General features: G+C 36.9%; 11 protein-coding genes and 1 pseudogene across 15 annotated transcripts; 9 read left to right on the top strand and 3 right to left on the bottom strand.

Moving 5' to 3' along the window:
• Positions 1–17832: 17832 nt before the first annotated feature.
• On the bottom strand, positions 17833–35282 carry LOC139123056 (DNA polymerase beta-like). The gene is made up of 9 exons (XM_070689024.1): positions 35074–35282; positions 32166–32290; positions 31384–31517; positions 31102–31154; positions 28796–28847; positions 23529–23727; positions 21276–21362; positions 19920–20124; positions 17833–18326 (listed from the first exon to the last, which is right to left on the bottom strand). The coding sequence occupies exons 1-9, from the start codon at positions 35225–35227 to the stop codon at positions 18232–18234; spliced, it is 1104 nt and encodes a 367-aa protein (XP_070545125.1). The 5' UTR covers positions 35228–35282; the 3' UTR covers positions 17833–18231.
• Positions 35283–35700: 418 nt separating this feature from the next.
• On the top strand, positions 35701–67636 carry LOC139123054 (5'-3' DNA helicase ZGRF1-like). Of its 2 annotated transcripts, XM_070689022.1 has the most exons (27): positions 35701–36058; positions 38324–38464; positions 40232–40441; positions 42624–43944; positions 45374–45564; positions 46208–46361; positions 46710–48079; positions 48742–48880; positions 49122–49223; positions 50284–50435; positions 50699–50884; positions 51156–51255; positions 51623–51772; positions 52353–52470; positions 53455–53566; positions 54044–54170; positions 54845–55007; positions 56268–56345; positions 57038–57248; positions 57603–57788; positions 58460–58588; positions 60162–60373; positions 60730–60858; positions 62362–62471; positions 62832–63065; positions 65679–66336; positions 66612–67636. In XM_070689022.1, exons 1-26 carry the CDS (start codon positions 36038–36040, stop codon positions 66002–66004), a joined length of 6372 nt encoding a protein of 2123 aa, XP_070545123.1. In that variant the 5' UTR covers positions 35701–36037; the 3' UTR covers positions 66005–66336; positions 66612–67636. The 2 variants fall into 2 exon arrangements, with proteins under 2 accessions (XP_070545123.1, XP_070545124.1); XM_070689023.1 differs by lacking the exons at positions 35701–36058; positions 38324–38464; positions 40232–40441; positions 42624–43944 and adding an exon at positions 43959–44940.
• Positions 67201–75964, bottom strand: LOC139123057 (F-box/LRR-repeat protein 15-like). 3 transcript variants are annotated; one of them, XM_070689027.1, is made up of 5 exons: positions 75684–75964; positions 73311–73970; positions 71412–71535; positions 70649–70733; positions 67201–68091 (listed from the first exon to the last, which is right to left on the bottom strand). In XM_070689027.1, exons 1-4 carry the CDS (start codon positions 75797–75799, stop codon positions 70692–70694), a joined length of 942 nt encoding a protein of 313 aa, XP_070545128.1. In that variant the 5' UTR covers positions 75800–75964; the 3' UTR covers positions 67201–68091; positions 70649–70691. The 3 variants fall into 3 exon arrangements, with proteins under 3 accessions (XP_070545128.1, XP_070545127.1, XP_070545126.1); XM_070689026.1 differs by having other exon boundaries at positions 67201–70733; positions 75684–75942; XM_070689025.1 differs by having other exon boundaries at positions 67201–71535; positions 75684–75928.
• Positions 75965–84295: 8331 nt separating this feature from the next.
• On the top strand, positions 84296–89579 carry LOC139122386 (2-hydroxyacylsphingosine 1-beta-galactosyltransferase-like). The gene is made up of 4 exons (XM_070687768.1): positions 84296–85214; positions 86481–86709; positions 87422–87641; positions 88531–89579. Exons 1-4 carry the CDS (start codon positions 84930–84932, stop codon positions 88574–88576), a joined length of 780 nt encoding a protein of 259 aa, XP_070543869.1. The 5' UTR covers positions 84296–84929; the 3' UTR covers positions 88577–89579.
• A 4968-nt stretch (positions 89580–94547) lies between these two features.
• Positions 94548–98974, top strand: LOC139123059 (UDP-glucuronosyltransferase 2A2-like). The gene is made up of 4 exons (XM_070689029.1): positions 94548–95454; positions 95887–96115; positions 96816–97035; positions 97793–98974. Exons 1-4 carry the CDS (start codon positions 94630–94632, stop codon positions 98070–98072), a joined length of 1554 nt encoding a protein of 517 aa, XP_070545130.1. The 5' UTR covers positions 94548–94629; the 3' UTR covers positions 98073–98974.
• Positions 98975–105002: 6028 nt separating this feature from the next.
• Positions 105003–120870, top strand: LOC139123058 (uncharacterized). The gene is made up of 14 exons (XM_070689028.1): positions 105003–105332; positions 107748–107966; positions 109279–109491; positions 109934–110179; positions 110524–110766; positions 111422–111661; positions 112661–112707; positions 113812–113902; positions 114343–114665; positions 115089–115200; positions 115620–115747; positions 116587–116815; positions 117901–117989; positions 118514–120870. Exons 1-14 carry the CDS (start codon positions 105272–105274, stop codon positions 118589–118591), a joined length of 2319 nt encoding a protein of 772 aa, XP_070545129.1. The 5' UTR covers positions 105003–105271; the 3' UTR covers positions 118592–120870.
• Positions 120871–122277: 1407 nt separating this feature from the next.
• On the top strand, positions 122278–129658 carry LOC139122315 (2-hydroxyacylsphingosine 1-beta-galactosyltransferase-like; annotated as a pseudogene).
• An 8872-nt stretch (positions 129659–138530) lies between these two features.
• Positions 138531–153642, top strand: LOC139123060 (uncharacterized). The gene is made up of 14 exons (XM_070689030.1): positions 138531–138887; positions 140628–140846; positions 142160–142372; positions 143970–144215; positions 144548–144790; positions 145459–145698; positions 146654–146700; positions 147856–147946; positions 148348–148670; positions 149088–149199; positions 150165–150292; positions 151160–151388; positions 152009–152097; positions 152594–153642. Exons 1-14 carry the CDS (start codon positions 138740–138742, stop codon positions 152669–152671), a joined length of 2406 nt encoding a protein of 801 aa, XP_070545131.1. The 5' UTR covers positions 138531–138739; the 3' UTR covers positions 152672–153642.
• Positions 153643–158413: 4771 nt separating this feature from the next.
• On the top strand, positions 158414–176327 carry LOC139123061 (serine-rich adhesin for platelets-like). The gene is made up of 17 exons (XM_070689031.1): positions 158414–158510; positions 159356–159571; positions 163348–163560; positions 164327–164566; positions 165361–165600; positions 165969–166208; positions 168194–168433; positions 168753–168992; positions 169388–169627; positions 170425–170477; positions 171151–171241; positions 171338–171651; positions 172728–172839; positions 173275–173402; positions 174140–174368; positions 174916–175007; positions 175842–176327. The coding sequence occupies exons 1-17, from the start codon at positions 158450–158452 to the stop codon at positions 175905–175907; spliced, it is 3015 nt and encodes a 1004-aa protein (XP_070545132.1). The 5' UTR covers positions 158414–158449; the 3' UTR covers positions 175908–176327.
• Positions 176328–179206: 2879 nt separating this feature from the next.
• Positions 179207–200551, top strand: LOC139123063 (hyalin-like). Its single transcript, XM_070689032.1, has 17 exons — positions 179207–179333; positions 179933–180148; positions 183995–184207; positions 184648–184887; positions 185680–185919; positions 186332–186571; positions 187656–187895; positions 188218–188457; positions 188899–189138; positions 190300–190352; positions 191007–191097; positions 191194–191507; positions 192415–192526; positions 193072–193199; positions 193843–194071; positions 198874–198965; positions 199742–200551. Exons 1-17 carry the CDS (start codon positions 179273–179275, stop codon positions 199805–199807), a joined length of 3015 nt encoding a protein of 1004 aa, XP_070545133.1. The 5' UTR covers positions 179207–179272; the 3' UTR covers positions 199808–200551.
• A 4363-nt stretch (positions 200552–204914) lies between these two features.
• LOC139123064 (uncharacterized) lies at positions 204915–207845 on the bottom strand. Its single transcript, XM_070689033.1, has 3 exons — positions 207714–207845; positions 207133–207460; positions 204915–206563 (listed from the first exon to the last, which is right to left on the bottom strand). Exons 2-3 carry the CDS (start codon positions 207455–207457, stop codon positions 205500–205502), a joined length of 1389 nt encoding a protein of 462 aa, XP_070545134.1. The 5' UTR covers positions 207458–207460; positions 207714–207845; the 3' UTR covers positions 204915–205499.
• Positions 207846–211046: 3201 nt separating this feature from the next.
• On the top strand, positions 211047–243576 carry LOC139123065 (pentraxin fusion protein-like). Of its 2 annotated transcripts, XM_070689035.1 has the most exons (12): positions 211047–211196; positions 220185–220403; positions 231504–231716; positions 232988–238717; positions 239295–239385; positions 239467–239785; positions 240246–240357; positions 240899–241026; positions 242002–242129; positions 242554–242782; positions 242939–243030; positions 243440–243576. In XM_070689035.1, the coding sequence occupies exons 9-12, from the start codon at positions 242031–242033 to the stop codon at positions 243545–243547; spliced, it is 528 nt and encodes a 175-aa protein (XP_070545136.1). In that variant the 5' UTR covers positions 211047–211196; positions 220185–220403; positions 231504–231716; positions 232988–238717; positions 239295–239385; positions 239467–239785; positions 240246–240357; positions 240899–241026; positions 242002–242030; the 3' UTR covers positions 243548–243576. The 2 variants fall into 2 exon arrangements, with proteins under 2 accessions (XP_070545136.1, XP_070545135.1); XM_070689034.1 differs by lacking the exons at positions 239295–239385; positions 239467–239785; positions 240246–240357; ... (3 more) ...; positions 242939–243030; positions 243440–243576 and having other exon boundaries at positions 232988–234987.
• Positions 243577–249599: the final 6023 nt, after the last annotated feature.

Genomic DNA, 249599 nt, shown 5'->3' on the forward strand with positions numbered 1-249599 from the left:
TAAACGATGGGAAATGAAGAAACTCGGCAGACTTTCTGGTGGGCAGGTGCGTGACTTTCTAAAAATTTCTAGAAACGTCTAGACATTCCCCTCACCTTGCTCAAGATGGCGCCCTCCCGCGCGTCGCCCATGATTTACAACACTCTAAATCTTTTCACCTGTCCCTATTTATTTATTTTGCTGTTGATGTTGTTGTTGTTCCTTTACTTATTCATGTAATTGCTTATTTTCTATTTACACAGACGATAACATATCTTACCTGGAGTGACTTGTTAAATCTTCACCATGCAATCACAAGTCTTCAAGTTATAAAAGAGATAACTAAACATGAAAAGCACGAAATCGTGTCTCCACAGCGACTCCTTAGATATCTAGTGACGTCATTCTAGTCTTGACACTTGCCATTTAAGGAGAGCAATGTGATCTTTTTACCAAAAAAGAACGGAAACCGCAGAAAGACTTTGAGCTCAGGTCTTACTGGTCTATATGTTCGCTCTCACTTGAAACGACTTGTACGTATCTTGCCAAACCTTGAAGAATATAGATCTCTCGCAAAATTCAAAAAATAATTAGAGAGAGTGGTTATATTTAGACGCGTATGCTTTCCCCTTTCGAGTGACTGCACGCAAAATCGTTCTCCACAAAAAATATTCGCCTCACCACACTTGTCCTTGGTTCGCTATGTTTTTCGTTTAAAAGCTTTATCTTACACCATTTCGCTGCCATCACTCAACACACCTCCGGGCTGCAAAGGTATTGGCTTTCATACAACGCATTTCTAGGCTATCACTGTCTGAGTCAAATATTTATCCTCTCTCAGGCTTATTAGCTAGTTTTCTACTCGAATTGACAGAAACGTGTGTTGTAGGTGAAGATAAGCTTACAGCCTTTCAGCGACAGACAGTGCTTCAGGGCATCCACCCTCTGCAAATTACCATCGGGACATTTTCTAGCAACAGGTTGGAGCTTGGGTAGGGGATACGGCCAGGATCAGAGTTCGATTAATGAATGTCCTCAGAGGGGATTGGGTTAATTAACTGAGTCCCAGGGCGCCATTGGTTAACCCCGATCTCTCGTACAAGGAAATATGAGTACAGTTAACTCATTAATTGTAACCGCCCGGAGATAGGAAGGGTTAGGGGTAAGTAAAGTCATGTAGGTGACTGTTAATGGAATAAGAGTTCTAGAGACTTTCGTTGTTGTTCGAATTAGATATTGGAGTTATTTTCAATAAAATGAAGCGCTTGAAATTGATCAATCGACCAATATAGGTTTGGTCCCGAGTAACATAAAAAACCCTTCCCTGAATTTATATCTTTTATGTGAAAGCTATATCTGCACTTGACGTTCAACGCCATTATATCAAGCAATATACTGAGTGTCAAAAAAGTACCAAAACTAAACTAAACAAGTGACTAAACACGAAAACTCCGGAAACTTTTTAAACTTTGTTTGAAACTTTGTAGTCTGCTGGATGTCAAGTCGGAATAAAGGGTTTACAATAATGGTACGTTGGCCACCGATACAGAAACTTATCTTGCTTTGGATTGCCAAGTTCATAAGATGAATACATCTGACAGCTTTACTGTATTGTTGGCGAACAAACATTTTTTTTTCTTTACAAATCCGCCCAAGACGATACACACGATCGCCTGGTTGTTGCAAAATTAGGCTGCGTTCACAAAAAACGGAGGGGGGGGGGCTGGAGGAATTGTTGGGGATTCTAAAATTTTTGGGGTAGTAAAGGGGGACTTGAAAGTTTTGCTCTGCCTATAGGGGAGACGTGAAAATATTTTGGTTCCCTTTTACTTTTGACGATTCCAAGGTTTGGTGGTTAGTTCATTGAAAAATAAATAACATTTTAATGTCACCCAATCGTTCTATTCTTAGTAATAATTGAACAAAATCTAGAACCATTTTGTCGCATTTCATTACTTCTGTCTCGAAAAAATCTTAAAATTTATAAATTTTCGTAAAAGCAAACACAAAATAGGCCTAGTATTGGGGCAGAAGCTGCAACTGTTGATAATTTTTTCAATATTTCCGTGCAATATATCAAAATACAGTTTCTCGCTGTCTCCCTACAGTATGCTGAAACAAACAATATTCAGTTGTCGACAAAAGCCTGCGTATATAAATATTGGATGATAATTGAATTAGAGTCCAGACTGAAAGTCATTTGTCAATGATACAAATGCTCTGTACATATTCACAGGTTGTGTTGGCAAGCTGAATATGGATAGTTCGGCATGCTGTAAGGAGTAGAATAAGAAGTTGTATAAACTGAACAAAGTTATTGTCAAAATTATCAAAATTAATACAGCTACTGCCCTGCTACTGCCTACGGACAGTGTCACTGTCACACTGCATACCGGTAGTGATGACAGAGATAGCTCTGACTATGAAGTAGCTGAAGTAGAGTTCGGGTCATGTGACGCTCGCATGACCGTGAAACATACTTTTATCAGGCCAGAGAGCAACACTTGGAAGACAAGGAGACTTGAAAATTGATAGGGATTTTTAAATTCTGGCATATGAGAATAATCAAAATATTACAGAAAAAAGATAGAGTCACCATGCTTGATTTTCTAAAGTTTCACATTCTCGTCGTAAAATAACACAAAAGTAAAACTTTGTACAGTAAAGAACCTAATTTGAATGAAAAAAATTGTGACGAAATGGAATTAATTTAATTTTATCAAATTTGCCATTATTACATCAAAACTTTTAGATATTAAAACGTCTATTTGATGAATATTTTAAACTTCAAATATTGCCAATTTTGTAAATCTTTAGCATCTAATGTAGCCAGGAATTCACAATTTGCATACTCTCTCATGATCGTCATTTTGTGTGCTCTTCAGCAGTAACCATTGACCTGTCCAGAGTTGGATTAACTCAAGTCGGCTTTGACTGATAAATCAAAAAAGTCCACAGATGCGTTTAAAAGTGAATCATTTTAAGAACTTGCCTTAGGAATATGACTCTACAAACTGCTAATAACAGATAGTGTCGAACATCTGCTAGCAGAACTGCCTAATACATGTCTAATTTTTGTGTATCCCTAATAAATGTGTGGCTATATGATAATTCGGGGGGAGGGCTTGAAAAAGTTTGATCATGTAGACGGGGGACTTGAAAATTGCTGAGGGTATAGCGGGGTGAAGCTAAAAAGTCAGATTTCAATCGCGATTCCTTCAGCCCACCTAACCGTTATTTATGAACGCAGCCTTATGTCTTTGTTATATCTCTATTCGTCGGTCTGCGGAGTTTGACTCACTGCTGTGAGGTACTTCATGTACTTCGGGAACTTGGACAAGAGTAGAGACTCAACGGAGTTGAAAATCAATCGATGGTGGTGGTCGTTTGTTATTGAAGTGTAAGGTTTACACATCAGAGATGCCCAGCTAAAGACGGTCTATGTTCATCTCCTTTTAAAAGGAATCCTTTCATTTTATGAAGATTGATCTGGACAATTTTCCAATCACTAATAAACCAAAATCCTTGATTAGTACAGAGAAATTCAAATTTTCTCTCATTGGGAAATACAGTATTGAATTCTCTCTTCATCAGCATTGGATATATAAAATTTACATACATTGCATCTCTTATACAATGATTAAATGACTATGCAAAACTATGTCATATCTTTCCTCGTGTACTTTTCCCAGCATCTTGAAGTGGGAATTTGGTGTCAATGACGCATATTCATTAGTTTACACCCCTGAAATTTTGTGTCAATGACACCAATACAATCAAATGTCCTTGACAACGAAGTTTTCCCAAGATGAAGGTAAACTTCCATCGTTCACTGACCCTTGTACACAACTCGGATTACAAAACCATATTTATACGTGCCTCGGGATTACAAACTAATATTCAGAGCAAAGGAAAACTTTGTCTGTAACACTCCCTTCACTTCAGGGAATGCGCCCCGCATTCAAATCTAAAAATAAAAATATCATTAACATACAAGTGAATATTATTGGATATAATGTAAAGAAATACTGAAAGTAAAATTACATAGCTCATATAAATATTGGTGTAACACACATTTGAATCATGAAAAATAACGAGTTTTGTAAAGTATATAAAGGTTAAAGTATAAATGGTATATCTAGAATAATATTAGAATGTATATTGTGAAAATAATACAGTAAAATATGAGACCGAGGATATAGAGACTATGTTGATATATAAAATACATATTATATGGGTATGGACAGAGTAGAGACTCACAACATAGTTGAATGTCAATCGATGGTGGTGGTTTATTTCTGAAGTTTAAGGTTTACACATCAGAGACGCCCAGCTAAAGATGGTGTATGTGCATCTCATTTTAAAAAGGAATTCTTTCATTGTATGAAGCTTTATCTGGACAATTCTCCAATCACTAATAAACCAATGATCCTTGATTTGTAAAAAGTACTTCAAATATTCTCTCACTGGAAAATACACTATTTAATTTTCTCTCATTGGGCATAGAATATATGAAATTTACATAATCTACATCTCTTATACAATAGTCAAACAACTATGCCATATCTTTCCTTGTGTACTTTTCCAAGCGTCTTGAATTGGAAAATAGGTGTCAATGACGCATATTCATTGGTTTACACCCCTGAAATTGAGTGTCAATGACGCCAATACATGACAACAAAGTGTTCCCAAGATGAAGGTAAACTTCCATGGTTCACCGACCCTTATGCACAACTCGGGATTGCAAAACAAAATTTTATACGTGCCTGGGGATTACAAAATAGTATTCCGAGCATAGGAAATTTTTAGTATGTAACATCCCTAAGAAGGTATTGACGATTGCTTGAGTGAACTGACGATTGTTCCTCTCTTTCCTTCGATCGGTAAGGCAGCTTATCATCATCGATTAAGGTGACAGTGATTTAATGTTACAGTACCGATTCCTGATGTGCTGGCCATAAAAAACAATTCAGAAGATTTTATTGTAAGGGCTTTAGTCAACGCAAAGGTTCCAAGCTCACATTGCTATTTTGAAAATACGCCACAAACACGAAAAAGTTCATTTCCATATATATTGCTAGATGTCTTCTTCGGTTGAAAGATCACAACAGAGACGGTTATCAATCAACCACACGCCAATCTGAATCATTATCGATCAACATCAATATCGAGTGGGTTTTTTCTTTAATTGGGTCGATCTTTTGTGCGATACACAATTTTTTTTGGTTCAGTAAGTTTTAATATTTCGGCGTCACTGAGCAATATCAATAAAAGTAATTGCGAACGTTGGAAGCGAAATATTACTTCCTCCGACAGAAGTGGCTCTTGGTATACTTCTCGGTGTACAAGGCGGTAATGGACTCCGGAAATTCATCTTTCACATGTTAATTCCATGTAATGTTGCATGTTGTATTTCCGCTTGTTTTTGAAATATATAGCAGGGGGTTATAAAATAACAGCATGTGTTCGTGATACGAAAAAGAGTTACGTTGTCTTTTCTTAAGCACAGTTTAAAATGAGACAAGTGCTTTGGTGACGTATGAACTGCTCATGGTCGATCGTCAGACCGTGACCCCCATAAAAGCGGAAGGTCGTGCTAATTAATTGTTCAATTACTTCAGAAATCGACTGGGGCCACTCGAGAAAACATTTTAAATATATGTAGAACTATTGAGATTGCATCGAAAACGTGACAGTCTTCGTAATTGGCAATGTTGTTGAATCAAACTACGTCCGACGGCGTTCGATTACGGAATAATGAAACCTATTCAACGGTGGAATTTTTATAGGTTTGGCGAGCGCAGGTTTGACATAATTTATTTAGCTGTTACCGACACAAGGAGTAACGTGGAGTAGACCGTAAGGAGTATCTGTGACAGATGAAACTTGTGTGACGTCAATTTGCAGATTCGTTCCCATTGATTGGAGTGTCGTGGCAATTGAGACAATAAAAACGTGTCTTAAGGCTGCATTCACAAACACCTCTGGAGGTGGGGGAGGGGCGGGAGATTCCAAAAATAGTTCTCAGATTTTTTCAGATGCTCCCTAACAAACTCACAATGCGTTTAAATCCCCCTCTGACTTCTTCTAATTTTGAAGCCCCCCTCAAAGGAAGGCAAAATGTGGCCGATATAGTGCTTCGTCCAAAAATATTAAATCCTAATACATGGGAGTCTATTTGGCAAACTATCAACATTTTCAGTGAAAACCAAGCTGTATCTCTACATTTATATATTATATGTTTGATGATTCATGTAAATGTACTTTGCTTGAAGTGGTAGGTAAAATGTGCATGTGTGAGCAAAAAATTTGACCCACTTTGATTTTCGGATTTCATCAATAATGTTGATTCACAGTTTTTTCCTATATAAAACTTGCAATATCTGTGCAATTATTAGCGTAGACGTTTGGTAATTGATATAAATGTACTTGATAAGCATAGGGCGGTTTCAAGTGCATATGTGTACAAGAAATTTGATTCTGGAATTTCACAGAAAATGTTGATCCATGATACATGGGGGTATATGACGAAACTATAAATATTTTTCCCAATATAAGACTTGCAATGTTTGTGTTTATATAGACCCTGTATAACTGACTTACTTGTACTTGATTAGAATAGGGTGATTTCAAGTGCATATGTGTACAAGATATTTGATTGTGGAATGTCACCGAATGTGTTGATTCACCATATATTAGAGTCTACGAGAAAGTATGATGATAAATGGTTTTATTTTACAATACTACACTAACTGTGCTTCTGTAAGTGTTTGACAATGGATACGGCTGTGATGTACTTGATTCAAAGTAGGGTGTTTGAAAGTTCAGATGCAGACAACAAATTTGACATGGGAATTTCAGTTATTTCACCCAAAATTATTATTTCTCTTCTAATGGTAGTCCACATGTAAAAAATTAGATATTTTTCCGGACAAAACTTGCTATATCTGTAATATATGTAAAGACCGTAATCATTGTTATTGATGAAAACTCAATTCTAGTCCGACCTTGAATTCAATTTTAAATAATGCTGACTATATACACATGGATATGCTGGACTTTTCATCACGTTTCAGGGAGTACAGCAAGAAACTACAGTGGATACACAAAACAAAATTACCCAAAACGTTATAGCTTAAATTGACAACCCAACACATATTTCATATCAATTAGAGACAGTTTCGTTTTAAGTCCCCCCTTTTAATCCCCAAATCCTTTCAAGTGCCCCAACATACCCTTGATATTTTCAAGTGCTCCCTCGTCCATCCCCACCCCTTCCAGAGGTGTTTGCGAATGCAGCCTAATTGACACTGGCGGCGACCTTTTAGGTTGAAATTCCACAGAGTATGAATTATTCACATAGCATTCAATTTAACATGCTTCTTTGGGATTGCATTTCAGTCGAACGGCATTTTGGAGCTTGATCTCTCTTATTTGCTCATTTTGCGAAAGTTGCCTGGAAGAGACTCTATGTACATAAAATGCACCTGTACCAGATGGAGAACAGTACCAGAGTGCGTGCACTATCTCACGATATGGCTGTTGTCTCCTGTTGACCTGGATGAGCATGAAGCTTTCGAACCACTTGATATCACCAGTCGCAAACGTGTGGATGGGATCACCTATTTTTTTCTATTTGACTTCTGGGTTTATTTCTTAACTTTCACCTGCCAGGATAATCGGCAAGTGATTTGAATATACGGGAAAATATGGCACTAAGCTTATTTTGAAGTTCGAGCTCAAGAGGTTATGGCAAATGGGAATGTATCGCGTGTGTTGCTATTTCAATAGCGAAAGGGAATCTTCGCTGTAAGCTGTTTTTGTCGTCTTAAAATGGAAGAGATCTATTAAAATAAAGGTTAAAAATTTAACTAAGATGTAAAAACGATTAAGTCACAAGGAGACATGAGCCTCGGTAGCTCTATGAAATTGCAATAATGTGCAACTCATTTGCAGGCAATGTCCCTTTTAGAAATTGCTATCCTTATTCGAAGGCAAACTTTAAGTGAGAGACAAACATTGGAATAGGTTATACGAGGTTCGTGTTCGGATATTGACGCTTGGAATCATGAATAGCATATCGGTCATTACTTTTCCATAGGCTACACACTTCGAGTCCAATGTTCGGCCGCAAGCAGGGATATATGTGCTTATTTCACTCTCATATTGTTATTTATGAATGAGAGCCAGTGAAATGCAAAGACTGAATGGGGCACCCAGCTGGGTTACGTGCCTGTAGCAACTGCCGTTCGTCCTTTGTCTTGTTTGTTGGAACATGATATGCTGGAGTGTTTTCCTCACGGCCGACGGTGAATGTTGTATTCAAAGAGTGGACGTACCACTGGAACGTAGCGGCTCGCTTTATTCTTCGAACCCTTGACCCAGATTGTGCATTTCAATGTTGCTATACCAATGGCACATCAGTGCTGATCAGCGTACTCTCTCATCATGAAATGTCACCAGTCGGATAAGCTTCCTTATTGTACACACATGTACACACAGGCCATTAAGGCATTAAAACTGTTAGCAGAATATATCTATTATTATAGAATACAAACATCATTAATAAAATCCGTTTGGTATTTTATCAGGGTCGGGATTCTTTTCCGCTCTGCAGTACATGGAAAAGTCACTGAACACCTATGGACCACACCATTATGTAGTTTCACACATACACCATATTAGGCTGTAAATGGTTGCGTAAATTGCGATCCGTAGGCGTATAGAGTTTCGCAAAGCGGAAAGAAGCTCAAAGCTGATCAAATGCGAAACTGATCTTATTGATAATATTCATATTTTATAATAATTAATGTAGTTCATTGACTGTAGATGCCTAATTCTACTGTGTGTGGACATTCTTGGAATGATGAACCCACGTCTACCCCAACGCTGAACTTCAAGATCTCGACAGCAATTACGATAAGTACTTTGTTTGTTCCATTTTTCAAATGGACAGCGCTGCAGAAATTAATGCACATGTGTGGGAGAAGGGAGATTATACTGTATTCGGCGGTACGATTTTAAAAGTCAAGTAGCTCATCGCGTCTGATTCTGACTGTATGAAACTCCCTCACAGCAGTGTATGTGAAGTTCAGAGCACGGAGAGACATCGACAGATGAATGGTCAGAGGAAATGAACAGAGGAAATGATGTCCCGGGACATAACCGCAACAGCAAACGTGGAATGAATACGCTCATTTTTTGACTAAACTATCAAGTGGCAACTCGGAATGGATCGTAAATGCAGTGACGTCAGTGTTTGGGGTAATTATCCCATTGCTCAGGAAAGAGCTGTGTATCAAGTCGCGCTGAACGAATGTGTTATGAAAATTGAATATATATATATAATTCTAAGAAACCAACAGCAAATTATTATCGAAACTAGATATCCGAGTTTCCGACCAATTATAGTGCGATTTTTTTTTATTCGCCGGGTTATAAAATAGAATCATCGGCGAAAGCAAAAGCCAAGGGAAAGTTAGTCTTCCCACCGAATGATTTCCTGTGAGGGCGCTATTCGACTCCCACAACCTCATCCTGAGAAGTTGAAAATCCGCTCTTCTTGAACTACAAGAAGGATGGCTTGGTATCTATGTTTGTTCCGGAAATTTTCAACATTCCCACTCCGGGCTTTTCCAACAAAAATCATTCCGTTTTTAGAAACGGAATCGTTTTCAACATTAACACATCAATGTAGGCTATTATTGTTGTTTGTACGAGCTCACTGCATTTTGAACTCCCAATTTGAACCTATTCTGAAAATAGTAGTCTGAAGCTTACTTTAATATTGTGATTTTTAAGTGTCCGTTTGGGTATCCGCCTTTTATGTGATACCAACATGAATATTTTAGTTTTCAGGGACTGTAAAATATCCGTATTAACATGCCTCTTCACAGATCATGCTATATGACATTTAGTTACATCACAGTCACCTGTGGTGGTCTATTCCGCTCGGCGTCTATGCCACCATAGACGCGTGTACATATGCCTGAGAAGTAGGCATATGTAGACACGTCTATGGGGGCATAGACGCCGAGCGGAATAGACCGACCACAGGGGACTGTGGTAGACTTGGTTCAAGTCGGTGAATAAAAAAAATTATTTATAATTATAGTTTCTCTTGTGTCTCTCCTATTTCGTACAAACATATTCGGAATTTGGCAGCCCATGCGAGGTTTTCCCCGCCATTGAATGTATTACCTTTGAGTCTGCGCAGTGTAGTGAGTTAGTTTCTGCCGGATTCACCAGGTGAAACTCCCCTGTATAGCGTTCACCCTACTCATAGCGGCCACTCTACTCAGGCGCGGGTTTCACATGAAAGCAAAATACAAATCATTGCGTTCACTCCACTCAAACATTCACAAATCACAGACTTGAACTAAGTGTAGGGACTGTGGTTACATGTAGGGCATTTTCAAACAACTTTACCATTATCGACCAGCATCAAACAGATTTGAACGAAAGTCAAAATAGCAGTGCGCGCAAGGAAATTTACATTTAGCGTTAAGGGGAGAACCATTTGATTTCGGGGGGGTGTGGAGGAAGGGGGTATGGGAGCAATTTGTTTTCCTGTCAGAGTGACAGCAATTTTTTTTCTACTGTCAGACCTGCATCATTTTTTTTTACAAATGGAGTAGCAGTGCAATTTTTTTTTATTGGTCATCAAGTTTGTAATGCGTTGTATATAAGGGAGGAGTCATTATTTACGGCCTGAAACTCCAAAATTTCGAGTGCCCCCCCCCTCGCCAACCATGATGAATTTGAATAACCTCCGTCTCTAACTCTGAAATTTTGACTGATCCCCTCACTTAGAAAAGTTAAATACCAATACATGTAATTGTAAAATTTACAAAATACAGCAACAGTAAAGACCTTTCAAATCCTGATGTACCCTGCCAGTCTATCATCAGTTATATCATGATGGTTCAAAAAAGGTGAACCCATCAAAATGAAATTCAAAGTCACAATAAAATAAAAATATAAAAGCTCACGCAGTATCTAACCATATGGTATATTGTTTAATTTGGATGGGTATTATGACAGGGTTTTCACTAGGATATCTGACCGGGCAGAATTTGAAAGTACAGGGCGAGAACATGCGAGAGGCTTAGGGGGAAGTGTCACAGGGGCTTTCCCCTATCTTGCATGGACATTTTTAAGATATTGATGTCTGCAATGGCGCAGTCTGGTGCAATCTGAGAGGTGTTTTTTTAATTTTTTTACTAAGTGAAACTGTTAGATACCCCAAGGGGGAGAGCACGAGAGGGGGGTTCCCCCTCTGGTGTTGAAAATTTTGAGAAATTGATATGTTTAATGGTGCAATCTTAGAGGAGTTTCAGTTTATTTTGCACTCGGTAAAACTGTTTGAAAATGACATTGAACACTGATATTGTTTGCATTTTTGCATTATCAGTGTTTGAGTCACAATATTCAACAACCAAACAATGACAATACAATTTGTGAAAAACAGTTCTGTTTGCCAGAGACTGCAGACAAATGAATATACAGGAACGGAAAATCTGTGACCTTCTTGTGTCATTTCTCCAGCTGCCAGCTTCTCATGAAAAGCCGGAATATGGTATGTTAAATGTCAAAATGGTCATTGAACTGAGGTAAATTAAAACATGTTTCTGTGATAATAAAGGATGAATTCACAACAGTTCAGTTTTGTCCTAGATCCTGTGAAAATTTTGAGAAATTGATGTGCGCCACGGTGCAGTGTAGTGCAGTATGAGAAGTATTTTCAATTTGTCTTTTACCAGTAAAACTGTTAGAAGACCAAAGGGGGAGAGCACGAGAGGGGTGCCCCCCTCTCGCTTTTAAAATTTTGAGAAATGGATGTGTGCAATGGTGCAATCTGAGATGTTTTAATTTATTTCGCACAAAAAATTGAGTACCTCCCCTTCTTCCTCTCCACATCTTGAAGTTTTCAATTTTTTTAGTGACCCCCTCCCCCCTCATATTCCTCCGAATACATGGCGAGACACTGGTGAATCGATAGTGCTTTGACCCTGGTCATGTGATCTCAGTCCCCGGTAAACCAGTTTGTTGATTGATTCGTCTCAACGGTGTCTTAACACTAGTTTATTGACTCCTGTCTTGTGTTTTAAATTTCACAATTTACAGAAGTCAAATAGTCCCCTTTAGATAGTGCCTATGCCATTGAGATATTGCAACAGAAATCCTGAAACATGATTTCTTGGGTCAGAAAAGGGTAGGAAAACATTGAGTGTATTGAGGTGTAAAATAGACCTATGTAGTGCATGCTAAGTGCTGGGGAAAAAACATAAGAATTGCTTGTGGTAAAAACATTTGCGCCGCATATGACGGCGCGCCGGCAAAGCATACATGAGAATAAGGTTTCCAAAGTTTGCTAATTTCTGGTGCATTGTGACAATTCTTTTTTTTCACTTCTGTCTGTTATGACAATTTTTTTTTTCTCAGGCCATGACAGAATCAATTTTTTTTCTTCTATCTCACCTGGTGACAATTTTTTTTCTCAAAATCCTCCATAGCCCCAGAAATCAAATGGTTCTCCCCTAAGCGTCTACTTTGACGTCGAAAATGTCGAAGGGCTTCACTGGACCGGGTAACCATGGAAACCGGTCAGTACATCGTTCATCGGCCCGCTAACTGCCCGGATGTTCCTATTCAAATCAATGCACTGATTTGCACTCACATCGAGGCATGTAATAAACAAAGTTCGGACACGGCATGCAAAATGCTAGCTGTGGAAACGCAGCTATCTGTGGCGGGGTAACGTACGCCTATGCGGGTCATCAAAAGGTCAACCCCGCCACGGTAGCAAAATGCAGAGTACTTAATACCGTATCTTTTAAGGAAGACAAGGATAATGCGATGGTAATTCTGTATTACACTCATTCATGCATTTCGAACCAAACCTCTAAGGAAAACATCCGTCCGCCAAGGGAGCTGTCATTGTTACAGCCGAATGGGTCGAGAAATTGCCGCGAGCATTCAATAATTTGGAATAGGTCTCCCGTGTCTCGTGTGAATTTAATTTTCAATGACCCATCCTCCTGGTTGGCTCGAAATTTTGCGTGCCCTCTAATGTTCTCTTATCGTTTTCAGCGCCCTTCTTTCTGTGGTATTCATGTATTTTGCGTACCCCCCGCCCGGTGGTAAATAATGACGGCTCCCTAACCCCTCTCCGGGCGGCGAGCGAGGAAGTTGCTCCACCATTAAAAGCATGCTCCCTTGATGATGAAGAGCATTATTTCAAAGCTGCAGGCGACACAGATGGGGCACTTTTTCAAAAATTATTTCGAATATTTCCCTTTTGAAGTAGTTTTTGGAAAAAAATCACTCTTTTTGAAACATTAGGGACTAGTCATATTTGTTTTCTCGTCACATGACGTGTTTTCAGAAATCGCAACACGTTATATGAGCATGTGGCGTGTTATAATGATTACATGAGAACATTAGGTTTCTCGGATGTGACCTCCTTCTTGTATTTCTGCACACTGTTCTTTCAGTGTACAGACTTGATGAACTTTATCAATGCCCTGTTTTCCCAAGGTGACATTCTCAGAAAGCCAAGTGCTTTTTCAAAGAAATTAATATCCTCCCGGCATGTACGGTGAATGTCAGTTTGACAACAGCTTATAGTAAAGCTTCCCTCTCGAAAAATTAATTAAAAAGTCAAAATCAAATTGAAAACTGAGGGAAGAAACTGCTTCAGAAGCAGTGAAAAAGTATTCCGTTGTTTCAATTGCTTCAAGCAATATCCTTGTCACGCTGCAGATGCGTAAGCTTCATAATGGCTTTTGCTGTCACAGTTTCCATGTGTTTGAGAACACATCATTCGTGCTATACTATTTTGTTGAGACCTGCAGCCCCTTATTCCCATGCAGTATCAGGTCCACACTCACCATTTGATTGCAATGGGTTCGGTTGAAGCCATTGTGGTGTGAGGGTTAAAGTCCAAATAGCTGCAAATGTATAGATAAAAAAATGCTTTATTGACACGATGATCGTGTCTATAATCAGTTTTGTATCTTATCTACACGATCATCATGTCGATTATGGGATTTTTGATTCAGCGGCACGATGCGCGTGCGAAACTGAAAAATGCTTCTTATTGACACGATATCGTGTCAATAAGTAAACGGTACACGCTTATTGACACGACCATGGTGTTGATAGGTAAGAAAAACCACGTTATCAACACGATCATCGTGTTGGTTAAACTTTTTTTTGTCTATAGACACGATGATCGTGTCGATAGGCGCTACTGATCTCAAGACATCTCCAGTTTTCCAAGTTTTCTTTGAATAAGCCCTATTATAGCCCAAATAGCTACAAAAGTATAATAAACCGATCTAAAATATCCCCGTTTTCCAGAGTTTTCTTTGAACGCAACCCATTAAAGACTGAAAAAGTGTATAACACTGTCATAAGTGTCAAAAGTGGCATGTACATTCAAACGTTTTAACATAATTTTAGATTTCCCGCCATTTTCAAAAACTAATCGTGTGACAGAAAATATATAGGTTATAGCAACAAAATGTTGGTCATCATGTATTGTGCATTCAGGAAGATGGCACCATGCTTGTTTCTTTATGATCACGATGTGTATGTGCAGGAAATACTTCATTTTTTGTACTTTTCCATAGTGCACCATGTGGGTACCCGTTTATCATTTAACCTGTTAAAATGCATAGGTATGGTCCAAATCAGCAAGCAGAATGATACTTCCATACATGTCCTTCAGTTAGCACATTTACACGAACCAACTTTAGTTTGAAAATAAAATAATCAAAATAATGGATAAAATTGGGCTTCAAAAAGTTGTTTTCAATTCTCCGATGCGGTCAGTTTCTTCAGTATTTGTCTTCAATGATGAATATGGACGCTCAAGGACTGGGAGCACTCATGCTGTCTTTGATGATGTAACGCACTACGTATGGTGGTTAGAAAGTGACCTTCATTTATCGACACACCCATTATCCATGTACGGTACATCTTCGACCAGAATGAATGATAACGTCAAAATTTTGTAACTTCTTAAAAGCAATAGCTATGTGAGGACACCCCATTGTTATTCTCATTGTTCAGTCCAGCATGTATTGTTTACAGTCATGGCGGCAGTAACATTTGAAAAATATGCAGAACTTACGAGTGCACTGATAAATAACAATTCTTTTTGTATTGTTTTGAGTCCGTCAAGGTGTACTGCTAGTGCAAGGTATGCGTCAAACAACATTTTATCTTTGGGCACTCAAACAGAAACTGTTTTACAAAATTTAATTCATCATCAGATTTCACAATTTCAGCAATGGTCTTCAGAACAAAATGGCAAGTTCTGATAAAGCTGTCTTTTCAAAATTTTTAAAGCTTTGCATGTATCTTTCGTGGGTGTAAATGCCTGCTCAAGTCCCTTTTAACTTTTCACACAGCCTGGCTGGGTCATGGATTTATTTTCTTGTATCCGTTTCATTTCCCTTTTCTTGCCACTCAGTGGGTTTTCTACATAATTGTCTTTGCTTTACGCCATCAGACTGTACGTCACATGTTATAAGGGATGCAGATGCCCTTCCTGAATTAAATTGTAAATTTAAACATAAAATACAAAAATATGCAGACTAATGTTACAGGACGATGACCAATACTAGAGTCCTTCTATCTTCACACAGAAATCCACCTTTCCTTTTTCAATCCCTGCTTTACAGGTTTTCAAAATAATTCTGTCAGCATCAATTCTTTTTCAAGTTCTAGAAATGCAACTTCAGTGAGGTAAGGATGTATTTTTCCATGAAAGGAACTTGTTGGAGACTAGACAGAGTCCCATAGGCTTACAGTATGTCTACAGGCACTCTGAATCCATATGTTCTCTGAGAATTTTGAATACCGTAGTTCAACAGAGGTAAAGAAACATATACAAAAGTTTTCACCTGATTATTATTTGGTTATAACTGTGCGTATGATAATGAAACTGGCTAGATGTTTGGCATTGTGGATTTAAGGATACTTTACGGTATCTTTGGTAGTAAACACACGCACTTGGAAGATTACCCTCATCCCTTGGTAGAATGACTTGGCCTTTGAAAATTACTCGGTGAAACCAAGCATGTTGAGTTGCAAAAACAATATGCACAAACATCTGCATGTTCCTGTATTGTTTTTACATATTTTCACCTAAGACGGTACTGCTTTTGATGTACTCATTCTTGTATTGGGGATGTTATCAAAATGTACATTATGATGTGTATTTCGGTGCAATGGTTTCGTTCTCACTTTTTGTTCAAGAAATTAAATCAACTCAAAACAAGCACAACGTTATCATGATCAAAGATACCCATATCCTGCCTGCCCTGAAGAAGGCACATGTCAGGTAGAGTATATAAAATGTATGCTTTGAATTTATGTAGGTTTATGTGATTGAAGAGCCAGTAGCTGGTAACTTTCAGTGACTTTTTTAACTATTCCGTTCTTCTTCTTCTCCCCAAAGCATGTTGAGAAACACAGTATTCAGCTTGTCAACTCAGCGTGTAATACATGTAAGGAGTATTGTTATTGTTGATGAATGAATCTTGACATAGTGTACAAAACGAAGGAAGATCCCAGAGCGAAGATGACAGACATCCCTCAATACTCATTACACAGGCAAAGATGAATAGCCAGACTGGAATTCAGTCGTCAACAATGCAGTCTGCACTTTACAGGCTGAGTTGACAAGCTGAATACTGTGTATCTTAATTAACCCTTCTTGTTCCGCTCCTCAAAGCATGTTGAGATAGACCGCATTCAGTTTGTCAACTCAGCCTGTACATGTGCAGATCACACTGTTATTGTTGCTGGGTGAATTCTGGTCCAGACTGCAATTAAAATGTCAATAAGACCATTACACCGTATATATATTACACGCCACGTTGACAAGCTGTATAGTAGTTTATTCAACATGCTTCATAGAGTTGAACAAGCACTTGCTGTTGAGCCACATACAACATAAAAAAAAATCATCAATCACCAATAGCTACAGCTACTGGCCCTTTCACCAAAATTGACAAAAATGACCATGATTGACAGCTCATCATTATGTCTTAACCCTTTCACCACCATGGTTTGGTCCAAACACATCGTTATCAATGGTAAGTCCGGACCTCTATACAGGGAATTGGGGGTGAAAAGGTTAAGGCCCATGAGTTGAAAGTCTGTGAAATTTGTCCCACTTCAAGGTACCTCAAATTTCCTCAGATATTCATTGCAATCTGCAAATTGAACTATATACTAAACTATGCCTCAACAACATTTGGTTGTGGCAGAATACGCAAGAAATTGAACAGATTTTAGTTCATTTTAAATTTCCCTCTATTTTCAAAATCTTGCAAAGTTATGTGAAAAACAGAGATTTTTCGTCAAAGTGGAGTGAATCCCTTTCCCGTCCTTTCAGTGGGCTGCACCATGGTGTATTTGTAAAGATTCAAATGTGTATATGCGCTATTTACACTGTTTATCTTAGAGTTGTATAGCGGTGGCCATATTTGGGTGCGGCACCCATTTATTATTTGTCATACTGAAACCTCCCCATGCAGTCCCACTCAGTGGATAATTATACTCCAGTAAACATCTCTGAGTAAGAATATTTCTATGATCTAATTTTAATCTAAATATAAAATCATGAAAATAATGCCAAAAGTTGCGGCTCATGTGTCTTTAAGTACACATCAATAACATAAATAATTATTTATGTATTAACAAAAACAACAACTCTATGAAGCCTATTTTCCCTGTGATTTTTACTCATACAGCAACTATTGGACAATTTTCATGAGTCAATAGAACACAACAGTCGCTATAGAGTATATCGTATTCCACAGAAGACACTCAGAGTAGAGTTTGTGCAATTTTTTATTTAAAATCCTACTGACAGTACAAACCATCTCTAGTTCATTATATTGGATCTAAACTGTGTGAATTGATTGTTGCAGTACATAAATATGGCAAATAAAATACAAAGACAGGATAAAAGTCATATTTTGCATCTTTTCATTTGGAAAAGCATTCCTAATTATGTAGGATGTTTATTAATCAATGTGACAAACATTTACAACTAGTATTCTTGGAATGAGATATTAGGAAGAAACATAACCCTGTACTAGTCTTACTGTGTCCTCAGTTGTACATCATTGAGTTGCTCCTGTCCGTTTCTTTCCTCTAAACTACATGTACTTTAAAAATATTTATAAAGAAATAGTACACTTAAAGAGATTGTTCATGGCATTTAAAAGATTACATGCTTCTTTGCGATGGTTCCACGTAATCCATTCCGACATACTCAAAAATATCTTGTTCTGAAGAGACTGGAAGTGGCTCTCCAGGAATACCTATAAAAAATCACATGACAGCAGGGGTTGGATAGGTCTCATTTTTACCACAGCGGTTAACATTTTTTGAAAGGATGAATGAATTAGCTCTTGTCTAGCGGTCAGTCAGGTTTGACCTCCGTTGTGTGATTCCCATTTTCGATGACAGAGCTCTAAACACTGCTGTACACATCAAGCGATCACATGCACCTCAGCGAAAGATATTCTTGTCCAAAAAGTGAAACAATTCTAATTTAGTAGACCTAGAGCATGCATGCAGTTTTACTGAATATTGGAAATATTGTGCAGCCTTCAACACTAGTCTCTGTAATATGATCGACCATTTGTATTGTTTTTTGCAAGACAATGTCTTGCAAACCCTTTGGCCAGGCAGGATATCATATTCCTCCACAGCATGGAATATACTAGTCTATTCACACTCAGAGCTCAAATATAGTGCAGAAGTTGAAGCTATTCATTTTCTGGTATTGCCCTCTACCTTGGAAAATCTCTGAACTCTCTCATTCAATTTGGGAGTTTTCAAGAAATTTCTCTGAGTTAATACTATACTAAATATGTGAAAGAACAAAACTTCCTGATATAGTAGTATGTCAACACTGTAGTAGCTCTCTAGACAGTCGACAGTCCCTCGTGCCTTCTTTTGACCGGAGTCTCTTTATTAAGTGTGGTAGCAATCCAACGCAGGCGATCGAGCGCCGAAGGCGCGAGGCTGAGTGCCGAAGGCGCAAGGTCGAGTGCCGAAGGCACGAGGACTGTTATACCCGGTATGCGCCCTCACAGAACCGTATGAAAGAGGCGACTGTGACGTCACAACGAGTGACATGGGAAAGGGGTGGACTTTATAACTGCAGCACTATTCCTCGTACGCGCTTCCCAGACAACGATTGACAGCGATGTTGACATAAAAACACAGCGCGGCTGTGCACGGTAAAGGAAGGGCCCAGCTAGTGGGGATCATGGAATCAAAAAGTTGTTTTACTGACATAGAAACTTCTTGGGTTAGGTTTTCAGGCACAGTATCCCTGGATACATGTATATGACGGGCAAGAGCAATAAAACGCGACGATCGCGACAAGACGTAACAAACAACGGCAGTCTCCCTGTGCTCACAGCACTTTACTTTATCCGTATGGCTGAGCACAGCGACTGTGGGCTGAGACAGTCGACGGCCCGCGGCCCAACGACACTTAGATTAATCCAGGGATGGCCGAAGCCCAATTGTTTTGACTACGATGCTCAAAATCAGTTTTAAAAGTTTGAAAATTGATTCATTCTATTCAGTAAATTCGAATCTTTTACAATCACGGCAGCAGCGCAGAAACTGGAAACCTCAACTTATAGTCCACATGAATGTATGACCTGGAGGATGACCTTCCACTATCCAAATATGGTACTGTTGCCCAACCCATTACTATGATGTGATACCTAATGAATATGTAATAGCAAGGGGGATTGCATGAGGCGTAACAGTCGCTTGTACCAGCAAATACCGGAAACTACACAAATACGCGAGACCAAGCGATAAGCGACTGGTGAGAGTCTAGTAGCTCTCTGTAATTATTACTACGTGTACAAAGACATCCGGAGACTTACCAGTACTGCCAACAGGTCTGATGGAATACTCATTGAGTGTGAAACCGGCCTCGAGGGCCTTGCCTCTCATGTCTTTATTGAACAGATCACTGCCAGTGAAATACAGTGTACCCAAATAGTACTGGTCATGTGGCAAGATTCGAATGTCTATGCGACGGAACAGCGGTTCTGGGCTGTCTTCCTTCTTTGCTAATCGGCAGACTCCCTGAAATGGAGAGAAGATGTTAATCTTACTTTGACACTTCTGAAAACTTGATACCTTTAATAAATTTTACAACAGGATATAGAGGGAGCAACAGTTCTTTTGCCGGTTACATGATGCAGGGCAGGCTAGGGTATACAAAGTGTACGTTACTCAGAGAACTTTTTAGCCTAGGGTATATGCAGGATATGTTACCCATAGAACACTATGACAGGTTACAACCTGACCTATGTTTTCATCGTTGACGGATAAATATTACATGAGGTATTTTTCTGCATTGCAAAGTTGTGTCATTGTTGTATAACAATCCATCGTACAACACAAAATTGGTATGATTTCGTTGTTTTGAGTGTGAATATAGTGACAGTAATACATTCTGGGATAATTGGTAATGGTCTATACTTGAAGACTGGAGTTTTGAGAACTACTATTTATTATTGATTTCTCAGTTTTAAAAAACATGGATCGCGTAGTTATAGTCTTTATGCTCAATAATCATCTGAACTAATGATTCATAGTCTGAGAAGTACAGCAGAAACTAAATTTTAAGCTTTACATTATAACGATTTTGTTACTATTTATTAAAGCAGATAAGCTGTATCTTTTTGCACCTTTTGATATGATAGTATCAAAGCAAAAGCATCTAATGTAAAAATGCTAACTGAAGTGTGGCCATAGAATGTTTTTCAAACAATGGCAATAAACAAACAACTTGGATTTTAACAACTAAATAATTTTTGAGTTGCAACTAAAATATGGTTGCCTCATATACACCTTTGTTAAGTGCCTGAATTTAAATGACCACATCCATCATCAAGGATTGAAACAGTTAATAACATGAATTTAAAAGATCTCCCTGGAGATCGGATAATTTTTTTTTGTAAGCAAAATGCTCAAAGATTCAGCTGAAGGGGTTTTAAAGTGACAAGGCTGGTAAACTTGCAAATACAGGATTATCATGACTGATGTAAAGACAAAACACAAAGAAAGAGTCAAATGAAATCTTGTTGACAGAAAAAAATACTCATCTCCTAAAATACTTGCAATTCAATAATCTTTGAACCTAAACATATGTGGCCTGACTAGGACTACAGTACCGCAACTGGAAAAGTTCACCTGGGATTACTGTTTCAAAACCAACTGCAAATACTTACCATGAACTTGGTGTCACCGAATGATATTGTGTCTGTAACAAGTTTGCAATCTTCAAACTGTTTGACAACATCTTTTAGGAGTTGTGGCTGAAACATATCACACACAAAAAGATACATGGTAGCCTGCCTTACAACAACACAGCACATTTAACATCTCTGGTGAAATGCCCATGTTGCAAATCACAAAAATACAGTTGATGGTCTATAAAACAGTTGCATTCATTTCTTTTTTCGTTTAGCGCGCGTGATTATGAAATATGGCAAAAGAAAAATGCAATGTGGGCGTGTCCCCCGAGCCTCTCCAGTCGACTTTTTTCGGCTTTCCGAAGTTTGCCCGACGTCGTATCTCATAACGGGAAGTGAAGTATTTCACACCTCCTAAGCTCCCCACGGGGGGTAACTTCTAGGGTTTCCGCTTACATGATCAGGACAGTGTCCTCCTTCACTTTGGATAGACGTTGTTCTTTTGGTGGCTGTGACAGCGGCAAGAACATGAACGGCTCAACTGTAAACTTTTTCAAGTTCCCGTCAAGTGTGGAGTGTTTGAACCATAATGTGCTTGTCTCGGCTGGTTCGTACGATCGGCCACGGTCCCTCGGCTGAGCCTGCCTCGCTACTCGCTACACAGAAGGTTGGGACCGCAATGCAAGTCAACTGCATGAACACCAACACTGAACGTTGTGACTGCCATTAAAATTCACTAGTCTACAACACGGAACGTCGTGACCGCAATGCAAATCGACAGTAAAAAACGTAAATGGGACCGTGATTAAAATGCACTACAACTACGACACGGAAGGTTGGAACCACGATGCAAATCAGCTGCATGAACAGCAACACTGAACGTTGAGACTACCATTAAAAACGAACAACAACACTGAACGTAGAGATCATGATACAAATCATGGAGGTAGAGTCCTCCATGATACAAATCGACAGCAACACGGAACGCGTCGTTGGGACGGCAATTACTGAGGCTAAATTGAAGAACAACGGGGAATACCGGACCACGAGGAACGCGATGCAACTCGACCACAACATGGAATGTTTAAGACCGTGATTAAAATGCACAACACAGAACATCTAGACCGCAATCAGTGTAAATCAACTATAACACCGAACCTTGTTGCCTCGATTAAAATGCGTATGTCTGCTATGTATAGCAAAAGTTTCAATTCTCGCGAGCGAGCGTTCCTATGCCCGCTGTACACTGGACAAAATGACGTCAAATTTATCACAATGGCTCGATTGCGTGTGTGTAAGTTTCAATCCTCGCGAGAGCCATTTATGCATGCTGTACACTAGACTAGATGACGTCAAATCTCTCGCGAGACTTGGCTCGATTGCAAATACGTACGACGCGACGGAAAGAACGCAATAATACGGAAGTAGACACAGTTTTTGCGAATCGCCGAGAGAGAAGCGCAGATTAAACAACAGACTAAAAAAACCAAGTCTTTTCTTTATTTTACCATATTTTTTAAACAAAAATCAGTTTCGCCATTGTGGCGAATTAGGATCGATTTTTTTTCGCCACTTCGGATTTCGATTCGCATTGGCGAACGTGGCGAATGGGCAGCGCGAAGCCTGTTTTGTTAGCGGATACCGGGCAGAGATAAGGCGGCGTTGGACCGCTATTCGATGTAAATGAACACACCTGTGACGTCACAGACGGCCAACCTTGACTCCCGCTGAGGGCGTGACCTGAGTGTCGCAAAATGACCCCATGAAAGCCGCGCATAGAAATATCAAAAAAATTAACACTTGCGCGTACTTTTAGGTTTCAATTTTTGCGAGTGTAATAGTATTGACCTCCTGGAAGATATTCTATCACACGACCGGGGACCATTTCACCACACATTTAACATCCCTACTTGGTAACCTCAAAGCTAACATCATCGCTGCTTTTGCATAGCTGTAAATATCAGCGGGTGGTGAATACATGTACCTGTAGTTCACACTGCATGGTACTTCAATCATGGCATTCTATGTCACAAATATTCCGCACTTTATTCAACTTTCCCTAATCCTTGTATTGCACAGCTTTGTTTTCAACAGCAATGCCACTGGACCAGTTAATACGAAGACATGAAGTCCATTGGTCTACAATGTATGCTGATTTTGTTCTCCAATCCTGTGAACAAGAACCTATCAGATTCGTAAAATACAAAGTTACAAATGACTTCTGATCTGTCACTGATTACTTTGCTGTGATTTTAGATATCCAAGATGATATTTGAATAGGTAACTCACCTTTTTCCCACTTTCTGATGTAAAGGACGGATGTGTGAGAAGAATATCAATATCACCACTTGATGCTTTGCCTCGTCTGTAGCTTCCACAGATGGTTGCCAGATATTCACTGTCAAGGTTGTTCACCTCTTTCTGAATGACTGCATTCAGTTCATCCATTTCTGATCTCGGGATTCTCTGCTCAAAGTCGTCAAAATGTCTGAAAATGAGCAAAGCCATAACATTCTGTTCTGATCACAATGACAATTTGATATGAAGGACTGGTACATTTCTTTCACTCTGACAACCAACTTACTCAAACACGAATTACACAAATATTACTGTATTTATTTATGAAGATGCCCTGGCTCTTCAGCCCCAAAATGTTACTTACAACGTACATGTAAGTGGGCATTCCAGGGAATACCCCCTCCCCTTGATGTTTATGCTAATCAGGGGGTATACATTGACCTTTGTTGCATCCATGACATTCCAAAAAGATACCAAACAAGTGAAAAATTGTTTATCAAAAAGTGCATTTAATCAATGAGGCAGAAAAAGTCATTCCAGTATATAGGATAAGTTTTAACTCCTACAATGAGAAGAGATATTATCAAGAAATATTCATGAGTAACTACATGTATCAAGTTTTATTTCTATTGAAGGCATAGTGTTGTGAATACACTTTATTATGATTAGTTGTACGATTTATACAGGAAACAACTATATACCACAATTTGATAAGTACACCTTTATTAAAAAGGTGATCTTCAAAATTCCCAGACACAAAAAATGACATTTGCTTCAAGCTCCTACGAATAATTGGCACTCATGTAAAACATTTGCATTCTGATAATTTTGGCTCCTTTTCTGGAAAATAACAAAATATAATCTTCATGGACATGAAGGATGTCAAAGTAATTGAAAATATTCATATTTGACACATTTCCCTGACAGATTTCTCTGACACAGTTCCAGATAAACAGACCAACATTCTGGGAAATGAAACTCTAGCATTCGGCACTTTGTAACATATTGTTCTCACCTCCTGACTCTATATCATGTTCATGAGAATAATAGAAGCTCACACCCTCAAAGACCTGGGATCAGATGTCTCACACTCGTTGGGGATATTTTGTCTCACACAAGCCTCCGGCTAGTGAGATTCTTTTTCTTAACCCTTTCACCCCAGTTCCCTGTATACAGGTCCAACTTTACCATAGAAAACAATGGATTTGGGACAAACCATGGTGGTGAAAGGGTTAAATAAGCTCAAAATGTGTTAAATTCACACTGGAAACACTGAATAATTATTTCAACTGTGTCAGTTGCTATCCGACTTTGTGGCCCTACATGTATATCATGCCACGTCACTAAATATAGTACCAAATTTATCTCAGGTCACCAGTGTGCGAAATTAAGAGAAAATAGCTTCAGGTCATAAGGACCTGCTCCAAGCCAAAGCTTCAGGTCCTTACAGAAAACTGCCGGTCCTCAGTAAATGCAGTTGTTAACGACCTGTATTACCATTACAGTCAACACTCTCTCCACCAATACTATGCTTTTGAATGTTTTAATCTTTAATTTTCCATGTCCTTTTATTAATAGAGTCAGCAAGTATTCACTCTAAAGGACTATTGTTCACATAGATTGCAGAATAGTGTAAGTGAATGATCATGAATCATTCAACTACATGATCTGGAATCTGAAAAAAGATCACAGCCCTTATCTTCCGGTCCTCACTGTCATGCGCATGGATTTATCACTTGTACACTACACTAGGGCATGTGATATTGTGATTTGGAAATGTTTGGAGAGCTGAAAATCTTTTCTGAAATTAGCCAACATGAGTGGTAGAAGAGTGAGTGAATAGCTTAATTTACCCTGAAAACAGTCATGAGTAAGGAGAGTGTATGAATAAATTTTAATTTTTTTATGTAAACATTGATCACTACATCCTTTTATTATAATGTAAAACAGAAGGGAAAAAATAACTGGTTTGTATTTTGATATGGCGTATGGATTATTTAAGTTCAACATTTTTCAAAAAAAATATGCTTAAATGTGGCCTCTGTTGCATTCATGAAGAAACAGATGAAGTTATACTTTTTATCAAAAGGACAAGTATCGTAACTTTTTCTAGATTGTTTTTTCATCATACAAGTCTTTTCATTAAAATAGTATACGGTATACATATTAGATAAATTGACATTAAGACAAAAATCTACTACGAGAACAGTGCTGTCGACTAAACATATTTGGTTTTGAACATGGAGGTATCTTTTAGCTCCATGGTTTTGAACTACATGTACGCCCGATATAAGGACTAGATGTTACACGACAGCGCAATTGTGCTACCTGCAGTCGACATGCAAGTTTACGTTTCGCTGCGTTTGTTTGTGGACCGCTAGAACATTTTGCTTGCTCGTTGGTCTTCAACCCAAAGTTCACAAGGCCGACTGTTGTACATTTTATAAAACAAAGCGGCCTTGTCGTAACACTTTTGTCGAGTTGCACGATCCGTCTTGTATACTCACTCTCAGAGGCCGAGAGTAGGGCTTCAAATTGTTTCGATGTATACCGTTTTACGACTGGCGTGCAAAACTCACCGTCATCCTGGGCTGTATAGGCCTAAATGTCGCAAAAATTGCGTCTTTTAAGATTTTACGGTATCATTAACCGATCGTGTCGCGATGTTTTTTCAGCAGTATCGAGTGTCTGTCAAACTTTTCAGAGTCATTTTAATAACTTTAAGCTTTCAAAGGGCGACCCAGCAATCGCTCAGGCAAAACTTTTCGATCAGAAATTATGCATTCATTTCCGCGAGTGACATGTGCCGTTCATGTTGTCTGCAAATTCTATACGCTCGATCTCGATAGCAAAATGAGAGCGGCGTTTGTCATGTGTATTTTTCCAATGAAATCTTGCTGCAGCAGCATATTAAACTCCTCTATGAACCGTTTATGTTTTGAACGCTTCTATTGAAAATCAAAGTAAAGAAAACTGAGTCAGTTTGATAAAATGAAGGGCTGTATTATGAATTCCGAAAAGTTGAAGTGTGGAACTGGTGAAGTGATACTGGGTGTTGTCGTCTTATAACACCGATATGCTAACATTACCAGGGGTACACTCACTAGACGAGTATTATAATATTATATCGTATTGTTGCAATCAAATCCAATCAATCCATTCCATTGCTAGAATCTGCATGCACGGACGTAATTCATACTGATCTGAATATAATTAGGGGCCGTCGATAATAAAAGCTGACGCACAAGAAACGTAATTCCTTCGTTTTACTTGAACCCCCCCCCCTCAAAACGAAAGTTCTTATGCGAAATCAATTTCGTACTATGATGCCGTTTCTGACAAGCCCACACGCACCTTTCCGATCCGCACGCCCATGAAAAAATACCGGAAGGGCACATTAATTAATAAACCTCCACTTTACGCGTTTCACTTTTTAGACAGAACATTTTAATGTATTGAGGATGTAGGAAATATTTCACATATATGTTTCACGTTGAAAAAGCATACAAGTTTTTATTTCACATTCATGTCTTTTCATTGTCTTTTCTGTCTCCGTATTTTGTGGTCATTCTGTTCTCGATGAACTCGAAGGTACTTTTGCGTTCTCGCTGCAAAGTCGCACTTCGAAAACAATAGAAAATCCTTATGCGATTTTGACGCACACAAAACGAAATGAGCTTTTACCCCCTCCCCCCCCCAAACGAAAGAATTACGTTTGTCGTGCGTCAGCTTTTATTATCGACAGCCCCTTAGATGCACTGTGCTTTGCGCGCCGATCGCAGGGATTAGACTATTAGTAAATGTAAAATGTCGCAAAATAAAAAATTACTATGTTGCGACATTGTCAACCCCCCTCCCTGTCTGGCGTACCGTAGCAAATTCCCTACTACCAGGACACGAAGTGCGATCAACCCTGTTGCCCCGCACTCTCTCGGTGGAAGACATAAATAGGTGCATAGCATTCAAGTCTGAATTACATGATTAAAAGTCAGTCATCATCTGCATCTGTTACAGATCTTGACGGAGAAATTTTAATTATTTATTCCAAATTCCAGTCGGTCATAAGGACCGATATGTTGCTGAAAACTTTCGGCCCGAAGAGAAATCTGTCGGTCTCGGACCGTCGGACCGACGTTAATTTCGCACACTGCAGGTCACACGCTATGCTCACAGGCGGAATATATAGGCGATTTTGCAATGTTCTCCTACTTCCTTCAAGTAATTCATCGTTATTTGGAAATTTTGACCATCTTTTGTGAGTCCCTCACCAATGAAGTACAACATCATCCAAAATCATGTAACACCGTTTTCTGCTACTGCATTATGACCTGCTTACTTTGTAGTTCCGGTCGATGTGCTACTGATCATGCTATTGGATAATACTTTGCATGCGGAGTGAAAGGCTATTTATTATCCAATCATAACTCGTGTAATATATATCGCTTTCGTATATGCGCATTTACACACTGTGTGGGATGATTTCTGAGAGGGTGAGAATGATTTATCCCACACCCTCGATCCCATACTCCCAGTGGCAAGGAATGTGAGAAAATTATTTCAAAGTCAGGCTCACTTTTTTGCTCGCAGTTCTATACTTTTTAATCTTCTATTAAAATTGGACTAGAAACTCACTTCGCATAACAGGATGTGCCTACAGCTTTTCAAGACTAATAGTGCTGCGCTACACAAAGCCGTTCATGTGACGTACATGTAATGTTACTCTCTGTGGGAGTAATACCAGCTCTAGGCAACGTCACAGTTATATAGTGATTCCAAGGGCAGGGACGGCTTTGATCACAAGAAATGACATAAAGGACATCATCAGAGATTTCACAGCATGCATGTCCGTTGAAGATTATACACCGGTAGTTTACTTTCAGCATTTTGCCAGAGCTACTGTAATTACAGAAATGAAATGATGACTAACATCAGGAAATACACAGTATGTCCTCGTCACTGTTTTCAAAGTCACTTTTATTTCAATTTTTTTCTTTAAAATCTTTACTCCTGCTGATACATTTCATTCCACTGTCTGAGAAAGTCATTTGTATGGAGTTTACATCAGTCCTATTTTACTTCCTTTCCTAAAAAAACTCAAATTACTTGGATTAAACTGATAAAACATACTTATTTTTTTTCAGTGAAAACAAACTAAATGCATAGAGTTAAAAATGACTATCATTCTTATTTTGTATATCATGGGGAATCTTTAAACAATTAATATATTCAAAAAGACCTCTTAAAAGGTAAGAACTTACTTGACACCAATCTTTTGATGGTGGTTGAGTTTGTCTGTGTGATTCTTCAATTCTGGTTGGGTAGAAAAGAAAAATGGAAAGATAAATATACATCCCGCTCCCCTAATTATCTTTTCTACATGTAGAGATAATCTTTTTACCAAAAACTGGAATGCAGTCATAAGTTTTAGCAGAAAACCCTACCATGTCATGTCTTTGAAATTGTAACCTGATAGGGAAGGAGTAACGGACACCGACATGTTGCCTGAATGTCACCGTATGAGGTACTGTAATATGTATGCATGCTCATGTTCAGAAGGCTTCTGTGCAATGCTGTATTCTGCCAATGCTGGCAGTATTCAAGAGGCATACCGGTAGTTTTCACTCCAGTTATTTAAGGTAGAATGCACCTCTGGGACAGATATTTGGTCTCTAAAACTTTTTCCACTTGTGGGGGCTTATTTTGAAGCTTATGGAGTAAATATTGAGTAATTTTTTTCTCCAGTATCAAAATTTGCATTTATTCTTGATTTTGAAAGAGTATAATTGAAATTTTGCTTGAGAAAAGTTCAAGCAAAAGTTAAAGCCCCAACAGCTGCGAATTTTATGCATTATTTTCATGATTTTATTTTCTAACCAAAGTTGGTTCCTTTAAATGTGCTAACTGAAGGACATGTATAGAAGTATCACTGCTCCCTGATTTGAACCATGCCTACGCGTTTTAACAGGTTAAATAATAAACGGGTGCCGCACTCATAAAATGGTGCCCCTACAGAAAAATACAAAAATGCAGTATTTCCTGCACATACACTTTGTGATCATAAAAGAAACAAGCATGATGCCAGTTACTTGAACACGTAACACACATTGGCCAACATTTTGTTGTTATAATTTTTATTTTCTCTGTCGCATGATTAGTTTTTAAAAATTGCGGGAAATCTAAATGATGTCAAAACGTTTGGATTTACATGCCACTTTTGACATTTACGTGTATGACAGTGTTATACACTTTTTCAGTCTTCAATGGGTCTTATTCAACGAAAACTCTTGGAAAACTGGATATTATGAGATGGGTTTATCACAAAGTCGCAGCTATTGGGGCTTTATAGTCTTTCATTTTCAAGGCACAAACTACTTAATTCATATTCTTGTATTGTCATATGTTCTTAAAACGCAACAGTGATTAATCTCCATTCTTTTGATGTGTATCCGGGGGAATTTATACACATCAGTGAAAAAATGGTTCACCAGGTATTGTTGAAGTTCTTATTGTTTCTTGAGATACGCTGTGGTGCATCATCTAACATGAATAAAATTGTGACTTGAAGCCCTATTAGCTGCATCTTTTTTCATTTTTATTCCATAAGATGGTTTGAAATCAATATCACCTTATGTGAAAATGCTTACTGACGAGGAGACACGGAACACTTTTCCAACTTTGCACAACTTGAATCTTAACAACTCAAGAATTTTCAATTTAAAACTCAAGCATGGCTGCTGCAAATGCATGAATCTGGATTTAATCAACCGAACCGATCACTAAGGATTGAAAGAGTGACATTTTAAAAGACAATATGGCTTAATATAAATATATAACGTGGAATGCACAACATCTCACTGAAGATTGGATGTTGTTGTTTTGGTAAGTAAAATCAAAATGATACAACTAAACAAGGCTTTGAGATCACAATGTTTGCTTTGACAGCAGCTCAAATCTGTGTCCAGAGACAAAGGATTGTCTTGTGTTTAGGCTTCCAAAATTTCTCAAGTTTTTGAAGACATTTGGAGTTGCCGAATTTTCTGCAAAACTTGCCACACTCGTTCACATTGCTTCATGTCCGTGTGTACTAATGCTAGCACAGTGACTGGCAAACATGCGCAGCAAGTGGCAAGCATGCTAAGTGACTGGCAAGCATACACAGTGACAGGCAGGCATGCATCTACTGTATTTGGATTGCATGATATTGTATTTGTAGACAATTTCCCTTCTAAAGATCTATTTTGTAGTGGACATGATCTGAGGGAATTTCACTTCATAATAAACTATTACCATTGCTTGGTACCCATAATTTGAATCCTTTTGAATAGTGTATTCTATTATCTTGATGGGCTCTCATGGAAACTGATGTTTTGGAAAGAGAGATCAATGCTATATTAAGTTTATTCTTAAATGTTGGTAAATTTAGAACACAAAAAATATTTTGACCAATTTTTGGAATAACAGCTTACTAAACATTGAGTTTCTTGATTCTCCAGCCCCCAGCTCCAGCCTTTGGAAAATTAGGCAAAGTCATTCTCATGTTATATGGATATCGATGAATTTTTACCTTCAATGGTTTTGATGCCATCTTCAACAACCAGCTTCCTTGCAGCTGCTGGGCTGTAAAAAAGTATCACAGGTTGATTTTATTCTTGTTTACAAAAATATGCCATCAAAACATTTATTTACTCCATGAGCTTCAAAATGAGCCCCCACAAGTGGTAGAATGAAAAAATATTCTCAAGTTTAAGAGTCCATATGTCTGTCCCCGAGGCGCATTCTACCTTAGAAAACATAACAAGACTGCTAAGCCACTCTATTCCAGACCTAGTAAACTGTTAGCACCTACCCGATGCCAGTCACTCTGGTCAAATTGTTGATAGCTACACTTGTGTCGTCTGCTTTGATTTTTTCAAGTTTCTGTAATTTTCCCGTTGCGATGAATTCATCTATTTTCTTGGCAATTTTGTCACCAATGCCGTCCTATCGTGGAAAGGAAAAAAAAACAAAAATATTTTTGTAACAATTATTGGCATCCATAACAGTATCCCTATGAAAACTATCACCTTTGGTGATTCTGAGGTGCGAAATCCAATTCCATGGACATTGCTGCACTTTACAAGGTCAACACCATTATTGTGTAAAGCTTCCATCATCATATACAGGTGATATTGATACACTCTAGGGAACATTTGGAGCTTTCCTTTGAATGTCAAGTGGCAGAGATATTGTAGTGGATAAAAGGGAACCAAAACTAAAAATGGTCAATGTGTGTACCATTGCTTTGGTTGGGCATATATGTCAAAAAATGTTAAATTTGTACAAATATGAGACGATGCACACTGTACATGTAAAGCAGGTTATTGGCCGATAAATACCATAGCTTTCAGCAATAAGTGTATAATTCACTGATGATTATGGCATGTTACATGCAACATGCAGACTTCAGACGGCTGCATGCCATGTTTCAGCCTGTAGAACAAAATCACTGAACATAAAATCAAAACAAGTGAAACACTGACTTCCGTAAAATAAAAGTGAATTTGTTATAACCTTATTTTGAGTTATTAACAATTTTTCCTTCATTGGTCAACGGGGTAAAATGCCTTCAGACTATTTTATAAATATTACCAGTTTTCTTGCTTCTTTTCCACTTGTAATCCTCGTTGGATGTTTTGACAGGACACTGGCAGCTTTCCTGTAGGCATTGTATTTGTGCATAGCTCGGGATACATTCTTCTCATAGTTGGCCAGTTCTGTTCAGAAGTAAAAGAACTGGAGCATTAGAAAACAGGTAAACAACACAACAGACTGGGATACATACATGTACAATGTAAGCTCTAGGTGAAACATGGACTGTATGGTATTATACAAAATCCATTTTTCACTCGAACAGAGAAGAAACAGAATGTCTTGAACTTGTGGGTTTTCATCATGGTATTTATCCTTGTTCACTAGAAAATTAAAGTGTTAGATTGACTGGGTTTGCAGGTTTTATGATTGACTTTTGATAGTATTTCTGTTCACAAGGAAATGACAGACCACGTAGGGCTGAGATTCCAGGGTTTGCACTTTGTCGATGACTTAAATATTCACTTGAAGGCTCACAAGAAAATTAGAAATTAAAATGGGTAGAGTTTGTAGGTCTTCACTCGAATCATTTATTTCAGCAAATCATTTCCCAGATACATCTAAAAACATTCCCATGTGTTTGTAACATTGAGTGACACAGCCATAAAATGCTTGCAAGGGAAAAAATATGTACATGAACATCAGAATCTGTCTGAATCCGAGCAAAGTTGTTCATTGACTTCAGAAAACAGTTTTTGGGATCGATAACTTATGAAGGGAAGAAATGATAAATTGCTGGCCCAGGTATGGGAACAGATCCTCTTTCATGAGAGAAGAACAATTGACTGATTTCATCCATCTGATATGAAATTTTAGAACTGAAGTTTAAAAATTTTCTTTGTGAAGAACTTTGTGTGTATACAGTGTATTTTGTTCAATATCTTGTGCACACTGTTAGGGTAAGAGAATTTGGTCATTGTAATAGTTGGCGTGTTGGCTATAGAAATGGTTTAAAGTTTGACTTTTCTTTGCACAAGCAAGTTTAATCATTTGCTTCAGAAAAGGCACCTTCTTTTAACAGTTTATACACTATAATGAAAATATATTGTAGTAAATTTCCAAGATACATATATATATACAGTACAGTTTTTGTTTCTGCAGAAACTAGCTATATCATTTTGCAGAAATCATAAAAATATACACATTTTGTCAACTATTTTTTATGTACCTCTGAATACTGAATTTGATTTCTTTAAAATTTGTTTTCAGTAGCGAAAATTTGTTTCCAGGCGACCTTGCCCTAGACCTTGCCATACATAATAGAAATCGTAAACCTACAAACAGGCTTAAAATACACATAATTCATATGTACATATCCATATGTTGATCATACGAAAATCAAATGATATATATATATATATATATATATATATATATATATGGGTCAATATGGGGATGTCATTATGAGACAGGGAAATCATGTATACAATCTCTACACAGGCGTTTGTAGACTGAGTGGTCTGCTTGATCAATCGATCACCTGCTCAGTGCTATGCCCTCTGACGCAACTAACTGATTTTATTTGCTTTTTTTTTGACAGCATAGCACTGAGCTGGCGATCGATTGATCGACCAGACTACTAGGCCAACGAACGCCTGTGGTAATGTACGGTCTTGTGCAGTTACTCTACTGTGACTGTTGTGTTGTGTGGTAGAGCCACAGGCGTGCTGTTTACTGGGTAGTTTGTATAAGTGTAGTTTATGCTACATTCCGACGTTCTCTTCCGTAGCTTCAAGGCTACGGAAGAGAATGTCGGAACGTAGCATAATAAACTATACTTATACAAACTACCTAGCTGCAAAATTGTAGCTTTACGGTGAGGCGGTCGGTGAGTTTTGGTTTTTGCGACCTCGCTCACCAGTAGAGCTACAATGCCGAAGGCCCTGAAGCATACAAAATAAGCACACTGCACATGGCACGGCATTTTGATGTAAAATCCCATATATTCACTGCATTTGGTCATACTGATTTATCACTACTGAAGATTAAACACTATACTACACTAACCTTGTCATGTATGGAGTTTGGTATTTGTTCAAATACGTCGATCGCGTTCCAAAAACATTTCTTGGAGCCGTCATTACCAACTTCCGGTAATGGCGGCTCCCAGAAACACGCTCAATGTTTATGGAAAGCGATCGACGTGTCTGTGCTATACCAAACCCCATAAACGACAAGGTTAGTGTAGTATAGTGTTTAGTCTCCAGTAGTGATAAATCGGTACGACCAAATGCAGCAAATGTGTGGGATTTTACATGAAAATGCCGCGCCATGTGTGGCGCGCTTATTTTGTATGCTACATCCACAGGCGTGCTGTTTTCTGGGTAGTTTCTATAAGTGTAGTTTATTCTACGTTTCGACGTTCTCTTCCGTAGCCTAATCACTAGGTAACTCAATGAAGGATTTGTGTTTATTTTTCGACTAGAACGTGCAGTTTTCTTGGCAGGCCGGATAATTCTGTTTCTTACCTTGGTGATTAGGCTACGGAAGAGAACGTCGAAACGTAGAATAAACTACACTTATAGAAACTACCCAGAAAACAGCACGCTGTGGCTACATCATGGCCTTCGGCATTGTAGCTCTAATGGTGAGCGAGGTCGCAAAAACCAAAACTCACCGACCGCCTCACCGTAGAGCTACAATTTTGCAGCTAACAAACTACCCAGTCTTAGTACGCCTGTGGGTAGAGCATGGACGTGGACGCCAGCGGACGTAGTCCCATGGGCAGCGTAATCGTAACAGCACCCTTGATGAGACGAGTGCATGAACTGGAACTTACAATGATTTTCGCCAAACGTTATGTTGTCTTTGTCTTCTCTACTAAAACCAATGTCTTTTTGAAACGTAAAGTGACATAAATCTAGTATTGTTAACATTATGTAGAACGGCAGCAGAGCTAGCAACAAACCTGAGAGAAAGTCACAGAAGTCGGCGTTCGGATTGCCTGAATCTGGGGCCTTTCGTTTACTCATGGCGTCTCCTTCAAATTCTGTTTTGCGTGAACTGGCAAGATTACGAAAGTTCCTTGATTTATATAGGGATCGTACGACACGCGACAACATGCACAAAACTACAACAGCGAAACGAGTGATTCACTTTGTTGACGTCCGACGATAAGGCACTTCGATTTAATACTATTGATTTTAAAGAATGACTCTTCCACCACATTTTCAAGCTTTAAGATTTCTAAATTTCCATTTATCTTTGGAAGATTATTTTGAAATATCACTGCTGTTAAAATTACTTTACAGAAAGACAATTAACGATAAAAATAAGCATTCAAGGCAACTTGACTTTTTTAGTTCACCGTAGCCTGTTTAAAAAGAATGCCATCAGCATGACCTACAAATGACCTTTGTTTCGCATAAATGTCGTTTTGTTTGACTCAAATGATAATATATTCTTTACCTGCAAACTGATATAATTCTTCATTTTTAATTGAAAATATGTTGATATCCTCACTTTTTTGCCTATTCCAGTCTAAGTTACATTATGGGTTTGTTCAAATATCACTAGTATACCCATAAGGCTTTTCGCTCTATGGCGGTCTTCGAGGGAAACTTGAAAAGCTGGAATTTGTTATGGATAAAGTAGTGAAGTCTGACTACGTAAACACGGTTGTTCAATCCAGCATTCACTTCGAAAAAAATGGACTACAGTATACGACATAGGTATTGTTTAGCATATTATATCGATGACGCCGAATAGAGACGAAAATATGAGTGACAGATCGTCTAGATAGTAATCCGATAAATCTCGTCTGCAAAATATTGTGAAGACAGCAGACCTGCAGACAGCTTTGACCAGGTGGAGATAGCACAAGTATCAGTAATCCAACAGATGTTCAGCAGAATTCGAGTGCTTGCCTGAGAATGTCAGGGAGAGAGTTTACCGTAAGTGCGTTCCTTGCATTTTTTTATACAGACCACCTCTGGCTTGCGATATGTGTGTAGTAGACCACGGCCCCTGGGACCGTGAGTAGACCCGGCCAGGCCCACGGGTGCGTGTAGCTCTGCGTGGCAGGGCTGTGTGTTACCGGCGTTATACATGTTATACGGCCTGTGGTTGGAGGCCGTATAACGCCGGTAACACACAGCCCTGCCACGCAGAGCTAAGGTGCGTGGAGTTGCCGGTGTAGTGTACGTAGAGAGAAGGGGCCCCTTTTCTCTATATAGACTGCAATGGCAACTCTACGCACCTGTGGCCAGGCCCTGCTTAGGTAGCTGCAGTGCTGTGCTGTAGCCATAGGAGACAATGTCATGTCCGTCCCAAGGGGTTGGGGTAGGGGTGTCTTGGTCTAAGCTCGTGTTTCTTGTAGCTATCGTTAATATATAAGTTGGAGTATGATATGCATTGCCAATAAAGATTTATCCTATCAACTTAAGTGTCTAGGTCTTATAGAACTGGTTTTCTTAAGATTTCTTGTTGAAGTTGCTTTCTTCACTGTATCATAGACCCTAGTTTTCTCTACAGGCTATGACTCCATGCATTGTGTCATGAAGTTGTCCTGTGATAATCTTACGCTGTTTTATCATGAGTGTGATTGCCAAATGCACCAAAGCAAGCAAGTGAAAGTTACTAAGTGTAAGTTACAAACTACTAGCAACTCCATTATACCATGGAGGTAGACTACCTCCATGGTTATACCCTTGCTGGTACGTTCGGTAGGCTTTGTTAAAGTTAATCCAGTGATAATCTGCTGATTGTGTCCACAGATTAGTAATTTACCCATGCTTGCTTTAGAGCAACACAGTAATAAAACTTTGTCAAAGGATGAATACATGACACAGTGAAGGACAAATCTTTGCAAAACAAGTGCTAATAAAAGACCAAGACAATAAATCTTATTGGCAATATAAGACAATAAATCTTATTGGCAATACATACATGTATCATATGTCCAACATATAAAAATAAATGATAGCAACAAGAAACCTGCACAGAGACAAAGACACCCCTAACACCACCCCCACTCCGGGGACAGACATGAAAACTATCCCTATGCTGTAACATGAGGTTTTGCCTAGGTATGTGGGTCTGATTTTGCTGTCCAACCCGGGTTGACTTATGGGACCCAAACAACAACAGTACCATATATGAAATTTGCAATGGATTAGGTAACCATGGATGCATGGGGCTAGGAATGAATCACTACGTACTACTGGCAATAGGAAACCACAGGTTATGATATGGTCTATATCATATTATGTATGAACAATGAACAAGAATTCATCTGAACCACGTGTACAGCGGTGCATGCAGCAGTATTATTATTCATGTTGTTAGAATAATTTTTGTAAAGTGTAACTGACTTGCTTGCCATGCAGCAGGTAGAAGTGCAACTTGTTTCTACCTTCATGCTATCAATTTTGACTTGCTTATGCTACGCAGGTAGAAGGGCAACTTGTTTCTACCTTCATGCTATCAATTTTGACTTGCTTATGCTACGCAGGTAGAAGCAAGACTTGTTTCCACCTTCTTGCTATTAATTTTATTGATTCATTTTCTTTTCCTCCAATGCTTTAGGCCCTAGCATAACTATTTGAAATTTTCAAGTAGTCGAGTGTCTTTATAGTGGTTGTTACGTAAATTACTGTATTTTTTTATCAATGTCCCCATATACCATATATGAAATTTGCAATGGATTAGGTAACATATAGGTAATTAGGTAATATATATCCCTAAGCCATAGACGTACTTCAGTATCTGTTGTAATCAATTTTTATACTATAAAAAGAAAGTTCCCCCCTCAGGTTAAAACACTATTACACCAACTAAACAATCTCACTACCATCAACAGCTCATTCATACTGTAAGATAGCTGGCAAAGGATGTTGCGATGAACACATTTAAGTTTGTTTTGGTTTGTTTTCTCTTCTCACTTAGTATCATTATTTATTTATTTATTTATTTATTTATTTATATCTATGCCATAGCTAATGAAGTGAAGTGTGTCTCCTACCGAAAGCTAAACAGTGTTACTATTACATATCTGTGATATTTCTCATATTTGTGCAAATGTTTGTGGGAACATCCTTTGTCAGCAAAACTAATAAAATTCATCATCAAAATTATACTTCGCATCTTGTAAGCTTGTCACATAACAGAATCACTGCAGACCCTTGGGCAAATATTTCAATTTCCACTTTTTGTTGTAGATTTTGTACCCCCACCAGAAAACAAAGAAGGCCAAGACTTGGCAGGATGGTGTTTTGAAGTTTGGCATCCAGGGAAGCAAAGCTTCTCTCTATGATGACAACAAATCCAAACTGGACTCTCTCCATGTTAAACCAGACCAGGTAATATCAATATCATGATTTAGTCTGTGTCCAATAGAGCTGTTCACCGTTACTTGTTTGCTACTAAATATATCTGCACACATGCGACACACCAGACACTTCTTCTTGAAATTCGGACAAATTTTGTCAGTTCTGCATGTGTGCCTGTTGTTGCAGCTTGTAATCTGAGTTTTTAATATATCTTTCCTAGCATTCATTGTAACAGTTTTCACTACTGTGTAGTTTACTCACAAAAGCAAATATGGAAAATATCTCATTGAGTAAATAAATAGATAAATCAATAATTATATTATATCATGCTACCATGCGCCATTCTGATTGGACGAGAGCTCATTTCTCCCATGCTAAAATACTGTTTTAGCACTGATAGCGGTGGTAAAACGGGCCCCTAAATCAGCATTTTCGAAAATTGCCCAGTCGGTGCATTTGAACGTACCTATCTAAACCATAGACCCTCGATGAAAACCGAAACAGTCCACTTTGTTACAAAGACTGAAGACCGAATATTGATACACAGATAAAGTGTGGGTCTGTAACTCACCTCTTGGTGTAAATAAGTTGGGATCGATGATGAAAGACATCTCTGAAGCAGCACATTCGGGATGTGATGCACATAAATATTAGGGAGACATAGCGCACCGTGAACTTTGCTTGATATTGCGGGAGTCGAGACGCGATATATCCTACCGCTCTTTAAAATGAAGATAGTATTCGTTCATACACAAATAAATTGACACTTCCTCAAAGTAACGGTATGTCAGATATTCTTTACCAAAGTTTGGGCTGTAACAGACTGGGGTGTCTTAATGATGTAGACCAAGAAGTTCAAAATATCAATGGGGTGACTCCTGGCGACTGCGACGAAATTTGACATCAAATGCAACGATCAGTGTCAGCGTCCAGCTCTCCCTGCATCGGGCAACACACTCTGCACAACTATTCATCACAGTTGTAGTCATCGCAAGTGTGGATTATTTCAAAACTGCTTGTTTTCTGGTACAATTAACGTCCAAATTATCCATCAAAAATAGATCCTGTAACTTCACTGTGCCACCTCTGAATGTCGCGACGGTCAACGTATACCGTATATACGCATATGCGGTACAGAATGAGACAAATCTATTTTTAGTATGCCAAAAAAAACTATTGTTCTTATGTAAACTTACGAAAAAAATTGTTACTTTTTTCTTTTGATTTGAACTCTTGACCCGTTTTCTGTGTGATTGTAGCAGGTATTTTTTGACAAGTATAGTGTTTGTGTTGATGCGAATAAAATGCACTGTCGATATGAACGTAATGCGTATTTATCGTAGGATACTGTGTGCCTGTACGTAATCCCAACTTAATCCCACTTATAAAAATGCTCGGTCTTGGGCGCAAAATTTCCGACGTTCGATCTCTTAGACGTCCGTTTTCTGCATTTGGGGCTTAGAGTGATGAAAATACCCAAGTAAGACAACAAAGACACGCAAGTTGATATAATATAATAGCAATAACCCCCTTCGCAGTTGGGTATACACTCGATTTTGGTACAATTCACTCCATATAGCACTCGCCGATTCACACATTGTACAAAAAATCTTGTGTATACCCTCCTGCAGCGGGGGTTATTGCTTAAATAACTAAATGCTGCTGTTTAAATAACTAAATGCTGTTACAAAACACAACATCTATGAGAAATTTATTTCTTTTTTGAAAGAGGAATGAATGTGGCTGGGTGCTAGAAAATACTGATTCTCTTGTCATTATTTCATGTATTTTTTGAAGCTAATTATTGGTGAACAACTCGAAAGTGACCGTTACCTTATTCTCATCGAAGAAGAAAGGACCAACAATTCAAGTGTATGTGATGTAACAACTCTACCTCAGAGTAATAGGAACGTTGCATACAGTGTGACAGCTACATGTAGACAACCATGTGTAGAAAATAACCAGCCAGCCGCACAATCAAAATTTTCCTTAAAGAGGAGACGCACTGTAAGTATACATGTAGCTGAAACTGCAGGTATGCCTTCAGTTCACTAATAACTTTTAATGTTTAATGTCAAATACAACACCTATGATCAAAAGATGCTGAATTTTTCAACTTTGTGGTTTCTAGATTTTCACTGATTTCCCCTACCAGATGGCACTGGCTTTTGTAAGGTATTGCTTTCAGGTAACCTGCAAGTGATACAGGTTCATAAAATGGTGCAACTTACAACAGAACATTAAAGCGATATAACGAAACACTACACAGCCGTAACTGTAGGGCAGTCATACATCAAACCACTTAGCAGGGCTCCCGCTACCCGATCGCCAATTAGCCAAATGCGAAAGAAAGTTAAAAATGGCTACAAAAATTCCAGTTTGGCGAACATAGTGGCTAATGAATTTTTACTGCCCGGCCCTGGTGCCACCTCAACAAAAAACTACAGCTAACAATAAAAAAGTTGTAAGATGTTGAAACAGTTTACCCTCCTTCATACAAAGTTGCAATGTATTGAAACACTTCACTCGCCTTTCTACAAAGTTACAAATTCCCTGGTACGTAAAACAAACATTGTTGCTGTTCCGTCTCGTCTGCAGTACACCGAGGCTTTGCGTGGCCTCCGTGAGTCCGTTCGTCCTTCAGTCTATGAGAATTTTACCTACTTTGCTAGAATCAAAATTTGGCTTGCAACTACTCAGTTTGATAGTAAAAACCATAATTTCAAAGGAAACTTTCACAAACGGAGTAATAATACAAAGGAAGAGGAGAAAAACTGAGGTTTTCTGAAAGGTCAAGTCTAGGTCATCTCATCATGTGATGTCATGCATGAAGACCCCTTAAGTGTACAATTATGGTTCAAAAGAGCCACCTAGGGTGGTCCAATAGGTAAAGGTAATTTTGGTGCCTTCAAATTTAAATGGCATTCAGCTTGACTGTCAGTTTTAAATTTAATTTTATTTAGAGTCATCGCAAAGGGACATTGTCAACAGTAATTGCAGTAAGCATATCCATTGTCAAATCGTCACGTTTGTGAATTGCAATTTTGCATGTAAACATTAAAGCAACAAATTATTAATTCGGTCTATTTCAAACTGCTATAACTTATACAAGAAATTATGTGATTCTGAATTATTTTAATATTTTTGCAGATTCAACCAGTTTAATGATGTAGAAGTGAACATCACCAGACATTTCTTGATGATATCAAAATATCAAATGAAAATATATCTGTGCTAAAATGTTATCATAGTCATTAAAACAATGTACACTCTCAAGCAGTGAGTAATTTAAATGAACATATATCATTGTGTCTTGTTTTACAAGAGTTATGTTTGGCCAAACCCTTTGGTCTCAAGAAAATACTCATACTCAAAATGCTATTCAGCCTGCTTGATCACAACTATGACATACTAGTAACACTGGGGCCAATCATATCTACACTGCCAGTGTGCTACTAAATGCTTTCTTCTGCACCATTTTTTTATTCTTGTGGCTAAAACATTTTGATTATGCAAGACTGCATAAATTTGCCGCATGAGAGGCTTGTAGCTTATGACAAGCTATCATACTGTGAACACTAAATGAATGCTGGAGAAATGTTCTGTACCTGTTGTAATATGCACTTCACTTTGCTACCAGATTAGAATTCAATTGATACCTTATTTTATTTCTGGTGATAAAAGTTGAAAATCTAAAATGAAAAAGTATTTCTATCCTGGAAATGCCATAAAAACCCAGATTATTCAATAAAAACTGAACAAATATTTCTTTAATGTAAAAACTATCAGGAACATCATACAAAACATCTTGATTTGTAAAATTAGGAACACCTGAATGCCGAGAAAGCTGTAATTGCTACGCTTGAGATCATAAACTGGCTAAAAGTTGCTCAAAGTGGCTACAAAATTTTTGATTTGGCTAATCAGTTGGCTAATCATTTTGGTGACTTAGGGGGAGCCCCACTTAGTAGTATCACAAGCAGGATCTCAGTTGAAGAAAGTAGATAGTCATCTATGGAGATAATGGGACAATATAAAAAAAACCAAAATATATACTTTTTGACCACCAAAGATATATTGACTTGGACCAATAAAAGACCAAGCGTTAATATGACAGTTGTCTTTCATTTCTTCCAAAGTTGAAAAAGATTGAGATTAACCCGAGTGAATCATCTAAATTTCTCATTAGGGTTTCACTGCACCAAGACAAGTTGTGAAGAAACATTGCGATGGCTCAGAGAGAAATCCAGAGGAGCACGTACCAGTCTCCCATATACAGCAAATGGTTGCTAACCCCAGGACAAGTTTGTCATCACCCTTGTTCAGCACTCCTTTCCAGAAAAAGCCCAGACAGGATTTCATGAATTTATACACAGCTGGGGAAGCATCCTTGGGAGACGAAAATCCTTCTAGAACTCTTCAAAATGAAGACAGGGTTGAAAATAGGAATCTAACAAACCCTAGAAATTATCGAGGGGCAAGTACCTCAAGCAGAACAACAGGAGTTTATGATGATGGGTCAGATAATCCCTCTTTCAACCAATCAGAGAGACAAAGAATGTGCAACACTCAATCGGAAACAAGTAACATATTTGTATCAGAGACCACATGCTTGAAACAACACTACAAGGCTATGTTTTCTGACAACAATGATACTTCTAGATCATTTCCAGTGGGAGAAAGAAGCCTACTGCAAGAAATGCCAACAGAGACCACCACAACAAAAAGAAACACAGCTCAGATTTTAGCCCTCCTCGGTGGCAAGACTAAAGCAACTCAGGATGGAACAAAAGTTGCAGGCACTGAAACAACCAAACGAGAGAGCCAAGGAATACCTGTTCATTCCACAGAACTGACTGATAGCATAAGATGTGGTTTACACAATAGCAGTCACTCAACAGTCAATCTGATCAACAAACCTTTGTTTGGAAGTAGAATTGTTTCTGCTCAGAGGGATAGTAAACATACTGATGCAGTAAACAAGGTGCAAGAAGGTTACTCCTCTTTTTATCAACAAAAAAATCAAAGAGATGTCTTCCCTAAAGATTTGGGAGGATATGAAATGAGTTGGTATAGCCAATATTCTGGTGAGGTACTGTCTGAAACAAACATGAATGATGCTGCTGTGAGAAAACAAGAAAATTTTGAGGAAACTGACACATCTCCTGAAAACAGGCAAAGCACAACAGTCATCAAAAAGCTTAGTGAAAGCCGACAGAGCAAATGGAATGCCAAGAGCATAGATAACCAAACTTATGGTAGTTGTGGCTACAACCCCAGCACGAGAGATCCTGACAACCCAGAGACTAGCAATGCAGCTCTTGGTGATAATGCATCTCATAGAGACAAGCCAACAGGATTGAAATGGGGAGATCAGCAAAAAGGTGACATGTATAAGACAGCCAAACAAGAGGAAGAAAACCAAAACGAAGAAAGAACCGGCATAAATCCAAATGTCTCTCAGAAACATATGTCAATCGATGAAGATGAACAACATAATGATACAACAGGTAATCTTGAACAGGAACTAAATGAGAAACATGCAGATTTTCAGGGACAGGTAGAAAGTCAAGTAATGATAACCCAAGGAATCGGTGATAGAGACAGACCCATAGGCTGGCAGACCACTGAAGTTATGTGTGTATTAAATTGTGATACTCAAGATAGAGCAAAAGATGAGGACATAGCTGAGTTAGATGAGATGATTAGCATTGTGATTAATGAGGAAAACACCAGTCAGGCTTCACAAAATGAACAGAAGAATGTAAATAGATACGACAGTACAGCTAATGTCAGCCAGCCGTCATCTGTAGATACCTTTGACATTTCACTGTCGAGTCAGCTAAGTCAAGGGTGGGGTCAAAGCTCTGAGGTGCAGGAAATAAATGTTTCAGGACTCCAAGAGGTGCCAGTTGGGGACAGTCTGAGCCCCGTCCTGGAAGTACCGAGGCAGTTTAGGTTTCATCACACTCAACATCAGCTAGAAATGAAAAAGAGTGAGGCTGTATCAACTGAAAGTAAGAAGTTAGGGAAAGTAAATATATTAGAAGACTTGGAAGTGAGTGCAGTGTTGTCTAGCAGTCCACTAGAGCAGAATGAACACAGAACAGGCTTTGATCTTCATAAACTGGTCAAAAGTGAGAGCCAGAGAGATTATACATGTGAGCTGCAAAAAGTCAAATATGACGGTGAAATCCATGAACCAATACACTTCACTAATCATCATAGTTCCAATACAGACAGTCAGATCTTCCCTCTTCTGGAGAGACTAGAAACACATAAATTGTTTTCAGACATGCACAGCCCACAAAAAGACAGTCTACATGCACATAGAAAATCTTCATATTACAGTCCAACATTTGCAAGATCAGAGGTGTCAAGAACATCTCCATGTAATGTTGAAGATAGCTCACAGATACATAGGCTAGATACAGACAATCCCTTTTTAACTCAGGAGACGATTACAGGTTTCTGGCAACCTCAACAAATGGTAGGCAAGAGTAAAGGTAGGCTAATCAGATTATGGAAATAATTCATTAAAAACATGTTAAGTCTGTAAAGGGAATAAGAATTACTAGTACATCAATAAGCTTCACAAAATGTAGTGTAATTGATGTATTTTATAGAAGCTAAAAGATTTCACTTTAATTTGCTCATCCCAATTCCTTGTGAACAGGTCCACAATCACCATTGATAACTATGGGTTTGGGCCAAACCATTGTAGTGAAAAGGTTCATTAGAACTTTTGGCCAATGAAAGAGCTTTTGTTGTGATAAACATTAATTTTTTTGGTCAAGAAAGTATCCAATCGTATTAAATTTTGTTATTTTGACCTGTAACATACTGTAAGTATTAAGTATAGCTAGCTTTGCTTCCCGTGAGTGACTTCAGAATGACAAGACTTCATTCACATGATTTTCTGTTTCTCTGTTCTTGCAGCCTCTATGCAAGAATTCCAATCTAAACCCGATAATCTAACTGAAGAGACAGATGTGTGGAAATTTCAAAGTGGAGGTACCTATAACCCAGGCACCTCTATGATACTGTCTCAGCTTCCCCATCCATCAGAACTTACTGGTATGAAAGAGGAAACAAGTACCAGTTGTATTGCAAAGTCTCTTGTAGAAAAAGTAAGTACTTTGTGTGTATGTTATAGACAATATTGGATCTGCATGTACATTTTGTTTAGAATATGCATGATTTTAATTTTATCAAAGACCTTATACACTCTTACATTTTCTACATTCCCTTTAAATCACACTGTTCAAATTTAACGTGATTACTCAATCCAGTAATCTCCCACAACAATATATACACCAGCTGAGAAAAACCCTTATGCACTGGCAAAGACAATATTGCTTTTAACATATCAAAATATCCATTTATCGAAATTTGAGAATTCAATAACACTTGCATATTATTATATTTACTGTATATTTTTCCACACAATAACTTTGATAACTTCTCATAATGTCACCACGATTTACACTAGACATCACACACCAGTACTGTCCTTTTAACAATATTGTGATGATAGAGTCATACAATCACAAACCATGTACAAAATCAGTAACTGGGTATGGTATAATCCTAGTGGTTTAGTTGAATGTATAGTTACATTGTGTAGACAATGTTGACATGACTTACAGTGAATTTCAGTGAAAACAATATACAAGTACCTTGCCATGACTTTAAGTGAATGCCAATCAACAATGGTTTGATATGCTTTAGCTCATCCCCAATCCCACTGTTTTCTCATTGCTGTACATGTAGGCTTCTGAGAAGATTGAAGATAGCCACTGGCAGAGGGCAGTAGTCAGTGGTACAGCAGTCAGAAATTCAAAATCATCCACAATACACCCTGCTATAGTTGAGACAGAATCAGTCGAGAATGGCGTACCCGATAATGACATCATAGATTTACAAAGTGAGTTATTCCAAGGTTTAATTTAAGATATAGTGAATTATATTATATTTTTCAAGCAAAATTAATTTAAGAAATAGTGCAATTATGTTATATTTGTCAAGCAAACATAATTAATAATTTATGCGTGTACCTACAAGCTGTAAATCATGGCTCCTGCCTGTCTGACATTTCAATTACGATACGTAATCCATTTAATTTAAAAGGATATTTATAATTTGACTTCTGACTTTGCCGTCCCGAACCATGAAAGTGGGAAATGTTGTGTGAATTGCTGAGACAGGTCATTGACATAAAGAAACTGTTTCGGTAGGATAAAATGATCAGCTTGATTTTCTGTTCCTTTTCCAGATCAGAGTATCCTCCAAGAAGATGAAGAGATGTACTTTGTTGATATACGGTCCGTCAAAGATTCATACAATGAATTGCCATCAAATCCATGGAGATGGCAACAAGCTAGTAGTATTGATGATCATAGTGCAGGTGAGATACCACTTGGCGAACATATCCTGTCACCCATACAAACTGTTCCAGCTGTGCAGTCATCTGTGAACAAATCTCAATGTAGCTCGTCTCCTGATGTGTCAAGTCCACTGCACCATATTGTACCTGAATATGCCAGTAGCCAGGACACTGATGAAATGGATTGCTTTATCATCGATGCAACTTCCAATATAAGAAGTGATTCCAGCTTAAATTGTCATTCATCAACTCACAGCTCATGGAGTAACAAGCCAAAAGATCCTGTTGTTAAACAAAATTTACAGCCAGATTTGCTGATTTGTAGCAGTAATGATGTCATTAATTGCCGTAGTAGTGACACTCCCTCAATCAGGCTACAAAACACATTCAGTAAAGTAGATTATGGAAAAAGAAATATGTTCAACCAAAATACTACCAGTAATATGGAGTCCACCAATATGAGAAATTCTCTCTCTGAGCATACAGCAGTCACTGGTGCTGTTCACCATTCACAAACTGATCAACAAGGTGGTGCAACATCTGGCGTTGTAAGGAACAGACAGTATCAGTTCAAAAGAAGGGAGAGAAAACCTGTGATATCACAACCACCTGAGGATGAAATCAGGGACTCACCACAGGGAGGAAGTAGTGAATGTAGTTCTTCAACTAATCTTAGTACAAGTTTTAATGACAGGCAGAACCAAAGCAATGCTCTGAGGAGAATTCTGGCAAGATCTACAAACCAGAGCTCACCTGGATATGATGGTAGACGTGATACACGTTCAAGCAGTCCAGTTGCCATATGCTCTGAAGATATCAGCAGTGAACAAAATGCTCAATGTGGGACTGAGAATGTTAAAAACATGTATGGAAATGAGAGACATGAAAACCAGACAAGATATCAGAATGCCAGTCAAGATGATGTACTATGTGACAGACATGATCAAGAGAGCTACACAGGACGTTTCAGTAGAAGTAACCAACTGACCGGCAGACAGGGTGACACTAACAGATGTAAATCAACAGGAGGGACGGAATCCGTAGGTGCAACTCGTCAATACAGAACAGGGTTGAAGAGACTATCTGCCCATCCAGTGTCAGCAGCTTTGTCAAGACACACACTGAACAATCAAAATGCATCACACTTGTCATATGGACATAAACCATCAAATGCAGCTGTGAATAGAAATTACAGCAAGAAAGGCTTTAATACACCTGTATTGGGTGCTGCGCAGCAGTCTACCTTGAGAAATGGTGAGGTAGGATATCAGAGAGACAAATACTACATCAAGATCATTCTTGTCAGTTAACTTACATTTTTGACCTATATTGCAAAAGAGGAATTCTGAAGGTGCTTCTGGCAATGTCATATGTCAATGAACTATAAAGCAGGGATGTCTCACAAAGTCAGAATTTAATCAGAGTACAATTTAAGTACATCATGGAATGCCTTGGGAGGTGTATAGTAATATGAAGATCAGTGAATTCAGAGAAAGATGCACAACAGAATGTCCTAAATTGTAATTTAAGCCTCAGTTGACTCAATTTTGAATCCTTGGATAGATTCTTTTGGTGTCAATGAAGATATAGCCATTTCATGTTTCATATGGTAAATTGATAATTTCCAATATCCCCAAGTTCATCTATGTTTCACTCATTCTTGATTATTAGACAAAAGTATAACCTAGAGAATCAATTGTGAACACATGTTTTTGAATTGTCAATTTGATTTTCAAAATAAATTTAACCTTTTTGTTTGTTTGTTTGTTTGTGTATGTATTTATATAGGTTGATTTGTTCAGCACTTGTTTTGAAACAGTAGGGGTTCTGATTGGGGTCAATAACAAATTTTGTCATTATGAATATTGTGAGTAATACATATGCACCCTACTGAATTATTGAGAATTGTTCTTCTTTTCAGAGAAATCTATGTGGTGATTTGTATTTTCCATCAAAGAAAGAAGTAGAGAATGAGGCTGTACCAGTAAGACAAGTCACATTGCCAGTGTCTTTCTCCAATGTTAATGCATATAAACAAACTCTCATAGCCGCACTAAAAGGTAAGAACTTGGGCACTGTCTCAGTTCGTTGCGGAACTCTTTAACTCATTTGAAATTACGCTGAATTGGAATGGAAATGGCGTTAAATTTTGAAATGAAAGTATTTCCAACTGAGAATTTATATCTCTTGACTTGACTTCTGCACTGTGTTATGAGGCTTAAGTTATGTACTTCTCAATGCTTACATATTCTTGTAGAAAACTTGCATCCTGTTATCCTGCTTGCATCTTCCAATTTTCAGAGCATCTAAACATAGTTCTGTTCGACTTGTCCCAGAGGTTCCATTCTGGTCTTGCAAAGGCTGACATTTCACAATACATCCCTAACTATGAAAGTCATAAAGGTAGGTAACTTTACTAGCATTATGTATGTGTTGTGTACTGTCCCTTTGTTGTGAGAGGAAACTTTGAAAAGCGTCACCAATATCCTTTACTAACCTTACTTTTGTATTGAAAGGCAACATAACCTTTTCTTCACCCAGCTGTGGTATATCCTCATAGTGTTTTCAAAAGAAAAATTGACCCCATATCGAAAATGGAGGTCATACGGTTAAACTGTCAAGTATGACATGGTGAAATTATAGCTCTGTCTTACATTAAACCTTTCACTTATTGAATACAGGTCTGACCATAATATAGTACTAAGTAGACAATATGGTAAAACCTCATTTTATTTTCTTTAATGTTCAAAACTTTACTTTTATCATTTATAACATCAATAGGGCTCTATGCAAATGATGTCATTGTTCTCTCATCAATATGCAAAATAAATATTCACCTGCATTTTCAGATCACATACATTTTTTGAAATTATGCAAAATTACCTCTTAGTAGAAGACTGCCAGTGTAACAATGAATACCAAAAGACATATATATGTATGGCTCAGATTACAAACGGACACAATAGCCAGGCACACAACAGTCAAACTTTGTTTATATTTCAAGCAGCACTTGTCTGATATCACATGCTTACAAATATATTTATCAACAAACTTGTAACCGCACAAAACGCTATTTCTGTATGAAATATTTATGATAAATATGGTGATGAACATACATTTTCATTATTACAGAGTAGACTTTTTCATATCTGTACAGAATGCCCATTGACATGCGGACATAATGCATTGGTCATCAAATAATTTATTTTATTCACTATACAAAGTCTTAGTGAGGACAGGGTGCCAGACATCACGTTTGTCATGAAAGAGATTCACGGACTAGAATGAGCTAGTTGATTGGTTGACTTATGTGCTTCCTGATTGGTATACCAGTACATATGAAACTTACAAATTTATATGGCAAAAGTGCTTGTGTAAACTGTTTTATACAATGCTGCAACAACATGATGATGATATGAAGAAAATTTTCTTAGGAATGATGAGTCAATTTCTCTTGTGACAGGGAAGCGGCAGTCTGGTGGATCTACAGCAAACAGTGGTACCCCAGCCTGTGAGCATGGCACAGCGTCTAAGATGGTGATGGTGAAGAAAGATGGCCCCAATAAAGGGAGGTTTTTCTACACCTGCAGTGCACCAAGGGGACAACAGTGCAAGGTACTTCGTAAGAATCATTAATGTCTCAGTCTGTCATTCAACAGATGCATACAACATCACCCATTGTGCTCCTTTTGACATCAAGCTTTGGTGCAAGGCAATCTGTGTGCAAATTTTGACTTCAACCAAGGGCTTCAGGATTGAAAGACATGCTGTTTCCAAACTATGGAAAAAAACTTTTTGCTTTCTATATTACTTTCCATTTCAGTGATTTTCATCTAGTGTTTGTAATTTTAATTCTTTCTATTTTCATGTTTGACTAGTTCTTCCAGTGGGCGGACGTAGACAGTAAATCAGCTGGTGGAGTTACCAGGAAAGCAGCCCAGTGCGTGTTGTCTGATGCAGCCAGTATTGACTCTTTCTTCAAAAGTCAGAACATCGCCCTCTACAGTGACTGTGGACTTATCAGAAAGTCAGCTGACAATTATGGTCCTTTACAAAATGCACCTGTAAGTAACAGTCTTTGGATGATGGTTTCAGATTTGAAAACGTGCTCAGAGTATGCATTAAATTTCATGAAAAGGTAGTTGATTGGATACGTAATACAGACACACATATTCAAGTCAGACTGTGTTAATTTTTTAGCACTCATACTCATCTGATTGCAGTATTCCATAATATAGATGCTATTTACACCTTTTTTTCTTGAAATTGTCAATATATTTTGTGCATTCATCCTCTGTGCGACATTTGTACTGTATGTGCTTGGTCTTTTTTCAGCCTTGGATAAAGAAATACAGAAATAGGAATTCTGAAAACATGAAGAAGAAACTCTATCTGCAGCTGACAAGAAAAGAACACTCATCTCTGTATTCTAAAGGTAAGTGTGTGTATGCTAGGTTTCCTGTAATGTTAGTCTTTGAGAGATGTATTAGAAATTTGTGAATTTCTTTTGTTCATATAATCTCTACATCGCATTTTTCTATGGAGCAAATAAACAAAATCTTTGTTTACAAGATAAAAAACAATTCTCAGTTTGTCAGTAATGTATATATTAATCTTCTTTCTCCAAAGTCGTAGTTATTTCTGTGGTTTGTCTATGGCACCTGGTAGAAAGAGAACTAATTAAAACTGATACAAGTAAGTGTTTCCCTAATGTAACTTTACTTAAGTAATGTATAAAACTGTTTTGTCATCTGAGAAACCGTTACACCATTTCTGATTTCTTAAATTTCATTTCTCCTCAGATGACCTTTGGATCATTTCAAAAGATTTGAACTTTGACCCAGCCAATACATTCATTGCAAAGAGTGTATTTCACGGCCCGTCATCATCATGCGAGATAGAAATTGAACCAGTCAGTGGGTACTCACCATCCAATTGGGCAAACTCAGAGAGTAAGTAATGACATACATGTAGGAGGAAAGCCACAGCATTGATACGCGTCACAGTTTCCTATGATCATTCCAATGTTGGTTTCTTGCTATTTGTAACATCACACTTGAAAGCAGATTCATGGGTTTTACAATTTACGTTGTCTCTTATTAACCTATAAATGTAAATTTCCTAATTATAACCACAGCAAAATCAACAACTCTACCCTTTTTTGAGAAGATTTGGCAAATCAATCTTTGCTGCTGAGGAATTCCCGAGCAACTATAATTATAATATACATGTACATCTATACGTTGGTTTACTCTATCCTAGTATCTATCTATTATTTCAAGTTTACCAAAGGGTCTCCAGAAAAATTATGAAACTTGAGTTGTACTGGTAGTTTCAATAGGACATTGTCATTTTCAGTTAGGCAACAGGAATTTCTTTTTCTTCCCAAAAAACTTCATCCTGTTTTAGTTAGCAATCAAAAATTCTTGGAAGCACTGGTACTTTGCAGTCCCGAAAAAACCAAAGATATTAAAAGATATTATTTGAATCTTAACAGCAGCTTTAATACTAGCTTTTATTTTCTTTTACCAGCTGTTGCGGTGCATGCCATACTTGCTTTCAATGCCAGCAATGAATTATCTTGTATCAGTAACATTCAAGACTATCTGAATCCGAGAGTCACACCAATTGTACCCTACCTTGTGCACAGGTATGTAAGTTGTTATGAAGTGCAACTACATATTTTTACCCATGTTCATATTGAGTTGAATTACATGTGCAGGATATGCCATTTGTAATAATATTTAGACCAGTTTGCGTAGAAGAAACAGTAACATCATCATCATCATCATCATCATCATCATCAATACCAACAACAACAATTGTAATGACAAAATTAAACTGATTTACAGTAGTATAGTACTTATACATTAACTGACCAAAGATTACTTTATATGTACAAAAACATCTCTCAGCAAAAATTTGGGAAATTTTTCTGTGAAAGTATCTTACAATGTAAGCAGGACATATTGTTAAAAGTTTAGCAAGACCTGTTTGACATTTAAAGTTCGAAGAGGATATTTGCAAGTTTGCCAGCCCTGGAAAGTCATTTAAGTCAATACCACAATCCCACCAGTGGGGGCGCTCTCACTATCATTCCCATAGTGAGAGCACCAGCACTGCCACTGTTTTGAGTGTTGGTTTATACCTACATGGCTATGTCCATGGTAAATATGACTACCGTAATAAATGTTTCCAGCTTAAAGTAGGACGTGCCTCTAAATTGAAAGACTTAAACTTTTGCTCAAAACTTTCTCCCGGAAAACTTTTAAACATTTCCCTTTGAAATCAAGTATGAATATCTGTGTCACTATACAATTTTTGTTACTAGAGCAGCAACCAATATTTACTGACTCTTGAAATTCAAAAAGGCAGTCAACCCTGTGTTAACCCTATGGGGTAAAATTTAAATTGTCAATTTTTCACAAAACTAAGCAGGCAAAATCTTTCTTCACTCAATGAACTTTAAAATCATAAATGAACCCCTACAAGGCGGTAGACCCAAAAGTACTGTAAAAGTATGAGATTCCGAATATCTATCCCTGAGGCGAATCCTGCCTTAAATTAGAAAATAAAGCGTCACATGTGTTTATAGATTATTATTGAAACTCATTGTCTATTCTCCTGTGTTCAGTCCTGAAGATATCCCTTCAAATCACAGCACTGTCAGTACACAGAGTACATTCAGATGTCCTTCATCAACACGCCATGATAGCAAATCTATCGGACTTTCATGGCATACCATTGTAAGTTTACCACAAACACCTACAGCTCAATGAATTACAATTCTGAGAAAATCTATATTCCTGATGGTATCTCCATGATCTACATACATGGGGAAAGCCAGATATAACACAGTAATTGAATTAGCATATCAAATGCATGTGATGTTTAAGCTTCAGAATGAGACAATCATAATCTGAAACAATGACCGACATCCAAAGTTTTGTCAGATAGTCAGTTTTCAAAAGCAATATTTCAAAATCAACGAAGTTGAAAGCAGACAACTTAACTGTACCAGCAGAAGTGCCTGTCTACTGAATAGCATTAATATCATTGATGTTGATTGCATGCAAATGTACAATACATACCCCTTTTACCCCCATATCCTGTTTGTAGTTTCACCCATCCTTATGAAAATAATGGGAACCTACCAAAGTCTAGTTTTGAAAGGGTTATGTTGTAGCTTTAGTTCTCATTCGGATCTGTATGATAATTTACAGGAAAAGTGTGCTGAGGATTATATTCAAAAGTATGATTTAAATGTTGACCAATCCACTGCACTGAGGAGGGTGGCTAAAATGGTATCAGGACAGGAAACCACTGTAGCACCGATAACATTAATACATGGTATGTATCAGGACACCTCTCTAGACTCTCACAACTGCCATATGCTCTGAAGCTTTAGAGTTCTGTCTCATGTTGATGTGCAGTCATTTGTCTGGACCACTAGCTTTGTCTATTAAATTTTAGACGTGCGAGCTCATTGGCAGTCCCTCGCATGGAGGGACTGTGGCTCACGGTCCCTCCACAAACATTTTGTGGAGGGACCGTTTGTGGCAACACTAAGCTGAAATTGTCATTGGCATGTAGGGGTTATGAGAATTTAGAAAACCAGAGAAAAGTAAACTGGCAATTATCGACAGCAGGCAAACATTGATAAGAAGGTTATTACATGCATACAGACAGATACAGACACAGAAAAAGTGTTGTTGAGTAGTTGTAAGAAAAGAGATTGTACAATTACCTTAATCTCACCTGACAATATCACATAAATAAATTGATGTCAATGTTCATGCACTTTTCTTTTACACACATGAATTTCACACTGATTCTCCTTCCAGAGTCAACATGATTGATTTTTCAAAATGTTCATACTGTTCAGTGAAATGACATACCTTAGCTGTAGGACAGGAAACTATCTTTCATAGGAATCTGCAGTTTGTACTCCCCTTCCATAACACAGCTACTTTCCACCACAAAGAATATTGGTTTACTTCAGGGATTTAATTTCTGCCCACCAGGTGTATTTGGTGCAGGCAAGAGTTTCCTGTTGGCTGTTACAATCATCTTCCTTGTTGAGCTTTTCAATCTGATTGGCTATGAAGACCACAATCCCGACACAAACAGGTGGAAAATACTGGTTTCTTCAACCACTAATGTGGCTGTGGACAGAATTCTGTTGGGGTAAGTCAGTTTTATAAGGTGTTATGCGTCTTGAAAGTTAAAGACTTAGACTTTTTCTCAAACTTTACTCAAGAAGTCTTTCAACCATTCTCTTTCAAAATCAAGAATAAAAATCAGGGGTCACCATACAAACTTTGGTACTATGAGAAACAAATTCCCCAAGATTTATTGATATTTGAAATTCACAATAGCTACCATCCCTGTGTTAACTCCACGGAGAAAATTAATTTCTGATGTTCAACAAAAAAAGTCAACAAAAAGTTTTCTTACGCCAAGAGCTTGAAAATGAGCCCCCACAAGTGGTAGATCACAAAAGAATTGTAAAATTTTGAGAGTCAGAATATCTGTACCAAACACGCATTCTACCTTAAATTGGTTTTTGATGAGTTTCAGTTATTGTGAACGTAACTCCATACTCTAAAGTTTAGTGCAACTTTATTGTAAATTTTTGTTGCAAACATACCACAATACAAGGTACTCTCTTTTCCCCTCATGTGACCAAATATGCTGTGCTTCTTCACCGTGTTTCTAAGACACTCCTAGTAAACTACCGTAGGGGTCTAACAGTCCACTTTGCGTCACTTTTAACCCTCTGAATGCTGTATTTTTATCCCACCGAAATTTAAGTGCAACATTTTACCAATTTTAATGAATTTTTCTGTAATTTGTTGATAGTTTTGGATCAAATGGACATCACATATCAATGGCTAAGTTTTTAGTCAAAATTTTGGCAAACTGAAAAAAAAAATTGACTTGGGTATATTTTATAAAGGTGACAAAAATTGACTTTGGCGCTCAAAGGGTTAAACATTTCCATTCCTATAATTTCCCCATACAAAACTTATTACAGTCCACTATTACCGTAGAAAGCAATAGGATCAAATTTAGTGATCTTTAAATATGTACTCATGGCTTCGTAGCTTTTACTTTTATGAAAGTTTTTTCAGATTTTCGATGTCTATCAAAAGCAGTGTTCTATGAATACATATTGTCCTATAATATTATTGTTGCCAGTGTAATTAGTTGCAAATACATATGAGATTTTTCTTTATATACATTTTTCATCAAAAGTATTTCAGTATATTTGTCAGTTTGAGCACAGAATTTGAAATGTGTGCTTGCATGAACTCACGTATGGAATTTGGAGCACCGAAGTGCCATCTTTTTAAAGAACAATGATGACAAGTCTTTCACAGTGTATTGATTTCAAACTTGGAAAGTTCACAACTTATTATTATTGACTCAATTGCTATCTATCAGGTTACTAGACCTTGGCTTAGAAGACTTTGTAAGAGTGGGCAGCCTAAAGAAGATAGCTAAACCAGTGTTACCATACAGGTTTGGATATGTTTTGCAATTCAACTTCAACTTTCAGGAAAACGACTGTGAATAATATTGTGTACCCATGTCATTTTACCAGGGTTCCCCATGTCGGTTGCCAACATACAAGCATTTCAGAAGAAAACATTGTTGAGGTTTAATAGAATGTGGTGACAGTCATACACTTTAGCTCATTCTGTACAAAAGAAAAATTAATCATTCTTAAATGTTTTTATGGAGACTGTTGTTTTACCAATATGAAACAATTAGAATGCTGATTTTCCAAAATTAGTTTTGAGATTTTTCGTTGCAAAAAATTAGATAAATCCTTGAAGCATATTTTACCTCAGAAATTATAATTAATAACAAAGATTCAAGTCAGTTCACCCAAGCAATGTTATCAGACAAGATGGATTCACTCACTTTCTTTTCAAAGTGTAATCTTGCATCAGTCAAATTAAAGTTGAACTTGAAACAAAATTTCTTAAACTGTAAGACTCAGAGACAAACTAAGAGACAACCAACACATATTGCTGACATTATTTACTTACTCAGTGCTGGTTTTTAAATTTTTTGTTCAGAATTTACAATACAGTGACCAAACCGTGTGTACATCTCTGCCACTTTATCTTTTTTTGATGGAAAATATCACAGTAGCACATACATTACATTGATATCATAGTCTATGGTATATTCTGGTATTTTTTCAGTGTCCATGCTGCAGGTTCTGACAGTCAAGAGCTGAAGGGACTACAGGAAATGCTAAGAGATGATCTTACTCCCTCTGAAAAAGTGTACGTCAGAAAGAGCATTGAGAAACACCGCCTTGGACATAACAAGGCCAAGCTATCAAATGTGAAAGTTGTAGGGGTGACATGTGCTGCCTGTGACTTCCCTTGTATGCAGAAGCTTAAATTTCCAGTGAGTAGAAATGCTGATACATCGGTTACTCCTGTCTTCTCATGCTAAAGTTTAGGTAACACCTTCAGGTCTGTAGGGTAAAATTTTCATGTGCAAATGTCAGTTTTCTTCAGTAAGCTCTTCAGTATACTGGCATTACCCTGGTAGTTCTAGTATTCTTGTAAAGAAAACCTTTTTACATCTAGTTGCAAAAGGAAATTCTCTCTCTTTCTGTCTAGCTTCAGGTGTTAGCTTATTTCATTTTGATAGCATTATGACTACCTAATGTACTCACCTGAGACTTAATACTCACAACTTATGGTAACGTTGATCTTGTCCACTGTAGCACTACTAATTTTCATTGCTTTGTCTCAGGTGGTATTACTGGATGAGTGTAGTCAGATGACAGAGCCAACCTCATTGTTACCAATGGCTAGATTTGAATGTGAGAAGCTGGTTTTGGTTGGAGATCCCAAGCAATTGAATCCAACCATCCAGGGCTCAGAGTCTGCACACCAGTCAGGGCTGGAACAGACTCTATTTGATCGACTCACAAGGATGGTGAGTGTAATCAAACACATTCTATAGTGAGATTGCATTTCTGTCATTAGGTCATACTATACCGTAAACCCTCAACTCACTCCAGTGTCTATGGTCACATTGAGTGAAAAATTAATCATTCGTTGGAAGTTTTTATGATGATTTGATACTTTTTACATTTTTTGTCACATTTTACTAAACTGCCACTCTACTTAACCCATGATTCAACTTATAAACTGGAAATTCCTACATGATGTGAAAATAATTGTTTGAAATCTTACAAATGTAGCAGGTTGTTCCAGTGATTCAGTAACAGTATAAGGCACATATGGTCGAAATAGTAGCAGTGGCCTCATAAGCAAATATGACATGCACAAGCTTAATGTATGTACCATAATTGTCACTTATTTGCCATATGCATTGTCCATCTTTGTGTTGGAAAATGTGAATCATATTAAGGTCATATACCGTTGTTGATGTCAACCTACTTGCAAAACGTGCTGTAATGTTGTATTCTGAATTGCATGCTTTATTTTTGATTGTAGGGGTATAACCAATAACATTACTGTAATTAGTTTTCAAAACTACTTACTCCAAAGTGCCATCTTGCAGACACTTAGACCATGATCTACATCCAATTTAGAGTTGATTGTTTATTCTTTAATAGATTGTTTCTCATTTTGGATTTACAGGGCCACCTAGCTACATTGTTACGAACCCAATACAGATGTCATCCTAACATAAGTGCTGTGGCCAACAATCTCTTCTATGGTAATCAGTTGATGAATGGGGTATCTGATGATGACAGATCACCTCTAGCTGTAAGTATAAACTTTCTCTTTAATCTTGTCATTTTTTGCAAGAAATTTTGCCTGCTTGATTCATTCCGGTACACTGTACCTAAGAAGCTGATTGCCACCAACGTCAACTTAAAGCCGCAATTTTCAATCCCAGATTCTCACATTAGTGGAGATCTCCCTCCAGTCAAACACTTGGCCAGTACGATGTTTGATTTCTATAACATTAATTACACAAACTGATCTCAACCTTTTGCACCTTTTGCTAATCCTGCAAACGGAGTTTATACAAGCATTTGATTGATGGTCAGTTCAAATCGCCAACGGTCATTGATTCCCCACCACCAACATTCAAATTTGAATATAACCACAGAGTTCGATCGGCAGCAGCTTCGCGCTGACCGCTTGGCAGTCTGTCTGCGTTTTTGCGGCCGGAAAAAACTAAAAGGGGCATTTTCTGGAGCATGTGCCCACATGTTGCCTGTTTGGTGTCCACTTACACAATGAATGCCGCCATAGCTTCCTTTTAAAGGGAGGCTCTGCCTTTAATGGCGGAGCCTCCCTTTAAAAGGGCGCCAACCTATGGCGGCGTTCACTGTGTAAGTGGACACCAAACAGGCAACATGAGGGACACGCTCCAGAAAATGCCACTTTTTAGTTTTTTTCGGACCGCAAAAATGCTGACAGACTGCCTAGCGGTCAGCACGAAGCTGCTGCCGATCGAACCCCCTGGTTATATTCAAATTCTAACGTGACTGGAAGACGTTTTTTAAGGAAATTCGAGTGTGGTGCTGGGGAATAAATGACCGTTGGCAATTTGAACCGACCGTCAATCAAACGGTTATATAAGCTCTATTTGCAGGATTAGCAAAAGGTGACAAAAGATTGAAATCAGTTTGTGTAATTAATGTTATAGAAATCAAACATCGTACTGGCCAAGTGTTTGACTGGGAGGAGAACTCCACTATACTAATGCGAGAGAACCTGGGATTGAAAAGTGCGGCTTTAAGCTTGGTCAGTTTTCATTTTATTAGTGTTTCATTGTTGGTTCACGGCACTCTTAATGTAAAATTCTTACTTTATACACCAAAGTATACACCAGTGTATGTGTATTACACCAAATACCATTCTGCAGTTTGGCATCCCCTGACCAGCGTAGACAGAAAGTCTGCAAATCTGAAGAACACATTTCCCCATCTTCACTGTGAAAAGAATGGGGTTTACCTAGGTGGCCTCACATATCTTTTTGAAGTAATTAGACCCTCTAGGCTTGTATGGATTTGTAAAATTGTTTAGTTTGGGCTTTGTCAGTACTGCAGTACATCAAAAAAGTCCTAAAAACAAGAATATTACTAAGATTCACTTGTCTACCAGACAAGTGATTTTGAAAATTCCCAGGTCCAAGCAAAATGCTTTGTGGTCCTGGTTCTCAGACCATTGGCTTTAGCTTAGTGACCCCTGTACTGGCTGTACAAGCCATGTTACGAGACAGTTCTCTTGGTACTGTGGCAGTATTACAGAGGCATCTACCATAATGCATGTGATGTGCTGGTGCGCGCATTTACAAATTGTTGCTATTTTGTATATCTTATATCAGGATGGGTTTCCTACACTGTGTTTCTACAATGTCTCCAATGGTAAAGAGATGTGTGGCCGAGACGGCAGTTACTTCAATGATGCTGAGGCAGAGTTTGTAGTATTTCTGATAGAAACACTCATATCATATGGTGTACAACCATGTAACATTGGTGTCATTACACTCTACAAGGCACAGTTGTCAAGAATCAGTCTGCAGATTCAAGCCAGCAAGTAAGTCAATCTTGTGGAGGGACCGTGATCTTAACCATCCAAATGTTCCAGTAGTTTCCAGTCTCTTGGAGTAACTTTGCATGGTGACAGACCCCCAATTTTCATGTTATTTTGAAAGAGAATGGTTGAAAGTTTGCTTGAGGAATATTAATGTTTGAGCAAAAGTTTAAATTTTTTCTATTTCAAGGCACAAACTACCTTATAAATTTCAGGTTTGATTTCTGAAATTAGAAAGTCTTCATTAATGTAAAAGTAAAAAGAAGGAAAATAATATTTCAAATGGAATTCTGCTGGTTCATAAACCCCGCCAACATCATCACCTAAACGTAGTTCAATTTCTTCTCTTTTGTTTCCAGTATAAGCAGTCAGAGTGAACTGAGATCCATTCAAATCTCCACAGTGGATGCATTCCAAGGTGGTGAGAAGGGAATAATCATACTGTCCTGTGTCAGAACTGACTATATGGGATTCATTGACTGTGACAAGTGAGTTAATCTTTCAGCCTCAGACTTTTCAGTCAATATTCATCTGAGGAGATCTCAATCATAGATGTATACATTACATGTACAGAACTGTATGACCACAAGACATATGAGAAAAAGATACTGTATCATATACCTATGCCCTGTATTGGGTCTGTACTGAGTTCAGTGACATGATTTATCATGTTGATTTGCATGTCAATACAGTGATACACCTTGTTGATTTGCATATGAAAGGAATGATCAGCGCGTCTTTCTTTCATTCAATTGAATATTTGCATATGAAAAAGTGATACGACCTGTTGATTTACATAACAAAGCCTGATACGGCCTGTTGATTTGCATACCGGACTACTTACATGGTGGCGCCCTAATCAAAACAAACTATGGTGCCCGTCTATGATTTTGACTACGATATCATGTCCGATCTCCAAAAGTGGCAGGGTTTTGAAGCATAGGGAAATGCGGGGTAACTAAATAAAACATGTGTCGATATCGGATTAACCTGCAAGTAGTGCTACCAATTCGAACAAATTAAAGAGCAGAGCATGCATCACACTGTACAGGCACTGACAGATCGATGACAGACCAGCTGTTCCGTCCGTGCATAAGCACAGACGTGCAGACGACAAGCAAATCGGACATGTCGGAGGACCGTCAAATTCAAAAGCACAACTTTGAAAAATATCGTGTATTCATGGTAAATGCGTTCTGGAAAATAATACCAAACACAACACTTGCATGTACCGTACCGATTCGGTAGATATCCTACATGTTTGATGACAGAGTTCAAGCATTTCTCTGCTCAACCGTAAAATAATTGGCAATGAGCCAGCTGATAGATTACGTCAGACGCTAGTATATCAATCCGCCTTAGCAAGATGACGCAAACAAATGTAGTCCATCAAGAAAAACCACAGTGAAACGTATCATATTTTAATATACGAGATTTATTCATTCAATAACGTGGGCATAGGTATATGATAAAGAGGTTATCCCTCGATATCACCTCTTGGTGGGGTCGTATTGCTGCTCGTGCGGTTGTGGGCCGCATCACACGAGTCGAAGACGAGTGTGATGCGGCCCACAACCGCACTCGCAGCAATACGACCCCACCAAGAGGTGATATCGAGGGATAACCTCATAGTGTCATATCAATATTGATTTTAAATGAATGTAGGCCCTAACATACCGGTATATTCTAAACTTCTAACCCTGGTAAACACCAGACCAATAGTAAAACATCTTCAAATGAATTTGAATACCTTTGGAGTTTTTACAGTGATTGTTGTTTTACTCCACAATACATGAAAGTGTAAAATTGGAGCTAAAGACAGAAAAATGACTGCATTCGAGTTTCGGCTCTCTAAAAAAAATTTGACTGCACAATACATGAAAATGGAAAATTTGAGCTACAGACAGAACAATGATATGCATTTTCAGGATAAAATTCAACCATTACAAATACCTGTAATTCTACTGTTTGTTGCATTTCCTGTCACTCAGGAGGACTAATGTAGCTCTGACAAGATCCAAGAATCATCTCTTCATTGTTGGCAATATGAAAATGTTGTATCAGAATGATCTATGGGGCAAAGTCATTTCTCACTGCCAAGGTAGGTATTGCATACCAGGCACTTTCTGTGTTCATGCAGTGTATACAGGTGTATGTGTAGAATTAACTTCTTTGATGCAAATGTATCAGATAAACATATAGTAGGTAATGATAATTACACTTAATATCTGGTGTAGAAATTCTTTGATGTACTGTGATTATTTCACCATCATTGCCTCTTACACAGGGCTAACTTTCCATCCAAAACTCAACAGTGTACCTCTGTTTGAATAAGCTGGATAGCAAAGAGGACACATTCTAAACTTATGTACATGGCTGTTCATTTGCAAGTTTTAAAGAGAGCAGAGAAATTGCATATTTTGAACAATGGGACTTTTTTTCCTTGATTATGCACACACAGAGTACAGAGACGGCATTCAGTCATCTCAGTCTTTCATGAGGAAGTGGAGAGAACGCCAGGTAGAGATGGAAAATCAACTCAGTCATGAATCAGAACAAAGCAAAACAAAGACAGCAAAAAGAAGGAACAGGTCTAGAAAGGCCAATGTTTGTGATGATGATTCTGAAAGTAAAACTGGTACAGCAGAGGAGGAGGATAGTCTGCCGATGTCATTTGATGATAGTGATCTGGAAGGTAAGATGTCTCGTTTCATCTGCAACTTGGTACAAATATTGTTCTATCTTCAAGCATTGATTCTTTGGACATATATAAGGGTTCATAAATTCATTTGCTATTTATCTCATGATGCCAAAGCCAAGCAGTGCTAGTCAACCATTAAAAAGTAGAAAATCACCCCTACTTCTTTCCTTTTCTGTAGGAACATGTCAATTATGGTAGAATGTGTCTCAAGGACAGATATTCGGACTAAAACTTTTACAATAATGTTTTGGTCTACCACTTATGGAGGCTCATTTTGAAGCTGATGAAGTAAATACAGTTTTCATCAGCTTATTTTTGTGAAAATCAGGAATTTTATTTTCCCTATAGAGATAACACAGAAATGGCAGCCATTATGAATTTCAGATATCGGCAATTTGTTTCTCTTGTACCAAAATTTGTTTGGTTACCTCCAAGTTATTTATTTCTTGATTTTGAAAAAGAATGGTTGAAAGTGTGTTTGAGGAGAGTTTGAGCAAATGTTTAAAAGTCTTTCATTTTAGAGATGCGCACTACCTTAATATACTTAGTAAAGAATTTTAACAGAGCTGTTGAGGTATTAATATCACAGGTATATTAACCTCCACTGATTGAAATGAACAAAATGAAGATATTGAGATACTGTTACCTTCTCAGTAAGATTTATGGCATAAGCAGCTATAAAGATTTAGACGATTAAAAGGATTTCAGTACATACATAAGTTATTGACAAATTAAAGTTTTGGAAATCTGTCATGTAAAACTTGTGTGAGGGCAGTGTATCACCTGAACAAATATTTAGGAAAATATGTTTTATAAATTATTTATGAGGATGCTTGTCAATGGGGCTTATTCTTGCTGATGTCACACTTCTATCATTAACATGCAAAAACTGAACATTTTGATGAGATTTTTGAAAGGTACTCAGACTTGATGAATATGTAGATTGGTACCTTGTAATACCTATGGTCTGATTTCAATTTAAAAAATAACACGTCAAATGATTAGACCACAGAGTCACAGTAACAAGCAAGTGTTTGAAGACAAAATTTGTCAGAAGATCTGACAACTGGAGGAAATTTTGTGTTCGTGTTACATTATTCAGTAACAAATCTACATTCATAATCAGTGCTTTTCAACTAAAACACCATCCATGCATATCAGCAAACCAGAGCAATAAATTTTCCATTATCATGATCAGATTTACTAACTTGCAAGTAAGCAATGTTTACGTGGTCCTCATCAACAACCCTCTCATCAACTAAAATAAATTCTGACAAATTTTGTCTTCAAGCCCCTGTGCAAATAGTGAAGCAACAAATTTGCAATATGATTCCATTGTTGTCTGCATTATATAGAGCCTACATTAATGGATATCCATACGGGTATCAGAAAGATTTTCAATATTGTTAGAATTATTAGCAAAAATAACCATTGGCAAGAGTGAATATAAGTGGATGCACACAGCTTTTGTAACTTATCATCAGTTCACCAGTAAGGTTTAATAGAGATCGAGCACATAGCTAGCACTCCCCTCATTAAAACCCCGTAAGCAAGCAAGTATCGGAAGGTTTTCATCCACAAATCTTTAAGCTGTGCCAGAACATATGCCAGTATGTGTTATCAAGCACATCAAAAGGTCAAGACGTTGTTTGAACAGGTGAAACCCAGATCATGGCCTGGAGTTAGAGAACAAACATAGGTTCCAGCATTACAGTTGATAACCTTGAACTAAATCTTGCTACATATTCTATCAGCTATAAATATTACAGACCTTGAACTTAATCAAGTACCATCTTTTATTTGCTGAAATCCGTAAAGGAGATACAGGATGGAGAACGAAGAATGGAGGCTTAAAGTACTTTTCAACATTGACAGAGGGATCAAATGATGAATGCTCTCTCTACCAAGACTTTCAATAATCCATTGAAGTCTGATTAAAATCAACACTTTTACCCTCTTCAATTTTAATGTTATTTCCTATTTTGCTGTAAAGTCACCCTCCGTTAAGCAGAAAACTTTATCAGATATATTGGGATTCACTATTTTCAAAGATACTCTATCAAGTGCAGCATGGCTGTATTGTACATGTTTCCTCAAAGATTAGCATTTATACTTAACTATTTCAACTTTATGTGAACAGCACGTGATGTTTCTGATATTACCTTCATCTTTAGTACATTGAAAGATAACATTAAAAGCTTTATTTAGCCAGAATTTTTCACAAGTGATAGGTATTGTTTGGCTGTAGTGCAAGAAAAATAATTAAATGTGCTACAAAATCTCTGAAAAGAGTTTTCAGCTATTTAATACATTGTATTGACAATACAACTTCAATCACAGAACGTTTTTGTTAAATATCAACAGTGGAGGAACAAAATAAATACAGACTGTTTGTTCATCACAAACTTGACCTGGAAACTGGCTACGTTTACATGTACTTTGCGAAATACACATGTGAGGACAAGGTCACATGGTACCCTTTCACTGTGACTGTTCTCATGAATATAATTCACAAAACCTGCCATTCTTGGAGTGTAGACAATGTTTGACAAGGCAACAGCTACCCGTATGTCTGGAGCTCTAAAATTTTGTTATTTTCTGTTTCAGATTTTGATATGGTTGGCTTGCAGAGCGCCAAGACCAAGGACAGGCAGTTGCAAAGATGCAGTCAGCAATTCAAAAATGCTGCAAATGAAAATGATGCACTGAATGATGACCCCTCACCCTTGAACTTCGACCCAGACATACATCAATGCGATGATGCAAGTGCTATCAGTGGTTTCAACAGAAATGCTGCTGAGAGAAGTGAGATTATAGACACAGATAAAAATGAAGCAGTCATTGATTCAGACAGTCCATCCTATTCCCCTCTAGAGGACATACAGTCTGATGACAGTGATGAAGAACTGCCAGACTTTGATGTGAAAGGTTGAAATCTGATCTGACAGAAAGAAATACGAAAAATGAAAAGTCTGTAATGCAACTGTGATATATTTCACAAGATTTCAACACCTTTCAGATCATGTGAGCAGCTGGTGACAATATAGAACTTATTTCATGGAGACAGAAAAACCTACAAAGCTTTTCTTAAGCCAAGGTCTCATCACAGCTATCAGGTATATAGCTATCCGGCACAATAAAAGATACATTTGTGAGTCTAGTATGCATTAAAGGAAACACTATGTGTGTTCATCAAAGAGGAGAGGTAAAAGAAGGGAAAATGGTTGGTGGAAAATTGTGTTTGAAAGGCACAGAGTATGGAGAGGCTTAACCCTTTTCCTGCCAGACAGTAATAACTGTATCACTTCCCCATCAGCCAAGTCGGTAAAAGCGGTATTGAGCCAAAACATGACGTATTTTCACCCACTTGGCTTGGTATGTTATAGCATCTTTTGTCGAAAAAAAATCAACTTTAAAGTATTATGTTTTCAACAGCCTATGTACAGTATTATGTTAAAATACATCATATGGAATACGTTGTGTTTTCATTAATTTTAACCATCTTGACCTGGTGGTGAAATATGAACTTGGCAGGAAAAGGCTTAAAGGGACAATAGCTGTAAGTTTTGATATTTTTGACTCATTTGTTTTGTGTACCAATTGCAAGCACGTTCTACTACCCAAAGCGTGTTAAAACACCCCATTGTTGTTTACATTTAAAATTCTAGTTCAAACCTGAATTTCCTTGCCAACAATAACAAGGCAGTTTACACAAGTAAAGGCAGAGTTGAGAGACTCAATACTGTGTATCTCAACATGCTTTGGGGAGTAAAAGGTGAAGCTGTTGTTGACACTGAAAATAAAAATAGTTAAAGAAATCACCAAAAGTTACAGCTGCTGGTCATTTAACACAGTGAGATGTTCAAAAGGAGAAATGGATGGGTATGACAACATTGAGGAAGTTATCACAGTGGGGCAACTTGGGTGTGATGTCTAAGAGGAAAGGGTCATGATGGTTGATGTTGAGGAGGTAGAATGGGAAGGAGTGATGGAATAACATAATTCCTGAATTATAAGTGATTTAGAGAAAGGGGAAAAAGCTAGGGCTTAAGAGATAATGAAATGAAGACATGGTGGAATACAGAAAAAAACTTAAAAATTGCCAAGATAGACAAAATAAAAACAGGTATCTGTATTGTAATTATTTATTCACTCATATTTTACACACAAGTAATAGGCTGTTATGTCATGTTATATTGGAAAACAGATTTGAATACATTGAAGTGAACTTCTCCTTCCTTCCTTCCTTCCTTCAAGGAAAATTACATGATATTATAAACCATGACAATACAATTTAATATCCAATACAACTGCCTCTTTTCTAGTTCAATAAAAAAAAATTCACTGAATTTGTAATTTATAAATTGAATTTCACAGCTGCCAAATAAAATATCCATAGCTGCAAGTGTTTCAAAACATTCCATTTTTGAATGTGATAGATTAATGAGCTGTAAATATTTGTAATATTCAAACACACTTAATTGCATCATTTCGAAGTAAAAACTATCTTTGTAATTACAGACTTGTATTATGATAACAATGGATTAAAAACTTTGCATTGAAAAGTACAACCCTCCTTATTTTCAGTTGGCATAAACCGAGTTGGGTTCAATGTTTTAAGATGCTACCACAAACATCAGCTTTGAAACAATGAAGAAATGAGCTTTTTACCCCATCACCACCAAGCTATGGTATAATTCTGCCCTCTTCAATATAGTGTGATTGGACCTTTCCATTGTGTAAATCGGGGATTCAAAGGGCAATAAGTATGAAACCTGTCACCTGTATCTACAGTACGAGTCCTTTAAAAGTCTTGAAAACATATCTATTACTAAACAGTGAGGTGTGTTATAATGTTTGACCTGCATGGGCTTGGATGTACCATTACAATCCATACATCAGTAGTGTGCGTTAAAATTTTGTCGGGCACAGGCACCTGCTGAAAGACTGGCAACCAGTGATCTGTTCAACCTATCAGATCCTGAATATTCCTACAATGGGATGAACCTGGAGTGAAATACTGAAAAAATATTGAAACTTCAGTAAAGTATTTTGACTCGCCATATACAACACAAGACACAACTTCTACTGGTGTGTATTATCTACACATTAAATGCAGTGATATCACATATTTATATGAATTATTTGTTCTGTACGTGCTTTATAGCTTTACAATACGTGCTCGTACAAATTTCCACATGTTCCACTTTTACCAAAACAACATGAGAAGGCACATGCAAACTTGAGTGAGATGGTTCTGTAGTACACACAACCACTCATTACATATGAAAAACCCTTGTATGGAATATTAGAACCATTTCACAACCCAAATGTGCATTCTGTTCATGAAAACAAAGTACAAGACAAATTAGATGACTGTGCAAAACCTTTGTTCAACCAGGTGCATTCTTACCATCAGGTCAAGTCTAAAACTCATAAGTTGCTGTGTAGCAAATTTTAGCAGACATGACCATGTGGAGACCCCTGAAAATGTTCTTGAAACCCAATTTTTTTTTTTGTCTAAAGACATAAACTTGATCATATTTCCTTACTTGACCTGATAATGTTTTTTTTACAGAAAAGTTTGTTAGAGTAATTTTCGGTGTGCATTGACTTTAGTGTTGATTGTGAGTGACTTGATCTGCAACAGATAAAGACAGATTTTGGTGTCTTTCTGCAAAATTTTTTGGACAATGGGAAAACGAGCATGGTGAACAAAGCTCTTTGCATTTAACCTTAATCCTAATCCCCTGTAAAAACTTGGGAAAGTTGATGACAAAACTTAAATTCCAACACACAGACAGTTTTTGATCAAAAGACGTTTCAAAACAAAATATGAACACTAATTGAGTATCATGCATGCACACTAATTCAGTAGCAAAACCATGGTATACTGTTGATGCAAATTTGCACACAATCAAAATGGAGCCAAACCCCAACTCCGTAAACACTTTCATTTGTCACACATTTTAGTCTCCTACAACTCTTCACCATGCCAACTAAATCATATTGAAACATTGATCAACAGAGCTATATCTCTGCCCTGTTTCTAGATGTAACATGTAACCCAAATATGAAATGCCCATAATTTTCATGATTTTCTAGTATGTACAGAATGTTTCGTCATTCCATCAGTTTAGAGGGTCTTGCAGTCTGGTCTTGTTAACCCTTTGCACCCTGACCCCCTGGTGACCTATGACATCATACGGACATTTTTTTCCAAGCCGGGGTCAAAGGGTTAACATAAATTGCAGCATTCACTTTGCAGAACAAGATTTTAAACACGAAAATTTGACAAAAAGTATGACATGAAATTACATTTATCCCTTACTACTATATCCTCCCAAAAAAGTATTTCTAAAATGTGAACCTGTTAACTATTACAAAAAATGTGCATTTCTCAATATCAATCATATTATATCATACAAGTATATTGATGGTGCAAATACAGTGATCTGATTGGTCGAGATGCGAAAAGAACTGTGGTATATTGGCGATATACCACGGCTGGCATGCACACTAGCTCTCAGCTTGAGGAAAAGTCCTTTTATGACGTTACCAGCCAGAATTTCAATATACTGTTATGATATAATAGCAAAAAATCACACCCAGCGACGGTATACCACTCGATTTTGACCATTTCACTTCATATATGCACTCGCTATCGCTCCTGCATATATGTCATGAACTGGTCAAAATCTTGTGGTATACCATCGCTGAGTGTGCTTTATTGCTCAAACACGCCACATGCTCATTCTGTGTAGTGATTTGCCAAAAGACATCATGTGATAAGAATATAGATACATCTTCCCCTACTGGTTCAGAAAATGTGACGTCAAAGGGTACTATTTCATGAGGGAAATAGTCTTTGAAGCAGTGCTCTGTCATGTCAACATACATTTTGTATCACCTGCAGCTTTGAAAACAATGGCGGGTAATTAGAGTACAGATAGCACCTGGTAGGAGCAACAAGCCCCTGACTAAAATGGTAAGATTTTCCATTCCAACAGTGTATTAACTTGGAGAGTTAATTGACAACAAAGATTCAAGTGCAACATAGGATGTTACACAGCATGCTAAGAATATTTTTGCTCCTCTTTGTGATGAAATTTGCACTACTGTTACTACTACTGATAATCTATTTTGCTGCAGTCAATACATCAAAGCAAATCAAAAGTAATAACATTTCACAGCATGAGCATGTGGTGTGTTATAAAACATGTATAATCTTGTCTCCATTCAGGCTGTAACGCCCTTTTATCACCCCTCATGGCCTTGCATTACTAGAAACATTGCTATACCCATCGTCCTACAGCCTCGGGAAATAGCGATATATTTCTGGTAATGTAAGGCATCTTGCGGTAATAAGAGGGCGCTATAGCCCTTATGACCTGGCAATAGGTGTTTTACAGTACACCAATGTTGTTGTGATCTTTGTTATGAACTTTACAATGATGTTAATCTTTTGCCACAAAGAAAACTATGTTACTACAACAATATTACATGATTTACAGTGTTACACCAGTATTAGAAACCACAATAACATCACTGACACGAAATATTTTTTACAGGCTTACAGTTTCAAATGACCATGCTCCAGCCTGCAACACATTGAAGTCATCAAAGTACTTGTGCATCCTGAGTAATGGGTCTCCTGTACGTCTGAAATATAAAGCACGGGTACTGGCCACTACTGTCAGCAGCACACAGCATAAATCTAGGTGCGTGTACAGAATGTACACTTTCCACATTTTATTGTATATTTTTGAATTATTTTGAAGTTTTCAAAATGACTAAGTTGCTTCAGGATGACAGACACTTGCACAAACATTAATTATATGTAAAGTAAATGGCAATTGGCAATGAGAAAACAATCCTCTAGTTCAGTACTGATAATTCTTAAAGCTAAATATTTTCTGAAGAGACTTTGCAGCATATCTCCAATATTTGGCACAATTTCTACAAAGACTTTAGTATATGCAAAAACATTGTCACAGCTGCTCTGATAAAATTTCCAGAACAAAAGATGGATCAATATCTATATCCATTCAGACATAAGAGCAAACATATCTGTTTGCAATTCATGCTTATCATACATTTTAAAATATTTCTATAATAAAATTTAATACACAAATTGTAAAATACTGAAGTAGGGTGTAAAATCATATCTAAAACCAACCACTTATTGTAAATTATTATCACAGTGGAGTAAAATATCAAACATTCCTGAAAAGACAACATCTCCTTATACGTAATCACTAATTCACCATTCTAGATCTGATGATAAAGAGGTGGGCATGCTGCAAACATTGCCGTCTGATGTGCTAAGGGATTCCTTACTTTCTGAGCCGGAACATCGATTTTGATGCCCTTGACTCGCAGCCTTGCCAAACTGCCCTCATTGATGTCACGGCAATCCTCCACTTCAAGTTGATTGAGTTTTGGACAATAATCACCGAGCAGCCTGCAAATAAAGAGAAATTTGACATAAAGAGCTAACGTGACATTAGTTATAGCTCTGTTCTATTCTTTTATATAATATATGTAATTTTGATCATTTTGGACCAGTCTTCATATAAAAAATTGCCATAACCACTGAATGTAATTCGACCCAGAAAGTCATTTTTTGATTCCAATTAACCACCTGAAACAAATTTATTCAGTGCACTGGTGATACTTCGGATACAGACTAACAATATGCATGTTCCCTTGATGAAAACACACCATTGCTGTGTCTGTTTTGCCTAATCTTATCTCTTACCTTGTTTAGTGCCTTTAACATATCACTTTAACCACTAAAATATTTATAAAAGTTTTTTATACACAACAGTTCTATCTCTTCCCTTAAGACCATCAAGTCATATATTGACTACTTCTCGCCTTTCCTTCAATAAGTATCTATACTCAGCACAATTTCCTCCTGTCCTCCAGTAAAGGAAATTACCAGTACTGTATATAATAATATCCACTAAATGGTACACATGTACGAACGAGTGCTGCAAACAAAGGCTAAAACTTTGTCTCCCATAGAAATGTATGTACTCTTGTCATGCAAATTTACGAAGAATATCACTACGGTATAATCTGCATTCTACCAATTAACCTTTTTAAAAATTGTATGTGTTCTCCTGAAATTAAGTTTTATAGAATGCTCTGCTACTCAATACATGTACCGGTACATGTTATGTCAGCTTGAACATGGCTTGAAACATAAAAGTACTAGCCACTGGTGCAGTATGGTAGTTAAAGGGGAAGTTCACCAAGGATGATTTTTACATATGTGGTAGCTCTGTGGTCATTTACCCAGGAAAAACTGTTTTCACCGTTTATAACTTGCAAGATTTTTTGCAAAAAACGATAAAAATAGTACAGGAAGTTGCCCATGTAATTTGAATCATGGGAAAAAAGCTCCAAGCTTGGAGCTTGCATCATGTGATATGGAAGGGACCATCTCCGGTTGGGTATGGCCCCAACATTGTCCACTCACAGTAACACAGTAGTAAACAGCAACACAAAATCTGACAGTGGACAGTTCATTATAAGTGAATCATCGTTTATGCAAGGAAACTCAGTATAAACAAAAGTTATGTAAATACGCACAGCCTGGTTTAAGCATTGGTGAGTGGACAATGCCATACCCATGGGAAAATGGTCCCTTCCATATCACATTATGCAAGCTCCAAGCTTGGCGCTTTTTCCCATGATTCAAATTACATGGGCAACTTCCTGTACTATTTCTATTGGTTTTTGTAAAAAATCTTGCGAGTTACAAATGGCGAAAATAGCTTTTCCGGGGTAAGTAACCACAAAGCTAGCACATTTATGTAAAAATCATCCTTGGTGAACTTCCCCTTTAACTAGTAGGTGAGCTACCTGCACTGGTAGTAGTGCCACTGATAAAGTATTGGTAGTGAACTACCAGTAAACATCTTATCAAGTGGCACTAAAACACCATACACTATGAAGATGACACTTAATTGTGATTGCAAAGTTTATTTTGGGGGACTTGTTTTTCAAGCTCACTTTATCGTTTCGGTGCAAATCTTCAAATTTCAAAACAGTGTGGAAATTCTACACTGTGCCTTTCTACTGAAACTAGAACATCCTTCACCCGATACAGGGTTTCCCGTTCCTCTTACAGGAAGCGAGTTTAGGAGTGCTTGTAATGTTTGGGAGTACCCGTAAACAAAAGGTATTCCAGTCTATTTCTACTGATGGAAAATTACACTACATTCTCACCTCACTACTGAGTTAGTAATTCTCCAACATCCCTGAACGCTTAGAAATTCCAATTGAGAACAGCTTCTGGCTAACATATCAATGACTACGTCTGTTATACCGTAGATCTTAGCCAGTGATAAGTATTTCAACCCTGGATGGGTCATTATCAAGGTCAGTATGGTTTCATCATCCAATTCCCAACAAGACATCAAATTCACATGTTCCAACTGAGAGCAGTTTAATGCTAGCATCTCGATGCTTGGAGCTTGGACCCAGTGACATTCACTTAGAGAGATGCTCTGTAGCGACTGACAGTTTGCCGCAATGCACTGAATGATTTTGCTGGTCAAGCCAGAGCAGCCACCTAAGTCAATTTTCTGCAATTGCTGGTTCCTAGATATCACTGGAATGAGTATGTCATCTTTTAACCAGCCTTTACAATTCCGTAGGGACAGCTCTCGGAGCAAATTTGTGTGCTCCACTGCCATTAAAAATGCTTCCTTTGTCAGTTTTGATGAGACTACGGAAAAGTCAAACACTGTCTGGCTTGCAAGGAACTCTTGGATCAGTTCATGGAAGTCTCTGCTAACTCTTTGCAGCTGGAACAGTTGTGTTAGGGACAAGTACGGCAAGATGTGGGAAATCAAAATGTCGTCCCATGGTAAATCCAGCAAATTTCTGGAAGAAAAAAGAGACACAATGTTTCTCAGTAATTCTACTATTTAACTTGTTAACACAATGCACTGTACACATGTAAAACGCACTTTTATTGTTTACATTTGAATTCTTGTCTCTACTAGAATTCACTTGTCAACGGTAACAATGCGGTCTACAGACATAGAGGCAGAGTTGGCAAGTTGAGAACAAGAAACTGTAGTTGACATCATGATAAGAAAAAAAGTGGAACAATCATCAAAAGTTACAAATATTGGACCATTCACATAACACCATACACCATACTCCACAATCAAGATTCTGCAATTCTGTCCCTGTTGGATCTTGAAAAGGTCTGATACACCAGAAGATTGACAAATTTACAACAGTTGGACATTATAGCTGGTTAAAATTCACTATTTGCCATTATATTAGTGCTAATTATCATCCATTTTCCAATTTTACAGCAATAGGCTAATAGCTCAATACATTTTCCTAAGCATGAAATAAATATAGAAATGTTTACTTTAAAGGTAAGTGAATTATCAGAACCACTGTCTAGACTTTAGAAATACAACAAATTGTGTAAGTTGCATGTGGAACCTATTTTTTGAGGAATATGGTTCATTTCAAACTTCTCATCTTCACCTTTGAAAACTTCTAAAATAGTATACTGAATAGAGTGTAACTGGTTTCGACTTAGTCACTGACTAGAGCAGAATCTATTGTATAAGTTGTTAATGATTTACTCTATGTTGATAATGACTGATAATGGTATCTCATTTCAAAATATATTTGTCCAAAATTTGACATAGTTTTTTTTCCCCATACATTTTGGTCTGTATCTGCGTAAACATTTTGTAATATATTTAGCACATGTCTTATTCCCACCATCCTTTGTTCCACAATGTTCAAAATAAAACAGCATTCGATATACATGGTTAGAACTGATTTCGGTTTACTTCAAGTTCATTAGCAATGTATGCCAAGAGGACGTTTTCATTTTACAAACATAAATTGAGCAAATTAACTCCCATGCAACCTGAAGGTATCAATGTGGGCTAATATTTCAATGATATGAATTTACTTTGAAAAATTAAACTCTGGTGTATGAATTGTAAACATCATCAAATGCATGGTGCCCTGTATAAAAGACCATCATTAACCTTGACCGTAAACTCCAGGTCTGTTTCTTTTTTAAACTGGGGGACGACCTAGCATTCTGTGCGCTATCTTCATGTGTATATCAGCAGGTATGGTTTCACTGTAAAGCTGGAACAGTTGTCAGGGACTTACACAAACGAACGCTCTTTGGATGCCGGTTTTTCGGAAATGCGGCTTTCCCTCAGCACAGACACGTCGATCGCGTTCCATAAACATTGAGCGTGTTTCTGGGAGCCGCCATGTTTTTGGAACGCGATCAATGTACTTGGACAAATACCAAACCCCATACACGACAAGTTTAGTGTAGTATAGTGTTTAATCTTCAGTAGTGATAAATCAGTATGACCAAATGCAGTAAATATGTGGGATTTTACATCAAAATGCCACGCCATGTGCAGCGTGCTTATATTGTATGCTTCAGGGCCTTCGGCATTGTAGCTCTACTGGTGAGCGAGGTCGCAAAAACCAAAACTCACCGACCGCCTCACCGTAGAGCTACAATTTTGCAGCTAGTACAGGGACTGTATACGGTGCATTCACCTATAATCACAAGCGACAGTGAGCAAAACTTACACAAACGAACGCTCTTTGGATGCCGGTTTTTCGGAAATGCGGCTTTCCCTCAGGCTCTCAGTGATTTCCTGACCACCTTGTGAGACCCCGACACCATCCATTTCGGTGTGATCCATGAGTATGCGTTGCAACTACAGGCAAAACGTCATTTTGATGAGACTTGTGTCAAAATTTGCACGAATCACAACAGGTTCATCACACAGACAGTTCGCGTATGTGGTAGAATACCCGGAAGTTGCAACTGCTGTGAAACTCCTCTGCCGGGAAAATTGAACACTGGCGGCGCTCTGACACAGCGCCGCCAGTGCCGCCTTCGAGAAAGGATTGTGTAGACAGCCCTTTGCGCCGTTGTCAGCCGCTAAGTTCAACAACTACAGAGGCCACCCCTTCTAAACAAGATCGGCAGGTCCTTTATTTCAATGTTACCGTGACGCCTTGGATCATTGGGTCGGTCAGCCCTCACCTAGTTACTGTAAACTTCCGATGGAGTGTGACTCTATAAACCGTAACGGAGTATGCGCCTTGAAATTAAAAGCCTTAAACTTTTAAACTTTACCTTTCGAAATCAGGAACAAAACTTAGGTGTCACCGTGTAAATGTGTAGTAGAAAATCTAATTACCTAATAATTCACCGATAGTTGAAATTAAAAATGGCTGCCATCCTCGTGTTAACCATATGTATATGAGGAAAAATAAATTTAATAAATTTTCGATTTTCACAAAAGCCAGTGAAAACTTAACTTCATTTCATGAGCTTCAAAATGAGCCCCGTAAGTGGTAGACTAAAAAAGCAATAATAATTCGAGTCCGAATATCTTGCCACGTGGCTCAATCTACCCACGAAATCTGCCCGACAACCTTAACCACATATGAAGTGTGACGAATCCATCAAATTTTGAATGAACTACACGCGCAAAACCAATGTTGATAGTTGTAAGCTTAACTTGAATGAATTCAATTCAAATCGGAAATTGGAAGCGTATAATATATTAAATTGCTATCAAAATAACGTTAGACTCATTTAATATCGGATCAAAGTTACCCTAATACCACACTGAACGCGAGATGAGAACTCTACTACCAAGAGCGATGTCTCCCGCCACATAATGGTTGAGCCCTAAAAACTTCGATCCAATCAAGTCTCAACGATGTGTTCTACCGGATAATGACGTCAATTTACATGGCAATGGTAGAACAGCAAGAGAACATACTAGTTCAATCGACATCTTTATACTGCTATCACAAGCTCCAGCTCTAGCTGAGAATTTATTGATCTTTCTGAGAAACGCCTCCAGCTCATCTTGACAATGTCTGCGAACGTATCACAGAGTCCAAACGAGACGAATGTGCGCATTATCTCAAAACATTTCAACGTAAACATAGGCGCACGGCGAATTTTAAAATCAATTATCTGAATTTTTAATGTTGAAACATGCATTTTATTAACAAATGTGCAAACGGAAATAGTGCGGCCAGATTTTGAGGCATACAGTGAACAGTGCCCATCACTACACTACAGTGCAGTGCATGGCTGTGGCCGTTTAGCTCTGCTGTTACTTATACACTCGGCGAATTTTAAAACCACTTGTCTGTAATTGAATGGTGAAACATACATTTTATTAATAACTGTGCAAACAGAAATCATGCGGACAGCTTTTGAGACATACTGTGAGCAGCGCCCAGAACACGGCTGTGGTCGCTCGGCTGTCTTGTACACATTATAAGCTTACTCTAAAGGGTACGAAACTATTGGGAAAATAATTCAAATAAAATCCGTAAAATAAAACGTTGTTGGCAACCCTGGGGATTCAAACTTCTCTGTGTTGTCGCATGCGTGGTACTAAATCGATCGACTAGGTTCTTGAAACACAAAAACTGCACCGGGCCATGTAATTGCTGGTAAGTCGCTAAATTTTACCTCCGGACAACTCCCGTGACACCGCCATTTTGAAGGCTATTCCTCAGTACGAATAACAATGACGTATTGGTTTAAAAGGAAAGTATGCGCAACTTCAAGCTGCTCACTTTGAATGGCGCTGGCACGGGACTTGTCCGTAAAAAACATTGCGCTAATTATCAGCCGTAGATAGGACCGATGTTGACTTTACAAATTAGGAAGCCAATCGATCGATTTTTGTAAGTATTCCCTTGATTAAGTTGAAGTTTGAATCTCGAGGATGGCCAATAATTGTTAATTTTGTCTAATTTAAAAATTATTTTCCAAATACTTTCGTACCTTTAGAGTAATGTGTACAACTACAAGACAGCCGCGCGGCCACATTGAATATCTCACTCAATTTTTATATTGAATAATCACGAAGCTGGGAGGTCTGTAGTATCAGCATTTAACCTCATGTTGCAATTATTCAGGGAACGTTCAGTTGAAGCTCAGCGGTGAGGGACGAGCACTTTGGAGAGGGTCAATGTTTACAGAAGTCGGCTTTTTGTCAGCATCACTTTATGATGCTGATAGTCGTCAGACCGGGTTATACGGGGAAAAACAACATTTTGTACCACACATTTGCGCAATATATACATGTAAGACTCCTGGACGATACGCCTACGGTTAGTTTTTTGAGGTCCAAGTATCCGGACAGAAATTAGGGCCACAAACTTCAATTCACAACCGAAAGATGGGAATTTGTAATTTCTCGTGCCTTAGTTTACTTTGATTGATATTTTGCTTTTGAACGATAAACAAAACTAGCCATATGATTACCTGGCTTTTACCTCAGGAAAGTTCTAAAAACAATGCACACTTTCCGTCATTCATTATATTTTCAAAGGCCTCCACTGGAGCCATAACATTTTTCAACGCCCTCCCCATTCCATGGTCAAAATGCAACTTCTCTCTATTTTATTGCCCACTACATAAGTGTTTTTGAATGCTGCGTTATCGTGTCAAATAAACCGGATCACACTGCGGAGCCTTTTCATGATGCGTTCGATTTTGTTGAGTATAAAGATAACCGATTTTTTTGTGAGATTAGGCCTACAATATTATTATTTTAGTTATGCATGCAATTTTATTTTTTGCAGGTAATGTCACTCCCATTGGTATCACATATCTGGTCGACTTGCTGCTCTTAAAGGTTCAATATCCACCATATGATTTGCTCAGTGTATCCAAACTTTCCTCTGTCCAGCTCGCTCGATCCATAGTTTGTGAAATTTCAACTAAGAGATTTCCACGACCGGGTACATCCGTCATCTGCCTTGAAAATCAGCACGCAATTATCAAGTATGGGAAATACATCATTTTGTTATTTGACGGAGATAAGGGACCAGTCTGATAATGTTTGTCTCGGATCAGTATCCACACACGTTGTGTGTGTCGATACGTCCACCAAGCGACCGGCACGACTTCCTGACTGGCACAAAGCCATGTACGGAGCAAAAGTACGTAGCCCGCAACCCAAGTACATGGAATGCTTAAGCGACAAACCTTCAGAAACTTTCAAACATGAAATCCGTGTACCTTATAGTGACGCTGATTATAACCAGCACACTAATCATGCAGCTTACATCAACTATGCGGTTGACTGTGCCTATGAGGCAACACAACACAAAGTATATTCAATGTACACAAAGGATATAGCAAAGTACAGAATTAAAATGGTCGGTATTTCGTTCGTCCGTGATTCAAAACCAGGGGATATTTTGACGATTGAAACATGGGAGGACTCGACCAATCCACGGAAATTAAATTTCCTGATCAAGAGGAAGGATGTTGACGTATGCCACTGCAGACTAGAATATTTTGATGTCGCATTTTCAAAGCTTTGAAATGACTTCAGTTTATCGTATTGTTGAAACGCATAATATCATGTTTGTATAAACAACAGGAATTCTTGCTTTACACCTGACATATTCCCATTTAAAGGTAAACTAGCCGTAACATTTTATAATATTCTAATTACTAGAAAACTGGCATAGGTATTTTGAAATACAAAAGCATCTCCTTTGCCAACAAAATGCACCGTGTACAAAATCAATCATACGTTGACAACTGAATTCGGATCCGGACGACAGTGCTTTTGTTACCAATATAATGATGTCGTTTGACAAGCTGAAATCAGGCATTTCGGCATGGTTTTAAAAGTAGAAGAAGAAATTTTATTTTACAGACAAACAAAAAATAATGGAAAATTAAAGCTAAGGTAGCTTCAACTAATATAATACGTTATTTCGGTAACATTTTAATATAATTCAGATTTTCTGTTCCCCAAAGACATTGTTATGGAGGCGTCAGTAACTCCTTGTGAGGACTAATGTTGTTGTTTGTATTAATAAAGTCAGGAACAAACTGTGTACATCTTGGTCCACGTTAAACCACGTCATTAAGGACCTGAGCTATCATATCGCTATCATCCGAAGCCTCACTTTCTATATTACGACCATTTTATTTCTTTGATGTCGATTATATAATTTCATTGTTAAATTCTCCCAACTCGGAATATTTGTGTTTTATACCCATTTTAAACTAATTTAATTTTCATTAATTTGTGTTTTCCTTTGGTCTGTACACCCCCAGAAGGATATTTACGCGATGAACCTTTAACCTTTTCACCACCGTGGTTTGGCCCAAATTTACCCATCGTTATCAATGGTGATTGTGGACCTGTTTGCGAATTAGGGGGGGGGGGGAGGTTAAAGTTCAAATCTTATAGACCAACAAGACCTGTCATAGGAAACATATTTTTACATGTCACCAGTATGAGTCCAAGACTACCTATATAATAAAGCCCGTATGATAGACACTCTTCATTGTACTCATGACAACACATCCAATCACCTATCGGTTATGACAACACAAGAGATATTGCCAAACACGAGGCGTTTTTGACTTTTAAGGTCGTTCTCGTAGATGTCTAAGCCACAGACAAGTAGCTCCTTGTCTGTGTCTGATCCTATCTTAGCTTTTCTGAGTTTGTTCATATGTTTAAGCTTATACGTAATGAGACTTGGGAATTTATCTATAAATTGGGCGATGCGATGATTCTTTAATCTTTTATCCAATATTTGCATTTCCTTTAATATCTCGAGCTGGTTTTGTCAATTTGTTTTAGTGGTAAGCTTAGGGTCGCTATTTGTTTTCGACCATTCTTCGACTTGACTTTTTAAATAAATTGTTGGAAATTATTGTGACACAGACTGCTTTCTGTGAATAAAAGGTTCATGATAATAGAGCGCGTAGTGGTGTTTTAGTTTGGTAAATGTTTTCAAATGAGACTGTATACGTCAATTTATCTGTAACTGTTGATATTATACTGGGATAGAATGTCCTGGGATAGACTAATTGAACACAGAGCCCCTGATGACATCGATACTCTGGTTCACGTATGACAACGATTTGCTCGATAATGGTTTAGAAATGATTTTAACATTTGTAACATACTTCAACGTTTAAGCTCGACGAAGAAAGACCTCAAGACCTATCCTACACTGCGTTGCAGCAATCAAGATCGAAAATATTTGCCTTTAAATAAAACATGAAGTTTAGAACACGTTCATATTTTTGTTGATGTTGTTGTTGGTTGGTTGTGTTGTGAATTAAATCTTTCGTCGTCTCCTATTACGTGAGGACACCAATTTGTTTGTTTGTTTGTTTGTTTGTTTGTTTGTTTGTTTGTTTGTTATTTTCTTTCTCGTAAAAGGTATACATGTCTGAAAACTACAACAATGTGACCAAAATCACATGACTTTAAGCAAGGTTTCAATTTTCTGAGCTTGAGCTCTTTGATACAACTCGTTTCTCATAACAATTACAGAAGGAAATGAATCTTCAAGATTACAGACATGGTATTTATGTGTAGACCATTTGGCTATGATAATAGTAAGATTTACAATATTTTCCAATTTCTTTGATTTGAAATAATATCCTCTGATCACATCTACAAACTTTAACTCAACTTGCATTTGTAACATCTTACTTATTACTTTCTCCGTAAAGCTCAATATATTTTTTGCGACAATACATTCCCAAAATCTATGCTGGTAAGTGCCGTATACATGGCAACGTTTACATAAAGGAGAAGCAATATTCTTCCAATGAAAAAGCTTAACACAATTTGGTAATCTACGGATAGTAAATTTCCAGTGAAAACTGTGAAGCTTAGTTTCTTGTGTAACCCTTTTGGCTAATAACCACACTTCCTTTTCCTGCAATTGAAATTTACATTCTCTACTCCGACTTTCCATCGCATTTGGCTTTATCGCAAAACCTTTAATTAATATTCTGTAAACCATTCTTGATGAAATTTTTGAAATACCGATGGTGTTACTGAAAGAGTCATAAGCAAAAATATTTAAATCACTCATTTCTACAGACACAAAAATTTTGTACATTGAATTCCACATAAGATGTCTATTACTTGCTTCAGTACTTTTCTGTCTGACAGCAAACCAAACTTTAAGGCAATCTCTATAGAAAGGTGGCAACGCTCTTAAAATCTGAAAAGGTATATAATCTGGATCAACACTTGATCTGAGAATGCTATTTTCCGCATCTGTTTGTAACAAGTAAGAAAAATTGCTTTCCACTGGGCATTACTTTGATCAAAATATTTGCGAAACCAAGTAAATTTAGAAGCTTATGATATTTCATAAACAACTAGGTACATATAAACCTCCCTGTTCTATCGGTGCCAATAGTACTCCTTTCTTGATTTTATACTTCTTACAGTCCAGAAACTAGTTTATCAACAGTTTTTACAATCTCTTCAGGTACACTTAAAATAGACGCTAAGTACAGTAAATTCGACAAACCTAAACTCTTAATAATTAGAACCTTTCCATGCGGGGTGAGATTTCGCATTTTTTTTGGCTCCCAATTTAGTTGGTCACACTTTTGTTTGTTGTATCCAATATAAAGACCCAATACTTTAACAGGTTCTGATGTCCACTTTAAATTACCACATCTGGATTGTGAATCTCTCAAGCTGCCGATCCAAACGGCTTCGCTTTTTTCTTTGTTTATTTTCAACCCTGAGACACTCTGAAATTGATCCATTATTTCTAAAACTTTCATTACAGACCTTTCATTTTTAACGAAGATGGTTGTGTCGTCTGCTAGCTGTGCTACTCTTGCCTCTTTTTGTTGATTCAGTGACGCAATGTCGATACCTTCTATTTCAGGGCTTTGTCTGATTTTACACGCTAGTGTTTCTACACAAAGTATGAATAGTTGTGCGCTTAAAGGACATCCTTGTCAAACACCTCTATATAAGTTTATAAAATTTGTCATCCATCCATTATTTTTTACACTACTAGAAATACCATTGTACAGGAAATTGAACCATTTTTGAAAGTTTTCTCCAAAATTAAAAATCTTCAATACCTCACGTATATAATCCCAGTCAACTGAATCGAAAGCCTTTTCAAAATCAATATATAAAACTGCTCCTGGTGAATTATTTTTCAGAGTATAATAATAAAGATCTTGAATCAATCTTAGTACTTCCCCAGCTTGTCTTGCTTTTATATAACCAACTTGGTCACAGTCTATCACAGATGGTAAAACACATTTTAATCTATTGGCTAAAAGTTGAGTTAATATCTTATAGTCTATATTAAGGAGACTTACGGGACGCCAGTTTTTCAATAATTCTGGCTCACTCTTTTTATGTAGTAAAGTAATTACTCCTCTTTTCTGAGATATTGTGAGTGAACCTTCTTGAAAACATTCAGTGTAGCATTCTACAAGTAGATTGCCAATGATTGGCCAACACTTCTTATAAAATTCCACCGTTAAACCATCATAACCAGGTGACTTATTCTTTTTCATACCCTTCAGGGCGTTAACACATTCTGTTTCTGTAACTAATCTATCACATAACTGCTTTTGTTGTTCATTTAAAGTCGGTATATAATAATATCATGTAAAAACGTTTCTAACGAAATTGCTCTTCTTGTTTTGGAATATAAACTTTTGTAAAAACCTTTTATCTCACTTAAAATTCCCTTTTGACTTGTTGTATATTTACCATTTTGCATTTTTAGCCTTTTGACAGTGTTATTTTACCATTTTATCGAATGGGTGAGGTTCATAAATCCTGACAGAGGCAAGGAAGTGTCCAGATTTTACTTTGAGGAAGACAGAGGATTTTCCACTTTCCTGGTGATTTTCCCCAAAGGAAATAATAGCAAAAATTTAAAGCCCCTTAAAACTCTCTGTTTTTCTGATAGGCCACTCATAAAAACACACACAAAAACGCATAAATTCATATTACAAAACACACGATCTGATAATATCATCACACTTGATGATTCACTGTCAGAGGGTGGTGAGTTCGAGACCCGGTTCAAGACCCGGTAGGTCCAGAGTAACGGACTCACTGTCGGAGGATGGTGAGTTCGAGACTCCAGCACGGTGTTGTGCCCTTGAGCAAGGCACTTTACTCCTCAGTGCTCCATTGGGGGTTAGTGGATTATTACCTCATCCTGTAATTGGGCTAACGCCTGTTGGATGATGGACGGAATAAAACAAAATAAAACAATCATGATCCCATCCCGAATTTCTTCTGTTGTGTACGTGATACCTACCCCTTCCCCAAGGTCAATATGGTCACTCCCTAAAGTTCTTGCAAACAGATTGTCAGACTCGTGCTGCGCATGTGGAAGAGTGCGCTGGGTCAAATCGGAAGGTCACCATCTGTACAAAAAACAATTCATTTATATATTGCGTTCGAAGGCGCGACGGAAAAGAAGGATGGGCATCGAATTGCAGTTTGCTCTTCTGATACTTGTATCATCGGTGTTTGCCGGTAGAATAATAGTAATACCGGGTAATGGATTTAGCCACTGTACAGACATGGCGATCGTGAGCGAGGTCCTTGTTAGTCACGGCCACGCCGTAACCATGCTGATATCGTCGGCGCATCCGGGCGATTTCCACGCAGACCGTAAATTTGAGGTAGTCACGATCAGTGTGAATATGGGGAGACAAGAATTCGCGGATAATCAGCTGGACTTAATCGTCGAGGGAATGGTAAACCCGTGGAATATATCTGCCCTTGACATGGGTTTGCAAAGGGTTGCTGACCTGTGTGAGGAGATGATGCAAAACGGTAACGAGGTCATCGGTCAATTGCGTCGTCAAAAATTCGATATTGCCATTTTAGACGACGCCACTACCTGTGGGATATTTCCCGTTAAACAGCTTGACCTTCCGTTTATTGGAATAAGCACAATGAGTCTCATGGTAGAATTTTTCTCAAATTCACCGAAGCCTATTTCATACGTTCCATGTATGCTTTGACAGCACATGACCAGATAACATTCTTCGATCGACTTACCAACAGTGTGCAGTGCGCCCTCTCACCACTGGCAAAGAAACTTATGTATTGGCACTTTGATTCTCTCAATATTAAGTACAGTGTTCGACCAGAGTCCTCGGTGGCGGAAATGTTTGCTGAAATGGAATTGATTCTTTGGAACAGAGATTTTACTTTTGAATTTCAACAACCCATAATGCCACATGTCATACTGTATGGCTCTATAACCACAAAACCAGCATCACCTCTGGAAAGAGTAAGTAGGCCTAGTCTAAATGTCGTTACTGTCGCGTAGTATGGCACAAGAACGTTGAAATTTCTGATGTTTTTAATGTTCATCGCTGCTACTGGACTCCAAATCAACAACAAATGAGTGCTTTGTTATGGAAATCAATATATGTACAAGCTAAGAACTTTTAAGCCGTTAAGTGTCCACCGAATCTTAGGAGAGCTGTTTTGCAGTCCTGTTATTAGGCCATATTCTTTTGAAAACGCCACTATTTCAATCTTTAGTAGTGGATTTAGTCGATTAAATCCATGCACTAACGCGTATATTTGCAGCGGCAAAATTATAGCAATCGGAAATCTACTGAAAATTACTTAGTTGTCGCCAATGTTTGAAAAACGTCCTTTGGTCACAGTGTCACTTAGATAAGCATTCTATACAAGGTGTATTTGATTTTAAACCATATTTTTCATAATGTGTTATACCATATGCAAGGCCTTCTACTTCTGAATTTACTCCAGAAAAGAAGAAGAAAATTTTGTTTTTACTTATGGAATAACAATAACTACATTTTTTCAAAAGTTACTCTTATAGTGCCTATAACAAAGGTGGCACTTTAGAACCTTTCCTACTAAAGCTACTCAGACAAATATTCATTTTTTTCAGATGAAGATGCAACATATCTATAATTTTCTGAACTGTGCTCACATCCGATGCTGTCAAATAGAAATTATAAAATGCACATTTGTTCACGTGTCACAATTGGCAACCAGAAATTATAAAATTGCTTCTTTAATACGTTGAGAAATTGAAATTTAATGTTGCGTTTAAGATTACATTGACAAAGTGTACAATATGTTATAGGAGGCAATTTGACCTTTGACCTAATAACACCTTTACATCAACACAGGAAAACATGACAGGATTTCAGAATTTTGTGTCAAAATATTTACATCTAACGATCCTGCATCTTATAGTGAATAATATTTCGTCCAAATCTGCAAATTCATGTGAAATTATTCGGATAACCTACAATTTCTAACACGGTGCTGCGAGTGTTGAATTTTTGATCATTACGTACGTTCAGCGGACGCGTTGAACGCGTTCCCGGTGCGCTCGCCATCGCGCCGCGCAGTGTATGACATGACAGTCTCAAAACGCTTATATCGACTTCGCAGAAAAAAATGAACTAAAACGTGAAAAATAATAAGGCTTTTCATGTTCTTATCTGTAAACTTATATTTCAATGAAGTGAATTCCAAGCAGTTGATAAATAATGCTACTTATTTGCGACAGGACTTGGAAAGTTTCATGCAAAATGCCGAGAATGGAGTTGCCATAGTATCTTTTGGGACATTCGTCGAACAATTAAAAGGAGAGACACTTGGCAGGCTCCCAGACGTCATTGCTAAAGCATTGTCAAGGTTGCCACTGAAAGTTATATGCAGGTTCAAGGGTGCAAAGACTCGTTCTCTGGGAAACAACACCAAAATCATGGAATGGCTTCCACTCAACGATTTACTGGGTAAGAATTCATAATGTGTGTATCACTCGTCAATGATAGCAATTCTAAACTGAAATAAACTTAGCCAATGTATGTCTATTTCAGATTATTTTTGTAGTTAAAATATTCTTCATCTTTCTAGGAGAGATTGTCAAACATAAACTATAGGCTACTAGTAATCTTTGATAATTCGAAACTCTTCGAAGAAAAATTTGTCTTTGCATAAGTTCTGTTATAGCCGATATTTTCAGTAATATTTCGTTCGGATTTGAACGCTCAACCTACGATATCTACTTACCGCAAAGCAGCCGGCTTTGAAAACGGTTCACACTTTAACTAACCTGCAGTCGATATTACAACACGAAATTTTGACCAGTTCACGCTATATATGGACGAACCAAAGTAAGTGCATGCATGGAGTGAACTGGTCAAAGCAAAGTAGTGAAGTTGATCAGAAAGATTTTTGTCATTATGACATTTTTGCAATTCTATTGTGAAAGATTGAAAAGGTGATTTCTCTCAAGCTCAGGCGTGTCTCAAGTGTGGTGTATCTCGAATATAACTCTTATTTCTCTGTCTTGACCAATAAGATTGCTGCAATTTCGCTTACAATTAATATACTAGATGTATAATATAATTCTTACTGACGTATCAGACATTGAATATGTTCAATATGTCATATCCTTCCGAGATTATGCTAACAAGCGATGCCTCATCGTTCTCATGATTACAGGACACCCTAAGACACGGGTATTTATTAATCAAGCTGGAATTATGGGTATTTACGAGGCGATTTACCACGGAGTTCCCATGGTAGCGGTGCCGTTTTTCGGTGACCAGTTGAGCAATGCGGCACGTGTTAAAGCAAAGGGAATGGGTCCCGTTCTGCATGCCTCTGACGTAACAGAGGACAAACTTTACCAGTCAGTCATGGAGGTACTGACTAATGGCAGGTAGGTTAATTTTATCATGGTGTGGAGTGGGTCACTTTTTTCAAGGGAAAAATCCTTAAACACGGGTTGGTTTTCCTCCGAAAACCCTAAATATAGGTCAGTAAAATAAGCGATGTTCTAATACTTTGGGAAAACCATCACACGCAGAAGAATAACAGTAAAATTCCCCAAATATAACAAGAAAATCCAACATTGGGTCATATTTTGGAATATTTTCGACTCGGAGGGCACACGATAGTGTGGCAATATTAGGAGTACAACCCCCCCCCCCCCGAGAACACTTTTGTACAAACTGAAAATCACACGACGATGTAACAACGAAGACAATGCGTACTCTTTAAAGCCCAGAATTCAACGAAAACAATTGGTCAGTCAGAGTTTAATCCCATAGCACCATATTGTAACACTTGTCCTACTGTCGCCCATTTCCTCCATTTTTGATGATTTTACCCATTTTTGATGATTTTACAGAACAAACATACCCCAGAAAGTGACCACCGAACTGTGCGTAGAATAACGTAGCCTTACTAAAACAGAACAAATGCAGATATTTATCTTCGCTTTAGCTGACAGCGTGTTTGTTTAAAGTAACAGGTTTTCTGATCAAAATCAGATTCAGAAATTGCGATGTTTCTGCCTTGACGTTTCTATCTGTTATCGCAACGCTTAAAGAAGGGTTAAGTGTAAGCAACAGTCAAAAGTATAATAACGCCATCCCTACTTCAAATTTCATAGCTTGATAAATTATTACACGGAGTCCGATATTTAAAATCTACTTCGCGTTTCAAGGCCATCGAAAAAGAATGCATGTATATTGCTCTGCTAGATTATGCCTATTTTAGGTGCCCCAACCTTCAGACACGTGATTATTAGCCTTCTGTTTTGACAGGTACAAATTGAACATGGAACGCTACTCCAAAAAGACAAGCCAATGAACAACACGGAGACCATTGCCTTCTGGGTCGATTACGTCATCAAACATGGCGCCAAGCACCTTCACAGTGAAGCTAGAAACCTGTCCTTTATCGCGTATTACCTCATAGATGTAATCAGTGTAGTGCTTGTTGTGACTATAATCATCATGTCTATCATGGTATGGGTGTGTCGTATACTGTGCAGCTGTTGTAAAAAACCGAAGCAGCAAAAATACAAAGTCAGCTAGGCATTTTTGCTGGGCTAGAACTAGATGTAATCCTCATGATGAGTACCCTTAACGTTCACGCAAGTAATTTCCAAAGTTGTTGTCAACAGTTTTTAAATGAAATACGTGCATCATCATGTCAGGTGTAAAGAGAGCTTTCCAGTGATCTCATCAGTATTGTTGACGTTTATCAGGAGCAAGAAATTTGTAGCTTTGAAGGAAAAACAACACATCGCGCACGACAAAATAGAGATCTTGATTGACAGATGTATGCGTAACTACATCCGATTTGAATGTGCCACATTTTAGGTTGCAAGTCAAATTGATGTGAGTCTTGTGCTTACATACTAGTAATAAAAAACAAAAAGCGGGAGAAATTATTCTGTACGTTTTGTACCACTGTACGCAATCATTTCTGGAGAGTATCAAGCCAAACGCTGTTCTTCAGTGAAAATGGCTAAAACGTCATGGCAAATCAAACCCTATATTTTAATCGAATTACTTATTTTTTGCTTATTTACTGACTTCATTTGCCATGAACGGTACTAATTTCCAGATTTACTGGTCTGATAAGTCGGAACATCGTTATGTTATCATCAATTAAATATTTACCAGCAAGCAAGCAAGTAGTTCGAAAACTCAACATGTTTATTTGTCGAGTGAATCTCTTATAGGTACTAATGTTTCATTGAGTGGTCATAATCCCATTTGTGTATATTTGCTAAGATATAAATAATTTTCGTTTTTATTTTCAGTGTACAAAGCTTCCTTCTACAAAGGTGAATAAACTCTGTTTCAATATATCAGGTCATGCTGTCTGTCACTCTTATATAATATAACTTCGTATTATTTTTTATTTATCTTTTCACATCAAGTGTAGATTGGTTGGTGGGGTGCTTTCAAAACTCCAGGTTATGAAGCGCTTTGCTCTTCAAAAGTGTGCTGTTTCATACTGAATCCTACGAGAATGAATTCTGAAGTGACTGAGATCGTTTTCTTAGCGATGGTTGTCAATGTGGATACCTAGAGAAGCGGAATTTGTTGCTTAGTACAGCCAAAAACTGGAAAAATATGACCATATCGACACGAAGCAGTATAGCCCTTGGACAAAGTGGTCATATGCGAATGAGATGATTAACAGGCTGATATACGTTTTATGGTAGATGGTGTAATCCTTGCCAGAACAAATTTGCCATTCTTGGCCATGAAATATGTTCCGATAAGGCTAGAAGACTCGGGAAGCTTTGCTAGCAAATATGGGTGACTGTACTGTATTCCAATTGATTTCACTGTTGAAAATATTTCGTTATTGTATCACCCCAATATGCAATAATTAACCATATATGTAATACTAACCGAATATGTAATAGCGAGCGCAGCGAGAGCGGCCGAACGAACATTAAGACTAACACGTGTACAAGAAATTTAGAATGGAATCTCTATATACCTACGAGTTTGAAAAGAGAGCACTAATCCATGGAGGCGGCCATTTTGAATACTTTTACACGGATTGCGTGAAATTAAAGATATCATCTACCACAAATCCTACTCGACAATGTGTATTTCCGACAAAAGAATCTCTCTGTTTCAAAGAAAGTGTGAAATTTGGTTCAAAATGACTATTTTCGATCACTTTTGAAGGCCCAGTTCGGTCATCACTAGGCGCCGCCATTTTGAAACAAGCCTATTCTCGCGAGAACGAACGGTCAACTCACGCGAGAATTAAAAATCTTGTGCTGAGAGCTACCGACGCGCCGGGAATATCAAGTACGTGTTTCACATTAGACTGCCTCTGTTCCCGCCCCAGTTTAATATAATAAACTGATCGGAATCATATAATTCACCAGTTTTAAATAATCTTCGCTAGTGAACTTGGCATTTCCGAGTTAAATTGCTATAAATGATATTCCAGCAAACAATTCACAACAATTCAACCTCAATGGCCAAGATATGCATCATGCATCAAACACAGAAATTAGCATGCTATTGCCTGAAAACATCAATGACGATATACCCTACGCTGCGCTCGCTCTCAGGTCAGACCTGATACATATTAACAGTTAAACCAATATGTAATACTAACCGAATAAGTAATAACACAACCCTATAAGTAATAACACTAAACTTGGGATATAATAGTTGCGCCAGCGGCTTACTGACTACGCATGCGCATATTTATAATATACTATGCAAATAACGGGAAGTGTACCCTACTTTCATGGGCGCCGCCATGTTTTTTTTGAGTACTCGTAAATAAACAAATATGAAACGTGCAAATTACTATTATATAACATGCCATTTACAAAATATACCTCTTTTTATTAGCCAGTAAATGTTATTATGCACCTTGTCGCTGATACAAAATATCGTTAATATGGATAAAAGGAGAAAACTGTCGTGCATATGAACGGGGGGGGGGGGGCATGCGCAAAGAATGCTGGGATTGAATTTTAGAAAAGCGCCCCTTGTCAATAATTAGATTAAAAAATTGTCAGTTTTTAGACGGAACGCTATAGTTTTCAGCTTGCAAATGGAAGGTGGGCAGTGCGGTTACCATTACAATGATAACGATTGCATGATACGTCCCTTGTTTAACGCAATAGGCTGTTATCATTGTAAAAATTGCCAATTTTTGTCCAAAATTTTTACACGTTACAGAAAATCTATACCTGCACTACTGCAGGGTTTGACGTCGTGTACGTACGTGAACTCCTTTCATCCGAGGGAAACTGGGCATAGTTGTCATATAAACGTATATGAAGTAACAATTAAGTATATTTTATCATGAATCAATACAAATAACTTTGCCAATCTTAACCCCTGGCGCGACACTAAGGGCTGAGCCCTATATAATATTACTAAGCAAAGTAAGGCAAAACAAGCACCTAACAACTATGAACACGTCCCTCTGTAGCCAACAACTCTTCAAAACCTTAGATGAAACTGAAGAAGGCGATAAATATGGAGTTCAGTAAATTCGCAAATAGCTCACGTATGCCCAGCGACCATAAGCACTCCCTCAGAAAGCATGTAAACTTCCATTGTTAATGTGCCCGATTTTATACAGCGAAAAATACCCGAGTAAACATACATTTCTTTTAATCATTTGGCAATAATTTCATGACAGAAATCCTAAAGTTAAAATTGCAGGCTAAATTTATCTGTTTATTTTAATGATATATATTGTTCAGTAAACAGTTACACACAGGATTCTTTGGCTGCAGGAATAATGTTTGTTGCATAAATTTTATATGCATTTTTTACTTGCTTGATGTAATTTTTCATGATGTAGTTACTAAGCCAATCGTGACTGTTTTTCTTTGGCGAAACATGTTTGGTTAACCTAATATGTAATAAAAACTTCCATGGATGCTATACGGAGACTTATTACATATTGGGTTAACCCAATATGTAATAAAACTTTCATGCATTCTATATTGGTATTTTATTACATATTGGGTTAACCCAATATGTAATAAAACTTCCATGCATTGTCTATGGAGATTAAATTACATATTTGGTTAACCAAATATGTATTAAACTTCCATGCATTGTCTACGGAGATTTTATTACATATTGGGTTAACTCAATATAATAAAACTTTCATGTATTGTCTATTTACAGTCTTTGACATATAACATATTGGGTCAACCCAACATATTGGGTCAACCCAACGTGTAATTAAATATCCATAGACAATGCACGGTAGATTTATTACATATTGGGTCACCCAAAATGTAATATACTGTCAAGAGACAATGCATGAAAGTTTCATTAGAATCTTGCACAAAATTTTATCACTGTGTAGCGTCTATTATATGACGCGTTTGATACCCTAATGCGCGAAAGCAAGCAAGGGTAACTTACTAATCTTGGGACGCTGTCACCAAATTATCACTGGATTATCTTTGACCACGGTCCCTCTATATGATAGAGGGACCGTGCTTTGACAAAGTTAACAACGAACGAACCATCAAGGGTATAATATAGTCCACTGTTATACCCTCGCTGGCGCGTTCGTTGTTCCCTTTGTCAAGTTAACGCATCTGATAATATATGCTACAAAGTGATAAAACATCGCGTAAGATTGTCGAAGGAGAAAAACATGAAACAATGAAGGAGGAAAAGAATCTTTACACAACCAGTGCTAGGATGAGACCAAGACTCCAAAAGTCGGTGGTGTAAATCTTTATTGGCAATACATATCATAGTCAAAAGTATAATGAAATAAACTTGTGCTGAACCCAAGAGACCCCCATCCCGTCAACATCCCACGGGATGGACATGTAAACAGCCCCTACGATTCAACATAAATGTGATCTTTCGCTTTCTCAGTCTCTAAATTGTTGACGATAAGCTTCCGGAAGCAACTAACAGCCCTTTTGGATTAATTATTTTACAGAATCATAATCTGAAGCTTGGTCTACAGACAATAGAATGTAAATTTCTCTTGCTTTACCAACCAAAGCAATCTGCGTAGACCAGTATTTTCTAGGCCATTCTAGACTGTTTGCAACTTTTGTCAAAATGAAAGAAATATGTGTCAGCATCCTTTACTTGGAACGGTTGAACTAATCTGAAGTTTTTGTAGTGATGTCAGATTTGTCAGAAGTGGAAAATTTCCCTGTATTTTGAAGCTCAAAACGTTTTAATTCCAACTTAAGTCGACGTTCTTCTAAATTGTCTCTTGTCGTGCCCTGTCTTTTTCCTCTCTCTTTCTCTCTTTGTGTTTCCTCCAGTTGTAATCTTTCCCTTCTAAGGCCAAAATCTTAAGTTCCAAATCTGCCTGCATTTTCAATTCCAATTTTTTGAGTTCCATGGTAGATTCAGGCACATCATATTTCACGGTGGGTTCCTCAAATGTGATAAAACTAACTTTTTTCTTGCAATATTGTACTAAATTTCCTTCTTCTGCATAGATCTTTCGGCGTCTACTTTAAGAAACTGGGCTAATGTCGTAAGGTCTCTTTTCTGAGAGAATCAAATGTGTCATGATCTAGCTCCTCCATAAATTCCTCTGGCCTGAATGGTGACCTGATAAAAATTCCCTGAGTTTACAAAGCACTGGGGCATTAGATTAACAGTAAATTTAACATATAAAAGGTAGGGACAAGAAAATCTCCCTGAAATTATTCCGTTTAAAAAAGTCAGGTCTAAAACAATCCGCCGAGCGAGAGAGAAAATAGTTTGAAATACACGCAGGACTGTTTGTAATCACTGTTATGGTATCCAATAAACTTAAGACAGATATACTTCAGAAAAAAAATTTGAACTTTCTCTACATGGTCACTAAAATATTGAGTTTGGAGACCAGACCATAGAGCAGTAAAAATCAAATATGGATACAAATTAAGTAAAATAAAAATACGTTTTACGTGCATTATCTATACTTTTGTACAATTACTTTTAGCGCCACCATACATTTACCTCGTTTCACAAAATATCTTCATTGCGTCGCAAACCATGATGGGAGGGTTCGCAACCAGCTCACTGTATAGTATACTTTGTGACAAGTTCCTGTGGTAAATTCAGGATGGCCCTCCTCCCACAGAAGTAAAATATGGTTAATCCCTAAAGTTGTATGTTCGATGTAAAGCAAAGCTACGCTTTCACATGTATCTTTTCTTCATCAACTCATGCCTAAAATTTACCACAAAAAGAGAAAACCATTATGTATAAGCGCGTTCTGTTACGATCACCCAAATCGTTGTTCTTGCAAACAGATTTACACACTTTAAGGCCTACTGCGCATGTGAAAGAGCGCGGTGGGTCAAATCTCAAGGTCACCCACTGTATGAAAACTGTACAGTTTATATCTTGCTTTCAAAGGCGCGACGGAAAAGTGGGATGGGTATCGAATTGCATTTTGCTCTTCTGATACTTGTATCATCGGTGTTTGCCGGTAGAATAATAGTAGTACCGAGTAATGGATTTAGCCACTGTACCGACATGGCCATCGTGAGCGAGGTCCTTGTTAGTCACGGCCACGCCGTAACCATGTTGATATCGTCGGCGCATCCGTGCGATTTCCGCGCAGACCGTAAATTTGACGTAGCTACCATCAGTGTGAATATAGGGAGACAAGAATTCGCGGATAATCAGCTGGACGTAATCGTTGAGGGAATGGTAAACCCGTGGAATATGTCTGCCTTTGCAACGGGTATGAAAATGCTTGCTGACCTGTGTGAGGAGATGCTGAAAAACGGTAATGAGGTCATCGGTCAATTGCGTCGTCAAAAATTCGATATTGCCATTTTGGACGATGCCTCTTTCTGTGGCATATTTCCTGTTAATCAGCTTGACCTCCCGTTTATTGGAATAAGCACAATGAGTGCCATGGTTGAATTTTTCTCAAATTCACCGAAGCCTATTTCATACGTTCCGTGTGGTATGCTTTCACAGCACACAGACAAGATGACATTCTTCGATCGACTCACCAACGGTGTGCAGTGCGCCCTCTCACCACTGGCAAAGAAACTTATGTATTGGCACTTTGATTCTCTCAATATAAAGTACAGTGTTCGACCAGAGTCCTCGGTGGCGGAAATGTTTGCTGAAATGGAATTGATTCTTTGGAACAGAGATTTTACTTTTGAATTTCCACAACCCATAATGCCACATGTTATACCGTATGGCTCTATAACCACAAAACCAGCATCACCTCTGGAAAGAGTAAGTAGTCTAAATGTCGTTACTGTCGCGTAGTTTGGCACAAGAGCGTTGAAATTTTTGATGTTTTTAATGTTCATCGCTGCTACTGGACTCTAAATCAACAACAAATGAGTGTTTTGTTCTTGACATCATATGTACAAGCTAAGAACTTTTAAGGTCACGTTATGTATTTGTGTTATTGTTACCATAAATGTACCACCCAATCGTTGGAGAGCTGTTTTGCAGTCTCGTTATTAATCCAAATTCCTTTGAAAATACCACTATTTCAATCTTTAGTAGTGGAGTTAGTCCATCAAATCCATGCAAACGTCCTGTGGTCACACTGTCATTTAGGTAAACATTTTAGAAAAGTTGTACTTGATTTCAAACCATATTTTTATAATGTGTTATAAATAAAGTGAATTCATAAATAATGCTACTTATTTGCAACAGGACTTGGAAAGTTTCATGCAAAGTGCCGAGAATGGAGTTGCCATAGTATCTTTTGGGACATTCATCGTACAATTAAAAGGAGAGACACTTGGCAGGCTCCCAGACGTCATTGCTAAAGCATTGTCAAGGTTGCCACTGAACGTTATATGGAAGTTTAAGGGTGCTAAGACCCCTTCTCTGGGAAACAACACCAAAATAATGGAATGGCTTCCACTCAACGATTTACTAGGTAAGAATTCATAATGTGTGCATCACTCGTCAATGATAGAAATTCTAAACTGAAATAAACTTAGCCAATGTATTTCTGTTCAGACTTTTTTGCATTTAAAGTATTCTTTATCTTTCTAGCAGAGCTTGCCAAACATAACAGGCTATTATTAATCTCTGATGATTCGAAACTCTTCGAAGAAAAATTTGTTGTGCAGAAGTTCTGTTATAGCAGAGATTTTCAGTAATATTTTGCTCGGATTTGAACGCTCAACCTATATACTGTATATACTTATTGCAAAGTAGCCGGTTTTGAAATGGTGCACACTTCAACTAACCTGCAATCGATATTACAACACGAGATTTTCACCAGTTCAAGACATCTGTGCACGAACGACAGTCAGTGCATGTATGGAGAGTGAGCTGTTCAAAGTAAAGTGGTAAACCAGTTGATGAGGCAGATTTTTGTCATATTATTTTATTGTGAAACTTTGAAAAGGTGATTTCTTTCAAGCTAGGGCGTGTTTCAAATCTGGTGTATCTCGAATATAACTCTTATTTTTCTCCGTCTTGACCAATAAGATTGCTGCAATTTCGCTGTCAATATACTCGATGTATAATATAATTCTCTACTGACGTATCAGACATTGAATAAACTAAATATGTCATATCCTTCAGAGATTATTCTAACAAGCGATGCCTCATCGTTCTCATGATTACAGGACATCCTAAGACACGGGTATTTATTAATCAAGCTGGAATTATGGGTATTTACGAGGCGATTTACCACGGAGTTCCCATGGTAGCGGTGCCATTTTTCGGTGACCAGTTGAGCAATGCGGCACGTGTAAAAGCAAAGGGAATGGGTCCCGTTCTTCATGCCTCTGACGTTACAGAGGACAAACTTTACCAGTCGGTCATGGACGTACTGACCAACGACAGGTAGGCCTAAGTTAATTTATTATAATGTGGAATGGATCACTTTTTCAAGGGTATTTTCGTCAAAAGCAACCATAAAATAGGTCAGTAAAATGTATAACGTCCCAGTACTTCAGGAAAAACATCACATACAGAAGAATAACAGTAAAAAATCCCCAAATTTGCCAAGAAAATCCCTAATTAGGTCATTTATATTTTGGAATATTTTCAACTTGGGCGGCACACCCCAGTGTCCCAGAGAGAGAACACTTTCTACCAACTTAAGTTTAACCCCGTACACTCTATTGTCGCCCCTTTTCTCAGAAAATCTTTAGATGTCCATACTGTTTCACAGAACAAACATACCCCAGAAAGTGACCACCTAACCATGTGTAGAATAACGTAGCCTTACAAAAACAGAACCAATACAGATATTCATCGTCGCGTTGACTGACAGCGTGTCCGTTTAAAATAACGTGCTTTCTGATCAAAATTAGGTTCAGAAATTTCGATGTTGCTGCCTGGTCGTTTCTGGCTGTTATGGCAGCGCTTACAAAAAGAGTAAAGTGTAAGCAAAGGTCAAAAGTATGAATAACGCCATTCCTACTTCAGATTTCATAGCTTGATTAATATTAAGTCGTACATATTACACGGAGTCCGATATTTTGCTTCGCTCGTTTCATCATCTGAACAGAGTGCATGTATATTTCTCTGCTAGTTTATGCCTATTTTAGGTAGACCAACATTCAGTCACGTAACAAATAGCCTTCTGTTTTGACAGGTACAAATTGAACATGGAACGCTACTCCAAAATATACAAAGACAAGCCAATGAACAACACGGAGACCATTGCCTTCTGGGTCGATTACGTCATCAAACATGGCGCCAAGCACCTTCACAGTGAAGCTAGAAACCTGTCCTTTATGGCGTATTACCTCATAGATGTAATCAGTGTCGTGCTTGTTGTGACTATAATCATCATGAGTATCATTGTATGGGCGTGTCGTATACTGTGCAGCTGTTGTAAAAAAACGAAGCAGCAAAAATATAAAGTCAGTTAGGCATTTGACTGGTCTAAAACTAAATGCCCAGTTAATAATGAACACCAAAAACGTTGATGCAATAACATTCCAAAGTTTGTCTGATAATTGAAAGCAGTGGATCATCATGTTAAGTGTAAAAAGAGCTTGCCAGTGAACTAATCAGTATTGTTGACGGAGTTTCCTTCCAGGACTCTCCGTCATCTCAAAAGGAGCAAGCAATTTCAAGTTTTGTAGGAAAGAGCACATTGCATATGGCAGGAGAGAAATCTTGGTTGACAGATGTATTCATAACTACCGGATTCTGGGTATGCAAAATTAGAGGGCTGTCGGTCAAATGGATATTATTCTGGTACCTATACATACTAGTAATTAAAAACAAAAGCGCGGCAAATTCTTCGGTACGTTTTGTACGACTGATGCATTGATTTCTTTACATCACAATATCAAGTTGAGCATAGTTTTTAGTGAAGAGGGCTAAAAACTTCACGACAAATCAACCTCTATCTTGAATCAAATTACTCATTTTTGCCGCTGATTTGCTGACTTCATTGGCTGTGAACGGTACAAATTTTCAGAGCTACTGGTCTGATGAGTCGGACTGTCAAATGGTATCATCGATTGAATATTTACCAGCAAGTAGACAATTAATTCAAAACGTCAGACGTTAATGTGTGTAGGGTAAAACTTGTTGTAATTAATCTTCAGTCTATGATTATATTTTTATATTTCTGTTTCATTTAGAGAGCGTAATTTCATTTATGTATATTTTGTAAGATAAAATTATTCAATTCTAGTTTTCAGTGAGTAATAATACAAAGCTAACTTCTTGAAGAGTAAAAAAAACTGTGTTTCAATACATATATCAGGTCATGTATTTTTTTTCTCAATAAACTTTGTACGGTACGCTTTATTTTTGCTTTATTTCTCTTTTCAGTGTTTAATTAAGAACATCAAATTTAGAAAAGTCGTTTGGTTCAAGAAACAGCTTATTAGATAGATAGAAAATAGATTCCAAATATTAAACAATAGGGGTGTAAAGGCACAACGTGTTCTATGTCAAGATATGTTTGTTGACTTGGTCTGAATGACCACAAAGACAAAAATTCACAAATTAGTCAACTATTGCGCTGTATTTTCGCTGAACTCGCCTCTTCTTCCTATCTACGCATAAGATGTGTTGATAACCCAGACATAAAAGCTGCCGGTTTATTAAGTCGTAGGCTAGCAAAATACAACAGCGGCACCTTGTCTTAGCAATACATGAAAGGCTGTATTACTAATTTGTAAGAAAATTATAAGATGAAAATTTGTGTGATATATATGTAACTGTCAACGATAATTTGAAATCTTTCAAATATTGCATCATGTATAAATTGCAAACACCAAGTATATCGGTGTTTTTGAAGGAGTAGAAAAATAATGAAATGTAGTGAAAATTTACAATTACTACATGAGAAACGCTGGTAGTAGATTCTGAGTGGTCTATGCTGGAGATAAAAAACCCCACAATGCTAGGTATCTGTTGTGTAGGGATTATTGTATCCCTGAAGGCAAGACACCTGGTTGGAAAAGACCCTGATCACGGTGTTAATAGGCCTGAAAAATGACAAACTTCTTAACCTTCACTACGGTAATTATATTGTTACGTGAGAGAAAACAAACAAAACGGTGAACTCAGCAGTTTCCTTTTTAAATGAAATTTATTACAAAAAAATAAAACTAATTGCTAAGTCAAGGGATAGAATACAAACTGTAAAAGTGTACAGGCTACTTATCTCAGCTGGGACGGCAAAGCTCCTAAGTCAGACAGTGAGGCAAACCAATGAAGTCCTTTGACTTGCTTGCAGGCTGGAGGTTGCACAAAGTCAACAGCATAAATCCAGCGTAGCTATGAAGGTCTTGAAAAGTCTTGAAATTAATACTGCTGGAGTTTCCAAAGTCTTGAAGTAACACGTCAGAGACACGATCCCAAAATGTCTGACCGCAAGCTTCGCGGTCTCCTATTTATACTCAAATGGTTATGTAAGAGTATATAAGAACAATTTAAAACTTCTATTGATATGCTAATCACTGCCCTAAAATATCACCATTTTGACGACTAATTGAATTTCCAGAAAGTTGTAAATATGACTAATTGACTTCAAGGTTCGTGAGGTAGTGACCTTGAGAATGTTCTAGACTAATTAATCTCAGGACATGAGTGTGGAGGAAAATGACCTACATAACAATATGTATCAGGCCGGTCAGAACTTTAGCGGCAATGCTTGGCTTGCCCTACAGTTGTCGTATTGATCATGTCATGTGCAGAACCATCATGTGACTACAATATAGCAATAACAGGTGGAGAGTATTTTCCTCGGTGGAATTTTCTTTTGTCTCTGGTTGACAGACTTTGAATTTAATCGTTAGTGTGGCACTTATCTAAAGGTTCGGACAATTTAGGCTGCAGTCACAAATACCTAGAGGGGGTCGGGGTGGAGCGGGAGGAATCGCGATTGCAATTTTAATTCATTTTAGATCCCCTTAATACCCTCTAAAACATTTCAAATCCCCTTTATATGACAAAAAGTGTTCAAATCCCCCGCTATTATATGAACAAACATTTATCAAATCAAATATATTAACAAAAATTTTGATATTTTCTTTGATATCTTTGCTTGTGTCAACTCCTGTCTGTTGTTTTAAACCCTATCATGTTTAAATATTCAGTATTCAGCCTGCCAACGTTAACACAGCAATGAATGTGTACTGTGTATGTTATTGTTAAAAAGTTAAGTTCAGTCTGTATTTCAATTCAATTATTTTTATTCGATTATCAACAATAGTATATACATACACAGGCTGTGTTGGTAAGTTGTATAATATTCGTGTTTTAGAATGGAGGGACATAGCAAGAAACTGTAGTTGTTATAAAGAATATACACTTTGAAAAATATTATCAACGGTTGCAGCCTCTGTCCAATGGGTGAGATTAGTGCAAAAACACTTGTGTTAACATTATGTCATTATTTTTACATTATTTTGTTGTCTCGTTTTTTTTTCGTTTTATTTAATTATGTTTACATTTTTTATTTCGTCTTCTGTCCCATGTTACAAGGTCTACTTGTAGGTATTTCTTATGAAAATTCTATCAAATTCATACTAATCTAAATTTTGTCAAAATTGTAGTCATAAAATGCTATAAAATGATTCCAAAATTTTGTTGAATTATTATTAACGTTGGGGCCATTGGATGACATGACCATGTTATTCATTCATTTTTATTGAATTACCTTCAAAACTGTGGCCTTAAATTGTCAAAAAATAGAGAACAAACATGTGTTCAGATCCAACCCTTATATCCAGTGCAAACTATTCAAACTCCCCTCTATCCCCCAGAATTCTCAAATTCTTCTCGTAAGAGACAGTATTTACGTCATCGATGTAATGTTATGACCGCAAAGTATTTTTGTCTGCCAGCAGTCCTAATACGGAACATGAGTCACTTGTTTGCTATTGGAGCCCTGACTATCGAGGTCTGGTAACGTTATCAACACATATATGCATCGGAAGCTGGCAATCAACAGGCTGTGCGTTGTATTCTACTGAACTCATTCACTCATTCAGTTGCAAATGTTTAATAATAAAACTGAAGGTTTCATAACTGTGGCAATCCGATAGATCTCTGCTCTACCTTCCGTGTGTGGCATTTTCTTTGCACTGTTGCGGACCAGTAACTTTCATGCAAATTGCGCCCTCGTTACAATGCAAGGGTGTTGCCCTCCTGCAGTGAAACATATGACAGAGCTTTTATGTTTCAACTTTCGGAGAGTTGATTTCTTTTGCGATTGACTGATATTACACCCGACATTGTCGGCAACTCCTTAATCTAGTTCCTGGCATTGCATTCGGTACAACGTAGATCTACTGTATAATAATCGCAATCATACCAATCCATAATCCAATGACAGTAGGTCAGCATTCGCAAGACAATAGTTGTAAACATAGACAAAAAACAGCACAGAACAGACAGTAAATAGACGGTACACAAAACAAAGTCAAATTCATGAAAGAAAGATGTATTGACCTCTGGCCAAAAGACCAAGAAGTGATGTCAGGTGTTTCGAAAATAGTAAGCGCATCCTGGCCCACATGTGGCACCCGCCATATATCAATCTGTGAGTCAGATAGGTAGTGGTAACTAACTAAGGCCCAATGTCACCGATGCCATCAGTGATCATTTGTCGAAGAGAGATATTGTATTTATCTACCAGCTTGCGATACCTGCCAAAAAGGCGTTTGAATGTAGAGAAAAAGTCTTGCTCTGGTGTAACCTTGATTTAATAGTTTGTAAGAGAGATGGCCATGTCTCTCTACAAAATCACCATATGAACTGCATGCTCTAGCATATCGAATAAGCTGGGAAATGTATACCCCATAAGCTGGTGAGAGTGGAATATTACTTATGAGGTGTGGAAAATTGATGATACTAAAGTTGAAATCATCTCTCTTGTCATATAGCCTAGTAGAAAGGTAACCATTAGAGTCAAATTCAAGTAAAATGTCCAGATATGAAGCAGAAAAGGCCGTTTCTGTAGTTTCTTTAATCTCCAATTCTGGAGGATAAATCATAGCGAGATATTTACTGAATTCAGAGTTATTCATAGAAATAACATTGTCTATGTATCTATATGTTAGATTGAAAGTTCGAGCTACAGAGACCTTTTTCTGTTTAATTAGGTTCTGGATAAATTCTGCCTCATATGAGAACAGAAATAAGTCTACAAGCAAGGGAGCACAATTAGTGCCCATAGGAATTCCTATACACTGTTGGAAAATGTGTCCTCCAAATTCTACAAATATGTTGTCGATGAGGAAATCACGCATACCGATAATGTCTTTCTCGGAATAAAACACTTTAGCGTTAGTAGTATTTTTAACAAAATATGTAGAATTATACCCTAATACTACATATTTGTAACGGCGTGAACCGTTTTTGTAGAAAAGAGGTTGGTTGATGATGTTTTTCAAGCGTTCTTTCAATTTATTATGTGGTATTGTGATATACAATGTGGAAAAATCAAAAGTTTTAATAGATGTTATTTTTGAAACAGATCTTGATTTCAAATTTTTCCAAGAGTTCCTTCGAATTTTTTCATATCCACATTTGATTTATACCACTCCGAGAAAAGACAACATCACAGTATGCTTGAAGTCCCCGTTTAACAGTTAGAAGTCAGTATCTTCGATAACTCTGTTGTTGAACATTTTGAAGATCCTGCGATAAACCTAGCTTTGTAAGGTGTTTTTTTGAGCTTTGGTATCCAGTATATGCTAGGCAACTTATTATGGCCATCCTTTATTGTAACATTAAAATTATCCATGAATGACTTATGGTTTGCCAAAATTTCAGATTTGCTGAAAATTGATTGCCTGTAAGTTGAGTTGGTGGAGGTCTTAGTTACACCAAGTTCGTCTATAAGACATTCAAAATAATACTTCTTACAGACAAATACAATGTTATAGGCAGCTTTATAAGCAGGAACGACTACATATTTGTCATGGATATCATTCAAACACTTAACAGCATCAGGATCTTTAAATACAGAATAGGGTGTTCACCGTATAGCATACGGTGATAAGTGGGCAGCTGAATTGTCTGTAGGACCGCAGGGGGCAGTAGACATTCAGGTTGTTAAACCACACAATGTTGAGTTTAGCCTCCTGTCACCCTAGTATCGGACGGCACGGCTACTCCAAAAACTTTAAAACAGACAACCTTAGTACTTAATAGGTTTTGCGGTTTGCTTTGAAAGTGCTACTTCGCAGGTTATATATATATATATATATATATATATATATAATATATATATATATATATATATATATATATATATATATATTGAAACTGTTTACATGGGTGATACTGAGTTACAACTAAAATTTAAGAACTTGTCAGTTGCTTACATTTCAACAACCTGTATTGGCAATTGCTCGTTCTTGGAGAAATACATATCATATTGTGGTTGCGGACTTTTGCAGTCTCCCAAACTTTCGTTTATCGCGAAGGTTAGGGGGAGGAGTTTAGCAATAAGTAAAACCATTCGAGTTGTTTTAATTATCCTCTGTCGCAAAGATAGATGAAAAGAATACATATATGGTTCACTGAGTGCTCTACTTAAAGTTTAATTAAACTATTAATTTTTCATCAAGGCCACAGAAAAAACACCTCTGTACCTCGTATTTGTTTGGCGACGGGTGTTCCTTTTTTAATCATACACGACAATTTTATGATATCAATCAACGGAGAGAAAGAAACAATATTGTTTTCAATTAATTCATCTACTTTGTAAAATACAAGAACACAGTTTTCATATGTGTTTGAATCATACGTATAGTTGCAAGGCTTTTCATTTTGAGACAAGCGATATAAGTACTTCAACACTTTATGATTACATATTTATATTTCGTTCTAACCCAGGTTAAAAGAGAAAGAAAAAGAGCATAACTCCATTATGTTCACTTTCGTGGGCTACAACACGAGTATACCAGTGTCCTCTGCAACTTTATGAACCAGAATTGTTAATTTAAGCGAAGGACATCATAGAACATGTGCATTTATAGTTTGAGTAACATGAAAATGAACGCAGTTGATGACTTTGGGCAAATTTCCTGTCACTCTGTTAGTCTTTATCTTTCCATATGAAATTAATTAGCGTATCATAAATATCAAATCATCCAAAACGGTTTCACGTATATTGTGAGAGAGCAGAAAGTAAAAGACAGCTAACGACAAAAAGACTCAAATGGAAAATTGATTAAATTCCAATACCACTGAAGACAATGCAAACATATGTTCGATGAGTGTTACGCATGAGCACCGAAGTAAATGTCCGTGACTCATTGAGGACTGTATATTTATGCCTACGCAAATACACTTCTCAGTTGAACGACTCAACAACAGTAACGTGGTTTTTTTTAATTACTGCTGTATCTTCTGTCAGCATCCATAAATTGAACGTCGGCATCTTAGGGTGAGACAAAACATCGAACAAACTTTCACTATGATTTGATTTGAAAGTTGTCTTTCTTTGGAACTGGTTTGGTGTGTCAGAGTTGGTATCACGAAGAGCGACGACCAAACCTTTTACGTGAATTGTCAATACTATTGTACAACTACGTTAAGCGCCACTATAGATTTATCTCCCTCATTAGTTGTCTTCATTGCGTTGCACACCATGATGGGTGGGTTCGCAACGAGCTATCTCTTGCTGCTATTCTTTGGACAAGTCCAATCAGGTAGGTTATACATATTGAGTATTTTTATCAGTAATAAGATGCCAACCGGTATTATTTAATAATCTTTGTTTGGTGTTGCACATATGCAAATTTCTGTCAAATTTGTCCATTAAATTCCATCGTAACTTCCTGAAAATTTTTTGTCGGTTGCCAGTTCTGCCAAGTTTTTATCAGAATCAGACACAGTGACTATTTTAGATAACGTTATTAGTGTCATTTAGTATTAGGTTTGCAAAATCGTTTAAGAAGTTCCATGGTAGATATGGAGACATCGTTTCCAAATACGACATATCTGTTACACAAATGATACGTGACAGCATTCCTAACTTTGCCTTATAAGGTGATTCAGTTGCTTCATTAATGACTATTGATTTTGGCACTTTTGGGCCGTTCTTGACGGGTGTAGCATGCTAGCAGGGTACGCTTACCCTCTCCGCACACCTGGATAAAGATTAAGTACATGTCGCTGAATGAGTCTGGGAAAAATGTTGCATTTTTACACTTAAAGGTAGAATGCTCATCGGGGACAAAAATTCCGACTCTCGAACTTTGGCGATATTTTTTTTGGCTGATCACCTGTGAAGGCTCATTTTGAAGCTTATGGAGTAAGTTTTTATAAGCTTAGTTTTTTGAAAATCTGGAATTTTATGTTATCCAATAGAGATTAACACAGGTATGACGGCCATTAAGAATTTCAAATATCTGTAAATATTGTGTTATATGTTTCTCTATTACCAAAACTTGCACGGTAACCTTCGAATTTTTATTCTGGATTTTTAAAATAAGGGTTGAACGTGTGCTTGAGGAAAGTTTGAAAAAGTTTAAGTCCTTTATTCAAGGGCAAGCTACCGTTACGATAGACATCAAATCAGGTCCAATAATCGTTATCATACAATTCTTAATCTTCGTGATCTTCAACAATTACATTTTTTTCTTTTCCTCCTCTAAATTACATTAAATTGAAAACAAAGTATTAGTCTGTGATGCTGATGAGAAATTCAATTCTATTCAGGACTGAGATTAAGTTGCCAACGTCGAATATTACATACGGGCTATAGTAGTTGAAGACAACCCATTTCTGCATGACTTTGGGAGTAAAACAGAAACTGCATTTACAAAGTTCACTGATCGGAACTTTAAGATGTGAGATTGTTGTCGCTGCCGCCCTAAGAAACTTGATTTGAACATTATCGCGATGTTTGCACGGGTGAAAGAATTCAAACTTTGATGAACGGTGAAAGGAAACTACATTTCTTTCTCCGTTGTTTCGTAATAAGGCATTCAAATTATAACATTTTCCTTGTTGTAATTTCATCCACCGTCCACATGAACATATTCATGGGAAGACCAAATATTACCATGACACGGTTCTAAAAATGATGATTACAAATGGTGGCAATTGACAAACATGTCCAACTAACACGATTGCAACTATATTGGAATGATTGGATGTTTATATTTTTTCAAATTTTTCAAAAGTGTTAGGTGCCCCATAGCTGAATGTTGCGATATTACAAATTACTCATAAAAACAAGTGTGTAACTTAAAAAGAAATGTAGATGAACGTACACTTGTTTTAGATTACTTCACCAACATAATTTTGTGCAAAATAAAAGAAAACAAAACAAAAAGCAAAACAAAAACGCCAAAGAAAGATAATTGCTTATGCGTATATCGTCTTGATTATGGGTTATCGAAAGTGCTCCTAAAACTCTCGTTCCGTAAAATACCGAAGGAGAAATTGTTTCACATTTGGCGTAATATTGCAACCCTTATGCGAGAAATGAGATGAGTCTAGCCAAGAACATCTGTTTAACGTACATTCTCAAGAGTGTAAACTTTATGGATTTGTATTCGGTTCACTTGCCTCTCAAAACGTTTATTCAGTAGTTACACACGAAGCGGCAGAGTGGAAAATCAAGAAAAGTGATCATATGATATTGTCATGATCGCATACTATCAGCGTGCGATTTTGTTCCACGATATGTGAAAAAAACTTGTGTAAGTCAGAGAGTCGAAGCAAGACATTGCACCGCACTCTTTGAAGATCCCATATTTTCTTGACCGCTGTGATAAGCAGGTGATTCCAACAAACAATGCTACCAGTCAACGCCGCTTTGCCAGGTAAACGACGAGTTAGGCAATTTAAATTCAACATATACTGCTTTATGAAAAAATTGCGAGACTAGAGCAAGAAAATGACGTTTTCTCGCATTTCTCACAGCTCACTAGTGAGAACTCAAATGTCTGTCTCAGAGCAGTAAGAAAAGCAGGAGATTGTCACCCATTGCGATAACGCGTCAATTTCTCGTTCCTATAGTGAACAATGGACTTGTGAAGAGACAATGCCACCACTTGACATGCACAGACCTGTGAAAATCCCCCACAACAACTAAGAAAAATTTCTTTTTCCAGGGATCGAGATACTTTCTCTAAATAAAGTGGCCACTCAAAGTAGTGAGGTCTCGAGTGGAGGAACCGCCCCACTTGCTGTTGACGGTTTCAAAAGCAGAAACTATCGCGATGCGTCGTGCTCAACTACAAGATCTGAAGACAACCCTTGGTGGAAAGTGGATCTCGGTGACACGTACCTTGTCGATCGAGTCATCATTACGAACCGAATAGATTGTTGCCGTGAGTAATACAAGCTAGTTATTCACTAGATACCGGAATTTATTTCCGAGTACATCGTGCAACGGAGGTAGTGTCCTTCAAGGGAGGACAACACCGAAGCGTACGATGAACAAGGACATAACTCCCGGTACTTTGTCATCAATTTTATTATTATACACCTTTTCGGAGTAATTTTACCAGAAGTCAAAATTATTGCACTTTGAGGAAGCCCATCGCACACTGCGTTGCGAGCAGACTGGCTTTTAGCGCTTCCGCTAAGCGTACAGAACGAAATAAAACTATAACCCGCGTAACTCAGTGCACGTGGTAGACATTGTAGTACAGCAGTATGTTTCCACTGAAATTCAATTTTTGGAATGATCAATATTTACTGAGTGAAGTACTGAAGCTGTATATTTTTTGTTTAAAAAATTGAAAATCTTCTCTTGTTTGTCCCCGTGGTGACATAAATGTGCTATAAATTCCGAGGTGAAATACCGCTCGATAACACCGAAATTAATTGCACTCCTCGTTACTAGACTCCGCGTCCTTTAATACCGAAACTGACTGTACGACGAAACTCCATAGGTTACAGACGCAGGTGTTATAATAATGGGTATAATTAATTTCCTTGCTCTGTTGTGCTGTGGAAAGTGCAGCTAGTGTGTTAGTGGCTCCCTTGGGTGATGTCAATTTGGAATTATTTTCATATTTCCTTGATTGTGTATTGTACTGGATACAAATAAAACTCTTATTTGATGAGAATATTAAAATTGGTTAGTTTAAAAAAATAATAATTACTCCAAGGGGCCATGCGTACCAGTAATACATCGAGAATATTATTGTTAACATTCAAGGGAAATACCTTGCGGAATTTCATACCATGGGTGTGTATATTTTTCTCCCTTCTGTGGATAAGGGTAATAGGCTACGCCACGTCTCATAGGCAAAACACTCGCTTCAAAGCTTTTAGGAGATTCTTGATACTGAAACTCAAATACATTTTTCTACGATGGAATTTAAATAATTTGTGTAAAGTCCGTTTATTTTGTGTTCTATGGGTCTCAATGTATTAGGTATAGGAAACGAAATTTCGCATAGGTAAATGCTTTCGATATTTTATTAGGAGACTGTTGATATGGAAACTTCAAATAAATATAGTGCAATAAATACATATTATCCTAAAGTGGTCTTATTTTGATAGATGTCCAGCATGGAGTGAAACGATCCGTGTCAAGTCTCGTATGATGTGGGTTATAAAGGCATATCTTGAGAACAGGTTGAGCCAAGTCTAATCACTCGTATATGATTATACGTAAACCTTTACTTTCAGCTGAACGTTTGGAAGGGGCCATTGTGCGTGTTGGCAATGAACAACAAATCACCGAAAACAGCATCTGTGACGATGCCGTACGGTTGGATGAGGTCACAGCAGTGAGTATAGTTATGAACTGCAATGACTTGACTGGTCGCTTTGTGAGTGTTGAACTTGATGAACCTAACCGAGTATTGACGCTTTGTGAAGTCGAAGTTTATGGAGATATAGGTAATACACGTGATTGTTTCCAAAACACTCCCATAGCGCGCACACCCTTTCTTATGATATGAACATACAATGCACATATTTCCTTCTTAACTTTACAACCCAGCTGAAATGTTAAAGTTTTATTAACCTACACCGTTAGCTTCTGTCAGTTGAATGAGAACTGAATGAAAAATTAAAAAACACACGGTCACCCCTGTTCATCGACTGTGAAATGCCTTCCAATGAAATGCCTTCCGTGTGATCAATTAAGTATCAATGTATGGTAATGACTATTGTTACAATAGTCAAATTATTGAAAGTGCGTTATGATATCACTCTTCTATATCAGTTTGCTTAATTCACGACACCGACAAGATATCCGTTTTCCTCAAGCGACGCCGAATGCACACTGCGATAGCAGTGTTAGGAACAGTAAGTGAAATAAAGTTCCTTGTTTTTATAGTTCCCGAGTATGAAAAACCAAATATCACCTGCCCGGAAAATGTCAGCATAGCGGTAAACATTGGAATGTCTGCAGTTGCAGTGACGTGGTCTCTTCCAAACGCCACTGATAATTCCGGTAGTGTGACAGTTTCTGGTAGTCACGATCCAGGAAGTATCTTCCCGATTGGGACAACAGCTGTGAGTTATGAAGCAGTGGATCCCTCTGGAAATAATGCCTCTTGTTCGTTCACAATCAGAGTGGAAGGTGAGATTCCGCTATTGGTTAATCCCCATGTCTCTTATTTACTGAATGATTATTTGAGACAGAGTAGATCTTCAGTTTCTTTGACAAGATTTAATTTGCAGACTCCAGTTTTAATATAGCATCGATATTTGTGCCAGACGTGGGAAAGGACACGGAGGAAAAAAATCTCATTTTTACGGTATAAGGACCTATAGACTTTTCTGTCACAGGAAATTACTCTGTTCTAACCACAAAAACACAACAGCAAATGATGTTTGTTCAAATTTTACATATTGACGCACATGACTTCTCATTTGTCAATGAAGTGTCTTTTTTATGCAAATATTCTTTCGTTATTGCAACAGACACAGAAAGCCCTGCCATTACCTGCCCCGCAGATATCGACGCAATCGCAAACGATGGGATGCCCTCCGCAGTTTCTGTGATGTGGTCGCCTCCGGTTGCCACGGACAATTCAGGAAATGTAATTGTTTCAGGGAGCCATAACCCAGGAAGTGCTTTCGTGATTGGCGCCACAGTTGTGTCTTATGAAGCCGTCGATTCCTCTGGAAATAAGGAAACATGTGATTTCGCTGTTAGAGTAACAGGTGAATATGTTGTTCAGTGGTTAATCAAAACAGATCTATTTTACTTTCAGTAACAGGAGATACTTGTTACTGCAATTTGATGGATGAACCTTACATAGAAAAGTAATTATTGATTGATTGATCGATCAATCGATAGAGTGTTTCATTCGCTTTTGTCGTCCGTCGTTCGTGCATGTACTTATGAAGTATAATTCATTCACTCTAAAATCGCGAGCGCTTCCACAGGCCCATGTATGTATGTCTTTTCCAAACACCAAAATCAGTCAACTGATTTCGCTGTCCTAATGAAATAAGTTTTGTCCATTGGATTTGGGTTTCTGCACCTAGGCCTACAGGGCATTTGTATAAACGTACTTGCTGAATTCCAAAACAGTAATGTACAAATACTAGAAGACTGACCCATAATCATTCAAATCCTTCACGTGTTGAACCTCCAATAAAATGAAAGATTTTGCCACTACAAGACCTTATGGTAGCAAATCACCAAATGGGCGAAAGTGTGTTTTTTCCGTGTCCACGACGGCAAAATCGATATTCAGATCGCTGAACATTGATAGTGTAGGAGATACACAAAGAAAAATAGCAACTACACAATGTCCATTTGGGTTTTAATGTAATTGAATAAAGTTTCATGGAATCACGGTTTTTTTCACAGATACCGAAAAACCATTCATCATCTGTCCAAGCAATGCAAGTACAACTGCAAACATTGAGAATCCATCGGTATCAGTTTTCTGGCCACTACCAAACGCCACTGACAATTCTGGCATTGTAAGCCTTTCCAGCATCCACTCTCCTGGGAGTAATTTCCCAATTGGTCTTACGGTTGTGTACTATGAGGCCGTAGATCCATCTGGAAATAATCAATCATGTTCCTTCACCGTTAGAGTAGAAGGTTGGTCTTTCTTGAAGTTTATCTGAATGTACAAAATGTTTAGATTTGCTATTCATAACCACCGTTTAAATACGATTTTGCCACCTAAGTCGTGAACACTCGACTTTTTACCCACAATGAATTGCGAATGTTGTCTGCCCCTTGGCACAAGACGAAAGCTATACAAGGTAGCCAGTACTTTTTTGTGTTTACTTACTCGGTTAAACTCTCACGACCATTGTTCATTTCACGTATTTCTGGGTATCATCGATTGACCATAGGCCAAGATAGATAGATAGATAGATAGATAGATAGATAGATAGATAGATAGATAGATAGATAGATAGATAGATAGATAGATAGATAGATAGATAGATAGATAGATAGATTGATAGACCGTTAATGATCATCAGATGTCTTAAATTGCCTGATATTTACCTGTGCTTGGATAATTCATATTATTTTATAAGGACAGTAACTCGATATTTTTTGAATGTGTTTCCAATACCCTTTGTTCTGTGTCACTTTAACCGTTTTTGTGGAAAATAAAAAGGAAGTTACCTTGTTTTTCTAGGTGGCTAGGGTTCTGGCCCTTTTCTAAAGTGTTCACCAGTATTGAACTCAATAAATACTTATGTGTTTATTGTTAATTATTAGGAGTTCGCGTCTCATCTGACGGCCACATATGAATGAATTCTCATCCTAACATTCCTTTCGGTATACGACATCGTCGTTGAATTTAAAATTCGCATTCAATGTAATAGCCTTTGTTGTCGGCATTTTTGTCAAACTTTAGACATGAACTTCAACAAATGTACCATCGCTGCAATTGCTATGTACATAACTTTCCAGGAAAAGAGATTTTATCAATATACATATTCTGATAACAATGTCTTTACAAAAAATACAAATAAGTGTTTCCTATTTTGTCTCTATCAATCCCATTATACTAAACTCGTCTCTCACTTTCTCTTGTTTGCGATAATTTTCACGATACGAAAACTCTGAACATCAACTCAGCTGTAGTATCACATGTGGCAAACGATAAGAAAATGTCGACGGCAGAGGTAGGTAATCTACCATGTGATAAAAAATTTCACTGAGTGTGGTCTGGTATATGCTTCGCGGTCGTGTAGCGATTTTCTTGGGGGCCAAAGAGATCGTTGAAGAAGGTCGCTATAAAGAAGTGAAATATTTGCACAATGGCGTACTAGTGGGTAATTAATCTTTAGATACTGTAACATATGATGCGTATCTGGTCAGGCAAATCATGAAGCTACGCTTGGCAGGCAAGAACACTGATCATATTTAGATATTCAATCACGATATCAAATTATTGCTTCATGGAGTAAGACATGTGGATATCTTGGCAAAATTACAACTATAATAAACATTTAAAATGACGTTTTTAATTTTAAATTAGTTAACTATATGTCAAGGAATATGAGGCATTTAATATTTAGACTGACAGTAATTGTTGTCAAAATGTTAATAGACATAGGAGTTTCCTAAATTATATGTGAGAATATTAACGGACTTTATGTCTTTGGACATCATATGGCAGTGGTACTTCCGAGACGCGAACTGTCGAAGCCTAACTTTGCAAGCAAAATTTAAACATTCTTGCTATAATATAGCATGTTTGTAGGGTGGGTCGCGAAAACGTACAAGGCATGCGTCCGCCACGTCATCTCAGCGTACAGAACAAATTTTCTCACGTAAATTCATATGGTTTATACTCATCTTTGGACAGTAAAATAATAGTGAGGTTTAAGTATTTTTTTAAAAAATATGGAATTCTTCAAGTTGTCCGATATTCCCATTGTTCACATGAAACGACAGTGGGTCATAGCTCTAGCAGCGACCAATAACACCCAGAGTCATTTGACTTGATGCCACTGTTATTAGACTTCGCGTCCGCTGATACCAAGGTTACATATGAAGGTTGTAACAGTGATGAGTATTTCGAGAATTACATATAAGGGCATGAAGATATCAGTGATGCGAATCCAAATATAAAACTTAACATAAGATAGTTTTCGACATTACAAAAATATGGTAATCTCGATGGGGTAAGCAAGCATGTTTAATAAGGAACTGTTGTGTAAGACATATCTATTATTATCACCATCAAAATGAAATGTATCCTTGTTCTTATTCACATTTGCCAGGCGATCGGATGCATTGACAGATTGTCTAAAGCCATCACTGGACTTGAAAACATCGTTGTGTCATCTGAGGAAAGAATGTCGATTTCCGAAGGTAATAGATAATTGCACTTCATAAATGTTAAAAATCGAAATCCCGCAAAGACTTGGAATCCACATCTGTCGATTTTTTGCTCAATCTCGCCGCAAGGACACTTCAAATCGTTCCCTTTGTAACTCGAAAATAGAAATCAGGGAACACTGCACAATATTGTAATAGGACGACAAATTACCCAATATTTATCAACTGTAAAACTTGAAAATGGCAAGCTCTCTATTGCTAAGTAAAGGGAAAAATTAAACCTTCGATTTCAACAAAAACTAGCTGGTGAAAGATCCCGGTGAAAGATTAGTTACTACACGAGCTTCAAAATTAGCCCCAACGAGAGGTAGACCGAATAAATAATGTAAAAGTGAAAGTCCGACTTTGTGTCCTCGAGGTTGGTTCTACCTGAACTGAGGGGAAACTGATAATAATAATTGTTACTCCGTCAGATATTTTGCAGGCCACAGACACATGTTTAACAACATGGCTGTTCTCAACATCAGTTGATGAAATCACAAGCATCGACAGAGACCTGGTCATACAATCCGTACTCAAAGCTGTGGACGAACTTTCAAAGTTTGTTCTAGAGGACACGGTACCTGGCTCTGGCCCAATTCTTATGGATACACCGTCCATTCGATTGCATTTGGAAAGTGACTCTGTCGAAAATCTTACAAAGTCCGTGTTTCTTGGGAATGGCAGCGGCTTAAGAATTCCGGAGTCTGACGAACTCTTTGCGAATCAAATGCCTGCAAGTACTGTGAATATGATTGTGAGCATTACTTTTATAAATCTGTTATCTTGAAACATTTATTTATTTAACTGTTCATCTTATCAGTAAAGGGAAATGCTCTTGAAGAATTACATACCATGAAGGTGTATATTTTCTTCGTTAGGAAGTAGCAGCATATCTAGCAATATTTCAAGGACTTAAATGCAATAAGTATGTTGCTTCTACATGGAGATGTAAAGCTTACCATAAAACATGTAAAACCACGGTTTATACATATAGTATTTTGACACGTTATTAATTCGACTTTATGTTTGTCAGTTTCCCACCATGCGAGAAAAATATTGATTCCTGACCAACATTTTGATAAATGTTTGACCTATTCAAGATACAATGCTATATAGTTTGATTTACAATGATATTGACGAAGAACATTGATCCGGTTAACCTTTCCATTGCTCACAGTGTTCACGTGTGACTGGGAAGTTGTTTCAATCAAGGATTGCCGACGATACTCGCTTAAGTACCGATGTTATTGGCCTGAGTTTTACCAATAGAGATGGCCGTGAACTAGAGGGTAATGAATATTTTCGCCAAAGCAAAAATTCACATTGTTATACATTTTGATTTTGTGACAGAAAATTGCTTAACGTTTCTGAGATTATATATGTTAAGTGTTAAGATCCCGAATGTCTAAATAACGGCTTGAAATGGTCCTTAATTAACAAGTTAGGAGAAACGGGAAGAAGTATCTTACACCAACCTGGCAAAGCTATAATTAACCGTTTTAACTTTTGCACGATTGGTAAAGACCAAATGTAGAAATCATGTAAATAATATGAACTCTTCCATGATTTTACACTTAGGAATTTTATTTAAGCTCAGCTATTTTTGAATTGATATACTCTGACTTTGTAATATACATTAATATAGTCATCGCGATGTTGGAGTATGTAAAGTCATTCATCATTTTGATTATTTCTACTGGATTGCCAGGGAAAAGCATCGATGAAGACATCTTGATAGAACTGTCCACCGAGCCTCCACCGACTGAAGATCAGATAGTTATGGAGGGTATACTCCTTGATGTCGATAATGTTACATACTTTGGCTTTGAGATCGAGGTGCGTAAGGTTATCTAGCATCACATGTATAATTATTTTACTTTTAATTGACAGAAATTTGCTTTCATTTCGCAATAATCATTTTTGCCAGCAGTATGATATTTTTCCTTCGATGTCACATCACACGCTGTTAGTGAGATAAACCGTAAGAATGTTTACAGCGGTATTGTTGATGAGCAACTTTTCATAATTTCTACAATTAGTCTGAATCTCATGTGTGCAGTTAGAGTGGAACACAAACGAGAACGAAGACATATTCTCTGCATTTCTCACAATTGCACAGTTAACTTACTGCGCAGTAAGCACCGTTGATGCTGAGGTAAGAGTTTGGTTAATCTTTGAGGTCGAACTTGGCAGTTGCATGTGTCCAATTGAGTATATATATAGATGCGTATGTGCATTTTGTTATCGCTATTTGTTCTCAGTGAGTGTTTCACTGATTTGAGGTAGAATGCACCTCAAGGATAAATATTCGGAATCTTAAATCAATTCTTTTCTGATCCACCTCTTGGACTCGTTTTAAAGCTCTCAGAGTGAGAAATGTTTCACGGTCTTAGTTTTTCGAAAATCAAAAATTATATTTTTACTTGTGGAGTTACATGGTAAACGGTAAATGGATCGCCCCTCCACAAATGTCAGGTACTTTGTTTATCTAATTCCAACTTTCACGGTATCCCCTTGATTTGATAAGCTAATGGTTGCAAGTATCATGAAGGAAAGTTTGAGTAAAAGTAAAAGTTTTTCACTTTCGAGGCACATACTACCTTACAAGTCATACATTGCAGCCTGTCATTGCAATGTTCCCGCTTGTTGATACGAATTTAACATCATTTTTATAGATTCCTAGGCTGTTCCACGCCCTGATCATCTGGCTCGAAAATTCTCATACTATTTTTGGAAATACTACAGCGTACGTATTTGACGAACCGGCGAAGTTTTCTCATAATTACATTGACTACCATTTTTCTGTCGACGTCAACTTTTTGGGTGACCATTCCACAATCTTCATATCAGAGTACAACTTTTTGAAGACAGGGAAGTATTTCTTAACCTTTACCGTCCCTAAACGTAAGTACGTTTAAGCTTAAACTCTATACCTCATGTAATGAGAGCCATATTAACACTTTATATTAACATATTAACTTATACGGTATTTTGATGGCCCATCATGATATCAAAAGAACAAACAAAATTTGTGAAACCATGCTACATTTGCGCAATTTACGATTGTATTATAAACAGAGATGTTTCCTAGTTTTACCCTCAGCTACTGCATCAGAAGCAGCATTCACCATGTGGTCTTACCAATGTAAGATTAGAGATTACATATATTACTTAAGTTTCGTACATCTCTCAATCGACAGACGCATATAGCGTCTCCTCTTCTCTTGTTTTTACTTTAATGAGGCTGGCACATACCATTATGCTACGATGGTCGGTGGTCTTGAAATTCGATATATAATAATTGTTTTGACGACAACTCTCTGATAATATATATATATATATATATATATATATATATATATATATATATATATATATATATATATATATATATATATATATATATATTAGAAACTAAAATGAAAAACGCACAACGACATCTGTGTGTCTCTGCACAGCAAATTTTGGGGCTTGAAAAAATGATCTATGTAGGACTTGAACCCACGTCCCCCTAATTCTGTTCGGATGCTCTACTAACTGAGCTAACGGATCAGTTCAACTTGGTTTGACGTGCGCCGTCCTGTTAGCCTTTTTTCTTCCCCGAACGAGACCTCAGATTTACACTGGTTATTCTCTCGAAAGAGTTGATTAAGGAACCGTAAATATGTGTAACTAGAAACGTGATAATGAAAATATGACAGGTTCCCCAGTGTTGTTTATCACCTGTCGTATTTCATTATCACGTTTCTAGTTTTATATATATATATATATATATATATATATATATATATATATATATATATATATATATATATATATATATATATATATATATATGTGTGTGTGTGTGTGTGTGTGTGTTGTGAATTAATTTTAAATCAGTAAATTACAATTATGGCTTGCATTTGATTTATTTATTGATTGCCCTGTGATTTGCAAATGGAAGTCAGTTCAATGTACTGTGATATCTTTTGTGCATTATCTTGAAGATGATGTCAAGTTCTGGATGAGTGTCAAACAAACCATGTGTGGTTACATGAAGAGACAGTCTGACACATGGGCTGGCGATGGTTGTCAGGTACAGAATTGTACATATCAAGGCTATCAGTCAATTCCCCTGGGCAAAATCCAGAGGAAGGGGTCCCGAGAGAGAGCTGTAGTTGGCTGATCCTCTGACGTCACTTTGCACTTTGCGCGATGTCTGACACCATTTTGGTGATGTGTTTTAGGATACGATGATGCACGGCTGCTTTCAAGGAGAAATTTTTCTCAGATACGTACATGTCTTTGATCTTTGATAATTGAATACAGTATCGCCCTCATATGCACACCAATTCCGTTTTCGATATGAGCAAAAAGTTCATTGGGTGTCAATTTTAATAATATTCTGAACAACTTGATTTACTAATGAGATGCCCGGGTATTATTATGTTTTCTTTAAATAAAAAAACAGATCTACCGGCGCTATATCATTAGTGTTATTCGTATGCCAATCGGAATTGTTTCACATGGTTCCAACAATGAAATGATAAGGTGATGAAAGGTTTGAGTTATCATCGACCGTACACGAAGCTAACTCAAGTCTGTTTATTTAATTCTCAGGCTTCCTCGGCCTCAAACCTGACAACTACTGTATGTCTGTGTAATTATGCGACTGCATTCACCTCGCCAACAGTGTAACATCAACACTTCTTCGCCGAGACTTATGGTATCCACCCACCCTCATGTCACTACGTAGCTTCTCGAGGAGTGCGCAATCTATTACGCAACACTGGTACCCCTGGAATCAACTGATGTGCTGTTAGAAAAGTTTATATCTGTACATGTACAAGTATTTAAAGATGGTAACATATGAAACCATTGTTGCCAATGTCCTGTTTTGACAACTTTTTAAAGTCTTCTTAAATCTCTAATGCAAATATTTCGGACAATGTTTTGTGACAACACAAACCAGTGGGATGTCCAGTGAATACTCTGTTAGAGGTTAGAGGGGATTGCTGATATTATATTATTTACGAATATTTTACTTAAAAGGACAAGCTTTTCAATGTATTTGTGAGAAGATAGTACAAAAGTTTTTTATAGAACAGCTTACGGTTGGCGTATTGTCATTTATATGTACTTTGTCACGTCACTAGCATACGCATTTCCTACTTTATTGATTTCAGACAATGACAAATACCGACAACTGTCATATTGTTGGATGCTGCAGTCAAAAATGAAATTATTGACGCAGAGTCCGTCATTACATGCAGCCATTAGGACTTGTTTGAATGGCCTCAGAAATCCAGAAACGGTTAGTGATGTCACTCCCTTATTGAGATAAATGAGTACATGTACCTCCTTTCTATCTGACAAAATGGCTCCAACACTCATGAAATTCAAAATAACTGAACCGGACCTTTGATAATTACCCTACTATGCTTGGACACGGGGATCTGAGTACCACTCTACCAGGTCCAGGCGATTACTTGTATTTTGAGTGCCTGATAGGCCAAGCGAATAATCAGGAATTCATTTACATAAGAATATGCCAGATGTTAAATTTACTGAAATGTACTATTATCTAAACCGATAATAAGGTGACTAAATCAGCATAATTGTTTCTGTAATTACAAAATTAAATTATCACGCTGTAAATGTGCACACTTTATCTCACATTACAGAGCCAGATACTGTTTACTCAATATTGTATTGTTTGAAAGTTTTGTCATTCATCCTAAGAATTTGCATGTATTAACCACGTTATTTTGATTTTGTTGCACTCATTTTTATCAAGTGATTGGTATCAAAAATAGAAGATAGAGAGAGAACACATAGAGAAACTTTGCCGATTATATCATAGAGTTCACACTTGCTTCTTACTAGGTCAAAATGATTTAGTTTTCACATTTCATGCTGACTCCATGTTTCCGCCTTGTTGTTAATTGTTTCGAGACATTTTGCACAATGACTTGATGTAATTATACCCTAAAGTGGGTAATTTATTCTGTCAAGCTTTGTCAGCTGGAAAAAAGACGTGTCGTTAGCACTAGTCTGTTGAAAGAGCTCGGTTATACTTGGATAAGCCGAACTTGCTTTTATGGATCTTTGAAACGCCCATTGCTTTCAAAAATACTTATATATATATAAAATAATCGCAATCATACCAATCCATAATCCAATAACACTAGGTCAAAATTTGTAAGACAATAGTCGTAAACATAGACACAAAACAGCACAGAACAGACAGTAAATAGACGGTACACAAACAAAGTCAAATTCATGAAAGAAAGATATATTGACCTCTGGCCAAAAGACCAAGAAGTGATGTCAGGTGTTTCGAAAATAGTAAGCGCATCCTGCCCCACATGTGGCACCCGCCATATATCAATCTGTAAGTCAGATAGGTAGGGGTCACTAACTAAGGCCCCATGTCACCGATACCATCAGTGATCATTTGTCGAAGAGAGATATTGTATTTATCTACCAGCTTGCGATACCTGCCAAAAAAGAGTTTGAATATAGAGACAAGTCTTGCTCTGGTGTAACCTTGATTTAACAGTTTGTAAGAGAGATGGCCATTTCTCTCTACAAAATCACAATATGAACTGCATGCTCTTGCATATCGAATAAGCTGGGAAATGTGTACCCCATAAGTAGGTGAGAGTGGAATATTACTGATGAAGTGTTGAAAATTGATTATACTTAAGCTGAAATCATCTCTCTTGTCATATAGCCTAGTAGAAATGTGACCATTAGAGTCAAATTCAAGTAAAATGTCCAGATATGAAGCAGAAGAGGCCGTTTCTGTAGTTTCTTTAATCTCCAATTCTGGAGGATAAATCATAGCGAGATATTTACTGAATTCAGAGTTATTCAATGAAATAATATCGTCTATGTATCTAAATATAAGGTTGAAAGTACGAGCTACAGAAACCTTTTTCTGCTGCATATATATATATAATAAAAAAAGCAGGTTGCGGTTTATCCATGTATGTATACATGTATAAATATAAATATATTCACTATATATTCAATATATGTATAAATGTATAGATATAAATATAATATATTCAATATATTCAATATCTGTTGTTTGTTTGTGTGTATCGTACAGAGTGACGACTTACACTCGTTGCAATAGTACAAAGTGACGACCTGCCGGAAAAGTGACTACCCTTCACTTTGTTTTTTTATCGTAATCGATTCCAGGATGGTTAATTTACCATCCTGTGAAGTTTTAGGTCATGTTTCACTTTTACCTGTAAACCCACCGTGTGCGTGTGTATAATTTGGCCCGTGTGGGTACTATGTTGTCTATCGCCATCTTCTGCTAAATATGAGAAATATGCACAGGTGTTACACACATGGCACATAGGGTTGACTCGCCACCAATAGTCCATTTGATAAGTTTGCAACATTGACAACGTCGTCAAAAACTCGATATTGCCATTTTGGACGAGGCCTCTTTCTGTGGGATATTTCCTGTTACACAGCTTGACATCCCGTTTATAGGAATAAGTACACTGAGTGCCATGGTAGAATTGTTTTCAAATGCACCGAAGTCTATTTCGTACGTGCCGTTTGGTATGCTCTCACAGCACATAGACAAGATGACATTCTTCAATCGACTCACAAATGGTTAGTCTGGTTCCCTGACCCATTTCCCCGGTAGAGGGCGTGGGGAAATATAGGGTCAGGTACCGGCTAATGTAAACATGGACGCTATTGGGTTAAAATAAAACAAACTGTGATTGGATGAAAGTAACACTTGTAACTTTTTCTCATCTTTCTTTGGTTTCGCACTTTCAGGCTCACTTGACACCAACTTCTTGTTTGTACCACAAAGCCGTGGAGGTAGAAAGAAAGACTTTCTACCTCAATGATTTAGCCACTGTGATTTAGCACAACTCTTAATACTTTTAGAACGTCAACATGATGCCTGGCATTTTTCACGAAATTCGGACACCATTCTATCCATCGAAATCAATCTTCGTTCACAGTTCCAACAAAGTTTGCTTTCAATTAGCTGTGATATCGCAGCAGTACTTGTGGCGTGTATCGAACGTGCTCGGGTCATTGGGGTCACGCCACAGTCGGCGATGACCTCGATGACCCTAGCGCGTTCGATAAACGCAACAAATACTGCTGCGATATCACAGCCAGCCTTCAATCACCTCTATTTCCCCGTACTTCTAGATTAATCCTTTCAGTTTATGTTTCCCGTCTCGTGTGCCAATGTTTTTGGTTCGGATACCCGTGTTCGAACATATTTCTGATCCAATCGAATTTTGACCGGCGTTTTCATGGTAGCAGCCATATTTGTTGTAGCATGTTCTGTCAGGTGACTAATCTCCGCCATCTTGAACAAAATTCTGTTCAAGATGGCTACCCGGTACCTGACCCTATATTTCCCCACGCCCTCTACCGGGGAAATGGGTCAGGGAACCAGACTAACAAATGGTTTGCAGTGCGCCCTCTCACCACTGACAAAGAAACTTATGTATTGGCACTTTGATTCTCTCAATATAAAGTACAGTGTTCGACCAGAGTCGTCGGTGGCGGAAATGTTTGCTGAAATGGAATTGATTCTTTGGAACAGAGATTTTACTTTTGAATTTCCACATCCCATAATGCCACATGTCATACCGTATGGCTTGTAACTACAAAACAAGCATCACCTCTAGAAAGAGTAAGTAATCTAAATGTCGTTACCGTCGCGTATTTTAACACTAGAACGTTGAAATTTTTAATGTTGTTAATGTTCATCGCTGCTAGTGGACTCTAAATCAACTAAAAATGAGTGTTTGTTATAGACATCATGATATGTACAATATGAGAACTGTTAAAGTCACGTTAAGTGTATGTATTTGTGTTATTTTAACCATAAATGTTCCACCCAAGCTGTTTTGCAGTCTCGTTATTAATCCAAATTCATTTGAAAATGTCACTATTTCAATCTTTAGTGTAGATTTAGTCTATAAAATCCGTGCAAACGTCCTGTGGTCACACTGTCACTTAGGTAAGCATTTTTAGCTCACATATGTAAATACGTGGGCGAATGTCATAGCGATGTCTGTCTGTCTGTCCGTGTGTGTGTGTGTGTGTGTTAGTGTGTGTGTGTCTGTCTGTCTGTCTGTTTACACGATAACTCAAAAACGCCTGAACAGATTCAAGTCAGATTTGGTACACAGGTACCATATGCTACTTGCAGGAACTGATTAGATTTTGGTTAGTGTGGCTTGCATATTAATGAAGTTATGCAATATCGTCTTTTTCCGTACAATGGTTTCCCTATGGAGACGGTAATGACAGTGTAGACATATATCAAGAAATACTGCACAAAATTTCATGAAACTTTCACAGATGACGATCTCAGAACATTATGATGATACTGTGAGTGTCATGTCAATGATCTTCTCATTTACATATTTAATGAATTTATGTTATTAGTGAGATAACTCTAAAATTCCTGCACCAAACTTGATGATACTTGCAACAAATATTGATCTGATATATATCTAATTAAGCAATAACCCCCGCCGCAGGAGGGTATACACGAGATTTTGGTACAATGCGCGACATATAGCACGAGCCAATAGGCGAGTGCTATATGGAGCGAATTGTACCAAAATCGAGTGTATACCCGAAAGCGAAGGGGGTTATTGCTATTATATTATATCAACTTGCGTGTATTTGTTGTCTTACTTGAGTATTTTCATCACTCTAAGCGCCAAATGCAGAAAACGGACGTCTGAGAGATCGAACGTAGGAAATTCTGCGCCCGAGACCGAGCATTTTTATAAGTTGGGATTCCGTACAGGCACACAGTATCCTACGATAAATACGCATTACGTCCATATCGACATTGCATGTTATTCGCATGCAACACGAACACTATACTAAATACTTGTCAAAATACCTGCACTCACACAGAAAACGGGTCAAGAGAATCAAAAGAAAAAAGTAACTATTTTTTTCGTAAATTTACATAAGAACAATAGTCCTGGCTTTTTTGGCATACTAAAAATAGATTTGTCTCATTCTGTACCGCATACCGTCGCGACATTCAGTGGTGACACAGTGAAGTTACAGGATCTATATTTCATGGATAATTTGAACGTTAATTGTACCAGAAAACAAGCAGTTTTAAAATAATCCAGACTTGCGATGACTGCAACTGTGATGAACAGTTGTGCTGATTCTGAGTGTGTTGCCCGATGCAGGGAGAGCTGGACGCTGACACTGCTCGTTGCATTTGATGTCAAATATCGTCGCAGTCGCCAGGAGTCATCCCATTGTTATTTTGAACTTCTTGGTCTACATCGTTAGGACATCCCGATCTGTTTTAGTCCAAACTTTGGTAAATAATATCTGACATACCGTTACTGTGAGGAAGTGTCAATTTATTTGCGTATGAACGAATACTATCTTCATTTTAAAGAGCGGTACTGGGATATATCGCGTCTCGACTCCCGCAATATCAAGCAAAGTGCACGGTGCTCTGTCGCGCTAATATTTGTGTGCATCATACCCCAAACGTGCTGCTTCAGAGATGTCTTTCATAATCGATCCAAACTTATTTACACCAAGAGGTGAGTTACAGACCCACACTTTATCTGTGTATCAAAATTCGGTCTTCGGCCTTTGAAACAAAGTGGACTGTTTCGGTCTTTCTCGAGGGTCTATGGTTTAGATAGGTACGTTCAAATGCATCGACCGTGCAGTTTTCGAAAATGCTGGGTTAGGGGCCCGTTTTAGCACTGCTAGCAGTGCTAAAACAGTATTTTAGCATCGGTGGAATGAGCTCTCGTCCAATCAGAATGGCGAATGGTAGCATGATATAATATAATTATCCTTAGAAGCATTGGGCAGTGTCAAGTTAATAAATAGCTTATTTGCATATTTTATGAAGTTTTGTAATTAGTCATATAACTCCGATAAAACTTCACCAAATGTGATGAAACCTGCTGCAGATACTGATCCGACAGATATCAAACTGTAGTGTAAAGCATTTAGTAGTGTGAAATTACCTAAGGGTTCACGAACTTTGTAATTAGGTATATAACTCTGAAAGTACGGCACCCAAGTAAGTGAAATTGGGTACAGATATTGTTTTCATAATCATCTAATTGTACTGAGAAGCATTTGGCAGTGTAAAGTTAACAAATGGGTCATTTGCATATTTTATGAAGTTTTGTAATTAGTGATATAACTCCAAAATAACTGCACCAAATGTGATGAAATCTGCTGCAGATACTGATCCGACAGATATCTAATGTTGGTGTAGAGCATTTAGTTGTGTGAAGTTAGTTAAGGGTTCATTTGCATATTTAATGAACTTTGTAATTAGTGATATTACTCCAAAATTGCAGCGTTAAATTTGATGAAACTTGCCACAGATGTTGATCTGATAAATATCCAATTGTACTGAGAAGCATTGAGCAGTGTCAAGTTAATAATTAGCTCATTTGCATATTTCATGAAGTTTTATAATTAGTCATATAACTCCGAAATAACTGCATCAAATGTGATGAAAACTGCTGCATACACTGATCCGACAGATATCTAACTGTGTTATAAAGCATTTAGTAGTGTAAAGTTAATTAAGGGTTCATTTGCATATTTAATAAACTTTGTAATTTGGTATATAACTCTGAAATTACGGCACAAAATGTTGTGAAACGTGCTACAGATATTGATTTGATAAATATATTTAATTGTGCTATGAATTATTGAAAAGTGTCACGTTAATTTAGGGTTAATTTGCATATGAATGAACTTTCTAATTAGTGACATTACTCTAAAATTACAGCATCAAATTAAAGAAAACGTGCTACAAATGTTGATCTGATGGATATCTAATTGTCCCATGAAGAATTGAGCAGTGTAAAGTTAATTAACAGCTCATTTGCATATTAAATAAAGTTTTGTAATTAGTGATTAAACTCTGAGAGTACTGTGTTGTTGCGATGTTGAAAAAACCTGCTTCATATAGTGATAACATATATCTTATTGTTCTATGAAGTGTACTACTATTAATGAACCTGTTGTAAAACACATGAGCATATTCAGTTCATATCTGGTATAAAAGTTGTACTTGATTTCAAACCATATTTCTATAATCATGTGTTATATCATATGTAAGGCTACTACTTTGTCGTGAATTTACTCTAGAAAAAAAGAGGACGTTTTTTACTCATGGAATAACAATTATTACTTTGTTGTCAAAAGTTACATTTATAATGCCTCTAACAAAGGTGACGCCTCAGAACCTTTTCTACTGAACTTCGAAGGCAAATATTCATTTTGAGAAGACGGTATAAACATATCTATAATGCTCTGAACTGTGCTCACATCCGTCACTCTGAAAATCTAAAATAAAAAATGCACAATTGTCACAATTGTCAACAAGAAATCGTTAAACTGTTTCTCACTGTGACAAAATGAAATTTATTGTTGTATTTTTGATTCCATTAGCGGGTATTCATACTAAGAACTGTATGAATGCAACATGCTTGTGCCATTTCAACACTCACTTAAAGGTATAGAGTCACCTGTAATCTAAATGCCTATATATGGTCAAGGGGGCACATAGTACCAGAGATTTCCCATAATACATCATAATTTGTACCAACGTAGATTCCCCGGGGGCCTGTGTAGTCTACCATGTCTCCCATGTGTAGACAAATTCCTGGACTTGTAAAAATTCTGAAAACGTGTTTTTAAGGACACTTTTCTTCTCAATTCCCATTTTAAAGGATTAAGAAAATTGTGTGTGATTGAGAGAGGAGATAGCATTTTTGTAAATGTTCCACTGGTTATGTTCTCAGCCACACAGAATAAAGTGATGGGAGACTAGTTGCACCTATTTTATGAATCAAAAGGATATTAAATTTTTTCCAAATAGAAAAGATAAAAGAAATTTACATGCTAACTTTTTTCGGAGTGGAGATTTAGCCGAGCGGTTCTCTCTGTTGCCTCTCCGCCAGGCGACTGATGCCGTATGTTGTGGGTTCGAACCCGATTGAAAAACTAGCCGTATTTTTTCAGAGAATGACCACTTCAGTTGCTCATAATTTGCTTCCTAAAACAGTGACATTTGTAGTACCTGCAGAATGTGACTTTACGGGTATTTAACGGTTTCTTTAAAAGCTTCGTGCTTTTCCGATTACTATGTGTGTTTGTACTGTGTCTGTGTGTCGTCTGCTCACGCACACTGTGTTGCTCTGTCGCGCACAGAATTGTAACATCTAAGTCGGTTTCTGTGACCAACACTTTCGGGTTGGAAACGGTGGCCGACTGGTTTTGTGTGAGGCCTAGCAGCAAGGCGATGTTGCCGTGAGTGTGTTGGGGTTCGAATCCCCTTTTGGGTTATAGTAAAAAATATATGTCATTGAAATTCATACTACAATATTTCAACGTACTTTTAATAAATATAATTAATCAATTATCGTGAGACTTTACATTATTGCTTTTATGCAGAACTGAAAAAGTTATAAGAAAAGTAGCGTCTTTGGTACAAATCAAACAGGATTGTGGGTAATTTATTGCACTGTAGGGCATTCCTTGGTATTCAAAATGCCTATGTGATGGCGCTGTTTTTAAAAAGCGGCCTGCCGCTTAAAATCTGTGATTGGTTAGATTTTCTCTTGCCATCGTAACTGTGGCAGCAGAAAAAGTTTATCGCATGTATTATACACCTGCGTCTGTTACCTATGCAGTTTCGTTGTACATTATGTTTTGATATCTGAGGGCGCGGTGTCCAATAGCATGACACCGTGGGTTTTTTTGAGACTATTTGACCTTAGACCTCCTAACAATTTGCGTCAAAACAGGAAAACAAGACAAGATTTCAGAATTTTTTGTCAGTATATTCACAATCAACGCGAATTATTCTGATGAACGACAATTTCTAGCAAGGTGCTACAAGAGTTTAATTTTCGTTCTGTAAGCCTAGCGGACGCGCTGAATGCGTTCCCACTCCGCTCGTGATCGCTTGACGCAGTGTAGGACAAGCGATCTCAAAACGCTATAATGTCGACTTTGGAGCTAAAATTGGACGAAAATGTCCATTATAATAAGGCTTTTCATGTTCGTTTATGCATACTTCTATTTCAATAAAGTGAATTTCAAGCAGTTGATAAATAATGCTACTTATTTGCAACAGGACTTGGAAAGCTTCATGCAAAGTGCCGAGAATGAAGTTGCCATAAAATCTTTTGGGACATTCATCGTACAATTAAAAGGAGAGACACTTGGCAGGCTCCCAGACGTCATTGCTAAAGCATTGCCAAGGTTGCCACTGAAAGTTATATGGAAGTTTAAGGGTGCTAGGACCCCTTCTCTTGGAAACAACACTAAAATCATGGAATGGCTTCCGTTCAACGATTTACTGGGTAAGAATTCATAATGTGTGTATCACTCGTCAATGATAGAAATTCTAAACTGAAATAAACTTAGCTAATGTATGTCTTTGTATTCAGACTTTTTTGCATTTAAAGTATTCTTTATCTTCCTTACAGAGCTTGCCAAACGTATAGGTTATTATTAATCTCTGATGATTCGAAACTCTTCGAAGAATAATTTTTTTTGCAAAGGTTCTGTTGTAGCCGAGATTTTCAGTAATATTTTGCTCAGATTTGAACGCTGAACCTATATACTGTAAATACTTATCGCAACGTAGCCGGTTTTGAAATGATGCACACTTAAACTAACCTGCAGTCGATATTATAACATGAGATTTTGACCAGTTCAAGACATCTGTGTACGAACGATAGTCAGTGCATGTATGGAAGGTGAGCTGGTCAAAGTAAAGTGGTAAACCAGTTGATGAGGCAGATTTTTGTCATTATATTATTTTATTGTGAAACTTTGAAAACGTCATTTCTCTCAAGCTCGAGCGTGTTTCAAGGGTGGTGAATCTCGACTATAACTCTTATTTCTCCATCTTGACCAATAAGATTGCTGCAATTTCGCTGTCAGTATACACGACGTATAATGTAATTCTTAATGACGTATCAGATATCGAATAAATTTATGTCACATACTTCCGAGATTATGCTAACAAGCGATACCTCATCGTTCTCATGATTACAGGACACCCTAAGACACGGGTATTTATTAATCAAGCTGGAATTATGGGTATTTACGAGGCGATTTACCACGGAGTTCCCATGGTAGTGGTGCCATTTTTCGGTGACCAGTTGAGCAATGCGGCACGTGTAAAAGCAAAGGGAATGGGTCCCGTTCTGCATACCTCTAACGTAACAGAGGACAAACTTTACCAGTCGGTCATGGACGTCCTGACAAACAACAGGTAAGATAATTCATTATGATGTGGAATGGGTCACTTTTTAAGGGGAAAAATCCCTAAACATTGGTGTCCTTTCCTCCAAACCAACCATAAATATAGGTTAGTAAAATATGTAATGTCCCAGTACATCAGGCAAAATATCACATACAGAAGAATAACAGTACAAAGTCCCCAAATTGGCCAAGAAAATCCCTAATTGGGTCATATATATTTTGCAATATTTTCAATTTAGGTGGCACACCCCAGTGTGACAATACTAGGAGCACAACCCCTCCAGGAGACAACACTTTTTTACCAACTGAAGTTAACCCCGTACACCCTATAGTAACATTTGTGTTACTGTCGCTCCTTTTCTCAGAAACCCTGAAGATGTCCATACTATTTTACAGAACAAACATACCCCAGAAAGTGACCACCGAACTGTGTGTATAATAAACTACCCTTACTAAAACAGAACCAACGCAGATATTCATCTTCGCTTTAGCTGACAGCGTGTCTGTTTAAAATACGGGTTTCCTGATCAAAATTATGTTCAGAAATTACGATGTTGCTGCCTTATCGTTTCTAGCTGTTATCGCAGCGCGTACAAAAACAGTAAAATGTAAACAACGGTCAAAATCATGAATAACGCCATCCCTACTCCAGATTTCATAGTTTGATTAATATTAAGTCGTACACATTACACGGAGTTTGATATTCACTTCGCTCGTTCAAGGGCATCGAAAACGTGTGCATGCATATTTCTCTGAGTTCCATGTTCAATTTGTACCTGTCAAAACAGAAGGCTATTAGTTACGTGTCTAATATGACATTAAACTGGTCCAATAATCATTTTCATTCAAGGTAATACATTACCAGGTCTATGGGACATTTGAGATTTACAAATTTAAGTAGGATCATCCTGAACCACTGATAGTTAGTGGTGGTACCAGGTGTCCGGAATGGGTAAGCGTACCCTGCTAGCATGCTACACCCGTCAGGATTGGTCCCAAAATTGTCTAATATTGTATGAAGTGATACAGTATATGAATCACTGTTATAAGTCAAAGCCGGAAATGCTGTCGCTAATCATTTGAGTGACCGAGGTGTCATATTTGGCCACAATGTCATAATATCGACCGTAGAACTTTTTGAAAGTCCTCACGAGTCTTTTGGATGTATATCCCTGTCTCACTAGTTTTGATACTAATAAGCTGTGTCTCATTTGAAAATCCGCGTAGGAATCACAAGCCCTACAATATCTGAGAAGTTGAGACACATACACACCATAAGCAGGTGCAGATGGAATATTACTTGATAAGTGGGGATAATTTATGATTTCAAAATCAAAATCATCCCTTTTGTCATACAGCTTGGTGTGTAGCCCATTAGTACCCACTTGTAGGAACAGCTCGAGATATGAAGCTGAGTTCCTACTCTCAGTGGTTTCTTTGATTTCCAATTCATCAGGGTATATATGATGTAAGTAATTTGATATGTCTGGATTGTTTAGACTAATCAGATCATCAATATATCTCTGCGTGTTGTTAAAACGCCTTGCAAGTTTTTTAGACCCTGCTTTGTAGAGAGATTGTAGGAACTCTGCTTCATATGAATAGAGAAATAAGTCAGCAAGAAGTGGTGCACAATTTGTACCCATTGGTATGCCGATAGATTGTTGAAAGGTCATACCACCAAACTTAACAAATATGTTGTCGATTAAGAAATTAAGCACGTTAATAATTTCTTCATCTGTGTATTTGTGCTGGGCATCCATGTTCTTACTAAAATAACCTGACCCATGTTTGATGATAATGTATTGGTACCTTCTACTGCCATTTTTATGCAGGAAAGCTTGTTTAACAAGAGATGACAGCCTTGTTTTAAGTTTATCGTGGGGAATTGTGGTGTATAGTGTGGAAAAGTCAAATGTTCAGATTGATCTGTACTTGTTTTTCTTGACTTTTAAATCAAGCAACAATTCCTTGGAATTTTTTAATATCCACATTTGATTCAACCCACTCGTTTCATACACTTTGTCACAATATCGAAAAAGACCATTTTTGATGGTTGTTAAAATTATAGTCAATAATTGTGACAGATGTGTAGTAGTGCATTTGCTTGATCCTGCAATAAACCGATGTTTGTGAGGGTTCTTGTGCAGTTTAGGTATCCAATACAACATAGGCAGTGTTTTGTCCTTCTCTTTCAAAGGAATGCCAAATTCACTGAGCATAGATGAATGGTTTGAAAAAATATCTTCATCAGAGAAGGAGGAAAGAGTATAGGGTGTATTACTCTTATCTGAATGAAGATTTAATTCATCTATTATACACTACGCTTTAATCTAAGGATTGGTGCACCTAACATAGGCATAAACTAGCTTCTCCGTAATATACAAAGACAAGCCAATGAACAACACGGAGACCATTGTCTTCTGGGTCGATTACGTCATCAAACATGGCGCCAAGCACCTTCACAATGAAGCTAGAAACCTGTCCTTTATGGCGTATTACCTCATAGATGTAATCGGTGTCGTGCTCATTGTGACTATAATCATCATGTGTATCATGGTACCGGTATGGGCGTGTCGTATACTGTGCAGTCGTTGTAAAAAAACGAAACAACAAAAATATAAAGTCAGTTAGGCATTTGACTGGTCTAAAACTAAATGCCCAGTTAATAAAGAACACCAAAAACGTTGATGCAATTACATTCCAAAGTTTGTCTGATAATTGAAAGCAGTGGATCATCATGCTAAGTGTAAAAAGAGCTTGCCAGTGAACTAATCAATATTGTTGACGGAGTTTCCTTTCGGGACTCTCCGTCATCCGAAAAGGAGCAAGCAATTTCAAGTTTTGTAGGAAAGAGCACATTGCGCATGGCAGGATAGAAATCTTGGTTGACAGATGTATTCATAACTACCGGATTCTGGGTATGCAAAATTAGAGGGCTGTCGGTCAAATGGAAATTATTCTGGTACTTACATACTAGTAATTAAAAACAAAAGCGCGGGAAATTCTTCGGTGCGTTTTGTACGACTGTACACATTGATTTCTGTACATCACAATATCAAGTTGAGCATAGTTTTAGTTAAGAGAGCTAAAAACTTCACGACAAATCAACCTCTATCTTGAATCAAATTACTCATTTTTGCAGCTAATTTGCTGACTTTATTGGCTGTGAACGGTACACATTTTCAGAGCTACTGGTCTGATATCGATTGAATATTTACCAGCAAGCATGCAATTAGTTCAAAACGTCAGACGTTTTCGGTGAGTAATAATACAAAGCTTACTTTTTGAAGAGTAAAAAAACTGTGTTTCAATACATACATCAGGGCATGTATTTCTTTCTCAATAAACTTTGTATGGTACGCTTTATTTTTTGTTTTAATTATCTTTTCAGTGTTTAAGAACATCAAATTTAGAAAAGTCGTTTGGTTCAAGAAACAGCTTATTAGATAGAATAAAATAGATTCCAAATATTAAACAATAGGGGCGTAAAGGCACAATGTGTTCTATGTCAAGATATGTTTGTTGACTTGGTCTGAATGACCACAAATAAAAAAAAAATAGTCAACTATTGCGCTGTATTTTCGCTGAACTCGCCTTTTCTTCCTAACTACGCATAAAATGTGTTGATAACCCTGAAATAAAAGCTGCCGGTTTATTAAGTCATTGGCTAGCAAAATACAACAGCGGCACCTTGTCTTAGCAATACATGAAAGGCTGTATTACTAATTTGTAAGAAAATTATAAGATGAAAATTTGTGTGATATATATGTAACTGTCAACGATAATGTGAAATCTGCCGTACTATTGCAACATGTACAAATTGCAAACACTAAGGGTATCGGTGTTTTTGAAGGAGAAGAAAAATAATGAAATGTTGTGAAATGTAATGAAAAAGTTTAATTAATACATTAGAAAGGCTGGTAGTAGATTCTTAGTGGTCTATGATGGCGATAAAAAACCCACAATGCTAGGTATCTGTTGTGTAGGGATTACTGTATCCCTGAAGGCAAGACACCTGGTTGGAAAAGACCCTGATCACGGTGTTAATAGTCGCGCCAGCGGCTTACTGACTACGCATGCGCTTATTCATAATATACTATGCGAGTAACCGGAAGTGTACCAATCTTTCATGGGCGCCGCCATGTTTTTTTTTGAGTACTCGTAAATAAACAAAAACGAAACAAATTACTATTATATAACATGCCTTTTATAAAATATACCTCTTTTATTAGCCAGTAAATGTTATTATGCACCTTGTCGCTGATACAAAATATCGTTAATATAGATAAAGGGAGAAAACTGTCGTGCATATGAACGGGGGCATACGCAAAGAATGCTGGGATTGAATTATAGAAGAGCGCCCCCTGTGTCAATAATTAGATTCAAAAATTGCCAGTTTTTAGACGGAACGCTATAGTTTTCAGCTTGCAAATGGAAGGTGGGCAGTGCGGTTACCATTGCAATGATAATGATTGCATAATACGTCCCTTGTTTATCGCAATAGGCTGTTATCATTGTAAAAATTGCCAATTTTTGTCCAAAATTTTTACACGCTACAGAAAATCTATACCTGCCCTGCTGCAGGGTTTGACGTCGTGTACGTACGTGAACTGCTTTCATCAGAGGGAAACTGGGCATAGTTGTCATATAAACGTTTATGAAGTAACAATTACAGTTTATCATGAATCAATACAAATAACATTGCCAATCTTTAATAACCCCTGGCGCGACACCAAGGGCTGAGCCCTATATAATATTAGGCCTGAAAAATGACAAACTTCTTAACCTTCACTACGGTAATTATATTGTTACGTGAGAGAAAACGAACAAAACGGTGACCTCAGCAGTTTGCTTTACACAAAAGAATAAAACTAATCTCTAAGTCAAGGGATAGAATACAAACTGTAAAAGTGTACAGGCTTCTTATCTCAGCTGGGACGGCAAAGCGCCAAAGTCAGACAGTGAGGCAGATCAATGTAGTCCTTTGGCTTGCTTGCAGGCTTGAGGTTGCACAAAGTCAACATAATAAATCCGGCGTAGCTGTGAAGGTCTTGAAAAGTCTTGAAATTAATACTGCTGGAGTTTCCAAAGTCTTGAAGTAAAACACCAGAGACACGATTCCAAAATGTCTGACTGCAAGCTTTATGGTCCCCTATTTATACTCAAATGGTTACGTAAGAGTACATAAGAAAAATCTAAAACGTCAATTGATATGCTTATCACTGCCCTAAAAATATCACTATTTACACGACTAATTGAATTTCTAGAAAGTTGTAAATATGACTAATTGACTTCAAGGTCATGAGGTCGTGAAGGACAGTCACCTGAGAATGTTCTAGACTAATTAATCTCAGGTCATGAGTGTGGGGGAAATGACCGACATAACAATATGTATCACGCCGGTCAGAAGCTTAGCGGCCACGCTGTCCTATTAATCATGTCATGTGCAGAAGCATCATGTGACTACAATATAGCAATAACAGGTGGTGAGTATTTTCCTTGGTGGAATTTTTCTTTTGTCTCTGGTTGACAGACTTTGAATTTAATCGATAGTGTAGGACTTTAATCGATAGTGTAGGACTTATCTAAACGTTCGGAAAATTTTGCCTTCAGTCACAAATACCTGGTAGGGGGGGGGGGGGTTCGGAATGGAGCGGGAGGAATCGCGATTGCAATCTTAATTAGTTTTAGATCCCCCTCAGTACCCTCTAAAACATTTTCAAATCTCCCTTTATATGACCGAAAATGTTCAAATCTACCACTATTATACGGCTAAACATTTATCAAACCAAATAAATTAAAAGTTTTGATATTTTTTCGATATATTTTCTCTTTGTGTCAACTCCTATCTGTTGTTTTAAAGCCTATCATGTTTAAATATTCAGTATTCAGCTTGCCAACGTTAACACAGCCAGTGTATGTGTACTGTGTATTCCATCGTTGGAAAATTAAGTTCAGTCTGTACTCCAATTCAATTATTTTTATTCGATAATCAACTATAGTATATACATACACAGGCTTTGTTGGTAAGTTGAATAATATTCGTGTTTTAGAATGCAGGGAGATAGCAAGAAACTGTAGTTGTTATATAGAATATAAACTTTGAAAATATTATCAACGGTTACAGCCTCTGTCAAATGGGGTGATATTAGTGCCAAAACACTTGTGTTAACATTATTTCATTATGTGTACATTATTTTGTTGTCTCTTTTTGTTTGCATTTTATTTAATTAGTTTACATTTTTATTTCGTTTTCTGTCCCCTATTACAAGGTCTGCTTGTAGGTATTTCTTATGAAAATTCTATGAAATTCATACTAATCTAAATTTTGTCAAAATAGAAGTCATAAAATACTATAAAAATTTGTTTAATTATTATTAACATTGGGGCCATTGGATTACATTTCCATGTTATTCATTCATTTTTATTGAATTACCTTCAAAACTGTGGCCTTAAATTGTTAAAAAATAGAGAACCAAAATATGTCCAGATCCAACCCTTATACCCAGCGCAAACTATTCAAACTCTCCTCTATCCCCTAGAGTACTCAAATGCCCCTTGTAAGAGATAGTATTTACGTCATCGATGTAATGTTTTGATCGAAGAGTATTTTTGTCTACTAGCAGTCTTGATACGGAATATGAGTCACTTGTTTGCTATTGGAGCCTGACTATCGAGGTCTGGTAACGTTATCAACACATATATGCATCGCAAGCTGGCAATCAACAGGCTGTGCGTGATATTCTACTGAACTCATTCTCTCATTCAGTTGCAAATGTTTAATAATAAAACTGAAGGTTTCATAATTGTGGCAAGCCTATAGTTCCCTGCTCTACATTACGTGTGTGGCATTTTCTTTGCACTGTTGCGGACCAGTAACTTTCACGCAAATTGCGCCCTCGTTGCAGTGCAAGGGTATTGCCCTCCTGCAGTGAAACATACGACAATATTGTTTATGTTTCAACTTTCGGAGGGTTGATTTCTTTTTTTTTTGTAATGAACAAAATATTTATAGACAAAAAATACTAGAACAGAAGACAATGAAGCAATAGAGAGACAAAAACAAAACTGGAAATCAAGAGCAGAGTGGTGTCCAGAGTCAGCTTTTTATATTTGCTGAAAAAGGTCAAGAAAACGCGACCACTTTTCAATATGGGTTGATTTCTTTTGCGATTGACTGATATTACACCCGACATTGTCGGCAGACTCCTTAATCTATATCCTGGCATTGTGACCATCGGTTCAACGCAGATCTATTGTATAGTATACGGTGATAAGTGGGCAGCTGAATTGTCTGTAGGACCGCAGGGGGCAGCAGACATACAGGTTGTTAAACCACACAATGTTGAGTTTAGCCTCCTGTCTCCCTAGTATCGGACGGCACAGCTACTCCAAAAACTTTAAAACAGACAACCTTAGTACTTAGTAGGTTTTGCGGTTTGCTTTTAAAGTGCTACTTTATATATATATATATATATATATATATATATATATATATATATATATATATATATATATATATATATATATATATATATTTCAATATATATAATATATATATATATATATATATATATATATATATATATATATATATATATATATATATATATTGAAAATGTTTACATGGGTGATACTGAGTTACAACTAACATTTAAGAACTCGTCATTTGCTTACAATTTCAACAACCTGTATTGGCAATAGACCATGTTCCGAACCGCGCGAGACATTCCGAGATATCGCGAGAATATGTGGTTCGCAGTGGACGTGTTCTCGCACCACAGGACAAACTGCGTAAAACAAGACAAGTTGCTAATTACGTTAAACACTGCATAAAATATATGAAGTTGCAATCTTTGCTCAGTTCTGCACTTTTTCTACTTCCATACAAAGTTTGACTTGTATTACTGAGCTGGAATCCTGTTTCTACGGGCATGTATTAAAGTCTCGCGAGATCTCGCAATCAGCGGAAAATCGTCTATTGCTCGTGCTTAGAGAAATAAATATCATAATGTGGTTGTGGACTTTTGCAGTCTCCCAAACTTTCGTTCATCACGAAGGTTTAGGGGAGGAGTGTAGCAATTAGTAAAGCCATTCGAGTTGTTTTAATTATCCACTGTCGCGCAGATTGATGAAAAAAGTACATATATGGTTCACTGAGTGCTCTACTACAAGTTTAATTAAACTATTAATTTTTGATCAAGGCCACAGAAAAAACACCTCTGTACCTCGTATTTGTTTAGCGACGGGTGTTCCTTTTTTAATCATGCTCGACAATTTTATGATGTCAATCAACGGAGAGAAAAATACAATATTGTTTTCAATGAATTCATCCACTTTGTAAAATACAAGAATACAGTTTCTTAATTGTTTGAATCATAGGTATAGTTGCAAGGCTTTTCATTTTGAGACAAGCGATGTAAGTACTTCAACATTTTATGATTACATATTTATATTTCGGTCTAACCCAGGTTACAAGAGAAAGAAAAAGAGCATAACTCAATTATGTTCACTTTCGTGGTCTACAACACGAGTATACCAGTGTCCTCTGCAACTTTATGAACCAGAATTGTTAATTTAAGCTAGTTTTGATCAAGGCCACAGAAAAAAACATCGCTGTACCTCGTGATTTTGTTTAGCGACGGGTGTTCGTTTTTTAATCATACTCGACAATTTTATGTCAATCAACGGAGAGAAAGAAACAATATTGTTTTCAATGAATTCATCCACTTTGTAAAATACAAGAATACAGTTTCTTATTTGTTTGAATCATAGGTATAGTTGCAAGGCTTTTCATTTCGAGACTAGCGATATAAGTACTTCAACATTTTATGATTACATATTTGTATTTCGGTCTAACCCAGGTTACAAGAAAAAGAAAAAGAGCATAACTCCATTATGTTCAGTTTCGTGGTCTACAACACGAGTATACCAATGTTCTCTGCAACTTTATGAGCCAGAATTGTTAATTTAAGCTATAGACATTATAGAACATGGGCATTTATAGTTGAAGTAACATGAAAATGAACGCAGTTGATGACTTTGGGCAAATTTCCTGTCGTTCTGTTAGTCTATATCTTTCCATATGAAATTAATTAGCGTATCATAAATATCAAATCATCCAAAACGGTTTCTAATCACGTATATTGTAAGACAGCAGAAAGTAAAAGACAGCTCATGATAAAAAGACTCAAATGGAAAATTGATTAAATTCCAATACCGCTGGAGACAATGCAAACATATGTTCGATGAGTGTTACGCATGAGCACCGAAGGAAATGTCCGTGACTCATTGAGGACTGTATATTTATGCCTACGCAAATACACTTCTCAGTAGAACGACTCAACAACAGTAACTTTTTTCTTAAATTACTGCTGTATCTTCTGCCAGCATCAAATTGAACGTCGGCATCTTAGGGTGAGACAAAACATCGAACAAACTTTCACAATGATTTGATTTGAAAGTTGTCTTTCTTTGGAACTGGTTTGGTGTGTCAGAGTTGGTATCACGAAAATCGACGAGCAAACCTTTCACATGCATTGTCGATACTATTGTACAACTACGTTAAGCGCCACCATAGATCTATCTCCCTCATATGGTGTCTTCATTGCGTTGCACACCATGATGGGTGGGTTCGCAACGAGCTATCTCTTGCTACTATTCTTTGGACAAGTCCAATCAGGTAGGTTATACATATTGAGTATTTTTATCAGTAATAAGATGCCAAACGGTATTATTTAATAATCTTTGTTTGGTGTTGCAGATATGCAAATTTCTGTCAAATTGGTCCATTCAATTCCATCGTAACTTCCTGAAAATTTGTTGTCGGTTGCCAGTTCTGCCAAGTTTTTATCAGAATCAGACACAGTGACTATTTTAGATAACGTTATTAGTGTCATTTAGTATTAGGTTTGCAAAATCGTTTAAGAAGTTCCATGGTAGATATGGAGACATCGTTTCCAAATACGACATATCTGTTACACAAATGATACGTGACAGCATTCCTAACTTTGCCTTATAAAGTGATTCAGTTGCTTCATTAATGACTATTGATTTTTGCACTTTTGGGCCGTTCTTGACGGGTGTAGCATGCTAGCAGGGTACGCTTACCCATTCCGGACACCTGGATAAAGATTAAGTCCATGTCGCTGAATGAGTCTGGGAAAAATGTTGCATTTTTACACTTAAAGGTAGAATGCTCCTCGGGGACAAAAATTCCGACTCTCGAACTTCAGCGATATTTTTTTGGCTTACCACCTGTGAAGGCTCATTTCGAAGCTTATGGAGTAAATAAAGTTTTTAAAGGGCTTATTTTTATGAAAATCTGGAATTTTATGTTCTCCAATAGAGATTAACACAGGTATGACAGCCATTTAGAATTTCAAATATCTGTAAATATTGTGTAATATGTTTCTCGAGTACCCAAACTTGCACGGTGACCTCCGATTTTCATTCTTGACTTTTAAAGTGAAGGGTTAAAAGTGTGCTTGAGAAGTGTTTGAGCAAAAGTTTAAGTTTTTCATTGGAGGGCGAACTACCGTAACGAGACAATTCTTAATCTTCGTGATCTTAAACAATTACATTTTCTTCTAATCCTTCCTAAATTACGTGAAATTACAAACAAAATATTAGTCGGTTAGCTTATCGAGTACAAATGATGTGCGATGCTTATGAGAAATTGAATTCTCTTCAGGACTGAGATTCAGTAACGTCAAATATAACATACAGACTAGTATTTGAAGACATCCCATCTTTGCACAACTTTAGGAATAAAACAGAAACTGTATTTACAAAGTTCACTGATCGGAACTTTAAGATGTGAGATTGTTGTCGCGCTGCCGCCCTAAGAAACTTGATTTGAACATTATCGCGAAGAAGAAATTGTTTCACATTTGGCGTAACATTGCAAACCTTATGCGAGCGCTCAGATGAGACTAGCCAAGAACATCTGTTTAACGTACATTCTCAAGTGGGTGTATGCAATTGTATTTGTTTGACGTTGCCGCTCAAAACGTTTGTTAATTGGTTACACATGCGGCGCCAGAGTGGAAAATCATAAGAAGGTTATTGTTATGATCGAATACTATCAGCGTACGATTTTGTTTAACTATATGTGAGAAAAACTTGTATAAGTCATAGAGTCGACGCAAGACATTGCACACTCTTTGAAGAGCCCATATTTTCTTGGCCCCGGCGATAAGCAGGTGATTCTATCAAAAAATGCTACCACCCAACGCCTCTTTCCGAATTAATGACGAATTAGGGAAGAAGTTAAATTCAATATACAAATAGAGATTACAACCGACTTATGGAGAGACGATTCCGCTACTTGACATGCACAGACCTGTGACAATCACCCATAACAACATAGGTAAAGCCTCTCTTTCCACAGTAAACCCCATATATGTTGTCTTTTTGCAAGGGATCGAGATACTTTCTCTAAAAAAAGTGGCTACTCAAAGTAGTGAGTACGCTAATGTAGGAGCCCCCACACTTGCTGTTGACGGGTTCAAAAACAGAAACTATCATGGCGGATCGTGCTCAACTACAAAAATCGAAGACAACCCATGGTGGAGAGTGGATCTAAATGACACGTACCTTGTTGATCGAGTCATCATTACGAACCGAGGAGATTGTTGCCGTAAGTAATACAAGGTTATTCACAAGATACCGGAATTCATTTCCGAGAACATCGTGCAGCGGAGGTACTGTCCTTCACTCGTAGCGTCGAGGACAATACCGAAGCGTACGATGGACGAGGACATAACTCCCGGTACTTTGTGAATAACCTTATTATTATACACCTTTTCGGAGTAATTTTACCAGAAGTCAAAATTATTGCCCTTTGAGGAAGCCCATCGCACACTGCATTGCGAGCAGACTGGGAACGAAGGTTTTTAGCGCTTCCGCTAAGCGCACAGAACGAAATAAAACTACAACCCGCGTAACTCAGTGCACGTGGTAGACATTGTAGTACAGCAATATGTTTTCATTGAAATTCAGTTTTTGGAATGATCAATATTTACTGCGTGACGTACTGAAGCTGTATATTTTTTGTTTAAAGAATTGAAAATCTTCTCTTGTTTTTCCCCGTGGTGACATAAATGTGCTATGAAGTCCAAGGTCAAATGGTGTTCGATAACACCTAAACTAATTGTTCTCCTCGTTATTAGACACCGCGTCCTCTACAACCAAAACTTACTGTACGACGAAACTCCGTAGATTACAGACACAGGTGTATAATAATGGGTATGATTAGTTTCATTGCTCTGCTGTGCTGTTTAAAGTGCAGCTAGTGTGTTAGTGGTTCCCTGGGGTAATGTCAATTTGGAATTATTTTCACATTTCCTTGATTGTGTATTGTGCTGGATACAAATGAAACATTTATTTGACGAGAATATTAAAATTGGTTAGTTTAAAAAAAAATTATTACTCCAAGGGGCCGTGCGTACCAGTAATACATCGAGAATATTATTGTTAATATTCAAGAAAAGTACCTTGCAGAATTTCATAGCATGAATGTGTATATTTTTCTCCATTCTGTGGATAAGTGTATAGGCTACGCCACGTCTCATAGGCAAGCTCGCTTCAAAGTTTTTAGAAGGTTCTTAATACTGAAACTCAAATATATTTTTCTACGATGGAGTTTTAATAATTTGTTTAGAGTCCGTTTGTTGTGTTTTCTATAGGTCTCAATGTATGAGGTATAGGCCACGAAATTTCGCATAAGTAAATGCTTTCGATATTTTATTAGGAGACTGTTGATATAGAAACTGCAAAATATAGGGAAATAAATATATTATCCTAAATAGGTCTTATTTTGATAGATATCTACCATGAAGTAAAACGATCCGTGTCAAGTCTCGTATGATGTGGGTTATAACGGCATATCTTGAGAACAGGCTGAGCCAAGTCTAAACACTCATATGATTTTAAGTAAAGCTTTACTTTCAGCTGACCGTTTGGAAGGGGCCATTGTGCGTGTTGGCAATGAACAACAAATCACCGAAAACAGCATGTGTGAAGATGCCTTACTGTTGGATGAGGTCAAAGTAGTGAGTATAGTTGTGAACTGCAATGACTCGACTGGTCGCTTTGTGAGTGTTGAACTTGATGGACCTAGCCGAATGTTGACGCTTTGTGAAGTTGAAGTTTATGGAGATATAGGTAATACACGTGATTGTTTCCAAAACATTCCCATTGCACGCAGACACTTTCTTATAATATGAACATACAATGCACATATTTCCTTCTTAACTGTATAACGCAGCTGAAATGTTGAAGTTTTATTAACCTACACCGTTGGCTTCTGTCACTTGAATAAGAACTGAATGAAAAATTAAAAAACACACGGTCACCCCTGTTCATCGACTGTGAAACGCCTTCATAATGGACCGTACGCTCAATTAAGGGATCGTTCAATTTTTACGGCGGGGGGGCGGCAAAATCTTGTCGCCGGCTTTAAAAAAAAATATAGACCCCCTGCATTTTTCGTGAAAAAAAGATGAACCCCCCTTTGTCAGACGAAAAAATTTGATGACCTCCCCCTCCAACGGCTAAAAAATAACCAAAACCTATATGTCAAATTTACCCGCACGATTTGGATTTGAACTCCGGTACGCGGTGCACTTTTTTCTTGTAGCAGAGATGCCAGTGCACAAACTTCTCAGCCACATCCATGCAAACGTCTATTAATTAGGACAACTGTTAGGCAATTTTTAACTTCATTTCCATAGACAACTTATGTCAATCACACTGTTATGCAAATTCCCCTCATTGTCTCAGTGCTACCATTCAGGGTCGCGAGCATGTAAATGGTCTTTTAAAGATGAGATAGGCACTTATCCAGATAATAATGTAAGATGAGTTGGCCGCTTAAGGCAGCCAGCTGCTTATTGTAGTGGGTTGGCAAAGTCCGGGCCTGTCGGTAAAGAGGGTCATGGGCCACACGTCGATCATGGCCATTGCATGAAGTTAACCTATATAATGTAGTTGGCCGCCGAAGGTGTCCGCCGGTAAAGAAGGTCGATCATAGCCATTGCATGAAGTAAACCTAATTGGAGTGGGCTACCAAAGGTGTCCGCCCGTTAAGAGGGTCATGGGCCATTACATAAAGTCAATTTATTGTAGTGGGCCGCCGAAGGCGGCCCGCCCGTAAAGAGGGTTGATCATGGCCATGGCATAAAGCGAACATTATTGTAGGTATTATGTTTTTGAAAATGTGGTAAAGAAGGTCGATCATAGCCATTGCATGAAGTAAACCTAATTGGAGTGGGCTACCAAAGGTGTCCGCCCGTTAAGAGGGTCATGGGCCATTACATAAAGTCAATTTATTGTAGTGGGCCGCCGAAGGCGGCCCGCCCGTAAAGAGGGTTGATCATGGCCATGGCATAAAGCGAACATTATTGTAGGTATTATGTTTTTGAAAATGTGGTGACCCCCTTTTCCTACTAGTGAAAAAGCGATGACCCCCCTTTGCGGATTCCAAAATAACAATGACCCCCCCTGGATTTTGCCGCCCCCGGCCGTAAAAGCTGAATAGTCCCTAAGTATCGATGTATGGTAATGACTATTGTTACGTACAACTACCTTGTGTTTATTTTATGCAAATTATTGAAAGTGTGTTATGATTACCACTCTTCTATATCAGTTTGCTTAATTCACGACACCGACAAGATATCCGTTTTCCTCAAGCGACGCCGACTGCACACTGCGATAGCAATGTAAGGAACAGTCAGTGAAATAAAGTTCCTTGTTTTTATAGTTCCCGAGTATGAAAAACCAAATATCACCTGCCCGGAAAATGTCAGCATAGCGGTAAACATTGGAATGTCTGCAGTTGCTGTGACATGGTCTCTTCCAAACGCCACTGATAATTCCGGTAGTGTGACCGTTTCTGGTAGTCACGATCCAGGAAGTATCTTCCCGATAGAGACAACAGCTGTGAGATATGAAGCAGTGGATCCCTCTGGAAATAATGCCTCTTGTTCGTTCACAATCAGAGTGGAAGGTGAGATTCGGCAATTGGTTAATCCCGATGTCTCTTATTTACTGAAGGATTATTTGAGACAGAATAGATCTTCAGTTTCTTTGACAACATTTAATTTGCAGACTCCAGTTTTAATATAGCATCGATATTTGTGCCAGACGTGGGCAAGGACACGGAGGAAAAAAAATCTCATTTTTACGGTATAAGGACCTAAAGACTTTTCTGTCACAGGAAATTACTCTATTCTAACCACAAAAACACAACAGCAAATATTTTACATATTGACGCACATGTCTTCTCATTTGTCAATGAAGTGTCTTTTTTATGCAAATATTCTTTCGTTATTGCAACAGACACAGAAAGCCCTGCCATTACCTGCCCCGCAGATATCGACGCAATCGCAAACGATGGGATGCCCTCCGCAGTTTCTGTGATGTGGTCGCCTCCGGTTGCCACGGACAATTCAGGAAATGTCATTGTTTCAGGGAGCCATAACCCAGGAAGTGCTTTCGTGATTGGCGCCACAGTTGTGTCTTATGAAGCCGTCGATTCCTCCGGAAATAAGGAAACATGTGATTTCGCTGTTACAGTAACAGGTGAATATGTTATTCAGTGGTTAATCAAAACAGATGTATTTTATTTTCGGTAACAGGAGAAGTAACAGGAGATACTTGTTACTGCAATTTGCTGGATGAACCTTACATAGAAAAGTAATGATTGATTGATTGATCGATCGATCGATAGATTGTTTCATTCACTTTGGTCGTTCGTCGTGCATGTACTTATTTATGAAGTACTTCATTCACTCTAAAATCGCGAATGCTTCCACAGGCCCATGTATGTATGTCTTTTCCAAACAACAAAATCAGTCAACTTATTTCGCCGTTCTAATGAAATAAGTTTTGTCCATTGGGTTTGGGTTCCTGCACCTTGGCCTACAGGGCATTCGTATAAAAGTACTTGGTGAATTCAAAAGCAGTAATGTACAAATACTAGAAGACTGACCCATAATCATTCAAATCCTTCACGAGTTGAACCTCCCATATAATAAAGGATTTTGCCACTACAAGACCTATTGGTAGCAAATCATCAAATGGGCGAAAGTGTGTTTTTTCCGTGTCCACAAAGGCAAAATCGATAGTCAGATCGCCGGACATTTATAGTGTAGGAGATACACAAAGAAAAATAGCAACTACACAATGTCCATTTGTGTTTTAATGCAATTGAATAAAGTTTCATGGAATCACCATTTTTTTTTTCACAGATACCGAAAAACCATTCATCATCTGTCCAAGCAATACAAGTACAACTGCAAACATTGAGAATCCATCGGTATCAGTTTTCTGGCCACTACCAAACGCCACTGACAATTCTGGCATTGTAAGCCTTTCCAGCAGCCACTCTTCTGGGAGTAATTTCCCAATTGGTCTTACGGTTGTGTACTATGAGGCCGTAGATCCATCTGGAAATAATGGATCATGTTTCTTCACCGTTAGAGTAGAAGGTTTGTCTTTCTTGAAGTTTATCTGAATGTACAAAATGTTTAGATTTGCTATTCATAACCAACGTTGATATAAGGCAATCGATAGTCTTTTTGTATTGCTATTTATTTAGGGAAGAACGGCAGTTATCGGTACCTTAAATATGATTTTGCCACCTAAGTCGTGAGCAGTCGACTTTTTACCTACAATCTATTGCAATATCATGTCGTTTGTCCCTTAGCACAGACAAAAGCCGTAAAAGGTAGCGACAATTCGCATTTTTGTTTTAATATTCGGTTAAATTCTCAGGACCATAGTTCATTTTACGTGCTTCGGTGTATTATCGATTGACCATGGACCAAGAGAGAGAGAGAGAGAGAGAGAGAGAGAGAGAGAGAGAGAGAGAGATTAACAGTGATTATCAAATGTTTATAAAGTGCCTGATATTTACCTGTCGATAGCTCGATAGTGTTTGAATATGTTGCCGATTGCCCTTGTTCTGTGTCACTTTTTCCGTTTTTATGTTTTTATGTTTTTCTTATACAGTAGTTCGATATTCGATGTAAAGTGGCTAGGTTTCAGACCCTTTCTACAGTGTTCACCAGTATTGAATACTTATGTGTTTATTGTTAACCATTAGGAGTTCGCGTCTCATCTGACAGCCACATATGAATGAATTCTCATCCAAACATTCCTTTCGGTGTACGACATCGTCGTTGATTTTAGAATTCGCATTCAATGTAATAGCCTTTGTTATCGGCATTTTTGTCAAACTTAAGACATTAATTTCAACAAATGTACCATCGCTGTAATTGCTATGTACATAACTTTCCTGGAAAAGAGATTTTATCAATATACATATTCTGATAACAATGTCTCTATCAATGTCTCTATCAATCCCATTATACTAAACTCGTTTCTCACTTTCTCTTGTTTGCGTTCATTTTCACGATACGAAAATTCTGAACATCAACTCAGCTACAGTTTCACAAGTGGCAAACGATAAGAAAATATCGACGGCCGAGGTAGGTAAACTACCATGTGAAAAAAAATTTCACTGATTGTGGTCAGGTATATGTTTCGAGGGTTGTGTAGCGATTTTCTTTGGGACCAAAGAGATCGTTGAAGAAGTTCCCTATAAAGAAGTGAAATATTTGCACAATGGCGTACTAATGGGTAATTAATCTTTAGATACATATGATGCGTATCTGGTCAGGCAAATACTAAAGCTACGCTTGGCAGTCAAGAACACTGATCATATTTAGATATTCAATCACGAGATCAAATTATTGCTTCGTGGAGTCAGACATGTGGATACCTTGGCAAAATTACAACTATAACAAATATTTAAAATGTCGTTTAAAATTTTAAAATTAGTTAACTATATGTAACCAATATGAGGCATTTAATATTTAGACCGACAGTAATTGTTGACAAAATGATAATAGATATTGGAGTTTACTGAATTATATGTGAGTATATTAACAAAATAACGGACTTCATGTCTTTGGACATCATATGGCAGTGGTACTTCCGAGACGCGAACTGTCGAAGCCTAACTTTGCAAGCAAAATTTAGACATTCTTGCTATCAGTATGGAATGTTTGTAGGGTGGGTCGCGAAAACGTACAAGGCATGCGTCCGCCACGTCATCTCAGCGTACAGAACAAATTTTCTCCCGCGCAGTGAAGAAATAATCAAGGTTCATCTGCAGAACTTTGTCACGTAAATTCATATGGTTTATACTCATCTTCGAACAGTAAAATAATAGTGAGGTTTAAGTAGTTTTTTAAAAAAAATGGAATTCTTCAAGTTGTCAGATATTCCCATTGTTCGCATGAAACGACTGTTGGGTCATAGCTCTAGCAGCGACCAATAACACCCAGAGTTATTTGACTTGATGCCACTGTTATTAGACTTCCCGTCCGCTGATACCAAGGTTACATATGAAGGTTGTAACAGTGATGAGTATTTCGAGAATTACATATAAGGGCATGAAGATATCAGTGATGCGAATCCAAAATGTAGAACTTAACATATGATAGTTTTCGACATTACAAAAATATGGTAATCTCAATGGGGTAAGCAAGCACGTTTAATAAGCAACTGTCATGTAAGACATATCTATTATTATCACCATCAAAATGAAATGTATCCTTGTTCTTATTCACATTTACCAGGCGATCGGATGCATTGACAGACTGTCTAAAGCCATCACTGGACTTGAAAACATCGTTGTGTCATCTGAGGAAAGAATGTCGATTTCCGAAAGTAAGATAATTGCACTTCATAAATTTTAAAAATCGAAATCCCGCAAAGACTTTGCTCAATCTCGCCGCAAGGACACTTCAAATCGTTCCCTTTCGAACTCGAAAATAGAAATCAGGGAACACTGCGGAATATTGTAATAGGACGACAAATTACCCAATATTTATCAACTGTAAAACTTGAAAATGGCAAGCTCTCCATCGCTAAGTTAAGGGAAAAATAAACCTTCGATTTCAACAAAAATTAGCTGGTGAAAGATTAGTTACTACACGATCTTCAAAATTAGCCCCAACGAGAGGTAGACCGAATAAATAATATAAAAGTGAAAGTCCGACTTTGTGTCTCCGAGGTTGGTTCTACCTGGACAAAGGGGAAACTGATAATAATAATTGTTACTCCGTCAGATATTTTGCAGGCCACAGACATGTGTTTAACAACATGGGTGTTCTCAACATCAGTTGATGAAATCACAAGCATCGACAGAGACCTAGTCATAGAATCCGTACTCACCGCTGTGGACAAACTTTCGAAGTTTGTTCTAGAGGACATGGTACCTGGCTCTGGCCAAGTTCTTATGCATACACCGTCCATTCGATTGCATTTGGAAAGTGACTCTGTCGAAAATCTTACAAAGTCCGTGTTTCTTGGGAATGGCAGCGGCTTAAGAATTCCGGAGTCTGACGAACTTTTTGCGAATCAAATGCCTGCAAGTACTGTGAATATGATTGTGAGCATTACTTTTATAAGTCTGTTATATTGAAACATTTATTTATTTAACTGTTCATTCTATCAGTAAAGGGAAATACTCTTAAAGAATTACATACCATGAAGGTGTATATTTTCTTCGTTAGGAAATAGCAGCATATCAATCAACATTTCAAGGACGCAAATGCAATCAGTATGTTGCTTGCACAATGTAAAGCTAACCATAAAACATGTAAAACCAAAGTTTATACGTATAGTATTTTGACACATGATTAATTCGACATTATATTTGTCAGTTTTCCACCATGCGAATAAAATATTGATTCCTGACCAACATTTGATAAATGTTTGACCTATTCAAGATACAATGCTATATAGTTTGATTTACAATGATATTGACGAAGAACATTGATTCGGTTAACCTTTCAATTGCTCACAGTGTTCACGTGTGACTGGGAAGTTGTTTCAATCAAGGATTGCCGACGATACTCGCTTAAGTACCGATGTGATTGGCCTGACTTTTACCGGTAGAGATGGCCGTGAATTAGAGGGTAATAAATATTTTCACCAAAGCAAAAATTGAGATTGCTGTATACTTGGAATTTTTAACGGAGCAATGCTTAACGCTTCTGAGGTCATGTCTATTGCGGTGTTATGGGCATTTAATGTTTAAATGACGTGCTTTCGATGTCCTCAATTGACAAGATAGGAGAAACATGAGGAAAGTTGACGATATATTTTACATCAATCAAACAAAGCAATGCTTAACGCTTCTGAGGTCATGTCTATTGCGGTGTTATGGGCATTTAATGTTTAAATGACGTGCTTTCGCTGTCCTCAATTGACAAGATAGGAGAAACATGAGGAAAGTTGACGATATATTTTACATCAATCAAACAAAGCAATGCTTAACGCTTCTGAGGTCATGTCTATTGCGGTGTTATGGGCATTTAATGTTTAAATGACGTGCTTTCGCTGTCCTCAATTGACAAGATAGGAGAAACATGAGGAAAGTTGACGATATATATTACATCAATCAAACAAAGTTATGACTGTCCATTTTAACTTTAGCACGATCGGTATAGATGAAATGTAGTATTGATTTAAAGAATATCAAGCTTTTCATGTTTTTACACTAGTAATTTAATTTAGCCTAAGCTACGTATTTTTGAATTGATATACTCTGACTTTGTAATATACATTAAATGATACAGTCGTCGGAACTGCGCTCAAAGGTCGTATGGGACCAATACGACCAATGTAAACACTGTATTCAAGGTAAGATGGTGATTGATGAAACTTAAATCATGTCTGTCTTAATCTACATCGTACAATATTTAATGTTGCAGCTATGATGATGAGGTGCATCTAGATATCGTGCACAAAATACATTGCTTGTAAACGATAAACTCGCACAGACGCAGTTCCGACGACCATTTCCCTTTAATATGGACATTACGATGTTTGCGTATATACAAGTCACTGATGCTTACGATTATTTTCACTGGATTGCCAGGGAAAACCATCAAAGACGACATCCTGATAGAACTGTCCACCGAGCCTCCACCAACTGAAGATCAGATTGTTATGGAGGGGATATACCTTGATGACGATAATGTTACATACTTTGGCTTTGAGATCGAGGTGCGTAAGGTTATCTAGCATCACATGTATACTTATTTTACTTTTAATTGACAGAAATTTGTTTTCATTTCGCAGTAATCTTTTTTGCAAGCAGGTTAATATTTTTCCTTCGATATCACATCACAAACTGTCAGTGAGATAAACTGTTACAATGTTTACAGCGGTATGGCTAAGTACTCTGATGATGAGCAACATTACGTTATTTCTACACTGAGTCTCATATATCCAGTTAGAGTGGAACACAAACAAGAACGAAGACATATTCTCTTCATTTCTCACAATTTCACAGTAAACTTATGCACCGTTGATGCTGAGGTAACAGTTTGATTAATGTTTGAGGTCGAACTTGGCAGTTGCATGAGTCCTATTGAGGAATATATATTTAGCTGCGTATGTGCATTTTGTTATCGCTATTTGTTCAGTACGTGTTTCACAGATTTAAGGTAGAATGCACCTCAAGAATAAATAGTCGGAATCTTAAATCTTTGCAATTCTTTTCTGATTCACCACTTGGACTCGTTTTAAAGCTCTCAGAGTAAGAAAATATTTCACGGCCTTAGTTTATCGAAAATCAAAAATCATATTTTTACTCGTGGAGTTAAAGAGTGATGGCGGCCATTTTGAATTTCAAAAAACGGTAAATGGATCGCCCCTCCACAAATGTCAGGTACTTTGTATATCTAATTCCAACTTTCACGGTATCCCCTTGATTTGATAAGCTAATGGTTGCAAGTATCATGAAGGAAAGTTTGAGTAAAGGTTTGTTTTTCACTTTCGAGGCGCATACTACCTTACAAGTCATACATTGCAGCTTGTCATTGCATTGTTCCCGCTTGTTGATACGAATTTAATATCATTTCTTTAAAGATTCCTAGGCTGTTCCACGCCCTGATCATCTGGCTCGAAAATTCTCATGCTATTTTTGGAAATACTACAGCGTATGTCTTTGACGAACCGGCGAAGTTTTCTCATAATTACATTGACTACCATTTTTCTGTCGACGTCAACTTTTTGGGTGACCATTCCACAATCTTCATATCAGAGTACAACTTTTTGAAGACAGGGAAGTATTTCTTAACCTTTACCGTCCCTAAAAGTAAGTACGTTTAAGCTTAAACTCTAGCTTCATGTAATGTGATGGCTCATCATGATATCGATTGAACAAACACAATTTGTGAAACCATGCTACATTTACGCAATTGACGATTGCATTATAAACGGAGATATTTCTTAGTTTTACCCTTAGCTATTGCATCAGAAGCAACATTCACCCTGTGGTCTTACGAATGTAAGATTAGAGATTACATATATTACTTAAGTTTCGTGCATCTCTTAATTGTCAGACGCATATAGCCTCTCCTTTTCTCTTGTTTTTACTTTAATGAGGCTGGCACATACCATTATGCTACGATGGACAGTGGTCTTGAAATTCGATAAATAATTGTTTTGACGACGAAATTTTTATATATATAAGCGGATATATATATATATATATATATATATATATATATATATATATATATATATATATATGTGTGTGTGTGTGTGTGTGTGTGTGTGTGTGTGTGTGTGTGTGTGTGTGTTGTGTATAAGAATTAATTTTAAATTAGTAAATATGATTTTGGTTTGCATTTGATTTATTAATTGATTGCCCTGTGATTTGCAAATGGAGGTCAGTTCAATGTACTGTGATATCTTTTGTGCATTATCTTGAAGGTGATGTCAAGTTCTGGATGAGTGTCAAACAAACCATGTGTGGTTACATGAAGAGACAGTCTGACACATGGGCTGGCGATGGTTGTCAGGTACAGAATTGTACATATCAAGGCTATCAGTCAATGCCCCAGGGCAAAATCCAGAGGAAGGTGTCCCAAGAGAGAGCTGTAGTTGCCTGATCCTCTGAAATCACTTTGCACTTTGCCTGATGTCTGACACCATTTTTGTGATGTGCTTTGCGATATGATGATGCACGGCTGCTTTCAAGGAGAAATTTTTCTCAGATACGTACATGTCTTTGATCAATTGAATACAGTATCGTCCCCGTATGCTCACCAATTCCGTTTTCGATATGACCAAAAAGTTAATTGGGTGTCAATTTTAATGCCCAGGTATTATTATGTTTTCTTTAAATAAAAAAACTGATCTACCGGCGCTACATCATTAGTGTCATTCGCATGCCAATCGGAATTGTTTACAAGTGTTTCACATGGTTACAACAATGAAATGATAAGGTAATGAAAAGTTTTGACTTATCATTGACCGTACATGAAGCTGACTCAAGTCTGTTTATTTAATTTTCAGGCTTCCTCGGCCTCAAACCTCACAACTACTGTATGTCTGTGTAATTATGCGACTGCATTCACCTCGCCAACAGTGTAACATCAACACTTCTTCGCCGAGACTTATGGTATCCACCCACCCTCATGTCGCTACGTAACTTCTCGAGGAGTGCGCAATCTATTACGCAACATTGGTACCCCTGGAATCAACTGATGTGCTGTTAGAAAAGTTTATATCTGTACATGTACAAGTATTTAAAGATGGTAACATATGAAACCATTGTTGCCAATGTCCTGTTTTGACAACTTTTTAAAGTCTTCTTAAATCTAATGCAAATATTTTGGACAATGTTTTGTGACAACACAAACCAGTGGGATGTCCTGTGAATACTCTGTTAGAGGTTAGAGGGGATTGCTGATATTATATTATTTACGAATATTTTACTTAAAAGGACAAGATTTTTAATTTATTTGTGAAAAGATAGTGCAAACGTTTTTTTCAGAACAGCTTACGGTTGTACGTTGGCGTGTTATCATTTATATGTACTTTGTGACGTCACTAGCATACGCATTTCCTACTTAATTGATTTCAGACAATGTGACAAATACCGGCTACTGTCAAATTGTTGGATGCTGCAGTCAAAAATGAAATTATTGACGCGGAGTCCGTCATTACATGCAGCCATTAGGACTTGTTTGAATGGCCTTAGAAATTCAGAAACGCTTAGTGATGTCACTCCCTTATTGAGATAAATTAGTACATGTACCTCCTTTCTATCTTACAAAGTGGCTCCAACACTCATGAAGTTCAAAATAACTGAACTGCACCGCACCTACTATGCTGGGACACGTGGATCTGAGTACCACTCTACCAGGTCCAGGTGATTATTTGTATTTTGAGTGCCTGACAGGCTAAGCTAATAATCAGGAGTTCATTTACATAAGAATATGCCAGATGTGAAATTTACTGAAATGTACTATATCTAAAACGATAATAAGGCGACCAAATCAGCTTATTTGTTTCTGTAATTTAACAAATTAAATTATCACGCTGTAAGTGTGCACACTGTATCTCACATTACAGGGCCAGATACTGTGTACTCATTATTGTATTGTTTCAAAGTTTTTTCATTTATCCTAAGAATTTGCATGTATTAACCACGTTATTTTGATTTTGTTACACTTATTTTTATCAAGTGATTGGTATCAAAAAAGAGGATAGAGAGAGAACACATAGAGAAACTTTGCCGATTATATCATTGAGTTCACACTTGCTTCTTGCTAGGTCAAAATGATTTAGTTTTCACATTTTATGTTGACTCCATGTTTTCGCCTTGTTGTTAATTGTTTCGAGACATTTTGCACAATGACCTGATGTAACTATTCCCTAAAGTGGGTAATTTATTCTGTGAAACTAGAAGGGACAAGCTTTGTCAGCTGGAAAAACGACATGTCGTCAGCACGAGTCTGTTGAAAGAGCTCGGTTATACCTGGATAAGCCGAAACTTGCTTTTATGGATCTTTGAAACCCCCATTGCTTTCAAATATATATATATATATATATATATATATATATATATATATATATATATATATATATATATATATATATATATATATATATATATATATTATATATATATATATATATATATATATATATATATATATATATATATATATATATATATCCAAAAAAGCAGGTTGCGGTATATCCACGTATGTATACATGTATAAATATAAATATATTCACTATATATTCAATATATGCCGATATATTCAATATCTGTTGTTTCCGTGTGTATGTGTGTGTGTGTGTGTGTGTGTGTGTGTGTGTGTGTGTGTGTGTGTGTGTGTGTGTGTGTGTGTGTGTGACAAAACAATCCACTTGTCGTGAGTTAGGGAATTCCAGGAAACACTGCAATCCTAATATATCCTAAGTTTCTAAGTAATCTTCTTTTGTTTGCAGTATAATATAGGTATCTTTATCGTAGTTATTGTCTGTGAAATCTTCCACGTAAAACGTTTTTCTCTTACGAAATTGTATAATTAGGGTGTTTACATTTCATACTTGTGGAAAAACAGAAGTACTTCCTGTAAAACTACTTCATCTACATAAGGTTATGACGTAATGTTTTCGGCATGTTCACTGCCTAATGACGACAATGTTGACACTGTCAAAACGACATTTTAACAATTTTCCAATCAAAACTTTTGGTCCAAAATATTGAGACCCTGCACACTGTGAAACGTTTGATTCAAATTTCCCTTTAACCATTATAATATAATTCTATAAACATTAGAAGCAGCTACACTAGTTGCTCTTCTGGCAAAATTAATCGGTAAAACTGAATAATTATTTGATAATCTTTACTGGTCATACGGCACAGTGGAGTTCAAATTTTAAGCCGGATCTATTGTCTCTCTTCAACTTTGTCAGCTTGGTCAGTAGTGATTTAATCTCAGCTACCGATGCGAAATTGGGAAGTGTAAGCTTGACATGATATAATACCAATTTAGGTGTTTGCATGAATGTGGCTGTAGATTTCTGAATGTAAAGCTGAGGGAGATGGTAATTATATTCTAACTTGATATTATTAGACTAGAATTTTTTACACGGCACACGCTCATTCCATGTCGCGATTTGCCAGAATCACGTCATTTGACGAGAAAATAGATATGTCTAGTCCTTAATGGTTCGAAAAATGTAACGTTAGAGGGATAGTCTTTAAAAAAATTCCGGTCACGTGACTGCAGCTTTGAAACAATGGCGGGAGATTATAGCATGAAGAACACCTGGTATGAGGGACAAACCTCAATAAAACATCAGTTAAAAAGATATTACTGCCACGACATTTCTATCTTTGATTTTCACGCAAACGAGTAATTTTCCCAGCAGACGGTTGCCACAACTGAACATATGTATAGGCCAATAGGCTATTAATAAACTTTACGAATCAACACGTGAAACTTAATACATTGTCAATAAATTGAAAATCTCTGAATACACGACCTCAGCTTTCGAATCAGTGACAAATCTTCCGATGATATGGATAATCTTAGTCGAAGGTTTGATCTTTCATGCTAAGGATGCCAGTGGTATAACTCGACTGGAAAAACTGTTTGTATTGCTGTTTTACACAATGTTTCAGGAATAGATGCATACTGTTTGTCACCATTGCTCATAAAAATCGGCGACCTTTAGTGATAAAACACACAATTTTTATGTTTTTTTATTTGTGGGAGCATTTGACAGAAAAAATACAGTCGAGCGTAAAAGCATTGCAGATGATAGCTCACTTTTGAGATCGAATGAGCCAGCTCCTACTTAGCGATCTGTGAATGACTGTCGAAGGTACATCTCTAATATTACAGAGGAAAAAAGTTCAAGCAAAATATCCAATATGCATCACTAATGAAAATTTTAATTAGCACTAGATGATCGCCATGAAGTGTTTCTATATCTGTAATATATGAAGGTATGAATAAGAGTAATTAAAATTCATTTATCTCTATGATCTTTGGAACAGGACGACGACTGGATTATGGATTTTTGGACCTGACATAGTTTGTTGTCCATGACAGAACTAATCTTGCCTTTGTAAGAGTCAAGGCTTTTTTGAACTGGTCAGTTTTGAGTTGGATACAATACACTTTTGTATGCAGTTTGATCTGGAAATTCAAACAACACTGTATTTCTAAATAACAAATAAAATCTAACTCACACATAAATTAGGGCGGGCTTGAGGTAAAAATCTTTAAACAGTAAAATTTACTACTTCAGGAATTTTTGAATATCCACCCCACCTTGTGGAAGAGGTTATGAAAGAATCAGCACGCCTTGAGGCATTGTACAGCAAGGCAAAACACTGAACTAGGGGAGGGAAGATTCTAACTTCTTATTGTTTAAGTTATTGAGCATGGTTTTCTTGGAACGTGCGGTTTAAACAAAGCTCACGAGACTGTACATTATATGCTCGATCTTTGTTCTAGTCATGCATTAGTTATCGTATCCTGGCTGTGTACACGGGAGGTAAGTCGTGAGCGTCAGCGTCCTCGCTCTTCTTGTCATTCGGTTTTTTCACTTTTAAAACGTTCCCTGTAGAAATCGCTAAAAACATCTTAACTCTTAGATAGAATGCGCCTCGAAATTGAAAGACTTAAACGTTTGCTCAAACTTTCCTCAAAGAAACTTTCAACCATTCTCTTACCAAATCAATAAAAATTGGGGGTCACCTTGCAAAGTTGGGAACTAGCAAAACAGATTACCCAACATTTTGTGATATTTGAAATTCAAAATGGCCGCCATCCCCGTGTTAACTGTATGGGGAAAAATAAAATTTCGAATTTTCGAAAAAATAAGACAATGAAAGCTTTTCTTTCCCCAAGAGCTTTAAAATGAACCCCCACAAGTGGTAGATTAGAAAAGAACTGTAGAAATTTGAGAGTCCAAATATCTGTCTTTGAGGCGCGTTCTACCTTAATGTAAACTATCCTTTGAATTGTAAATGAAACACGAATACGAATAGATACGAATGTCACCTGAATGAGTCTGCGCTGTATCGTCACCAAAATATATTCTCTTCACGGGCCAATAACTTCTCAAACAGAAACTTTAAAAATTAAGAAGGTGATCGAAGATTTATCGTCTTACCCAATGTGAAATAGTGTCACTATCCACTGTTTTCCGTTTGATATGTCAACAGGAAAGCTATAAAAGGATATGCCAGTTGCGTAAAATGTAACACAACAACGCAACAATGGTAAATAGCAAACTTTACCAGTGCAATAAACAGTTGGGGATTGCTTGTTGTCATTAACCTCTTTCTGAAATCAAAATAGATGCCATGTGACAGGGGAATATTTTAGACTCATCAGGAATTGATGGAATATAATTCTTCACTGGAGCAGAGATTTTGGCGGACGCCATAATACTATGATACACTTGAAAGGGTTGGGGTTGGGGGGCTTATTTCTTCTCCCGTCCCGTCTGGATAAAATTTTCGCCCGCATTCATGTTTCTGAAGTTGATTATAGATTTAAGGTTAGGTATGGTGAAAGCGGTTGTTAATTCGAAGATGATGATAATAGATCATAGTGTTTGCAATTTGAAACCTAACAAGCCCTAAAGAAAACCATAAAGAAATGAATTCTCTGATTTCTACGACTTTGTGTCCTTTCCATTGAAGTCAATTTCGAAATGCTAAAGAGAAGGACAATCGTTTCATGAGAACATTTCCATATAGATCACACCTTTAGTGAACCATAACTGGCAAATGTCATTGTATTCAAGGTAATACATTACCAGGTCCATTGGAAATTTGTGAATTACAACGTTAAGTAGGACCACCCTGGACCACTGATAGTTAAGGGGTGCTAACTTGAAATTTTATTACAATTGTTCTTGAAGTTCATTAACTTAGTACCTGTTTGCTTGATTTCACATGGCAAGTTAAAGAGTTTACACATGTGAGCACTCTCGAGTCCTCGGATTAATAATCTTGTGCGCTGTGCATTCGGGCCAAAGATCAAGGCTGTCAATATCATCGTTGTTGAACAACACCTAAGGCTATATAGTATATCTTTATATGTTTTACAATATTCCAAGAGTGTCCGGTATCGCTTGCTTTGAAAGAGTAAGTTTATCAAGAGTTAGTTTATCAATACGTGCCCTTTGAAATTCAATCTAACTGTTCTCTTGATATCTTAGTACAAATATTAAAGATGAAACCGCTGTGATAGGCGACGCCCATTTAAATGTATCCATAGATATTAATCATTTTATCGAAACGCTATATTAAGCTAAATGAATCGTCAGCGCCATCATACATTAATTAATTAACGCAACTCCCACAGTGAAGACATAGTAGTGCAAACTATGTCGACTGCAATTACGGCAAATTTGCTCTTCTTTACATACTGTGTATATGCACAGTCAGGTACGTAACTTTACTTGATTTTCTCACACCTATACGAACGGGCTTTCACTGACTATATAATGTCGTGTATTTGTTTCAAACTTGCACTAGTAAATTTAAATATGGAAGACGAGGCAAAATGAAAAGCCGCAATTGTAATTTGTGCCTGTGGTCATCAGCTTTGCTGCATCTTTGCAGCTTGTAAATTCTCGATCGGATTCGAACGCACAACATATGGCACCAAGTCACCTACCTTCTTTGTTCATTATCCAGTTAAGAAATCACCATAAGTGCTTGCAGTTTTACAGTTGAATTATTATTATTATTATTATTATTATTATTATTATTATTATTATTATTATTATTATTATTGTTGTTGTTTGTTGTTGTCGGTGTTTGTTGTTGTTGTTGGTGGTGGTTTTGTCGTTGTTGATGATAATGATGATGATTTTGTTGTAGGTTTTGTACGTGTAAACCCGTACGAACTGTATTACTCTGAATATAGAGTTGCGTATTTGTTTCAAGCTTGCACTAGTTATAATTTAAAGAGAAGAAATATTGTTCAATGTTGTGTTGAACTTGCCCCCTCTTGTTGAAAATCAAATTCATCGATACTTATCAAAGTTGCGTGTCTGCACAGTGTAAACTAAATAGGATACAATTATTGTTGGTGGTGATAGCGGTGGTGTTGTTGTTTTCTTTGTCTGTGGTTTTGTCGTCGTTGTTGATGATGTTGTTGCTGTTGTTGTTGTTGAGTTGTTGATAAACTAGCTAGTTACGATAGGGTTTCAAAAACTCATCTCCGTTTTAGAGCTAGGTTGATTCTTCCTTAACCCCAAAGATATTCTTTTGTTCTTTTACGACAGGTAGAATAAATCATGCCCTGGGAAAAAGTGCCACGCAAAGCAGTATATATCTGTCTGCAGGAGCTTCACGGGCTGTTGATGGCTCTAAAAGTGGTAATTTTAATGACGGGACGTGTACGTGCACCTTAAACGAGTATGAAGCATGGTGGAAAGTGGACCTTGGTGGCGTATACCTTGTCAACAGAGTGTGCGTGGTCAACAGACAAGACTGCTGCGGTAAGTTTTGGAAATAACTAGCTTACTCAATATCTAGAATACCATAGCTCCCCTGCAATAAATAATCATTTCGTATAGTTGCATCATATTTATTTAACACTTTGTAGCCACGCAATGTCGATCATTTTAAGTGAATTCGATTTTGAACAGGAGGTGGTCAGTTAAACACAACATTGAAGAATTTTTGTTTTCTTTAAATATGTTACTCAAGTTCTTCAACGTTCAAGTTTGAGACTTGCCGAGACAAACCATTTTACTTAAATAACGTTACAAAACTAGCATAAAGTAAGGAAAACAGGGAACAAATGGAAGTCTTGCTTCTTAAAATTTCCCTCGCCATCATGGTCCGAGATCAAGATGCAGCACTTAAATGTCAAGAAAGCGCAACGAATAGTTTGTAGTTCAACAAATCCTGTTTATCATTGCTGTTACGAATGCTTCCCTGCTTTCCCTGTTGTGTTATGTTTGGAGATAAATATTTGTTGTGAAGGAAGAAGTGACACGGTTATGAACCTTTCAACTGTTTGCTTGTTCAAACTTCTTAAGAAATGCCAACAGAGGTAGTTTTCAACCTGGACATATAGTTTAGAAGAGCCAAAGCTAACCGTTTCACTTGCACGAGATCAAACTGATGTATCGATATTATCAACACTCTCATTCATATGGTTGGAGCGTACCATTCTATTTCTAGGTGGCGTTAAATTTGATAAATAATATTTGTTTTGGTGGCGACATTTTGAAACAAATTCAGAGTGTTTGTTTAACAGAGTAGATTTGTCAGCATTAGTAATGTGTAGCTCTTCTTATATTATACAAATATTACATCGCTTTCCTATGTTAGAATAAGTCGATGCTTTGTCAATAATTGACACAATAATTGACCACGAGACAACAAAGTCCTGGTCCTGATAAAGTTTTTGGAATTACGGAAAACAACAAAATATCTCTTTGGAGCTCAAAGAGCGTCCAACAGAAATGTAAATCTCTTATACATCTGTCGAGGCCGTCGACAATCTTCCTTTTACTTACTAAATTATTTTGTCTCACTGTATCTGACATACCAGTGAATGACTTTATTACCAAGACGTAAATCTAGTATTAAAAGTTCAAGGCTTTACGTGTGGAAGGCATTAGATAATTGAACGTTCTCTTGGCAGCACATACGCAGTTCACTTTTACCTTTGTAGGCTATTCATGGCCGTTTGACACCAATCAGCCATTGAAAGCAACGTAAAGACAAGCAGTCAAGTACTCAAAAGACACTGTTATTTAATATACAAACTATGCTACCAGCTTTTATTACCAATCAAGTAAATTTTCGATCGGAATCGAAATCATAATGAACGGCAACTAATCATGTAGCGAAGACATTGAGCTCAAAACCGCTCGGCTAAATCCCAACCCTAAAGAAGACTGGTTCAAAAACCGAGCTAAGTTGTTAATGTTATTCTGACTGCTACCCCATCACACGCTGTAAAGTTCATGAAGCGCTCGCACATATACTCGGTTCATTGTCGATTGATGGTAACATGTAATCGGTGCGTGTAATGACACCGGTGTAGCCTTGCGATTGCTATTGATTGCGAGTAGGCAGCTAACACCTGCCTTGAAGCGGCTCGCCGTGAAAGCCTTACTATTAATTCATTAATGCTGCTAGCCTGATTAATCGCTAATAACTGATTTTAAGAAATTTCATAGGAAGCTATTAGAAATTGCAGTGGAGTATGTACCAACTAGGATGTGTTTAAATTGAATGCCCGACTTGCACTGATGTGCACATCAGGGTAAAAACCTTCAAATGAAACGAACACATTTTATGTTAAAATGAACATAATTGATTCAGGACTGAATGCCCATCACTCTACACTTGTTGAGGATGAAATATACTTCATCTTTGGCAGGTGTATTAAGGATACATATACACATTGCTCCCAACGGACTTTGTCAATTCAGATTCTATTCACAAGTTTTTATATGGGATATTTTAATTAAAAAAGCTAGAGCTAATAAGCATTCCATGATATTTTTCATAAAGTGTGCCTTTTCAAAAACTCTAGCAAAATGACAGTCCTTGGAAAAAATGTGAGAATCCTCATTTTACCCTCCTTTAAAATTTAAACACCATATATTCCCATATTTTGATATGGTCAAATACATTTTATAATATGAGCAGTAGCGCCCTTCGTGGAAATTTGAAAACGCAGTAATGAAGACCAATATTCTGCAGTTGTGAGCGTTTACAAAGTAATTAGTTTATCGTGATAAATAATTCATGTTCCATAAGGTGTATCTGTTGAATTTTAACTGAATATTACTGTCTGAATTATCAGAATTTGTGATGAACGCGTGTGAAGTAGACCCAGGAATTTCTCCGGTGAACAGTTAGCTTTTGCATATTATCTGTTAAAACGATACAGTTGTATAGATATGACCTTCAAACTGGTAAACCATTCTCGTCTCTGTTAAGAAATACATCAAATGTAAGCTTTGCAGGATAAAGGAAAAGGCTTGAATTGTTAAGTATTTTTCCTAGTTGACAGAGCATACTATACGGTGCGCCACTTTATCTGCATTTTTGTGCTGTTGGCTCATTAAAATAAATCATGGTCTTCAACGATAGGAAAGAGGCACTTTACTTCAGGTTTGGTAGTGACTTTCATTGTGCATTAAACAAGAGTACACAATCCGTCAGACATGATCCTAACTACAGAGAAAATATCGACTCCCATTTTCGTGCCGTTTGCAAAGATGTTTTACCATATTGTCTGTCTGCACAAAGCCATACCGATGTAAAAAAAGTACTCCAACCTTTGATCACATGATTCCGCCTAATAGTTATTTTCTTATTATTAGGAATCACTTACTCTGAACAAGAAACGAAATATTTGCTTAAATTGTTGAACATGAATGTGTGAAGACATATGTCAATCAAAGTAAAGGGACAGGTCAGTTTTTTTGGCCTGGGCTGAATTCATGTTGTACCCTGTTTATGACTTTGATGATGGGCAGGGTAGGGGTCACCATGTTTCTGAAATGCTCAATGAGGGGGTTAGTGTGTTTTTGAATTTCAACACGGGCTCATCCTTACCTAAAATATATCGTACAATCCACGAATTTCATCATTCATTTACTTATATTCTCGGCGTACCCTTCGGGCACGTAACTTTAATATATCAGACATATAATTATATCGGAGATATCTTGATATTTGCATATCGGTAGTTTGTTTCGCAAAACATCATACTAGCCTCAAATTGCATCATTCCGTCGTTTTGACGTGTCCTCCGGGTTCATAACTTTAATATAGCAGAGAGATATCTGGATGTTTGAAAATTGAAAATCTCTCTCTATATATATTAACTTTGTCGGGGGTGGGTCACCCTTTTTTCGAAAATTAGAATTATGGGGGTCAGTCGCTTTTCGATTTCCGCAAAGAATAAGTTCACCGCCCCAGGCCGTAGAAACTTACCAGTCCCTAAATGTGCTTCGTTAATGCCGTGTGCATGTCCCACAAAATTGCTGATTGCTTGCGTTATTTGAAGATTTAGTTAAGCAAGTATATGGTGACCGCAACATCAGGGTACAGTCTGTTATTTCAAAGAGTACATATCGGTTGTTGACAAGTTACAATCAGCCGTTGCCCGAATAATAAGCCTCGATGTATGCTTAAACTAGAATAGAAGACATTTTGTATTTCAAAAGGAATAATCAAGGTATATTTTTTCCGTAATATGATACGATAAGAAGAGCTTACTACTTAGAATGTATACTTTCAGCTGGAAGATTAGAAGGAGCTGTTGTGCGTGTGGGCAACAACCGGGTTTTCAGTCAGAACGATATGTGTGAAGATGCACTGCGGCTAGATGAAGTCAGAGAAAAGTGTATAATTTTTCATTGCAACGATCTGTCTGGTCGGTACGTGAGTATTCAGCTTGAGGGATCCTCCAGGATGCTGACTCTTTGTGAAGTCGAGGTTTTTAGTGACAGAGGTAATGTGAATTTACACTTAAAATACATGCTGTTAAGGTAGAACGCGCCTCGGGGACAGATATTCGGAATCTCAAACTTTTCCAATTCTTTCTGATATACCACTCGTAGGAGTTCATTTTAAAGTTCTTGGTGTAAGCAAGCTTTTCACCGGCTTAGTTTTTAGAAATTCGAAAACTTCAATTTTTCTACATAGAGTTAACACAGAGATGGCGGCCATTTTGAATTTCAAATATCGGTAAATTTTTGGTAATTTGTTTCCCTTGTACCAAAATTTGCACGGTGTCCCCCGATTTTTATTCTTGATTTTGAAAGAGAATAAATAAAAGATTCCCTAAGGAATGTTTGAGCAAAAGTTTAAGTCTCTTACTTTTGAGGTGCAGCCACATATCTCAAAGCATGGAAACAAAACATAAGGAAAACCGATTTTTTAAAAGGTTATGCAAATTATCTGTCACGTGATAGTTATGTCAATAATGGTGACGCTGTGGTTACCAAAATGGTCCCCTATATGTAGGCTTTCAAAAATGTATAATTTACAGGGGTTCTAGCCTAGTAACCACCAGAGTATTGTTAGGTTAAAAAGGTCAATTTCTTGTCCTGCAACCTTAATGACGTAGGAAAAGCAACATAAATATTTGTCAGACGTTGCTGATTCTATGAATTTTTGTCTCGGCATGATATCAACTCCTATGTACACTAGATAAAACAGGTTTAGGGATGAACTGGTTTAAATCAATTGATAAGTTTGCCCCGTGTTCACTGCAGACACAGAATTTCCACAGATCACATGCCCAGAAGATATCACTGCAACTACAAGTATTGGAATTAATTCAAACGCCGTGACATGGAGCAACCCAGTCGCCACTGATGATTCCGGATGTGCAAAGGTGTCTTCCAGCCGTGATCCAGGAAGTATCTTCTCACTCGGAGAAACGGTTGTGACCTACGAAGCCGTGGATCCCTCCGGAAACAAGGATTCGTGTTCGTTCATTGTTGAAATGACAGGCTAGTTTCTCATCAATTATTCCCCGAAATCTACGTCACGTGATTAGTACTAAACTATTAATGCTTCATCCCTTCGATCTGGGTATCTTACATGAACAATGCTATTGCAATGAATTGTTTAAGTGTCTTTTCAATTACCAACACGACAGTATCAAACCATAGACCATGTAGCACCCTCGCTCCAGGGTCTATTATCAAGCCTTCTCAACAAAATATGCAAAGCAGTAAACGAGGAAGCAGCCTCTTTGCTGTTTGTTGTACTGTAACCCTACTGCAGACAGCACAAACATTTCGCCGCCCGCCTCTTATCATGTGTTAGACATCGATGTTTGACATAGCGAACAAAGATGATGATTCTAATATTTTCATCATCGTTTAAACTTAAACGGTTACAATTCAACAGATCTTTTATTGTTATTGGTAAACTCTTCTCCGAATTTTAAAAGACTGGAAACGCATCATCAAAAAATGAAAAACATGACAAGCCAGAACATTGTATGGAGAAATTTGATCACTTAAAATAGAGGACCTTCTGGGAACAGGGGTACAGCTGGTTTCGTAACTTTCAAAAGTGTACTGAGGTCATTGTATCTTCAGAAAACAAATACTTAATACATCTTGGGTGACCCTTGACTACTTCAAAACCGTAGGAAAGGACATATGTTGTAAATGTATGATTTATTTCAGGATATCTGACCAAAGACATAATTAATGCTCATATTTTACCATTTAAAGCTATAAACATTTGATTTTGTATCTCTTTTAATAGAAATATACTTTTCACTTTTTCACAGACATCGAAAGTCCGTCCATTGACTGCCCTCCAGATATCGTCACAGATGCAAACACTGGCATGCCCTCTGTTTCCGTGACATGGTCGATTCCAAATGCCACTGATAACTCTGGAAACGTGAGTGTTTCAGGCAGCCAGGGTCCGGGAAGTGACTTCATAATCGGTGTCACTGTTGTGTCTTATGAAGCCATCGATCAGTCAGGAAATAAGGATTTGTGCTCCTTTACTGTGCGAGTACAAGGTAAAGTTATTTTGTAGTGTAAGGTTATCTTTCTTTTTCAGGTCATAATGGTATTTGGCAAATAGCTTAATAAACATTCGATATTTTACATTCCTTCAGCGGTTCATTCGTTAGTTTCTTTATTATTATAATTATTCATTCATTTATTCATTCATCTTTTCATCATGCAATAACCGATTCATCGATAGGATATTGTACAAATTCGAGCAGCGAGGGCACATTCGGCAGTGGTGATTATGGAAGAGCGACGCATTTCGAATGCGTAGGAAAATAGAAGCTCTTGCACATTGTTTTCATGACATATAACAATTGCGTAGCTTTCTTTTTGTCACTCAATTTGTATTTATATTCTTTTCACTTTTTCACAGACATCGAAAGTCCGTCTATTGACTGTCCTCAAAACATCGATACAAATACAAACACTGGCATGCCCTCTGTTTCTGTGACATGGTCGATTCCAAGTGCTTCTGATAACTCTGGAAACGTCAGTGTTTCAAGCAGCCATGATCCGGGAAGTGACTTCATAATCGGTGTTACTGATGTGTCTTATGAAGCCGTGGATCCGTCAGGAAATAAGGATTCGTGCTCCTTTACTGTGCGAGTACAAGGTTAAGTTATATTATGGTTTATCTAAACAGATAACTTTCATCAGAACCCATGGAGACACATTATACGTAATTGGCTTTAAGAATTTTAAACGTCAGCTAATGAACTTAAGGTAGCTACATACATACCTTTTAGACACTTTCAGATTTTTATTTTTTTCTCAATTGAACACGTCCCAAACCCCAATAAAGTATACATTTTCTGAAAGCCCTGATATAGAGCTATCCGACCAAGCACAGTACACGGTGATTATTTGCATAGGAGTCACGTGACAAGCGTTTTGCTGAACCTTCCAAAAACCGGTTTTTCCCGCCTTATGCGAACACGCTGCAAGATTTCCGGTTGGAATTTCTTCATTGACAAGCCTTGACAATATCCAGCAAAACCGTGTCTGGGATATTCTTTATATGCCTTTGTTTTTTTTTAATGCGCTCTTAAAGGTGTTAGATGAAGGTGCTTTTCAAGGAATTTTAATTATCACGCCATATAATTTGAATGGAGCCTTCGGGAAAAAATCGCAGACACGGTTTCGAAGGATATTTTCAAGGCTTGTCAATGAAGAAATTCTAAACGGAAATCTTGCAGCGTGTTTGCATAAGGCGGGAAAAACCGGTTTTTTGAAGCTTCAGCAAACGCTTGTCACGTGACTCTTATGCAAATAATGACCGTGTACTGTGCTTGGTCGGATAGCTCTATATCAGAGCTTTCAGAAAATGTATACTTTATTGGGGTTTGGGACGTGTTGAATTGAGAAAAAAATAAAAATCTGAAAGAGTCTAAAAGGTATTTAGCTACCTTAAGCTTCTATCATTGATTGATTGATTGATTGATAGTAAATTATTAAACACACAAAAAAATACTCATATTAATAAAACAACTTAATAAAAATTAATAAAACTTGCGAAAAAACACATAGAAAATACATACATAAATAATAAAATAAATTTACTAAATGATTATTTAAGTAATTATTAATTATTTAAAGAGGCACTCCCACTGGTAACATTTTTAAAAGACATTTTTTTAATGCCAACGGTCGATATTTGACGTGGCGACTGCGCGCGGATCGCGAGATATTGATAAAAACATGTCATTTCCCGAGCGTATTTTTCACATTCCGAAGTTTTACGATCGTTTCTGATTTTGACCAGAAATCCCCCGAAGGTTTGTTGTTGTGCTGATTAACGATATTCTAGAGAGTCTGCAATAAGTTCGAAGGAAGCAATTAATTTACTTCCCTCCGCAAAGACTTTATATACAGCATTATGCCTTTACCTCAGGTAAGTTTTTTAAAACTTCTCCTTATTTTTTGTCGTTTTCATTATTCTATCAGTTGTATTATATTTTCAACCAATATCACATAAACATCAGTTTTTACGTGTCAAATATTAGCCGCCTCCAATGACTACATTTTGTCGTCTGCCACTCAGTACGTCGCACGCGTGATATGCGTCTGTGCATACCACGTGGCGGCCGCTATGTATCAACCACACGTAACTGTGCTAGTCACCTATGCGAATTCTGGTGGAATCAGCAAAAATTGTTTTTCATTTTTACGCCAAGTCAGTAAGACTCAGCTTTCTCCCACGGGGCATGACCGAGCACCGACGCCAATGACACTGTGGCGTACAGGAGCGTCAGCGTAGAATCGTACTCCACAGCTTATTTGACAATGGCCCCAGTGTCGAACGTTCGATGTTCGGAAGCTGAATTTAGGTGGGCCACCGGAATTCAAACTTTTACTTTTTTGAGGACTGTTTTTATCGATATCTCACGATCCGCGCGCAGTTGCCACGTCAAATATCGACCTTTGGCAGCAAAAAATGTGCTTTGAAAATGTTACCAAGTGGGAGAGCCACTTTAAGTAACTAATCAATCAATCAATCAATCATATATATATATATATATATATATATATATATATATATATATATATATATATATATATATATATATATATATATATATAATTCCAATCTATGCACAGACGTCCAAAGCCCGTCCATTACATGCCCCCCGGATGTAGACACAAACCCAAACATTGGTGGGCGTTCAGTTCCTGTGACTTGGCAACTCCCAAATGCTACTGACAATTCTGGAACCGTGGATGTTTCAGGCAGCCATGACCCGGGAAGTGACTTCATAATCGGTGTTACTGTTGTGTCTTACGAAGCCTTGGATCCGTCAGGAAACGCGGAATCATGCTCTTTCGCTGTTCGAGTACAAGGTAAAGTTTTCAGAACAGTTATTTTATGTGCCGATACTTGATGCGTATTTTTGTTTACATTAACAATGTAAAGATGTTCAGACACTCGATCTCTCGTACGTTGGTTCAATCATTTATTCATATTGATGATGAAAACAATCAATTTATTTGTTACCATATTTTAAAAATTTAAAGTCGGGAGCACAGTTTACCATGATGTCAAAGTAGATATTTCAAGCTATTGATACGAATGTCGGCAGTACACAATCTTCACTTGAGCTCATATTTTCCAGTTTGTTTCTAATTTTAATGAAAATAACATCTCTCCGCCTGTGCACAGATATCGAAAGTCCATCTATTGACTGCCCTCCAGATATCGATACAATTGCGAACACTGGTATGAACTCTGTTTCCGTGACATGGTCAATTCCAAGTGCCTCTGATAACTCTGGAAACGTCAGTGTTTCTAGCAGCCATGATCCGGGAAGTGACTTCATAATCGGTGTTACTGATGTGTCTTACGAAGCCGTGGATCCGTCAGGAAATGAGGCGTCGTGCTCCTTTGCTGTGCGAGTACAAGGTAAAGGTATTTTATAGTGTATCCAAAGAGATATCCTTCATTTCAGTCAATTGCTATTCTTGACACGCAATGGGAATGAATAATATCAAATTCGTTGGTTCTCTGTTGATGGCATGGAGATAGCTGACAATATTTGGTACGTTTAGTTAGTCTGAAGAATTTTGAGGAATTTGTGCGACAACGTCATTGATTGATTGATGGATTGATTCACCGATTAATTAATTCATTCATTCGTCTCTGGGTATACAGTCACGCCTTAAATTTACTGTGCCACATCTGTCTCTCTACAAGGACATTAAGTAGCGAACCTCTTTGGCATAAAACAATATAATAATTTTATAAGGGTATTTCCCCATGGGCCAGCTATATTTTCAAGAAATTTCCTAACTTTACAGACATTGAAAAACCGTTGATCATCTGTCCAGGCGATGCATACACGACTGCCTTCATTGAAACCCCTTCAGCTACTGTGTTCTGGTCTTTTCCAAATGCGACTGATAATTCTGGGCTTGTTAGTCTTTCTGGTATCCACAATCCTGGAGATTCCTTCCCTATTGGTCTGACCGTCGTGATTTATGACGCCACTGATCCATCTGGAAATAGTGACTCGTGTTCCTTCTCCGTTGGAGTAGAAGGTAGATGATGATTAAACATTTCTCCCGTGATTTTATTTAATTTGATTTTCTTACTATTCGGGATCATTGCTGATTGTTTACCTCACTGACAATTTACAATCTCCTTACATTATGATTACACCATGTAATTTAGTGAAATAAAAGGGTTACATGCAATACGTCGTGTTATCAAATGATCATATACTCATTAGACCTTTTTGCCACTACAAGACCTACCTACCTATACTTACCTCCCTCCCTACTTCCTACCTACCTACCTACCTACCTACCTACCTACCTACCTAGTAACAAACAATCTACCTACCCATCTACCTATATCATTTTTACGTGTACTCTTAGAGTTCATAATTTAGGTTCATATTTCTCATTGGTTAGGTGTCAATGACAGTGACTGAGATGGGCCTGAAAACATAAGATGTACTGATATTTGTATAATGTAAAGTTTGATCTCGAGGAAGATTTCCCATAATAATAAATTCCATCTACCTATCTATCTATCTATCTATCTATCTATCTATCTATCTATCTATCTATCTATCTATCTATCTATCTATCTATCTGTCACTCTTTCTGTCCATGTCTCTCTATCGTTCCACCTTTCTTTCCTCCTCTTTGTTTATCAACTCTGTCCTACTTCCTTTTTTGTCGGCCTTTCTGTCTGCCTTTGTCTTATCTTTATGTATGTCTTTAATTTCTGTATATCTTAGTCAAACCTTTAATTCGAAGGCGTCTTATGCATTTTTCATTTTTTTTGTTCATATCGGAAATTTGAAATTATGTTGACGTCATCAACTAAGCTGTGGTCAGACCACCATTAGAAAATGTGAATCAGAAAATTTCGTCAGCACAAGTAAGTATCAAGGAATATTGATAATTTATAATCCTTAAACGAAATTGTGGAGAAACAGATGAATGTATTTTTGAAGACATATTTTTAATACTCAGAAAATGTCGATAAAAATAATTTTGAAATGGGGGATGCATGTAGTCTAATGGTTGACCAATATACGGGCTAAGGTCAATATCAATCGCTAGAGTGCTACGTCAAAGAAGTATACATGTTTGTGCTGAAATGTTTGTATTGACAACAATTCAAGTGAAAGAAAACCCTCAAATAAACTTGAAGTTTCAGGCGTGAAGTATTATAAATTGTAGGGAGGAGGGGGTCTTCGGAATTGTACCTGTTTGGCTTTTGTTCTTACAAAGGATGCATTACATGGACGATATCTAGATACATCTCATCAACATTTCATGCAACATGCATCATGCAACATTTCAATTTTACGATGTACATTATGGCGACCTTGTCATTTCCATAAATCACCGACGTACCTTGGACACAGTGTTCATTACAATTTTCAAATTGGTCTTATTGGTCAACTACGACTTCCAACGACCGTCTTCCTTTAACTAATCCATGGTTCACACTTTTCTTAGTGAGACATATCTAGTATTTCCTTAGTTCTCATATGTATAAGATCAGCGTTGAAAAAAATCTTATTTTGTTTGTTCATCTCTGACAGGTAAAGGAATGCATTGATCGTATATCCAGGATAATACTTGGACTTGACAATATTGCAGTGACACCAGAAGAAAGAAATATAATTTCCCATGGTAAGGCCAATGATATGACATTACTTACTTCATATAACTTAATTCTGCTCTGAGTTTTAAAGTTGACAGAAAATATGACTTTAGTTTCTTTTCCAGATATATTGCAGTCCATGGATACATGTATATTAGCCTGGATGTCAGTGGATGAAGGCACAGACGAGTACAGAGATCTTATCATAGCATCAGTGCTTAATGCGACCGATAACCTATCGAAGTTTGTGCTCCATGATAGAGAACCAGGGGTAGTCAATATACCATTGAATTCAACGTCAATTCATTTGCGTTTGGAAATCGACTCTGTAAGGAACCTTTCCGATTCCGTATTTTTTGGGAAGGGCAGCGGTTACACCACGCTAGCAGCTGACGAGATTTTTGTCAACATTACTTCTACAACCATAGTGAACAGAGTGGTGAGCATGTCTTTGTGATTTATGTACATTTTCGAAACATAATTTGTTCCATTAGCTTATCACTTTTTTGCAAAGATTCATTCGGTTTACCTTAATTTGTAAATCCTAGATCAACATATTTGCTGGCTCAACATTTTAGCATGACAATCAGTCGTAAGTTGGTGAAAAAGAAGTGTAAATTTAAGCAAGTTTATGCAAATCAGCCAATAATCTGGCTTCTTTTTGCCCCGTTTTCAACATTTTCAGAAAACTAGACCTCCAACCCTCCTAGGCTGGATTTTGTGACATTTCATTCTTTAAGTACCATAGCACAAAATACATCTTTAACAAATAAATGGCTTACATTTTGAATAAGATTCATTTCAATCTTTACTCATCTTGATTTTAATCACTTTTCATGTCAATTATTCGATCCTTATTGTTAAAGAATGAGAATAGATAACGCAAAATTAAATTGTCGTTTATATCTACATAAGTTCAGAAGATATATTCAATTCAGTAAAATAGTACCTGGTTTTTGACTTAAATTCATTTTAATTATTAATACCAAACCGTAGGTGTTTTATCTCAAAATATGTGCCCTTTTCATCCTTCGAGGAACCGATTGCTATAATGCTAAAATATACATTTTCTGCTTTTTGAAAATATACCGTATAGTTAGTTCGTGTCATCTTTGATGAGAGATATTGCATTGGAGGAAAGAGTGTTGGTTAAGTGCAGCGACACTTTAAAGAGCTTATAACAAACATGCTGTTGACATGTGTACATTGTATGGGTAAGGAGAATCGCAGCCTGAGATCATCGTGTCGCGAAAGGAAACATAGCGTGTACACCTTATGCATAGGTTTGATCGTTTTGAAAAAACGCATTTTCAATTTGGAACTTTAGCTATTTCACAAAGTTGGTATTTCGGTTTTACTCTGAGGAAAAGAGAGACAAGGTTTGGACATCGATTTAATTGCAATGTATGTTTGACTACATACTATAGCTACATGACCTTAATATTCTTAATTTTAAGTTCATAATGTCAGTAAATCCATTAAAACATTACTTTTGATCATTTTATTCACTCGCAGTGCACACATTTGGTAGGAAATTTTTTCCGATCAAGAACTCGAGATAGTTCCCGTTTAGCCGACGATGTGGTTGCTTTGAGTTTCACAGATACCGACGGAGATAAATTGGAAGGTAAAGAAAAATGCACTGCCAACATTTCACTCTACTAGTCGTTGCTGGAACAGGAGTTGGTTATTGACAAAATTTCTTTGTATAGTTTACCCTTAAAGCAGTAAAGGATTCATCGTTACATATCTTACATATCAAAATGTATTATTATAATAGTGCTGGTCACGTAATTTCCTTTAATATTTACACGTAATTTCCTTTAATATTTACATGGATATGAGCCAATGTACACGCTTGTTACTGAAACAATGAAATATAACACATCATTTTTATATTGCAATAAAAAAAAACATGATCAAGTATAAATAAAGTTTGTCAAAAACTGCGTCACCACGACTCTGCTCTGTATTATTTTAAAGATTTTTTAAACAAGCACATACCATGCCTCGATCGACATTACTATAAATAAACGTTACTTATTTTCCACGCAACTACTAGTGACTAATACCACAGAAGATATCCAAATAACGCTGTCAACGGACTCTCCACCAAGTGAAGATTTGACTGTCATCTATGGGGTGAACCTAGAAGCCCAGAATGTTACTCACTTTGGTCTTTCCATCGAGGTGCGTAGAGTTGTAAGATGATGCAAATCAATTCATATTTTCGCGCCCTTGAAGCAAATGAAAATGATTTAAAATGCTAGTGCTCTTTTGATCGTTTTGAAACTAATGGAGTTACTTCTTCCCTCGCATTGCAGTAACTTTAAGAGCATTTTTTCTACCATCTTGGTTGACCACGACATGAATCAGGCTGTTTCATGCAAGGTTTGCTTTATCCTCTACACTATGCCTCATACAATAAATACTGAATAACTTGAGCTAGTATGTGCCTCGAAAGTGGTAGACTTAAACTTTTGCTCAAACCTTCCTCAATGAAACTTTCAACCTTTCCCTTACCAAATCAACAATAAAAATCGGTGGTCACCGCGCAAACGTTGGAACTAGTGAAGGAAATTGTTTGATATTTCAAATTCAAAATGGCCGCCATTTCTGTGCTAATTTTATGGCGCAAAAATTAATATCGAAATACTAATTTGTTGAGTTTTTCGTCTGCCAAGAGCTTTAAAATGAGCCCCAAAGTGGTAGATCTGAAAAGAATGGTAGAATTCGGAAAGTCCGACTATCTGTCCCCGATGTGCGATCTACCTTAAGACATATTAAACTTTTGTTTTAATTTACTGCACATATCATGATATCTCTACATAATGTATATGTTATCGCTTGCCTAATCATCCAAATTTTGTTTTCTTTTGCAGTATTTTAGTGTGCTTTCTTAATTACCTGGTAATTGATTTTCACAGATAACTAGACTGTTCCATGCTGTTATCATCTGGTTTAAGAATTCCCAAGCTATACATGGAAAAACTGAAGCTTACGTATTCGATGAACGAGTTGAATTTGCTGAAAGCTATATTGGCTACAGTTTTTCAGTCGTCCTTCACTTTTCCGGTGATCATTCCACCATATTTATACCGGAGCATTACTTTTTAAGGACTGGAGAGTACTACTTAACGTTTACAATTCCACAGAGTGAGTATATTCAACTTGATACTGCTGTGACGTGAATGCATCTCAGAGTAACTACTGCCATTCTATAGGACACTTTTTGATCTAGTAAAGAATCTCACGTTCCTATAGTTCATTAGCTCAAACCAGTGTTGTTTCACAATACGTGCTTTCAGTGTTTCGTTTGAGATAAGCTAACAATTCATTACAAAAATACAACAAATTGACGTGCGTGTGATGAACCATAGACCCTTTTAGTGTCTATGGGTGAACAAAATGTTTCTAAATTCCTACCTTGATAGTCCTATAGATATACATTCAACCATGTTTTAACGTGTTATTAATGAAAGAAATCATAATATACATACGTCTGTTTGTGTGATGCGTAGATCTTCAGTTCGTTAATATTAATACTCTGTACTAGAAATGTGCATATACATATGTAGACACCAACATGAATTAAACATGTAAGTATATGTATTTGTATTTCAATGTGACTTCATGTAATATCTATCTTGCCGTCACCATTGTTTTACATACTTGCTGTTTTTCGCTTTTTTGGAACATGTAGGCTCTGATATCACGTTTTCAATGAGTACCAAACAAGCAAGGTGCGGTTACATGAGGAAACACTCCCGCACATGGGCAAGTAACGGTTGTCAGGTAAAGAATAACTAATAACTATCATTTTTATTTTGTTGTAGGATTCATAATTTTCTTCTGACGAAGTCTGAATGAGTAATATGTTCAACCAATCCATCTGATCAAACGTGGCGCTGTATGGCCATATGATAACATGCATGTTCTCATTTGCTTTTCGAAACCATTCACTATAGTGATCAAAATGAAGCCTATGCATCTTAAACTTATAAATATGATTACTTTTGTAACGAGACGATGCGTTTGGTCTGCCAAAATGGAAATATTAATCCTACATTTTTCATGACAGCGTTCACTTAAGCATCAATGTCTAGCAAACATTCTGCAGCGTAAGTTCATAAGATACCGTAATTGTCAATGTTTCTAATATCTGTAGCAATAATATAGGGAGGCATTTTATCTATGAGTGTTTTCGTATCCAAAGCAACGATTTAGATATTGATGAAAGCAAGCATGCGAAAGATCCCATCAATGCTATATAAAGTGCGAGTTATCTTTAGGGATTTGAAACACCTTTTCATTAAGACAGATCAAGATATTAAGTGTCCTCACTTTCATTGCATTCAATATCATGCAAAATTGACGTTATTCGATCGGGCGTTGTATTTCCCTGACTTCAAATAGCTTGTTCAAAATGGAACATAAAGATCGGGAAGCCGTTGATATTAACGAGTTATTAGAAATTCAAAACATTTGGTACGCAGCATTGCCGGTAGAACGAAATGTTTCGATACAAAATGGTAAACGAGTAGGAACAACAGCGTGCCAAAACTTTAGTGTCTTGCATAACGTTAACTGAAATCATGTCTAACTTAAATCATGTCTATTACATCTCAGGTATCCTCGACGTCAAACCTGACATCGACTATATGCCTTTGTAATCACATAACTGCGTTCGCTTGAACAACAGTGCAAGACGTCCATTTTCAACACCAACACATAGGATCACACTGGTATCAAACACGCATATAAACGACAAACGTTTCATGGTTCGCAATTCAAACCAGTTTCAACAGTATTAGATTTTTGTCATCCAAAAAAATGCTGGTATGAATAATTACGTTTTCTAGATTTTGAGAGACTGCTTCACCTTTATTCTTAAAACAAGATACACTGGACGTCCATAAAGTTCATTAATTCATTCTGGGGAGTTCATGTTTGATTTACATCACCATATATAAAATAATTTGAGTGATTACTTTTGACTAGCTGATCATTGCTATGACACTCGATTTAAACTGAGTCAAAACTTACCTTTACCGAAAGTACGTACAACTGCGGCCATCTCATAAATGGGTATTAAAATCTGGAACAATCCACCACATATTGTCGAACGAAGTGCATCAACATATTTATTTATAAAATCATTAAGACAGCATCTCTTAAATGAATACCAAGATCTGTGAATTTTATTTATTTATTTATTATTTAAAGACATATTACAATGTAAATTAAATGAAAATGAGGCAAAACTCGATTTGCTTTAAGCTATTATTTATGTCTCCAACATTGTCTTTTTCCTCGTCATTGCTTATTGAGACTTGTGTATTTGTATATTTGTGATTGGAATTTGCAATCAATTAAGTATCTGCAATATATAGATACTTAAAAGAAATATCAACATCTAAAGGTCAACATGCCTGCGACAACGCTTTGAATGGATCACCTTGGAAACAATTGTTTTCTTCTGCGCCTCTATTAGTAGCAGACTGACATTGTGTTAACACATGTGAAGACTCAATAAAGTACCTCGATTTTGTTTCACTCGTTTTTATCAAGTGATTGGCAATAAGAAAGATAGAGAAAGAATGCTTAGAAAAACTTTGCCGATCATATCATAGAGTTCACACTTGCTTCTTGCTATAAATTATTTTCTCTTTCTATTCCTCTCTCATTTTTTCTATCTTTTCTTTCCAATTATTTTATTTCTCCTTCCTATCAATCCTTAAACCTACCTGAAGAGGTAAAAACAGTGCAAAGTATGTGCTAATACAACAATACACATGAAAACTGTTGTGCAGAGTGGTGAAAGCTTAATGCATCAAGTAACGAAAAGGGAACGGTGGCTGGGTTACAAAGGAAGCAGCACCATTTGAGACAGTGCACGGCAAGGCTTTTAGAAAAGCTGAACTATGGGCGGGAAGATGCTAACTGCTTATTGTGTTGTCAGCATGGTTCCTGGCAAAGTGCTATTTCAACAGGGCTCACAAGATGTAGGAATAGTAAGCAATGCACGCACACTTATTATTATATGCCTCGTATATGGAAGGTCAGGCGCTCCATAGGATTCAATGGTAACTCGTCGATGACGTCGCGGGCCGCATAGTCATCACTTGACTGAAAGTGACCCGGAACCATTTTCAATTTGACACCTTTTGGATGTAAAAATGTTGAAATTACATGTTTTGCATGGTAAATCCGGCTTTTTGGAAATTTTGCGCAAACACATCAATAAACCGCATAACAGTAGTTTCAATATATCAATGCGCCATTTGATGATGAAAGTCGTTCCATTTGTAACGGATTTTCGTCTAAGATTGAAATAAAGCATTTGATGATCATTTGCCAATAAACGTTAATATTTTGAGTGAAAACTGTGTAAGAGAGGCATGTAATAAAAACATTATAGCCCAAACAAGGGACTATGTACCCTCGGGGCAGGAGACCATTTGGCCTCCTAACGTCGGGCAAATGGTCACCTACCCTCGGGCAAATAGTCCCATGTTTGGGCTATAATATATATAGTTGCTGTAAAGATGACAGAGACCGTCTAATTTTATGCCCTATCATTGTACTTGTCGTGCCGTAGAGTTATCCATAATGACACAAATATACCGGGTGTGTACCGAACTGTAAACCGTGAACGTCCTCGTCCTCGCTCTCTTTGTCCTTTTATTTTCATTTTAAAACGTTCCCTGTCGAAATATAGCTAAATATCTGTTTACTCTCAGCGTTAACTATCCATTGCATTCTAAATGAAACACACGAATAAATACGAATGACACCTGCACGAGTCTGTGCTTTATCGTCACCAAAATACATTCTCTTCAAGGGCTGATAACTTCTGAAAAAGAAACTTTAAAAAAATACACAATTGATCGAAGATTAACTGTCTTACCCATTGTGAGATAGGCTCAGTATCCTATCTTTTCTCTTCTGCATGTCAACTGGATGGAAAGCTATAAAAGGATATTCTTTTGTTAACCTTGCATCCCAGGTAAAAAACTAATACAGCGACACAACAATGGTAAGCAGCAAACTTTACCTGTGCAATAAACAGTTGGGGATTGCTTGTCGTCATTAACCTCTTTGTGAAATCGAAATAGATTCCACTTGATTGGAGAATATCGGAGTTATCAGGAAATGTTGTATTTCTTTACAGGAGCAGATTTAAGCGTATGCCAGGGTACTATTGTACCTTATGAAAAGCATGGGTCTTTGTACTGTTTCCCGTCCCGTGTCTGGTGAATAAGACGTTCGCCCGCATTGATATCCCTGAAGTTGATAATAGATTGGAGTTAGGTATGATGAAAGCAGTTGTAAATTCGAAGATGACAATAATCGATAGTGATGCTGCAACATTTGCAACATAACAAGCCCTGAAGAAAACCGAAGTAATGAAGATGTTAACCTTCTTATTTCTTTTGCTGTGAAGTTAATTTTGAAAGGCAAAGGGGAGGAACAATCGTTCCATGAGAATATTTTAAAATACATCACACCTTTTGTAATTCCAAAAAGGCACACGTCATTGTGATCGATAAAATAATAAAAAATATGCTAGCCTCAAACTTGATTACTGTGTTTGTACCTGAAGTTTATTAACCCAGTAGCTGTTTGCTTGATTTCATATGACAAATTAAAGAAGATATGTACATATTTTACTCTCGAGTCTTCGATTCCTTAACCTTTTGCGCTGTAAATTTGAGTCAAAGTTCATCCTACTCATTAGCATCATTATTGAATGGCCTCTAATGCCATATAGGATATTATTTTTATGTTTTCAGTATTCCAAAAGTGTCTGGTAATGATGTTTGGTTTAAAGAGTAAGTATATAAATCTATACCTGTTGAAATTCAGTCCAACTGTCCTGTTAATATTTTAGGAACAAAAATTACAGGGGAAACTGCAGTGAAAGGCGACGCCTATTGAACTGTATCCATGGATACTAATTTAATTAACCACAATACTAAGGTAAAGGAATCGTCAGCGCCATCATAAATTTAAGATATCAACTGAGCTCCCACAGTGAAGACATGGTATTATAAACTATGTCGACTGCAGTTACGGCAATCGTGCTCTTCTTTACATACTGTGTATATGCACTGCCAGGTAGGTAACTTTACTTGCTTTTCCACATCTGTACGAACGGTCCTTCACTGAATATAGTGTTTTGTATTTCTTTCAAATGAATTGAATGTGGAAGATGTGGCAAACGAACGGTCGCAATTGTAATTTGTGCCAGTGATAACATAGCTCAATCTTTCACGTTGATACAGAATTGTGTAAATTTTTGATCGGATTCGAACGCACAAAATGTGGCACAAATTCATCAAATTCCATTTTCACATTGTGGATGCATCTTGTAAAGAAATTATTATTGGTGCTTTCATTTGTACTGTTAAAACTGAATAATAACAACAACAACAATAATAATAATAATAATAATAATAATAATAATAATAATAATTATACTATTATGATTGCACTGTGTTGTCGTCGTCGTTGTTGTTACTATTGGTCTTGTCGTTATCGACGACGACAATGATGATGATGTTGTTTTTAATTTTATTGTTGTTGTTATTGTTATTGTAAGTTGGTTGATGCTGCTAACTACCTAGTTGAGATACGGTTTCATCAATTTATCTCCAATTTTATAGGTTGATTCTTCCTTACCTCTAAAGATATCCTTTTGTCCTTTTTTGAGACAGGTAGTATCAATCATGCTTTGGGAAAAAGTGCCACACAAAGCAGTACTCATCAATTCGCAGGAGCGTTACGTGCTGTTGACGGTCTCAAAAGTAGTACTTATCTTGACGGGACATGTACGGCCACCATTAACGAGTATGATGCATGGTGGAAAGTGAACCTTGGTGGCGTATACCTTGTCAACAGAGTATTCGTCATCAACAGACAAGACTGCTGCGGTAAGTGTTGGAAGTAATTATAATGCCATGCCATGAAAGTGGGGACTTTCAAAAAGTTGTATGGTAATATATTACGACATTGTGGCTAAATATGACACCTTGGTCACTCAAATGATGAGCGACAGTATTTCCGGTTTTGACTTATCACAGTGATTCATACACTGTACCATTTCATACCATGTTTAGCCAATTTTGGGACAAATCCTGAGAAGCGCTGCATGCTAGCAGGGTACGCTTACCCATTCCGGACACCTGGTACCACCACTTATTATCAGCGGTTCAGGATGGTCCTACGCAAATTTGTAAATCACAAATGTCCCATGGATCTGGTAATGTATTACCCTGAACGGAAATGGTTATTGGACCAGTTTAATGTCATATCCCCCGCAATAAATTATCATTTCGTATAATTGCGTCCTATTTCATTACATTTTGCAGACACTCAATTTTGATCATTTGAAGTGGTTTCGAATTTCAACGAGAGATGATCAGTGAAACACATCATTGAACAATTTTTGATCTCCTTAAACTATCATAAATTTCTCAAGTTCTATAACGTTAAAGTTTGAGACTTGCCGAGACAAACCATGTTACTTGAATAACGTTACAAAACTGGCATTAAGTAAGGAAACCTTTGGAAACCAATGGAAGTTTCTCTTCTTAAATATTTACGCCTTATCAAGGTGCGAGAGGAAGCGCAATGAATAGTTTATAGTTCAATAAATGCTTGTTGATCACTAAAATGCTTTCTACGTGAGTACCACTTCATAAAACCCAATATTGCACATGTTGTGTACAAAATTTGTAAATTAAACCAGGTATTACCCTTTTAAGCTATTAGGGTCGGTGAATTCCCACGTTGTGTTACGGTTGGCGACAATAGTTATTGTAAATGAAAAAGTGACACGTTGATGAAACTTTCAACTGCATTTGCTTGTCCAAACTTGCTTAAGAAATGCCCATCGAGGTGGCGTCAAACCTGGACATCGTTTAGTAGAGCCGACACTCACCGTTTCCCTTGCAATAGATCAGACGGATCCGGTGTATCGATAGTATCAATAAATCAACGAAGGTACATCATTTTTGGCTATGTTCAATATATGTTTATATATATATATATATATATATATATATATATATATATATATATATATATATATATATATATATATATTTTTTTTTTTTTTTTTTTTTTTTGCTTCCCCCACCTATCAGTGGAACAATAAAATAACCTACGTGAATGACTTGAATGATTTGATCATGAAGATGTAAATCTAGTAATAAAAGTTCAAGGGCTTATGTTTGAAAGGCATTAGATTATCGAACGTTCTCCTTGTAGGACAACACAGTTCGGTTTTACCTTTGTGGGCTTTTCTTGCCTGTTTGACAACAATCACTTATCGAAAGCAACGTAAAGACTACACTAAGAACACTGCAATTTACTATACTATCTATAGCTATGAGACTAATATACTGGTACCAGCTTTTACTAACAATCAAGTAAATTCTGGTCCGGATTCGAACACATAATGTATGGCAACTAATCAAAACCGCTCGGCCAAATCCCGACCCTAAAAAGAATGGTTCAATATGCAAGCTACGGTACTGGGCAGAAATTACAGGGTGGGGGCACTGTTTCTTCAAAATAACGCTAGGCGAAAAAAGTGACCCTTCAAAAGTGTTTGCGAGAAAACAACTGACCCTCCTCAATTTTCATGCGCAAAAAAGTGACCCTCCCATTGCGTGTTACAGTTCAGTTAACATATAATTTCTCATTTGACCTTTGAACTTTCGGAAATTTTGAACTTATCTTTTAACATTTACAAATATTTACTTTTTTGCAACGGTTACAAATGTTTCAATCAAAAGTACCGCATTTCACAATGAATAATTCTGTCAACTACTAAAAGTACTGGCCGTACAGTTGGCCATTCATAATCAAAGTGTACAATAGCTGTAATGTCTACCTTCATTTATACTTTGACTTGTAATTGTACAGAGATCATTATTATTGTTTGCCAAGAAACTTATTACAGCCTATAAGTCATCATTGAATATGTCCTGTAAATGCACAGATGTAACAAGTTTTGTCGGGGAAAATGTTTAACAGTTTACCCCTAGACTGCCTTGAGAGGGGAATTGACATTTTTTAACGAAATTCCAATATCATATTTTTGTTCACATCTGCACTTTAAAACACCCTGCTCAGGTCAAGTACATTTGTATCAATAGTCGAACACTTATAAAAGCGCAGATTTAGTTAGTTTTGTATTGTAAAATTAATTTATAGTTTTCTCATAGACTCCCATTCTGAAATCAAATTTCTCGTACACATACGCACTTGTAATCACTCTATTCTAATAAAGTACAAATTTTATGTCAATCATCCATTGTCTATATATGAAAAGGTATTGCTAGTTTTACATGATACATGATGCGGTACATGATGAAAAATGATTCATAATTTTCTCATAGGCTTCCATGTATAGTGAATCTACATTTCCGATGAAATTTCAATCGAATTTCTTGTGCGGATGTACACTTGTAACCCCACTATTCTAATCTAGGACATTTTAGTCAAGTATGAAATATACATACAAGTACAGATATCGCTTGTTTTGTGATATTGTAATAGTTGGCCCAATCGACTCCTATAAATTATGATTTGATATTTATTGACGAAGCGCTATATCGGTCATATCTTGGCTTCTAATAGTTGTGCAAAAAATGGTGACCCTCCGCCTAAGGCATGCATGGAATTCCATGACCAATGCGACACACCTTACCCCGTAATTTCTGTCCAGTCCCTAAGTTGTTACAATATTTCTACTGCGACACCTCCACATGATGTAAAGTTCCTAAATCACTCGCGCATAGATATAGCCAGCCAGCGCCGTTCATGAAGCTTGCTTCTTAAGAAAGCCTAATGTTATAAATAATACTAGCCTGTTCAATTGCTAATAGCTTACTGTAGGTTATTTTCGTACGAAGCAATTAGAAAACAACGAAGTATGTATCAACAAGAATGTGTTTGAATTAAATTGAAAGTCCGACTTGCACACGTCTGGATAGAAACTTTCAAATGAAACGAACACATTTTGTTTAAAATAAAGTTAATCGAGGCACCATCAACAACAGGAATGCCCATCACACTGCTTGTTGAGGGTGTAATTAATTTACTTAGCAGTTGTATTAAGAATACATACTCATTGTTCCCAAAGGACTGTCATTTTACATTCTATTCATACGTCTTTAATGAAAAAGATATTTTAATTAAAAGAGATAATACATATTCCATGGTATTTTCTGACAAGTTGGCCTTTTCAAAGACCTTTGCAAATGATATTCATAGTACAAATGAGGCGAGAGTCCTCATTTTAAATCCTTCTTGTAAAATTATACACCATGTATTCCTATGGTTTTCTATCGTCAATTTAAAACTGATAGTTATTTTCTGATTATTAGGAATCACTAACTATGATCCAGCAACCAATTATTAGCTTAAATTGCTAAGCATGAATGTGTGAAGATATATGTTAATCAATGGAAAAGTAAAATGTGCTTTTTAATGCCTAATGCAGGTCCCACAGAATTGCTGATTGATTGCGTTATTTGAAGAGTTCGGCAAGTATATGGTAACTGCAACATCAGGGTACAGTCAGATTTTACAAAGAGTATATATCGGTTTTTGACAAGTTACAATCAGCCTTTTATCCGAATAATAAACCTCAAGGTATTTTTAATTTGATGGAAGACATTTTACATTTGAAGAGGAACAAACACGGTTTATAATTCGTAAAATTCAAAAGATTAGAAATGTTAGCAACTAAGAATGTATACTTTCAGCCGGAAGATTAGAAGGAGCTGTTGCACGTGTTGGCAACAATCAGGATTTCACTAAGAACGATATGTGTGAAGATGCACTACTGCTAGATGAAGCCAAAGAAAGGTGTATAGTTTTTCATTGCGACGACCTGACTGGTCAGTTCGTGAGTATTCAGCTTGAGGGATCCTCCAGGATGCTTACACTTTGTGAAGTAGAAGTTTACAGTGATGAAGGTAATGTACCTTTACAGTATACATGCAGTTAATTCCAAACATTTTCAAATTGGACTCAAAGGTTCTTGTTTGAAAGAGCGTTCATCGCCTGATTATTATTGCAAATCTTATGTGAGAAATACAGTTTTCTTTATTCACGCCAATCAAAAACTACGACTGCTACGGAATGCCAATAACTCAGTAGTAGTCCTATTTTTGATGCAAACAAATGTAAGTTGGGTCAATAATGATACAAAGTTATGAACATTGATGTCTAAAAACTTTATTTGTTGCTTTGATAACGTAGGAAAAAACAGGAACATTTGCCAGACATTTCTGATTATATGTGCATGATTATTTGTCTTGGTATGATATCAATTCCTCGATAGACTAAATAAAAATAAGTTTTGGTATCAACCGGTTTCGATCAATTACATAAGTTTGCCCCGTTTTCACTGCAGACACAGAATTTCCACAGATCACATGCCCAGAAGATATTACCGCAACTACACATATCGGAAATGATTCAAATGCCGTGATATGGAACGTCCCGGTCGCCACTGATGATACTGGATGTGCAAAGGTCTCTTCCAGTCATAATCCAGGAAGTATCTTCTCACTCGGAGAAACGATTGTGACCTACGAAGCCTTGGATCCCTCCGGAAACAAGGATTCGTGTTCGTTCATTGTTGACATGACAGGCTAGTTTCTCATCAATTATTTCCCGAACAGCCATCATCTACGTAACTGGATAAGTACTTGACTAGTAATGCTGCATCGCCATCGATCTGAATATCTTACATAAAATAGTTTTACCGGAATTGTTTTAGTGTGTTTAGTCAAGATTTTTTCACTGAACGACAGCATCTGGCCTTCTCAGCAAAATATGCGACCAAGAAAATGGGGAAGCAAGCTTTTTTGTTGTTTGTTGTCATGTGACATTAAACTGCAGACAGCTTAAGTGCTTCGCCCAGTTGCAGCTCTAATCACTTGTGGAACATTCATGTTTGACACGAAGCATCGCGAACAAGATGATAATGCCAATATTTTCATCGTCGTTTATACTTAAGCGGTTACAATTAAACAGAATGTTCTTTATTTATGGGTAAACTCTTCTCCGAATTTTAAAACACACTGGAAATGCATCATCAAAAATAGAAAGAACATAATAAGCCAGAACACATTAGTGTATAAATTTGATCACCTGAAATAAAGGACATCCTGGAAACAGGGATACAGATCGTTTCTTAACTTTCAAAAGTGTACTGAGGTCATTACAACTTCAGAAAACAAATGCTAAATACATCATAGGTGAATTTTGACTACTTTAAAGCCATAGGAAAGTATTTAAGTTGTAAAAGTATGATTTCATTCAAGATATTGGACCGAAAGATATACATAGTTAATGATCATATTTTGCTATCTAGATCTAAAGCTCAAAATATTTGCTTATGTTTCACTTTTAATAGTAAAATACTTTTCACTTTTCACAGATATCGAAAGTCCGTCTATTGACTGCCTTCCAGATATCGATACAAATACAAACACTGGCATGCCCTCTGCTTCCGTGACATGGTCGATTCCAAGTGCTTCTGATAACTCTGGAAACGTGAGTGTTTCTAGCAGCCATGATCCGGGAAGTGACTTCATTATTGGTGTTACTGTTGTGTCTTACGAAGCCGTGGATCCGTCAGGAAATAAGGACTCGTGCTCTTTTGCTGTACGAGTACAAGGTAAAGTTATATTAATATCATCTTTCTTTTTCAGGTCATAATGATATTTGCGACATAGCTTGAATCATTTTAAATGTTTTTAAATATTAGATGTTTAGCTATTACATTCCTTCAGAGGATTATTCATTTGTTGATTTATTACTTGCATTTAACATCCATCCATTCATTGATTCATTCATTCATTCAATTATTTATTTTTTCAGTATCCAATAAGCCATCAATCAATTGCATATTGTGCTAATTACAGCAACGAGTCAACATTTGGCATCAGTCAGTGATCATAGAAAAACAAATCATTTCTAATACGGACGAAAAACAGAAGCTGTCGCACATTAATTTCTTAGAGTGAATCGATTGCGTGCCTTTGCTTTTGTCACTCTCTTAATATACATATTCTATTCACTTTTCACAGATATCGAAAGTCCGTCTATTGACTGCCCTCCAGATATCGATACAAATTCGAACACTGGTATGCCCTCTGTTTCCGTGACATGGTCAATTCCAAGTGCCTCTGATAACTCTGGAAACGTGAGTGTTTCTAGCAGCCATGATCCGGGAAGTGTTTTCATAATCGGTGTCACTGTTGTGTCTTATGAAGCCATCGATCCGTCAGGAAACACGGATTCGTGCTCCTTTACTGTCCGAGTACAAGGTAAAGTTATTTAAGGTTTATCTAAACAGATAACTTACATCACGCTCTAAGAATTTTGAATGTCAGCTAATGAACTTAAGTTCTTTATTTCATTGATTGATAGACACTTAAACAAACAAACGAACAAACTAATACATAAATAAATGGATGAATAGATAAATAAATATAACCATATATACATATATACACACAGTAATTAAATAAATAACTAAGTAAATGAATTCATTTATTGATTAACTAATCAATCAATCAACAATCAATTAATCAATTCGTTTATTCATTCCATCATTCATAGACCTCTGCATTCATTCACTGACGTACGTATTGCTTTTTTTCAATATCATGAAATTTCTTCGGCTTCTTTAAGTTTAGCAATGTTATAAAAACGAATAATGTTAGACATTGGTGAGAACACAGGGTATTGAAGGCAATATTCCTCTGGGAGTTATGATCAATAAATGTCAGCTATTAAACCTTTTTATTGTACAAGCCTTACCTGTGTCGTTTATGTCTATTACGTTACCCTCGCTATGTTTGTATAGTATTTCACAGAAAACAGTCGATATCTGTTAATTGCCCTCCCTAATCCCCTCCATTAATGTTTTTCTATCAATCACCAATGGATTCGGGGAGGGGGTGTATGGGGGCTTATCGCCTTGACCAAGTAACTCGTTAGCAGCTCATTAGGTAAAAGACTGACTGACGTTATGAAATGCTGACGAGTTGTTAGTCAAGGAGATAATCCTCGTTAGTGTTCGGTACAAAAAATTAATTAGGCCTAGTGGGATTAGGGAGGTTAATTAACAGATACGGACTGTTTTCCTTGCAATACAATTCACAGATATCGAGGGTAAAGAGGCAAAGACACAACACAAGTAAGGTTTGGAGTAGAGTAACCATGGCTTGTATAATAAAATTATTTTAATAGATGACATTTATAATTCATAACTCCTAGAAGAATTTTCGCTGCAATACCCTTCAGTAACAATGGAATACAATATAAATTATTCTATTGAAACACGTCTTTCGTCATTGCTTTCACATTATTTTAATATATATATATTGTTTTTCAATTTATGCACAGACATCGAAAGCCCGTCCATTACATGCCCTTCAGATATCGACACAAACCCAAACATGGGTGAGCGTTCAGTTTCTGTAACTTGGACACTTCCAAATGCTACTGACAATTCTGGAACCGTGGATGTTTCTAGCAGCCATGACCCGGGAAGTGACTTCATAATCGGTGTTACTGTTGTGTCTTACGGAGCCGTGGATCCGTCAGGAAATGAGGCTTCGTGCTCCTTTGCTGTGCGAGTACAAGGTAAAGTTCTCAGAACAGTTATTTTAAACGTCCGTGCCGATACTTATGCGTATTTTGTTGTAGAATATAAATGTGTAAATACTCAGACGGTCGATCTTTCATTCGTCGGTTCAATCATTTATTCATATTGATTAAAAGGCGATCATGTTATTCATTCCAAATGATGACAATTTATAGTCAAGACCACAGTTTCCAATAATGTAAAGGCAAATAATTTAAGCTTTTGATATAAAAGAAGCCAGTAGACAATGTTCTCTTAAGCACATTTTGTCCAGTTTTTTTCCGATTTTAATGTTAATAATTTCTCTCCACGTTTGCACAGATATTGAAAATCCATCCATCGACTGCCCTCCAGATTTCAATACAATTGCAGCCACTGGCATGCGTTCAGTTTCTGTCACGTGGTCAATTCCAAGTGCCACTGATAACTCTGGAAACGTGAGTGTTTCTGGCAGCCATGATCCGGGAAGTGACTTTCTAATCGGTGTTACTGATGTGTCTTATGAAGCCATCGACCCGTCAGGAAATAAGGACTCGTGCTCCTTTGCTGTGCGAGTACAGGGTAAAGTTATTTAAGGTTTATACAAACAGATATCCTTATTTTTTTGTTTAGGAATATTCTTGGCATGCAATAAGCATGAGTGGTTTTTAATTTGCAAATATTCGCTGGTCCTCTGTTGAGGGCATGGATATTCTTGACAAGACGAAGTACGTTTAGTTAGGTTGGAGAATTTTGAAGAACTTGTGTGTCAATGTCCATTCATTAATTCATTCATTCATTCATTCATTCATTCATTCATTCATTCATTCATTCATTCATTCATTCATTCATTCATTCATCAACGATTAAACAGTCACGCCTTGAATGTACTTTGCCACATCTCTCTTTCTATACTACATTCTAATAGCGATCTTCTTGACGCTAAACAATGTCATTATTTTGTAAGGGTATTTTACCACCGGTCAGCTGTATTTTCAAGGAATTTGCTTACTTTGAATACAGACATCGAAAACCCATCAATCATCTGTCCGGGCGACGCATACACGACTGCCTACATTGAAACCCCTGCAGCTACTGTGTTTTGGTCTTTTCCAAATGCGACTGATAATTCTGGACTTGTGAATCTTTCTGGTAGCCACGTACCTGGAGATTCCTTCCCTATCGGTCTAACCGTCGTCATTTATAACGCCACTGATTCATCTGGGAATAGTGACTCATGTTCCTTCTCCGTTACAGTAGAAGGTAGATTACTGTTTAACATTTCTCCCGTGATTTGATTTGATTTTACTCTTCGGGATCAATGCTGATTGTTAATCAGCACTGACAATTTACCATCTCCATATATTGTGATTGCATTGATGAGACAATGATCAGACAAACGCTGAGTTATCAAACGGTCATGTACTCATTAGATCTTTTTGTCACACAAAGTATAACAACCTAGCTAACTAGCTACCTATCATCTATAGCGCTAAAACATACACTCCTACAGTTAAGAATTTGGTTTTAAATTTCTCATTGATCACGAGTCCAAAACACAGAAACTGGGACGGGACTGAGAACATAAGTTGTACTGACAGTGTGTAATGTACAGTTAGATGTCTAGGGAAATGTCTCATCGCCTTGTTCAGTATAACAGTTCTATGTATAGTATAACAGTTCTGTGTATAGTATAACGTATGCATGCATGTCTGTCTGTCTGTCTGTCTGTCTGTCTGTCTGTCTGTCTGTCTGTATGTATGTATGTATGTATGTATGTATGTATGTATGTATGTATGTATGTATGTATGTATGTATGCATGCATGCATGCATGCATGCATGCATGCATGTATGTATGTATGTATGTATGTATGTATGTATTATGTATGTATTATGTCTGTCTTTCTGTCTGTCTGTCTGTCTGTCTGTATGTATATGTGTATGTATTATGTATGTATGTATGTATGTATGTATGTATGTATGTATGTATGTATGTATGTATGTATGTATGTATGGATGTATGCATGTATGTATGTATGTATGTATCTTTGTATCTATGTATCTAGTAATCTATGTATGTATCTATGTATGTGTCTATGTATCTACCAATTATCTATCTATCTATCTATCTATCTATCTATCTATCTATCTATCTATCTATCTCTCTATCTCTTTATCGATCTGTGAGTCTTTCTGTCCCTGTCTCTTTATCATTCAAAGTTTTGTTCCTCTTCTCTTTCTTTCTGTCATACTTTAATTTTTCTTTTTGTCGGCCTTCCTGTTTGCCTGTCTTTCTCCTATCTTCTCCTATCTTTAATTTTTATATGTTGAAGTCCAACCTTTAATATTGAAGGCTTCGTTTGGTCTATTTCATTTTTGTCCATGATTGCGAAATGGAAATTATGTCGACGTCATCAACTCAGCTGTGATCAGACCACCTTTAGAAAATGTAAATCAGAAAATTTCGACAGCACAGGCAAGTATCAAGGAATATTGATAATTTATAATAATAATAATACGAATTTTTGCAGAAACATGATGATGAGTGTAAATAAAATTTCTGAAGACATTCATTTCCTACTCAGGAAAGTGGCAGTAAAACCATTTTTATTTGAAATCGGAACCACATGTAGTCTAATTTTTGACCAATGTACGAGCTTAGCCAACTTAACTTAGCCAACATCGATCGCTACAGTGCTAGACCCAAACAGTATGTACTTGTGCTGAAATCTTTGTATCGGAAATAAGTCAAAGAAAAACCTCGAACTTTGAGGTATTGGCGTCAAGTATTGTAAATTAAAGGGTGGGGTCTTCGGAACTGTGTCTGTGCGACTTTCTTGTTTACAAACAATGCATTTCATACCCGATACCTAGATGCATTACGTCAACATAGCTGTAACATTTCAATTTTACGATTATGACGAACTTTCATCAATCACCAACGTTCCTCGAATACAGTGTTCAAATGGGTCACATTTGTCATCAGTAGGAGTTCCAACGACCGCCTTCCTTTAACTAACGCAGTTTACACTTTGAGTATTCCTTTTCTTCGTGAGACACATCAAGTGTTCCCTTTGTTCTCACATGAAAGGGTTGAACAAAATCTCATTTGTTTGTTTTTGCCTGACAGGTAAAAGAATGTATTGATCGTATATCCAGGATAATACTTGGACTTGACAGTATCGCCGTGACACCAGAAGAAAGAAAAATAATTTCCCATGGTAAGAAGAATGGTATAACATTACCTACGTAATACAGCTTAATTGTGCGCCGATTTCCAAGGTTGACAGAAAATATGACTCCAATTTTTTCTGTAGACATATTGCAGGCCATGGATACATGTATATTAGCCTGGATGTCAGTGGATGAAGGTACAGACGAGTACAGAAATCAGATCATAACATCAGTGCTCAATGCAACGGATAACCTAATAACGTTTGTTCTACACGATAGAGAAACAGGGGCTGTCTATATACCGCTGAATTCAACGTCAATTCAATTGTATTTAGAAATCGACTCAGTCAGGAATCTCTCCAATTCCGTTATTCTTGGGAAGGGCAGCGGTTACACCATGCCAGCAGCAGACAAGATTTTTGTCAACGTTACATCTGCAACAATAGTTAACAGGATGGTGAGCATGTCTTTGTGATTCATTTAGATTTTCACCTTTTGCAAGATTCATTCAGTTCTCATTAATTTGGTAATCCATTAAATAGTGCATGGGTTCACCTTTTAAGCATAAGCAGTCGTAGGTTGGCTGAAAAAGAATGGTAAATTCCAGCAAATTTATGCAGATAACTCGATTTCCTTTTTCTCTCCCTTTTACTATTTAAAAAGTAAAAAGTAAATGACTCAACAAAAATTTAAAAAGTAGATGACTCAACTGTGGCTAGGACAGATTTTTAGAATTTTTCATATTTTATTCTTTAAATACTATACAACAAAGGGACATTTTGCTAGGAAATAAAGTTCTTATATTTTTAATAAGAGTCATTTCAGTTTTGCATATCAGGATTTTAATCATTTTTGAATGCCAGTCTGTCAATCCCTGGAGTTTAAGTATGAAAATAGATAATGCAAAACAAAATTGTCGTTTTTATCAAGATGAAGTCTAGTTTCATATGATATAGTAAATTCAGGAAAATAGTAAACAGCTATTGACTTAATTAATTTTAATTATAAATACCAAAATGTAGGTGTTTACCCCGAATAAATGTACCTTTCATCCCTATTGCTACCACACTAAACTAAGGATTTTCTGCTTTTTGAAAATATATATAGTATAATGGATTATCATGTGATCTTTGATGAGAGATATTGCATTTGGAGAAAGAATGTTGGTTAAGTGGAACGCGCCACCTTAAAAGAGCTTATAACAAACATGCTCTTGACATGTTTACATTGTATGGTTTATGACAATCGTAGAAGAAAGATTTCATATTTCGTATCTAAAAATTACCCATATTGTTCCGAAATTCAAGATCGCAATGTCAGCACATCCTTAAAATGTTATATTTGATCGTTTTATTTACTCGCAGTGCACACAGTTGGTTGGGAATTTTTTCCGATCAAGAAGTCGAGGTAGTACCCGTTTAGCTAACGATGTGGTGGTTTTGGGTTTTACAAATACCGATGGACATGAATTGGAAGGTAATTTACTGCACTGCCAAAAGTTCACTTTACCAGTCATGACGGGAACAGGAGTTGGTTATTGAATAAATAGTTTACCGTTCAAGGCAGTAAGGCTCCATATCTTACATATCTAAGGTATTTATGACAATAGTACAGGTAACATGATTCCCTTTGAGTGTAACGTCGATTAGAGCAAATGTACATATGTGTTTATAAGAACATAAAATGTTGCCGTGTATAGGAAAACATATATGGTAAAATATAAATTGAATCTGGCCTTTGTCAGGAAATTCAATAATACGTTCATTTGTCTGTTGATTTCCATAATTTTGAATTTGTATATCCCTGTGTTATTTAACATTATTTTGTCTCTTGCAATACAAAATATGATCAAGTATGAATATTTGAGAATTACTTTAGCAAAGCAAATAAACTTTGTCAAAAACTGTGTCACAATGACTCTGCTCTGTACTATTTTAAAGATGTTGTAAACAAGCACATACCATGCCTTGATCGACATTACTATAAACGTTACTGTATCTTATTTTCCATTCAACTACTAGTGACTAATGCCACAGAAGACATCCAAATAACGCTCTCAACGGAATCTCCACCAAGTGAAGATTGGACTGTCATCCATGGGGTGAGCCAAGAAGCCCAGAATGTTACTCACTTTGGTCTTTCCATCGAGGTGCGTAGAGTTGTAAGATGATACGAATCAATTCATATTTTCGCACCTTTCCAACAAATGACAATAATTTAAAATGCTCTTTTGATCGTTTTGAAACAAAGAGAGTTCTTTCTTCCTAGCATTGCAATAATTTTGAGAACATTTTGTCCATCATCTTGCTTGATACACTGTCGATAGTCCCTTGTGCCTTTTCTTTTCTATTATTGGTATAGGCTCTCGCACATGTAGGGGTGAGGAATGCCCCTGACATGATCACGAGTGCAAAAGAGACAAAAGTCCCTTGTGCCTTCAGCACTCGTGGTCATACCTGTTTCAGTCTGAGCTCGCGTCTTCGTCGCTATGCTTGCAAACCCCCCACCCCTTCGCGAAAGTGTGAGAGACTATACTAAAGTAGAAAAAGCACAAGGAACTGTCGACAGTCTACTTGCTTGACCACGACATGGTTCATGCTGTTTCATGTAAAATCCTCTTTGCTCACAGACTGTGCCTAGTAAAAGGACTAACCCTTCTTATAATTCTCTACCTCATATCATGGTATCTGTATATATTGCATATGTTATCGTTTGCCTAATCATTCGAATTGTTTTCCTATGCATTATTGTAATATCAGCCTCCTTAATTAGTTGTTGACTAATTTTCACAGATATCCAGATTGTTCCATGCTGTTATCATCTGGTTTAACAATTCTCATGCTATATATGGGAAAATTGAGGCATACGTATTCGATGAACGAGTTGAATTCGCTGAAAGCTATATTGGCTATAGTTTTTCAGTCGACCTTCAGTTTTCTGGTGATCATTCCACCATCTTTGTACCGGAGCATTACTTTTTAAGGACTGGAGAGTACTACTTAACGTTTACAATTCCAGAGAGTGAGTATATTCAACTTGATACTGCTCTGACGTGAACGCATCTCAGAGTATCTACTGTCATTCTATATGACATGTGTTAATCAACTTGAGAATCTCAGTGTTCTAGTTCATTAGCTCAAACCAGTGTTGTTTCACTAGAAGTGTTTTCAGAGTGCCGTTTGAGAAAAGCTAAGAATTTATTATGAAAAATAGAGAAAATTTACCTTCGTACAGTTTCTCAATTTCTACCTTTAAATCGCCTTTGATATTCTATAGATATGTTCAACCAGCTTTTGACATGTAAAAATTAAGGTAATTATACACACAGACACACAGACACACAGACACAGACACACAGACACAGACACAGACACAGACACACACAGACACACACACACACACACACACACACACACACATATATATATATATATATATATATATATATATATATATATATATATATATATATATATATATATATATATATAAGTACTTGTTTTAAGGACATTCTCACATTGACTGACATCTATCACACGCGATGAACAGGCCGACAGATGTAGACGGCCGACAGCCTGCAATTACGTCATGTAAGCGTATTTAAACACAATCAAATAGAGAAACAGACTAGCAACAGGTATTGTTCAAGGCGTGAAGCGGTTACGTAACCCATTCATGATCGCCTCGCCTCAGGTAGCTCTCGACTTTCTATTCCGAAGAGTGCTGACCATGCATCCTTCGGTAATTTCCGGATTTTCGCCAATTGTAAAGCGAAAGTATGTTCGGCAAAGTTTGTGTTGTTGTTGTGTGGTGCTGAGTGGAATTGGCGTGCTGGCGAAAACGGGAGTGTTTTGAGCTTCAGGAAAGTGAGTTTTCCCATTTTTCGTCAAGGAAGGAAAGTTTATGAAACTCCTGGCTTGTTATGTTTTGATTGGCGTGAAGCAGTGTTTCTGCCCTGAGAGCTCACAAAGTAACTATGGTTGCTACGCGACTGGCAGCACGATGCCATCTCGTCGTATTTTTCGCATAAGCTCGTGCAATTATCAACCACAAACAAAGTCTCTAAAAAGTTTAACACCTTTGAAGCTCATTTTAATATGAAAAGGCTATAGTCTACCGAGACAACCATGGAACAAAAGCCATGCCGCGTTGCTAGTCTGATTCTCTATTTGTCTTTGATTTAAAGCAATGGCGCTGTTTTCAATAGTACGTAGATATGTTTTGCCTGTATGGACTGACAGGCTAACAAATGTGAGATAGGAGAGGTAAATCGGTAAATTGAGCACAAATCCACTTTAATATCTTATATCGAGAGACAACACTGACAAATGAACACAGATTCAGTCAAATTTAGACATATATCAACACATAAGCATGTATTCATGTATATATATATATATATATATATATATATATATATATATATATATATATATATATATATATGTTGTAATATTGAAAAAAGTAACTTAACTTTTATAACTTGGGGAGCTTTCAATAATTACAGGGAGAGTTGGGCCGGGGGAATTCCGCGCACACCACTATTCATGGTCTCTATGATGAAATGATATGAATAGTTTTTTCCAATACAAAAATAGGTAAATCTTTGCATTTGTGTACTCTTGATTATTGATATTAATTTTCTTGATTAGACTAGAGTGGTTATACAAGTCTATGGTTGTGCAACAAATTTGATTTTGGAATTTAACTGAAATGTCGATTCACTATGCATTGCGGTCTATGATGAAACTATGATTTTTTAGCGGTCTATAATGTGCATGTATTTGTTGGTGATTTGCTATTCAGGAAATATCTGATAATCAAAGTTTTGGCCATAAAATCAGCTTCTGTCAAAAGTGACCCTCCCCCAAGATAGGTTCATAAAACGTGACCCTCCCCCTTGAATTGTTTTCTAAAAAGTGACCCTCCCCCCAATTCCTCCAGCCTACCGCCCTGTAATTACTGAAGGCTCTCTTATTTATATTTGTAAAGTTTTCAAACCTTCTGACTACCGTTATTTAATCAGTCTGAACATCCTTTTATCAGCTTCTATAGTTTTTGATATTTTTATTTTGGTGTTATGCGTACTAATTAGACTTGTTCACCAACAAGTAAAACTTTCCATTTCAAAATTTGATGGATACCTTAAGGGCGCCACTCACGCAGTACAGCTGTATACAGCTGTAGCATGGAAGTATAATACTTCCATGGCCGTAGCAATCGATCTTGCCAGTAAAACTTTCTCCCACCCTCAATCACATTAATATTTGCTCAACTAATCTAGAGACTCACACACAGAATGTCTTTCAAATATGAATCACGAAGAAAGATACTTGAAAATTAATTGCATGAGGCAGTAAGAATAAGTAGTTAGTATCGCTGCTCAAGTGCAATCACTGGACGCCATATTTGCTCTGGCTCATTCCAAATTCTGGTACAGGTGTCAAAGTCCTCACTGTGTTAGGCCTTTTTTAAATGACATTTTAAATTCACCCTAGATTATCAAGCTTACGGTATTAGTACGTGCCTCTATCTTCACCTACAAACTAATGTTTATCACTAACAAAATTAAGCATCTCCCTACTGATTAAATACAACTTTCCTTTACTGATATATACCTTCAACAAAATGGTACAACTCAAAACAAGGCTTGAATCTCATCAGAATATAAGTACATCAGCCAATCGGAAAACTGGACATAGGCCAATGGGAAAACTGAAAATCAGCCAATCGGAAAACTGGACATAAGCCAGTGAAAAACGTCAAGCCAATAACAACATATTTCAAAATAGCCATGCATTCAGTTCAATTTTTAACGTACTATTTCAATTGTTAGCACAGATATTGTTATAGCATAAGACATTGGCCTTTTCTGGAAAATTCATATTTATATAGGGATGCTGGCCTGGGTGGAAGTTATCAAGTTAGGGCCCAGAGTTGACATTTATCTTGCCAAGGCATATCTTTATGGCTCTGTGAATGTAATTGTTTTATTCCATTGGAGCAGATTTGAGTCTTGTGGCTGGAATAAGATTTAAAGAAGACACAATTTTAGAGTGACATTGCCTCAGCGGTATAGTGTAATGTTGTTAGAAGTGCATTAGAAAGTGTATTGTGTCTGCACTAATTGATGTTTTTATTTTTTTTTGTGTCTTGGTCTGAAAGTTGCTGTTTAATGAAAGTGTCCTTACTGCAAATTATATGTAATTGATTAAAATATGACTGGCCTTCATTTTCAAAAGAATTAAAATTAAATAGAAGAACATATTGGAGTGACAGTCTTATAGTGGTATTGTTATGTTATATCTGTTGTAATATTGAAAAAAGTAACTTAACTTTTATAACTTGGGAGCTTTCATAATTACAGGGAGAGTTGGGCCGGGGGAATTCCGCGCACACCACTATTCATGGTCTCTATGATGAAATGATATGAATAGTTTTTTCCAATACAAAAATAGGTAAATCTTTGCATTTGTGTACTCTTGATTATTGATATTATTTTCTTGATTAGACTAGAGTGGTTATACAAGTCTATGGTTGTGCAACAAATTTGATTTTGGAATTTAACTGAAATGTCGATTCACTATGCGTTGCGGTCTATGATGAAACTATGATTTTTTTAGCGGTCTATAATGTGCATGTATTTTGTTGGTGATTTGCTATTCAGGAAATATCTGATAATCAAAGTTTTGGCCATAAAATCAGCTTCTGTCAAAAGTGACCCTCCCCCAAGAAAGGTTCATAAAACGTGACCCTCCCCCTTGAATTGTTTTCTAAAAAGTGACCCTCCCCCCAATTCCTCCAGCCACCCCCCTGTAATTACTGAAGGCTCCCTTATTTATATTTGTAAAGTTTGTCAAACCTTCTGACTACCGTTATTTAATCAGTCTGAAGATCCTTTTTATCAGCTTCTATAGTTTTTGATATTTTTATTTTGGTGTTATGCGTACTAATTAGACTTGTTCACCAACAAGTAAAACTTTCCATTTCAAAATTTGATGGATACCTTGAGGGCGCCACTCACGCAGTACAGCTGTATACAGCTGTAGCATGGAAGTATAATACTTCCATGGCCGTAGCAATCGATCTTGCCAGTATAACTTTCTCCCACCCTCAATCACATTAATATTTGCTCAACTAATCTAGAGACACACACACAGAATGTCTTTCAAATATGAATCACGAAGAAAGATACTTTGAAAATTAATTGCATGAGGCAGTAAGAATAAGTAGTTAGTATCGCTGCTCAAGTGCAATCACTGGACGCCATATTTGCTCTGGCTCATTCCAAATTCTGGTACAGGTGTCAAAGTCCTCACTGTGTTAGGCCTTTTTTAAATGACATTTTAAATTCAACCCTAGATTATCAAGCTTACGGTATTAGTACGTGCCTCTATCTTCACCTACAAACTAATGTTTATCACTAACAAAATTAAGCATCTCCCTACTGATTAAATACAACTTTCCTTTACTGATATATACCTTCAACAAAATGGTACAACTCAAAACAAGGCTTGAATCTCATCAGAATATAAGTACATCAGCCAATCGGAAAACTGGACATAGGCCAATGGGAAAACTGAAAATCAGCCAATCGGAAAACTGGACATAAGCCAGTGAAAACGTCAAGCCAATAACAACATATTTCAAAATAGCCATGCATTCAGTTCAATTTTTAACGTACTATTTCAATTGTTAGCACAGATATATTATATATATATATATATATATATATATTATATATTATAGATATATATATATATATATATATATATATATATATATTGTTGTTTGTTCATCGTTTGCTTTGTTTGGAATTGTAGGCTCTGATATCACGTTTTCAATGAGTACCAAACAAGCTAAGTGTGGTTACCTGAGGAAACAATCTCACACTTGGGCTGATAACGGTTGTCAGGTAAAGAATAAGTACTAACTATCATTTTGTTTTGTTGTATGATTCATTATTCTCTTTTGACGAAGTCCGAATGATTAATATTTTCAGCCACTCCGTCTGATCACTGGAGTCAAGTACAAACATGGTGCTGTATAACTTTATAATTGCGTGTATGCTCTTGTTCGTTTTTCCAAACCAGTCACTATAGAGATCGAGTTGTAGCCTATGCAAAATGTCTTAAACTTACATTATTACATTTGTAGCACTACAATGCAGTCTGTCTGGCGCATAGAATTAATTTTATCATACATTTTTCATGAAAGCGTCAACTCGAGAATCAATGTCTAGTAAACATTATGCAGTGTAAATTCATGACTTACCTTGATTGTCAATTTTTCTAATATCTATATTTAAGCATTAGAAACATACCATCACTTGTGCTATGTATAGTGTTAGCTATCATTACGGATTTGTTCATGCAGACAGTTCAAGAAGCAAAGGTCCCTCACTTTCATTGCGTTGAATATCATGCAAAATTGACGTTATTCGCGGGCATTGTATTGACCTGACTTCAAATGGCTGGCTCAAAAATGCGACATAAAGATCGGGCAGCCGTTGATATATATTAACGTGTTATTAGAAAGTGAAAACATTAGAAATGCAGCATTGCAAGTAGAACGAAATGTTACGATACAAAATGATCAACAAGTAGGAACAACAGCATGACTATACTTCAGTGTCTTGCATTAACGCTAACTGAATCACGTCTAACTTAAATCATGTCTATTACATCTCAGGTATCCTCGACGTCAAACCTGACATCGACTATATGCCTTTGTAATCACATAACCGCGTTCGCTTGAACAACAGTGTAGGACCAGTTTCAACGTTTGGGATATCCAACGACACAGGTATCAAAGACGCATATAAACGACAAACGCTCTATGGTTCGCAATTCAAACCAGTTTATAGATATCAGATTTTTGTCATCCCCCAAAAAGCTGGTATGAATAATTACGTTTTCTAGATTTCGAGAAACTGCTTCACCTTTATTCTTAAAACAAGGTATACAGAACGTCTCTGAAGTTCATAAATTTATTCTGGGAAAGTTCACGTTTGATTTACACCACAAGACTACACCACATAATTTGAGTCATTACTTTAGACTAGTTGATCGTTGCAATGACACTCAATTTAAACTAGGTCAAAACTTACCTTTACCGAAAATACGTGCAACTGCGGGACATTTGCGATCTCATATGTGGGTGCTAAAGTCTGGAACAACCTACCATATATTGTCAAACTGAGCGTACTAAGATAATCCCAAGTTAGTTCCAATCGTGTTAAAATCACTAAAGACAGCATCTCTTAAATGAATACTAAGATGTGTGAATATTTATTTATTTATTATTTTCACTTATATTATAGAGTTTTGACTGACGGTTTACATAATTAGCCCTTTAAGACAAATATTTTAATGTGAATTTAATGAAAATGGGGCAAGGATTGATTAGCGCTAAGCTGTTATTTCTGACTTCAACATTGCCTTTTCCTTGTCATTGCCTAGTGATATTTGTGTGAAATTGGCAATAAACACCTATAGTCCACATGCCTGCGACAAATTTTTGAAATGGCTCCCCTTGGAAACAAGTGTTTATTCAGCACCTCTGTTAGTAGAAGAGTGACATTGTGATCACACACTTGAACACTCAATAAAATATGTGCTGAGGAGACTTTATGATGCAGAACATTAAAATTATTTAGTGTTTAATATTTCATTGCCTGTTATACAATAATTTTTGTTTCTGTTTTATCTAAATTTCATCAACGAGAAGTTACAGAATAAGTTGGCATAAATAATGAAAATTAATGAAAATACGTGACGGTATCAGAATTTATATTTTTTTGAAAGCATGAGAGAAACGAAATGAGTAAACAGGAAAGGCAAATCGGGTGTGCTCTACAATTATTTTGATTTGCTTCGCTTTTAATTTGTTAAGGACAATCTTATACGTCATCGTAATTATAATAAAGGTTTTTACGCTATGTGTGCAATGAACTGACGAGTTTTGGGTCTGTTACATGTAAATACGTTATCGTCGAATGCAAACGTGTGCCAATTTGTAAAAATGTATATCAGTGATTATCACTACCTGTTGGGCATTTAAGTAGCCCTGCCCCAGCCGCACTGACCTCCATATTTTGCCCCTTTATCAAGATATCAGAGACACATTGAACGGTACTCCTATGGTAAACATGTCTGTTTCATACTTTGAAACTTAGTAGTTAATTTGGTGAACAACTAACCAAACACTTTACCACTCTTACAGGGAACTTTCCCTTGATCTATGCTAAATGGAAATGATATCAAAATGTATATGCAGTGAACCTTTTGAAATAAAAAATAATGTAGTGCTATGAGTTCTTAGCTTGTAGTTGTGTCCAGCTTGGTACGTGTGCAAACGAATAATCTTTAAAGTAAATAACAAGATGTTATATTACGTGCTCTTATATCACTTGCTTGTTGTATCATCGTTCTTAATTAATTTTGAGTGTGAACTAGGGCGGAGAATGATGAATTTTGAACATCGTGGTCTTCATATATACCTAAGATAAAATTATCAACCTAAGATAAAATTGACCCGTACAGAAATAAAAGTCCTGCAGTTTCAAAAATATTATACGAGTAGCAATGGTTAGCGAATGGAGACACATCAAGCGCGTTACGTGATCGACCATAGACTGGCTATCATAGATTCAAACCTTCATTTATACTTGTTAATTTGGTGAACAAATCACAAAACACTTTACCACTCTTACAGGAAACGGAATAAAAAAGTGTAAAGTAACTTTCCATGAGACGCCACCGAAGTTCACTGATACCTAGTTGTAGTCCAGTGGCTGCATCAATAAGAATGAAATTTGAAGCTAATCACGGTACTCATTAATCTACCTTTCAGCGAGATCACGTATGTAAATTTCGATGGCAGGAAACTATGACCCGGGTTGTTCATGATTCAGATTGTAGGTACACAAATAGATTGAACAGCTTAAGTAATGGTGAAGAGAGGATAAACATTTGTTTTCTTTGATATGGGGGGGGGGTGGCAGAAAAATGCGATTAAGTCAAAACATAAACTTTTAAAAATAGCAAATATGACTTTAGAAAGACAAAAGCAGTTCTACTTTGATAAACGTGATATGCCTGTGCCCCACATTAACAGACAAGAAAAAAGATGTTTGCAGGGGATAATTATTCATGAAGAAAACGTTTTGCAGGAATATGTACCTAACCCAAAATATGTGGCTCTTTATGTCCTGCTAGTTGACTTTTACCTTTCTTGTGATGAGATATTTCTTGTTTCTTTCTTCTTTAAATGAAGGGCGAAAATTAAAAAGACGTATTTTATGTGAACTGTCTATTTTTAAGTTTACGAAAATATTTTCGAAAGTTAAGACCGAATCTGTATGGATGAGGTATCACAGGAATTTTGTCAGTTAGTTTCGTCAGTGTGTAAAACCTCTTAATATGTTGATAATTAGCTAAAACTCTACTCCGAAGGTGGTGCTGCAGCTACTTTAATTCACAACGGGTTATCAGGCAAGGCTGTTGTTTTCCTCTTTTGCTGTTTGTACTCGGTACAGTTACTGAAATACTAATTGTATCATGATAAAACTATAAAGGTTTTTTAGGAAGTGAAATCCTACAGGTGAAAAACGGAAGCGCACGTGTTGCAACCATGGACTGCAAATACTTCCAACATTTATACTTGTTTGTTTTTAGTTCCAGTATTCATCAATAAATACGAACGTTTAAGAATAAGTTCCCCTTTCCATTCTATGCAAATTATCAATATCTGTTGCCAACGCACTAATATCTGGTGTCTGATCTCGTAGGTCATTATTATAAAACGCCACATGTTCATTTCATGTCGCGATTTGCCAGAATACGTCGCGTGTCGAGAAAATAGATACGTCTAGTCCCCACTGAATCGACAAAGTGACGTCAGAGGGTATTTTTTGAATAAACTATTTCCCTAGGGAAATAGTTTTGACAAAATTTGGAAAAGTGCCCGGTCACGTGACCGCAGTGTCGTCTGCAACTTTGAAACAAAGGCGAATGACTAAAATAGGATGTGCGTCCGGGATGAGCGACGAGCCTCTTTTAAAACAGATAGATTTTCCATTCCAACAGTGTAGGAACTTGAACAGCCCATCGATGAAAAAGATTCAAGTGCAACCAAGGATGTTGCTAGGTATGATTAAAATATTTTTCGAACAAAGTGGTACCATGTACTACTGTAACCGCTGTGGAAATATCGCCAACTAAACCCGTCACGATTGTTGCGGTGCAAAATATCAAAGCACATTAAAAACTATAACACAGTACAACATGAGCGTGTGGTGTTATAAAACACCTATAACCTGGTCTTTGTTCGGGCTATAGCGCACGTTCATTGCCCCTCGTGGCCGTGTGTTACCAGAAACACATCGCTATACCCCTCGGCCTCGGGGAATAGCGATGTGTTTCTGGTAACACACGGCCCCTCGGGGCAATAGACGGGCGCTATAGCCCTCATGGCCAGGTAATAGGTCTTTACTATGCAATGTACTCATCAAAAAAGTATCTTAGTGCTATCTAATGAAAATAAATGTCTTGCTTTTTGTACGAAAGTTTACAAATTAATAAAGATGCTTTCCTTTTTAGTAATGTGCCTTCCGAAGGATGGTAACCTAAGATCCTCTTACTGTCCTTCCGTACCCTCTCTCTGCGAACTTATCTAAGAAACAAGAAGGGTGAAAGGGCAAATGACATAAACAGACATAGACATTGACAAAAATAGACTGAACACTCCAAGCAACAACATCAGCTCACCTCTTCGCTACCGGAAATATTCAAAACAGTGGAAGTAGCTCAATAGGAGATGGTTCGTGCAAATTTCATTAGAAAATATTTAGTTTTTCAAGGGGCAAGGTGACGGCCCGGTCCAAGCATTGTTCATCGGACGAGTTGCAGGCGACTCACTGTTATTAACCTAATTAATTGGCCAAAGTTGAAATGTTTAAAAGAAAATCAGTTGCAGTTACTCGAATTCTTGAGGCATTCTTGTGACTCAAGTTGACACCTTTTTATGCAATAATCTCTGCCTGTGCCATCGAGCAAGTTATTTCTATGTAAAGCGGCATTTATATCAGTGTTGAATATCTACAATGCCTAACAAATTTATCAGGATCAACGTATAAAATGTTTGTTGGTAAAACTGTAGCAGCAACCTAAAAAACTTACTGGCCGACGAACAGCGACAACACACAAGTAGAAAATAGTGTTGACCGTATTGTCCTACTTTTGACGTGAGAAGTACGAGGATACGGAAATCCTGTAAACTGTATGACTAATACGTGATGTCCAACTGAGGAAATAAGTCTGTCTATGTATATTCTATCTATCTATCTATCTATCTATCTATCTATCTATCTATCTATCTATCTATTAAAAATGTATCCTGTCTTGTTAATTGTCTTGCATTTACTTCATTTTATAAGCCCTGGTATGATGTTAAACAAATCATTTTCAACTGAAGATCACAGATATTTATTCTCACCACCGTGTTTTTTTTTGAGCAGTGGAATGACATAATGTGACAACATGTCATATTATAAAGCATTGAGAAGAGATATTATTAAATATACAAGACAAAGCAGTCGTATTTTCGCGCCAAATTTCTGACAGTTTTGACCTTATCAATGACAATTTTTAACCTTTTCGCCTTTTAACTCATAAGATTTGTGCAGCATGGAAAGAAATAGCGAGTTTTGGCTTGGTTTATACACTGATCTTTAAGATGAGAGCTAAGGGAAAGACAGCTGCCGACTTCTAAAACAATTATAGCACGTTTATGCTATCAGCATGTGTTCTTTCAAATACAAATGAATGAGGTCAAATCGTCAAGATTTGTGTAACCAAAAAAGTTGATTGTATAACCTTAAGCTATTGTTTTTATTCCAAGGTTAATTAAGTTTCGTCTAGCTTGATTAACTATTGGCAACATTGAGTACCTATATGGTTGTCAAATTCTATTGTTTTAAATAAAGTGCCCAATTCGAGTACATGTACTATTGTCAATGTCAGTAAACATCTTTTGTTCGTATTAAATGAAAAGTAAAGTGGTTGTTTAAATCCCATTCTTTTTAAATTTGATCTCCCGGTAGCAGCATTGTATTTGAACTAATACACCGTTAATGATACTTGAGTTAACTAAAGAAAATGCTATTAGGTTTAACCGACTGACATTGTTTGCACCGCCAATGCTTGGTTAAATGGTTGTCATAAAGTTAACAAAATTATACACATAATTCATGAAACTACTCTGTATCAAAAATTACAACCATAACACTCTCCACGGAGTCTATCGATCTTAACAGTTGATTTGTTAATATGCATATGTATTTGTTATTCTAATAATGATTGATACATTCATTGTGTACATAAAAATAATGATCACACAAAGACAAGAAGTAGAAATATGAATAACATGACGAGAAATTACTGGACGACTAATACAGAGCAGTTGAATTAGCTTTACAAATAGATCCCTCATTCCAGTACTCGGCGTATTGTCCGGACAGTTGCAGAGCAAAGAATAGCGAAAGCGTGGAGAAGACGACTGTCATGATAATGGACGTCTTCTCTGGTGTGATGTGTCTGATCGTCTTCTGAAGGACGGCCCACGATTCCTCGTCACTGCTCTTTCTTATCCTCTGTATGTTGTACGCGAATTTATCCCAGACTTCCATGATGTCGAAGCCGTTCACGGCTATCAACGGAAGCAGGGAGAACAGTATGATTTCCACCCAGACTGAGAAATTGACAAATATAGCCTTGAAATTCGCGTTTTCCCACAGGAATATTTTGTAGTTCCAATGCACATGACAGTAGCAGTGGAACACCGCCACAACCATTTGAAATACAATCCACCTCGACGAGAATGTGTGCAACCTCAAAAAATCGGTATGGGTTTCCATGATTCTAGCTCGACAGCCGTCAATGCCGCGGATGTTCGATTTGAGAAAAGCGAGGGTGGTAACCATATTGATTTCGAGGCAGTTGCGCAGTACGAATATCAAATAACAAAATATTATAAAATAGAACATACCAATTACCTCACTGACGACATGAAAGCAAATAAGGTAATCGATGGATTCGCATTCTTCCGCGAGGAAAACGGATACAAGGTTGAAAGAGAAGATGGCGAGACCCCAGAAAACCCCAAATGTGGTGAATATGTAAGCATATTTTGAAGCAAGCCGCATCCGTTTTGATAGATACGGAAGTTGACTGAGAACATGATCTCGCGGAAGGGCATACAAAGCTCCATTTTCTCCGGCAGTCGGCAGGGGAAGAAAAACAGCAACCAAGAGAACCGTTGTGACGACCGTTGGGGGCAGAAGATACAGTGTGTACGACAACATGTAGAGCACAGCTTCCTGTCGCCCCCAACGTCGAATTATATTAGAGATGATGCTCGTCACGAGTAATAGTTCAACAACTATCATCCAGAACAGCGTCAGGTAGCCTTTTCTACTCATTTCCCGCATTCGGCCCGGCTTGACAAATGCACCTAAATGAATTGCAAAACATGAAAAACAAATCAACTACTTGGGTTTTGACTCTCTGAACATATCGAATATAAAAGTGGACTCTCGGTCTTTGATATAATACTGAAACTTTTTTCTAATTCATATGTTACATTAAACTTGATTGCTAAATCTACCCTTTGATTCCAAAAATGTCTCATCAAGTTTCTGAACAATGTTTGGGCACAGAATAGTATTGCAAACATTCAATATTTCTTCCGATTATCACGATAATTTTTCAGGAATGGAAAATTGAGATCCCTACGTTTTAAAAATATATAGAGGAAAGCGTACATATCAGAGACGAGTTGATCAAAAGCCTAGTGACGATGATGTCGGGTAATTTTTTCGCCAACAATTATTTTATTGTCAGCGGACAGCGACATCAGCAAATCATTTATAGCTAATATTAGCATAATTTGCTATACACGGGATACAATTGGTATGCAAGTTGTTTGAGAACCTATATATTTTAACAAGGCTGAACAAGATTTTTTTTTGTAATTGGATAAAACTTAAATGAGTTGTTTCTTTTCACTGGCACGACACTTACCTTTATGTAAAGAAATGCAAACATGGCAGTCTTTGTCGGTCCCTCCTGTATTTTCACTTTCACTTCCTGGTTCTTCAGGTTCGTGAAGTGTGTCGTCGAAGGGATTTTCCGTTGAGCTGTCGTTTTCATGGCATCTGAAACACTTGCGGTAGTAGTTGAACAAGTCACAATAACCCAATAACATGAGATTAAATCGAAGTATTGCTGGATATGTAACTTGTTGGTGGCCGCTCTTCACCGCACAGTCACTGTTGGCATGAGTTAGATGGTCTTGTGTTGTCAACGAGTATTCTTCCTGTCGAGTAAGGAGCTCGCTTTGGTCCATTTTCTGCGAATTCAGGGAATCATCCAGAGCGGTTTATGTGCGAAGTTAACAGAAGTGCGTAGATGAAACATTTCTAAACTCAAGCAATGCCTCAAAATCGACTTAAGCTCATGCAATGCCTGCAACCAAGAGGTCGAACACGAAGGGGACGGATATCGCTTTGAGTCCACAACAAATGTTGTACGTGTCATTCACTCCATTGCTCATATCTCTACGGGGCAAAGTTTTGCAAGATCTGGTGGCCTTCTTTACTCACCCGCTCCTCCAAAATCAGGCTTACAAACTTAGACTCTTACGGCAAGTTATACAGAGTCTGACAAGAATATAGACAGCGCAGATTTCATGAGCGAAAAGGAGAACAGCCTTTTGACCTTTGACATGTATCCCCTTCCCTTTATGTTTTTGGAACAAGGAAGTAGAATACCTATGTTGTTTGAATTGAATTGCAAAGGGTCAAAGGAAGTTGACGCGACAGTATCAAGCTAATGCACAGGGGACTCAGAAATCTAGTTGCTGTTTTTGGTACTGTTGTTTATGTTTACATTAGGCGTGTTGTTTTTGTTCTTATTGTTGACCAATAAAATTCAACGAACATAATTATTGTGATGTTATCGTTTCAAATCATGGTAATAGGCACCGCGTTCAAACGTAATGTAGATGTCATAAAAACAGTATGAGGACGCTATCATTATTTGACCCAATGCAACTCGCTCCCAACGAGCAACAACATGGTCAGCAACGCGACAAATGTAAACATAAACAAAAATGCAAACAACAATAACCAGATTTCCGGGTCCCCTGTGGTTAATGTATATCATATATACATACATACAGACGTACGTACGTACGCATATAAATATGTATGTATGTATGTATGTATGTATGTATGTATGTATGCATGTATGTATGTATGTATGTATGCTATATGTATGAATGTGTGTGTGTGTTTACATGCGTGTGTATGTACAAATGATAAATGATGAATAAATATTTTTCTACAAGTCATTCCTTGTATTTATCTTCTGTAAAATGTTTTCGATTAATCTATGCATTATTCGTTGTTTTCTATTTATCTCACTTTTTGTGTATTAATCTATTCATCGATGTCTATTCATGAATTTATCATGTTTATCTATCTATCAATCAATCAATCAAAAAATTATGCTTGTAACCGCCACATTCTTTTCTAAGATCCTCATCAATTCACTTCATTTCATAATGCAATGAAAATGAAATGCATGGGTGACTTTGCGTTTCTCGGAAAATGGCCATTACAAATTAATGTAATTAGGAATTGTCGACAAAGGTAATTGATAAAGATTAGCATTCTCATTTCAAAAGGCTCCTCACCTTATTTTCCGAAAGTTGTAGGCCATTATTTCAACCACTGCCTATATTAAAAAATATATTTTTTACGGGTTGATTTCTGCATAGGAGCATTTCAACGCACATGAATGTCATCTTTGATTGATTGAACTACTTGGTCAACCTCGCGCATTGTCCCCATACCACATATCTATTCATTAAAACAATTTTTTTCTGAATTTCACTGACTTTTTTGTGGTCAAACCCCGGTCCGCGTTTTAGTCATTCAACATTACAATCTCTCTGAACGATATAATAGTGAAAGCTCATCACTTTTGTGGTCAAAATGTTTTCGATGTCTTAAACATGTTTATTAGTGTACCGTTATGCTGGTGTCTTTTAAACTCCCGTTTGGACTTAATCCACTGGCAACATATTTATATAGCGATTTCAATTTCAAAATAAAAACAAAAGATTGAAACACCTCATAGTCTTCTTAACACTTTAGATGGTTCCGATTCCTGGTCATTTTACAACGGGGTTTCAGAGAAAATTTCCATCACGGAATAGTGTAAGTGTAAATGCCACGATGATGATTCCATTTTTGCTATCACCCGATAAATTTGTGTCCTATGAAGCCATTAATTCGTCAGGAAGTAAAGCTTCATATTCGTTCATAGTCTGAGTACAACATCCAATATAATTTTTTCTGAAACCATCAAATTTGACATTAATATTCTCAATACTTTCGAAGCAGATGTTTGTACCATCTCTCAAACTTTGAAAGGTGTTTTCCCTTTATTGTATCGCAAATCTGATTAAAACCAGATGTAGAGTATGGCGACGTCTCTGTACTTGCGCGGTTTTGTCTCACTGTCGCCTCTGCAAGAGAAGACCACACAAGTACAGAGACGTCGCCGTACTTTACGTCTGATTTTAATCAGGTTGTTGTATCGCTTGATTGCTAGGCCGCGCAGGAGGGTATTACTATTTTACGCGGCCTTATTATAATAATCGTGTAACCATCTCTTTTGAAAAGGTCAGGGTGGCATGGATACGTCCTTGAAGACAATGCGTAGGCGAAAGCAAGTCATGTTTAAGTCATCGCGTTCGAAACGAACAATTTTTCTTGTTTTTCTTTGAATTGACGTTTAATATTCAACACTCATAAAACTGGCAAAAATCCACATATAGCCAGATTATTTTGTGGCTAGAAGAAATTAAAATGTATTACTTTTCACATCATGGAGGAAAAAAGAAATTACATATATTACTGACAATGTTACCTCGCATATCCTCGCATATATCTTTATTTTAAATACATTCGTCTTCTTATTATTATGACCAATTTACTTGAATTTGGGCCATGTTCAATAGTATATATGTGTACAATAGTATGTCAAAGCTTTGGAGAGTGTTGATTGAAATATTATGTTGAAAATTGGAATTAACAAAATATAGGTTCTCTCAGCTGCAAATATTTGGTATATATATATAATATATATAATATATATACATATATATATATATATATATATATATATATATATATATATATATATATATATATATATATATATATCGAAGTATACAGATGTAAATTGGTTCTATTTTAGTTATCGGTAATATATATTGTATTGCTTCGATTTTATACTCCATTTTAAATATAGCAATACGGCGCTGAATCTTGTTTCTTGACAATGGTCCAGTGTTATGAAAGCTGATATCCAAGCGAGTTCTCTCTGACAGAATATACTTCTTTTTGTACCACATATGATTTATGTTTTAAATGAAGCAAAACGATGAGAAACCTCGGTAGCCAAAGAGATGGTTATTTATCTTGACCTCTTTCCTGTATCACACAGTGGCAGGTTCTTGTTGCTGGTTAATCGTATTAAAATAAGACGTAGAAATGAATACCTGGTCACCTTTGCTTGTTTTTAGTGTTTTTGTATTCGTGACCATCTAAGACCAAGCAATGTGGACACGTTGCAATCTCCACGTCTTATTTTTAGTAGATCGGTTACTTGCTGTGAAGAAAAGTTTAGAAATCTATGCAAAATCTTTGCATTTTTCTTCTGTGAAGTTTTTATAATCTTTGCCGTGAAACCGTCCTGATGACATGTTCATCCATTAGCTAGAATATGTCAGTTCATGCTAAATTCACTTTAATAATGTCGATCATATGAATATTTATGAGTGCCACGAATAAATTATTATCTTTTCCTCTTCCTACGCTTATGACATTCGGACGTCGACATGGCAACTACCGACGGTAACATTTATGTGTCGGAGAATGCAATGCTGTGGTGCTTCACCGAATGCAAAATTAGTGTTACTATCATTAGATGGATCGTCATGAAAAGCTGTACGATGAACGCAGTGTTCTTCTTTGGGATTGCGGTATTCTGTCGAGTTTTCGGAACTCAAACAGGTATGAAGTGCTCAGTGTTTGACAAATTGTCTATGAGAGAATGTGATCTTGCTTTTAACCCATGCTTCGAATAACATTATAATGAGTGTGATTTTGAATGTGCAAAAAGGTAGACTTAAAGCTGATAAAATATTGTTGGAACTATATTGCGATAATTTATTTTATTATGGTATTTACGGCTTTAAAATGGGGAAGAAAACTTGCAATTATTTTTAAATAGTTTCTTTTTTCAAAGCACAACATACTCTCAGGCATGTAATTATCTTAAAACAGTTCCGTCGCTTTAAGTAGGTTGCTGTCTCCAAATACCACTGATGCATTCCTGACATGCTTTATCAAATCATGCCATCGTTAATGTACAGGAATATGTATACGAACAACACTCGCGCGCTTACTCGCCTAACAAATTTCAATATATTGTCACCGAAAGAAATCGCCAGAACAGTGTCACAGTTGTGTCAATATCACAGAATGTCTCCAAATTGACCAATCATGATGGCAAAACACAATTGATATCTACAGAGGAACTGGACAGAAATTACAGGGGGCAAGGCCGGTGTTTTTGGGCTTGAGTTTGGTCACTATATTTAGCGGAAGCATATTTGATGGGTCATGAAATTTCCCGCTTGCCTTTAGGGAGGTTCACAATTTTTTCGCAACTATCACAACAAGGAGAAGGCAGGATGTGGCCAATATAGTACTTCACCCAAAAATATCAGATCATTATACATTGGAGTATATAGGGCAAACTATTAAGAATATTTCCTTTTTCCTTCAAAACATGCTATATCTGTACAATAATATATGTCTAATAATTTACACAACTGAACTTTGCTTGATGTGGGAGGTAAAAGTGCATATATATATATATATATATATATATATATATATATATATATATATATATATATATATATATATATATATATATATATATATATATACTGATCAGTATTACCGCCCTGCAGAAATGCATTGAGCACTATACTTTGCCTGTATTGACAAGCAAACCATTTTCGTATATATATATATATATATATATATATATATATATATATATATATATATATATATATATATATATATATAAACAGATTACTTCAAGTACAAAGTAATGAGCAAATCTATTACTTAAGTTTCATGCATCTTGCAATCCTCAGATAGAGTGAAAGGATTACTAGCTCGACACTCTTACATATATGATTGGGACGAACCCTTCTATTTGTAGATGGTGTTAAAATTCGATAAATAATATTTGTTTAGGTGGCGACATTTTGAAACCAACTCAGAGTGTTTGTTTAATAGTGTAGATTTGTCAGCATTCATACTGTGCAGCTTTTCTGATATACAAAGATTACATCGCTTGTTCATGTTAGAGTAGCTCAATGCTTTATCAATTATTGACAATGAAATGTCAAAGACTTGGCCCTTATTTCTTAAGTTCCATACAAATTTTGACAACTCGGTGTCGTTTTTGTATCCCTCGTTACGGAACGATTTCATGTGATTAGTGTAGCGCGTCTTGAAGGTGTTATCAGTGAGGCCGATATAAACCCTCTCTCCGTTGTCCTCCGTTGATACTTTGGCCCTGTACACCACGCCTTTGACTTGACAGTTACCCTTCAAGGGGCATGCCGACTTAATTGCAATTACAATCAGCTAAATATAGTTGAGATGCGTTTGCTTATTGCGTCAGGTATGTGATCAATAATGGTTGGCGGGTGATTAGGCAGTCTAATCACCCGCCAACCATCATTAATTTGTGATTAACGATCTCTTTTTCATCGCATTACTTGATACCTTGCATAAAAATGATTATTTGTAAAGGTTAAACGTATACTTTGAATGTTAAAAGGTAAATTATATGTCAATACGATATTATTGATACGAACCGTGACACGCAGGGGAAGGGTCACTGGTTTGTTTTCGCGCATGAAAATTGGAAAGGTCACTATTTTTCGCGCGAGCATTATTTTCTCTATTTTTTGCGCAGCGTAATTTTGAAAAATACCGGCCCTCCTCCCTGTTATTTCTGTCCAGTCCAAAAAACATCTTAGGGCTTGACATGTAACCGACTGAGGACGAATTGTCCACTTCGTTTTTGCGTTAAAGTCAAACGGCCATATCGTTTTCATAAAAAGCTTGTTTTAACAAAGTGGAAAGTTTGCAAAAAGACACAGCAGACGGCAGTGTCATATTTCACGAACATTTTAACGGCAATATACATCTCTATGTTCCCTACTCTAAATGCAATTTCCATGCTGCATTTCTTGCTCTAAACTTCTATTTCCCAAATGGTGTCTCATCAAATTAATTGAAGTTTCATTGTCCTATCAGGAAATGCTCCTCTTATAAGTTAATATCTTACGACTGTAAACTACACAGCTTGACCAACGTTAATTTGCCGTCTATATTTACCTCTGTCTACGAAGGTTCAAGAAGTGATTCTGTACAACGATTCATAATCAATTGAAAATAATTGAACAATAGTAAGGACACCAGAATGCAAGTTATCGTTCCGAGGAGCATTGTTGTGCCCTCTGTATGTCCACTACACAAGTTAGGTTAGTTGGGTAAATGAAACACTATGGGCAATTTCGTCATCAGTAGTACGTTATGAGCATCTTTCTTTCAGAAATCAAATATCATTACGCTACAAGAGGAACCCGAAGTCTTTACATAGCAAGCTGAGAATGAACAAACCTGTTCAAACTATTCCTGAGCAACATGTTGGGCCTACCCGAAACGATTATCACCGATGACAATGTGATATGGTTTTGGCTTATGAAGTTGAATACAAATTAATTTTGCCACTGGTACATAAGATAGACATTTTAATGTGCCGTTAGTCTGCCTATTGTTAATGTCTTGTATCATCATTGGGGAGTGAAATGCAAATTACAGTGCAAGGCTATATATAGCTAGCAAAAGCGTTCCGTAGAAGTTGAAATACCACAGAATAATAAAAGAATACTGCATTTTTCAAAGTTGTAACATTCTTTAACTATGATTACGATGATGATGAACAATATAATTAGCGTTAACAGATCTAATGGAATTAATCAAGAGATTTTCTGTTGACTCGGACGGTATGCAGTCACAAACATTAGAGTCATGACTCATAGCCTAACACTACATAGAGTGTTTGTGTTTGACGAGAGGGAGGACACATAAGCACAAAAGGTTAGTCAGTGATAGCATCATTAGAGTTCGTTAGCTTTTTCATAAGCCGTTTTAAAGAGTAAAATAAAGCAATAAGCTGCGGAATCTTTCAGTGTATTGATTACGGTCAAATGTCATGAAATTTTGACTTCTTACACTGTGAACGTTTGTAATATGACAAGTCCACGAGTGTTGAGTGCGCGAAAATATTTATCTCATACACACCCACTCAGACATATAATTACAAATTACTTCAAAGAACAAAGTAAACTAGAAAGCATTTGCAAGCAAAAGCGAAGTTCCAGAGATCAGAGCAGCGGAAGAAACAAGAGAATGTGTGACAAAGATAAGTGCAGAATGAGTGGTTTGGATTTTAATATGCAAGCACGTACCTATAGTTAGGGCTGATAGCAGTAAACAACAGAATACAACTAAAAGCAAGGCAGTCCGGGGAATTACAGTACACGCCTACATGCCTACATGTACGGTAAAAAACAGATACATACGGGGGCGACAACGCACGGAAATGTATATCAGACGACATTCTCGCGAGCCAGAGCAATAATTTTCGCTCCGCTGACCTACGCAAAAATCAATCTCTTGACGGGAAGCGCTGAGTTGTTGCCGTAAAGAGGCACGTGATTTACGACGATGATTAGACGAGAGGAAACATCGGACCCAGGCCGTTGAAATTGAAAACCGAGGCCACATGCATTTTCATTTGATTAAAAGCACTGACTAAAACAATTTTCATTGCTATGTCGCTGTTTTCACAAGATACTGACCGTTTGATCTTGGAAAGTTGAGTTGCTTTTACGTGCAGCCAACGCATGCCGGTGTGGTGACAGACAGTTCACTATGCTATGCCAAGCTCTGCATGGCAGGGCTGTGTGCTACCGGCGTTAAACGGCCTCCCACCACAGCCCTGCAGACTGATACAGAAAAAGCCGCTGGTGGCTCCTCAGAAATACGGCGGGCAGTGTCTCCGCCGAAAACAGCCGATTTTGAATCCAAAACTTGCATTGATCTTCGTTTTCGAGCACATCCACCTCGACCTAGGTACACGATGTGCCCAGCCGCGCTTGTAAACTTACGCAAAGCCTACTTTTCTCTCTCTATGCGAGGAAGCGTTTGTATCCGCCGCCATTGTTAATCTCATTCAACCCATGAGCACTCGGGCGAAAACCAGCGGTCTAAACCAGGCCTGGATCTCATGACATAACAGTATAGCGCCACGTACGGCGAGTATTTAGAGAAAAATAAAATCAAAAAGCAACAAAAAACAAAGCCAAAGAAAGCTAGAATTATTAATAGCTGAACGCAATATGATAGTTGAGCAATGCAAAATAAAAAATAAATAAATAAACAAACAAGAAATGCCCGTAAAACCCGTCCGAGCTGAGCGGTGACGTCATAAGCGTGTCGCAATGCATTCTGGGTAATTTAAGGTAAAATTTGTGTATAGCATGTTCTATGGTAGTAATACCGGAAATAGGGAAAGAAAGATAGAAAGAAAGAAAGAAAGAAAGAAAGAAAGAAAGAAAGAAAGAAGGAAAGTGAGCAAAAACTAACAGTGTCAGAGCTGGTCTCTGGAACTAATATCTTTAATATATATATATATATATATATATATATATATATATATATATATATATATATATATATATATATATATATATATATATATATATATATATATATATATATATATATTACATATATATATATATATATATATATATATATATATATATATATATATATATATATATATATATATATATATATATATATATATATATATATATATGAATGCATACACAGTACGTGGTGTGTGTATATATGACTCATGTACGGTATGATGTACAAGCATGCTGTGAGCAATAGTTAAATTATGCATTGCAGCTCCAGGATCTAAAATTGCAAGCCAATGCGCATTCAAAAGAAGGCTAATTATGTTTTTATTATTAATGAAGATGATCCAGATCTTTCCAAACAGACTGACTAATCTCCAGGACAAAGGATATTCCCCAATGAAGGAGAGGTCACCCTCAGCCACCCGAATATACAATTAGTTGCAATAAGTAGTCAGCCAATTTGAAGTCTCCATTTTCCATATTAACTATTCAATTTAACCATAGGACGACTGAAATTATTTCTTGTCATGCATAAAGGCCAAACTTTTATAGCGGCAATTGCCTTCATTGTATTTACGACTTTTATGTTGAGAGGAAAATACGGAATCATTAGGGGCCCAAGCCTTGTGGCTTGGGCCCCTATTGGTGTTACTGGATTAAAATATTATTCTTCTTTCTCTTTCCCTTCTTCCGTAACCTGTTTTGTAGGCGTATAAATCTAAAACCGCTTACCGTAACTTCTCAAACTTTCAGGGCTGATAGGTCCATATGAGATCTCGTGTATCTTTCCCTCAAATTTTGATTGTCATATGACATTGGATTTTTTAAAAATATCAATTAAATCATTAAAAAATCTTCTACTCCAGAACCAACACATCAATTGAATTGAAATTATACCAATGTCATCCTTAGTGTGAGCACTTTTGCGAAAGGCTTTTTGATGGGTTATGTGGTTTGGCCGCCATATTGGTTTTTACAAAAATCCTAATTTAATCTTTAAAACATTTTCTTCTCCAGAACCAACACACTGATTGAACTGAAATTTTACTTGTGTCATCCTTACTGTGAGTACTTTCAGGGTTGCGAAAGGCATTTGGATCGGTTTGTGGTTCGGTGGCCATATTGGTTTTTGCCATTACCAGCGATTACGATTACCAGCAGACCCTACAATTGGCATGAACTGATGTTCAGAATTCTTCTTTACAAGAAACAAAAGACTTTTTAAAACTCAAATTTTGCACACAGTATTATCATAGCAAGCATATGAAACCATGGTAACCGCTTGGGCCCCGCCAACGCAGCTTACAGCTTTAAATTTTTTAAATAGTATTTTTTCAGAAACACATCATACCTCCCTCATGTAATAAAAATTACCATCAAGTAGTTCCAATCGTTAAAGATTAGTTTCTATCACAAAATATCGCCAGTATACTTCTTGATATGTATTCAGAATGTGAAAACATGCCATTATTAATGTTCAATGATATGTACGAATAACTCTCGCTCACATGCCTTCACAAGGATCATTTAGTCATATTATGGCAGTGTCTGACATATGCATACTGTACACTGAATACCTTTACAGAGAGGGTATCATTTCCTTGTTGCTATGAGCATGGTCATAGTTGCTGGAGAAGATAGGCTAATATTTTCCATTGTTTGTCAAATGGAGTAACTTTTAACTGTTTTCTTTCATCAAACCACATCATCAGTGTAATTGCTACGGGCGTGGCTACCATTCCAAAGGTCACTTTTCATTTTTTTGAAGAATCACTGACAAGTGTATATAGCACCGTAGATACCATTGCTGAAAACTTTACCATTTACTTGTTGTTTATGATGTTGTCATTGTTGCTGGAGAAGACAATGATATTTCAATTGTTTGTCCAATAAGGTAGCTTTACCAAAGTAAAATATGTTTAATAGGGTCAGAGAGACATCTGTTTTCTTGTTACTAGGGGAGTGGCTACTGTTTACTGCCCCATATAATCACAATGTTTAATCAATATAAATTCACAGAAATGTCAAATTACGTAAGGAAAATGCACCTTGAAGATTTTCGTCTCTGAATAAGTGTGCTGGAATACCAACAAAACGGGCACTTGTTATTGTTGCGATCGTTTGGATATTCTTTACTGGAGAATTTTTCATAAAGATATAACAGCATTTAAAATATTATTGTCACGGCAATTAAACATGTGAAAAGCAATCTAATCATATTGCGTTTCCAATAGATAGTTCCTGGTATACACAATCATTTGCTTTTTAGCCTTTTTAGAGCTATATGTAATCCTTATGCGCCTCGAGGACAAATATTAGGGCTCTCACATTTCTCCACTAGTTTTCTGATGTATCGGTTTTAGGGGCTTCTTTAGAAGCTCTTAGGGAGGGTTTTTGCTTGTTTGCATGGTCTGTTGATTATTTGATTTTAAGGCTACTTTGACAAATACTGGTGAGGTGGAACTAGAGGAATTCAGGAGGATTTAAATTTTTCGGTAGTAATAGAAGGAGTAGGACTTGAAAGTTTGCTCTGCCATACTGGGGACCTGAAAATCTTTTTGGTTCCCTTCTACTTTTCACATTTTCCGATTCCAATGTTTGGTAGGTAATTCAATGAAAATTGAAAAACATTTAAATTTCATGCAATTGTTCTGATGTTAGTAATAATTAAACAAAATGTAGAACCTTTTTGAGGCATTTCATGACTTTTATATCGAAAACATCTATGTATGAATGTCAGTACATTTTCGTAAAAATAATAAATAAGTAGGTCTAGTAACACGGTAGCAGCTATAATTGCTGATAATTTGTTTCAATATTTTTATGAAATGTATCTAATACAGTTTCTTGCTGTTTCCAAGCACCATGCCGAATACACGATATTCAGATTGTTGACAAAACTGTATATATATAAATATGAATGATACTTGAATTAGATTCCAGACTGAAAGTCATTTGTCAATGATACAAATGCACAATACACATAACGGACTGTGTTGACAAGCTGGATATTGGACAGTTCAACATACTGTAGGGAGTAAAACAAGAACCTAGTTGTATAAACTAAACAAAAATATTGTCAAAATTATCAAAGTTAATTTAGCTACTGTCCTTCTACTGCCTACGGGCAGTGTCACTGTCACTGGATACTGGCAGTGACAGAGAAAGCTCTGACTCTGGTGAAGTTGAAGAAGACTTGGTCATATGACGCTCATGACAGTTAAACATGATTGTACACAAGATCAGGCCAAAGAGCAACACATGGCAGGCAAAAAGACGACAGTAATAAGTGATTTTTTGAATTCCAGCATATATGAAAATAATCAAATATTAAAGAGAAAATTACAGATTGGTCACTATGCTTGACTTTTTAAAGATGTACCATGAAAAGTCGCTGTTTTTCATGAAAATCACTTACAATCAATATATAAATGAATTCAAGTTCATACAATGAATCAAATTTCACATTCTCATCGTAAAATAAGACAAAAATTAAAATTTGATCTGGAAAGTGTGAAATGAAATGATGGACTACGACTGTGACTAAATGTAATGATTTCTTGTTTCCAAATTTGTCATTATGACACCCAGAATTAGATGGAAGCTATTAACTTTAAAGTATTTTCAATTTTAAATCTGTTGTAAGTTGCGATAGCAATTTGTTTTCAGATCCCCCTCAATACCCTGAAAAATTTTCAAGTCCCCTGGCTATATAATCAATTTTTTCCAAGTCCCCCAAATCATCACATAGCAGCATATTTATTAGGGATGCATGCACAGAAAAAATAAACATACATTTTGCAGTTCTGTTGCATATGTTCGTTACTACCTATTATCAGTAGTTTGTAGAGCCTTGTTCCTGAGGCAACTTCTTAAATTGTGATAATGCAGCTGGGTAGATTTTACTATGAGATGTGAATAAAGATAGCAAAGAATTGGTCGCAATGAATCATTAGAAGGAAGATTTAGCAGATTAAAAATTGCCACAACGAGGCTGACGATGTATTTGATATTTTTTGTTTATATTTGGCCAATCGTATCTTTCCCTTAAAAATTATAATTAAAGTTTTGTACCGAAGAAAAATGAATGGGAATGAAAACCAGTAGCCTTAATTTCTTTGCAAAATGCACCTTTCCTTCTTTTTATACTTTTCACTGACTTTGTCAATTTGTGTTATTCTTTTGCCAGAGAATGAGAATCTCGCCTTGAACAAAGAGGCCTCTCAAAGCAGTACTTATGAAATTGGAGAAGCATCTAAGGCTGTTGATGGCATGAAAAATAATAACGATTATCATGCAGGGTCGTGTAGTCACACTGATCATCAGTACAATGCTTGGTGGAAAGTAGACCTGGATCAAATGTACCTGATAACTCGAATCGACATCACCAACAGAGAGGACTGTTGCGGTAGGTCGTCCGAAAGTCTAATATAGAAATAACGGACGACGCGCTGACCATTAACGTTTATGGGCAAGGGCGACAGGAAAGCCAAAAATGAACGGGCGAGGTTTGCCGAGCCCGTAAATTTGGCTTTCCTCTCGCCCGCGCCCATAAATAAACGTTAATGGTCAGCGCGGAGTCTGTTATTTCCATAATATTTTCAACGAACACCGAAAAACCGTCAAAATTTACGAAACTTTCTCGTGCGAACGACAACGGGGCCTCAGAACCTGACAGTGAGTGGTGCGCGTGCTGCCAAAATTTTGTAAATCCGGAATTTTTTTTAAAAAGCATCTAAACTTGGCCCACAAATGCTCCATTTTATTTTGTGGTTGATTATGAATTTTGTACAAATCACAAATTTCGTTTTAGCTGTAAAGTTACTATGTTTACGACATTTTCCATATTCACGGGCATGAAAACAAGCCATTACTGTGTATTTGTGGGCACTCACGTGGTTCAGCTCGATCAATCAAAACGCGATGGACAGGGCATGGTAATATAATTCGAAATAGCGGACTTACTCATGGTACTTCAGTGAACTTGCTAATGTTTTTGTGCTGGGGACATTTGATATCTAATATTGCTTCTTGCTTTTTCATGTGCCCACTTGGACTTCTTCTCTATTGTACCATGATGAAACATTATAGAAACGGTTAAGTTGAAATGAAATTGTGAAGATATATACGTAGTTGTTAGTTCCTTGAGACATTGTTCCGGGGGACTTATAGGTTTGGGCCTGTCCTTGCGCCCGTGTGTGCGTACGTGCGTGCATCCGTCCGTCCATTCCCGCAGATATCTCAGAGATGCCTGGAGCGAATTCATTCAAACGTGGTATGAGGATTACTCCCAATGCCATACATATGCATATGCACGTCGATTTGTTCAGTGCTCCAATTCAAATGACCGTGTGACGGCCATTTTATTTAAAAAGCGGGGACTATGTCATTTACAATGAATTTTTTGGAAAAAAGAGCTATGTTTCTACTGTGAGTGCACTGAATTTGATGAAACTTTGTAAAGATGTTCTTCACACAGAGCTATGATAGTAAACATGAGATTTGTCAGTATTGCATCTATTATTTGCTAATTTTTATATTACACAGTCCCATAATAGCCTACAAAGTCGCATAGCAGTGTCATGCAAATTAATTGCTAATTTACATATCTAATGAACTTTCTTAATTAGTGGGCTATCACCAGAATTACTGCAATAAATTTGATAAAACGTGGTAGAGATGTTGATCTCTTAGTACTGTAATACTGTATGAAGATATTAAGCAGTATCATATCAATTAATTGCTAATTTGCATATTTGATGAACTTTCATAATTAGTGTGACATGTCTAGAAATGCTGCAGATTATTTGATGAAACTTGGCACAGATGTTGATCATTCCGTAGCATAATGACGTGCATAGATATGTAGTGGTATAATGTCAATCAACTACTTATTTGCATGTTAAATTAATTTTCGTAAATTAGGCTGATTTGTCAAGAAATAGTTCATCAAATTTCATGAAACTTGGTACAGATGTTGAGCTCACATTGCTATAACATTTGAATGATTAAACTTAGCATTTCATGTTAATTAATGTTAATTTACATATTTTATGAACCCTCCTAATTAGAGTGATATGTACAGAAATACTTCATCAAATTTGATGAAACTTGGTACATATGTTGATCTCACAGTGCTGTAATACAATTCATTGACACTTAGCAGTATCGATTATGAAATGTGGTACAGGTGATAATCTATCAGTGTTATCATAGAATGCCAGCCTGTCTGGCAACATCCTGTCTATTAAGTACCAATTGACTTATTTAATGACCTTTGTGTAATTAGGGTGGCAGCCCACATTGGTTTTACGTTTTCAACACAATGGAATTCATTCTTAATCACAGACCACATTTATAAACTGGACTCTATCCTCTCCAAGGACTTGTAATCAACGCACCCATTAACAAGTACGAACTGTATCATCAACGATGACTTGTTTATCCTATATATGATTTTGTATGGCAGTATCGCTGCAGTATTGTATGCAGGCAACAATTCAGTAAAGTGATATAAAAGTAATTATTAGTAAATATTCGTAGTATATTTTAATTTTTATATGAAAATCCAATATGTTAATGACTTTCTTTCACCAGTAAAAAAATGTGTCAATATTACTGGTGGGGACCAGGAAAGTAGTTCTAGTGGAACTAATCAAGTCCCTGGCCCAGAATTCATACAAATTATGATATCAAAGTAATATAGTTTGCCATCCTTTTCAAGAAGTACATATTACATTTCAACAGCGAGGTGACAACACATTAAAAACCAAAAAATACAGAGATTCACTGTTCTGAGTTCAAAAGAAAAATTTTAAGTGAGGTTTTAAATAAATTTTTTGATTTTATGGTCATTGGAATTTCGTTCCAATGCTTAGCAATAGAATAATATATATTATACCACTCATGGTCATGTGACACATTGTTCTCACCGTACATTTATTAATGCAACACCAATTGTTCTTATGCAAATAAGTAAACCATTACGGTTTATTGATATGGAAATTAGTAAACCTTACAGTTTAATGAATAAACTTCATTATCATATGAATACAGACGTAATGTTTACTACTTTCCATATCAATGTACGCGTAAAGGTTTACTTATCTACATACAAACGAAAATTAAACATCACGAACTAGCGAAATTACATTTCAATGACAACTTATCACCGCGTTGATTTTGAATAAAAACATGGCCTGATGAACTTGTGTACGAGGTTATTAAACGTAGTGGTATCTGACAAGCAGCACGGAGAATGGTACTCTTCAACTTTTACATCAACTTTTGTCACAGGTTGTGGAGATTGTAAAGCGTTAGACACGGTTTTCTGCAGGAAATTGCTGATACGCAGTGTACGTGCGAAATTCTTCATCAGGACGATGACCCGTGCATTCTTTAAATAGTTGTTCATTGAAGCCCTTATTCATACAAAGAAGTTTCTGCAGCAGCCTGAATTTAATGAAAATAATCAATAATTGAAAAATATTGCCGTCGAAAAGGAATGACATTCGAGCGGAAAGTAATGGAATCCCACACTTGAAACTCCGTTCAAAGGACAACACTCAGCGGGCGGGATAGACCAATTGCATCGAACGTTTCATATTATCATGTCACATTAAACTGGCCTTTCGAAACCCCGATGGAAAAAACAATAACGATAACATTCACGCCGGGAAAATGTAAGAAAATAATTGAAACTAACCTGCCCGAAATGCCGGTATGATATCCAGATATTCCACACATCCACAAATGAATATTTCGCTGCTTTTAACTGGAGTTGCTTTAAGTTTCTCGCTTCAGGTACGTCCCCATGCATCCGACACTGACACGCCTGATCCGGTAGACTTGCGTGTATTTTGAAGTACGCGAGATACTTATTTTTCAGTCAATTGTGCACTGTTCACGGCAGCAGGAAATCTTTCACTTTCATGTTTGCCGTTAGGTAAAATCCTCTCTGTCATCCAGTGGCATAGTGTTATCAAACAGCGAGCAAAACCGTTCCGCTTCGCTTGATTAAATTGTGTCGCAGATATACAAGTATGCGTCCATACTGGTGGCGTGGCCGATGCACATTAACATGCACATGCATCATACCACGTGGCAAATCGATATGCACCTGGGTCAGTGCCGTCAGTTTGTTAGCCAATGAGAAAGCTGTATTAAACTATCTATTGTGTCAGAATTGCAATCCTTATGCACCAGGTGTTTTAAGGCGCAATGCAAATTGATCATTCTGATAGCATCGCACAACTAGGTCATGATATTTTTCGAATTTCATCTTTTTTCGTGGTATAAGTAGGTAATTATACAGGTTCTCGTGTGTTTACAATTCTAAACCTCACGGCTTTAGCTGGCAAGTTGTAAACTGCACTCGGCCTTCGGCCTCGTGCGGTTTACAACATGCCTAAAGCCGTGAGGTTTAGAATTGTAAACCTACTCGAACCCGTACAATTACCTATAGGTAAGCGGACGAGTAGGAGGCGGTTTACGGAATTTAACGGTACAGTTTGCCAGTAAAACTCCGAGGCCCGCAGGGCCGAGGAGTTTTATGGCAAACTATACCGTTAAATTCCGTAAACCGCCGACTACGAGTTCGCTGACCGTGTTATACCACGAATTTGCCGAGTTTTAGAGCCTTGTTTGCACGCCGAATGTTTTTATTTGTAATTTTAGTGCAGTGCAAGTTGAAACTTTGGTAGGAAAACATTGACACGTTTTGACACCTTGTTGAACGAAAGTATAAAAAAATAACGCATGATTGGATAAAACAAAGTTGACATGTGTTGCTATTGTAGTGCGATGACGTGTTGAGCACCTGGTTTGATTTGAATGTATGAATTATGTTTGATTGATTGGTTGGTTGAATGAAGTGAAAAGGTGTTTTTAGATTGACGTTAGAGTCACGTTTTGCTCATTTGGGTCGAAAACTTTGAGCACCATACACGCAATTGCAGAGTTGCTCTAAGTATATCAATATGGCGGATGAAGTACAAATGGAATTTGTATCCGATGCACTTCAACTACCAAAGCCAAAGATGGAAAAGAAATGTCCCCCTGTCATGCCAGTGCTAACGGCCACAATCGGAAGAACATGCTACACGTCAGAGGAAGGCGCAACAGAAACTGCAAGTACAAAAAAACTATGTCTAGATCCACAATGACTGTGGTACTGCGTGTGTGTTTGCCTGTAGCTAGATTTAACTTTACCTAAGGCGACTGAAACCTCTACATTCAGTGTTGATAACTGACTTTGAAGTCTTACATTTCAGCTTCGAATGATCGTGATAACAATAACCTGAACACAGAAGTGATATTTGCAATCAATACCGTTATTTCACGGAGACCTGTAATTCATTTTGAGATGTACAGTCGTGCAAAATTAATTCAGTCCGGTGATTCTTTTAAAGTGTCTTTCCTCTGTACTTAATGGTGAAATAAATTTCTTCTGGTATAATGTCTCGCATTTGTTGTTTTTTTTACTCGTCGCCACGTGACTTCCTTTTGTTTAAAAAGTGTCCATTTTACAAGTTCTTTTGTTTAAAAGTGTCCGATTTACCAGTAAACCGGACAGTTTTTAACAAAAGAACTGTCCGATTTACTAGTAAATCGGACACGTTTTAAACAAAAGAACTTGTAAATCGGACACTTTTTAAACAAAAGAAAGCCAGGTGGTAATTATAAAATATTCGGTTATGGAAATTAGAGAGCATGGTTAGAACAATGGGCACGAGGCGAAGAGTGGTATAACTATACTTATATTGAGTTAATTTTAAATTTACCTTTGGAATAACAAAACTGTCGCCAGTAGCTAAACGTGTTTCATATGTATGTGAAATTGATGAAGCATAACGATCTACTGAATGCCCATAATGACCAGTTTTTAAGTCAAAAGCAAATACACAGGTCTGAAACTTACGAAGTTTATAAACATTGAGAATGCCAAGTTGCTGAAACAATGGAGCACTGTGTGTAATGTTAATAGAAAAAGTTATCAGTCTGACCACTCTCTTTTGTAATCTAAAAATCCTGTCTAGATAGGTTTTATACGCATTTCCCCATATTTCAATACAATACATTATATGAGGGAGAATAAAACAATTGTACAATAACAATAAAATTGATTTTGGAAGATAATGACGTAAATATGATATAAGACCTACTTTTTGACTAACCTTCTTGATAATTGTTTCAATGTGATATTTCCATGTTAAAGAAGAATCCAGAGTAACCCCAAGATAGATAGCAGAAAAAACATTTTGAATTGCTAAATCACCAACAAATAAAGCACCCTGAGGGTCAAAATTTCTGCGAGCAGTTTTAAAGATAATGTAGTTTGTTTTGTCAACATTAACAGTAAGCTTGTTGGACTTGCCCCAGGTATGTACTTTTGTTAACTCTGTATTTAAAATATCCAGATCAATTCTATGTATGTTATCTGAATAAAATAAATTGGTGTCATCAGCAAATAACCTGAATTGAAATATCTGAGATGATTTGCTGATATCGTTGATATATATTAAAAAGAGAAGAGGGCCTAGGATAGATCCCTATTAGCGAGACTCAGCGCGATATGGTGAATCTAGGTTTCTTTTCATTATCACACATCAGTTGCCCATAATAAAGTCGCAGCATGGACAAATTAAGCAGCGTACTATCAGGTTATTTGGATTATACAACAAAGGATGCGCGAGGACATTGGGGCAGCGTATTATTAATCAATGACAATTGGCGTCCAGCCCTTCCGATGCTATGATACTTGATATACGGTATTCCAGTACATCTGTTCTGACATTTTTGATTTGTAATTTCTATAATTCCAATCGTAATAATGCAGAAGCCCTCAATCGTTTAAGTGGAAAAAATCAGAAGGGAAATGCACGATATCCAACTTTTCCTAGAATTTAAAATCCGTAGCAATTTAAGGCCAACCGAATTTTCATGCCGAAATTACAGAAGCTGTAATGAAATATCGTCAAATTCCTTCACGTGATTTTCGTTTACCGTTGGCCTATCCGATTATGGATATTACATGAAACTCCATGCATTACGCGGCCGGCTTATATTTAATGATGATATTAGAAATCTAAATGAGCATTCTCTCGAAATCCAGCACATAATGCATTGTTCGCAAGAAACAAGTCAGAAGATGCTCAGACCATCGCCTGCCGTATGCCTGGAATAAATCGAATATCGTAATTTGGTGCGAATCAGGAAGTTTGTATTTGTCTATCTTTCATTTCTGGTGTTGACCTTGACTTCTCTCCTTTTTAATCTAAGTACCGAGACATTGTTTTACTCCATAAGCTGTACCAAGTTCTTATACTGCATTGGCGACATGTAAAGGTCAAATTCACGACAAATGCCGTGCTTAGCGCATGATCTTCTAACGCTGCACTCTTTACAAGCCTCTTGCGTCGGAATTAAGACTTTTGATATAGCTGCTGATATATCTGTAACTTTTTCCGGATTCAAGAAGTGCCTTTATGCGACTATCAACTAAAAAAATGTGAAAAAAATGTGAAAAATATTCTACGTGAGATAGTGTAAGTACCTCTTTTTGTATTTCTTAAATCAAAGTTATAATTTTTAATGACCGGTCCTACATTGTGAGCTGGATGAAGAAATTACTTGAATTTATGGTACAATTTTGATATCATCTAATGATTACTAGAACTCGCTTTGTATCATACAACTTATGATTTAAACTACGAAGCAGAGTGTTAAAGTGGGTGTAATGTTCTCATTTATCGGCTACATTAGTAGCTTGATACAGACTCTCAATCATTCCATGTTCTGATTGGCTGAAAGCAGCCACCCCTGATTAATGCAAAATCGTATTATGGCAGTATTAGCAGGTCGTCATGGATATGTAAATCTTGTTTCAGATTACACATTAAATTTATACACACCTATAATGAGGTCAGGATTTTAGTAAAAATCCTGGCGTTACTGGCGTATCCGAAAGGAGAGTGCGCTGATTCTATAACAGGCTTGGTATTTATCATCACAACGCGCGAAGAACTTTATGAAGAAGTTGGGATGCTGCAACGGAAGTTTAGAGAAGGAACTATGACTGTGTTGCCCCGAGCAAGATGAACAACCCAATGATCAACGTTATAAAAACGTCACTAAGCAGGAAAAATGTACCAATCTTTCTTAGGAGCATGGTCCTGTAATCTGGTGTCAGCTCCGATCAAACGAACGCACAAGCGGGCGTGTCTGGTCAAACCAATCGGGATATACCCATATGTGATTCAGTGATAGTCTACTATGAGTTGATCTTATTGAATATAACATATTTTTGTAAAGTGCAGAAGCAATAAACGCAGTGTTCATGATGTAGCGAATTTTCAACAATAGCTTTCAGATTTCTAATCACCAGGATTGGTCACTCCAAAACGACAGTTTGACATATTGAATTTAAAGTTGTTTTCATTGTCTTGAAATACATGAAAAAGTGGAATATCTTGCATCTCCTTTCTGTTTTATTCAAGATAAAAGATTAAAGGCTTGTACATTATTACGATTAAAATAATCGACATTACAAATCGAAAATGTCAAAACATGTGTCTTAGAATATGGTATATCAAGTATCACAGCATCAGAAGGGACGGACGCAACTTGTCATGGATTGTATCGCTCGACGGTATTTTGCGGTCTTTTCCCTATATTAAACCTTCTTAGGCCAAATTAAATAAATCATTTGTTTTGCGTCCGCGCGCGACTAGGTTTTTGGAGATTTTTGGGGAAAAACTCCACAAACTTTCCTTTCAAACTTTCGCGTTGGTGGCGCTATTTTGTTGCAAAAACAAGTCGTGGCAGTCGAATTTCACTAATAGACCATGCGGTGACGTAAAATGGTACTCTATATACCTTTACCCCTGTCGATACTCGCCGCCTCATGTTCTCGCTGTCTTTTGTGGCTTTGCCTGTAGTGTCGTTGCCTTCACGATAAAAATGGATGAAAGCAGGGAAATAATCGAAGTTACAAAACAGGAAACCTTTGCATGGCAACTTGAAGGCATGACCAGTGCCAGCAATTGGGACTTGAACAGAGAGAGATTCAGTTGGCCATTTGGACTTGGGTGCCACGACTCATAGAGTATGATGGCAGACAGAAAAATAAGAGTGTTGAAGCCTATCCTAGTTTATCGGTCTTTCAGGTTTACGAAATATTTGGTTCATCTGTCCATTTTAACTTGAGACAAAAACAAACCAGTGATCAGTCCTGTAAACGAAATGCCTTTTACGTGCTTTTATGTTCAGTTTGGGTAAGGGAAAATATATCAAGGATAATAGAATCCCTCTGTCAAAGTTCAAACTTTTAGTAGGCGGTCGTCGCCAGTTTTGAAGGAGGTCACGCTTTCTGCATTAATGACATGGGCTGGTAATTCATTCCAAGTGTCCACAACTCTTGCTGGAAAAAATACTTCCTTTTGTTAAGTCAAACGGTTAGTTTATGAAGTTTGGCACAGTGTTCGCGAGTTCTTGAGTCGGCTGCTAACTAAAGTGCAAGGTTACTGTGGTCATGGCCTTTGATAATTGCTTAGAGTTGGATCATGTCGCCGCGAATTCTTCTTTGTTCAAGCGTTATTAAACCAAGCTATTTAAGTCTATTTTGATAATCGTAGTGTAGGAGTTCAGATATCATGTCCTTTTATACCCATGGTGACCAAGCTTGTACCGCATATTCGAGCTGTGTTTTCACAAGTTGCTTGTTGTGAAGAATGACATTTTTTGATTTGATCGACAATGATCGTTTGATGAGACCAAGCATTCTGTTTGCCTTTTTTACAAACGTAACACACTGACTTGACGGTTTTAAGGTAGAAGGAAGTAGGACGCCCAAATCCTTTTCTTCAGTTGTAAGTCCCATTGAAATATTGTTCACAGAGTATTCATGGAAGGGGTTGTTCATTTTTGTAGCATGTTCATATCAGCTTGTAGAATTTCATGATCTCTACAATTTCTGAAGAGGTGATATGTTTGGTATCATAAGTCATTTTTTGAGTTCAGAACTAATTTCGCCGCCAGTGTGATTGATGTAGATTAGAAAGAGTACTGGTCCAAGAACTGAACCCTGAGGGACATCACTTGTGACGTATTCTCCATTCATATGATGCTCCATTTATGACTACTTGCTGTTGTCTATTTGTCAACCAAGCTTTGATCCACCGTAGAATATTTCCATTTATGTCATGATACTTCATCTTTTCAATCAATCTGAGGTGTGGTACTTTGAAAGTGCAATGAAAATAGATGTGAAGCGTTCACCTAAATTTGGATCTGATGAATCTGTGCGTGGAGACTTGGTAATTGCGAAATGATTTATTTTATTTGATGGAAAGGAAAAGTGCTGGTTTTACGAATGGTCCTGATGAAGCTACAGGGAAGACTTTGTCACCAATGTCTTGTTCTCTCAGATGCCCCATCTTTCTAAGATTGAATGCAGAGACTTCAAGTTACCCAATCTGTTTGATGTTTCTTTCAAAACAAAGACACCTTTCAGCAAGACTATGACATTCTATCAGAGCATAAACATTACCCAAGAAACTTGAAATAAACGTGCAAGAACTTGAGGACAAAAGACTGCTACTATATACTGTTATGGTGTACCAATTCCTCAAACTTTCCATGAGGTTGTCAAGGTGCTGTGCAATGGTATTGACATGTGGACACTTCGAATGCACAAGAAAGAAATCTAAAACTAATAAGAGAAAAGCAGACGTCGAAGAATTACTTTATTTTGATCCATTTGTCATGCAAATGCATACAGTGATCATACAATGTGTCACACTATGACATGAGTATTCATGTTATTTGAGAAAAATTGTCCAATAAAGGCAAACTGATTTTGCGTTAAATTTTCTGTGTGTGTTTTTAACCGCTTACCCGCGTACCTTTTAGGATTTTGAGTGGATGCAAATGAAAGAATTTACTTACTTTGGCCTTAATATACATTTTAACTTCGTGACATGAGCGTCACACGGATTGAGTTTTGACCGTTTGTGTGAAATGTCGACATTTGTTCGAACGATTTATGGCGCAAGTATGGGACGCTACCTTAGAAGCGCTTCTTGACTGTCTGTAAGCTACACGTACAAATGGCAAGACATACCTCATATCGCCAATATGCCCCTTGAAACCGTTTAACAGTTAACGTGGAGGCAGCCGCAGAATGCACTGCAAATGGGGATGGGGACGGAAACGGTAAATGTAACAAAATGGACGTTCCGCGCGGCTTTGTAAGGCACGCAATTGTTTTATGTTATCTATCATGGATGTATAATAAGTTACAAAAATTAACAATAAATTGCCGAATATTTCTATGTTATGATTGTATATGCCTTTGATCGGTTAGGTCTTTAAAAGCCTCAGCCTTAAATACAGGAAAAGTGTAGGTTCTAATACCCTGTCAGTCTTTGTAACTCATGCAATAGTGTATCAACTAACACATTACAACCAGTCATTGCGTACATTTAACATGCCATAATTTACATTTCAGGTGAACGTTTAAAGGGTGCTGTCGTGCGTGTTGGCAAAGAAATGACTATCACACACAACAGGATGTGTGGTGCTGCACTCACATTGAATCAAGTTTACCCGAATCCTGTAACTGTTGATTGCGGTGGATGGACAGGACGCTTTGTGAGTGTGCAGCTTGAAGGATACAATACGTCTCTGACCCTTTGTGAAGTCGAGGTTTATGGACACAAAGGTAATATACGCAGTAATGGTAACGTACAATATCAATCCTACACACGCCTGATTCGAGTGAGAATGAGTCAGGGTGACAGATACTTTTGGAAGTTATTCAGAAGCAGAACACAGCCGTAGAAAGTACAGCTCCGACTGTTCCAATTGATCTTGTAGGATGACTTAAGCAGGGACACAGTGAACAACATGGAATAATAAAATACTAAAAGACGTTTTGAAAAATCTGTCGAAAATCTACCAACTTTGTAGTGCATCGCAAATAGACGTAAAGGGTCATAGACGTTTAGTCTAATGAAATTGAGTTTCCGGTAACATGACTTCGAAAATTAGGGTAGGGAGGTCTGAGAAATTTTTATGTACCTTTTTGTTGGCTGACACCCATAAAATATAGTCACATTAAGACGATTTACTCAAAAACTTTTGAAAATGCGAAAAATATGACTGGAGTGAACATATTTATCAAGAGTCGCTCGAATTACCAAAAACACGCATACTTTATATTCGGTCTTATTGACGTTTTCTGTCGATTTGTTGCTGTAATGATATAGTCTCCAGGTTCAGAAATGTAATGAAGTTGGACGATATAGTTTACCAATGCATCTCTAGAAATAGCAATATTTAGTGAATGTAAACTACTGTATTACTAATGTATACTACTGTATTAGAAACCTGAAGCATACTATCGGTAGCACGTTGAGGTACGTCTTTTACGAACCCTTTTATAAAGCTGATGATATTACCCGTGTTATGTAGGTGGGCTTTTTTTTCTTTAGCCCTCGAGAACTGTAACTGTAACTGTAACTGTTAAGTTGCGACAATGAAAGAGAACCCAATTACGACTTCCACGTGTATTAGAGGTACTATGGACTACTAAACAGCATCGACTGATATTCGCTGAAGTGACAAAGTGGAATATACTGAAAAAATTGTGAAAACTCAGTTAAAATGGTGAAATTTGAATCGTCATATATGGTACCATGTTGAGCGCAACTGAAAAAAGAAGGAATTTTGAGTATGACGAACTAATAACATGCACAAGCCAAGTTTGACGTATCTGAATAAAATGTACCGCATTGGCGCTGTTGTTATGAACTAAAAAAGTTCGATATTTTGTCATCGCATGAATACATTTCTATCATACGACAGTAGCAAATATGGTGGAGTTGTATTGCATGTAAACGTTGTTATACTATGTGTTGGCGTATTTCGAATTCTACTAGGTAAAGATTCTTTCATTTTCCAATTGTCTCATCTTTAAGTATTCTATCACAGATACTGAAAACCCGTCCATCAGCTGCCCAGCAGATGTTAACAAAACTGCGAATGTTGAAACTCCTTCAGTGGCTGTGCATTGGCCACTTCCAAATGCTACTGATAATTCAGGGGATGTGAGTATTTCTGGAAGCAACCATCCTGGAAGTAACTTTACCGTTGGAACGACGGTTGTGTCTTATGAAGCTTCGGATCCTTCTGGCAATAATGCGTCATGTTCCTTTATTGTGAGAGTGAAAGGTACGGTTCTGATAAAATTTATATACAAAAGTGACCTTCGTGATTGAGAAAGTTTTCAATTAGCATCAAGTGCAACATTTTGTAGCAAGTGATGGTAACGCATTGTATGGCAATATGAAAATTTCTTTTGTTAATTGTGCATGCCTTTATAGACTTGATGTGTAGACTACATCTGCAATTAAACTGTAGTACGTAGTTGATGTTGAGAGATTCGACAAGATTACAAAGAACAAAAACATTGAAGACTACATAAAAATGCAGTGATACCTAATATGGTTACAACGTTGTCAATGTATAAACACAGTGTTTGGATTCTTTCCAATGTTTTCAGTGTTTTGACAGAATAAATAGTGCTAAAGCGTTTGGTTATTAATGAGGCAATATCTTCTATACGATGATTTAGGGAGAGCCATTTGATTTGATTTTATGACAATGATAAAGGACAGACGGAATTACTTTTGTATTACAGTTAGCATCGATTAGTGTTTATTCTAAAACACTTTGTTAATATTTAGGTACCATTCCTTACCAATTATTTCCATAATAACGTAACGGCAACTATACTCGAGGAAATTTTGCAATACACTATTTCGTTTCCCATGACGGGCCAAATATAAATTTATGTTGGAAAAGATACAGCCCTGGAAAATCAGCAGGTCGCTTTTCCTTCCAATTCTCCTCCCCCTTCTTCCTTCTCTTCCTCCTCAGCTCCTCCTCCTCCTCCTTCTTTTTTAGAAAGACGATACTCGTGTTCGTGAGAATTCTGGTTTTATAGAGGTTGATAAAATTCGTGAAAATGAAAATAAGGATGTTGAGAACAATAAGGCAAAATCACAGTCCGCAGACGAAGTCACATCTGTTGATGAAAATTCTGAAAAAAAAATACCTCATCTCAGTAAAAACTTTGAATCCAGTGAAGTCAAAGGCAAGGATAAAGGTGATAATTATGCTGCAGTCGTCCATGCTGATGACGACAGTGTACGAATCCCTGCTTTTCCTTCTTAAATATGTTCTTTTCAACTCCCGTGTTTTCCTTTGATCCACCTTCATCTTCTTCACTTTCAATTGCTCAGTCTCAATCCGTAAATTTTGCTGAAACTCCGTTTTCAGATGTTATTTTTTGCCTTCCAGTCCCCTTTCTCCTGAAAAGTTTCTCAAAGTGAGTCTATTTTGGAGTGATAACATCAAATTCGTTTGATGTTCTCTGCGAAGTTCCTTATCGTGATAATGAGTCCATTTCTTCTAAAATATCTGAATTCTCAGAGTTTCAAGAGAAGATGCAAATTAATCCTTCTAGTTAACTTGAATTTTTAGAAGAAATGAAAGATTCGAAAAATATGATAGAAAAATGTCAAGATTATTGTTCAGATTTAAAAGATCTCATAAAGTCATTCATTGACTTACGCAAGTCAGATCTTGTTACTTGTCAACAGAGAAATCGTATTCATAAACTTGTGACTAAGTTACAAAAATATGCTAGACCGTGTTAAAACTTGGCAATTAGTAAACATTGAAAGTAAAATTTCTCTTGTTTTTTGCTTGTCTACTGATGGCAAGTATTTTAGTCATTTCTTGGAATGTGAATGATTGACATGATTCTTTAAAACAGTACAACACCTTGTCTTCGTTGACGCCTAACCATTGCACTGATTTTTTATTTTCTACAAGAAACGCATTCTACAGTGGCTAATCAGCCACAGTGGCAAGTCATTTGGCGTGCGCTTATTTACTTCTCTAACGGAGCGAGTTATTCTGCTGGTGTTGCAGTACTTTAACCGCAAAACAAAAATGTTGATGTTGTTTCTGTCAAAAGTGTCATTCATGGTCATTTACTGAATTTGCATGTTAAAATGAATGGTATTTCCTATCATTTTTTCAATGTTTTGCTCCTGTCAATGGAGATGATAGTTCTAATTTCTTTCAAGGTCGTTTAAATTTCTCCTTGATTTTGATCTTGACAATGAAAATTTGTTATAGCGGTAGACTTTAATTGTTTTCGTTCTAGTTTTCGACACTCAATGAATCTGAAACTAATTCACAGTTTTTCTTATATCTGGAAAGGTTCAAAGAAAGTCGTTAATCCGATACTTATCTCTAACGTAAAGATCATATAATTATAGAAACTCAGAGTGAAATTCGTCAGCTTACTCGCCAGTTTTTTTCACAATCTTTTTTCTCCTTGGCCAGTTCAACTGAAGAACAAAATGTACTGCTTCATGATCTACCTTAATTTCCGGCTGACAAAGTTACTCAACTTGATGAATCTATTAGTACATACACCTATGCACTCAAGAACATTGCAAATGGTAAAACGCCTGGTGTTGATGGCATACCTTGTGAATTTTATTAATAATTCTGGCCAACGTCCCGTCGTAGAGCTGTTATCACACTCCTTCCGAAACAAGGTGATGACTCTCTTTTCAAGAGCTGGAGACCTATCAGTTTGCGTTCCTCTGATTATAAAATTTTCACTAAAGCTTTATCACTTCGCTAGAAACAAGCTTTGCAAGTTATTATTCATGTAGATTAAAGTTATACTGTTCCAGGCAGTCAGATTTTTTATGATATTCATTTAATGCGAGTTGCATTCATTTTCATAATCAAATAAATCTTCCGATTCTTTCTTTGGATCAAAAGGCTTTTGATCGTTTCAGTCATCATTATCATTTCCAAAGTCTGCATACATTGGGGTTTGGTGAAAATTTCATCAACTTTATTGAACTTCTGTATACACGAGCCGATAGTCTTGTCGGTGTTGACAGTTACTTTCCTGCTCCAGTTCAGTTTTCACGCAGTATAAGGCAAGATTGCTCCTTATCTGGTCAGCTTTATGCCATTGTTATTGAACCTCTTTTACACAAAATCAGACAAAATACTTGTAATACTGATTTTTGAGGTTTAAATATTGGTTTTCTGTCTATGAACATACTAGTAATGCAAAAGTTAACTATCGTAAATCTCAAGGTTTTTTGGTCGGCTTCATGGCGTGGGCGTACCGATCATCCCCTTGAAATTCTGTGAAATATTGGTCTCAAAGTCCTTGGTACTTATTTCGGTAGCAGTAATGAGTATTTTTCAAACAACTGGGCTGAGTGTGCTACCAAGATCGACAATAAGTTATCTTGGTGGAATAGATATGCTCCTGCTATGTCATTCCAAGGCCGTGTTATCGTTATTAATCAACTTGCTGCAACCAAACTCTTTCATCGTTGAATTTGCCCCTGTCCTCTTGCTTTTATCATTGATGAAATTCAGCACAAATTTCTTCTGGCAAGGAAAACATAGGTTGCAAAGTCAATCAGTTTTTGCTCCATTGACGTTAGGAGGGCAAAATCTTATCGATCTCTTTTCACGTTTGAAAGCTTTCAGGTTAAATTATCTTCAAAGATATCTGTATTAAGGTCTCGATCATCCTTAATTTTTGTTCGCTGATATTTATTTTAGAAGTGTTGATAATATCAATTACACCTCTCAATTTTTTACATTCAATTTTCAGTGCGTTCCAGAATTTCTGCCTAAATTTTATCTTGAGTTTTTGAGAGTCTGAAATTCATATATTTTGCTGAGAAAAGCTAGACCCTTTTCAATCAAAGACATTTTCCATGAAGCCCTTTGTACAATGATTGTGTTAGTTTTTTCAAATTCTCCTGATAGCACTCTTGTTAATCACTTTATAAGTGCTGGCATTACAAAAGTTTTTGATCGTTTTGACCCTTTCCAAAAAACTTGGCGCTCCCTACGCTGGTTTAAAAACTTTGTTTCTATTCATTCAGATAGCATTTTATCAAATATGGTCAAAACGTTGGTTGAGTCTATTCCCCGTGATTGGAAAAACAAAATTCAAAGTTATTTTGAAGAGGAAATTGATTTTGATGACGTTCATTCTTGTCGTCGTCCTTCGTATTCTTTCGAATTTATTTGTAAAGGCACTGGAGACCATATTATTTTGAATTGCCCTTTGTATAAATTTGATAAGGGTAGCATATATAAATTCTTAATTATGTCTAAAATCATGGGAAAATAAACGTCAAGATACAGTTTGGAGAGATCTGCTTTCAATTCCTGAAAATATCAAATCTTTGTTCACTTCATGTTATCTCAGTCCAATTCCCCCCAAAAGAAGGAGATCTTAAATTGCGTTTTCTCCATGGTACGTACGCAACTGGCTCGTTTATGTTCCATTCTTGGTATAGCTCATCCTGTAATTCTGTTTTCTGTAGTGCTAGAGATGACCTTTAACACATATTTTTAGAATGCCCTCGTCTTTCTCCTTTGTTCAGTCTCCTTCGTAAACTCTGTCACCGTTTTCTTGGTTAGGAATGCCAGATTTTATACTGATGGTTTATTTTAGGCCCACACTTTGATAGATCGTACATGGACAAGAATACTTCTGCACTTTATACATTTTCTTATTATTACATCTAAAATTGTTATTCATATGACGAGACGAAATGCAATCAATGATCATGATCCCTCAACCGGTAAAATACTTGTTTCTGTTTTTGAAAAGGCGAGTTTGTTCTCGCAGTTTAGAAGAATACAATAACTTCACGCTCAATTCAAACATAGGTGCTTTAACAACATTCGATGTGTTCATGACATCATTGCTTCTGTAGACATTGATGGAATAATTACTATTGATTCAAAATTGTTGTGAACACTTTTCTTTTGTGTGCCTCCACCTCTAAGCACACTCTCCTTTTTGCCGACACCTAACTCGTCCTTGGCACGATACTCCTCGGAATGAGAGGGGTAGTCGGTTGAAAAGATTCATAGTTGGCATGTCCATTCTCATTGGAGGTTAGGCGGCATTTTTCTGCAAGATGTAAGGTGTTCTTGTTCTAATTCTTTGTAAATTTCTGTCGCTCTTTTCTTGATTCGGAAGTTTGTTTTGCTTTCTCCTATTTAATTGATATTTTTTCATGCACCTCCGATCTTGCCTTCTGTAAATGACAAAATTGTGCTTTTTAAAGATTTAATTGGTATCTTTCCTTATGTTGCTGTGATATAGCTATCTGATTGCCTTTTCACCAGTTATCTCCGTCTCGCTTCAGCTTCAGTGTCATAGCCATTTTGCAGTTTTTGCTGCCTTTCATAGTGCCCAACCTTGCTGAATTTATTTAGTAATTGATCATTATTTGCTATTACGCATTAGTCTGATTTCGATTATGCCTTTCGTCTCAAAAATTGAAATGATTTGATATGTACTTTTCTGTGCAGGAGTTTAATTTTAGTAATAATCGTTCATTTAAAAAATCAAAATCTGCCTCTCTCTCTCTCTCTCTCTCTCTCTCTCTCTGCGCCAATATAAGACTGTGGTTTATTGTCACATCTTTAATAGCATTGAATCATTGAATGAGCAAATGTCATGTTTTTTTCTCACGTGCGTATATTCACCTCGCTGCAAACAACTTGGATATCAACATACCGCAAGTCAAGCCAACGGTAAGGGATGTAAATACAACGCGTTCGAATGTGTCGACGACGAAAGTAAGTAAATGATAATATGATAGTCTTACCTGCTGTCATAGTTACCTTTCCCCTTTACCGGATTTTCAATGACGAGACAAACCCAATGAGACTAAGCAATTGCCAAAACAATAGAAATAATGGAATATTAATCAAGCGGCGAGGCATGAAAATATCCTACATTTGATATTCACTTTTATACAGGATAACTTTTTGCTGTCTTCAGCTATTTCACGACTCGAAATTGAAAGACTTAAACTTTCAATTAGCTCAAACTTTCCTCAAGCAAACTTCTCTTTCAAAATAAAAAAGGTAAATCGAGGATTACCGTCAAAATTTTTGCTCAAGAGAAACATATTTTCTCATATTTACCGATATTTGGAATTCAAAATGGTCGCCATGAGGGAAAAGAAGGAGAGAAGAAATTCCCGATTTTCACAACACTTTCTTTGCTCCACAAGCTTCAAAATGAGTCCCCACAAGTGGTAGGCGGAAACATTACAAAAGTTTGAGAGAACACGAGACGCATACTACCTTAATTTAGCCTGGTTTGTCTTAAATTTTGTAAATTATAAATTGAGACACTTTTGTTTGATAGGTAATTGGGTATTTGGAAGAATTGTCTGAGTCGATTGATGGGCTTCGCAGTGTTATCGTATCATCCGAAGAAAGCCAATCAATAGCCAAAGGTGAGTAAAATTCAAACACAGCACTGAATCCAATGCCCAATAAGAACGAGACAAATTAGCACATTAGCCTTTCTCTCACAGATATTTTACAGGTCATGGATGGAAGCATATCGGCAGTAGTGCATTCAATCTCACCAGATGAAAACAACGACAGTAACGTGGATCTGTTAACTCAACCCTTACTCAATGCAGCCGACAAACTATCAAAGTTTGTCCTTCGCAACACAGAACCTGGTTCTGGCTCAATTGTGTTAGATACACAATTTATTCTATTGCATTTGGAAAGCAGCCCAGTCTATAATCTTACAAACTCTTCCATAATACTTGGGGATGGCAATGTACTATACCTGCAGAAGACAAGCTCTTTTCTGTCTCGCCATCTGAAAATATCAACAGGATTGTAAGTAAATTTTGGTCCTTTTTATCAACAATGATTGCTGGATATGTAATTTGTTGATCTGTTTATCTAGATGAAAAAGTTTAAGATCGAGGAAAAACGTAATTAAGTAGTTTGGAAGTGTTATTAGAAATTGATACATGATAACAGTATGGAATTCCGGTAATTTTACGTAAAATTAATACTTTATAAAAGAGGATAAATGTGTGTCTGACATCATCTTTTTCAAATTGTCAAGGTTAATCATGATTAGTTGAACAGTTTATCTGAAAAAAGGGGAAAAATTACGAACAATTTCTACAAGGTCACAATTATATTTCTTCTCAAGAAAAACTACTTTGAGTTTGATTTTCTTTCTCTAAAAACTTGATTCACCAGTGGTGAAAAAAAAGCAAAATGTTTTCATTGATTTATTTATTTGTAGTTCGAAGATTTAATTTTATTTCATTTCATTTAAATACAGTGTACACGATTGAAAAGAAACTTATTTCAAGCACGGATCGACAGCAACTTTAATCCGATGAATGACGTATTGAGTTTGACTTTCTCTGACAGAAATGACAATGATTTTGAAGGTAATTAACTCGTATATTTTTTATGGCCTTCGGGTACATTTTCAAACCTTGGTTTAAAGTAATTGAAAAAAAATTAAAGTTACAAAGAATGTTAATAATGACTTACGGCGATGATTCCAAATGTTCTACATTAGAATCAAATTAAAGAACCTCAGATACTATTCTATTATCATTGTTGTTTCGGAAACAAAAATCTCCAAATTATATTTCAAAAACTATGGCAATAAAATAAAAGTATAGTAATTGCACTTTCCACTTTTCATCTTTAACTATATCCCTAATCGACATTCCAACAAATTATTTACGAAGCTAAGATCATATATGTGTTCATATCTGTCAATTACCCCAAATGTCTTTTGATATCGTCGACTATAGCCATTGTTTCTTCTCCAGTGTGGTAAAATTATTGATGAAATTATGAGTGTGTACATTAACACACATGATTTGTTTTTCTTATCTAAATGTGAACAATATAAACATTTAGTAAACAGTGTGCACTTGGTTACAATATTGGTTTATTTTTCCCGTATTTACCTGCCAGTAAATAACACTGAGGACAATATCATAGTGATGCTTGATACAGACCCTCCCCCACCAGCAGAGCAGACCTTCGTACGAGGCATCTTCCTTGAAGTTCAGATTGTTACTTACTTTGGCTTCGTTATCGAGGTGAGCAAAGAATTAACACACTGTTACAGGATAAGTGTTTCTTTGGAATATCGTGAGAAAATTGGTAGGGCACATAGCGCCCGTCTAGCGTTTAAAACACGTGAAGGTCCAAAAGCTGCAAAGCAGACTATATAGCGTAATATCTAATATATATATATATATATATATATATATATATATATATATATATATATATATATATATATATATATATATATATATGACGTTTGTAACACAACAAGGAAAACAAAGCTTGTCTTTACATCATCGTTCATAATGGATATTAAACACTGCAGTTTTACAGAATTTCATTCTTAGTTGTGTAATGTATATTCGAGTGTCTGCAGGCGTATTTTCCCACTTCGAAATACACTCTATATTACTTTCATTCAGAAATGCTTTGACCTTATATTTGTGCAGATACACCAGTTATTCCACGCAGTCATTATCTGGTTTGAGCCTTCGGGTACATTTTCAAACCTTGGTTTAAAGTAATTGAAAAAAAAATTAAAGTTACAAAGAATGTTAATAATGACTTACGGCGATGATTCCAAATGTTCTACATTAGAATCAAATTAAAGAACCTCAGATACTATTCTATTATCATTGTTGTTTCGGAAACAAAAATCTCCAAATTATATTTCAAAAACTATGGCAATAAAATAAAAGTATAGTAATTGCACTTTCCACTTTTCATCTTTAACTATATCCCTAATCGACATTCCAACAAATTATTTACGAAGCTAAGATCATATATGTGTTCATATCTGTCAATTACCCCAAATGTCTTTTGATATCGTCGACTATAGCCATTGTTTCTTCTCCAGTGTGGTAAAATTATTGATGAAATTATGAGTGTGTACATTAACACACATGATTTGTTTTTCTTATCTAAATGTGAACAATATAAACATTTAGTAAACAGTGTGCACTTGGTTACAATATTGGTTTATTTTTCCCGTATTTACCTGCCAGTAAATAACACTGAGGACAATATCATAGTGATGCTTGATACAGACCCTCCCCCACCAGCAGAGCAGACCTTCGTACGAGGCATCTTCCTTGAAGTTCAGAATGTTACTTACTTTGGCTTCGTTATCGAGGTGAGCAAAGAATTAACACACTGTTACAGGATAAGTGTTTCTTTGGAATATCGTGAGAAAATTGGTAGGGCACATAGCGCCCGTCTCTAGCGTTTAAAACACGTGAAGGTCCAAAAGCTGCAAAGCAGACTATATAGCGTAATATCTAATATATATATATATATATATATATATATATATATATATATATATATATATATATATATATATATATATATATATATATGACGTTTGTAACACAACAAGGAAAACAAAGCTTGTCTTTACATCATCGTTCATAATGGATATTAAACACTGCAGTTTTACAGAATTTCATTCTTAGTTGTGTAATGTATATTCGAGTGTCTGCAGGCGTATTTTCCCACTTCGAAATACACTCTATATTATTTTCATTCAGAAATGCTTTGACCTTATATTTGTGCAGATACACCAGTTATTCCACGCAGTCATTATCTGGTTTGAGCACTCTCAAGCTGTGTTTGGCAATACCACGGCTTATGTATTCAATAAGCGGCCGAATTGTACTGATAGTTGTCGTGGCTACCAGTTTTCTGTTGTCGTCACGTTCCACGGTGATTATTCCACGATCTTCATGCCAGAGCACTACTTTCTCAGATCTGGGGAGTATTATGTGACCTTCACGACACAAAAGTGTAAGTATTCTAACTTTTGCTTTTTTTTCTTTTTTACGGTTGCATCGAATGTGTGCCCATATCATTGGAATGTGTGCCCATTAATTTTGAATGCGGATGCTCGTACGAGGTAATGTAGGTCTAATAATTTCGCCCCTTTGAATTTCCGTTCTGCAGATGACGATATTACGTTGTTAGTGAGTGTCAAGCGACCAATGTGCAGTTACCTAAGTAATCAGCAGGAAACATGGAGGAGTGACGGATGTCAGGTAAACATGTTAAAGATACACTTCTTTATTTTTGTTTACTGTAAAACCGGAGGTACTAGTTGTAAGCAGTGCATCAGTCAGACAGAAGGTTTGGAAACGAAAACAAGCTCAATTGTATGTGTAGGAAAAATTAATTGTAATAGATAAAAATAGGCTATACGCTTTAAAACATGAATAGCAAAATGTATACGCCTCGTGCTATTCCTTCATATAGACAAAGGTGGGACAGTAAAATAAATATCATGCTATTTTCCAGATTTTGGACAATCATATGGTATAAATGCTAGAAGTCGGGGTGAAGTGCCGTCTAAATTTTCTTCACGATATTCTAGAGAAGCACTACATCTTTAACAGTTTATTTATTTTGAAATAAAATATCTAGACAATCCACCGTTTTTCTCTCTCATAGGTATCCCCGGCATCGAACATCACTTCTACTCTGTGCCTGTGCAATCATCTAACCGCGTTCGCCCAGCCACTTATCAGCCACCCTTCAGTTTACAGTGGTTTGCGTTGATGTATTGGCATTAGACTAACGAGATATATTGTCTAAATCAAGGCGTTGTCAACACTGTCAGGTGCAATTACCAGCTAAGCGGTAATATGAGTCGATCATAGAGGAATCAACTCTACAAAAGTTGAAACATTGTCTAGCAGTAGGTCAGACGCAGTCAAAACAATACTATCACCATCACGAACGTCCAGGCAGCCCGCTCACTGTCCAATACATATCACTTCCTTTCAGATGTAGATGTTTTGACTACGTCTGACCTCCTGCAAGACCATGTTTCAACTTTCGCAGAGGTGATTTCTCTGTGATTGACTTGAATAAGTGCTCAGCTGATAATTACACCTGACAGTGTTGACAACATCTCAATTTATACAATATGTCTAGTCACGTAATGCCAATGGGTCTAAGCAAACCACTGTAATTTGAAGAATACAACTTGGGTATCACACAAAGTTTTGTCGACAATATGCCGCATTCAAATGATTTTTATATACTCTTTTGCCAAAGTTCGCAGCAACTTGTAACCAGATATTGACTGAAAATGCTCCTTTCTTAAAGTAACTATATATTGCAGTTGTCTGTAAATTTAAATTGTTGCTACAAGTTTGCAACTTCAGTGAAACTGTTATGATCAACATCATGAACAATATATACCACAAATTCCAAAGGTCATTAAGTATAAAAATAACTAATAAGCCGAAATCAAAATACTTAATTTCTCTGACTGCTGTCATTCTATAACATTTTTACATAAAGCAAGTGTAATAACCTATGAAATTTATATATTAGCTGACGTGCAGAGGATACGAACAAAAGGGTGAACTCAGCAGTTAACGTTTAAACAAAATTTATTACGAAAATAAAACTAATTGCTAAGTCAGGGATAGAGTACAGACTTTAAAAGTGTACAGACTACTTATCTCAGCTGGGACGGCAAAGCTCCAGTCTCAGAGTTGTAACAGTCAGTTGGATGAATGAACAGTCCTTGCAGGCTTGAAGATGCATAAAGTCCACAGTATAAATCCAGCGTTGGCAGTGAAGGTCTTGAAAAGTCTTGAGAATGACTACTGCTGGAGTTTAGTAACACACAAGAGACACGATCCCAAAAGTCTGACTAGAAGCTGTGCACGTCCCTTTTATAAAGGCATATAAGAACAATCTAGAACTTTTATTGACATGCTAATTACTGTTCTAAAATTATCTCCCTTACACAACTAATCAACTTTCCAGAACATTCCAAACATGACTAATTGAATTCAAGGTTGTGAGGTCATTAAGGGCAGTGACCTTGAGAATGTTCTAGACTAATTGAACTCAGGTCATGATGAGTGTGGGGTAAATGACCTACATAACACACCCCCTCTTCAAAAAAAGAAAATTTTCAAAGAAAAATCTTTCTTTTACAAATGTAATCTTGAAAAGGATTTAAGTACTCAAATTTTGTTTTACTCTAAAGTAAAATTTCTTGAAAGTGAACAACAATAAAATTTCTTGAAAGTGAACAACAATAATTTCTAAATACGAGAGAGACAGTCTGCAATTAAATTGTCTCTGCCTTTGATATGTCTAATGTCAAGATTAAACTCCTGTAACATTAAACTCCATCTTAGCAATCTCTGATTTTTGCCTTTAAATTTCTTTCTGTCTTTCTTCCATTTGCAATTCTTTTTCTTTCATTTCCTTTTCTAATTCCAATTTCTTAAGCTCCAAATCTGCCTGTCTCTCTTTTTCCATTTGTAATTCTTTCTCTCTCATTTGTAATTCTAGTTTCTTGATCTCCAAATTTGTCTGCATTTCTAATTCTAATTTTCTGAGTTCAGAGGTAGACTAGGGCTCATAATCTTTCAGGGTGGATTCCTCAAATTGGCCTAAATCAACTAGATGTTTGGCAATACGGTACTGTATTTCCCTCTTGCGCATAGATCTTTTAACTTCTACTTTAAGGAAATTTGCCAGTGCTATGAGGTTGTCTTTTCTGAGGGAATTAAATGTGTCCTGATCAAGGTCATCCATAAATTCGTCTGGTTTAAATTCCGCCATGATTGAATTTCGCTGAGTTCACAGTATACAGTAGTTTTGAAAAGGCTGTCAAAATGTTGTCAAACGGCTCAAAATATTCGTATCCCGGACAAGCCCCCAATTTTGTTACGTGCAGAGGATACGAACAAAAGGGTGAACTCAGCAGTTAACGTTTAAACAAAATTTATTACGAAATAAAACTAATTGCTAAGTCAGGGATAGAGTACAGACTTTAAAAGTGTACAGACTACTTATCTCAGCTGGACGGCAAAGCTCCAGTCTCAGAGTTGTAACAGTCAGTTGGATGAATGAACAGTCCTTGCAGGCTTGAAGATGCATAAAGTCCACAGTATAAATCCAGCGTTGGCAGTGAAGGTCTTGAAAAGTCTTGAGAATGACTACTGCTGGAGTTTAGTAACACACAAGAGACACGATCCCAAAAGTCTGACTGGAAGCTGTGCACGTCCCTTTTATAAAGGCATATAAGAACAATCTAGAACTTTTATTGACATGCTAATTACTGTTCTAAAATTATCTCCCTTACACAACTAATCAACTTTCCAGAACATTCCAAACATGACTAATTGAATTCAAGGTTGTGAGGTCATTAAGGGCAGTGACCTTGAGAATGTTCTAGACTAATTGAACTCAGGTCATGATGAGTGTGGGGTAAATGACCTACATAATAATTAGCTGACATGAAAATGCAAAATATCTTTCACCAATATATAATAGTTGTCTCATCAATATACATAGAAAGTTTCATGAACTTTTGTAGCGTCCACCCTGACTTAAGTTATTTGATATGCAACAATAATACCTGATGAACTAAAGTGTTAAATGACTTTTAATAATGTTAGATCATAGTATCTCCAATGTACATAGCAAGTTAAGTTAACTGTGATCAAGTCATTTTAGATATATATCCCTAATTAGAAAACAATTGCCAAAATGCAAATTATTTTTTTGGATATAACAAAATGCTAAATGATTTTAAATAATGTAATTTCACTGTATCTCTCATGTACGTAGCAAGTTCCATCAACTCTGATCCAGTATATTAAAATATATAGCACTAATTAGGAAGAGGTTTTAGATGGCTATACATACAATACTTGATAATATTCAAAAATGTTTTATAATGGTATCTCCAATGTTGAATTTCGTCAAATGTGTTCAAGTCAATCTAGATATATCCCTGATAAGGAAAATTCATTAAACATGCTACGTAACAATTAACTTACATGCCATCTCTTAGCATCTTTCACCGCTGATATATCCTAGTGTGATCAACATTTGTATCAATACTGATAAAATTGTGTGAAGCCATTGTCAATGTATATTTGTTTTTCTGTAATTATTTACTATGCAGATAAGCATAAAGTATGCTTCCTCCAAGAAATAATCAATTTTTGACATTTGCAAACTTAATCTACGTACTAGATTTGAATTTGTTCCAATAAGCCTTTCTTGAGATATCGCGCCAACAGACAGACAGACAGACCGACACACATACATACATACTGCAATTGCTGCGACACAAGTTCACGTGTGTGAAAACATGAGTTAAAATGTGGTCACAAGAGAGGACATCATATCGGCATGTTGTGTAATGACTTGTTCATTATGCATGAATATAGTGGTGACTACTATTTTTAATTTTGATGCATCGAAATTAGTGGCATGGTGAAATCGAAAGCCGTTAGCTAGCTTATACCTCGGGGCATTCGTAGAGTGTAAGCTAAGGAAAAAGGTGATGGTGACCGTGTTACCTATTTAATGGCATTGCAGAGTTTGTCTACACACCTTAATGAGGGGTGAGATAAGCAGTTACGCTTGAACAAGATCGTTGTTGACACAGTTCCCACTTGTTTATGGAGAGGATAATGTCCTTTCCATTAATTGAGTCTGTGATTAAAAATACTGCGATACAATGGCCGAGAATAAGTACAATGGTGGTGATAACGTAAAGCAAATCTTTGCCGCCACCATAATACTTGGATAATGGATTTGGAAGCAACATAGCCGTCAGAATGGTACCGCAAAACATGTAGACGTGGATTTGTATAACATAGATAGTAATCCTTGTACAAAGTTTGGATGAAATCGCTCCAGGCATCTCTGAGAAATTTGCGTGAACGCATGGACGCACGGACCCACTAAAAACGTTTGCACGGTGACCCACGATATTTTTTCTTGATTTGAACAGAAAATCCTTGAAATTTTGCTTGAGGGATGGTTGTCCTCATATTTGATTATTCCAAAATTATTGCCGTCAAACTATTTTATTAATACCGTGTCACCTACATCAATTGATCGGGCGATCGATGATGACGTCATAATTATGTTACTGCGAGCACAAATAAAAAGGGCTAAAAATATCAGATCTTGCCATTATCGTATACCTTGCGGATAATGATGGCGGGGTCAGAGATTATAAATATATACTCAAGTAGACTCTAAAACCAGATGAAATTTCCCTTATGACACCGTACATATCTCTGTCTCTCTCCCTCCCACCACTCTCTGTCTGTCTGTCTGTCTGTCTGTCTCTCTCTCTCTCTCTCTCTCTCTCTCTCTCTCTCTCTCTCTCTCTCTCTCTCTCTCTCCTCTCTCTCTCTCTCTCTCTCTCTCTCTCTCTCTCTCTCTCTCTCTCTCTCTCTTATATCAGTGGATGAACGTGCGTTCCCTCCACGGCTATGCTCAAATATTTGTCAATCGTAAAGTAGCCATGCATGCTATTTTACAGAAAAACTGTTTGAATCTTAGAATCTATTGTCGATGGTAAAATACTAAGTAGACATCTTCAATAGCATAATAATTTGTCTAAAGTTACTTCAACATCAGTTTATAATCACGCTACCGATTTGGTAACATTTTAAGACAGTTATTTTTCTATTCAAGTGTTGTAAATACGGTCTCTACAACACACTGAAGAAAATTATTTGAGTTTTCACACTAAAATAAACAAAAAAGACAACTTTATGATTCAAAATCAATAGACATGAACTCCCTCGTGTACACCCTGTAGAGCAGTAATTTGTAATTCTTTCATAATTTGTAATACTGCAGTAAATTGTAATAAAATTTTGCGGTCATTTGTAATATTGCAGTAAATTAAACTTTGGAGTAATTTAAAATAATGGAACTAGCGCTATTTGTAACAAAATTTGGAATAATTTGTATTAACAATCACTGCAGTGATTTGTGATAAAACTTGGGGTATATTATAATAAACCTTTTTTTATGTCCGTGTCCGTGATACTCTCGAGTTTCATGACCCTCTGTTGATGTTCAGTAACAAGGGTTGTTAAATGATCAAGTTCTTTGATATATTTCGCATTAAAAGTAAAGTATAGCCTAGACATTGCTTTAAAATTGAATCTGATACTATGAGGTGACCATTATATACATGCATGCATGCATGCATACATGCATGCATGCATGCATGCATGTATACATACATACATACATACATACATACATACATACATACATACATACATACATACATACATACATACATACATACATAGAACATACGTTCGTACGTTCATACATACGCACGTACGTACGTGCATGTATGTATGTATGTATGTATGTATGTATGTATGTATGTATGTATGTATGTATGTATGTATGTATATAATACTCACCTCATAGTATCAGATTTAATTTTAAAGCGTGCGTATGTATGCACGTACGAACGTATGTTCTATGTATGTATGTATGTATGTATGTATGTATGTATGTATGTATGTATGTATGTATGTATGTATGTATGTATGTATGTATGTATGTATGTATGTATTTATGTATGTATGTATGTTATATTCCATGACTTTTGTTTAGTGTCTGATTTTAGTGAAACGCATTGTCTGTTTTAATGAAGATGTTGAGAAGAAAATCCAAAGACCTAAGTTCTACTGCTTTCAATGGAATATACTTTAGAGCTTTTGAATTTTTAGTAATTGGTCATTAATATTAGTTTTACAGGCTTGTATTGTTTCTGGAATTTGAACATAAAAAAACGCAAAAT

The sequence above is a fragment of the Ptychodera flava genome, chromosome 22 (genome assembly GCF_041260155.1).
Source record: "Ptychodera flava strain L36383 chromosome 22, AS_Pfla_20210202, whole genome shotgun sequence".
NCBI classification, from domain to species: domain Eukaryota; kingdom Metazoa; phylum Hemichordata; class Enteropneusta; family Ptychoderidae; genus Ptychodera; species Ptychodera flava.

Bases quoted from the DNA above. Each gene is read 5' to 3' on its own strand.
- LOC139123056 (XM_070689024.1), bottom strand. From the start codon at position 35,227: ATGTTGTCGCGTGTCGTACGATCCCTATATAAATCAAGGAACTTTCGT. The intron at 31,518-32,165 runs GTAATATTTATA...TTTCCACGATAG, and splicing joins GAAAAGAAGCAAGAAAACTG to GACGGCATTGGTGACAAAAT. The intron at 31,155-31,383 runs GTAGGTGCTAAC...ACTTTTTTACAG, and splicing joins ACCAGAGTGACTGGCATCGG to CCCAGCAGCTGCAAGGAAGC.
- LOC139123054 (XM_070689022.1), top strand. From the start codon at position 36,038: ATGTCAGGGAGAGAGTTTACC. The intron at 48,881-49,121 runs GTAAGAACTTGG...TCCAATTTTCAG, and splicing joins TCTCATAGCCGCACTAAAAG to AGCATCTAAACATAGTTCTG. The intron at 63,066-65,678 runs GTAAGATGTCTC...TTTCTGTTTCAG, and splicing joins TGATGATAGTGATCTGGAAG to ATTTTGATATGGTTGGCTTG.
- LOC139123057 (XM_070689025.1), bottom strand. From the start codon at position 75,799: ATGGATCACACCGAAATGGATGGTGTCGGGGTCTCACAAGGTGGTCAG. The intron at 73,971-75,683 runs GTAAGTTTTGCT...TTTTTCTTCCAG, and splicing joins TCCAAAGAGCGTTCGTTTGT to AAATTTGCTGGATTTACCAT. The intron at 71,536-73,310 runs GTGAGAATGTAG...CTTTATTTGCAG, and splicing joins ATTACTAACTCAGTAGTGAG to GCTGCTCGGTGATTATTGTC.
- LOC139122386 (XM_070687768.1), top strand. From the start codon at position 84,930: ATGTATGCTTTGACAGCACATGACCAGATAACATTCTTCGATCGACTT. The intron at 85,215-86,480 runs GTAAGTAGGCCT...TATTTGCGACAG, and splicing joins CAGCATCACCTCTGGAAAGA to GACTTGGAAAGTTTCATGCA. The intron at 87,642-88,530 runs GTAGGTTAATTT...CTGTTTTGACAG, and splicing joins GAGGTACTGACTAATGGCAG to GTACAAATTGAACATGGAAC.
- LOC139123059 (XM_070689029.1), top strand. From the start codon at position 94,630: ATGGGTATCGAATTGCATTTTGCTCTTCTGATACTTGTATCATCGGTG. The intron at 95,455-95,886 runs GTAAGTAGTCTA...TATTTGCAACAG, and splicing joins CAGCATCACCTCTGGAAAGA to GACTTGGAAAGTTTCATGCA. The intron at 96,116-96,815 runs GTAAGAATTCAT...TCATGATTACAG, and splicing joins TCCACTCAACGATTTACTAG to GACATCCTAAGACACGGGTA.
- LOC139123058 (XM_070689028.1), top strand. From the start codon at position 105,272: ATGATGGGTGGGTTCGCAACGAGCTATCTCTTGCTGCTATTCTTTGGA. The intron at 110,180-110,523 runs GTGAGATTCCGC...TTATTGCAACAG, and splicing joins GTTCACAATCAGAGTGGAAG to ACACAGAAAGCCCTGCCATT. The intron at 115,201-115,619 runs GTAATGAATATT...CTGGATTGCCAG, and splicing joins AGATGGCCGTGAACTAGAGG to GGAAAAGCATCGATGAAGAC.
- LOC139123060 (XM_070689030.1), top strand. From the start codon at position 138,740: ATGCATTGTCGATACTATTGTACAACTACGTTAAGCGCCACCATAGAT. The intron at 144,216-144,547 runs GTGAGATTCGGC...TTATTGCAACAG, and splicing joins GTTCACAATCAGAGTGGAAG to ACACAGAAAGCCCTGCCATT. The intron at 151,389-152,008 runs GTAAGTACGTTT...ATTATCTTGAAG, and splicing joins AACCTTTACCGTCCCTAAAA to GTGATGTCAAGTTCTGGATG.
- LOC139123061 (XM_070689031.1), top strand. From the start codon at position 158,450: ATGTCGACTGCAATTACGGCAAATTTGCTCTTCTTTACATACTGTGTA. The intron at 173,403-174,139 runs GTGCGTAGAGTT...TGATTTTCACAG, and splicing joins ACTTTGGTCTTTCCATCGAG to ATAACTAGACTGTTCCATGC. The intron at 174,369-174,915 runs GTGAGTATATTC...TGGAACATGTAG, and splicing joins AACGTTTACAATTCCACAGA to GCTCTGATATCACGTTTTCA.
- LOC139123063 (XM_070689032.1), top strand. From the start codon at position 179,273: ATGTCGACTGCAGTTACGGCAATCGTGCTCTTCTTTACATACTGTGTA. The intron at 179,334-179,932 runs GTAGGTAACTTT...TTTTTGAGACAG, and splicing joins CTGTGTATATGCACTGCCAG to GTAGTATCAATCATGCTTTG. The intron at 188,458-188,898 runs GTAAAGTTATTT...CTTTGAATACAG, and splicing joins CTTTGCTGTGCGAGTACAGG to ACATCGAAAACCCATCAATC.
- LOC139123064 (XM_070689033.1), bottom strand. From the start codon at position 207,457: ATGGACCAAAGCGAGCTCCTTACTCGACAGGAAGAATACTCGTTGACA. The intron at 206,564-207,132 runs GTAAGTGTCGTG...CAATTCATTTAG, and splicing joins TTGCATTTCTTTACATAAAG to GTGCATTTGTCAAGCCGGGC.
- LOC139123065 (XM_070689034.1), top strand. From the start codon at position 211,064: ATGCTGTGGTGCTTCACCGAATGCAAAATTAGTGTTACTATCATTAGA. The intron at 211,197-220,184 runs GTATGAAGTGCT...TTCTTTTGCCAG, and splicing joins AGTTTTCGGAACTCAAACAG to AGAATGAGAATCTCGCCTTG. The intron at 220,404-231,503 runs GTAGGTCGTCCG...TTTACATTTCAG, and splicing joins CAACAGAGAGGACTGTTGCG to GTGAACGTTTAAAGGGTGCT.